At 37.4% G+C, this 243,793-nt stretch overlaps 1 protein-coding gene across 1 annotated transcript; it reads left to right on the forward strand.

Annotated features, from left to right (window-relative positions):
- The first annotated feature begins 88,441 nt into the window (after positions 1 to 88,441).
- On the forward strand, positions 88,442 to 242,965 carry mEFG1 (mitochondrial translation elongation factor G 1). The gene is made up of 18 exons (XM_090375087.1): positions 88,442 to 88,595; positions 108,552 to 108,584; positions 112,467 to 112,592; positions 125,185 to 125,522; positions 143,968 to 144,084; positions 151,518 to 151,591; positions 151,794 to 151,870; positions 175,678 to 175,832; positions 176,040 to 176,118; positions 176,373 to 176,612; positions 176,728 to 176,874; positions 179,390 to 179,437; positions 190,181 to 190,333; positions 199,072 to 199,164; positions 204,751 to 204,826; positions 214,600 to 214,668; positions 231,272 to 231,432; positions 242,727 to 242,965. Exons 1-18 carry the CDS (start codon positions 88,536 to 88,538, stop codon positions 242,898 to 242,900), a joined length of 2,220 nt encoding a protein of 739 aa, XP_090231213.1. The 5' UTR covers positions 88,442 to 88,535; the 3' UTR covers positions 242,901 to 242,965.
- Positions 242,966 to 243,793: the final 828 nt, after the last annotated feature.

Consider the following 243,793-nt stretch of genomic DNA (forward strand, 5'->3'; position numbering starts at 1 on the left):
TTTTCTTGGTCGAAGTGTCGTGCTGCTGGAGGTGAGTGTTGCTTTGTTTTGTCTTCCTTATTTAATTTTAGTTTATTTCATTTAATTTTTAGCGTGATTTGAAAGATAGGAGGAGGCTCGCACCTTACCAAGTTTAGCCTTAACAAGATGTCAGGAATTTTCTGTATTTATAAAGGGGTTTAGTGTTTTTCTTTCTTCATACGTCTTAGCAGTATTATCACGTTAGTCCTTATAGTAAAGTGTAGTGAAATATAAATCAGATGAAGATAATTAAGGTGAAATATAATATAATTAAGACATGTTAAGTAGGTGTATTACTCAATCTATTCACTTCAAGAAACTGAAAATTCTGAGTAGAAAGAGGTCCAAAATTATAAATTTACGATTTTACACAGCAACAGCAATAAGCCACAAATATAAGCAATGCCCAAAGGATAGGAAGCAGTTCTATAGAGGGCAATGTTTTTTTTTCTTTTTTGTATTCCATTAGTATTTATGAGGGAGATCCCCGATTTATATTAATCTCACCAATTGGCTTTGGCAAGACCTGGATAAAAGATATAAATGTATACAGTATACTGTATGACAACGTACCTCATATCCCTATAAGCTCTTGAAGATCAAAATGCCCTGCCCTTCCTTATCTGAAATTATTTTAAACTAAAAATCGGCTGTTTACGAAACTATTTTCTCCATTCGTATTAAATGAAAGTCCCATGATACGATTAGTTCTATTATTAATTGACGAGTTACAATATCGCGTGACAAGAGACTTCCCACTCTTCTGTTGACAGCAATTTATGATTCCATAAATTTGAGGCAGAATCAAATTAACTTATGTTAGAATAGAAAAGCTCGCTAAATTGGGAGCTAAATATGGAAACCTTGCACAGTACCAGTTGCTAGCTGATAATTTGTTTTTCGTTCAAGTAAAGCCATGATGCATGTTGTGCGTCTATAGATCACATAGGTTCTAAAGTTTGATTTGCATGCTTAGCAGGGCGAGTAACCGGAGTTTCCAGGTAGAAAATACCTACCGCATTTCCTAATTCAGTACTAGGGTGCTAAACCTTATGAAAAGATCCTGCAATTAAGTAGCGGACCACGAGTATAAAGAACAGTGTAGTAAAGCGTGATCTCGTTATGCACGACTTATGCCTTGATTGCATCCTTAACTAGAGTTCATATATCAGCGGGAAATTTGAACTTCTGTGTGTGCGAGAACGTCGGAAAGTTAATTAGGGCATAAAAAGAGGAGTGTGCGTGTAAACTGTCGAACAGCGAAGAAGAAACAGGCATCTTCACTAATAAATACACGAATAAGTTTTTCTTAAGCCCCGATACACCGTCCAAATCGAGAATAAGTAATTATTCCTTAAACCAGAACGTATATAATTGAGAGATCATCTTTACCATGCCTACAGTAATTATGAGATTACGTTACTGTCAGCTCAACAGCCACAGTAGAAATAAGAAAACACAGATGATATAAAATAAACCATATTTGCAGAGACAAGAACACACTCAATTCAAAATCGGCATCGAAAGCTAAAATTTTCATTATTATTAGTGAAATAGTAAACTAATTTCAGTAAAATAGTACAGCTATCATTGGTAAAATTCCCTGTGGTGCCTGACTTATGGCTTTATATATTAAATTTAATTATTTTCCCTATGATATTTGACTTTGTGTTGTTTGACTTTTGCCTCACTCTGTGCATGCTGAATAACATACGCTAAGGAAATACTACAAATACCAAGTACTTTCAAATAATGTGTACACGAAGAGAAAATACGAACATTATTAGTCACCATAATGGAAGTAATACCCTGGGCCTGTAGCTAACTGGCATAAACCGACCCGAGTATTTAAACCGGGGAGGGCATAATTTCATCTGAAGGAGAAAGCAAAAAACAGTCACCTTTCTTGGTTGAAGACTTTCTTTTCGCTTATTACTTTTCACTCTTTTGAAAAAGACTGGGTTCGAATCTCTTCCGATTCTTAAACGCCCTTGCTTCGTTGTGCGATTTGAAAATCCCGCAGAATAGCGGGATCAGAGACGTCTAACTTTTTTTTTCGTCTACAAGCCAAATTAGATAACTATGGAATAGCTGCATGAAAATTTGCTCACATCCGCTAGTTCCTAAAAGGAGTGACAAATTCCTCCCTTGAAATAATTTTCTCATCTCTCTTACTCTACTCTTTCCAAATTAATGGAGATATCCATCATCCGCCAAATCTTAACCTTTGAAATTTTCCATCTGATCAATAGCAAATCACCATACAGTGGATTGAGAAATACACAATCGTTGGCCTATCGCTCGAGTACTCTTACTCGGATTGCCTTCTGCAAGACGTAGGACATTCTCCTCATTGTCTGGCGTCCTCGTCGTTCGCTCTCGATTCATGGTACCTCTCGTGAAACAACCAGTCTCACGTAACCACTGCACACGTGCGAAAATCGTATGATGAGGAGCACGCCTGTGCGGGAAACGTTCCTGGTACAAGCGCAGAGCGGCGCGCCCGTTACAGTCCCCAGCTCCATACGCGAGGTGCATGTCGGCCAGTTCAACCTTTGAATACTCGTTCATCCTACTGCCTCGGGAACCGGTTCGCAAATGCTGACTTCCAGCGGGATCGCTGTTCACGCGACCTCCCGTTCAACGTCCTCTACCGCATGACGAAGGCATTTCGGACCCTGCAATGCTATGTGATTCCGATTCGTCTTTGTGCCCCCTACACCTCCTGCAAGTTTGTCGCACTGGTAGTGAATCACCCTGTATAAAATATAAGAAGGGTGTACAAAAATGCACAATTACAATTATTTACAATATTTACACAAGTGTGTATATTTCCAATATTGTTTACAAAATTCACTCATGTGCTTCAGAGAGGCTCTTCACTCTGTACTGCTTGCTTTCAGAGTATTTCACAGGGTCTATTGCCAATGAATTGAAAAGAAGGTTCACTGCGTTGTTTGGGAAGAAATTCTTCAGACAGCACAGGTTGCACAGTATGGAATACAGCGGTAGGTAGGGGCTGTCATTACCATTACTGCGTCCAGCACGTGGAGTAGAGATACGTCCTCGAAGACTGGGGGCGTCAATCACACCGGTAAGCATCTGAGAAAGAAGAAGGATATTCCTGGATGTAATGTGAACTCTCCAGGGAGTGATATTTAAGTTGGTATATAAAACAGCCCTGGAGATGGTGAATGCAATGCCGATGTTCATCCATCGCATTACCCAGTACTCGACTGCGAGGAATCTATTTATATACGACGTCGGGGCAGAAGACCAGATTGGTGATGCATATAGTGCGATAGGTTGTAGGCACCGCTGGACGTATCCTCAGACTACATCGACGTGGAGTAACCCCGTCAGCTCTTGTCGAATTGCCCACATCGCCGAGAAAGTCTTCGTTTTCATGGTCGAGAAATGGTTCTGAAAAGTGAGGCCCTCGTCCCAAGTCAAGCCGAGGTCGGTGTGAGACTTCACTTTCCTTATCTGCACTCCGTTGTGATAGGCTGTGATGTCATTTTTGATTCTCTTTTTTGTAAATGTGATTTGGGCTGATTTAGATATGTTTAGCTCCAGACCTATCTGCAGTAGATAGGTTACAAGGCTGTTGATCAGGATGGCGACTCGCTGATTTAACAGGTGGGTTTGTTCAGGGTCTTTTGATTTTATATATAATTTGAGGTCATCTGCATATGATGAGAAATCAGTGTACCTTGCGAGGAAAGGTTCAAGGGCAACGGCGAACAGTACACAGGATAGGACACCTCCCTGTGGTACTCCTCTCGTTATAATGTACTCCTGTTGGAAGGATTTATAGCTGATGATGAGTTGTCTTGGTGTAAGGATGAGGTTGATGGTTTTTAGCACTTTTCCAGTAATGCCAAAGTACTTTTCTAGAATGTATATGAGAGCGGGAATTGAGAGCTTATCACAATCAGATGAAATATCAAGAAAGATGACGTCCAGCTGAGATTTACTGTTGAGAGCAGTTTGAATTTTATATAGGGTATCCAGTAGGTTTGTATTTGTAGATCTTTTGGGGATCACAGTATGCAGATGTTTGGGTCTATGAGAGAAGCATTGGTCGATCAGTGCTGATAAGATAGCTTTCTCAAACACTTTTAATAGAGAGCAGCCCACTGAGATCGGTCTCAAATCCTTAGGTTCCTTTGGGTTTCTTCTTTTAGGTATGGGTTGTACCCTGTAGTTATTCCACATTGTCGGGATTGATCCGGACTTCAATATGCGATTAAAGATTACAAGAAGGGGCTCCACAGTGAAGGCACTACACACTTTAACCATGAATTGAGGGAAGCCGTCAGGACCAATTGTAGATTTATTAGGAAGTCTATTGATGGTATTTATAAGGTGTTGTTTTGTTAGCGTTATAGTTGAAAGGGGCTGTCTGGAGTGCATGACGAAATCACTTAGGTTTCGGGTTTTTGGGTCTAATGGCATCTCGTTGAAAGTCAAAGATACCCATTCCTGAAACACCTTCTCATCGATATGGAAATCTTTGTTGCATTTGGATGTAATACGTTTCGAGCGGTTTATTCTGTTGAGTACCAGCTGCTGGATTGCATTTCGTTTACATTTGAGGAAGGTTGCCCGCTCTTTCTTGTACATCTGGTAGTCAGCTGAGTTATGGTACTTTTTCCATATTCTGAATGCTTTTTGTTTCCTCTTGAATGCTACTCGGACTTCGGCTTGAACCATGTATTGGATCTATCAGAGAGTTTTAATTGTTTGGTAGCTCCTTGGGAGGCAATTTCAAGTAGCTGGTTAGCCAGGTTAGATATAGCAATGTCTATTGATTCTTGCTGTAAATCCTTCCAGTTTATTTCTGTGAGACGTGCAAGGATGATCTCTGGGTTTAAATATTTGATTGAGAATACTGTTTAGGTAATCTTCTCGTTCGTGAGAGCTTCACCAGCGTTTGGGTTTATAGTGACGTTGAACTCAAACGTGATGGGAGAATGATCAGAGGGGAAGCTGTGGTGTTCAGTGGTCAGACCAAGTTGTGGGAGATTATGGAATAATAGATCCAGCATCTGGTTTCCCCTGGTAGGAGGTGTGGTTTGGTGAAATAAGCAAAGTGTGCCAATGGCTGATATGAGACCCTCAGTGGCCTCATCATGTCTAGGCGTAGGCATGTTGAAATTGCCTATAATGAAGGTGGGGATATTGGGGGCTAGGTTGGCTGCTATCCATGCTATCAGTTCACTTCGTGAATCTTCTGTGTGGTCAGGGGGTAGATATACAAGACAAATTTGGAGTTGTATGGCATCCTTTCTTAATGTGGCATATAGGGCTTCGAATTTATCTGATTTGGTCACCTGAAATCTGGACTGTTTGAAACTGGATGAGTACAGTAACGCAACACCTCCATCTGAAGTAATGGAAAGGTATTCTCCGCTTTCAGTATGTCGTTTTCATCAGATGAGAGATTTTGAGTATAGCGTTAACCCGGAGAGCATTTTAAGAGGACTGCACCATCCCAAAAAATGTAAAGCACGCTGATGACATTCCGATAGTTTCAGCTTGCTTTTCGTGGGTTAAGCATTGAATTGATGATTTTGTGAATAGCAAAAGACCTTCAGGTGTTTCAACAAGATAATAGTCCAATTACAAAATTTTGTGTGGCAGCTTGGTTTAGTTAGAAAAGCCAATCCCGATGGACTGAGCCGTTTAGAGCTCCATTGCCCAATAGAACCACTGTAGGATAAATTTGAGAAACAAACATTCGAACTTTTTTTTTTTTTTTTTTGTTCATGAAGGGTCTCATCACTTGGTTAATTGAAAACTGTTCTACTATTAGAATGTAAAAAATATTTCCATCGACACGTTTTGTAAATTGGTGAAAAATGCTTTGCGAAGTTTAAGTGCTGTGCTGCATGCAGTGCTGCCCGATGATAAACAACGCCCAAGGCGAGTGGTTCAATGGCGTCTCCTATTTCAGTTTATAAAAAATCTTTTTAGTATAATACATATAATATGCAAAAATTCACATATTTTAAATTTTAAACCGAATTTTATATAAAACGTGACTACCCGAGAGAATTAAAGATTTATTTGACAATAAAAACATAACTTTTATTAATTAAATTATAATTAATTAGAAGAGGGACTGTACGCTAATGAATTGATTGAGACTAGACTGTATTATCACCTGGTATATTTAAGTAATTTATTACTGAAATGCCTTTTTAGTTTACCTTTTTACTGAAATGCTACAATTCTGAACGAATGAAACGCCTAATGGTATAATTACTGAATGCCAAACACTTAAAAAATTCTGGCTGTAAAGTGTTTGGCATTGAGGTGTTTCAATTGTTCAGAATTATAGCACCTCACAGTTATGCAGTCTCAGATAATCAGTTTTTTTTTTATTTATTTAATTTTTTTTTGTTTCATTCCTCAAGACACTCAGGGTTCTACCGACATAAGGCACATCCATCGACCTGTATTCGAGATTCTATTGGTCTTCTTGATTGTATAATAATACATATTGAAAAGCTTTATTATTCACCTTTGAAGGTTTCTAAAATAGAGAAATTCTAACTTATATTCAAAACCACTTTGAAACTGGATTCAGTTAGTAAGCGTCGTATTCTTGTCAGGAAGGCGCAACGGTTGTGCACCTCGTTTTTTCCCATCCTTTGATAACTAAGAAGAGATGTTCAGTTATGTCATAAAGAAGCAGATTGTAGTAGTAGTAAACCCCTATCACCCTATGTTACCGTCCCTGAGAATGAAATGAAAATAATTCTTTTATCGCCAATTAAATTAATTGGCGATGAAAATCATGAAATACTGATGCATACTGATAACAAAAAAAAAAAATAATTAATAAAATAAAATAAAAAATCATAATGATAAGAATTTATTTATTTTAACTCAGTAGAGATTAAAAGTATTAAAAACTGCTTAAAACAGGTTAATAAAGTCTAATTAAGCTATTTAGAGTTCAATATTAAAGCTACTTGAAACAATGTTTAACGTCAACAACTGTCATTAAATTTGTAAGATATTCAAAATTTGTAACTAAGACGAAAACAAAATATATATATATATATTTATTAACTCGTTTATTAAAAGTCAGTAGTTTTCTCAAAGAGTATGCTCTTCACTAGTAGAAAAGTCTTTTTGTGAAAGAAACACGCAGACAGTAGAGACGGTGTTGTCAAGGAAGACATTTTCTTCCACATATCAGTGAATGTCCTTTAGAACTTTAAAACTAGTTCTAAAGCTGAAAGGAGTTTAAAGTGGCGACATTTCCACAGAATCAGACGAAAACTCAGGGGGATGGGCATCTAATGGAAATTCCTCACTTTCTGTACTATCAGCTTCCCACTGAACAAAGTCCTCTTTCGTACTTGGATCATTACTTCTGACACACGTGCTGGTCGATGTACCTTTAACCCTATTAATGACGTAACTCCGAATTGGAGTAGAGCTTGTTGGTTCTTCTTCTTCTCCATCAGATAAAAAATCGACTAGCTGCTTAGAAAATTTCGTATCAAAAGCTTTTCGCCTCCGACTAAGGTTACTGGTTGAAACGGCTTTCTTCCGTGCTCTCTGTAATTGGAAATTGGCCTTTGCTTCTGAAAATACACATACGCACTCAAAAATAGCAATAATAGAATATCTGCAGAGAATGCATCAAGTTTTGGTAATAATGAGTCATTAGGATCTTTTATTTCCCGACGTACCTGTTAGAATGAGTTGATATTTTTGAATATTCCTATATCGGTCAAGCCTTAGAGGTAGCCGAGGTTAGATTTGCATAATTTCCAGCTCGAGTTTGTGCCACCTGCCAGGATTACTATTATTAGAATAAATAAATACTATAAGAAATGCATACAATGATAATCGAGGAAACAACTGATGAAAGCATTTCGCCTAGGATTAAAACCGTTTACATGTAAAGTACTGTTCTGTGGACCTCTGTGTAAACGTTGTATATATTAGCTATCCCCAAACCCAAAAATCTGTTATGAACGGTAAGTAATAGGAAATTACTCTTCCAGAAAAATGTTCTTTAAAGATATTTTTCCTTGTCGTGTGTGTTCGTGCGTGCTCAAGCATCGTCTTTCATGAAGATACCTTTACCATTGACTCGCCCTTGCAGAGCAGATATAACATGTGGCGCCGTGTCACTTTCATATAAGGTAGAGGACTTTAATATGGGTTTTATTCTGCTACTAAATTACACAATTTCATGTGTAGTCATTACTGACGGAGGGAACTGTACTTATCTGCCCACAGAGTATTATCAGGCCTTTCTTCATCCTCTTCCAGTTTGGCAAGCGGTTTTAATGAAAATACCCATGCCGTAGTCATCTGCTTGAGGAGCTTAAACCTGGGAGATCTTTTTATAAAAACATGCTAAATGTTTTAAAGAGCCTTCCATACTGTGCATGTTTACACTTTCATTTGACGAAAAACAGCAGGTGCTCTAGCGCTACCCGTTGGATTTCTTTTTCCTGTAAAATCAAAATTTCGTGAAAGGAAAGACCCTTTATGACACGATGTACCGATAAACTAGGGGTCACCTTTAATGCGGTCTGCCGCACGTGCAGCTCTTGGGCTCAAATTCCTTCATCAAATTGCTTAAGCTTTGCTGGAACATGCACAGCGCATAATTCCGTTGGTATTCTCACAGCGCAGCTTCCGCATTATATCCCTGCGTGTACCAGTACTTCACTAACTCGCAACGTTGTATCCCCTTTCAGAGGATAAATGATAGCTTTGCTCTTTGCGAATGGTAATAAATTGTCATCCTGGCACGCTCTCACAGCTAGTATAATTGTTACACTCAGTGTAATTACCCGTAAACACACCGTGTGCAAAATGCATGGGTCCTTGTGGTGAGGAATTTTTTTTGGGCTTTTTCACACCATAGCAGAATTAGTCGGTATTGGATTTCCTCCAGCAGAATATTCAATTCTACACATAATTTACAGGCATTATATACCAGCGCCTCGTGGTCATCTTAACTACCTTGGTGCTACTTCTGAACAACAAACCAACAACCTTAGTTGTACAAACTCGAACTATACAATTATGCAGCTTTAACATCGAATATCTCCATCGGAGGCCTAGTAGAGGAATATTTAAAAATATAAACTTTTTCTAACACATACATAGAGAATATAAGGCCCTAAACCCCGGAAATAATAATCCTACAAAATATACATACATAAATGCATATAATATTTATTTTGAGTTTCCAAATCGAATAGAAATTGTAACATTTAAAATAGAATATGTAATAATGTATTTTGCAGAGTTCACTTATGAATTAAATAAAAATAAACTGCAAAAAAAGCAGTTTATTTTTTTTTTATTCACACTCCAAGACTACAGCAATTGTAGTACTAAAAATACAATAAATAAATCTTTCATAACAAATACAGTAGAACCCGGATAAGAAATTCCTGCATAAGAAGTCTTCCCCCTGTACTAAGTTTGGTTTCTTAAGTCCCAGTTTCATCTCTATACGTTGTAATTTTTTATTATTGTATTATTTTCCCGCGTTAGAAGTTTCCCGGGTAAAAAGTTCGTGATGAAGAATACACAGTATATTATTATAATGACGTTTTCCCACTTACATTTTTTTTTAAATAAAGAAATTCTTTATTTTTATATTAAAAATATTAAACAAAATAAACATTTTGGTAATCGAACAAGTTAGTGCCAAGCATCATTTTAGTTCGTGGTTTTAGTAGTACAATATCGTGAATGCCTTCACAACGAGTTATATTGCACTACTTCCAATAAGCAACGCTTCGCGGATGGAGAAGACTAATGTTACTTTGACACTGGATTCTAGAATCCAGTGTCAAAGCGTTGTTTATTCTAGATAGTTCAGTGCAACTCGTTGTGAAGGCATTTACAACATGGGCGCCAGCAGGATGGTGCGAGTGTACCACCTTTGGATTTCAAAGTAATGCATAATTTTTAATATTTTCATTAATTTATTGAACCATTAAAACAATACAAATGCTTTCTTTCAAAATACAAATACTTTCTCCCACCGATCACGAAACGTTGACTCGGCCGTACACGTAAATCAGCCAAACTTAACTTAATCAAAATATTGCAAGTATTCGAAAATTTGGTGAACAAAAAATTTATTCCCACATGCACCTTGCAAAATATTCTGCCAGCGTCCATGATTCACAATATGAGATATCACAAAAGCGATGCCTTGTTCGATTGCTGATAACTTGTTTGATTAGTGAATTTTCCGTAGTCTGAGGCTTTCAGCGCTAAAACCTTTTTAGTATAAATATTTTGAAATAATGGAAGTGACATATTTCAGTTGTTTTCATTGATATCCATAATTGGATAACGTCGACCACGTGAAGCATTTGCCGTTAAGTTCTCATTTTTCTGAACAGTTCTGAATTACTTAGTGGATTGTTGCTTTGTGTTATTGTAATTGTGACCTTTTAAGGTATGTTGAAACTCCAAAGGAGCTCACTTCCAACTCGGTAATTATTAATATTATTATCAATTTATTTCTCTGTTGATGAGACCACCGGTACAGCCATTGGCTAGAAGGGTGTGAGTTACATTCTAAGGTGTGAGTATTTGGTAATGAGTTTAATGAACACAATGTTAAGCAATTAGAAATCCTCAGTTTAAAAATGTTTCCCATAGGCAGAGAAAATATTTATAAATTCTGAAATAGTACTTAAAAATCATCTTTAACTTATGTATGTGTATCGTTTCATTTTTATTCGTTTAGTTAATATTTCATACCCTTAGGTCATTTTCCCTTCTAAGAAGTTTTCCCGCATAAGAAGTTCTAAACCTCCAGTACTTCGGAAAACTTCTTATCCGGGTTCTGCTGTAAGTTTCTTTTTATTCTAACATAATGATTTAAGATAATATTTAAATTGTTCTATATAATATGGTAAATTTCTAATTCAATTTAATGTTAAAATGTTTTAATAAAAATAGAAAAAATAATCTAATGGGGAAAAAAAGCATCTGTGAAGGATCGCCGCTGTAATGAAGAATGTGTGGATAAAACAGCGTGGATGCAAGTCTTGCACATTCCTGCACTGAATAGCTTGGTCGAATTTGGCAGTTCTTCCAACTCATCCTTTTTAACCCTTCTGATGCGCGTATTTCGCCTCATACGCAACTACCCAATGTGCACCTCGCTACGACCGCTTTTGATTTGTGAATGCGTATTATTATAGTTGTTTTTAAATACTTTCAAACAAAAATTAATTCTGACTTAGAAAGAATAATATTTCCGACATTCTTTCCAAATTCCTAATAAAAACATAACGTTTGATCAATACTAAGTCAAAATGTAACAGATGACTGATGATGATGCAACTCCCACAAAAACATTAATGCTTCGGGTTTAACGAATAATGAGAAGATACTTTAATGTTCCTGTACAGTATTCACAATAAACGTGTACAGTATAATCAGTAGATGCACAGCAGTCACAAGTTGCGTGGCTATTCGACCGCACAGACATTCTAAACATTCGTGTTCCTAGAATAATTATACTTATAAATCGTAGGTAACCTTAATGTTTTCCCTTAACGAGAGGGAGGTGCGCAAATTCCAGACATCTTCTCTAAAATTTACAATAAATTTTCCTAAATTCAGTGTCCTTCCCTATAACGTCAAGCACACAAACATTCATATTGTTACGTAATCTTGAAAATCAATTGAAAATCTGCCAGCTGTCATAACAGATGATTCTTGGATCTAGGAAGGTGTTGAGATAGGAAAAAATCTTGTTATTGTTTCTGAGAAATTTTAAGCGGTTAAAAGATAATGATCATTTCTACCTGCTGACTTGGTGCATACTCGTCATAGTGACATACGAACAGTATGAATAATTGATCATGTAAACGTTTACCCAACATTAGAACAGATAATTTTTTTATTGCAGAGGTATGAATACATTTTTAAACATAAGCTTTACCGTCTGATTGGCCAGGGGGTTTCCCAAAAAAATGGAGAATCTGACATGTTAGCACATATAAATATTGGGCCATAGTCTGTCAGATGTTAGTTAATAATGATTAAATTATGATATTAAAATTTAAATACAAAACTTTAAAACCTGTGGCAAGTAGTTTACATGTTTTAGGACAAATTAACCAAAGCCTACGCAACATGACAAGTGCAAGGTTATCTAGTTCGAAAGCCAAGTATAAAGACAATGCTACAGATATTAATAGATGCTGTATCAAATACTAGTCTTCAGAATTGACATTGGGTGTTTGGTAGTTATTAGGTATTTATTTTAGCACTGTTATGGATTCAGATCAGCACACATACGAGGGGCGGGCAATAGGTATTTACCCCTCACCTACAATTATTTCAGTTAGGGATTGAAACTTGGCTGGCAATTTCCTCCTTCTTTGTGTAGCTACACAGAGAAGGTTCTCGGCTGGAAAAAGTATAACTTCTAGAGCTACACATTTTTCCCATCTCCGGATAAGCTTTATCAGGCCTCTTGAGCAGAAAGCCAGTTGCATCATGACAACCACTTCTCCTGCAGGTTTGGCACTTTCCATTCAAGAGTTTCTTGCGAAGCCCTCAATCACTGTGGTTCCTCATCCGCCATACTCAGCGGATTTAGCTCCGTGTGATTTTTTTTTTTGTTTTGTTTCTCAAATTGAAAGTTCCATGAAAGAGCATAGATTTTAAACGGCTGAGGAAATTATTCAGATCAATTAATAGGCTTGAAGCTTTGGAATCGGTGTATATAGTGCCAAGGAGATTGCTTGGAAGGAAATTCTTCTGAATAGTCAATAAGCTTCATCATTTCGCAAATAGTAGTTTAGTCCCCAAACGTTTTGAGTATATCGTGTAGTTGTCGTCGTGAGAATTGCCCTTTCAGTGACTTTAAGCAGACTCGATGCAGTTGCAATCGGGCGGAACTGTTTAGCAAGAGTAGTTCCTGCTCCTGTTCCAACTTCGAACTGACAGAGTCAACTTTTCTTCTTCCTCATTTATCCCTTCAACTTTTGTTTTCTGAAATAACCATTCTTCACATGTATTTCTTGAAAATTACAATCTATAGAAATTCAAATCTAATGTAAACAAGTATCTTCTGTCTTCTCAACCTTCACCTCACGGATGGTACTATGTATTGCAGGTTCTAATACCTTTCCTGTTTGGAGTTTCATTTAAAAAAACAAACAAAATAAACATTTAGGGAACGGCCTCACTGAATAACGATTCCACAATGTGGGGACGTTGTGTTCAGTCAGGATTCTATTGACTGTTTAGCAAGTAGTGGCTCGATTATGTAAATTCATCATAAATTAAATTATGGTACGTTATGACGTAACATAAAATGGGGAACGTTTTGTTCTGTCAGGATTCTGTTGACTGTTTAGCAAGTAGTGGCTCGATTATGTAAATTCACAGACACTTCATCATAAATTAAATTATGGTACGTTATGACGACCTTGAGGGGCTGTTGCAAGAATAGCATTTATAGTGTGGATCAGTTTCTCCTTGATAATACATATTTTTGCAAGAGTATTAATTTGGGTGCTATTCAGTAGCAGATTAGTGGAAATCTCGGCGGGTGGATCCGTGATAAGCGCCTGATGAACCGTAGCAATTCTTGCGGATTAAGGTTATTATGTTCGATTAAAGCTGCTATAAAAAAACTTTCCCCCACTCCAATGGTAGACTGTAGATGTTGCCTAATTGCGTGTCATTTCGTCCTGTAGAGTACGAGAGAACTAAAGTGGGTCTTGTGTTTCTGAGAGTTCCACCGGTGAAAGGTCTTGGTTATCTCTGAAACATTGTTGGAATCCACTATGCTTTTGTATGAATATGGGTCTTTATGTCTTTGTTGCCTAACAGTCGGAGACTCTTCGGATCCATGCAATGAAAGGATCAGTCCCTATGTCAACATAGCAACCGGTGATAACGTGCTATGGAATGAAGTTGGTTGCTTCACTGCACAGTCTGAAAGTTCCACCGGTGAAAGGTCTTGGTTATCTCTGAAACGTTGTTGGAATCCACTATGCTTTTGTGTGAGTATGGGTCTTTACAGTCTTTGTTGCTCAACAGTCGGAGACCCTTCGGATCCATTCAATTAAAAGATCAATCCCTATGTCAACATCGCAACCGGTGATAACGTGTTATGGAATGAAGTTGGTTGCTTCACCGCATAGTCCGCGAGGGTAGCACAGTGATATCATCATCGTCCTCCCCACACTGGGTGGAAAGGGCCCGGTTTGAATCCCGTCGATGACGAGGAACTTTTATGGGCTTTTTTTCACTCCGCGGCTGAGTTAGTCGGTCTCAGGCGTAGATAGCAAAGGTCTATCCCCAGAAACTGGTGTTTTTCGTCCAGCAAAACAGGCAAATCGACCAGAGAACACACGCAATTTACAGAGACAATACACATGGGTATATGTAATAACTTACCGGTGACCCTAAGGTAATAAATTTTTGCTTCAATGCATAGCGATGGATTGAGATACTTCGGCGCAGTGTTGAATTTATTGATTTGCCTTGAAGAGATATGGAGAGATAAGTTTGGGGTGGGATAGCACATATTCACGGAAACAGCTAGGTGGTGAGATCAAACAGCTCACAAGGGTCCTCAGAAATAACCATATTGACTGATAAGGCTAAAGTCAAGGGTAGTCAGCAGTTTTCTTTAATTTCAAAAAAAGCATGAGGAGGTTGGAGTCCCCCGAATACGTGTCAGCTTGTTGATCAGCCAGTTAACAGCTTTGTAAACTGACTTATAAACTAGCTCCTCCGAAGGGCCAAGGTGGAATATATACAACTCTCTATCTAAGAACAAGAGTTACATGTTCAAGGATGCTAGAAGTGCTTTGTAAAGATTAATATTGCTTTCTTGCTTGCTGCTGAATGGACAAGGATGCAGTTCTCAGAGAGGATAGCAACCTCTCTAGAGAAGGCAGAGAAACAGTATCCTGCGGACGCAGCGACTTTAAGAAGTGAACGTCTCTCAAGCCATGTTTCAGCACAAAAGATGCCAGTTGGATCAGTAGAAATGAGAGAAAAAAAGCTGTTCCATGCTGCGCATCTTTTGTTTCTTAGGCTCCTAGCATTTATTTATTTATTTTATTTTATTTGTTGTATTAGGAGGTCCCGCCAATTTTTGGCAACCCCGCCATGTATTTAGAATATCATACAGATTAAAGCCAATAAAAAAGGAAATAGTTTCTGTGATGTCAGGCTCCTGACATTAATCCAATTCGTATTATTTCTGCCTTCTTAGGGATCTGCATGAGAGCGAATGGCTTCCAGGTAGGTTTTTTTCTTTTTTGGAAGACACCATATTACTGGAAGCCGGACATTCCTTTTGGTAGTGGCACAGCATATTTCCTAGAGGGTTCAATATCGTAGACCAGTGTGTCGTTTAGTATTGTGTGAGGCTGGTTCTCCCGATTGATTTGCAAGTATCTGTACAACATCTTGGTTGAAACAGCAGTATAACCGTTGGGCTGTATTCTGTAGTAAGAGTGTGAAGTAACCTACTTGTAAGTAGGTTACTTTTCTTTTTATTAGAGGAGCTGTTATAAAGAAGTACCTGAAAAGAGTCCTGATTGGCCAGGTTGACTGGCGGTTATTTTTTTATATACCTTATATTAAGTCATCTGCTGATCTCTTTTTCAGTCACTTCTAATAGAGATAGAAGGCTGAAACTGTACATATTCCTATTTTGCGTGACAATGCATTCTATCAAATTTTGAGCTAAATGTATCAAGTGATGCACCGTGCAGCCATTGCCTGTCATATATCGGCTACCTGGATTTATACTGACTGGTTATAAGGGTGTAATTTTGTAAACAATCTCTTTTGACATAATAATTTTTCTAATTAAATTTGAGCTAATCCATCGCGTGGTCCACTGTGCTGTTACGTGCTTCATATTAGTTACCTGCTTTACATGGTTGTATGCATGTAATATATATAAAGTATGCATTGCATTGTGTAAAGATTTTTTGTTGGTGAAAATCTTTTCACATAAATTTAAATCATACTTTATTTATAAAAAAATGTATGAAAATCTCTATTCATAAAAAATAATAAAAATAAAAAAATAAGAAAATAATATAAAAAACAAGTTTTTCAAAAATATATCTTAATTCCGATAAAATATAAGGTGTAGCCTTTACTGTTTTTAAAATGAGGCATTTTATGTTGCAGGGGTAAAGGCCACACCTTATATTTTATCGGAATTAAGGTATATTTTTGAAAAACTTGTTTTTTATATTATTTTTTTACATCAATTTAGCATTTTATTTCGAAATACCTTTAGGGCACTATTTTGAAAGATGCATAGCTATGATTCATAACTATGTACATATGATGTCCCACCTGAAAAAGACAGCAAAAATTTCCAAATAATACAAACTCGAAATTTTGGTCCATCGTTTCCCTAAACATAGTATTAAACATTTTAAGTTTTTTTTTTTTTTTAAATACAAGAATTCATCCGTTTTCCGTTCACATTTAATAGCCAGTTAATGTCTATTTGATCTGTTTGTCAATGAAGATTGTCTCATAAATATTTGTATCTAAGCTCCAGGCTGTTTTTTTTTTTTTTTTGTTGTTGTTGTTTTTTTGTTTTTGATAGCAATATTGTACCTTTTGGATTTATTTAATCATTCATTTATCTTGCTTCTTGTTGTCAAAAATCATGTTTAGAAACAAATTTGATTATTACGCTACTCTACCTAAACATTAAAAAATCGGGCATCCATGGAATCCGACATTATCAAGCATCGCCCATCTGATTCTTAAAAGCAGTGGGTTTACACGTCTGCGCCTCATCCTGCAAACCTCATTTGTTTGAACGAAATAGACACCCGTTTTTTTCAGTGGTGTTGCGAGCGACGACAGTGTCGTTGGACCAGTAGAAATGAGCATTTTAATCCGAGTGAATTCGTTGCCGCATAGCTCACCACCGACGTATGCATGCTGTTTTGTGTTGTTGTTATTTGGTTTTTAGGAGCATTAGCAACTAAGGCCATATTGCTCCGGGATATGCGGTGGTCATTCCCTGACCTTTCCGCATCCTCCGTATTTGGTGGTGACAGGCTCGAACCCCGGTCTAATCAAGAAGCGTGTGCTATGCACTGCTGCTCCTTCCCACCTGGCTACGGAGGCGCCCACGTATGCATGCAAGTGTGGAAGAAGCTACAAGTACTGTATATACAAGAAACTACAAGCAGGTGTGGAAGAAGCTATTTTGAAATGGATTCAGAGTTTATTGTACTGTCTGTTTAGACTGTTTAGATCTTTACTGGCGATATTCTGATGGGAACGATGCTTCCATGGATTGGTACTATGTTCTTTCCTCATCATTGAGGACTGCCAGCTTTCGAACATAGCGAAATATTACTGCTGACTAAGTAATTCCAAGTTTTAATTGTTGTGTAAAGTAACGGAGAATTTCGAGATTATTTACACGCAGCCAGAACCGTAGTTACACTTCTCGGAACCTGAGGCGCTAAGCTCTTGCGGCGCCCCCTTTAAAGATACCAGAAGTCCAGAGTCCAAAAAAAAAAAAAAAAAAATTCCATGTATAAATATAATCATAAAAAATACATTTTTTATACCAATCTGTTTAAATACAAACGTTGCAATACAAGGATCGCTTTAAAAATTTGAGATTACAGAGGCCATGCGAGGCCCCCTCTGTCCCAAGGCTAGCGCCTCATGCACCTGTTCATAAGTACGGCCCTGCTCAGCGTAAGAATTGTGCGTAAATAGTTTGATTAGCTCAGAATATATGTAGCATTTTCCTTTGTTCGCACATTTCTTAGATTTAAATTCAGTTAATATTCTGTGGGATAATTTTAACGTACACATCAGAGATGGTCTTTTCAAAATGATCCCACATTATATGCCAACGTCATGCTTATTGACAAAAACGATTGTGAGTTTTTAGCAATATGTGGCAGAACGATGCACAGCTTTTTTTAAGTGTTTTTTTCTTTTTTGCGCTTAACGTCAATTAGTTAAGTATTTTTCGTTAGGTTTTTTTTCCTTTTTTTTTTTTTTACTGTTATAGCATTCCTCTGGCTTTTAAAAAGCCTGGAGATGCAAGCCAATTTCTCTTAGGTTGCATCTCCTGGAGATTATTGATGATTTCAGCGTGACAAAAATTTATCCCACAACAGCTTAGTGGCAAACGCTTTTTAAGACTACACTACAGTATTTGTACATTTAAAACTACTGTACAAATTGGAGCAGTATGGCATTAAGGGCAAGTTGCTGCTATGGATAAAGGGATAGTTGAGTGGAAGAAGACAGACAGTGGTAATCAGTAGACACTGCTCTTCGCGGACTAGTGTTATTAGTGGAGTCCCCCAGGGTTGGGTATTCGGCCATTGTTTTTTTTATATTTATCAATGATATTGATGAAGGTATATCAGGCTTAATTTCCACGTTTGCAGACGATATGCGTCTCCGTAGCCAGGTGGGAAGGAGCAGCAGTGCGTAGCACACGCTTCTTGATTAGACCGGGGTTCGAGCCCGTCACCACCAAATATGGAGGATGCGGAAAGGTCAGAGAATGACCACCGCATATCCCGGAGCAATATGGCCTTAGTTGCTAATGCTCCTAAAAACCAAATAACAACAACAACAATAACAGCAGACGATACGAAGGTTGGCAGGGTTGTTAATGACGGTACGCTGCTGCAATAGGATCTATAAAAGTTGGGCAGATGGACTGAGAGGTGGCACCTGAAGTTTAAATTCACAAATGCAAAGTACTGCATATGGGTAGCAGTAACCCCAGAGTAACGTACTGTCCACTACACTCAGGGTAGTGGAGAATGAAAAGACCTAATAGTAATTGTGCAGTCAGCTATGAGGTTTTCTGGACAGAGCAGCTAATGGGGTCTTGCCAATGATATACAGGAATTTTGCTAGCAGGAATAAGGAGATAATTACCCCTTTGTATAAGGCAATAGTCAGGCCACACCTTGAGTACTGCATACAGGTCCTGGAAGTCTCATTTTAGGAAGGATGTAGAGCTGCTAGACGGAGTACAGAGAAGAGCAATGAGATTAAGACTGAGATGAAGCAACAAAAGGTTGCTCTTACCAATGAAGGCTAAGTTCTGCAAATTGCAGCGCCTGGAGACCAGGCACCTGGGAGGTGATCTTATTGAGGTGTAAAAGGCATTGAATGGTTTGAGCAAGCTCGATGCTGATGAGATTCTTCCTCTTGCTCAGATTATGGACTTGAGGGGACATAAATTCAAATTGAGGTAAGACAGTTGCAGAATAGATGTGCGGAAATTTGCCTTTAGCCAACGAGTAGTTGATTGTTGCAACAAACTTCCATCTGTCGTGGAAGTTGATAGCTTAAATAAATTCAAGGAAGAACTGAACAAACTTTTTGGAGCGAATGGATGGGTTAAATGGGAAGGTTTTTCTGTTTGTTTTTTTTTTTTTTTTTTTTTTTTTGCCGATGCTGTATAATGTTTTTGCCGATGCTAATGTTTTTCTAATGATGGGTTACGACAATGTTGAAACAACATTGGCAATGACAGCAGCTGACGTCTTTTTCTCGTTTCTAGAATTTGATAAATGGGTGGAACAAGTGTATGTTTCTGGTGACTGTGTTGAAAAGTAATTGTTTTCATCAGATCGGTTTCCTGCTTGCTTGCTTGCTTGTCTTCTGTTTTCCTTGAATTTCGTAGTCACTAAGAAAGTCAAGGTAAGGGAAAGCGTCATTAGTAATATATATATATATATTTCACTGTGTTATACATATTAATACATATTAATGTGTTTAACTTGCCAATATTCAATGATGTGCTTAGTCTACTGTGTATTTCAAAAGTGTGAACACATTTTGATTTCTTTTTCGGGTGCATTTATTATGATTTGGTTAATGTTTGTTCTATTTCAGATAGAATTAGCGAACATCGTCAATAAATTTTTGATATGGCTGCATTCAGTCGAGCGCAAAAAATCACATGGGCCATTGTAATTTTAACACGTTTGAATAGTCCTTTCTCTTTATATTATTTATTTATTTATTTATTAAATCTGTTTATTGCTCTGCTCAAGAGCCACCCCTCCCCCCGGGACAGCAGTAAGCTAGGGGGAGGGCGATATTTACATTCAGAGATTAAGACAGGGACATTTGTCCGGCGGTTACATAGAGCATATACACTGGTGTTCAAAGAAAGTGCATCACCTAGGAATTTCACATTTCTAACCCTTTTTCTCAAAGATATGTTACATTAATGACTAGTATCACAAATAAAAATATAAACAAAAGATATTTATTAATAGTTAAGGTAAAGCTAAGTAATATTTGACAGGTGCTCTCAAAACATTCCAAAATGAGCATTTGCAACCCTTTATACAACAGTTTTGGTAAACACTACAATTATGGCTGAAATGATATCAGAAGCCATCAATTTGCTTCAGTTTATCATTTTAAATGAAAAACAAAATGAAAAGTTCACCAGGTGCAAACTATTTAGTTGAAACGCCTCTGGCTCTGGTGACAGCAGCACACCATCGAGGCAGTGACAAGATCAATTTCTGAAGATAATCAACTGATAGTTCGTGGTTCCAAACACGAATTATGGCTTCCTGAATTTCAAGAAGGGTCTTTAGTTTCTTTCTGGCAACTGTAAATTCCACACGATGCCAACAATTTTCTATAGGATTCAGGGCCGGTCTGTTTCCTGGCCAGCTAAGAGTTGTAATGGACCGTTCTTCCAACCATTTTTTCACCTGTAACAAATGTAAACACATTACTGTCGAACCTCTAATGCAGAAATAAAGCTAAAGTAACTACAGAAGGGCATGCTTACACTTTTCGCCTGATGACAAGGGGCAGAGTCGTCCTGAAAGATGCTGTTACTTGGAAGGTTGAAATGGTCTTTAATAGTTGGCAGCAATTTGCCTTCCAGTATAGTCAGGTATCGATTGGAATTTACGGAACCTTTTATAAACTCCAAGTTATCTACTCTGCGATACGAAATGCACCCCCATATCATTTGTCTGGTAGGGAATTTCACTGTAGCCACCATACAGTCTGTATAGTATTCTTCACCACGTCTACGGCGAATCGTTTATCTCCCATCAGAGCCATGCAGGTTGAATTTCTTCTCATCCGAGAAAATAACTGACTTCCACTGCTCGGGGGTACATTTGGCATCCTCTTTACACCAAATTAATCTTCATTTTTTTTTATGTGAGGAGGGGCTTCTTCTTAGGACAACGGGCTACAAGTCCATTTTTGAAGAGGTGTCTTCTGACTGTTACTGCACTTGCTACCACTCCTGTAATTTCTTTCCATTCTCTTTTCAGCCCAGACGAAGAAGTTTACGGTTTTTAAGGCTTCAAAAGTGTAAGCACTTCAAAATGCGGTCCTGTTTTGGTGTAGAGACTCGTTTGCTTTTTTCCTATCAGCAGAACCAGTATTCTTGAGTTTGGAAAGAAATCTACTCACTGTCGACTGATTACAAGACACTCTATAAGTAAAATGACATGAAGAACATCCTTCCTCACGTAAAGCAACAATAGCACTCTTTCTTCGTGGCGTCAACTGCATGTAACTCGCCATCCTGACACAAGGAAGGAATGACTGCAACTCTTGCAGAGCGTGCTTATACAGCCGAAAGTAACAGCTGATGTAATATTACGTCATCACCTATGCGTAGTCAATCTTATCTGATGCAATCTGTAAGAAATATTGCCATATACTTACGTTATTCGGATCACAATTACAATTTTAAGGGGTGATGCACGTACTTTGAACACCAGTGTATATGCTTAACCTGAAAGGTACATGGTTTACAGTGTTTATTATTTTACATACTTGACAGTTGTGGAATGCCGAAGTGTCCCAAATAAAGGATATTATTTTATAAAAAGCGCTATAAATTACAAAACCATGAGAAATATGTACAAAATTGTAAAGGATTGAGGCAATCCGTCACAGGTTGTTGCCCGTGGTATCTCTTCAACTGACTGTCTTAGTGCTCACAGCGTCTTAGGCGTCTTTGGAGTAATAGATGCCAAGAGAGGGGACCAATGACGGCTTCACTTTATTTTATTTTTCATTCATCGTGTCATGGTAAGCTTGTCGTAGCAATTTTCCTTCTTGTGGTGTGTCATAACTGTAAGTTTGTATATGTGTCCGTTAGCTTCTGGCGTCTGTACATATGCTGCTGGCAGAATTTATCCAGGTCGATGGCTAGATTGTTGATCAAATCTACCCTGTTTCCTGGGAACATGCATCTCAAGCCTTTCAGGTTTTTGAAACTGATTCTGAGTGCGCGCCTTGGGTCCATTTGATTTCTTCCGGCAATGTGGGGTTTTTTTATCAGATCAGTGAAGTCAGTGGCGTCGAGTCGTCCTGTGATTAATCTGGAAAGTGTAAGAAGGTTTGCTGCCACAATCTGTTGTTTCCATGGGGGTGATTTCGAGATTTATGTAGCGTTGGGCCCTATAAATGGTGTATCGGTTGCCAGTCCGCGAATTGAGCCATTTCAGGAGCCAGTATTCTGAGGAACTTGTTGAAGTGTGTTGTGGAAGCAGAGGACTAAATAGTTGCTGCATAGAGAATTATGGGATAGGGACATCGGACAACGTATTTCTTTACCAGTTCGGCGTCATGAATTCCCGTTAGTTCCTGGCGGATCGCCCGCATAACGGAGTACATTTTGGTTTTTGTATTCAGGAGTGCCTGGAATGTCAGCCCCTCATCCCATACTAATCTGAGATCCTTGTGTGCTTTAACTTTCTGAAAGGATAATCCATTGATGGTAAGATTGATATCATTGCGTGACTTCCTCCAGGTGAAAAACATTTGAGCTGTCTTTGCTTGATTAATGTATAATCCGATTGAGGCCAGATATTGTTGAAGGTTATGGATAGTTTTACTTGCCTGCAAGGTAGTGCTAAGAACCTGAATTTGGTCAGAAGATGTGATGTAAAGGTTCAGATCATCAGCGATGGCTTCGAGTTATGATTAGGAGTGATATTGGAGGTTTGCAGGGAGGGCCAAAAAGTGTAACAGGGAGATGTGCATGTGACTGGTCGGTCTATTGAAAAGTGAGCTCAGTCCATTCTTTTCTTCCTTCATAGTGATATGCTTGTGGCTGTTTCTGGAGTCTTTTAGATCTTTTCAGCTTATCTAGGGCAAGTTGGTTGCAGACAAGTCGTTTTGGTCTTAAGAATAGAGAGCCCTTCCCTTTTTATAGACTTCAGCGTCAGCTGATTTTCTCCATCGTCGGTAGGCCTTCTTCCTCTGGAGGAAAATTTGCGTGATTGTTCGATTAAACCATACAGAGGTTCTGGAGTTGATGCGTATTTCTTTTGTAGCTCCCATAAAGCTCTTCGGCTAGGTGGCTTAGGGCTACGTCAGTAGGGACAGTAAACAGGTGTGTCCAGTTGAATTCTCTGAATCGTCTGCGGGTGATTTCTGGTTTTTTTCGCTCAGGTTGGTTTTCTTTCCATGGCAAGTGAAGATTGTGATTTTTTGTAAAGCGATTTCACATGTGATAGGATTGTGGTTAGAGTAGAATTTAAAAGAAGAGGTAATCATAGAGATGCTGTCAAGATTATGGGATACGGAATAGAATTCCGGAATTCGGAATGGAATATGGAATAAATTATATCAAGATTATGTTATGCCGTAGTCATTGAAACTATTGTGTTCGGGCCACATTCAATACCCGACATCATTTACTGGTAGTTTGGCTTGCATAAAACCTTTGTTGGTCATATGATACCGTTTGGCCTCATGTATAAAACATCATGTGACTAATAAAAGTTTTATGCATACCAAACTGCCAGCAAATATCAGTTACTAAACCTCCAAACTTAATGGTCAGTAAAAGTTTTATGCTTGCCGCTCTGGAACGTTTCTTAAATATTGGTACATAGTTATCGTGACAGTGAATCTCATTTTAATATTAATAAGTCAACAAACGAAGGTTACAATACAAATATTGCTCCAATTCATGAGTGCCGGCCAAAGACTCTCGTGATGATAACCTTTACACTACAGTTATCAAACAAAAGCAATTAGCATTTACAGTAAGTTAATTATACTGTTCAAGAAACGTCTGTTCATTTTTCAAATGGTTATAAACAGCGAATAAACTGAGGGGACCTGTTGTATATGAATATCTTTCAAGATTTTATTGACGGTTTTTTGTTATCTTCTATAACAAGATATCCACAAAAGAAGAAAATAGTGTCAGTAAAAAATCGAAATGAATGGTATCGTTTTGTAAAAATTTTCATGCAAATTTTAACATATAAATTCATAATGTACTAATATTCATAATCTTTCATAATCTTTCACGATCATGAAAGAGAAAACCAGAATAAATCATTTCCGTGGCAAAATGAAATGGGTTGCTTCCGATGAGTGCAACGCGTGATGCGATAAAAACAGAATCTGCATCAAGTACTGTACACTTTTGTCGTGAAAACGTTCTCCGATGTGAAAAATGTAATGTTTCACATTGAGAAGCAGTTTTATTGCACATCTGTAGTATCACATTGAGAAGCAGTTTTATTGCACATCTGTAGTATCACATTGGGAAATATTATTTCCTTATTAACTTGTGTGGCCTCTTACAAAATCGTAAAGAGTAATCGTGGCAATTCACGATTACTCTTTTCTATAGTAAACTTGCTTCAGTCAGCCATGTTTAAATCCCATTTGAAAATAACAGAAAAAGATAAAACATTAATACAGTATTTCATATAGGAAGGTGTTGAGACTAATATGTAAATCAGCAATTAGAAACGTAGTATTCGTATTTTTGTACGCTGTGTCATACCAAGGCACCATCTAATGACTAATTTTTAAAAACGTCGGAGTAAATCTTAACGTATTATGTAGGGTGTGCCAAAGGAAGTTAACTGAAATGAATGGCATTATGTGGTTGAGGTGGCCTAAACAAATGAAATCAGTCCTCGCGGTAGCATACTGATTGTAATCACTGTCCTCCCACACCGTGTGGAAAAGGTTTGGATTCGAATCCCCACGATGACTCGAGGAAATTTTATGGGCCTTTTCCACACCCTGAATTAAGTGATCTCAGGGAAGGATAGCAAGGTTTTTTTTCTCCCTGAATTCCAGGCTTTTTTTTTTTTTTTTTTTTTTTCGTTCAGAAAAGCAGGCAAACTGTTTGAGAATACTGTATAACATATGGATGAATGAGTTTACTTCTTTGAATGAGTTACTTCTCTCGAGTAACCTTGATGCGAAATATATAACAAATTTAACAAACAAATGTTCTGTTAATACTCCGGCACGACTACGTAGGTCGGTAAAGTTTGTAACCAATCAATTGAACATGAATATTATCATTAACAGTATTTATCTGTCACGTGTGTGTGTGTGTGTGTGTGTGTGTGTGTGTGTGTGTGTGTGTGTGTGTGTGTGTGTGTGTGTGTGTGTGTGTGTGTGTGTGTGTGTGTGTGTTCTTACCAAAGATTTGCTATTCCCTGTAATAGCCAAGCAGTAGTAATGAAATTACGTGGTATATACACTATACACTTCGTTTTAAGATAGCAGTGTGATACTACAGCTGTCTATTGGACGTTTCTTTAATTCTTGGGTTCTAAGTAGTGGTTTTTAAAGGCATACACAATATTCATACGGTTGGTGGGGGAGTTGTGTGGAAATTCGATAGTTAAAGTAAGGAAAAATTTCTGTACGGCGGCTGCCATAGCCAAGTGGTCAAATGCGAAGGTACATTAGTAAAGCATTTGAGTTGAGCTGGTCCTAGCTCATGTGACTGCTAAATACGGTGCTGTTCTTTTATCCTCTCTATCTTGTAAATTCCTCTCGATTTCACCATGCATTTCAATTTAGTAGCTCTCAATTAGCGTTTTTTACTTTTAAAAAAATATATTGTTATTCTGACTTGAAACAAAGATTTCAATTACAAAAATGAATACTGTCCACTGGTGTAATAAAATCACTTTGGTATCTGCAACAATGGTTCGTCATCTCTGCCGTAGAGTATCCCACAGTGACACTGAAATCTAGTTTTCTGGTCAGCGATAGAATTGATTCTTTGCTATTCCAAACGGTTTCGAAATCCACTCTGTGGAAAAGCATTGACTTCAATAAAACCAAGGTTTTTAGTGTATATCTGCACAAGGCTTCTCATATACTGTGAGGATGTCATTGTTGTATCTCAAGTATTGAGGGTTCCTCGTGGGGAAACGGATATCAATGTTTCATTCATTCCTACTCATGCCATGAGGACTCATCCTTGAGCATTTTTGATCTCCTGCTGTTTGGTTTACTGTTCAAAATAGGAAAATCCAGAAAAAAATGCATATAATCAAAGACTTATTCGACAACAACCATGTGATTTTTGAAGTGAAGAGTGTTAAACCTTATATAAAAGTCCAGATTCGCGCCTATCATGTATTTCATAAATTTTAATAACGTAGTAAAATTTATTAAATTAAAATGTAATAAAATTTTAAATTTAGCTTATATGAATAATTAAGGCATACCTTCCAGCCCGCTAATAGACAGTTCTTCACTGAGATTCCCTACTGAGTAGGAAAGACCAAGTCCTGGCATTGTTCTCCCGCTTTCAGATGCAATATTCAGTGACGTATCCGGAGAGCTGCATTTAATAAAATTAAGATTAAACATTTAATACTGAAAGAATATTTTCATATTCATGAGGTTCATCTTAACTTATATAAACTCAATCAACATTAATGAAAAACACAAGAATAGCTGAACTGGCCGCTGTTTTGAAGGAGTAATGGACTTAAACACTCTCTCTCTTCCTTTTATCAGAAATTGGTCTGGAGTCTAATGATGAGGATACATCATGCAATTAAGGTCAAAAGTGGGTCGACATGTTATTAAATATTGTATCGATAAAATGTTCTTTTATACTTGCAGGCGTCCGGTTACTATTGGCAATATAATAATAATAATATATATATATATATTCAATAAAATAAATTAATTATTAAAAAGCAAACAGTCTGTCCACTTTATAAAGGAAAACTGACCTTAGTTAAATTCAAATTTTAAAAAAATGTCTTAAGCCTGGTTAGAAAATGATATTGTGTGCCAACTCCTGACTAGGCGCAATGCATTACAATCGCACGCAATTCTGTAACAGTGGTAAGTATTGTTTCCATTTAATAAAGAGGCGTCTCAAACAATAATCTGTTTAATCGAATTCTCAACATACCTTAAAGAATCGAGATCACTTTCTGTCTCCTCATCAACCAGTAAAAAACTGGCCCTTTCTTTGGAAAACTTCGAATCTGAGAAATTCTTTTCACTAAGGTCAACACTGGAAGCAGATTTCTGTAGTCTATCCTCTGACTGACCGCTAAACTTAGAATCTGAAAGGAAGCAAGCATTTAAAAAGAATAGAAATTTTTCCAATGAAAAATAAAATGCGAAATAAATTGTTATTATTCTTTAAAAACAATTTATTTCGCATTTTAAAATAGAAAACATGATATTAAAAGAAAACAAGGTCTATAAGTACGGTTTATTTAAATACACTAAAACTAACAAATTCAACTAAACCAATTTCAAATTAAAATTAAAAGTGTTTTGGTTTGAGATATCAGAACAAAATAATTTTACTTTAAAATCTCAAGCCAACAGATCATTTCATTTGTTATTGGGCGCATTATAGCCTTAGACGCTAATGCGCCATAAAATCCTTAAACAACCAACCACCCATTTGTTACTGTCAGATTATTAGTAAGAAAACTCTTGGATGACAGAGAGAGTTGAACTAAATAAACCTGGTCTTTTGAAATAATATTTTCCTATGAGGTGTATTCAAAAAGTAGTGGAAACGTTGCCTTTTACATGCGCTTGTCAACAAGAATCACATGGCATAGGCTTCACATAAAAGGAGACAAGCAGTTGTATAGCAGTGGCGAAATTGCCACTGCTATACAACTCCAGTGAAAGTTGTTTCACTGGACGGAGAAGTACTACAGGTACTCTGAGCTACGTATGAAAAAAACCACCAGCACGCCTGGATAAAGATTGGGCGTAACGTAAAGGATTCTTTCCATGGTTTGCAAGGAAGCATGCAAGCATGAGTTGTCAAAGTGTCGCCAGCGGGTGGTAATGCTCAATAATACGATGATAGAACTTCTTTCCTGGAGAAGACAGGTTGAATCATATTGGCTGGTACTTTGGATGGCTTACTGCAGCGGAAAGGCATCGAAAAGTGTGACAATAGCTTATGCCTCTTGACATAAGTTATTGTCACTAATTTGTTCCACAAGATGAAAGAGCCACTCAGACGTTAGCACAAAACATATTGGGAACGATAGATTGATTCTTTGCTACTCTTCAACAAAACCAGATTGCTGGTGGTGTCAGATGCCTTTCGTAGAATATAACCTTCAAATCTGTAATAACCTTCATATCTGTAAATAAACAAATAAACTCTTCTTTTTTTTCCCGAAACAGTCATTTCTTTTTTGAACAACCTTTGAAAATTCAAGTAGTATTTAGTTATACCATAAATTAACTTAAGTACGAAACGGAGGTTTTAAATCACACTTAATATAGGATACTCAGTTTATGAACGTTATCCTTAAGCGTTCTTTGATAATCCATTTCTTGATGGTAAAAAAAAAAAAGTGGATAATAACAAACAGAATACCATTTTTCGTTCCTACTAAATTCTGAACAAAAATAATATAAAACTTCAGATAATAATAATCATTATTATGGCGTAACGAAATAAGTTTAAAATATTTATCCCCAAATTTACCAATAAAACAGTTTCCAACCAACTAAATTTCCCATATGTTCAACAGTTGAAAAAATCAGGCTTAATTTATGCAGTTGTGTTTTATTTAAATATCACATTTTTATTTTCAATTTCATCTATTTAAAATGGAAGAAAGGTATTTTTAAATTATTAAACATAATAATTAAAGTGAAATCAAGCGGTATTTAAAATAACCTTGATGGCATTTTTCTTATAAAATGTATTTCAGTGACTAGCGTTTAATCAAAAACAAAAAATCTTTATTTATATAAGAAAAGTTTGAATAGGTTGAGATCAGATACTCTCCATAAATAACACCGATACTCTCAGTAAATAGCAAATACCTTGCAATCCAATGGCATACAATTTTTCTCTTAGATCGCCAAGTGAATAAGAATAACCAAGACTTGAAAGTGGTTTCACACCTTCAGATGCACTCCTCTTAATGGTAGTGTGAAGAGGACTGTATGTTAAGAAAAAGAAAAAAAAAATTAGGTAATGAATGCATTGCATTACATTTCAGGTATATTCTATTTTTTTAAATTAAAATAATGAATTTTTCTGTGATTAGAATATTAGAAAATTAAGTTATCATAAATTAATTTATTATTAATTATTTAACTAATAATGGAATAAACAGATATTAATGTCATTATTTATAATATTTCATATATTTAAATTTGCAAAAAACGAACTCTTCAAAAAGAGAAGCCACTTTAAAATGCAGTACTTGAACCGACAATTTTTTGTGCAACCGCCATATTGTCCATTCATTCCTCCAGTTGCCACAAACAGAATTTTCAGCATTTCGGCTAATTTTACAGAAGCATACTAGAACAAGAATTAAGTGAAGCTTACAAAAAAGCAATTCATAAATATAGTCATCAAATAAGGGAAAAAAATGGTGTTAGAGCAGGAATAATATAAGCAGCCGAAACACAGCCACTAAGCATTATAATTAAAAATAATAACAAATATTGTGGTCCCAAAAACATGGAATATTTACAGTACTTCGGTTTAGCAAAGCAAAGTTACAGAAACGAGTAAGGCATGACGATACAAAGACACTTTGAAGAATATAGAAGAATGATGCAGAAAATATCTGAATTGATTTATTACATGCCGTATTATTACATTTCACATAATAAGAAAATCAGATTAGCAAGGGTGGGAGGGTAAATGTGAGCTATGCGAAAGAATTGATTCTGTACGTTCAAGTTTCAGTCCTCAATCACAGGCTTTAATTTTGATGGAAATTCCGGGACAAACAGCCGGCAGATAATGCTATATCCTTCATATCTACACGGGAACGGACCCACTGGAAGCAGGGGATTATATCGGGTTGGGGAAGTCACCAGAATAATTAGCATGGGTGTAGTTATGCTGGATAGAATCCTTTATGAGTACATGAATCAAGAGGCAAGAAATTGTCAGTGGTGAGGACAGTTGGAATCGTAGTTGATAATAGTTGCCGATAAAATACGAAAGCGTGCATATTAGATTCGAAAACCAATGGGGCCTACACTAATGCTGGTTGAAAATATGAAAACAAATGGCCAAACAGAGAAAGTTACAGGCCCCTCCGTAGCCAGGTGGGAAGGAGCAGCAGTGCGTAGCACACGCTTCTTGATTAGACCGGGGTTCGAGCCCGTGACCACCAAATACGGAGGATGCGGAAAGGTCAGGGAATGACCACCGCATATCCCGGAGCAATATGGCCTTAGTTGCTAATGCTCCTAAAATCCAAATAACAACAACAGAGAAAGTTACCATGATTTAGAGCAGCGGTTTTCAAACGTCTATTGGGCTGGAAACCTTTTTTTTTTGTAAATCTAAATCCTCAGAATTCCTTTCCACCTGTACGAAATTTTCATCAGTTGCAAATTTATTCAACAGATGTCGATAAAATAGGATGGAAGTTTAAGGAAGCATGGACTGGACTGTGTACTGAATGCGCCAAAATCTTCTCTCTATACTGCTTGGACCATTTTTGGGTCTGCATGTTTGCGTGTGTAGTGTGATTTCGATTTTCTCAACGATAGAGCTTCTGTCGAACCATGTCTCGCAGTTTATTAATTTATCAAAAAATTGATAAATAAGTGTTTGTCCACATTTCAATCATGATCGCTGTATTTGTATGGACGTCACTTGCACATAAATGTACTTAGAGCCCTCTGCTGACAGTTGCACCTGAAAAAAAAATTACACATTACACTTGTTACTCTGCGCATACTGTCCCACAACGCCCGTTTGCGCATTATTTACGAGACAATCTTCGCTTAATTAAAAATCAAAAGATATTCTGAAAACAATGTCCTTAAAAGTTAATAATAAATAAAATAGTACTTCATTACTTATTAATGAGGCAATTATGCAATATCTTTCTTTCACTTACTTAACTCTCTTTTGTTCAAGTCCGCTGTTGTATCGTAGTGTTGAAGATTTATATCCGCAGACCTTGCACTCGACATCACTGCTGTTACTGGTCTCTGAATGATCGGGGCCTCCACTGAAATTCCAAAACCCAGTAGGATGTGGTGTTGGCGATCTCTGACCCATAGACCTCAGATTACCATGGGAAAGTACGCGCTTGGGAGGTTGAAATTTGGCTTGAGACATATAGCGTGAGCTCGAGTTTATAACAGCACGATCAGGTTTAGATGATGGAAGAGGTGAATTAGGTCTCTTGGAACCAGATTTAATACGCCTTCTAGAGGGCGGAGTTCCATTAGATGTTCGAGGCAACAATAAAAATTGACTGTCTCCATCTGGAACTGGAAGAATATTCAACTGCTTTTTCTGCTGGGTTGAAAGAGCTGGAGTTCCGTGCAGACGAATTATTGGCGTTCTTATGGGTTGACGATGCATAGTTTATCAGGACTGGTATTCGTCATTAAAGAAATGTTTGCTCTATCTAGAAAAATAATATAAATGAAAATTAGAAATGGGAAGGATATCTCTAACAAAAAGAATAGATTAATGAATATTAAACGCAAAACTTTACTGTATTTAATCTTAAGCTGTTAAAGAATTGATTAGGTTCAGAATAAATTAGATTAGATAAGGAAATCTTTTGAAATGGCCTTAGAATATGAATTGGAAACAGCTTTATTTCTTGGATTGTTTATTAATAATCTGAAAATAACAGACAAATTTTCCTAGAAATTCAGAATTTATTGAAATAGCTTGACACTTATTTTAAATTACAGCTCTGCAGCTTTGTCTGTATTTCTTTCCACTCACCAGCCGAAGTTGATGGTACCGCCCTTTTGGGACGAGAGAAACTTTTATTGGCACAGTGGCTCAGTTAATCGGTCCGCGGCTAGTTACGTTTTTTTTTTTTCTTTTTTTTTCCACAAGAAACTCTTGTTTTTCATCTTAAAAACAAACAAACTGGCCATACAACACGAGGTTTACTGGTCAAAATACTGACTCCTTATGGGCTTTAGTTACCTGTGTAAAAATACCAAACGTTAAAATTAATGTGCTGTCAGAGTTTAAAAAAAAACTAACCAAACTATTATATTTAGGCCATCCGAATAATTAAATTTATCTGCCGTGCTGTGTCTTATGTCTGTTAATTGCATGTGTTCTACGGTCGATTTGTCTGTTTGCTGGACGACCCCAGTTTCTTGGGAAAAAACCTTGCTATCTACGCCTGAGACCGACTAACTCAGCCACGGAGTGAAAAAAGCCCATTAAAGATCCTCGCGTCATTGATAGGATTCGAACCCGGGCCTTTTCCACCCGGTGTGGGGAGGACGGTGTCAGAGTTTACAGTAAATCGCGCTTGATTTAAAAAAATATATATATTCGTAGGAATTTTCAAAAAATCAAGGTGTTAAAAGCTAAACATCAATTGGATCGCCTCCATCGATATATTATAATTGTGTTAAGAAACAGTGCATATACCCCGACCGTTCTTCAAGAACATACCCCCCCCCCCCACACACACAAACAAAAAAAAAAAAAAAAAACTTTCAGCCATTGTTAACCCGGCTAGAACGACTTAGAACTAACGCTGTGCACATCTGCATTAATTGGACTACAAAGAAGGGAGTTGCACGGCAGGTTGCCATTATTTACCACCATCGAGGCCAGAAGTGTGCGTTAAGCGCCAAAGCATTTAAGGCCATGAGGCGTCAGTATATAGTGTCTTTAACTTCATGTTTTCTTCGCTGGGTTTGTGGTGATGTTTTGCGGGAGAAAAACTATGCAATGTTTTTCTGAGACCGACTAACTCAGCCACGCTGTGAAAAGAAGTCTTTTAAATATGAAATTGGCCTTCACGAAGTTGGACAGGAAAGAAACTGAACTGACATACTCTCTAAAATGGCCAGAAATGTGCATGTAATGATATATTTGTATCATATATTTGATATATTTGATACAAATGATATATTTGGATAAATTTCTTGGTAATTAGGCCTTTTGGAGTCCCATATTGTTAACCATATCTGGAGAAGGAACGTGGTAAAGACGCTTTTTCTCTATCTTAGTATCATTGGCAGGATTTATGGAGTAATTCAGGATGCTGGCTTGAAGTCGCTTGGAGATGAGATAATGCAAGCGACGTCGAATGACCTCCAGATCCAGAAGAAGAACTTTACCCAGAACCTAGAGGACTGGGATGCTCACTGTGCAACAGGTGTGCTTTATGGTTGGAGGATGGAACGTTGTATGGTAGCAAGTTTCTTCTGGTTTCAGATCAAGGTGGTCTGGGAGTATTACACACTAGCACGATACATAATGACTGGAATAAAAATAGCGTTGTACAGAAGTGCCAGCGAACGTCGATTGAGTCCCAGTCGCGTCTACTAATTCTCGCTACCATGGCGGTATAATTCCGTACCTTAAAATAGAAGTCAGTCAGATGTGAGTGGTATCTTAGTTTTGAGTCCAGGATCACTGCAAGGTATTTCAGCTCTTTGACGAGACGAATAGTGCGACCAGCTATCTTAATTTGAGAAGGTCTTGTGATTGGAGATTGCCCTTTAGCAGGTGTTCTGTTGGGTTTTAGTAGTATGGGCGACTAAGGCCATGTGGCTCCTTGTATATTGTCTGTAAATTGTTTGTGTTCTGAGGTAGATTTTCTGTTTGTTGGACGAAAAACCCGAGTTTCGGAGAAAAAACCATGCTACCGTCGCCTGAGACCGACTAACTCAGCCACGTTATGAAAAAGACCCATAAAAATTCCTCCCTTCATTCGAACTCAGATCTTTTCCACCCTGTGTGGGGAGGACGGCGATCTTACCAACCGTGCTACCCACGAGGGCCCCCTGCTAAAGGGGCCCCTCGTGGTTGATTTATCTGGAGAGATTTGAAGCTTATGAATGCTTACCCATTGTATTGTTAGCCGTGTTCTCAAGAAAGGCTCCGGAGTCCCTAGCTGTGGTAAGAAAAGAGTCATCTGTAAAGGCTTGTAAGGAGGCATAGCCCAGATCAAAGTTTAGGAACTCATCCAAGAACTCGCCCTTCTCACATGTTTCCGACAACCTCACGGTAACGGAGCTCAACAGGAAGTTTGGTAGCTCATTAATTGACATCTTAGGTTGTGACGCATGCCCAGACGATTGCGAGCACAAGGAAACGTACGATGAAGAGCAATATGGAAATGATACTCTTGACTACGTAAAAGAAATAGGCTGTAGTAGGGTTCGGAATGATCACGAAACAAAACAGATCAGGATTACTCTAAGCATGAGTCACAAATGCTAAAAGAGTTACTTAAGAAACTCCTTCCTATCTACAAAACTCTGCAAGGAATCCAAGAGGAAAACCATGAATTATCTGAACAGAATAGAATAGCCAAACAGAAACTAATTGTTGATAAATTTGTCACGGTCCTAACTCTACGTGCAATTAACGGAATAACCGAACGAAATAACCCTATGCTCGAAAACCCACAAGCTTTCCCAGCTGGCAATTCAAAAGTTGCAAAAGGAGCCGCCTCCGTAGCCAGGTGGGAAGGAGCAGCAGTGCGTAGCACACGCTTCTTGATTAGACCGGGGTTCGAGCCCGTCACCACCAAATACGGAAGATTTGGGCCTTAGGTTTAGATAAAGGACGAGATTTTAAAGTGGAGTGTGGAATAAAGGATTCCATTCCTCCAAGAATAATTTCACTAACATGATCTGAGCAAACATTGACATCAAAACTTTTGAAACAGTAATCCGACCAAGGAAACGAAATCTCGCAAGTCATCCCATTTTGCATTCTTCTAATGCCAAACAATAAAGAGATTGGAAATAGCCATGAGAACTAGTAGTTGTTAGTGACTCTATTGTCAGGGAAACAGGGAACATGCTTTGTAAAAAGGATAGGTGGAACAGGACCAGGGTATGTTTGCCAGGGGCAAAGGTTGATGACGTTGTAGAGCGGATATCATCTTTTAAGGACACAAAAGGTGATATAGTTGTACACGTTGGAACTAATGATATCAAGAGTAGGAGACCGGCAGAATTACTTAACAAGTAGAGGTCACTGTTGAAAAAAAGCCGTGAATTAGGGTTACATTTGAAAGTGTCTGCAATTCTGCCCAGACACGATAGGAGGGAGTATATGATGAGAGCCTTGTCGATCAATTCGGCCCTGGAAAGATTGTGCAGGGCTCAAGGGGTAGAATTTTTTTCAGCCTGGACTGTACTTGTTAAAAGGAGAGACTGCTTCTACAGGGATGGGATACACTTAAATAGAAAGGGTGCAAGAATATTTGCTGATGCTATCGAGGCAGTGTTAGGTGGGTCGGAAAACTGCCAGCTTGGGGGGGAGACAAAGACTAATAGATTAACAGTAGCCACTGGCAAAGGTGAAAGAGATTCTTGCACTGCTTCTATTGGAATGAGCAGAAGCCTGAAAAACAAGATGCATGATATTTCAGAGACTGCTTGGAGTCATTGTGGTACAAGTAAACACATGGGTTGTGTTAGGGTAGCTAAGAATAGAAACAAGTGCATGCATACTTGCGTGTACACCAATGCCAGGAGTTTAGTAAATAAATTTCATGAATTTGAGGTATTGCTCAAAACATCAAAGGCAGATATTATTGGGATATCAGAGACGTGATGTCACACAGATATAAGGAATGCAGAAGTGGAATTTGGGGAGTACAACGTCTACAAAAAGGATATACAGGATAGGAAGGGAGGAGGGGTTATGCTATTAGTTAAGAAACACATAAAATCCAAGGAAGTGAAGCCAGTGACATCGCTGGACAGTGCAGTGTCGAGTCAGTTTGGTGTGACATAAGCATTGGGAGATCAAAATTGAGAGTAGGAGTGTGCTATAGGCCTAATGACTCTGATGAGTATAATAAGAAACTGTACAGGGAAATAGAGTGGGCCAGTAAATCAGAGAGTCTTATAATGGGGGATTTTAATTTCCCAGATATTGACTGGAATTTGGGGGGCTGCTCACTCACACACACTAGCAAGGCTTTGATGGATTTATTGAATGATTGTTTTCTACATTAGCATGTTCGGGAGGCAACTAGAGGGAGTAATACTCTTGATTTGATTATCAGTAGTGATTCTTCATGCATTGAGAATCTGCAGATAAATGAACCACTAGGTGGAAGTGATCACAGTGTGCTGAAGTGGGATTTACTCAAAGAGGTAACTACCATTAGGGGTAAAGGGAAGGGTTATTGCTTTCGTAAAGGCGACTACGATGGACTGAGACAGTATTTAAATTCTATACAGTGGGACCAACTGATAATGTTACCAACAGCAAATTCAAAATGGGAAGCAGTCAAAGAACTTATCTTGGAAGCTACTAGGCTTTACATACCAACTAAGAAATATTGTTCAAGGTTTAGGCCTAAATGAATGTCAGATGAACTAATGAGACATATGGCAGAGAAGAAAAATGCATGGGATACATACAAATTAACACCTGACACAGAAGCCTATGATAGATACAAGTTGATCTGTAACCAAGTTACAAAGGAGGTTAGGCAGGCGAAGGCAGATTACGAGAAATCTTTGGCAAGGGATGCAAAGAAAAACAGCAAAGAGTTCTTTACTTATGTAAACTCTAGAAGGAAGGGGATGAATCAGATTGGTCCACTTGATATCGATGGGTCAACTGTTGGTGATCCTGCTCAGGTAGCTAACAAACTAAATGAATATTTTGCATCGACATTTACACATGGGGAGTTATTTAGCGAGGGGAATGCCAGAGGTGTATTCAACTCTGGCAGTAAACTAGAGAATCTTGTAATAACTGTGTAGAGAAATTGTGTGTAGAGAAATTGTTGAAGATAAACACAAGAAAGGCACCTGGAGTGCATGGGATCTATCCAGTTATATTAAAGGAGGCAGCAAAGGAAGTAAGCAAACCCTTAGCCATAATTATGAGAGGTTCCTTGGACTCAGGGGCGGTACCCACAGACTGGAGATGTGCAAATGTGAACCCAATTCACAAAGGAGGATCAAAGGCTGACACAAGTAATTATAGACCTGTGAGCTTAACTTCTGTTCCGGGAAAATTAACGGAGGCACTGGTTAAAGAAGCACTGCAGGATCATCTAGACAAGACTTCAGTTATAGCTCTGACACAGCATGGTTTTGTTAAGGGGAAGTCTTGCCTGACCAATTTGATTGGATACTATGATGCAGTCACAAAAGAACTGGATGCAGGGAATAACTTTGATGTTATATACTTGGATCATAGAAAGGCTTTTGATACTGTTGCACATGGAAGACTGCTGCACAAAGTGGAGCATTACGGCATTGGAGGCAAATTGCTGCTATGGATAAAGGGGTGGTTGAGGGGGAGAAGACAGAGAGTGGTAATCAATGGACACTGCTCATCGTGGACTAATGTTATCAGTGGAGTCCCTCAGGGTTCAGTGTTGGGTCCATTATTGTTTTCTGTATTTATAAATAATATTGATGATGGTATATCAATCTTAATGTCCAAGTTTGCAGACGATACGAAGTTTGGCAGGATTGTCATGGTCACTACTGACACTATGCTGCTGCAACAGGAGCTGGAAAGGTTGAGCAGATGGGCTGAGAGGTGGCAAATGAAGTTTAACATTGACAAATGTAAAGTACTACATGTGGGAAACAGCAACCCCAGAGCAACGTATCAACTCTGTCGTACTACACTGAGAGTGGTAGAGAATGAAAGGGCCTGGGGGTGGTTGTGCAGGCAGATATAAAGTTCTCTGAGCAGTGCAGATGAGCTGCAAGAGTAGCTCATGGTGTATTGTAAATGATATATAGGAATTTTTCTAGCAGGGATAAGGAGGTGATTATTCCCTTGTATAAGGCAATGGTCAGGCCACACCTTGAGTACTGTATACAGGTCTGGAGGCCTCATTTCAAGAAGGATGTAGAGCTGCTGGAACGAGTACAGAGAAGGGCAACAAGATTAGTGAATGGAACAAAGGGGTGCTCTTACGAATAAAGGCTTAAGTTTTGCAAATTACAGTGTCTGGAGACTAGACACCAGCGAGGTGATCTGATAGAGGTGTGTAAAGCCTTGAATGGTTTGAGCATGCTCAATGCTGATGGGATTCTTCCTTTTGCTCAGAATAATCACCTGAGAGGGCATAAATTCAAATTGAGGAAAGACAGACAGATGTAGGATAGACGTGCGGAAATTTGCCTTTAGCCAGCGGGTGGTTGGTTGGTGGACAGACTTCCATCCCTTGTCGTGGAAGCTGATAGCCTAAATAAGTTTAAGGCTCAGCTGGACAGGTATTTCGAACGAACAGAGGGGAAGTAGTTTTTTTTTTTTTTTGGCTGATGCTGAATAAGCTTGCTTTCTTGCATCAAATGCCTCTACTAATGCTAATGCTAATGTTAAGTTAAGATTAATGTAAACATGCAAGAAAGAAAGCCTGGTCCGGCATCGGAGGGCAGTGATAGAGTGATCGGCGCACTTAGGTGTACCTCCGAAGTTTTGTCGTGTAAGAGACTACACTTGTGTCTAAGGTCCGGCCCGTTGAGAAATGGCCAGTTGTGCAGATAAGTGAGCCAAGAAGAGAAAGAAAGTCTGGTCTGGAATCGGAAGGCAGTGTGCCCAAGAAATGGAAGAAAGCCTGTCTGCCACGAAGGAAGCCTGAATGCAGGAAATTGGAAGTAACGGCTATTCCAGAACGTAAGTCTGTTCCTGTTTTTTTTTTATTGAACCCTGAACTCATAACCCAGCTCTGTAAGCAATTGAGTGATAGTCCTTTTAAAAAAGGAACATTCCTGCTGTATTAGGCAAGTTGGTTACTAAGGTTGAGGCAATTTGTTATGGATGTTAATGATTATGAAATAACGTAAGGGTGATACAGGGGTAATAAAAAGAAAGTGATAGTATAAAGGAGCGAGTAAAGAAGTTATATTTATAAGGGTAGTACTTTTAAGGATATTTTAACCTACATCATTAAATTAGGCCAGGTGCCAACATAAGATAACATACCAGTTGAAGTGTAAAGAGAAAGAAATTTTATTAATAGAGAAACTTCATGAGTAAAGAGGGATGACTAAGATGATAACTATAGAGTAATTAAGGTAGAATGCGGGATTTATAGTGAACATTACTGAGGTAAGATTATACCAGTTGTAATACATTTCTTGTGTTAAAGGCTAGAAACAAATATACAAAAAGAGTAATAAGAGTTGAGTTTTATTGATGTGAATGATAAAATTTGGTATTGTAAGAGAATGATTGAGTAATCATCGAGGATTCATATTAAGTAAGATACAACTGATGTAAATAATTTGTAAATTGAGAATAGTTGATGTGAGAGAGAGATAGTGTATTGTACTGTAGTATGGTTCAAATATATAGAAATTGGTATGCTTGTATGTAATTATTTGTTTTTTTATGTAAATGCAGTATATAATGTTCATTAAAGGTTGTAAATTTTTTGAAATAAATGTGCGTAATGTTCTGCTAACACCCACTTTACACACCTTAGAATCTAGAATTGCAGTAAGATTTTCGTTATGTGGGCTGTTTGAAACTTCTGTGTAGGGTTCAAATTCAAATTAAATCAAACACCCCCCCCCCCACACACACGCAATTGGCGCAAGCCAAATAATTTTTATATTTTCTATTCCCTCCCCCCCCACAAACTTATTTAAGTTGTCGACCTGCAGTACGACAGATGGAAGTTTGTTTCAACTATCAACCACCCGCTGGCTAAAGGCAAATTTCCGCACATCTATTCTACATTTGTCTTTCCTCAATTTGAATTTATGTCCCCTCAGGTGAGTAATCTGTGCAATGCCATCAGCATTGAGTTTGCTCAAACCATTCAAGGCCTTATACACCTCACTCAGATCACCTCGCAGGTGCGAGGTGATCTGATTATTTGCAAGCCCTGTTATGTTTAATGAGTATGAAAGCATGAAAAGCACGGAAAGAACTAAACGCATGACATGGGAAATGTACTTTTCTCAAAATTGATAAGTTTGTGCATTATTCGATTTTATGGAATTCTGCTTTTTAAAGCTTAGCTGTTCTAAAAAGCCTTTCTTCACTAAAGATTCCCTATATGTATAGAAAATTATTAAGTGATGAATGATTTGAATACCTTACTATTCTGCAAATTTCCCAATCTGGCAAAAAAAGAGCAGTTAAAACTCATTTAAAAATACGAATGATTTTTTTAATTTCTTTAATTATCGCGTATCTTAAACCAATGGACTTCAAAATTTAATTCTCTGTATTCATTATTTCCTACAACACGTTTTCTTTCTTTCTGAATTTTTAGAAAAACGGATAAATTTTAAATTTGTAATGATTATTGTTTTGAAAAGCTTATCATAACTCCTAACCCTAGGTTTGCTATCTGAAAACTTCCTTTTCCTTTTCAAGAAGTGTATAAATTATAGATTTTCTTACGTTCGATATCTAGAAAAGAGCACTGCCCCACTTTCTGGTATTTAGAATCCTTACATAAACATCATGTATTTTATATGGACTTACAGAAAGAGCAGGTGTTTCCAATATTACGCAGCACTCGAGGTAACAGGAAAGCTGTTTGAAAAAATCTCCACGTGGAATATATAGATATCATAAGAAGAAAAATATTACGTTAAGAACAAATATTTCTTTCGATGAAAATGACTCGAACAGATTGGGAACACCATGAAGACTCAGAACATATAAGGGTTTTAAAAAAAAAAAGTCGTTTCCTACGCCGCTATTGAACACACTACTCAATGGCTATAATTATTCACAGCCCAAGCAAGTACACGTATGTGAGGATCGACCTCATTTTACAATAAAATAGGCGTTACACTTCAAACATTACATCAGAATAATTTGCACTTTACTGAAAGGAAAACTAACAGCGAAAGGCCGCTATATACAGCAGACTCTCAATTTACCGGGATCGGTTTAACCGGGACACTTCAAGACCCCAAATAAAAAAAAAATAAATCAATCAGAAATCACAAAATTCAAGTAATATACCTAGAACAGGTATAAACAGATGTTTTGCAAGTCGTAAATAAGCGACAAGCAGGGGGTTATAAAGTCGTCATTGGGAGATTATCATCTTGCAACCCCCATTGTCTTCACACCCGATGCTCAAAAAAAAAAAAAAAAAAGAAGAAGAGAAATGTTTAATTTGTTTTAGTGTGTCGCTTCGATTGTTCTGTTTCGTCGCACCGCAGAGAAAAATTGTTTCTCTGCGGTGAAATTCCATAATTTCAGAAATCGCGAAAATGATGGGTAAATGCAAATGAATTGCGCTTTCAATTAAACAAAAACTTGAAATTATTCAAAAGTTTGAAAACGGTGCGTCCGTTAAATTTATAATGAACCATTATAATGTTGGTGACCAAACCATACGCGACATCGAAAAAAAAACAAAAGGAAGCATTGGACACGCGAGTAGTGCGTGGGTTGCTGAACATTATTGGATCTAGTAGTAAGTCCCCGACTTACGTAACTTCGAACTTACGTTAATTTTTTTCACTCAATTGTTTTTTTTTTTTTTAGGATTGTAAAATTTAAAACAGAATAATAATAGTAAGCAATCAATAAAGACAATTACGGCACGCACAAATTGCACAAGCGAGATATGGAGTCACAAGCTTAAAAATAGGAATGAGAGAAGATTTTTAAAATTTATTTAGGTTTTTTTTATATGGCTGAAGATTTCAGTGAAGGCGACACACGTTTCACCATAATTTCACCGTAAAATCCCATAGAATTCCAGCTATCGGTATTAATGCAATGCGATCGAGTTTACTACCCGGTTATAATAAATTGCAGTAACAGAAAAGCCCAATAACCTGGACTGTGCAAATTGTTTTTGTTGTTTTATGGTAGTGACCTCCAGAAAGGTGTTTTTGTAAAATGTGAGCTCTCGTGAGGTGGTAATAGTGAGCCTTAACCCTGTGAAGTTTTTTACATAAAATTTCATTTTGACAGTTATCATGGTGCCGACTAAGAGAATAAGTGACAGCGGTACTAGTAAATTAAAAAAAAAAAGAAAAACGATCGATTCGGATCAGAAAATTAAAATAAGGATGTTTGAAAATGGTCAAACATGAACAAGTATCGCGCGGAATTTAGATTTGTCAGTGTCAATAGTGAACACAATAATAAAGGAAAAAGACAGAATACGAGAAGCGGTGAAGGGATTGGCACCAATGAAGTCAGCTATGATAACCAAGGCTACGAAATACATATCAGTTTTTACTGTACAATTTCTTCCTTCAATGTTTTCTTTTCGTATGTGCCACTCCAACATCTTCACCGCTCTCCCCAGATAAAGTTTTTAATTGAACTAATTAAAAATATATAATTATTTTTCTATATATATATATAACTAATATATAAAAAATATATAACTAATTGAAAAATATATAACTATTTTTCTTCATTCTTCTGAGGATATTATTATGTGGTTTTTGTAAAAAAAAAACTCGACTTACGTAAGAAGTCCTGGAACGTATGTCGGGTACTTACTGTATTTTTTGATTAAACGGGAAATCGATTATCCGTGATTTTTATTTTACCATCTATCCCGGAAAATCGAGAGTCTAATGTATAATAGCGGCGTAAATGAATATAAAATGTGCCCCCGCCCCATACTTTACAGAAAAATCTAAGGGACCATCTTCAGAGAACAAATGTTCAATTGAAAGAGCAAACAAAAAAAAAGTTGTGAAAAAAGCCGATTGTTGTGGCTGATTGTTGTAATGAAAGGAGTCGATTTTTGTGGACGATTGGATTTAAATTGTCTAATAAATATAACAATCTAATGCCAGCAGAACAACCTTCAGGGTGCCTCCGTAGCCAGGTGGGCAGGAGCAGCAGTGCGTAGCACACGCTTCTTTATTAGACCGGGATTCGAGCCCGTAATCCACCAAATACGGAGGATGCGGAAAGGTCAGGGAATTGACCACCGCATATCCCCAGAGCAATATGGCCTTAGCTGCTAATGCTCCTAAAAACCAAAAAAAAAAAAAAAAAAAAAAACCTTCAGTTTCCAAGAGTTGTCTTGGTAGCGAGCAACTTATAAAAAAATGGCATCTACTATATATTTAAAAAGAGATATGAACAGCTTCTTTCAGCACTCATTGGTCCCTCATCAGATAATAGATGTAGTGACAGTTCCTTGATAGTCGTTTATTGATCAACCACCTCTGTACAGAAATTTATCTAATGAGGGTGGTACACATGCTTTGAATGACTGTGGTTCAAGCTCGCGTGCCTACTAAATTCTTGTATCTCCCTACCTTGGAACTCCTGTCTTGTGCCGTCATCCTGGAGTATAAACAGAAATTATTTATTTTTGTTTATGTTCGCTGTTAGCTAACCGAAAAGAATTAAATCTTTTGTATTAAATCCACAGCCTTTCATCAATATTTTAAGTCTTTTTCACACGCTTTTTAAGCAAATTACCATTGTTCTTTACAGAGTCGTACAAAGTTTATACGAACGTAGATTCTTTTGTTGTGCCTCCCTTTTGCTTCCTGTTTCTTCATTAAATTTGGAGTTTGGTGTACATTTACTGTAAACTCCCTTATTCCATAAAAACCGCCTCATGTGCGGGCTTCCTCTTCTTCATAAGAGAAGAGGAAGTCCTTTATACGAGGATTATTTGAAAAGTAATGTAAACGAAGTTCTTGTAAAAAGACGTATAATCACAGAACGATGAAAAGACACATGAATGAAGACCCAGTAGTGTACTGGGTCTTCATTCACTAAAGTCACCCTTCACATTCAACCACTTTTCACACAGAGGTGGGCTGCACTCGTAATGAGTGTAGTCTACTTCTGTCTTAAAATTCATGGGCTTTCATGCTCAACCATGTTTCGATGCACCATTTAACTTCATCGTAGTTACCGACTCAGTTCCCTACCAGATGGTTTTTCAAAGGTTCGAGCAAATGAAAGCCAGAAAGGACAGGGTCGGAACTGTGTGGGTATGGGTGAGCCCCTCATGTGTAACTCTACACTAACGTCTTTAAACTGTACAACCAGTTGAAAACAGTTTTGAACTGGTTGTACCAAAATAGCCTTGTTTCTTGGACATCATTGGTGAACAATTCACAGCTCGCAGTTTCTGGTGAATTTCTTTGGGCTTTGTCACTTTGGCAAGCAGAAATCATATAACTAGGAGCACCTCTTTATTAAATACTGAAGTAATTTTTGGTTTAGTTACTTATTAACAAAAGTGTAGTCTTATAACAAGAAGATAAGAAACCTTTTATGTACGTGTTTATTCACGCTAGTTTCAGTATTGTGAAAGATATGGTTTCGCCCCATAAACATCTGTTACCTGACTTTTCAAACCCTCTTACTTTTAATAATTTTGAAAAAGTCAAATCATTAACAATATCATAATTGCACATACCATCCTTGACTATAATGATGAAGGGGGTTCAAAAAAAATTTGTATTCACGCAGAAGTAGTTGTGATAGAAAAAAAAAATTTTTTTTTTTTTTTATATTTTGAAATCTCTATAAGAACCCCACAAATTTTGGTTTCAATCTGACAACTGATATGTTTTTTTTCTTTGCACGTTGAATGAAGCGAAGTGTCACAATGGATAAAGTAGAATATAGATCAGTGATTCCGTTCCTCTTTCTGCAAGGGAAAACACCCAAAACAATCCGCGAAGAAATGGTCGTTGTTTATGGAGAATATTTCCCAGGTTACAATGTTCTTGCACATTGGTATAAATAATTCAAATGTGAAAGAACCTCAGTGCATGATGAAGAAATCCCAGGACACCCAGTAACTCTATAACTGAAGAGAGTGTTGCAAAAATTGAGGCGTTTATCCTGGAAGATCTCTTTATTAGCGTCAAAGAACTAGCTTCAAGGCTCCAAATTAGTGAACGGTGTGTGGAAAACATCATCCATCAACAGCTGCTTATGAGTAAAGTGTCTGCTAGATGGATTCCTAGACTTCTGACCACTTGCCAGAAGAAGGAAAGGGCACGAGGCGCCTCCGTAGCCAGGTGGGCAGGAGCAGCAGTGAGTAGCACACGCTTCTTGATTAGACCGGGGTTCGAGCTCGTGAGCCACCAAGTACAGAGGATGCGGAAAGGTCAGGGAATGACCACCGCATATCCCCGGAGAAATATGGCCTTAGTTGCTAATGCTCCTAAAAACCAAATAACAACAACGAAAGGGCACGATGTGCACATGAAATGTCGATGTGCCAGGAAAAGCAAGAGGAATTTTTTTCACGGCTAGTCACTATGGATGAAACTTAGATCCATCGCTATGATCCCGAAACTAATCAAAAATGTCAAACCAATGGAAGCATGCAGAATCCCCCCCCCACAAAAAAAAAATGCAAAGTGCACCCAAGTGCTGGCAAGGTGACGGCAAAGTATTATTCCAACCTCCTCATAAAGTTATCTGCTGCTATAAAAGAAAAAAGATAGGGAAAACTGTGAAAAGGTGTGCTCCTGCGCATTCCTTGCATGGCGCAATGAATTGTGTCCACAAATGTGGTTTTGCAACATTGTCGGCTTATTCCTCCGACCTTACACCTTCGGATTTCCTCCTCTTTCCTGCTCTGAAGCCATTTCTTCGTGGAAAGCACTTTTCTCTGATGATGAGGTGATTTCTACTTCCGAGTTTTGATTTGAAGGACAGTTCAAACCAAAGTATATTTGAGAGGTGGCAAAAATGTGTCATTATATCTGGTGACTATGCTGAAAAAGTGTTATACATGATGCTTGTTTCAACTTTTTATCACAACTATTTCTGGGCGAATACAAATCTTTTTAAGCCCTCCCCTCGTATTCTTGATAACGGATTCCCGTAACTTTTGGGGTATATGAAGATACAAATCCTATATCATTATGGTTCAACAAGGAAGTTGCTACAATTTGTCTTTCCATGCCACTACCAAATTCATGACACGTAGGGTGTTCCTGTACTGCACATAGATTGTACGTCTGTACCTAGTCGGATTTTTCGTCAGTGCAATAACGAATACTATGACGATTTAAAAGCCCGCTGATTAAAAGGCAAGGTGAAACGTTTATCGCATACAGTGATAAAGAGTCGTCCACTATTGTCAAAGTCCCTTCCGCTTCACAGTTTTTGCGAGATCATTGTGGGTAAGGTCGTGAACACTTCCTGTTTCGACTGCTTTGTTTTTATTTATTTTATAGCGGAAGGTTTCATTATTTATCAAGGATTCAACTGGTAAAATTGATTAATGAAATATCGATTTCATTAATCAATAAAAATGAAATAATATAAAAATGAAAGAATAGCATGCAGTGGTGTATGTATGATTTGTCTCTCCCTTCTCCCACCAAAATCGTTAGAATTTTAACATTATATATTTTTGGGCCACTAAACCTTACCCGCACTGTGAAAATTTGTATGCTATAGTTATTTCGCTAAAGTAAACTACTTAATACACATGATTTCATACCTGAAAGGAAGTTTCGTTCTTCCTTTCCTGCGAACTCAGGGTCAATGAACGCTACAGAATGGCCAGTAGAAATATTGCACGCAATGCTAGTAGGGTTGTGTCGCCTTCACTCGTGGCGCTGTTTTAATCTTATCTTGCACAATTGCAATATCTAAAAATATTAACACTAGGCCAACTAAAAGATTAGTACGATGCCGTAACATGTATTTCGGCTGTAATTTGCTATAATTGCTCCTCAGATTCAGATGATATCCCTGTAATCTTGGAAAAAGGCTAAAAATAATTCATGAAATTTTTGACACCACCGCATTACGCTAGTTCTTAGGCGTCTAGATTGTTGTCCGTATTCTAATTTGATTATTATTGGCGTTTCACTTCGCCATATCAGTTCTAGATACGCTTCGAGTATGTGTCCTGATGCAGTGCAACGTTTTTAAATTACTTTTAATGTTTAATTGTATTTCCGATATATAATATTTACACTGCTGCTGCTGTTTTCGTTGTTGGTTGGGAGTTTTTAGGAGCATCAGCAACTATGGCCGTGTTGTATTACAGACAATATACACTCCGTGTATATTGTCTGTAAATTTCGTGTGTTCTGAGGTCGATTTTCTGTTTGCTGGACGAAAAACCCGAGTTTTCAGGGGGAAAAAAAACTATTATACATTCGCCTGTGACCACCACGTTGTGCAAAAGACCCATAAAATTCTTCCCGTCATCGACGGAATTCGAACTCTGGTCTTTTCCACCCGGTGTGGGGAGGACGGCGATCCTACCAGCTGTGTTACCCACGAAGGCTATTTACACTGCCTGGCCACATTATTAAGGTCATTAACTAATAACGTATTGCACCACTATTGGCCTGAAGTCGGCACTACTCCGACGTTGCATGGAATCAATAAGGTGTTCAAAAGTGACACGAAGAACATTGGACCATTCGTGAAACTTCCTGGAGTAATGGGCAGACGATTATGCCGCTATATATATGTATATACAGTATATATATATAATATATGGGGAGCATACAGCATGAGTATACCTGATCCGCAATGACGTTCAGATACGCTGTGGTGTTCATAGTGCCCTCAGTGGAAACAGAAGATCAAATGAATGCCACAAAAAACACGTCCCCACGCCATTACACTTCCAGCAGCCTGGACTGTCGGACTGTCGGTACGCAACAGAATAGTTCAGTGGTGCCTCAAGTGGTTTCTTATGTGCACTATTCCATCAGTTCTGAAAAGCATAAATCAGGACTCGTTGGACCATATGACTTGCTTCTAGTCTCCCTCGTCCATCCTTTGCGTTCTTGGCACCAATGCAACCGTAATTTTATTTTTGTATACGAAATCATTTATTTCTGTGAAGGTCTCTTACACCCGTGTTGCATTCTTTGTAGGGTTCTTCGCATTGACAGAATATTGTAGGGGCTGACAGAATATTATTCTACGTTTACATGACTTTGCTACTTCATAACTTGAACTAGTTTGTTCAGATTTTGTCACATTTTAAATATCTTTAAGTTATAATTTAAGTCACATTTTCAGTTTCCCACTGTTTTAGAAGAGGAGCTAATAAAAATGGTACGTCCTTATTTTTTTGCCCATAATTATCATATAGCAGAACAAATTTGGATTTATTTCATTATATTATTGATTGTTCTGTATTATTATTATTTATTTTCTGAAATGTTTAGGTTGTAGCAATGACGTGTTGCAAGATAAATATCAGTAAATACGTTTTCTGAGTTCTATTTACAAGAAATTAAAATACCATGGTAGCAAAACTAATTTAACAAAAAAAAAAAAGTGAATATCTGTGGCGTTGTTGAGATCAAGCAAAAGTTTGTAAGATCAGCTTCGATTTGGTCAATCGAATATGTAGTGTTTATGACCGAACGTTTATAATTCTCTTCTTTTTTTTTTTTTTTTTTTAGCTGAAGCGTTTCACATAGTTCATGGAAAAAGTGAACTGAAATATATATTTTAAACAACTCTTCGGTGTCTCAACATGTCTTTTTTTTTTTTTTTTTTTTTTTTTTCAGTTATCTCGTGTCATCATTTGTCTAGGAAGGCTTCTGCTTAAAAAAGCAGTGAAGAAATTCTTGCCTTTTAATAAAAACTATAAAAGAACCACGTAAAGTATACATATCGCTATCCTAAGGGATGAGTATTGCTTAAACCATAATTTTTATTATCTGCACATTCTCCATGTAACCCAATACCCCAGTCACAAGTCAGTGCCTGCATTATTATGCCCGAAAAGTTAACGATTTCATTTGTTGTCAAAAAGGTGTCATGTGACTAATAAAGTTCTATGTATAGCACACTGTTATAAAATAACATCAGTTAACGAATCTCAGAACGTGGCATTCGTTATACTCAGGTAGATTAATTTTTGGGAATAGAATATGGCGAGATTAACTTCTGTGCTTATGATATCAAGTAGCGTTTGATTTCCCTCTTTTTTTCTCCGTTGAATATTCTCACTTTTGAGAAACTTATCCGATTCTCAGAGTCATTTGTTGTCTTCTGTACTTCATTTAAATGCTGTTTGTTTGAATATGGTTGTTAGTTGCTTGTTCAGCAGGCACTGAATCTTGATGCTATTGTTTTCCAGGCGTCAAGGGTAGCTTTATCCCTTTAGTTATTTCAAATTCTTTCAGGCCGAACAACACACACACACACACACACACACACAGAACACGACAAAGAGATCACTTTTATTACCATATGCATCGGTGCTCTATGACCAAAGTGACTGATGTGCCAAAAATCCCTACACAATGAATCAACTGAATCAGCCCAACAGAATATGAACAAATGGTGATATCAAATAGAGTAATATTCACCGCCAACTGCAAAATTTTTTATTGATTATGTACTTGTAGATTGATTGATGAACGCCTTTTCTGGTTTCTTTTTCGTTTCGTTATAATAAAAATGCAATAAGATTAATGGCAAATTGATTCGTAAGATGGAAAGAAAATCGATGGTCAATCCATCTATCTTGAAGCATTTCTGAATGAAATGTATCCGTGCCATTCAAAAATACGTTCAATCAAGAAATTGGCCCTGTTTTTCAACTTTGCAGTGTATAAAGATTTTATTCATAAACTGTGTGTTTAATTGCAAAGTTCAATTATCTAATCTTTCTCGAAATTGGTATAAATTCCTAATGGGGGAAAAGAGTATGGTCGAAAGTATGTCAACATATTCAACATGAAAATCACATACAAAACGCGTATGATTGTACCAAAGTTTTTACGGAGATGTATTAAGGTTTAATTTAACGAACTTCATACAAGATTCGAACACTTTAGTAATTTGGAAGAACAATAATATTTATGGATAGCTGTAGCTGGGTCTCAAAAGAAAATCAATATTGCAAGGGTTTAGTAATAATGCCATTCTCCTGAAAAATCATTTAGTCTTAATTAGCTCTACTTCTAAATTTGGCTAGCAGATGATATTTTAAAAATCGAAAGGTGCATTTGAATAGATAGAAAGAAAGGGAACAAATTTCCCGATAGTAATTAGGTGTGGTAAGTGCCAAAGAAACTAAGGCTATGAGGCGTCAGTATATTATCTCTGTAAATTCCATGTATTTCTGTGGTCAATTTGTCTATTTTCTGAAGGAAAAACCCAAGTTTCCGGGAGAAAACAATGGGACAATCGCCTGAGATCAACTAACTTAGTCACGTTGTGGAAAAAAAAAAAAAAAAAAAAAATCCTTTTATCCTAACGGGATTCGAACATAGTTCTTTTCTCATGGGAAGGATGATAATTATATGCACCGTGCTACTCGCAAGACTCTTCTCAAAGAACAGTGATACTAAAACTCTTTTATACGACTGTTTTCTTGTATAGTTATTGCGTAACTTGAAGCATGGATATATTTTAAGAACTTTTTTTAAAATTTCGTCAGTCATTGGTATTTGTCATTTTAGTATTGGAGAGCTGACTAAGTACTGCAGAATTATCCAAATAAAAATACATTAAAATTAAAATTTTATTAAATACGAATACTCTAGAAATGAAGAAGAATCGGAATTGAACTCAGACCTCTACAGACAAGTGGCATACGGCGATGTATCGTACCGACTACGTTGCCAAGGGAACTACTATTACTGTACGAAGAAACTCATATTGAGGTTACGCTGGACAATCTTATCCACCCATATGTGTTGCGGTATGTCCTGAAATTGTATGTGCTCTGTGGTCGGTTTGTCTGCTTTTCTGACGAAAAACCTGAGTTTCAATGAGAAAAAAACCTTCATATCATCGCTTGAGACCAAAGTTTTTATTGATGAACGCCTTTTCTGGTTTCTTTTTCCACTCTGTGAAAAAAATTCCCATAAAAGTTCCTCGCGTCATTGACAGGAGGAACATTTATGGGCTTTTCCACCAGGCCAAGTTTTCCATCAGGTTATCCACCAGACCTTTTCCACCATGTCTGGAGTGATTATAACCACTATGCTACCGCGACATGCAGTTTGTAGCTAGACATAGTGCATAGTGTTAGGGTCAAGCGGCACCGATAATTTTCCACAACTCCGCGATCAGTTTCTTGTATTGAATACAGTACTCCCTAAAGGCCAGATAGTATGATATCGGGTTTATGTATTGTAGTTTGGGGTTGTAATATTCATCTGGCGTCTTAGCTCGGTCGGTGGATGGCCCATGGACATCCACCGACCGAGGGTGCTAGCAGATCCCATGCCCAGTATTAGCAAAAATTTACCGGCGAGCCAATACCGCAGTCTCAAGGATTAGGCCTTAAAAAGTTTATAACACTCTAAGCATAATGTCTATTCAATTTAAAAATCAAGCTTAATAGCAATATTTATATTATGCGCATACGTAAATTTACGTAGTTCTTTTTATAACGTAGGCAACGGTAAACGAATTTAACATTCATGAAAAGAATTTTAATTTATCAAAAGAAGATGACTTTAATCTCTAAACTTGATCACTCATATACGTAAGTCTGTCTCTGCGAATTGTCTCGGTTATTATGCTACAGTTAAATAGCAATTCTAAGAAAGAGTGTAATGATATTTATCCTCCCCATACGGCTGTCTCTCACATTTTTGTCACTATCACCGAGAAATCAATACCTTGTAAAAGACTTGTGTTTTCAACAGCAAACTTTTATACCGTAGTTTTCTTGACACCACCATATATTATGGTTTTTGCTTTAATTTTCTAATGAAAGTTACACTTGAAATGACTGGATTTTTTTTTTTTCTTTCCCTCCGTGAGTGAGGATAGCAGAGCATAAAATGGTCGGAATATGAAAGTAGAAAGATGAACCCTGTCTTTTAGTCAGTCAGTCAAGACTGGTGAAAAAATTTACTTAGTGCTGGAGTCGTAAAAGAAACAGCGGGGATACCAAAAAAGCAGAGGATATACCTTGTCGTCAACTAAAATTGATCAAAAGCCGAAGATATATGCTAACTACCAAATATACTTTTAAAAAAAAGGATTAAACGGTGTATACCCGTCGTATTCGCCGTATTATTACGGTGAACACGACATTCACTTGGATCATTTCAAAAAGTAATCACTGTAATTAGGTATGCTGTGCTGTATGTTAGGTAGAGCGGCTCCTAACCATTAGTTCAACTCCCATATTATAAATAGGTATTTCATTGAAATACTAGATGAGCTATTTTCGTCCATACGATCAAGTAATAATCATCATCATCACAAAGGTTGAGTTATTTAGAATACACGCCGAGACAACTAATATTAGTATTAGTAGTGACAAATGATGCAAGTAAGCAAGCTTATAATACAGCATCAGCCAAAAAAAAAAAAAAACACCCTCCCTAGTTCCTGTCCACTCCTCCAATTTTTATAGTTCTTTGAATTTATTCAAAGAACAGATGGAATTTGTTCGAACAATCAGCCACCCGCTGGCTGAAGGCAAACGTCCTCACATCTTTCCTGCAACCATCCTTCCTCAATTTGAATTTATGCTCCTTCATGTCTGTAGTCTGAGCAAGAAGAAAAATTCTATTAGCATTTAACTTGTTCAGTCCATTCAAAGCCTTAAACGCATCAGTCAGATCACCTCGCAGGTGCCTGGTCTCCAGACGTTATTGCAATTTGCAGCACTGAAGTCTTTCTTAGTAAAAGCACCCTTTTATTAACCTCACCAATCTCGTTGCCCTTCTCTGCACCCGTTCCAGCAGATCTACATCATTCCTAAAATTAGGCCTCCAGACTGTACGCAACACCCAAGATGTGGCCTGACCATTACTTTATACAATAGGATAATCTCCTTATCTCTGCTAGCAAAATTAGAATTTGGAGATTATTGAAAGATAAACTTGAAATGACTCGGTTTTTTTTCCCCTTTCTTTCTTTCTTTCTTTCTTTCTTTCTTTCTTTCTTTCTTTCTTTCCATAACATCAAAAAGTAAACGGCTCGGAATATGAAAATAGAACGATGAACGCTGTTTTTAAAAGTAGTCAATCAGTGTATATCATTGACAAAACTCATGAGCTGTTCTGGTTGTCTGTCTGCACTGCTCTGCTCAGAGAACTTCATTACTGACTGCACCATTGCGCCCATGTCTTTTTAATTTTCCAACACGCTGAGGGGGGGTAATGGAAAATTAAAAAATACAATATAATTAGTTAGTAGATTAATCTGGGATAACTAATACTCATATTCAGTACCTGGCATTTGTCAGTGTTAAACTTCAACTGCCATTTCTCAGCCATCTGCCTATTTTTTTTTTAATCTTGTTGCAGTAACTTACATTGATTACTCTCTTTAACTATCCTACCAACCTCTGTATCATCTGCAAACTTAGATATTAGACAAATTTAGACATTCAGCCTGATATACCTTCATCAATAATAAATATAGAAAACAATAATGGGCCCTGCACTGAACCCTGGAGTACACCGCTAATAACATTAGTCCACTGATCATCTCTCTCTCTCTGTCTGTCTCTCTCTCTCTCTCTCTCTCTCTCTCTCTCTCTCTCTCTCTCTCTCTCTCTCTCTCTCTCTCTCCATCCATAGCACTAACTTTCCCCTTATGCCACCCTGCCCCAATTTGTACAGTAGTCTTAAGATATCAGAATTATCACGTTTCTAAATTATGTATTCTGTGTCCCGTTTGCCTTTTTTTTTTTCAAAATGAAACACTAAGAGTTTACGGGAGGGGAAAAAATGTACATCTGCCTGAGATCAACCGAATATTTCCACAACCTGAAGAAAGCTTCTAAAATTCCCTCTTTTTTTTTTTCTTAACTTCCACCGGTCATCGGAATTGAACTCGAACTTTTGCACACGTGGTATTTAAAGAACAGTAATTATCCACTGCTTTACTAGCATGATCCCAAGAATTTGGAAGGAAGAAAGCAAAGAAGAACGAAAATATGGAAACTTCAAAGGGGATTGCGCTTACTCCAACAAGATGGTGGATGGACGTATGTTGACGTCATACGTCAAATATGACGTTATTTGTTTGAGACATACCGTATCTTTTTGCTTTAATGCTGGAATTAAATTACTATTAATTCCTTGCAAAGCCATATGCGTAAACATTGAGAACTATGAGTTAATTTGAATATAGATTCTATTTCTCAGAGGAAATTTATAGTTCAAGTAAACGAATAATGGTAGTAATTGTCTTCTGCGTTAAACGCAGAAGACAATTTTTTTGGACTAATTTGAAGCATTCTGACTCCAGTGAATTTTTTATACAGTAAAATAAAAAAAATTCAATTTAAAAATGGTGGATTATTATATTTTCTGTTGCTAGGCGGCGCCTTAGTTTCAGAATGTTGGAGAAACTATCATACCACCAGATCCGAATAGCAAAGTCGGTGACAGAAGGGTCACAGGACCAGATCGTTTGGATTGGTTGTTAAAGAGCATAAGGGGCTGATTTATAAACCTTGTAAAGGAGCACAGAATCTGTAGGTTTGCTACTGTTAATACATTTTCAACAGTAGCCTTTTAAGAGATGAATTTTGAGCCGTCGTGGTAGCACAGTTGGAGGATCACCATACTTACTACACCGCGTGGGTCAGTTAGAGTCCCGTCAATTACGGGAGGAATTATAGCTCTTTTTCAAAACGTGGCTGAGTTAGTTGGTGTCAGATGGTTACATGGTTTTTTCTCCCAGAAACTCGAGTTTTTCGTCCAGCAAACAGAAAATCTACTTCAGAACACATGCAATATACACGGAGCAATATGGCCTTAATCGCTGATGGTCCTAAAACCCAACAACAGATGAATTTTGCTGCAATGATTCTTTAGTTATTTTTAATTTATGTGCATATCATTTTATGATTATTTAGAATAAAGATAGTTTTTGCTTATTAAATAAACAAAACATCTGCACCCTGCACTTGCAGCTAGCACAGTAGTTACGATTATTGTCTTTCCTCACCATGTCGAAACACCTCAATTCGAAGCCCGTCTAAACAGGAGGAAGTTTTATTTATTTATTATATCGTGGCCGAGAGTAAGCCTGTCTCGGATGAGAATTGCATAGTTATTTCCTCTCGGAAGCTCCGAGTTTTTTCATCCAGCAAGAACACATGCAATATACAGACACCTTATCTTCCTTATTGCCTTGGCGCAAAACCAGAACTAAATAAACTGTTTATTACATTTGTTTCTAACACAAACAAAGAAAAGGTCAGAAATGTGTATAATTGTATTAGCAACTTTAATATGACACCGTTTACTGTAAGCAAACGGTGTCATTTTAAAATAAAGTGACCAACAAAATCAACGACAACCTACCTGTTGAGTTTCATCGTCGAGAGCCAAAAGAAAATTACTTTCTCGTACGATAATCTTCTGCTGTTATGGAAGACAGGCGGTTTCGTTGTTGAACTGAGTATGTTATACATCCCTCTGCTGATAAGTCTACTCTGCTAGCCAATCAATCAATACCATAAGGTTAGCGTGAACAGATGTCATTACCGTAAGACACGAGCTCACTCCCACACACATACGTGTGCTTATGACAGGATTCGCTTTCTTCTTTCTTTCTTTCTTTCTTTTTTCATAGCAGGTGAATACGACATATTCTATACAGTACTGCATTCCTAGTAATGTACCAGAATTGCTGCATGAAAAAACTTTAAATGTAAATTCATGTCCCTGGATATTTCAAGAAAACATGTGATATTAAATGCTATATTTTTAATGAAATATCTGTACTTTTATCATTTCGCTGCTAATATTAGCCACCAGCGTAGCGTTAGTATTACATTTTCTCTTCAGAAACTTTTTTTTAAAAAAAGTTTCACTTGATTTTTACTTATCAACTTTTTCGTTCTATTACTAAGGATAATTACTGACAAAAATAGTGATTACTCCTGTGATAAGATGCTTGCTTTATCCCCGGTGGCTACCCCATTGTTCCATCATCCTCGCCATGTTCTTGTACACTTATATGATCCCGGGTCATGCAAGGTAGCTATTAGGCTTTGGGTGTTTTATAGAGAAAAAAATAAATGAAAGAAATAACAGGAAACCACCATTTATTATGATATCCTGAAAAGAAGTATTTCCACATCAGTTACAGAGAAAAAGTAGCAGACTTATCATTTTTTGCAATTGTTAGTTTACTTTGGCGAAAAATAAAGAACAAGGGAATGAATAGAAAAATTGTTATTGAAACTGTATGCTATAGAATATCTCTATATGGTTTTGTCTATATCATTTCTATAAGTTTTCTACGTCTGTTTTATTAATCGCATCAGCAAATTTTTACACTCTTAATCGAAGAGAACGGTACGCCCTCGTATACAGGCACATGCGCTGTGTACATGGTATCAAAAAAAGATAATTTTTATAGATATTCAGAAAAGTGAGAAAACGCCCGGGAAGTTCCTTCACTATCAATAGGAAATATTTTTAAACTTCGATCGGCAAAGGGAATCGAACTGAAGAATTTTTCTACACGATGTGGAGAGCAAAATTCTGTTTAATCAAAAGAAAACTTGTTTTAAAAAATTGCCTCATATAAAATAGAATTACAATTACAAATATACAAAAAAAAATAACTTTCATCTAAAAAAATATTGTTTAAAAATAGCGATAATCATGGACGGGAATTAAATGAGGACAACACACATACTAATTTGGAGCGTAGCTGGTATATTTTCGAACAAAATAAACGGTGAATCAATGCGAGAGTGGAAGGGGTTATAAATGAATTGGAGGCCGTGGGCTTCGTTTTTTTTTTTTTTTTTTAAACGCACTAGTGGTAGAAAACTGGACTTCTTTCAAAGTATTATATAGCCCTACGATGGTACACTGTGCTGCCATTTTATTAGGTACACCTACCTAGTAGCGTGTTGAACTTTCTTTAGCCTTCAAAGCAGCCTGAATTCGTCTAGGCATGGATTGAACGAGATGCTGAAAACGTTGTGCAGGAATGGAGACCATGCAGACATGAGTGTGTCACGCAGTTCCTTGAGATTCGACGGAGATATAGACCTGCAGCGAACAGCCCTTTCCAGCTCATCCCAAAGATGTTCAGTACGATTGAGATCCACGGACTGAGTGGCCCACTGCAGCAAAGAAAAGTCATTGTCATATTCCTGGAACTATTCCATAGTGATTCGGGCTTGGTGAACCGGCACATTATCCTGCTGGAATTACTTCCGTCTGACTGAGGATAAACTGTGAACATGAACGGATGCAGTTGGTCAGCAACGATGTTTAAGTACGATGTGGCATTCAGACGTGAATCTATGGATATCAATGGATCCAATGTGTGCCAAGAAAACATTCCTCACACCATAACACTTCTCCCACCACCTTGCACGGCTGTCGTCAGACATGACGGGTCCATGGATTCATGTTGTTTTCGCCAAATTCTGAGTCTTCCACCAACATGATGCACCAGGAACTTCGACTCGTCAGACCAAGCAACTGTTTTCCAATCCTCGATAGTCCAGTGCTGCTGTTGCTGTGCCCACAGGAGACGTGCTCTCTTGTTCTTCATTTATAACAACTGTACGCGATGTGGCCGTCGGCTGTTGTAGCCCATTCGCGACAAAGTGCGACTAGTGGTCCGTTGCGCCATTGTGGCCCGTCTGTTTGCTTGCACAATTCTAGCCATCCTCCTCCGACCTCTCTCATCAACAAGCGATTTTCTTCCACAGGAGTGCCGTTGAGAAGATGTTTTCTGTTCGTTGCACCATTTTCGATACACCCTTGAAACTGTGGTGCGTGAAAAGTTCAGGAGAACTGCCGTTTCAGAGATGCTTTGTCCAGCACGTTTTGCACCTACTACCATGCCACGTTCGAAGTCCATTAGATCACTCCTTTTCCCCATTCTTGATACGGTTTGTACGCTTAACTGATACTAGAAAGGTTGTTCTGCTGCATTTATATCCATAACTGTGGTCATGTGACTTGCAACGTTGTGGGACAAGGCATTTCTGTGCACAGCAGAGGTGCACCTAATAAAGTGGCAGCACAGTGTAAAGGATGGACAGCGAAAGTAGGGAAGTCAATAAATTTAACCTGGACAGACTCGATTCTGTTGATGAATATTTTTAAGGTGATAACCAGACCACCCAATAGATATTATCAGTTTCTTGTGGATTTGGATTAAAAGCTTATCGGATTTAAATGTGTAAGCACATATTTTAATGATGTCAAGAGGCAGCGTCACTCGAACAGTATAATTGATGCCGTTGAGAAAATTAAATTGAGATCAATGGAGAAATACGTACCATAATTATGTGATTATTCACAGAGAGTAAGTAAGTATGCATGAGGGTAAGTATAATTCTAAAACAGCAAGAATTAAAGCTGCAGACGACATTTTTGTTAACCTTAAAAGCCGTAACGTTGAAGATAGACCGTTACACGTAGGTCAGAACTTGCTGTAAGCAAATATTGTAATCTATCAGTGCTTGTAAGAGAATGTGTTTGGTTTTTTTTTTAAATTATTATATCATGAGCAGATAGTTGGATTGTACGTTGTGATCAACAAGAGTCGTCGTCTTAATTGATGAAAAGTAATGGATCAAGCGAAGACCATTGTAGAATGCTGTTAGAAATGAAGAGGAGGTAGGATGTGTCACCACCTACGATTTTTTTTTTAAATTATTATATCATGAGCAGATAGTCGGATTGTACGTTGTGATCAACAAGAGTCGTCGTCTTAATTGATGAAAAGTAATGGATCAAGCGAAGACCATTGTAGAATGCTGTTAGAAATGAAGAGGAGGTAGGATGTGTCACCACCTACGATGATCCTGGAAATTCTTGAAATAAAAAGGTCTGAAGTGAGAGTGACAGAGGGGAAGAAAGCCATATAGCTTTAGTTTATGCAATAAGTTTCTAGATTGAACTGAGTCAAAAGCATGAAACGGATCTAAGAACACAACGCAATGACAACAAAAAAGCTTCATAATAACAAAACTGTCATGGAAAAAATATTTTTAAAATAGATTGTTTTATTCTTTAACAGTTTTTTTAATTTAAAAATATATGAAATAAAATCCAATAAATGCTATATTTTCCAACCTTCTCTGTTCACTTTTACATACGGATTATCCCCAGGCACAGTGATGGGCAAAATTTTACACATAACAATGTATTCACACTTCTAAAATTAATAGCGGCCAATCAGTTCTTAAATATCAAAAATTTTATTTTATTTACATTCTATGGTTTTTCAGAATACAGTGGATCAATTATTGTGATCACGTTTGTTAATTATTTTACTTATATTAAACCGAGACTCTGTTACGTATAGAGTCGAACTTCAATAGGTTAAAAAAATCGAGTTATTGAATCTTGCTAAAGAAAATTTATTAAAAATGTTACTGAACAAGATTAAAGATCTATTATGATGAACACAACAAATAAATTTAACAGGCATTCGAGCGAAGCAATATTTATTTTTGGTAATTAAAATTAACAAAATTGAACATATAGTATGGAATTACCTTACCAATACTATGCGAACATGTTTGGAAAAACTCTAGCTGTAATGAGCAAATTAATAAGTGCATGCCCACTTGCGCCTCAACTGCAAATCCATCCATCGTTGAACACTTACAATCAATTCCTTGTAGCAGATTGCAGGAATGAATATCTCCATCCCTCCAGTGTAGTTTCCAGTCAAGCTCTAGAAGTGAAGCACATTTTACATGCCCTCATAAAGCATTCCATTTCATCCCAAAAAAGGTTTGACCGAATTCAGGTCTGGATTTTGGACCTGCAGAAGTAAGTTGTTGGACTTGTCTTCCTCAAACAAGGATTTTGCACTGCTCGCTGTACGCAGTGAAGCATTATCATGTTGCATTATGAAGTGGCCCATTTTCAAGAGATACACAGTGTGGGTACTACAGCATTGCCCAAGATGTTAATGTATGAACTAGAATGGTTACTACAAAAAAGTCGGAGTGCCACCCATGGAAGCAGTTACACACCATGACCACGTCTACTCTGAACTCTGAATTTTGGGCGCAATATACTACGGCAGATGGTATTTTCCCAGGCATTCTTATACACACTCAATAATTTGTTCTGAAGACTGTGTAACGAGATTCTTTTTCTCAGCAGACCTGTTTTTCTCTGTTCCATGGTCGGAGAACAATCGGTTAATGCCCACTGCTAACGATGTGTGGCGTTCATTGTAGTATGAAACTCCAGTGCTACCCACTTAAACAACAACAGATGGAAGTTTGTTCCGGCTGGCTAAGGGAAAACTTCCACACATCTATCCTGCAACCATCCTTACTCAATTTGAATTTGTCTCCTCATGTCTGTAGTCTCAGCAAGAGGAAGAATGCTGTCAATATTGAGGTTACTCAATCCATTCAAGACCTTAAACACCTCAGGTCTTCTCGCAGGAATCTAGTCTCCAGACAATGCAGTTTGAAAAATTGATCCTTTCTTAATAAGTGCTTTCTTTTCCCCCTTCACCAATATCGTTGCCCTTCTCTGCAACCGTTCCATCAGATCTACGTCCTTCCGTAAATGACACCTCCATATCTGTATACAGTGCTGAAGATGCAACCGAACCATGGCCTTGTACAAAGGGATAATCGCTTCCTTATCCCAGCAGGGATAAGGAAGTTCCTGCATATCATTGACAAAACCCCATAAACTGTCCTGGCAGCCTGTCTGCACTGATCAGAGAACTTCATATCTGACTGCACAGTTACCCCCAAGTCATTTTCATTTTCAACTTCTCTGAGTGTAATGCCACAGTTTGTGCGTTAATCTAGGATTACTGCTTTCCATATGCAGTATATTGTATTTGTCAATGTTAAACGTCAATTGCTACTTCTCAGCCCATCTGCCTAATTTTTCTAGATTTTGTTGCAATAGCTTATCTTGATTACTGTCATTAACTCTTCTTCCAAAAAGTTTCTGTATCATCTGCAAACTTAGACATTATGCCTGATATACCTTTATCAATATCATTAATAAATAGAAAAAAACAACAATGGGTCCATTACTGAACCCCGTGGGATAACCACTCTCGGTCTTCTCCCACTTGACGATCCCTTTATCCATATCAGTAACTTTCCCTAAATGCCAGACTACTTCGATTTGTACAGCAGTCTTTTACGTGCAACAATATCAAAAGCGTTCCAGAACTCCAAGTACATGATATCAAAATTATTTTTGCATCCAGTTTCTTTGTTACTGCATCATAGAATCCAATCAGATCGGTCAGACAAAATCGCTCTTTAACAAAGCCATGCTGCGACTGCTGTATAATTGCATTCTTGGCTAGATAGTCCCGCCTTACTTCTTCAACCAGAGACTCCATTATTTTCCCCTGACTTCTAGTGCATATGATGACAGTGTACAGAGCAATTCTTTGTGCAGTTGTCTCCAAAGCGGCTCTTTGTGCTACTAGTTTCTGTATGCTAAATCAGCTCCTTGTGCTGAAATCTTCTGGCGCTAAATAGTAGCGTTTTCTACTAGTTCTTGGATCCCTGCTGTTTTCAGAAGTCAAAAAGCGACTCCTTGTCCTGCTAATTCCTAAAACCACGAAGTGGAACACCTTCTCGGACTACTCTCTTTTGATGTGATTTATATTTAGCCTTTGGTTTTTATTTCTATAAGGGCGGTTTATAAACCTACAAAACAGCAGTCTAGATATGAACTTTATTATCAATAATGAAACTTATGGTATGTGAATAGAAATTCATTATAACCTGTAATTTTGTAGACGGCGTAGATGCCATTTCTTGGCGGGTTGCGCCTACACGTAGTGTAGGTTGCACGCTTAACAGGAGCCACGATTCAAGAAACGAGAAACATAACTGGTTTCTCAAAGTTTCTAATGACTTGAAAGCAAGACGTTCTTCCACATCTCGATGACGTAAATGTGGAAAAAAAAACAATACTTCAAAAGTGAAGTCGTCATACTCTAAGGAGGATTGTACCGAAAAATAGGACATCCAGTGTGCTGCAAACAATATCTGAATTCAAACAAGCCCAGAACTGCCCTGTTTGAACTTGTATCATGCACAGGAAATTGAAGAAATTGGATAGTGACAGTCACCTGCCTATTCGGAACCCATTGTTTCAGAGAAAAACAGAAAAGTCTGCTTGCAGTGATTCCGAGAACGTCTTGGTTGAATAGTGGAACAATGGAAGAAAATCATATGGTCAGATGAATAACGATACACTTTGTTTTACACTGACGGTAGGCAAAGAGTGTAGCTAGAACCTCACGAAGCGATGGATCCTGCTTGCCTTGTTAAGACTATATACAACTCAGATATCTAGAAGTGGTATCATGGTATGGGGAATGTTTTGTTGGCACGGTCTGAGTCCCGTGATACCGCTGGAAGGTCGAATGTCATCCAGGGAGTATCTGAATTTTATATCAGATCTACTGCACCCTGCAATGTTATACTTTTATCCCGAAGGTAATAGTCACTTTATGAATGACAATGCAATAGCGTATAGGTGCCAGAATCATGAAGGATGGTTTGGATAAAATGACACGGATTTCTACCTTCTTCCCTGGCCCCCTACATTCACCTGATTTTGTAAGACCCCAATGTTACAACTCTAGAAAAATAATAAATTTCTGTCTTTGGAATAAATTATTTTTAAACTAATAGGGTTAGGCTGGTGTATCTGATGTTTCCACAAGGTTTGAGGTTGAGCGCAGATTAGTGCTGTCAATGGGGAAGAGTTCGGACTAGAACAGAACAATTGAATGTGTCAATTGGAGACTGTTCTGTTTACAGTACTTGTAAATATAACGGACGCAGCACACAGATAATGGCCGCAAGGATAAGTTGGGTAGGAAAAAAGTCCCCGAATTGCTCTTTAAACCAGTAAGTAGTTGACTTGGATAAATTGTGGTATGGTAAAGATAAAAGGTTAAATAGTTTAGAACTGATCGTGGAGAGAAAACAGCTCTGCCGGAAAAATGGTCCGTACTTCAGAGTAGCAAATGAGCCATGACTCTGGTAATGGCAGACACCTTAAGTTTAGGGTAGGTATAAAGACCGGCCCTGGGTGCGTTTTAAAACTGAAAGGCGCCTAGGTCTGGCGAAGAGTACAGAAAAAAGGATTAAAGGAGAGTGACCATTAAGCAAAGTAGTCGATAGAGGCAGCTCCGAAAACATCACTTGTACTTCTGGGGAAGGATGGCTCGGCCATACAGGACACGTTAAGGGCAAAAACTGAGAATTTGAAAATAATTAGGCGAATTATAAAATAGATGCTGAAAGAGAAATTGTAGGTGGTTGGTCTAGAAAAAGGAGGGATTATTGAAACAAAAAGGAAAAACGCGAAGAGAGAGGGAGATTTTTGAGGGGTTGGAAGAAAGTTCTGGTCGAGTTCGGAGGGCTGGAGAGAGAGAGAGAGGTGTGGTTAGGATGAAGAAATAAAAATTATATAAAGTGCGGTAGTTTTGGTAAAGGATTGCGGGGGAGAAAGATTTTGGAAGGAGAGTGAGAAAAGGGCCGACGCAGTACAGTGGGTAATTAATAGGAGTAAAGTGATGGAAATGGTTAAAAAAGAAAATGTTATGAGAAGTGCAAGTGAATAGGGGTAAAGTGCGGAGAAGAGAAGATAATTGCTAGAAAGTGTGAAAAAAGTCTAAATTGATGATTTAGACTTTTTCCGGAGAAGTGTTCCAGGAGCAAGAGCTTTGTTTTATTGAGAGAACCAGCAAAAAATGCAGTCCAAGAGCGACTCCAGAGATGTACGCCTAGTGGACCAATAAGCAAGACCCAGAAAGGCAGCCGCTTAGAAGCGTAGGAAAGCCGAAGAGCGAAAAATCGCCAACTAGAGGCGCAGGAAAACGAGAAATGCAGAGAAAAGTAAGTCCTCTAGTATTGACTGTTAAGAAATTGATGTATATAAATAGGACTGAAGGACTAAACTGCAGCTAGAGATTGCAGTGAGTTAGATAGCGTTGTAGAAATAACTAACTAAAATAAAAGTGGAGACAGTGTTAATCCTTAAGAAAGAGTGATGAGAGAGGGAGAGTGTGTTATCCTTCTATGATTTAAAAACATTACTAGAACGAATATTTTGAAATTCTATTTTTACAGAAAGGAATCTTAGGTAAAGTGTAACATTTTAAGTTCTAGTTTAATATTGATATGGTTAAGGTTATGCAAATATATATGTACATGCTTAATTAATATTGTATTTTTCATGGTTTGAGGAGACGTCAGAGTATGTGAGGATTGTATGCTGAAGTCTAAAGGAATGTATAAAGAAAATATATACATAACTGCTCATTGAATTATGTAAAGCAGCGTATAAAGTGGATAATTGGTTCTTTGGCTAGGGAAATAGCAGCCAACCAGACAGACAGAATTAATGTTGCTAGTTTAGCTTAAGAAGGTAATTAAGGTAACAAAGGTTATATATGTTAACTTATTTATATGTGTGTGTTGAAGAAGTGAAAAGATATTTGGTACAGGAGCTATATTTTCTTTGCTTGAAGTAGCGATTTATGTGTTTTTTTTTTTTTTTTTTTTTTTTTTGAAAAGGAAGTGGTAAATATATTTGTACATTTCATTTAGATTGGTGTAATTGTATGTGTAAATTTTGGTAATGAAAATAAATCTCTGTTATGGTTACAACACCGAATATGTCTCTTTATTCAAGAGAAATCCACACAGCCCTAAGAAAAATACATTGAAATATATCCTGGTTGGGGGAAAATAAACGAAATCTCATAATCGGGAATTTTCTGATACAAGAAAGATTAAAAATAAAATACAGTAGTCAAGCTGTCAGTTTGTGGGCTTTGGAGGATTGAAGTACCAGTTGATCTCCTTGAAAAATTATAACAACTACTTTTTGGGTTCCAAAGTACAAGGGGCAAATAAACGTATAGATATATAAAGAAATAATTAAATAAGATAATAAGGAAAAACCCGGTTACCACAATCTCAAACCTATCGAGAATGTGTGTGGGATATGCTGCAGAGAGCCATTCGGCACCGAAGTCCTCTTCCTTCCACTTGGTCGCAATTACGCGACATTTCAGAATGGTTACAATTAAAGCAAAACGCACTTAAAACACCTTATAGAATTCATGCCGCTCGGCCTCTTGCTAATATTTGAAACAAAGGCGGTCTGATTCGATACTGAATAAAGGTTCGTATTTTTTTGGTCAATGTGTGTATATGTTTAACACTAAATAACTAACTATGGAGATAAAAATGGAAGTATTGTTGTCTTTGTGGTAGGTTTTTAGTTATTTATTTTTATTTTATTTTATTATATAACGAGATAAATAACATCCAGTACATGGCAATGTGCATTAAGTCTGTAGAAGCTGATTTTGTATGATTTCTTTCTTTCACAAAAACTGCATAATTTCGAGATAAAAATTGCTGCATCAGAACGGTTTCTTTCTCGCCATTCAACATCTTCACCATTAGAAGTTCATCTTATCAAATCTAATCTAAAGCGTACTACGAATAATAATTTATAACTTTTATCATTATAGAAAATAAAATTTATAAATTATATAACTTTTTATCTAAATTTTAAATTATACAAATTACATTATCATGAATTGAAAGAAGGTTTTGAAGAATTGAATTGAATAATTTTAAGAATTGAAGAAATAAAGAATAAAGAATAGGACATCTTTTAATACTCCCAGAATCCCTACAGAAAGCTCAGTTCTCCCTTCTCTTTTCAGACCTTGAAATCCTTCATTGCAGGAAAGAAACACTACAACTGTCGCCTCATTTCAATATCGGATCACTCCCACAACATATTGCAAACGCCTTATTTTCCGATTTATGTTCACTGCCTAAACCTAGCAGACATTTTATGGTGCTTAGTTCTTGAACGCATTATGCCTTCACCTGCCCGCCTTTGACTGGTCCACGATGCTTTATTCAGGAAGAGCATTCTACCATTCCACTCCTCCTGCTGTTCTAATAGTTCACTATCGTAGGGTGACGTATTAGAAAGAAAACAAGAGTGGCTCAAACACTGATCCTGAACTTTCGTGTATTGAGGCAATCGAACCTAAAATTTCATGCCTTTTATAGTTTTCAAAACTGCTTATCACTTGTAAACCTGCATATGTAAACTGAGCTTGATATTTATGAATAAATAATATCATACGCCGGAATATTTTCGTGATATTTTTGTACAGTAAAGCTTAGAAAGTTCTTATGCCAAGGCAAAAATAAACTTTTGTGATGTGTGAAACACTATGCGTGGGATATACTAAATTGTTTATTGAAATGAAAAATACTTCACGGCACATTTGTGACAATATTAATTAGTTTACTGAAAGCTGAATGCTGGAAAAAAAAAAAAAAAAATTTAAAAGCCTATAAATTAATCAGCCTACAGACAACGTTTCTGATTCCTTTTTGCGAATCAGAAAACAAATCTTCCAGCCAACGTTCATGATTCGTGAACCATCCTCAGAAATATTCTCCGTTATGTCGTGAGCTGTAAATAATAAGAAAAAGTAAATTAACAAAAAGCATGAAACATAAAAAGCTTCATTCTCTTCAAAAAGCATAAATTTATCAAAACACTATAGGTCTAAGTTCGATCCCGTCAATGATGCGAGGAGTTTTTATGGGCCTATTTCACAACCAGTGGCGGACTAATAAAAAATCGGGCCCTGGGCAAGATTCTCATTTCGGGCCCCACCTAGGGTTGCGACCTTTCAGAAATTGTAATGGAGGACACAGTTGAATGGGTTAAAAAAGGTCTTCTATTACTAAATATAAAAATACATTTGAACGCTATTATTGAAGTTGCCAACTTAAATCAAATAGCTCATACCAACATACAACAGAGGCATTGATTAAGACATTAAGTAACTAATTCTACCTGACGTAGCCCAGTGGTCCGGAGCGAGAGTGCATAGCACGCGTTCCTTGAGTGCACCGGGGTTCAAGCCCGTGACTACTAAATACGATAAATATTTGTATTGACGATTTATTGTAAACTCTACTGACTTGGTTGTCGTGCCGGAGTATAAACAGAAAAATTATTATTATTACCTAATCAATGTGCGACTATCGCTATCTGGTGAATCATCGTGTATACTGCACCTGGCGCGGTATACACGATGATTCACCAGATAGCGTGGCGTGCAAAGATACTTTGTTTGATCGGCGCGAAACAAGTGGAACATTATAAATTTATTTAAAATAAAATTATGAAAAAATATATAATAAAACAGTTTTATGGGCCCTAGGCAGCTGCCTAGTCTGCCTAGGCCAAAGTCCGTCCCTGTTCGCAACATGGCTGAGTTAATTGGTCTCAGGAGAGGGTCACATTGCTCTTACTTCAGGAAACTTGAGGTTTTTCTTCCAGAAAATAGTCCAATCAGCCACAGAACACAATTTAAAGACATAATATACAATAACAACTACATGCATTCTTTTATGAGTATGCAGACATGTACTCGAACTGTATGAACGACCGGACGTCTAATGAATATAAAATTGAATATGCACAGTTACAAACATACGCCAATTCTGGCCATTTCTCTTCCGTTATAAGAGAGCTAAACATGGGCAATTTTATTATAAGAAAAATACAAAAAATACTTGATAAATCATACCATGATGAGCACATAATGTATAAAAATTGACATACAACCTTCTAGAACCAAGAAAAGAATTTCTTCTCAGCACTTAGCCTTCGCAGGTAACACTGTAGTTATAATCGCCTTCTTCCCACGTCGAGAGGTAAAAGCCAGAGTTCGAATCCCTTCAATGGCGCGAGGAACTTTCTTGTACTTTTTTTTTCCGTTCCATGGCTAAGTTAGTCAGTTTCAGGCGTGGTTTACATGGTACGCACACAATTTCAGGCATATAATAAACATCAACACCTCATAGCTTTATAGCTGAGCGCTAAAGCAGCTACTCACCTAACCTCAGCCCTTAAGTTGAAATTTCTTTTTATACTCCGGGACGACCGCACTGTCAGAGGAGTTCACAAGATCGAAAGTATACAAGAAACAGCACCGTGTTTAGCAATCACGGACCTGAACTCCCATCACTCAAAGCACGTGTACTTACGTGCCCTTTCGTCTGACCACTCAGCTACTGCGGCCAATGACTTAAGGAAAAATCAAGAAGCAACCAAGTAGATTTACTCCTTTTAAATAAAAATTTAATCAACCCACATTTTTGTAAAGATATAACTGTTCCTCCTGCATTGGACTTGCTTAATTTTTCGTCTTGTATTAGGCATGGATAACTGGCTCCGTGATTTGCGTGTAGAACATTTCTAAACATTTTATTTAATTAAAACTTTTCGTCCAGACCCAGCTTGCATTTATACTAGCACATGTCGAATCAGCCATACATTTTACACATGGTAGTCCACTTCTCTTTCTTTTTCCCCCCTTAAAATACAGCGTAATTCACTGTAAGGAGTGCAGCATCCTATAAGCATCATGAAAAAAAATCGCAATATAAAACACTTCTTTTGTAATATTTTAATCATGGAATAATATTTTAAAGAATACATAAATTTGCTGTTACTTTATTGCAATATATCCACAAAACATCCCCTCGGCTGCTTTTTCAAAAATAACGATGATAGTGCTACCGGTTCCGGCAAATCTTCGTCAGACCTGCTAATATACACAGATCGATAATCCACTTCTCAGAATTGCAACCCCGAGAATTTCGAGTTACGTAAACATGTAGCCTTCATAAGAGAAAATATGAGCCTGCTATTGGCCATCAGTTCTACATTCACTCTGCTACTAAAATAAGACTCAGCATGAAGTGCGAATTGCTCTAAGGTAAACAATCCATTGCCCTAAGATTTGTGTGAATGTGCTTAATTATCATAAAGAGGGAGGGGGAAAGGGTATTCTGCAGAATTTCTTTCTGTTTAATTTTTTCGTAGTCTGGTCAAACTTTGCCTGCTCTTCTTGAGAGAAGTTTCAGACTTTTTTTTTTTTTTTTTTTCAAGTTTTTTTTCTAAAACAGTACAAATAACAGAATAGAGCATATTATATTAAACATTTTCATTATTCATTTTAAGCCATCTAAAATCCTTATATAGAGATTTTGGAATTCCGAATTTTGTGGGTCTTTGTTGTAAGTTTTTCAAGCGTGTCAGAAACTTAGGCCATATTGCTCTGTAAATATGTCTGTAAATTGCGTGTGTTTGGTGGTCGATTTGCCGTTTTCTGGACGAAAAACCAGTAGTAGTAGTAGGGATTTTAGGAGCATCAGCTCCTAAGACTATATTGCTCCGTGTGTACTGTCTATAAATTGTTCGCGTTCTGTGATCGAATTTCTCTTGCTGGACGAAAAACCCGTCTCCACAAGGAAGGAAGGAAAAACTGTCCTCTTCTGAGACATACTAACTCAGTCGCGTTGCGGAAAAGGCCCATAAAAATTCCTGACGTCATCGATGGGACTTGAACTCAGGTCTTTTCCACCTGGTGCGAGGAGGACGGTAATACTACCAACTGTGCTACCCTCGAGATCCGAAAAACAGAGCTGGGAGAAAAAAAAATGCTCCCTTCGGATGACACCGACAAACTCCTGCTGCCAAGTGACAACCACAGACAGGAGCCTACACACGGATGGGACAACAAGGACCTGACTCAAGCAAACATGCAGCCGCCAGGCCATATGGCGACCTGTGCCGGCTCCCTTGCCGGGCACACTTTCTTCCCTTCCCTGGCAGAGGGGGAGGCGACAGCCTTCTTGTTGCCTCCCCCCCTGCCATCCCACATCTTTCTCTCTGGTGGAGCATGGGCATGCCCCACTGGCACATGCTGGGGTCGTCTACTCTATTGATCCCAGTCTTTCCTAGCTATTCCCCCCCCCTAGCCTTCAGTCTCCTCCCCTCTCTATCTCTATGCCAGCGCAACACCCACACCAAAATTCTAGCTTCTCTAAATTATTTCGCCCTCTCCTCAGCCATTAAACTTTCAAATGCAACCCCTTCAAACCGGGAAACATGTATGTGATCAACATACAACGTGCGAATTTTTTTTTTTTTTTTTTAAGGTCCTAGCCACTGAAATCTCAGGAAATTAGGTGGCAGGACCTGCCAGAGTATATTAATTATAATACTGGTGTACCTGGTCTGCCTCCACGGGGCGAAAGTGGGGCAACGTTTGGGCCTCAGTAGGGGTCCAGCGGCTAAATGACCAGATGAACAACGGTACACGACACTACATATGAACAATATCCATACACTTTTAAATCTCTGGCATTTCCAGCAAACTGGCACACCCATCACAATGTAAACAACGCGGAGATGGGGGAAACCCCTGGTGCCGTATGACCCTAAATACACTTTACACTTTACACTTTACTTTACACCGACAAACTCAGCAATGTTGTGAAAAAGACACATGAAAATTCATCGCGTCTTCGAGGGGATTCGAATTCGGCTCTTTTTCCACCCGGTATGGAAGAACAGTGTTTACACCAACTGGGCAACCCACGATGGCATTTTTGAGGAGTACAATATATATATACAGGAAGGATAGACAGGATAAGAAGGGAGGGGTGTTATGCTATTAGTTAAGAAACACATAAAATCTAAGAAACTGCAGCCACTTGACATGGGTAGACAGTGCAGTGTCGGGTCAGTTTGGTGTGACAAGCAAGCACTGGGAAAAAAAATTGAGAGTGGGAATGTGTTATAGGCCAAATGACTCTGATGAGTATTAATGAACAACTGAACAGAGAAGTAGAGTGAGCCAGTAAATCAGATTGTCTTATAATGGGGGATTTTAATTTCCCAGATATAGACTGGAACTTGTGGGTTGGACACTTGCACCCTAGCAAGGCTTTTGTGGATTTATTGGATGATTGTTTTCAACAGCAGCATGTTCGGAGTAACACTCTTGATCTGATTATCAGTAGTGATTCTTCATAATCTGCAGAGAAAGGAACCACTAGGTGGCAGTGATCACAGTGTACTGACGTGGGATTTACTCAAAGCGGTAACTACCAATATGGCCTTAGTTGCTAATGCCCCAAACAAAGTAACTAACTAACTAAGCAGTAACTACCAATCAGAGGTAAAGCAAAGGGTTTTTTGATTTCATAACGGTGACTACGGTGGTCTGAGACAGTTTTTAAATTCTATACAATGGGACCAACTGATGATATTACCAACAGAAATTTCTAAATGGGAAGCATTTACAATTTTCTGTTGGGAAGCATTCAAAGAATTAATCTTGGAAGCTACTAGGCTTTTCATGCCAACTAAGAAATATTTTTCAAAGTTTAGGTATAAATGTATATCAGATGAACTAATGAGACATGTGGCAGAGAAGAAAAATGCATAAGATACATATAAATTAACAGGTAACACAGAAGCTTATGAGAGATATAAGCTAGTCCGTAATAGGCTTTTCATACCAACTAAGAAATATTGTTCAAGGCTTAGTCCTAAATGGATATCACACGAACTAATGAGACATTAGCATTAGTACAGACATACGATGCAAGAAAGCAAGCTTATGCAGCATCAGCCAAAAAAAAAAAAAAAAAAAAAAAAAAACCGTCCCATTTCACCTCTCCATTCGTTCCAACTGCTTGTCCGATTCAGCCTTAAATTTATCAAGGCTATCAACTTCCACACCAAAAGATGAAAGAAGGCTATGAACTTCCACAACGAAAGATCTGTTCCACCAATCAACCACACGCTGGCTAAAGGCAAATTTCCGTACGTCTATTCTACAATTGGCTTTCCTCAATTTGAATCTATGCACACTCAGGTTCTTATCTGAACAAGAGTAAGAATCCCATCAGCATTCATCTTGCTCAACCCAAGTCAAGGCCTTATCACCTCAATCATATCACCTCGTAGGGGCCTACTCTCGGGACGCTGCAATTTGCAGAACTTAAACCTTTTTTGGTAAGTGCACCCCTTTGTTCCCCTCACCAATCTTGTTACCCTTCTTTGTACTCGTTCTAGCAACTCTATATTCTTCCTAAAATGAGGGCTCCAGCCTGTACACAATACTCTAGGTGTGGCCTGACCATTGCCTTGTACAATGGAACAATCACCTCCCTGTCCATGCGAGCAAAATTTTTATATATATCATTGACAAGAATCCATGACCTGCTCTGGTAGCCCGTCTGCACTGCTCAGCGAACTTCATATTTGACTGCACAATTCCCCCAGGTCTTTTTCAATTTCCACTTCCCTGAGTGTAGTACCGCACAGTTGGTACGTTTCTCTTGGGTTATTGCTACCCATATGCAGTACTTTGCATTTGTCAATGTTAAACTTCAGTTGCCACTTCTCAGCCCATTTGCGCAGCTTATCTAGATCTGTCTTTACTGTCGGTAACAACCCTGCAAAACTTTGTATCATCTGGAAACGTGAACATTAAACCTGATATACCTTCATCGATATTGATGAATACACAAAACAACAATGCACCCAGCACCGAACCCTGGGGCACTCTGCTAATAACATTAGTCCACGAAGAGCAGTGTCTAGTTATTACCACTCTCTGCCGTCTCACACTCAACCGTCCCTTTATCCATTGTAGCAACTTACCCTTAATGCCATGCCTCTCCAATTTGTACAGCAGTCGTCCATGTGCAGCAATATCAAAAGCTTTCCTGAAATCCAAGCATATGATATCAAAATATTGTTTTTGACATTCAGGTCCTTTGTAACCACACCATTGTATCCAATCAAATAGGTCAGACAAAACCTCCCTTTAACAAAACTATGCTGTGTCTTAACTATTACTGCAGTCTTCTCTAGATGATCCTGCAATGCTTCTTTAATCAGTCACTCCACTATTTTCCCCAGAATACAAGTTAAAGTAATAGGTCTATAGTTACTTGTGTCACCTTTTGAACCCCCTTTGTGTATTAGTGATACATTTGCACACCTCCAGCCCCCCTGAGTCCAAGGAAGCTCTCACAATTATGGTTAAGCGTTTACTTACTTTGCTCCATCCTTTAATATAACTGGATAGAACCCGTCCACCCCAGGTGCCTTCCTTATGTTTAACTTCAATTTCTCCTCCACTTTGCTCTCATTTATTACAAAATCACTTAGCGCCCTGGTAGAGTTTGGCATTTCCCTCATTGAATAACCCCTCGTGTGAATGTAGGTACACAATACTCATTCAGTTTATCATCTACCTGAGCATGATCATCAATAGTCAACCCATCTATGTTAAGTGGTCCAATCTGATTCATCCCTTTCCTTCAAAAGTTTACAATCTTCAATATCATTGATGAATACACATAACAACAATGGGCCCAGCACCGAACCCTGGGGCAGTCCGCTAATAACATTAGTCCACGAAGAGCAGTGTCCAGTTATCACCACCCTCGGCCGTAGTAGGAGTAGTAGTAGGAGTAGTAGTAGTAGTGGCATGTGATGCAAGAAACCAAGTGTATGAGCTTATGCAGCATCAGCCAAAAAAAAAAAAAAAAAAAAATCACACCATTCCCTCCAAATGCCTGTCCAGTTCAACCCATTCAACCCGTCTCCAACTCAGTCATCCCTTTATCCATTATAGCAATTTACCCTTAATGCTATACCTCTCCAATTTGTACAGCAGTCTTCCGTGTGCAACAGTATCAAAAGCTTGCCTGAAATCCAAGCGTATAATAATAAAGAAGTAAAGAACTCTTTCCTGTTTTTCTTTGCATCCTTTGCTAAAGATTTCTCGAAAAACTGCCCTCGCCTGCCTAACCTGCTTTGTGACTTGATTACAGACAAGCTTATATCTGCTACAGGCTTCTGTGTCACCTGATAATTTTATGCATCCCATACATTTTTCTTCTCTGCCACGAGCCTCATTATTTCATCTAACATCCATTTATTAACTATACTCCTAGCGTTGGCATACATGCAAGTATACATGCACCTGTTTCTTCTCTTAGTTACCCTAACACAGCCCATGTATTTACTTGTTCCACTATGACTCCTATACTATACTATGGAAAGCAAGGAACTGGAAATCTCCAGTGCCTTGCTTTCCATACTGCTTCTCATTCTAATAGAAGCTCGGCAAGGATCACTTTTGCCTCTGCATGTGGCCACTATTAACCTTTTAGTCTATGTAACCTCCCCCCCCCCAAGCTAGCAGTTTTCGGACACACCTAACACTGCCTTGTTAGCATCAGCAAATATTCTTGCGCCTTTTCTATTTAAGTGTACCCCATTCCTGTAGAAGCAGTCTCTCCTGTTAACAAGCGCAGACCAGGCTGAAAAAAATTACACCTTGAGCCTAGCACAATCTCTCCAGGGCCGAATTGATCGACAAGGCTCTCATCATATACTCCCTCCTATCCTGTCTGGGCATAATTGCAGACACTTTCGCATTCAACCTTAACTATCGACTTTTTTTCAACATTGACCTGTACTTGGGTAAATCTGCAGATTTCTTACTCTTATTATCATTACTTCCAACTTGTACAACAATATCACCCTTTTGTGCCCTTAAAAAGATGATATTTGCTCTATAACGTCATCAACTTTTGGCCCTGGCATACATACCTTGGTCCTGTTCCACCAATCCTTGCATAGTATATTCCCCGTTTCCCTGACAATAGAGTCACCAACAATAACTAGTTCCTTTGGGATCAGCGCATTCTGCATTGGAGATTGCCTCCGTGCTGACTGATGCACAGGAGTGAGCTCTGCCGTTGAGCTGGGCAGCGGAGAGCTTGATGGGCCCCTCATATTAATTTCTTCGAGGGCATTTACCTTACACCTCAAGCTCTCATAGAGCCCATCAGAATGCTGAATTGGCGCCTAATTTCGTGACACTCTACGCCTCTAGCACACACAAAGAAATCTTCCTTGGCTAGATCATGTCCTATTTTAGAAAGTTTGTCAAACATTTCACATTTCGCACATTTTTTGAGACTATGATGCTTTGGAGAATCGCCCCCTTCGTTTCTTCCCCGAGTCACAGCATTCTCGCTAGTCTGTGATCTTTGCTTCGCAGCTCTAGTCTAGGTCATGATTTTTATTTAATTAACAATGAAATTTAATAAGATTAATAAATATTTGTGATTAATTGATAATACTATACTAAGCTAACAGATTCCTAATACAGTGCTTTGTATTACATTTTCTAGTTTTACGTTATACCTTACGCTACCAGTTCGAGATATCAGTTCATGGTTTCTGCAGTGGCAAGTCAGTAGTCACAAATTTGCTTCCTTTCTGGCAATACACCTCTGAAGTCCTTGATAACCACCTTCAAGTTGATGCAGTCTACACAGATATATCTAAGGCATTTGAAAGTCCCTCATGAACAACTTCTGGAAAAACTTAAGCTATATGGTATCTGTAACCCTTTTCTCTCACGGCTACGCAGCTATATTACGCATCGTTCCTTGAGCGTTATCATCAATCAGGTGAACTCAGACTGTTTTATACCACTAAGCGGAGTACCACATGGCTCCCCCTTAGGTCCTCTTCTTTTCATTGTTTTCGTAAATGATCTTCCTTCTTTCATCTATACCTCCAGTGTTCAAGTTGTTCTCTATGCAGATGATCTTAAGATCTACTCAGCAGTGAAGGAGATTACCGATTCTCAACAGCTTCAATGTGCTCTCAATAAATTCTCTCTGTGGCTATCTCTGAATGGCTTGTCTGCTAACCCCTCGAAGTGAAAAGTAATCTCTTTCTCATCCGCCAGATTTCCACAACTAATAAATACGGAGTACACTATTAACTCGGTGATCATCGAAAGGTGGGACCAAGTTAACGACTTGGGGATTATCTTCTCTAGCAGTGCTAAATTCGATTCCCATGTCCTTAAAATCACCAGCATAGCATTCAAAACACTATAGGTTACATCAAACGGAACACTTACAAGTTCAAAAACTACAGATATGCGGTTATCCTTTATAAAACTATTGTTCTGCCAATCCTTGAATTCAGTTCACCCATCTGGAATCCTCACACAAAGACTTTAACCAACAAAATTGAAGCAGTCCAAAAAATTTTACCTTACATACCATAACCCTCTATTCTATCACTCAGTGTATTATGAATCGCTGTGTGATTACTTTCATCTGAGGCCTCTGTGCACTTGAAGAGTTACTGCTGACATCACCCTTCTAGCCAAAGTACTCACTGGAACTTATGAAGCATCTGATATCCTTAGTAAAATCAACTTCAATGCTCCTTGTAGACAAGTCAGGAACTGTACACCGTTTCGCCTTGACTCTGCCACCACGGACTTTATGAAGTTCAGTCCACTGAACAGAATCAGCAAATCAGCAAATGACTCTCTCATTGACTTCTTTGACAACTCCCAACCACTGATGAACTCCATCTACAAGTTTGCCTGTTCTCTTAAACTGCAAAGTTTAAGAGAACAGGCAAACTTGTAGATGGTTCTGATCTAATTATTGTAGTTTATTATTATTATGTGTTTTATTATTTTTCTATTCTCTAACTAATTAATTTATTACTTGTTTTAACCGGTAACTTAACTTAATGAAATCCTCTTTTGTACATATGATTTTAATGTTTGAATCTATATCAATGTTTATCTTCCTGTTGGATCTCTTATTATTGTTATTATGTTTATTGTTCTGATCTCAGATACACTGTTAATGGTTACCTGTTGTGAATCTTATTATTAATAAAATAAAAATAAAAAAATATATACGTTACGCTATTTCTTATCTATTACAATATGGCTAGTTCAACAATATTGGCGCCAACACAGGTGAGTCGTAACTTCCATAAATCACTAGTTAAATTCAAAATAAGAAGCTAACGAACGCTACTAAACCTATTTAATATCTTTGTAAAACACAATGTAGTATGTTAAGAATAATATAGTAAAACTATCAAAAATACTTATCCCTTTACAGCAGCCAAAAATCCACCGACTGTTCTCTTCCGCGACCAGAGCGCCCTCGATGTGGCAGAGAAGAAAAATGCATGGGATACATATAAATTAACAGGTAACACAGAAGCATATGGTAGATATAAGGTAGTCTGTAACCAAGTCACAAAGGAGATTAGGCAAGCGAAGGCAGATTGTGAGAAATCTTTGGCAAATGATGCAAAGAAAAACAGCAAAGAGTTCTTTATCTATGTCAACTCTAAAAGGAAAGGTATAAATCAGATTGGTCGACTTGATATCGATGGTTAAACTGTTGATGATCCTGCTCAGGTAGCTAATAAACTGAATGAGTATTTTGCATCAACATTTACACATGAGGAGTTATTCAGGGGCGGAGGGAATGCCAGAGGTGTATTAAACTGGCAGTGAGCTAAATGATTTTGTCATAACTCAGAGCAAAATTGAGGAGAAATTGTTGAAGATAAACGTCTGCGCGGATAGCACAATGGTATCGTCACCGGCCTCCCCACACCTGGTGGAAAAGGCCCGGGTTCGAATCCCGTCGATGACGCGAGGAAATTTAATGGGCTTTTTTCACTCCGTGGCCGAGTTAGTCGGTCTCAAGCCTAGATATCAAGGTTTTTTTTGCCCAGATATTGGGGTTTTCTCGTCCAGCAAACAGGCAAATCGACCAGAGAACACACGCAATTTACAGACAAATAAATATATCGGTAGAGGTAAGAAATTACGGGTGGCCCTAATATAATAATTTGAATTTGAATTGATGATAAACATAAGGAAGGCACCTGGGTGGATGGGATCCATCCAGTTATATTAAAGGAGGCAGCAAAGGAAGTAAGCAAACCCTTGGCCATAATTTTGGAGAGCTTCCTTGGACACGGGGGAAGTACCCATGGACTGTAGATGTGCAAATGTGACCCCAATTCATAAAGGGGGATCAAGGTGTGACAGAAGTAATTACAGACCTGTTAGTTTAACTTCTGTTCCAGGTAAAATTAATGGAGACACTGGTTAAAGAAGCACTGCAGGATCACTCATTCAAGATTTCGGTTACAGTTCAGACACAGCATGGGTTTGTTAAGGGGGAAGCTTGTCTGACCAATTTTATTGGATACTGTGATGTGGTCACAAAGGAACTGGATACAAAGTACAATTTTGAGATAATATACTTGGATCTTAGGAAGGCTTTTAATTCTGTTGCACATGGAAGACTGCTGCATAAATTGGAGCAGTGTGGCACTGGAGGCAAATTGCTGCTATGGATAAAGGGATGGTTGAGTGGGAGAAGACAGAGAGTAGTAATCAATGGTCACTTCTGTTCGTAGACTAATGTTATTTGTGGAGGGAGTACCCCAGGGTCCATTGTTGTTTTCTGTATTTATTAATGATATTGATGATGGAATATCAGGCATAATGTCTAAGTTTGCAGACGACACGAAGGCTGGCAGGGTTGTTAATGAGAGTACGCTACTGCAACAAGATTTAGAAAAGTTGAACAGTTGGATTGAGAGGTGGCAACTGAAGTTTAACATTAACAAATGTAAAGTACTGCATATGGGTAGCAGTAACCCCAGAGTAACATATCAACTGTGTGGTACTACACTGAGGATGGTAGAGAATGAACAGGACCTGTGAGTATTTGTGCAGTCAGATATGATGTGTTCTGAGCAGTGCAGGCTGTCTGCAAGTGTAGCTCATAGTGTCTTGTCAATGATATACAGGATTTTTTTTAGCAGGAAAAAGGATATATATTTTTTTTTTGGTAGTTGTTGGCGCATAGACTTCTGTGGCCATAATGCACCTCCCAAGGTTTTTGCAGTACTTTGATCCAAGCCCGAGGCGGGAATCGAACCCGCGACCTTTGGGTTGCTAGGTAGGCAATTTACCCACCCGGCTAGCCCGGTAGGCGAAAAAGGATATGATTATCCTCTTGTATAAGGTAATGGTCAGGCCACACCTTGAATACTGTATAAAGTGTATAAAGGTCTGGACGCCACATTTTAGGAAGGATGTAGAGTTGCTGGAACGAGTACAGAGAAGGGCAACAAATTTAGTGAACAGAACAAAGAGTTGCTCTTACGAAGAAAGGCTTCAGTTTTTCAAATGTATGGAGGCTAGGCACCTGCGAGTTGATCTGATTGAAGTGTATACGTCCTTGAATAGTTCGAGCATGCTCAATGCTGATTCCTCTTGTCCGGATTAATCGCCTGAGGGGACATAAATTCAAATTGAGGAAAGACACTTGTAGAATAGATGTGCGAAAGTTTGCCTTAACCAGCGGGTGGTTGATTTCTTGAACAAACTTCCATCTGTCGTAAATTAGAAAACAGGCCTTGTGCATCGGGTTGCATTATATCATCCAAGTTTCTTGCGACGACCGACCAACTGGTTAAAATAAATTTATTAAAATAAAAATAAAAATGATATATACATGAGATAAAACAGAAATAAAATAAGATAAAAGCTCGTGATATATGATTATGCCCTGCTCACTTGTACTATTGTAACCATCAATATATACTGAAGTACACCATTCACAGACTAGCTGATGAAGAGGCACTTCGCTTCGAAAGCTACTATGTATTTTAACGCTTTTATTATATTATATTTTAACACTTTTATCTTATTGTATTTTAATGCTTTTATCTTATTGTATTTCTGTTTTATCTTATGTATATATCATTTTTATTTTAATAAATTTATTTTAACCAGTTAGTCAAGGCAGAACTAGACAAACATTTGGAGCGAATGGATTGGTGAAATGGGAAGTGTTTTTTTTTTTTTTTTTATGGCTGATGCTGTATAAGCTTGCTTTCTTGCATCATATGCCTCTGTTAATGCTAATGCTAATAACCTGCAGTGACCAATGAAATCCCAGATCTAGAGTTATTAGTTTTTCCGAACTAAATGCTAATAGCCCGTTTCATTACAAAACTTTCTGAGATTGATTTGTATTTCTGATTCATATTGGTTACATGTCGATTTTCAAGTTACCCTAGTAAGATTTCTAGGAAATGTAGTTCTTATTCTTGAAATTCATATTAGTGTTAGTATTAGTATTTTTGGTTGCAGACGACTCAAGAATGCAAGCTTATAGAGCATCAGCAAAAAAAAAAAAAAAAAAAAAAGAAAGAAAAAATACCCACTGATCCGTCCATTCCCTCCACGAATTTGTCTGTTTCTTCGTTGAGTTTATTCAAAACTATCCACGTTCACAATACCAGATGGAAGTTTGTTCCAATAATCAACTACCAGCTGGCTGAAAGCAAATTTCCGCACGTCTATCCTGTAAACGTGCTTCCTCAATTTGAATTTATGCCCTCTCGTGTGTAGTCTCCGCAAGAGGAAGAATGTCATCAACATTGCTGTACACCTTGGCACTAATGACATTAAGAGTTGCAGATCTGTGGACTTACTTACCAAATCCAGAGCAATGTTGCAAAAAAAATTACCAGTTAGGGTTAAGTTAGAAAGTGTATGCAATTCTGTCTAGTCACGATAGGAAGGATTATATGATGAGAACCTTATCAATCAGTTTGTCCCTGGAAGGATTGTGCAACGCTCATGGGGGTAGAATTTTTTGCAGCGTGGCCTGTGCTTGTTAACAAGAGAGGCTGATTCTACAGGGATGAGAAACACTTAAATAGAAAGGTGCAAGAAAATTCGCAAACTAAATTTTAAAAACAGATCTCTAAGATAAATTATATTCTTCGTTTTTTTTTTTTCTTCCGTTTGCAGAATAATTACTGTCATTAAAGTTCATACTGCGACTAAGTTAGTGCTGAAATGTGTGTTGTGAAAATAACTTAAATTAAAATTTCTGTTTATACTACGGCACGACAACCAAGTCAGTAGAGTTTACAATAAACCGTCAATACAAATATTTATCGTATTTAGAAGTCAGGGGCTTGAACCCGGGTCCACTCAAGGAAAGCGTGCTAAGCACTCTCGCTCCTAACCACTTGACTCCGTCAGGAACTTTAAAACTGAATTTCGATCGACACTTTCGAATTTCTTTAAAAACAAAAATGATATTTAAAGCAAGGGTATTTTAATATATTTGATAATAATCTCAGATAGTCCTTCCCTTATTTCATAGAAGTGGAAAAGTGATAGATAGTCATGCAGAAGTGCAACACGAGGTGAATAATACTTTTCAACGAGCTTTAGAGTGGAAATACCATTGGAATCACTAGGAAAAATATACAAGGAGTTAGACTGCTGTCTGTTAAGTGATATAGTAATTTCGGAGAAGACTGTATTGTAAAAACTGTTGAAGCTGAACGACGCAAGGCTCCTGGAGCCGCCGCTATACATGCTACACTAGTGTGCAAAACTTAAGGACCAACACCATTTCTAAAGGTTAAAACCACAAAATCTTTACTGATGACGGTAGATTCAGTCTCAGCAGCGATTCTGGATGTCTGCTAATCTGGCGAGAGGTTGGCACACGGTATCACCCTGCGAACATCACTGAAAGGGATCGATATGGCGGACGAGATGTTCTCGTCTGGGGAGGCGTTATCTTGGATGGACGTACACAACTCCAGATACTGGATGGCGGTACTGTAACCGGTGCACGCTACTGTACTCCTTTCCCATGTGCGTCTGTTCCGAGGTACCATTGGTCCCGAGTTCGTGTTTATAGATGATAACGCCACACCCCATCGCACTGCAGCTGTTGATATGCTTTTGGAAAGTGAAGGCATTGTTCGTATGGATTGGCCCTGCCCGTTCTACCGATCTAAATCCCATCGAACAAATGGGGCGCTCTGGGGAGACGCCTAGCGGCACATCCACACCCACCAGAAAATGTTCCCCAGCTGAAGATGGCGCTGACAGGAGTGGACGAGGTTCCTGCAAGAACTTATCAACAACATTGTTCTAAATATTGACAGGCGGTGCAAAGCTTGCATCGACATTAGGGGTGGCCATATCTCCTACTGAGGACTACCTCTTCCCTTTGTTCCATCTTTGGCAGCGATGTATCTGTATCATGGCAGCTAGTGCTACGTTGCCATTTTTGAATAAAGTCCCTCTGTACTGCTTTGTTTCCGTTGTTGTGTCGGTGTTATTTCCTTCATCATTTCTGTATCTCGCGAGGTTCCTTTGGTATGCTTTTCCCATATCCAGGCCACTCCTATTTAAGGACCAGTCAGGTGAAAACCTGACTGGTCCTTAAATTTTGCACACCAGTGTATTATATTACAAGAGGTTGTGTGTGAGTGCTGTTGTCGGTGGTGCAGGTGCCTCAGTAACTGAGACCATATTTTTCCAAATATTATGTCTGTAAATGTGTTCAATTTCCTTGTTTGCTGGACGAAGATGTACGTTTCCGGGAGAGAAAAAAAACCATAAAACTCCCTCCTGAAACCGACTGACTCAGCCATATTGGGTATAAAGCTCATAAAAATTCCTTGCATCATCGATGGGATTGGAGCCGAAGCCTTTTCTACCCATTGGGGGATGGTCGGTGCTTATATGCACTGTGCTACTGTAATACGTCAGTGTTGTATGTGAGTGCATCATCGTATCATCATCACTTTGAGATTTTAATGATATCGCGTCTCCTGGATGATCCTCCTAGACTGGAGAAACGCTATTGACTCTTGAATACAAATTGGAGGTGCAGAACACGTGATAGGCAACTGTAGACCAGTGATTTTGACTTCACTGGTTGGAAAAAACGTAGTCCAAGTCCATGGAGTCTGTTTAAGGATAGAGTACAGGATCATCTCGATAAGAATGGTATCTTTAATGGATAATTGCATGGGGTCCTTTGCCTGACCAACCTAGTTAATTGTTATATCGAAGTCATAAAACACTTGGATGTAAGAAACAACTTTGACATTATTTCATTTGATATACAGTATGTCTAACGCTTTTAGTAGATTCGCCACGAAAGGCTATTATTACGAGGGGTTTCCGAAAAGTAAGGTAACACATTTTTTCTCTCAATGAGGTGTAATAATACGAAGTTGAAATTACACACCAAGAAGTAAGTGAACATGCACTACTTCTCCACAAATTCTCCGGTTTTATTGATGCACCTGTCCCAACACTGGATCAGTTTATCAATACCAATACTGAAGAAGTGCGTGCCCACACGCAATAACCAACATCGCACCGCATGATGAACTTCCTCATCCGTGGTGAAATGCTTTCCAGAAAGGTGTTTTTTCAGAGGTCCGAAAGTTTCACAACGATTGTGGCAACAGATTCTCCAGACACATCCTCATGCATTTTGCTTTGTCCTCCTCTGACAATTTTCGGGGCACCCAGCAGCAGCACGCCTTTCGAAAGCCAAAGACATCGTCAACAGTCGACTTACTCACGTTCACTATTTGCGCAATTTCCCGCAGTTTCACTGGCTTGTTTTCAAGAACGATGCCCTTAATGTGCGAAATGTTTCTTCTGTCTTGCTCGATAAAGGCCTGCCCGCCCGATGTCGACCTTCAATGTCAACACGGCCCGCTTTAAGTTCATTGCACCTAAAACACACCTGCTTCTTTGTCATCACCGTGAATTGGTGCTGTGTCGAAATACAGCAACTAGTTCACGGTGAATGTGAACTTGGTGAAACTTGGCGAACTTTTTGCAAGTAAAATGGTCTTCACTTGGTGAAGACCATTTTACTTGCAAAAAGCGAATAACTTCAAGAACACCTGTTTTGGACCACACTGCACTGGCGGTCTTTTTGAACGTTGTTAACGGGTCTATCTGTCCACCGCGTTTCATCTCATTCCCTTTCACCATTATTAAGAAAAATGTGTTACTTACTTTTCAGAAATCCCTCGTATAAACTGAAGCGAGCTGGTATTACAGTTAAGATACCTTTCCCATTCTTGGGCTCTCTTAAGAGACAGGAGACAGAAAGAGGACTTTCAGAAATGCGAGTCTTTATATACTCATCTTGCTAAATTCGGACGCATATCTACACTGTGCTTCCACTTTATTAGGTACACCTGCCTATTAGCGTGTTGAGCCTCATTTAGCCTTCAAAACAGCCTGAATTCGTCTAGGCATGGATTGACAAGATGCTGAAAACGTAGGAATGGAGTACCATGCAGGCATGAGTGTGTCACGCAGTTCTTTGAGATTCGATGGCGATGTAGGCCTGCAGCGAACAGCCCTTTCCAGCTAATCCCAAAGATGTTCAATAGGATTGAGATCCGCAAACTGAGCGGGCCACTGCAGCAAATAAAATTCATTTCATATTCCTGGAATTATTCCATAGTGATTCAGGCTTTGTGAACCGGCACATTATCCTGCTGGAATTACTTCCGTCTGACTGAGGATAAACTGTCAACATGGACGGATGCACTTGGTCAGCAATGATGTTTAAGTACGATGTGGCATTCAGACGTGATCTATGGATATCATTGGATCCAATGTGTGCCAAAAAAACATCCCCACACCATAACACTTCCCCCACCACCTTGCACGGTAGTCGTCAGACATGACGGGTCCGTGGATTCATGATGTTTTCGCTACATTCTGAGCCTTCCACCAACATGATGCACCAGGAACTTCGACTCGTCAGACCAAGCAACTGTTTTCCAATCCTCGATAGTCCAGTGCTGGTGTTCCTGTGCCCACCGGAGGCGTAGTCTCTTGTTCTTCATTCATAACAAAGATATGCGATATGGCCGTCGGCTGTTGTAGCCCATTCGCGACAAAGTGCAACTTTGTCGCGAAGTGGTCCGTTGCGATATTTTGTTCTGCGCACCAAGGTTGTATTCTGACGTAATGTGTGACATTGTGGCACGTCTCTTTGTTTGCACAATTGTAGCCATCCTCCTCTGACTTCTCTCATCAACAAGCAATTTTCTTCCACAGGAGTGCCGTTCAGAGGATGTTTTCTGTTCGTTGCACTATTCTCAATATACCCTTGAAACTGTGGTGCGTGAAAAGTACAGGAGCACCGCCGTTTCAGAGATGCTTTGTCCAGCATGTTTTGCACCTACTACCATGCCACGTTCGACGTCCGTTAGATCACTCCTTTTCCCGATTTTTGCTATGGTTTATACGCTTAACTGATACTAGAAAGGTTGTTCTGATGCATTTATATTCACAACTGTGGTCATGTGACTTGCAATGTTCTGGGACAAACCATTTGTGTGCACATCAGGGATGTACGAATGTTATAACGATGACATCTTTGACTTGCTTTTTGTATATAAAGTACAGCTGTGTTAGTTCCAGTCCTCCTGATCATGTTATTTTCTTTTGTGTTCAAAAGTTGATTAATTATTCATCTTTTCTTTATTTATATTTTTGTTTTTGACTAGCTGTTATTTTTGTTTTATTTATATTATTATTATTATTATTATTTGGTGAATAATGGTTGTGTATGTTGCTTACTTCTGTATTTCTGTTTTTTTCATTCATACACCCAATTTATTGTAAGGTTGCGCTGGTCACGTGTGTACGGAACCATGACCGCATCTAATTTAAGTTAATAAAGAACCTTATTAGCAAGTGGACTCCCTCAGGAAACAGCACTATTTTCCGAAATAGTTCCCGAAGAGGAAAATTTTGTTTCTCCTCTTCCATAATTACATTGATGAGATAGTGCAGAGGAAGTTGTCAAAATTTAATAAAGACTTAAAGGCAAGAACCGTGATTAACAACCAGAAGACCTTTTTCTTCAAAATCACTTAAATCTATTGCACAAACCGATGGTCTGATAATTTCAATTGAAATTTACTGCTACTAAATGTATAGCTTGCACCAGCGGAGCAGGAATTCAGAAGTTGCTTATAAGCTAGGTGAAGAAAAGATATAAGTAGTTCAGGATGAAAAAGACATGGGGAAGGGATGAGTTACTAGTCAGGTATGTGCCATTTGTTTGACGTAGAATTTATTAAAGAAAAAATCGATCAAAGAATACACACACATGTCAATGTTTTATTAAGGTTACTTGAGAAAAACTTCATCCACCAATGTATAATTCTACAAATTTGCGCGATTCTCTGGTCGGTTTGCCTGTTTTGCTGAACGAAAATCCCGAGTTTCCAGGAGAAAAAACCTGGCCATTCTCACCTGAGGCCGACTAATTCAGGCACCGATTCAAAAAAAAAAAAAAAAAAAAAAAAAGCAAGCTCATAAAAGTTCTTAACGTGTTTGATGGGATTTGAATCTGGGCCTTTTCCACACTAGTGTTAGGAAGATACTTTCAACTACAACTACCCATGTGTATTGTGTCTGTAAATTGAGTGTGTTCCCTGGTCGACTTTCTTGCATTGCTGAACGAAAAACCCGTTTTTCCGGAAAAAAAAAACTGCTATTTACGCCCTAGACCGACTAACTCAGTCACGGTGTGAAAAAAAGCCTATAAACGCTCCTCGTGTTATCGACAGGATTCGATCACGAGCCTTCCCACCCGGTGGGTGGAGGACGGTAACGATACCACTGTGCTACTCACGCAGGCATGTCCTGTCATACAAATTCAGATTATTATTAGGGCCACCCGTAATTTCTTACATGTACCAGTTTAAGTATTATGTCTGTAAATTGCATGTGTTCTCTGATCGATTTGCCTGTTTTGCTGAACGAAAAAAACCCTCTTTTCTGGGGAGAAAAACCTTGCTATCTACACCTGAGACCGACTATCTCAGCCACAGAGTGAAAAAAGCCCATTAAAGTTCCTCCCGTCATCGACAGGATTCGAACCAGGGCCTTTTCTTCCTGGTGTGGGGAGGACGGTGATGGTACCGCTGTGCTTCACGCGCAGACTGCCTGTTATACATGTGATGAAGGGATAATGGTTCAATGGTATTGTCCTAATTTCAGGATTCTTTCCACTAGCGAAACTACTATAGTACCATGACCACCACCACGAGGGGTGCCCAAGGAGCAGGACCTGGCGATCCATTTGACATTGTTGTTAAAGACCACGTGGAAAGCGTTCAGAAATCTAGAAGGGGAGGGGGCGGTAGAATTTGTACCTTTGTTTAGAGCATCTCTCCACCTTTCGTTCGTCATTTGACCACGGTTTTAAAGCTGTAAAAAGAACAAATTAAGCAAAAAAGTTTTGTATTAGTTTGTCTTTAATATTCTGTTTGTCTATTAAAGATACTAGTTTGTCTTTAATTATCTGCTGGAATTGTATGTGCAAGTGTGTGTTAGCCCTCTTTTATGCATGCGTTTTGTCTCGCGCAACAGGCGACGGCAAAATGTCGTCCGTTCTATAAATGACTGGGAACAAATGGATCATTTTATGCTCTGTCGTCCGTTTACATTGCCGTCGCGTTCTGAAAGACATGCCGTCGTGTCCTACAGAACGCAAACGGCAAAAAGTCGCACAATTTTTCTAAGTACATGGTTCTAATTACGCGCCACTTGCCTGTCGTGCGCTGTCTAGACATCAGTGCTGCCAACCGCTCTGGCGGATTTAAACTAATCTTATTTTTATAGACTTACCTAAGAGTTATTGCCAACATTTCCTGTAGAGAAAATGACAAGCATTGCACCAAAAGTTGCCTAGCTTGAATCGTTCCTTGGAATTTGACCACCAGTTCATCAAACGAAGAGCTGGTGAAGACATTCTAAAATAATTAAAAAACTTGTTCCTGTCGTCCCTTAATTTTCCGTAGAGGTTACGAAATTGACCATTTACAAATCTAGCACTGTTGATGGGATGAACAGTCCATCTTCTTTTCCGTCTTTTCACTGCAATGAGCCGATATGCAAAACAGATCACGCACAGATCCATCTTCCATTCTCCAATGCGAAAAGGCCCCAGCAGCACTGATACAGTTTGTCCACCCGCACTAGTTTTTTTGTTTTTTTTTGACTGACGACAAATGTTTCGTGCATAAAATAAACCTAGAAAACGCACGGCAAGCTGCCGTCGGCTGTTGCGCGACGGCATGAGGCTGTGAATGGGTTGAGTACCTGAATTCTGATGGGATCCTTCCACTTGTTCAGATTACGAACCTAAGATGGCATAAATTCAAATTAAGAAAAGACAGATGTAGAATCGATGTGCGGAAATTTGCCTTTAGGCAGCGGGTGGTTAATTGCTGGAACAAACTACCATCTGTCGTTGTGGAAGTTGATAGGTTAAATAAATTTAAGGAGGAACTGGACAGGCATTTGGAGGGAATGGTGTGATTTTTTTTTTTTTTTTTGCTGATGCTGCATAAGCTCATACACTTGCTTTCTTGCATCACATGCCACTACTACTTCTACTACTACTACTACTACTACTACTCTTCAAAGGAACTTGGGCTATACAACGCCAGTATATTTCTAATTGCATGCATTCTTCGGTCAGTTTTCTGTATGCTGGACAAAAAACAGAGTTTTCAGAAGAAAAATAAATCGACTAACTCATCCACGTTGTGATAAACGTTGAGTTTATCTCATTATTCAGTTTTTATTATTATTATTATTATTACGGAAATAGATTGTTTGTCGGTTGTAATTTTCCCGTTAGATGTCGCTCTATATATCGTTTTAGGTGGTGTGTAGTTTGCCATGTGTTATTAATGTTAACATTTATAATTATTTAATGTTTCGCGTATTAAAATAAGTTAATCTGTAACATAACATAATGTGGAGGTCATTGTCTAGTGTTTCGAAGCGTACCACATTCGAAGAATGGCTACGCAAGGTGTATTTCTCTTGATGTGTATTCTTACCGGTAAAGTGTTGTATGGAATGCCTGAAAGTATGAAATAAACTTTTCAAAGAACGTGTAGGAATATATCTGTTATGGACAAACTGATTAATTGGGCATTGTTCATTCTGCCCGGGCACTATATATACGGACTGGAGATATTGGGTAGTGTGATAAAAATGTGTTAATTTATTACGTTGACCGGGCATTATAAATAAAGTTTCCTGATCTCTGGGCAATGTGATATCCTATAAAGTTACAAAATATTTTTCAACGATTTTAACTTACTGTGTTGGTCTGAAGGTTTGTTGCCTTCAGTAAAGATTATGCGCACTAATTAAAAATGAAACAAACTATGAACTCTTAAATTAAGTATTAAACAGTTATTTGTAAATTACATGGTTAAAAATTCTGAAAAATTCAAGTATGATATTTTGAATATCCAAACAAAAAAAACAACGCATTCTAATCCAGTATATATATATTTTTATTTTATATAGAATTTGTGTTAGAAAATTGGATATAAATAAAAACATTATCCTAACATTAAATTAACAAGTCTTCTTAAAATGAACACAAAAATAATAAACAAACAAAAATAAAAAATAACAAAAATAAAAAAACAAACAAAAAATCAAAATCAAAATGAATTAAAAAAATAAATAAAGCTAATTTTTATTTTTAATGAATCGCAAAATTTGGCATATAATTTTTCCTATTTATTCGAACAATTGAGACTAGTGGCATTTGAAATTACATATTTTTTTATCTTTCTGACATTTACATCTATCAGAACTACAGCCACCTTTGCGGTTACATTTATTGTAACCTTACCCTCCTGAAACCGGCAAAATTTCTATATCTGATACATCTTCAATGGCCAAGAAATTTTCTTTGCAAATAGTAAATTCGTTTCTGGAATACAGTGGGTTTAATTTTCCATATTTGGTGCCCAATTTATAGAAATTTTTATTAGAAATTTCCAGAACAACGGCTAAACTATTTTTTCTATTACTGCATGCTCGGTCTACATCTGGTTTTGGATTCCTAGTTTCACCAACATGTGCAGGAGTATATTTTGAATATGAGGTGTTTAGCACTTTTTTTGCTTGCTTTTTTTAGATTTGAAAGAGCAGATTTTCTAGTTACAGATATATTTTTCTTTTTTTCTTGTATTTTTGAATTTTGAATTTCATTTTCATCTTCATTATTCATGACCTCTTCAGTAGTCGCCAAATCATTTTTTAAAGAAGAAATTTCATCTAAAGAAGACTTTGGGGTGTTCAGCTGCACCATCAGTCGAGTGTAGCATTTCTAGACCTACGTCATTTGTTGCAGTATTGACTTCTTTAATATTACCTTCACTTTCCTCTGGATCATTCTGATTTCCATGATTTTCATTACTGTTTAATAGTACCTCCAAGTCCTCGTCTGTTCTTATGTCATTCAATAATTCAGAAGGTAAGGAAGTTTTTAAGCCAATTCTCAACTTACAACCAAACATGGCTTCGTAGGGACTGCAGTTTATACCAGTATAATGAGCTCCATTTTTCGTGATTTGCACAAACTTTAAGCGTTCTGACCATTTGATGGAATTGTTAGTCTCTAGCCAAGAACTGAGGATGTTCTCGATACCTTGATTTGCCCTTTCTACCAAACCTTGACTCTGATTATGTCTAAGAACATATGCTACTTCTTCAGCCCTTTTTATTTTTAAAGGACGAATGTCTAGGTTTGCCATGAACCATTTTAAGTTCGTCCCACATACTGCACATTTCCTCAATAATTTTGTTGCAAAATTTCCTACCATTATCACTGTAAAATATTTGGCACTCCAAAAATTGTGATTATGTCTAAGAACATATGCTACTTCTTCAGCCCTTTTTTGTTTTTAAAGGACGAATCTGTACAAATTTTGTGAGTGATCCTGATAAACAAGAATAAATTTATATTCTCCATCTCCTTGACTTTGCATGTCTATCAGGTCAACTTGACATCTGGAATTCATTTCATTGCAGATAATTGGCCTTACTACTAAACCCTTTTTGGGAACCTGTTTCTTTTGACAAATTTCGTATAAATTTAGGTAAATCACAAATCATTTCCCGCATTATGTTTTTATACTTTTTATTTAATTCTTTTTCCATGCAATTTCTACCACCATGACTGATCGAAATATGAGTTTCATGAAGTATTTGAAATGCCTCATCTATATGCACATAATATTTAATAGAAGAATTACCTTTCTTCACTGGAACAATCAACCTTTCCAAATCTCCTATAGAAACAACGTCATATCTACGCAAACGTTGGCGTCTTCTATGATTTTTTCATTTTTGCCTCTAACTTTTTTGACGAGATTAAAGTATTCGGCTTTGGTAAGAATTGGGTATTAGTGTTTATTCACTAACGACTCATATAATCGGTTATTGAATTGGTTTTTCGTATTGAAGAAAGCTCCACAGAAAGCTGTGGAGCTTTCTGCAAGCGATACTTTAAAATTTTGAGGGTATTCGTTAAATATTTAAATATTATTTCATGAAAAAGGAAAAAATCAAGAGCAAAAACGCACACTAATTATGAGTTTGTGCTTACCGACACATGCATTTAAGTGGACATCTCACTCCTACTACACAGAACCACACACATTGCCTGGAGATCATGAAACATTATTTATAATGCCCAGTCAAAGTAATAAATTAACACATTTTTATATCACATTGCCTGGAGATCAGGAAACATTATTTATAATGCCCGGTCAAAGTAATAAATTAACACATTTTTATCACTCTGCCCAATATCTCCAGTCCTATATATAGTGCCCGGGCAGTATGAATAATGCCCAATTAATCACTTTGTCCATAATATATCCATTCCTAGGCATTCTCTACATTGCCTAGCAAAGTATTAAAAAAAACAGTTGTTTTCAAAGATGTGTATCTTGTAAAATAAAACTACAATTGCCCTATGATACTATTATGTAAGTGAATCACAGTTCCCTACTTTTATACAAGATCATAAGGAAAAAATATTACTCTGAAATGATCAGTATGAAATAAACTTTTCTGTTAATCAATCTGTACTGTTCTGTTGTAATTGAATCAGAGTTCCCGACTTTTATACAATGACATATGGCTTGGGAAGTACCTCTGTGTGCAGTCTTATTGGCACTCCAGTCCCTAACAAAAAAAAAAATGAGAATATTATATAATTGTAGAAAGTCATTTTATTATATTTTGTAATTATCAATGAACACGTGGCATAATCATTTTGGGATTAGAAAACAATGCTCTAATATTTTACAACAAAAAAAAAGTCTTTTATCAGAATGTTTATCATTCAATTTCTTATAATTGACAGCAGAAGACAAATTTTAAGTGATAATGTAATTAGCATCTAAAATTTGTAATTTTTTAGCCTTGTTCATAGTGAAGTGTAAACAAAAATGAGAATAGTCATTCTTGTTTTTACCTGTTTAGAATTTGTAAACTATTAAACGGACAGTGCTCCCTCGATTAGGCACCTTTTGTGCTGTGCATACTTGTATACAGGTGGCCCGAATTCCCCCACTCTATCATGCTGAAATGAATTTATAATGTAAGTGAATAACTGTAAAATAAATTTTTTCCCATCACCCTGTGATACTGTTAAGTGAATCACAATTAGTATGAGTACTGGCTAATGTTGCAAGAAAGTAAGCTTATACAGCATCATCCAAAAAAAAAAAAAAAAAAAAAAACACCCTTCCCACATCACTTCCCCAACCCTCTGATTATTTGTTTAGTTCTTCCTTGAATTTATTCAGACTACCCACTTCCATAACACCGGATGGAAGTTTGTTCCAACGATAACTACCCGCTGGCTGAAAGCAGATTTCCACACATATATCCTGAAACCATGCTTCCTCAGTTTAAGTTTATGCCCCTGCTTCATGTTTCAGCAAGAGCAATGATGGCATCATCGTTTAGCTTATCCAATCCATTCGAAGCCTTAAACACCTCATTCACTCATTCTTACTTAATTTCCAGGTGCTTCAATTTGCCTTTCTTGGTGGGCGTACCCTTTTGTTTCCTCTCACCAATCTAGTTGCCATTCTTTGCACCCATTTTGTCAGATCCACATCCCTCTTAAAATGAGAATTCTAGACCTGTATGCTATACTCAAGATGCTTAACCTTTTGCTTTTACACAATGGGATAATCACCTCTGTATCCCTGCTGTAAAATTCCTACATATATATCATTGATAAAGCTTCCTTGCACCTTACAGCTAATAATAATAATAATAAAACCAATGAGCTGTCCTAGAAACCTTCTGCACTGTTCAGAGAACTTCATATCTGACTGCACAGTAATCACTAGGTCAATTTTGTTTTCCACTACTCTCAGTGAGCTGGGTGGGTAAAGTGCCTGCCTGGCAACCCAAAGGTCGTGGGTTCGATTCCCGCCTAGGGCTTGGATCAAAGTTCTGCAAAAAAAAAACCTTGGGAGGTGCATTATGGCCACAGAAGCCGATGCGCCAACAACTACCAAAAAAAAAAAAAAAAAAACTCTCAGTGTGGTACCACACAGTTGCATGTTATGGTTGGATTACTGCTACCTATATGCAGTACCTTGCATTTGTCAATGTTAAACTTCATAATTTATCGATTACTACTTCTTGGCACATCAGCTTAACTCTTCTAGATCTTGTTGAAGTAGCACACTCTGATTACTGTCTTTAACCATCCTATCAACCTTTGTATTATCTGCAAACTTAGACATAAGCCTGATATTTCTTCATCAGTATAATTAATAAATATTGAAAACAACAGTGGGCTCAACACTGGACCATGGGGGACTCCATTAATAATCCAAGAAGAGCAGTACCCATTTATACCCATCCTCTGTTTACTGCCACTCAACCATCCCTTTTTCCATAGCAGTAACTTTTTCCCAATGATATTTTTCCAATTTGTTGAACAGTCTTTCATGTGGAAAAGTGTCAAAGGCATTAATGAAATCTAAGTAAATGATTTAAAAATTTTTTTTTTTCCTCCAGTTCCTTTGTTACTGCTTCACAGAAGCTAATCAGATTGGTCAAACAAGAACTCCCTGTAACAAATCCATATTGTGATTTTCATATAATTCCATTTGTGTTAAGATGATTCTGCAATACTTCTTTAACCAGTGACTCCATTATTTTCCCTGGAACAGAAGTCAAGCTTACAGGTCTGTAATTAGACTTCACCCTTTGATCCCCCCTTTGTTTATTGGAGATGCAAGCACATCAGTGTTTCCCCTAAATTCAAGGATGCTCTCGTAATTATGGCCAAAGGTTTGTTGATCTCCTTTGCTGCCTCTCTTAGTACAATTTTATAGATTCTGTCCACTCCAGGTGCCTTATTTATGAAGTCAAGCTTACAGGTCTGTAATTAGACTTCACCCTTTGATCCCCCTTTGTTTATTGGATATGCAATCACATCAGTGTTTTCCCTAAATTCAAGGATGCTCTCGTAATTATGGCCAAAGGTTTGTTGATCTCCTTTGCTGCCTCTCTTAGTACAATTTCATAGATTCTGTCCACTCCAGGTGCCTTATTTATGTTTTGCTTCAACAATTTCTCTTCCACTTTCTTTTCATTTATCACAAAATCATTTATCTTCCTGTAGTTTGATATACTCTTGACATCCCCATCCCTAAAAAATTCCTCTTGTGTGAACATAGTTGCAAAATATCTATTTAGCTTTCCAGCAGGATCATCAGTGGTTATACCATTCATATCTAGCAGACCAATATGATTCATCCCTTTCCTTCTAGTGCATACATAAGTAAAGAAGTCTCTGCTGCTTTCCTTTGCATTCTTTGCCAGAGGATTCTCATAATCTGCCTTAGCATTATTTGCCTAACACACTTTGTGACACGATTGCAGATTTGTTGATATCTACTGGGTTTCTGTATATCTCAATAATGTATAAGAATCCAATGCATTTTTCTTCTCTAATACTAGTCTCATCAGTTCATCTGATATCCATTAAGGTCTCAACTTTACTTGGCATAAAAGGGTTATGTCTCCGAATGTTTTGCATTTAGAATTTGCTAATGATAATATCAACAGTTGGTCCCACTGAATAAAATTAAAATCTACCCAAGACTATGGCAGTCACTTTATGAAAGAAAAAGCTCTTCCCTTTGCCCATGATAGTAGATAAATCCCACATCAGTATACTCAACATTGACAACAGTTTCCCAACTATATGGCCACATACTGCTGGTAATAAAGTGGTGATGGACTTCATTAAAAAACATTTAGATAACTTGCAGCTGAAGTTCAAGGATTATTTTGGTGAGAGCATTGAAGATTTTGACTTGGGTTCATGACCCATTTATTTCAGATGCTAAATCCCTTCTGATTAATATACAAGAGGAACTAACAGATCTGAAGGTGGACAGAATACTGCAATTAAAACATCGTGAAGTGCAGTTGAACACATTTTGGTTGTCAATAAGGAAAGAATACCTGGCTAGCTCTGAGATGGTAATTAATGTGTTATTACCATTTTCGCCTACATATTTGTATGAACTGAGCAAAAAACCTTAACTGAAATTAAAACATCAGAGGGAAGAATGAGATCCATTGATGAAGAAATGAGGCTTGCATTATCAACGATTCCTCCACGTATCAGCCATCTGTGTTCAGCAAAGCAGGCACAAATATCACAGTTGTTGTTGTTATTTGGTTTTTAGGAGCATTAGCAACTAAGGCCATATTGCTCTGGGGATATGCGGTGGTCATTCTCTGACCTATCCGCATCTTCCGTATTTGGTGGTGATGGGCTCGAACCCCGGTCTAATCAAGAAGCGTGTGCTACGCACTACTGTTCCTTCCCACCTGGCTACGGAGGCGCAATATCACAGTGAAGGTATGCGTAGTTATTTGGTTTAATATTAATACTTTTTTTTTTTTTTTTTTTTTTTTGGCTTTGCTTTTGTACAGTGATTTTGGGTTTATAAAATGTTCATATAGGCATGAGCCAATTTCTGTTGGAATAATAATAATTGATTCTATTGTGACTTATAATATATTTATATTAACATTGCCATAAACTATGCTTTTTGTGGGATTAAATTTTGATGCACTGTGTTGTGTGATAATTTAAGGTGTGTTGCAAAGAGAAAAAGGTTGCGGAACACTGGTATAAGAGATGGGGATGCTGTTTAGCTTTGTTTTAACTAAAAAAATCACGTGATTAAAGAATAAAAATTGTGAATAGTAATGCTTCTCAATTTATGTTTTCATGTCATTAATGGCAGCAGAGCTTTCCTGTTTGTGTGTTTGGGAGAGGGCGTAGGCAGAACTAGGTAGGTAGTATTTGTACAATGTATATGTACAAATTTATAGGTCTCTTTTTTTATCCGAACAGTAAAGTTTCCTCCTAATATATTTTGAAAATATTTTGAGCAAGAGACAACATCACTTGAAACTTATTTTGGTGGAATATATTGTTTGCTCCATTTGCCCTTGACATTGTCACCTGTTTGGAAAACTATTGCTTTAATTCCAGTGGCATTGTTTGTAGTTGGCTGGTGCTGTCAGCTCTCAACAATATTGCCTCCCCCCAGTTTCATTCTCATAAGTAATTACAGAAACTCTGTGGGAAAGAATAGCAAACAACAGTTTTCTTACTATATTATTTGTGACTTTTATACAAAGGCATAGGGTAGAAATACTACTGTTCCTGTAATTTGCTGTAAATTACTACTGTCCTACCTCTTGCTGTTGAAATGAATATATATTCAATAACCAATTCAGTTGGGCTGTTATTTTGTATCCAGATTCATTTATGGCAAGATATGGTGAGGAGAGTAGTATTTCTTCGTCTTGTGACCTTGTGCAAAAGTTGTAAACTGTTATTCACTTATAGAAACAGTGTAATTATAGTATTGTAGGGCAATTATAGTTTATCAAGATACACATCTATGAAAAAAAAACCCATTTCCATACTTTTCTGGGCATTCTGTAGGATACTTGGAAATTTTATAGATCGCCTAGCTAAGTCTAAAGTTTTTATGTGTTTTCATAGTATGCTAAGTCTAAAGTTTATTTCATACTTTGCCATGTTTGGAATCTATGTTTATTATAGAGTCTTATGTGTGTGTGTGTGTATATATATATATATTAGTCAATTTTATTTAATGGTATCTGTCTGTAGGGAATTAGGTGTATAAGGACCAAAGTAACAAGTTAGTAAAAGTAAACTAGCTTTAGCCTGAAGGCCTTTTCAGTCTGACTACCACAGAACAAGAAGGAAGTAAGAATCCATTCTCATTTAATCTGATACATACCCATTGGGCTTTGTGTCGCCTATCCCAGTTTGCTGATTCTGACACTATTTTTACAAAATTTGAATTTAACACATTATCTTTTCTTATTTATTAGCTTCTTTTTTTTTTTTTTTTTTTTTTTTTTAAGGAGCATTAGCAACTAAGGCCATATTATGCTGGGAATATGCAGTGGTCATTCCCTGACCTTTCCGCATCCTGCGTATTTGGTGGTGATGGGCTCGAACCCCGGTCTAATCAAGAAGCGTGTGCTACGCACTGCTGCTCCTTCCCACCTGGCTACGGAGGTGCCTTATTTATGAGCACTCCCCATTTAATTTCTATTCATTTCTATACAATCACCTAAAAATTAAAATCAGGCTAAACTGGAATGGGGACAACAGAAACAGGTAGGTATGAGACATTCTTTTAGTCTGGCTTTCGGTCTTTTCAAAACCCCTGAAGAAGTAGCAGGTCGATGACCAAGTGAGAGAAGGTTATTTTCAATTTTCATTGTTTATTATCATTTTTTATTGTTATTTTCATTGTTCATCATCATTTTTTATTTTTTATTCTTATTTCCATTTTCATTAATATAATTTTATATAGGCCTTCCAGGCTAATGCTAGTTTCCTTTTACTAACTTGTTAGTTTGGTCCTTACACACCTAATTCCCTACAGATAGATACCATTAAATACAATTGAATAATATAATTTCCTGCACGCATAAATGTATAATGCCTAATTGCCCTATGTGCAATAGCATTAACGTTGCACACTTGACAGGTACCTATTATGGTAAACTTTACCAAATATCATTTTTATAGTCTTTTTTTATATATATATATATATATATATATATATATATATATATATATATATATATATATATAAAAAAGGTTGAATTTCTTCTCATCCAGTGTGTGTATATATATATATATATACACACTAGTGTTCAAATAAAGTGCATCACCTAGGAATTTCACATTTCTAACCCTTTTTTTGCGATGGTATATGACATTAATGACTAGCATCACAAATAGAAATATAAACAAAAGATATTTATTAATAGTTAAGGCAAAGCTAAGTAATATTTGACAGGTGCTCTCAAAATATTCCAAAATGAGCAATGGCGACTCCATAGCCAGGTGGTCAGGAGAAGCAGTGCGTAGCACACGCTTCTTGATTAGACCGGGGTTCAAGCCCGTGCCCACCAAATACGGAGGATGCGGAAAGGTCAGGGAATGACCACCGCATATCCCACAGCAATATGGCTTTAGTTGCTAATGCTCCTAAAAACCAAAAACAACAACAACAAAATGAGCATTTGCAACCTTTATACATTGACAAGATCAATTTCTGAAGATAATCAACTGATAGTTCGTGGTTCCAAACACGAATTATGGCTTCCTGAAGTTCAAGAAGGGTCTTTGGTTTCTTTCTGGCAACTGCAGTTTCCACACAATGCCAACAGTTCTCTATAGGATTCAGGTCCGGGCTGTTTTCTGGCCAGCTAAGACTTGTAATGGACCGGTCTTTCAACCATTTTTTCACCTGTAACAAGTGTAAACACATTACTGTTGAACCTCTAATGCAGAAATGAAGCTAAAGTAACTATTGAAGTGCCTACTTACGCTTTTCGCCTGATGACAAGGAGCAGAGTCATCCTGAAAGATTCAGTTACTTGGCTGGTTGAAATGGACTCTAATGGTTGACTTGCCTTCCAATTTGCCTTCCAATATAGCCAGGTATCCATTGGCATTTACGGAGCCTTTTATAAATTGCAGGTGACCTACTCCACGATACAAAATGCACCCCCATATCATTTGGCTGGTAGGGAATTTCACTGTAGACATAGTCTGGATGGTATTCTTCACCATGTCTACGGTGAATCGTTTATCTCCCATCAGAGCCATGCAGGTTGAATTTCTTCTCATCCGAGAAAATAACTGACTTCCACTGCCCGGGGATCCATTTGACATGCTCCTTACACCAAATTAATCTGGCCTGTTTCATTTTTTGTGTGAGGAGGGACTTCTCCTTCTTAGGGCGACGGGCTACAAGTTCATTTTTAAAGAGGCATCTTCTGACTGTTACTGCACTTGCTACTACTCCTGTATGTTCTTGTCATTCTCTTTTCAGCTCAGACGAAGAAGCTTTACAGATTTTAAGGCACAGGCACTTCAAAACGCAGTCCTGTTTTGGCATAGAGACTCGTTTGCGTCCAGTTCCTTTTTCCTGTCAGTAGAACCAGTATTCTTGAGTTTGGAAAGAAATCTATTCACTGTCAACTGATTAAGACACTATAAGAAATATGACAGGAAGAACATCCTTCCTCACTTAAAGCAACAATAGCACTCTTTCTTCATGGCGTCAACTGCACGTAACTCATCATCCTGACACAAGCAAGGAATGACTGCAACTCTTGCAGAGCGTGTTTATATAGCTGAAAGTAACAGCTGAAGCAATATTACATAATCACCTGTGTGTGTCAATCTTATCTGATGCAATCTGTAAGAAATATTGCCATATACTTAAGTTATTCGGACGACAACAATTTTCTTGAAATGCATATTATACAAGCTTTGAAACTGTGCCGTCTCGGTGTTGGTATCTGCTGAGAATAAATAACAACAGTCATCTCCACTGGTGAAGTGTTATTTATTTGAGGTAGTACAATACTATGGCAACTCATTGTGAAGGCAGTGACAATATGAGATATAACCAAAACGAAGCCAATCTAATTAATTAATTAATTTAACTATTTTGGTAGATAGCTCTGTTAAAATGATGCATTCTACCTTGTAGCATGAGGCCTGTGCCCTTAAATACTCTATAGTGACTTACTTTCAAGAAGAATAATGTTTAGTCCAAGTAGCTGCACTTATGTAGCTAAAAGGAATCCCCAGGAGTATTATGTTTTATTTTATACAGTTATTGTTTGGTTTTTAGGAGCATTAGCAACTAAGGCCATATTGCTCCGGGATATGCGGTAGTCATTCCCTGACTTTTCCGCATCCTCCGTATTTGGTGGTGATGGGCTCAAACCCCGGTCTAATCAAGAAGCATGTGCTACGCACTGCTGCTCCTTCCCACCTGGCTACAGAGGCGCCTATATACAGTCATACCAAATTCAATCAGATTTTCACATAGTATTCTTTCAAGTAATATCGTCAGTTTTCACAAAAATATTATTTACCATTTTTTTTTGTAGATTTCTATAGATGTAAATCCTTGAACTGTAAAAATTTCAGCTCCCATAATGCATAACATAAAATGCAAATACTCTTCAAGGTAGAGGCTAAAATAGATGTCAGATGAACGGATGAAACTCTAGGCAGAGAAGAAAAATGCATGTTATACATATATATTATCGGGTGATACTGGCGTTTATGTAGATATAAAATAATCTGTAGTCAAGTAACAAAGCAGGTCAGGCAAGCGAAAGCAGATTAAAAGAAATCTTTGGTAAAGGATGCAATACACTAGTAGGTAAACACTAGAGGGAAGGGGATAAATCAAATCGGTCTATTTGATATTGATCATTTGACTGTTGATGATCCTGATTACAAACTGAATGAGTATTTTTCATTTACATTCCCACATAACGATTTCTTTAGGAAATGGGATGGCAGAAGTTTATCAAATTCTAACAGGAAGCTAAATGATTTTGTCCTAACTGAGAGGAAAGTGGAAGAGAAATTAGCATTAGCAGAGGCACACGATGCAAAAAAGCAAACTTATACAGCATAAGACAATAAAAAAAAAAAAATCCCATTTCACCCATCCATTTGCATTAGACATTTGTCTAGTACTTCCTTGAATTTATTTAAGCTATCAACTCCACAATGACATCAGGGCCGACCAGGCTAGCCAGGTGAGTAAAGTGCCTGCCTGCAACCCAAAGGTCCTGGGTTCGAATCCCACCTCGGGCTTGGATCAGAGTAAAATGCAAAAACTTTGGACGGTGCATTATGGCCACAGAAGTTGATGCGCCAACAACTAACAAAAAAAAAAAAAAAATGACAGAAGGCAGTTTGTTCCAGCAATCAACTAACCTCTGGCTTAAGGAAAATTTCCATGCCTCTATTCTACAACTGTGTTTCCTCGATTTGAATTTATGCCCCCTCAGGTTTGTAATTTAGCAAGCAGAAGAATCCCATCAGCACTGAAGCCTGCCCAAACCATTCAAAGCCTTATACACCTCATTGAGATATACTCGCAGGTGCCTACTCCACAGACACAGCAATTTGCAGAACTTAAGCCTTTCTTGATAAGAAGATCACCTCTGGCTTAAGGCAAATTTCCATGCCTCTATTCTACAACTGTGTTTCCTCGATTTGAATTTATGCCCCCTCAGGTTTGTAATTTAGCAAGCAGAAGAATCCCATCAGCACTGAAGCCTGCCCAAACCATTCAAAGCCTTATACACCTCATTGAGATATACTCGCAGGTGCCTACTCCACAGACACAGCAATTTGCAGAACTTAAGCCTTTCTTGATAAGAAGATCAATTCATTCCCATCACCAAATTTGTTGCCCTTCTCTGTACTCGTTCTAGCAACTCTACATCCTTCCTAAAATGAGGCCTCCAGACCTGTACTCAAGGCACAGCCTGACCATTGCCTTAAACAAAGAGATAATCACCTCCTTATCCCTACTAGTAAAATTCCTATACATCATTGACAAGACCCAATTACCTGCTCTGGCAGACTGTCTACACTGCCCAGAAAACTTCATATCTGACTGCACAATTACCTCAGGTCTTTTTCATTCTCTACCACCCTGAGTATAGTATCACACAGTTTGTACGTTTCTCTAGGGGTTACTTCTACCCATATGCAGTGATTTGCATTTATCAATGTTAATCTTCTCAGCCCATCTTCCCAGCTTTTCTAAATCCTGTTGCAGTAGCATACTGCCATTATTGTCATTGACAACCCTGTCAACCTTTGTAACTTTGCAAACTTGGACATTAAGCGTGATATATCTTCATCAATATTATGGATAAATATAAAAATCACCGATAAACCCAACACTGAACAGTAGGGGACTCCACTAATTACATTAGTCCATGACTTGCAGTGTCCATTCATTACCACTCTTTGTCGTCTCCCACTCAACCATCCTTTCATCCATTGTAGCAACTTTTAATGCCATACTGCTCCAATTTGTACAGCAGTCTTCCATGTGCAACAGTATCAAAAGCTTTTCAAAAATCCAAGTATATAATATCAAAATTATTTTTTTCATCCAGTTCCTTTGTGACCACATCATAGTATCCAGTCAAATTGGTTGTGCAAGACTTTCCCTTAACAAACCCATGCTGCGTCTGAATTATTACTGCAGTCTTGTCTAGATGATCCTGCAATGCTTCTTTCACCAGTGACTCCATTTTCCCCAGAACAGAAGTTAAACAGGTCTGTAATCCTTTGTGAATTCAGGATACATTTGCACATCTTCAGTCCATGGGGACCTCCTCTGACTCTACGGATGCTCTCATAATTATGGCTAAGGGTTTGCTTACTTCCCTCACTCCCTCTTTCAGTATAACTGGATAGATTCCATCTGTCCCAGGTGCCTTTTTTATGTTTAACTTCAACAATTTCTCTTCTACTTTGCTCTCTGTTATTACAAAATTACCTAGCTCCCTGTTAGAGTTTAGTAAACTTCCTTACAGAATTCCTCATGTGTGAATGTAGATGCAAAATACTCATTCAATTTGTCAGCTATCTGAGCATGTTGTCAACAGTCAAACCACCAACATCAAGTGGACCAATCTGATTCATTGTCTTTCTTCTAGTGTTTATATAAGTAAAGAAGTCTTTGTTGTTTTTATTTGCATCCTTTGCCAAGGATTTCTCGTAATCAGCTTTTGCTTGCCTAACCTCCTTTATGACTTAATTATAGACTAGCTTATATCTGCCATAGGCTTCTATGTCTCACCTGATAATTTATATGTATCCCATGAATTTTAATTCTCTGCCACGAGCCTCATTAGTTCATCTGACATCCATTTAGGTCTAAATCTTGAACAGTATTTCTTAGTTGGTATGAAAAGCCTATTAGCTTACAAGATTAATTCCTTGAAGGCTTCCCATTTAGAATTTGCTGTTTTTAACATCATCAGTTGATCCCACTGTATAGAATTTAAAAACTGTCTGAGACCACTGTAGTCACCTTTACAAAATCAAAAATCCTTCCCTTTACCCCTTAATGGTAGTTACATCTTTAAGTAAATCTCACATCAGTAGACTGTAATCACTGTCACCTAGTGGTTCTGAAAATTCCTAATGTATGAATCGTCACTGATGATAATTAGATCAAAAGTATTACTCCCTCTGGTTGCCGCTCGAACACATTGCTGTAGAAAACAATCCTCCAATAAATCCACAAAAGTCTTTCTAGTGTGCGAGTGACCAAACACAAGTTCCAGTCAATATCTGGAAAGTTAAAATCTCCCAATACAAGACATTCTGATTTATTGGCCCACTCTATTTCTCTGCACAATTGTTCGTTCATGGTGTCAAACACTGATTGAAGGACTGACGACAGACTAAAGGAACCCATGATGATGATGATGGTGTCAAACAATTGTGCGAACAATTGTTTGACACCATGTGTCTGATATCCCAACAATATCTGCCTTTGATGTCGTGATCAGCACTTCAAATTCATCAAATTTATTTACTATACTTCTAGAATTGGTGTATATGCAAGTGTACATGCACCTGTTCTTACTCTTAGTTACCCTAACACAGCCCATGTATTTACTTGTTCCGTGAAGACTCCCAGCAGCTCTTGAAATCCCCAGCAATTTGCTCTCTAGGCTGCCGCTACTATTAATCTTTCAGTCTGTTGTTCTACAACTTTTCATAATTTATTAATTATTATTTTTTCTTTCCAGACCGAAATATATGTATAATATTGCCATTAAACATTTTTTTTGAAATTCGCTTTAATATTTAGCCTAATAGATTATGGATTTTGGTACACCCTGTATCTACAACAGTTTTTTTGCATCAACAGTTATTTTGCATTGATATTTACAAATGAAAAACCTTTTGTGGCAACAGGAAATTGTGGGATCGAAGTTGAAAAATATGTAATTAATGATATTCAAATTTCGCAAGATTATTTAATGAAAAAACTCTCGAGCCTACAGGCCAGTAAGGCTCCTGGAGTTGATGAAATATACCCTATAATCTTACGGGAGGCGGCAAGTGAGTGCATTGAACCATTGAGGCTAATTATGCGAGCATCACTAGACTCTGGGGAGATTCCCTTGGATTGGAACAGTGCCAATGTATCTCCCATACATAAGGGTGGTTCTAAGAGTGAAGTGAGAAATTATCGACCTGTCATTCTGACTTCAGTGGTAGGGAAAATCATGGAGGCAATGATCAAGGGTGGAATTCAGGATCATTTGGATCGAATTGAAATTCTCAAGGATACTCAGCATGGTTTTGTAAAGGGAAAATCATGTTTAACAAATCTGGTTCGCTATTTCGAAAGGGCCACTCACGAGCTGGATTTAGGGAATAATTTCGACATTGTTTATTTAGATTTCAGCAAAGCTTTTGACTCAGTCCCACATGAGTGGTTGCTTTATAAGCTGGAACAGGTTGGAATCACTGGGAAAATCCTTAGACGGATAGCAGGATGGCTTCAGGGCAGGAGGCAGAGGGTTGTGATAAATGGCTATTCCTCAGATTGGGTTGATGTAAGAAGTGGGGTTCCCCAAGGATCAGTATTAGGACCACTGTTGTTTTTAATTTTCATAAACGACATTGATGAAGGGATAGAGGGCGTGATGTCTAAATTTGCAGATGATGTTAAAATTGATACAGTAGTTAAGCTGGCACTGTTCCTCTTAAGCTGGCACTGGTGATTGCACCAAAGTTTAAGAGGTGCAATCACCATTCCATTAGCATTACTTATTTAACTAATGGCTTACAAATCTGTAATTACCTATTTTGTCCATTGAATTACCCTTGTGATTAATAGGAAGGAGACATCAGCACGCCTTCAGTATGTAAGAATTTCTTCTGAATTCAAGGTTGCTCACATTATTTTGTTAAAAATTTGATTACCTCTTTTTCTGCTGTTTTTTATATAATTGGATAGCTTCATCAATTTCTCTTCTTGCGTCATTTTAGTTATCATAAAATTATTTAACTCCCAGCCAGTATTAGATAAACTTCTGGTATCCCTATCTCTGAAAAGTTTATGAATCATTTATTCAGTTTGTCAGTGATATGGACTGAATCATTAATAGTTATGCTTCATATGAAGTGGAGACTAGTGTGATTCATCTTTCCTTCTAGGGTTAACATAAGCAAAGAGTTCTCTGCTATTTTTGCTTGTTGCACACTTAACTAATGACTTCTCAATCTGCTTTAGCATGCCTGACTTGAGTCACTTTATTACAGACTGATGATTTATACTTATTGTGAAGGATATAAAGCAAATAAACTGTGCAGTACAGCTCTTTTTATTATTATTTTATTTTATTTATTTATTTTTTTTCATTAATATGGATGGCAGTAATAAAAGAAAACCACTTATTTTGGGCAAATCTGCAATGCTTTCTGTTATTTTTATGAAATAGTGTGGATGGTGCAATGCAGTCAGTGAATAGCTAGTAGACTTGTTACAAAATGGCTGCACAAGTGAAAAGTTTTGCTGATGCTTGACAACTATGCAGCACTTTGTGTTCTCCTTTTTATGAAGTTCAGCCACTAGACCAAGGCATAAATGACCTTTAAATATGTCAAAATTTCATGTTACCATAATGTATTATAATTAAAATTGTTTATAAATCAATAATACAAAGAATCTTAAAAAAAAAAAAAAATCCTGAAATATGGTTTTCACCCTGTGTAATGATTAGAGATACCTGTACCTGAATGTTGAAACCTTGCCAGTTGTGGTGGTTACATTCCTGAAAATCTGTGATCAGCAAACTTAAAGACTGGGAAAAGTAAGATAAGGTTCTCATTCAGAAGACATCAATGTTTTAAATATATTTTAATAATGATATGTTTTACACACTTTGAATGGCCATTGATTTTACTAATATGCTGAGTTTAAATATAGAGGTCATCTGATTACAGCTTGTTTGCATATTTGTATGATATTCATAATATCAATAAAGATATCTAAAAATTAGTGCTTCACAAATTTCCACCATTTTTTAGCCTTTTTTTTAATCAGTATTAAATTTGATATATTATTATGACATGGATTTGTATTTGCAAGATCACTGCTGGCATTTTTTTATTTTATATTATTTGTTTAATATGATTTTTTTTTATTTTATATTATTTGTTTAATGCAATTAAAGGAAGGTCGAAAGAATATTGTGAGCAGCTCTTCATAGCACCTACTGATACTAACAATCTGCCACTCCATTTCCAAGGGTGCAATCATGAACCAGTTCCACTGAAGGAAGGAAGAAGTCAAAAAAGCCATCAGAGAACTGACGTGGGGCAAGTCACCATTGATGAAATCCCAGCAAAAGTGATTAAAGCTACAGATGTTAAGGGTACTGAGTTTTTTCATAAAATGATTGTAAAATTTGGGAAATAGGACAGTGGCCAGCAGACTGGAAGAAATCAGTTTTCATTCCCTACCAAAAAAGATGATTTGAAAATTTACTCAAATTATAGGACTATTAGCCTAATTTCTCATGCTAGCAAAATTCTTCTTAAAATCATACTAAACAGAATTTCAAAGAAACTTGAAGAGGAAATGCCAGAAGAGCAAGTAGGTTTCAGAAAGGGCAGAGGAACCAAGGATCAGATCTTAAGTCTGTGACTGATTATTGAAAAATGCAAAGAATTCAATGTTCCAGTCATTTTATGTTTTATAGATTATTCAAAAACATTTGATTGTGTTCAACATGAGAAACTATGGGAAACAATGACTAATATGGGATTTTCCAATCCACATAATTCAGCTGATTAAACTACTATACTTGGAATATGAAGGGACTGTAAGAACCAACATGAGAAACACAGAACTTTTCAAAATCGGTAAAGGTGTCAGGCAGGGCTGCATTCTGTCACCTCACCTTTTTAATCTTTATGCCAAAGATATTGTGCGCGAAGCTTTGGAAGATTTGGACACTGGCATAAAAATTGGAAGACTGAAGATAACCTACACTAATTTGCAGTTCCAAGGATCATCTTAAAGAAACTCTGAGGAGAATATTTGAAGCAAATAAGAAAAAAGGACTGTTTCTGAACGTGAGTAAAACTAAAATTATGGTGATTGGTGATAATCCTGGTTCCAGTAAAGTGAAGGTTAATGGGCAGGATATCAGAGGAGTTGATGAATTTGATTACTTAGGGTCAAGAATTAATAAAAATGGTGACTGCTCAAATGATGTAAAGAGACAAGAGGCAATTGCTAAAATGCTGGTCACTGATCTGACGAAATTATGGAGAGGTCAAGATCTGTCCCTAAAGAAGAAAGTGAGAATCATTGATTCGTTAATTTTTCCAGTTGCCACTTATGGACATGAAGGATGGAATCTGAAAAGAGTTGACAGGAAGAAAATTGAGGCATTTTAAATGTGGTGTTACAGGAAAATACTGCTAATTTCTTACCTTGATCGAAGAACAAATGAGTGGGTACTGAATAAAATTGGCAGGCCCAAAATTTCTTCTTTGTAGCACCAACAGAAGAAAACTCAAATTTTTTGGACACATACCAAGGAGGGAAAACTTTCTGTTGAAGAATATAATGGAAGGTAAAATCAAGGGGAAGAGGAGCAGAGGAAGACCTGCAACTAGGTGGAAGGATGAGATCAGTGAACTTCTATGCAGTACAGTTTACATTACCACTCATAGAGCACACGATCAATGCAGTTGGATGAATTCGTTGGTGACCACAACAGCTCCTCATGGAGCTGCGTGGCTAGAAGAAGAAGATATGCGTTTAATTAAGAAAGACAAGTTTCCATAGGATGTGTAGTTTATAAATTAATTAAAACAGTAATTATGTGTATAAATAGTGTAGAATAAAATGGTAATTTAAAACCACTGTGCAATAGTTACAGCAAATCAAGTCCATACAGCAAATGGAGTCCATATCTATTTTTCTGAAATAATTTCCAAGTACGTTATGGTCTACATTCCTATATGCAACTTTAATAAGATTCTACTTCTCAGGACAGAAAATTGTAAGATTAGTGTTGATGTTATCCATGAATGATGAAGTGCCTAGCCTAATGAGCATGACAAGAAACACACCATTGATCGGTGAAGCCCTGTTTTATTTTTATCCCTGACAGAAAATTCATTTCTGAGATAAAATTGTATTACTTATCAAGAGAAAGTGAATTATCCACACAATTATACTGCATTAATTATTATCATGGTGCAGTTTTGTGATAATTCACTTCTCTTTGTAGTAGCCTATAAAGACAATGGCCCGTTTAAAAGATTGATTGATGTACTGTTTATATTTTACACCTATACTGTATAATGATTAAAGAAAGCTCATTTTATATGCTATTTTTAAATGCATTGCTTTGTTTTATTAAACTGATCTTAATTGATGTGTAGGTGCATTTTTTTTTAACTAAAAATTTAACTTTAACATTCAAGTAAAGAATTGAATAGTTGTTTTTAATTTTATTTCAGGTTTGCTTGCCTAGGTATATTACTAGGAAGACAGTAAGTATAAATTTTAAAATTATAATCAAACTTTTTTATACAGTTTTAAATAACTTAAATGTTAGATTTACTAAAAGAAGCTCTGCTAAATCTTTTAGTATATCTGCAATAAATTTGTAACTGGAAACTTAGCTGTAATTTTCTCAATATGATGGTACTATAAAATGATATGTAAAATTTGCTTGTCATTTATGCAATCTTTAAACATGATTTATTTTTACTATAGGATTTCAAGTGTATTTTATCACAGTCAATGAAATCAAATCAAATTTCGTACACTTTACTTGTGTTCAATTTTGATCATAGGAAGACTTTCTGATAATGGTATTTATCTTTAATTTGAACATAAGCCCGAGCCTTAGTGCTGAGATGGCGCCTCCATAGGCAGGTGGGAAGGAGCAGCAGTGCGTAGCACACGCTTCTTAATTAGACCGGGGTTCGAGCCCTTCACCACAAATACGGAGGATGTGGAAAGGTCAGGGAATGACCACCGCATATCCCAGAGCAATATGGCCTTAGTGGCTAATGCTCCTAAAAACCAAATAACAACAACTTAGTGCTGAGGACTTGGAGCACAATTTTCAATGTGAGCAGAAAGTCTATGATTGAAATCAAATGCAGGTAAAGTGTGCAAATTTAATATAGTTTTTTTTTTAGATTGAATTGCCAGGCCCTAATTACAGGCCTCCTAAATAAGTTCTCATTGCTTTCATCTTCACAAATGTTTTGCGATTATGAATTTAATTCCTGTACATTTTATGTCTTATTCTCCAGAATATGTACTTGCAAACTTTGCCAGTTTACCAGAAGATTTCTGAAAATGTCTTTTATGTATATATAGAGAATTGACTTTTCTTCTGGATTTCAGTTACGTTTTTCAAATGTGAATTTACGAATTTTATAAATATGGGCTTTAAGGTCGCTGTTAGATGGTTCTGTCATCTTTAGTGCATACATTACACTGTATGATTTTGTTTGCATGTTTCAAATGGTTGCATAGTCTCAGTGGTTTCTGCAATTTGTGTCCTTCTATGGTTGTCTAACTTTTATATATATATTATTTATTTATTTATTTATTATTATTATTTTTTAATGAAAACCCAAAACAAGAGAGGTATTAGAACCTATCCTATATTACTTAGTACCATGCATGGGCTGAAAGTTGAAAAGATGAAAGAAGATACGTGTTGACATTCGACTTGAACTTCTCTAGATTGTAATTTTCAGAAATATGTATGAACGAAGGTTGTTCCAGAAAACAGAAGTTGAATGAATAAATGAGGAAGAAGAAAAGTTGGTTCTGTTAGTTGGACAGTAAAAGGATGTTGACCAGTTGTGGCACGTGTTCAAACTGCTTTGAAAAAGAGAGAGAGAGGAGGAATTATAGAAGCCAATTGAGAAGAACAGTGCCCATGGAAGTGTCTATAGAAAAGGCATGTAGCAGAAACAGAACGTCTATGAGACAAAGATTAGTGAGACTGTTAGAGATGAGTCATAAATTAACCTAACTGTCCTCTTTTGAATGGAAACTAGAAGCCTGAGATAGGTTTTTGGGGCACTGCCCCAATTGTGGGAACAATATTCCATGGTAGGGAAGATTTGCGATTTGCACAAAGTGAACAGCTGTTTGGGAAAAAAGTAATGCCAAGAGCAAAAAAGAAAACCCAGTTTTTTAGATTCAGAGAAAGCAATATTTGTAATGTGCTTATGCCAGTAGAGATATATGATCTTGCCTAGAAATCAATGTCATCGAAGATAAGATGGGAGCAGAAGAATCGTTTTTGCAAGATATGACAGGACTCAGTTTTAGAGGGATTGAAATCAACTGTTATCTTTGTCCCAGTGGAAAATTACCTGGATTTCAGCATTTAAAGAACTAGTAGTGAATATTTGAGAAGTTGAAGCTGTATGTGCAGGGCAAGGTTTCTCAAACTAGAAGGTAGAATGCAATGTGCTATCATCAACAAAACTATGGATAGGATTTCCATTCATTGGATGAAGGTCATTAATATACAAGCGGAAAAGAATGGGAGAAAGCACTGAACCTTGGGGAACATCAGCATTAGTTGAGAAGTTAAGGACAGAGAGCCATTGACCATCACTCGCAATGAGCAGTCAGAGAGAAAACTGGTTACCCAATTACAAAAAACAGTTGGCAAACCATAAGATGAAAGCTTATTTAGAAGACCTTTATGCCAAACATGATCAAAAGACTTAGAAATGTCAAGAACAACTGCTTGAGCTTCACTAGATTTTTCCATTGAATTTGTCCATAGATGGGTAGCGTAAGCCAGAATATCACCAGCGGATCGACACTGACATAATCCATGCTGGCAAGTGTTGATCAGATGGAAAGTTTATAGGTAGTTTAAGAGCTTGCAGTTAATTGATTTCTCCATTACTTTAGAAAGAGTGGAAGAAAGTGCAATGGGACAATAATTGGATGGGAGGATTTGTCATCCTTTTTAGAAAATGGCTGGATATGAGCAAATTTCAAACAGAAGGAAGAACAGCTTTGGAATAAGAAAGTGGAAAAAAAGGAGACAGAACAGGAGTAAGTTCAGAAGCACAAGTATTGAGAACAAGTGGAGAAATACCATCAGGACCTGGAGCTTTCTTAGCATCAAGGTTGTTTAAAATCCTTCTAGCATCCTTTTTATGTCAGGATTTCAGAGTGGTGGGAGTTGGTTTACCAAGATCATTACACAAGGTCATCGATATTAGTTGAAAGAAAAATACGATGCTAGCAGATCAGTTTTATCTTTGGCTGAAGTGGCAATAGAACCATCTGGTTTTGATAGAGGTGGGAACAGAGATGAGCAAGAGCCCAGAATGCTCAACTGTCATTTGGACAAGAAGCAAATTTTCTACTCTTAGCAGGCGCCTCCATAGCCAGGTGGGAAGGAGCAGCAGTGCGTAGCACACGCTTCTTGATTAAACCAGGTTTGAGCCCGTCACCACCAAATACGGAGGATGCGGAAAAGTCAGGGAATGGCCACCGCATATCCCGGAGCAATATGGCCTTAGTTGCTAATGCTCCTAAAAAAAAACAGAAAAATCTACTCTTAGCGTTTTCGTAATCTAATTTGGACTGATTAATAACTGCTTTACAATCGTTGCGAGCTTTGGTGTAGGCAGAAAATGAATCTGTAGATTTGGATACAAGCCAATTACAATATGCAACATTTTTCTCTTGAACAGCCTTAAACTCATTTATTGGAAAACGAAGTTTTAGATAAAGGACTACACATCTAGGCAGAGTGGAATAAAGGATTCCATCCCTCCAAGAAAAATTTCGCTGACACGATAAGAGCAAACCTTGACATCAGAAGATTTGAAACAGTAATCCGACCAAGGAAAAGAAATCTCGTAGATCATTCCATTTTGCATTCTTGTAATGCCAAACATGAGGTTAAGAATGGTCACAAGATAAAGGCTACACTGGAGAAGAGGCCATCACTAAGTTATGATCTGAGGTGCCTTAGAGACCACTCACCTTAGCTGTGTACTTAGAAGGGTTGGTTGAGAGAAAAAGATTAGATTAGGTTGTCTAGTTTTTTTTAAAATGATATATAAATATTAATTAATAATATATACAGACAGGAAACACATGGACTCAGAAGCTACCACAAAGTTATTACAGTTGTGTGCATTTATTCTCAATCATTTCTCTCCGTGTAACAACTTTTATTAAAAAAATAAATAAATAAAAATACTAGAAATCTTAAACGAGTCTGATATTTAAAATAAATGGGGGAAACAATTTTTTATATATGTAACCTATCATTGTAGCTCTTTTAATTTTATTGATGTCAAGTTTACACATCTGTTATTTCTTATTTTGTGTAAGAAATCAATGAAAATATGTGTAAAATATTTCAGACTCAAGTTCAAAAAGATGTGCAACGTATGCGTAATATTGGAATTTCAGCTCACATTGATTCAGGAAAGACAACCTTAACTGAGAGACTGCTGTTTTATTCAGGTCGTATTGCAGAAATGCACGAGGTAAGTTAAAATTATCAGTTAAATTTTTCAGTAGGCACATGCACGATACAGTGAGCTATTTAGTTAACTCCTAAAATGTAATTTTTTTTTAGCTTTTCTCCAGAACCAGTATTACTGTCATGTGCTAGTTCATAATTAACAGGGCTCTAAAATAGCCCTTTATTTATTAAATTTTTTTTATTTATTATAAAGTACTTGCGTTTTTGAAGCTGTGGCTCTTGCAAGAAACTACTTTTAACTTCTGTCATTATATTTTGCTATCTCTACTATTTCTAATTGAGGCTGTTAGAAATAATAGAGATATACCCTTTTCTGTATTGTAGTAATTAGAGTACAGTAACTTTATCTGTACTCCATTTTTTCTGAGTAGTGGAAAACTGACTAGGCCTGACGTAGTCGAGTGGTCAGGGGCAAGAGTGCATAACACGCATTCCTTGAGTGGACTGGGGTTCAAGCCCGTGACTACTAAATACGATAAATATTTGTATTGAAGATTTATTGTAAACTCTACTGACTTGGTTGTCGTGCCAGAGTATAAACAGAAAAATTAATATTGATGGCCTGACGTAGCCAAGTGGTCAAGAGCGCGAGTGCAGTAGCACAAGCTCTTTGAGTGGACCGGGGTTCAATCCCGTGACTACTAAATACGATTAACATTTGTATTGATTGATTTATTGTAAACTCCACTGACCTGGTGGTCGTGCCGGAGTATAAACAAGGACATTATAACTGAGTGACTATATATCATTTTATTCCAGTAATGTGATAAACTGAGGGGTGCAAAGTGTTTTAGAAGCAGTCTTAAAAAATCTGCTGTTAAAAATTCCTTCTCTATTTTTTTTATCTTCTCTTCCCCAAGTGGACTATTCCTTTATCTCTTTATCCTGGCTTCCCCTAACTCTTGGGTGTTTTTTTTTTTAACGAAAACCCCAAACACGAGAGGTATTAGAACCTATAGCACTTAGTACCATGCATTGGCTAAAGGTTGAGAAAATGAAAGAAAATACTTGTTGACATTAAATTTGAACTTCAATAGATTATAATTTTCAGGAAATTACAATCTACATTTCGTGTTTTAAGTTGGGCATTGTAGTAGTAGTAGTGGTGGTGGCAAATGATGCAAGAAAGCAGGCTTATATGGCATCAGCCAAAAAAATAAAATTAAATTTAAAAAAAAGCACCTCCCATTTCACCTGTTCATTCCCTCCAATAGTTTTTCTAGTTCTTTCTCAAATTTATTCAACCCATCCCCTTCCACAACAACAGAGGAAGCTTGTTACAATCAACCACCTGCTGACTGAAGGCAAACTTCTGCACATCTATCCTGCAACCATCCTTCCTCAATTGAATTTATATCCCCTCGTGGGTGTAGTCTCAGCAAGTGGAAGAATGCCATTAACATTCAGCTTACTCAATCCGAGGCTTTAAACACCGCAATCAGATCTCTTCGCAGGTACCTAGTCTCAAGTTGCTGTGATTTGCAGAACTGAAGCCTTTCTAGGTAAGAGCACCCTTTTGTTCCCTTCACCAGTCTGGTTGCCCATCTCTGCACCCATTCCAGCAAATCTACATCCTGCCTAAAGTGAGGCCCTCAGACCTGTATATAGTACTCAAGATGTGGCCTAAAAATTGTATGTGATATTCAGTGGGATTTCATTTCTCTTTAGCTGGATGTGGCCTTTCTAATGTTTCCTAATTTGCAGGCTGTACTTTCAGTACAGATTCACAACTTGAAAACATGAAAAAGTTCCATCTATCGTCCATTCTGATTGATTATAGAACTATGGCTGTTTGAATTTTGAAAAATGATTATGGAGTTTTCCATGTAAGAAATAATTAAAATTAAAAAAAAAAAAAAAAAAGAGTAAATATGTGCCTAATATGAATAAAAATTTTACTAACTGTGTGTTTCTGTATTCTTATTTATTATTTTTTATCATTGATATCATAGTGAGGTAAATTTCTGTTATTCTTCTACAAACATTGATAACTCCATATCCATTTTCTAAAATTCAAACTGCCGTAGCTCTATAACTGTTCAAAATTGGACATATGTTTATACAAATATTTTTTAGTATTTTTAGAATATGAGTTGTTCCTGAAAGTATGGCTTCATGTGTTTTGAAACAATCTGTATATTCCATCAATGTTAATCCATTGGTGGCAGCTGGACAAATTTCAAGGAAAAGTTTGCAACCGGGCTAGCCGGGTGGGTAAAGTGCCTGCCTGTCAACCCAAAGGTTGCAGGTTCAAATCCCACCTCGGGCTTGGATCAGAGTAGCAAAAACCTTGGGAGGTGCATAATGGCCACAGAAGCCAATGCGCCAACAACTTAAAAAAAAAAAAAAAAAAGTTTACAGAAACTTTAGCAGTTGCATTTAACATTTTTTTTTATTTTTGTTTCAGTTGTGTTCAGTATGAAGGTTTTCTATCTTTTCTGCCTTCCTGTTTGTGTAGTTGGGTAGCTAGTTTCCTCCCTAACTGCTCACTGTGCATGTATGCGTGCCAAATAGTATTGGCTGTCTGTCCTTCAACTTCTTAGCTACTACTGGAATTTCCCAAGATTCTGTTCATTTGCTTGCTATTTTTATTCACATAGTGACTTCTTCATTTACTCAAGGGTTACATTCCAGAATGTAACCCTTGCTCAATTTAAATTCACACATAATGTAAATAATCATCAAAAAATGCAATAATAGGCCCATGAGAGTAACTCTCACATGTAGCTAAGTTACCCCTACCGGTACATACCATTCATTTTCTTTGGTTAGAAGACTGGGCACTCTAAAGAAAATGATGAGCAACCAAAGAGATTCATTCATCTTTATTGATTTACTTATTTTTTTGTACAGTAAGAAAAAGTATGTTCACTATAACCAACATATATAATACAACACAAACAATAATTGAGAGAGAGATTGGGGTGGAGGGTAGCCTTAGGCAGATTGATGAAATGGATTGTCATGGTCAGATTCAGACCAGATAGGTTGGAGTGTTATGATAACCCTGGAGATGGAAGGTTCACTTGACTGCTCCCTTGAAAAAGGAATCCAGAGTTGCTTTGCACATTGCCTCTTCTCACACAACAACTCATACTAGCAACCAAGTTCTAGCGTAACTTTACATTGCAATTTAGAGCTTCGTTCAAGGTTAGGGTCTGTGTCGGCTAATAGATTTAGGCCTTCATCTTAAAAATTTAATTCTTTCGATATATCACTGTCAGGCTCCATACTTATTTAACCTCTGGGCTTTCACTTGCTTCTGCCTCTTGAATGTGGTACTGCTCTAGTGCAAACAGATCTTCACTTGACTTGACAATTCTTGATGATGCGAATTAATTAAATAATTGACATCAGTTGCCTCCACCTCAGCGAACCCTATCACCCATTTGTTTTTATTTTGTGTATAATCTTCATCAGTATCAGAGAGCCTTTGAAGGAGTTGCTAAGATATGAACATAACTTATGCCATGAACTTTGAATACAGTTATGTGGAACTTCACGCCATGCAGCATCAACAAATTTTAAAGTATCTTTTATATTGAAGGCTTGCCAATATTGCCACACACTCATATGTTTGTGGTCAAGCTTGTCAATTAGATCAGCCAGAATTTGCTTTAAATACTGAGCCCTAAAAGATTAATCACATATTGAGGTTGTATTTGCTGGGGAAAAAATAGTCTTGATATTGGAACAGACATCAACAATACTGGGTGGATGGCTTGTTGCATTATTACAAATAAGTAAGATATTGAATGGAATTCCTTCTGCCGTGTAATACACTTCCAATTCTGGTAATAACTGAGATCCATGATAACTTGAAAATAACAGCAGTCATCTGCCCTTTAGGGTTTGAGTATCAGTACACAGGCATGCTTGTATGATCTGTCATAACCTTTAAGGGCACGAGGGCATTTGATAGTGGTAAATGCACACAGGTTTCAGTTTATGTCCCACCATATTAGCACCAAATAGAAGTGTATCCAATTGTTTGTTGCCTTAAAGCCAGGTGGAGTCTTTTTCCGCAATGGAAATATGTGTGATCAGGCATTATTTTCAAAGATAAACCTGTTTCATCAAGGTTGCATATCTGTTGGGGTATGTACTCCCCCTCTCTTGGAGCTTCCCATAAATATGGTTGCAGTGCGTTATTTTAAATTTACATAATTTAAACAAGCATAAAGTAAGCAGTCACTGTATATATATTAATGATCTTCCAGTGGGTTTAATTCAATTCCATAATTTTTCCACTGTGTACTCCATTCCTCCTTCCAGTTCAGAAAATTGCTCTGCACAAAAGCTGCAGCTTTCTACATATTCAAGAGTCCTGGCAGAGTCCTTCAAGACTTGAAGGACTCTGCCAGGCTTTAGGGGGAAAATTTCTATCAGCTTGGCCCACACTTGTAGGTAGAAGGAATTTGTTTTGTAGAGACAGGATACACTTAAACAAAGGTGGTGCAAAAGTTTTTACCAGTATTATTGAGGATACCTTAAAGGTTCAGGAAAACTGCTAGTTAGGGGGGGGGGGATGTGGGTAATACTGACACGTGTTTATCTGATAATACTGGACATATTATCTAGATGTTCTGGCGGCAGAAACGTTTCAAGTGAGCGAGTAGCTAATGCCAGGGAAGAGAGCCTAAAAAACTTGAAGGGTTGTGTTAGGGTTGTTAAATATACAAGAACAGTAAGTCTTAATTTTAATAGTTTATATAGTAATGTTAGAAGTGTCATCAATAAAATGAGCGAATTCGAACTGCTGGTTAAAACAAGTAACGCGGACATAATAGGGCTTATAGAAACATGGTACCACCCAGAAATAGGGAATGATGAGTTTCAGTACGGCTTATATAATGTATTTAGGAAGGATAGGGTAGCTAGAAGGGGTAGTGGGGTAATGCTTCTTATCAGAAACAGCCTGAGTGCGACGATAGCTTTCCCGGATTCAGATGTTTCACGTGCTAGTATAGAATCTGTATGGTGTGAGATAGTTGGAAACAAAGGTATAATGCAAGTAGGAGTAACCTACAGACCAGGTGATTGTGAAGATTATGACGAAAGCTTCTACATGCAAATGGAATCGGTAAGTAAGCGTCAATGTCTTATTATGGGTGATTTCAATTTGCCTCTAATTGATTGGAGAAAATGAGATTGGAAATAAGGAATTCTTCACATATATAAATGCCAAGAAGAGCAGGACAAACCAGATCGGACTTTTACGCAAGGGAAAGAGGATAGTATTAAATACACCAGCTGCCGTTGCAGATGAACTCAACAGTTATTTTGCATCGATATTTACAGATGAAAAACCTTTTGTGGCAATGGGAAATTGTGGGAGCGAAGTTGAAAAATATGTAATTAATGATATTGAAATTTCGCAAGATTATTTAATGAAAAATCTTTTGAGCCTACAGGCCAGTAAGGCTCCTGGAGTTGATGCAATATATCCTATAATCTTAAGGAAGGCAGCAAGTGAGTGCATTGAACCATTGAGGCTAATTATACAAGCATAACTAGACTCTAGAGAGATTCCATTGGATTGGAAAAGTGCCAATGTATCTCCCATACATAAGGGTGGTTCTAAGAGTGAAGTGGGAAATTATCGACCTGTCAGTCTGACTTCAGTGGTAGGGAAAATCATGGAGGCAGTGATGAAGGGTGGAATTCAGGATCATTTGGATAGAATTGAAATTCTCAAGGATACTCAGCATGGTTTTGTAAAGGGAAAATCATGTTTAACAAATCTGGTTTGCTATTTTGAAAAGGTAACTCATGAGCTGGATTTAGGGAATAATTTTGACATTGTTTATTTAGATTTCAGCAAAGCTATTTGACTCAGTCCCACATGAGTGGTTGCTTTATAAGCTGGAACAGGTTGGAATCACTGGGAAAATCCTTAGATGGATAGCAGGATGGCTTCAGGGCAGGGTTGTGATAAATGGCTATTCCTCAGTTCTAGTTGATGTAAAAAGTGGGGTTCCCCAAGGATCAGTATAGGAACCACTGTTGTTTTTAATTTTCATAAACAACATTGATGAAGGGATAGAGGGCAGGATGTCTAAATTTGCAGATGATGTTAAAATTGGTAGAGTAGTTAATGATCACTGTCAAGCTGAGCTTCTTCAGAAAGACCTAGATAGACTTCAGGAATGGTCAGAAAAATGGCAGCTATGCTTTAATCTAAAGTGCAAGGTATTACACCTGGGAAACAGCAATCCCAAAATAACTTATTCACTTGGTGGAGTTCAACTAAACTCAGTACTGGAGGAAAGGTACTTGGGTGTTACGATACGGTCAGACTGAAATTCTCTGAGCATTGTAAACAGGTTACAAAGAAGGCCCATGGTGTCCTAGCGATGATCTATCGAACTTTTGCAAGTAGAGATAGGGACGTGATAATCCCATTATATAAGGCTTTTGTTAGACCACACTTGGAATACTCTGTTCAAGTATGGAGACTGCACCTAAAGAAAGACATCAAGCTTCTTCAAAGGGTACAAAGACGGGTAACTCGCCTGGTGAGATCGGCAAAAGGGCATCCTTATGAAGAAAGACTTTGAATATGTGGGTTGCAGAGTTTAGAAACTAGACACCTTAGAGGAGATTTGATTGAGGTGTTTAAGGCTCTGAAAGGCATCAGTAGAATGAATGAAGACAATTTTCAAGATTATAAATGATGCTAGAACTAGGGTACATAAATTCAAGTTACGGGGGAAGATGTTTAGATTGGACCGCAGGAACTTTTATTTTAGCCAGTGAGTTATAAATTACTGTAATAAGTTGCCTACATGGGTGGTAGAATCTGACAGTTTGGGGAAATTCAAAGGATATGTGGATAGCACCTTCAAATCAGGGAAGCGCTTAGGATGATAGGTTTAATTTCCTTTTCTTTTATTAATTTTTTATTAATATTTCTTTTTATTAATATTTTTTTTTTTTTTTTGGCTGGTGCAGCATAAGTCATAGGCTTTCTTGCACCATGCGGCCATTACTAATACTAATTAGCATTAGCATTAGTAGAGGCATTTGATGCAAGAAAGCAAGCTTATGCAGTATCAGCCAAAAAAAAAAAAAAAAAAAAACCCACTTCCACTTCACCCCTATGTTCGTTCAAAATACCTGTCCAGCTGAGCCTTAAACTTATTTAGGCTATCAACCTCCACCACAAGGAATGGAAGTCTGTTCCACCAACCAACCACCCGCTGGCTAAAGGCAAATTTCCGCACGTCTATCCTACATCTGTCTTTCTTCAATTTGAATTTATGCCCTCTCAGGTGATTTTTCTGAGCTAGAGGAAGAATCCCATCAGCATTGAGCATGCTTAAACCATTCAAGGCTTTATACACCTCTATCAGATCACCTCGCTGGTGCCTAGTCTCCAGACACTGTAATTTGTAAAACTTAAGCCTTTCTTCGTAAGAGCACCCCTTTGTTCCATTCACTAATCTTGTTGCCCTTCTCTGTACTCGTTCCAGCAGCTCTACATCCTTCTTGAAATGAGGCCTCCAGACCTGTATACAGTACTCTAGGTGTGGCCTGACCATCGCCTTATACAATGGAATAATCACCTCCTTATCCCTGCTGGAAAAATTCCTGTATATCATTGACAATACTCCATGAGCTACTCTTGCAGCCCGTCTGCACTGCTCAGAGAACTTCATATCTGCCTGCACAACCACCCCCAAGTCCCTTTCATTCTCTACCACTGTCAGTGTAGTACCACAGAGTTGATACGTTGCTCTGGGGTTGCTGTTTCCCATGTGTAGTACTTTACATTTGTCAATGTTAAACTTCATTTGCCACCTCTCAGCCCATCTGCTCAACCTTTCCAGATCCTGTTGCAGCAGCATAGTGTCAGTAGTGTCCTTGACAACCCTGCCAACCTTTGTATCGTCTGCAAACTTGGACATTAAGCCCGATATACCATCATCAATATCATTTATAAATACAGAAAACAATAATGGACCCAACACTGAGCCCTGAGGGACTCCACTAATAACATCAGTCCACGATGAGCAGTATCCATTGATTACCACTCTCTGTCTTCTCCCCCTCAACCACCCCTTTATCCATAGCAGCAATTTGCCTCCAATGTCACACTGCTCCAATTTGTGTAGCAGTCTTCCATGTGCAACAGTATCAAAAGCCTTTCTAAGATCCAAGTATATAATATCAAAGTTATTCCCTGCATCCAGTTCTTTTGTGACTGCATCATAGTATCCAATCAAGTTGGTCAGGCAAGACTTCCCCTTAACAAAACCATGCTGTGTCTGAGCTATAACTGAAGTCTTGTCTAAATGATCCTGCAGTGCTTCTTTAACCAGTGCCTCCATTAATTTTCCTGGAACAGAAGTTAAGCTCACAGGTCTATAATTACTTGTGTCAGCCTTTGATCCTCCTTTGTGAATTGGGGTCACATTTGCACATTTCCAGTCTATGGGTACCTCCCCTGAGTCCAAGGAAGCTCTCATAATTATGGCTAAGGGTTTGCTTACTTCCTTTGCTGCCTCCTTTAATATAACTGGATAGATCCCATCCACCCCGGGTGCCTTTCTTGTGTTTATCTTCAACAGTTTCTCCTCCACTTTACTCCCAGTTATTTCAAGATTCTGTAGCTTACTGCTAGAGTTGAATACACCTCTGGCATTCCCCTCGCTGAATAACTCCTCATGTGTGAATGTCGATGCAAAATATTCATTTACTTTGTTAGCTACCTGAGCAGGATCATCAACACTTGACCCATCAATATCAAGTGGACCAATCTGATTCATCCACTTCCTTCTAGAGTTTACATAAGTAAAGAACTCTTTGCTGTTTTTCTTTGCATCCCTTGCCAAGGATTTCTCGTAATCTGCCTTCGCCTGCCTAACCTCCTTTGTAACTTGGTTGCATATCAACTTGTATCTATCATAGGCTTCTGTGTCATGTGTTAATTTGTATGTATCCCATGCATTTTTCTTCTCTGCCATATGCCTCATTAGTTCATCTGACATCCATTTTGGCCTAAACCTTGAACAATATTTCTTAGTTGGTATGTAAAGCCTAGTAGCTTCCAAGATAAGTTCATTGAATGCTTCCCATTTTGAATTTTCTGTTGGTAACATCATCAGTTGGTCCCACTGTATAGAATTTAAATACTGTCTCAGTCCATCGTAGTCGCCTTTACGGAAGCAATAACCCTTCCCTTTACCCCTAATGGTAGTTACCTCTTTGAGTAAATCCCACTTCAGCACATTGTGATCACTGCCACCTAGTGGTTCATTTATCTGCAGATTCTTAATGCATGAAGAATCACTGCTGATAATCAAATCAAGAGTATTACTCCCTCTAGTTGCCTCCCGAACATGCTGATGTAGAAAACAATCATCCAATAAATCCACAAAAGTCCTGCTAGTGTGTGAGTAACCAGCCCCAAATTCCAGTCAATATCTGGGAAATTAAAATCTCCCATTATAAGACATTATAATACTCTAATTAACTTCATTCTTTCGAAAACCAAGTTCTGTTGTGCAAAAAAAGAGTCCATGCTCATCTTTAATAATCTCAAATTTCTGTGAGGTCACATATCTTTTAGCATAACACTAACTTCTAAGCTTTCTTGTCATATGTATATTACAAATGTTTGTTTTCTGTGCATTTAAAAAACTAGGCTTTTTCCTTTGAATTATTGTTTCTTATAAACAGCTTCTGACTCTGAAAGTCAGAGATCTGCCCCACCATATAATATCATTCCCTCATTTCGTCTGGTGTTTCCAAAATGTCTCAGACTCCTAGATTCTGCCCAAAAGAGACAAGTAAAGAACAGCAATTAACCCAACAAATGCATGAAAAATTTCTGATAAACCTTAAAATCTGTATCTTGGGGAGGTTTAGAATAGATTAGAACCATGCATTTCAGACTTGACCATTTGAAGCCAGACATTGTTATGCATCAAGCCTTGGAATTTGGTTGGGGGACCTTCTGATGTTCTCCTTAGAGAAGGAGAACATTGAGGAGGATATTGCAAAGTAATGAGAAAGGAGAGAGAGAGAGAGAGAGAGAGAGAGAGAGAGAGAGAGAGAGAGAGAGAGAGAGAGAGAGAGAGAGATCCCTTGTGGGGGGGAGACATGCACTATTGTTCATAGAGTTAAGAAAGATTTGATATGATAGTGATGATGAATAAAAGCAGTTGTATAAAGCATTTTAGATAAATATTATATATTGCACATTTATTAGCATCAGCATTAGTAGAGGCATATGATGCAAGAAAGGAAGTTTATGCAGCATCGGCCAAAAAAAAAAAAAGGCTCCCATTTCACCCCTCCATTCGTTCGAAATACCTGTCTAGCTGAGCCTTAAATTTATTTAGGGTATCAGCTTCCACAACAAAGGATGGAAGTCTGTTCCACCAACCAACTACCTGCTGGCTAAAGGCAAATTTCCATACATTTATCCTACATCTGTCTTTCCTCAATTTGAATTTATGTCCTCTCAGGTGATTATTCACCTGAATACACGTCTATCAGATCACCTTGCCGGTGCCTAGTCTCCAGACACTGTAATTTGCAAAACTTAAGCCTTCCATTCACTAACCTTGTTGCCCTTCTCTGTACTCTTCTAGCAGCTCTACATCCTTCTTGAAATGAGGCCTCCAGACCTGTATACAATACACAAGGTGTGGCTTGACCATTGCCTTATACAAGGGAATAATCACCTCCTTATCCCTGCTAGAAAAATTCCTGTATATCATTGACAAGACACTATGAGCCACTCTTGCAGCCCGTCTGCACTGCTCAAAAAAATTCATATCTGCCTGCACAATTACTCCCAGGTCCTTTTCATTCTCTACCACTGTCAGTGTAGTACCACAGAGTTGATACGTTGCTATGGGGTTACTGTTTCCCATATGTAGTACTTTACATTTGTCAATGTTAAACTTCATTTGCCACCTCTCAGCCCATCTGCTCAACCTTTCCAGATCCTGTTACAGCATACTGTCAGTAGTGTCCTTAACAATCCTGCCAACCTTTGAACCCAACACTGAACCGTGAGGGACTCCACTAATAACATTAGTCCACGATGAGCAGTGTCCATTGATTACCACTCTCTGTCTGCTCCCCCTCAACCATCCCTTTATCCATAGCAGCAATTTGCCTCCAATGCCACACTGCTCCAATTTGTGCAGCAGTCTTCCATGTGCAACAGTATCAAAAGCCTTTCTAAGATCCAAATATATAATATCAAAGTTATTTCCTGCATCCAGTTCTTTTGTGATTGCATCATAGTATCCAATCAAGTTGGTCAAGCAAGACTTTCCCTTATCAAAACCATGCTGTGTCTGAGCTATAACTGAAGTCTTGTCTAAATGATCCTGCAGTGCTTCTTTAACCAGTGCCTCCATTAAGTAAGGACACTGTATAATTCAGTGAAATTAAGTAGCCCGAAAAATAATTTTAATATTTGCAGCCTGTGATATGAAAAGGTCTGGGTAATCCTAATTTTTGACTATTCCTAAAACATACTTGTGTTGTATTAGTATTAGTAATGGCCGCATGGTGCAAGAAAGCCTATGGCTTATGCTGCACCAGCCAAAAAAAAAAAAAAAAAACGAATAAAACAATGATAAAAAATAATAATAATGAATAAATAAATAATAATAATTAATAAAAGAAAAGGAAATTAAACCTATCATCCTATGCGCTTCCCTGACCCAAAGGTACTATCCAGATGACCTTTGAATTTCCCCAAACTGTCAGCCTCTACTACCCATGTAGGCAACTTATTCCGGTAATTTATAACTCGCTGGCTAAAATAAAACTTCCTGTAATCCAATCTAAACATTTCCCCCCGTAACTTGAATTTATGTCCCCTAGTTCTAGCATCATTTATAATCTTGAAAATTTCATCCTCATTCATTTTACTGATGCCTCTCAGAGCCTTAAACACCTCAATCAAATCTCCTCTAAGGTGTCTAGTTTCCAAATTCTATAACCCACAGAAATCTTTCTTCATAAGGACGCCCTTTTGCCGATCTCGCCAGGCGAGTTACCCGTCTTTGCACCCTTTCAAGAAGCTCGATGTTTTTCTTTAAGTGCGGTCTCCATACTTGAACACAGTATTCCAAGTGTGGTCTAACAAAAGCCTTATATAATGGGATTATCACGTCCGTATCTCTACTTGCAAAAGTTTGATAGATCATCAATAGGACACCATGGGCCTTGCAACCCGTTTACAATGCTCAGAGAATTTCATGCCTGACCGTATCATAACACCCAAGTCCCTTTCCTCCATTACTGGGTTTAGTTGAACTCCACCAAGTGATAAGTTATTTTGGAATTACTGTTTCCCAGGTGTAATAGTTGTTGTTAACATGCGTAATAGTAAATGTTGACCTATGAATGGAAAATATTTGTTCTGGAGATTTGGTGACTAACATTGCTATTTGATAAACTGTCTTTCTACTTTGTGAGTATGTTGTATTTGTAACTTTGTGCAGAATAAAAATCAACACATGCCAATTTTATAAGATTTTTCTTTTATAGATTCATAGAGCACATGACAATATACTGTTGTGAATTTAATTTTATTTTGTGATTTATTCTTTTAATTTCAGGTAAAAGGGAAAGATAAAATTGGAGCAACAATGGATTCTATGGAACTTGAACGTCAAAGGGGAATTACAATCCAAAGTGCTGCAACATACGTTAGATGGAATCATGTGAATATCAATATTATTGACACTCCTGGCCATGTGGATTTTACAGTGGAGGTTGAAAGAGCCCTAAGGGTTCTTGATGGGGCTGTATTAGTGTTATGTGCGGTAGGGGGAGTGCAGTCACAAACTCTTACTGTGTGCAGGCAAATGAAAAGGTATAATGTTCCATGTGTTGCATTCATCAATAAATTAGATAGAATGAATTCTAATCATTATAGGGTGTTGTCACAAATGAGGTGAGTTTATTTACATAATTTGAAATTAGTACTTCAGTGAAAGCTTATTTTGTTGATATTTTTCACTTCTGGGATTTACTTAAAGGGAAAGGGTAAATGATTGATAAAAGGTTTTATCCTTTAAACTTGGTAAACAACTTTCCATCAATTTTTTTTTTTTTTATTATTAAAAAATTCTTTATTGGAATTCAAAAATATCCAGGGGACACTTAAAATTATGAAAACTAGTCTTTCATTCTCCCATGGTGGTGCAGGTGTAGAATGAGGTTTTGTGGAGTTTCTTTTGTTCATTAATGATGGACATAATTTATTATTGATGATATGATATGATATATATGATTGAATTAATTGAATTGAAATCCATAATTAAACATAGCATTAGTTTTGCATCAATTAATTCATCATCTCATCAATTCATATTCATAGCATCAATTCTCTCCACTGATTTTTTTTTTTTTTTTTTTTTTTCATAATCAATTGTTAATCATTTGATTATGCCCCTAACTTTGCCCTAGCAGAGTTGTGAGTGAAAATAAAACTGTAATGAAAGTTGGTGTTTATGTTTATGTGAAAGTTTATGTTTAACTTCAACAATTTCTCCTCCAATTTGCTCTCAGTTATTACAAAATCACTTAGCTACCTGTTAGAGTTTGATAAACTTCTGACACTCCCCTCATTGAATAACTCCTCATGTATGAATGTTGATGCAAAATACACATTCAGTTTATCAGCTACCTGAGCATGATCATCAATAGTCAACCCATCTATGTTAAGTGGTCCAATCTGATTCATTCCTTTCCTTCTAGAGTTTACATAAGTAAAGAACTCTTTGCTGTTTTTCTTTGCATCCTTTGCCAAGGGTTTCTCATAATCTGCCTTCTATTAACCTCCTTTGTGACTTGATTACAGACTAGTTTATATCTGCTATGGGTTTCTGTGTCACCTGATACTTTATATGCATCCCATACATTTTTCTTCTCTGCCACGAGCTTCATTGATGGCGCCTCCGTAGCCAGGTGGGCAGGAGCAGCAGTGCGTAGCACACGCTTCTTGATTAGACCGGGGTTCAAGCCCGTGCCCACCAAATACGGGGGATGTGGAAAGGTCAGAGAATGACCACCGCATATCCCCAGAGCAATGTGGCTTTAGTTGCTAATGCTCCTAAAAACCAAATAACAAACAAACGAGCTTCATTGGTTCATCTGACATCCATTTAGGCCTAAACCTTGAACGGTATTTCTTAGTTAGAATGAAACGCCTAGTAGCCTCCAAAATTAAGTCCGTGAAGGCTTCCCATTTAGAATTCAACGTTGGTAGCATCATCAGTTGACCCCACTATACAGAACTTAAAAACTGTCTGAGACCCTTGTAACATCTTACGATTTTTTTTTTTTTTTTTCATTATTTGGTTTTCAGGAGCATTAGCAATTAAGGCCATATTGCTCCAGGGATATGCGGTGGTCATTCCCTGACCTTTCCGTCTTCCTCCGTATTTGGTGGTCACTGGCTCGAACCCCGGTCTAATCAAGGAGCGTGTGCTATGCACTGCTGCTCCTGCCCACCTGGCTACAGAGGCACCAACAACAACAACAACAACAACAACAACAACAGCAGCATCTTACGAAAGCAAAATCCTGTCCCTTTAGCCTTGATGGTAGTCACATCTTTAAGTAATTCCCACATCAGTACATTTTAGTCACTGTCACCCAGTGGTTCCTTTATCTGCAAATTCTTAATGCATGAATAATCACTGCTGATAATCAGATCAAGAGTATTACTCCCTCTGGTTTCCTCTCGAACATATTGCTGTAGAAAACAGTCATCCAATAAATTCACAAAAGTCTTGTTATTGTGTAAGCGACCAATCCACAAGTTCCAGTCAATATCTGGAAAGGTAAAATCCCCAATTATAAGACATTCTGATTTACTGGCCCACTCTATTTCTCTGCACAATTGCTCATTATAATCATCAGATTCATTAGACCTATAACCCACACCTGTAATTTTTCCTTTCCTAGTGCTTATGTCACACCAAACAGACTCAACATTGCATTGTGCACCAACATCAATTGGGTGCACTATCTTAGATTTTATGTGTTTCTTAAGTTGCAGCATAACCCCTCCTCCCTTCCTGTCCTCTCTGTACGGCGCCTCCGTAGCCAGGCGGGCAGGAGCAGCAGTGCATAGCACACACTTCTTGATTAGACCGGGGTTCGAGCCCGTGACCACCAAATACAGAGGATGCAGAAAGGTCAGGGAATGACCACTGCATATCCCCGGAGCAATATGGCCTTAGTTGCTAATGCTCCTAAAAATAAAGAACAAACAAACCTTTCCGTACATATTGTACTCCCCAAATTCCAATTCTGCACTGCTTATGTCTGTGTGACACCATGTCTGATATGCCAACAGTATCTGCCTTTGATGTCTTGACTAGCACTTCAAGCTCATCAAATTTATTAACTATACTCCTCCGTAGCCAGGCGGGCAGGAGCAGCAGTGCATAGCACACACTTCTTGATTAGACCGGGGTTCGAGCCCGTGACCACCAAATACAGAGGATGCGGAAAGGTCAGAGAATGACCACCGCATATCCCCGGAGCAATATGGCCTTAGTTGCTAATGCTCCTAAAAATAAAGAACAAACAAACCTTTCCGTACATATTGTACTCCCCAAATTCCAATTCTGCACTGCTTATGTCTGTGTGACACCATGTCTCTGATATGCCAACAATATCTGCCTTTGATGTCTTGACTAGCACTTCAAGCTCATCAAATTTATTAACTATACTCCTAGCATTGGTGTACATGCCAGTATACATGCACCTGTTTCTGCTCTTAGTTCCCCTAACACAGCCCATGTATTTATTTGTCCCACTATGACTACCAGCAGTCCTGGAAAACTCCATTGCCTTGCTTTCCAGGCTGGTGCTCATTCTAATAGAAGCATTGCATGAATCACTTTTGCCTCGGCCTGTGGCCACTGTTAACCTTTTAGTCTGTGTATCCCCCCCCCTCCCCAAGATAGCAGTTTTCGGACACATCTAACACTGCCTCAATAGCATCAGCAAATATTCTTGCACCCTTTCTATTTAAGTAACCCCATCCCTGTAGAAGCAGTCTCTCCTGTCAACAAGCACAGACCAGGCTGGAAAAAAAATTCTACCCCTTGAGCCTTACACAATCTCTCCAGGGCCGAATTGATCGACAAGTCTTTCATCATATACTCCCTCCTAACTTGCGACTTTTTTTTTCAACATTGACCTGTACTTGTTGAGTAAATCTGCAGATCTCGTTCTCTTAATGTCATTAGTTCCAACTTGTACAACAATATCACCTTTTGTGCCATTAAAAGATGATATCTTCTCTACAACATTATCAACTTTTGCCTCTGGTAGACATGCCCTGGTCCTGTTCCATCTATCCGTCTTGCAATAGTATATTCCCTGTCTCCCTGATAATAGAGTCACCAACAGTAACTAGTTCCTTTGGAACCAACGCATTCTGCCTTGGAGATTGCCTCTGTGTTTCCTGATGCACAGTAGTGAGCTCGGCCATTAAACTGGGCAGCTGAGAGCTTGATGGATGGGCCCCTCATATTAATTTCTTCAAGGGCATTTATCCTACACCTCAAGCACTCATCAGAACACTGAGTTGCCGCTTAATTTTTTGACTAGACATCTAGTACTCACAAAGATATCCTTCTTGGCTAGATCATGTCCCGTTTTAGAAAATTCAGCAAACATTTCACATTTCACACATTTTTTGAGACTGATGTGTTGGAGAATCGCCCCCTTCATTTCTCCCCTAATTCACAGCACTCTCGCTAGTCTGGGTCATGATTTCCGTTTAAATACAATTTAACTTACAATGAAATTTAAGAAGATTAATAATATTTTTTGATTAATTGATAATACTATAATAAGTAACAGATTCCTAATTGAGTGCTTTGCATTACTCTATCTAGTTTTACTTTACACCTTACGCTATCAGTTTGAGTTATATATATATATATACATTAAACACAAAGCTGAAGAAGTTGAATTTCAAGTGGTCCTTTTATGAACCACTTCATAATCAGTTTTCTTCTATTATATGGATACAATTGTCACTCCCTTTTTTTTTATATTATTTTATTTTAACTTATTTTTTTTTTAATTTAAGCCTTAGAATTTGATGCTTGGGAAACTTTCCCAAACTGGGTAATATGCTATAGTTCTAGTAGCAGTGTTGCTTGCCACATTTGAACTCTGCATAATCTTTCTATGATAGTTGATCTTTTTGAGTGCATTGTGCACTCAAAATAATGAATTTTCTGATCATAGATAGCCCTCGCTAGATTTGAACCTAGCATTTATATGGTTCTGCAGTATAAATATAATTGAAGATTTATTTAATAAAGAATTTGCTAATCTATAAGGGATGAAATATAGTAATAAATTTGAATGTAATTTTGTAATAAATAATATTCACAAGCATATTCTTAATTTTTCAGTTTCATAATTCAGTAATATATCAGGAATAAATATGTAATATTTATTCCTGAGTATGTAATACTGTGATCATATGCATCTCTGCAGATTTGGACATGCTGCTCCTTCCATACATTTCCATTTATGTGAACAGTAAGCATAGGATACTTGCTACAATATATTCTTCTGAATTAGCACGAAATAGATATCATGCAGATAATGACTTTAATTTTTATATATATATATATATATACAGTGGAACTCTATTATAATGAACATGAATATAACATGATCATGGCTGTAGTGTGCAAATGAGGAAGAATATCAGAATAAATATTTGAACAACATTTAATATTTGTGATGATCACAGCATTTGCAACCTTTATAGAAATAATGAACAAGAACATAAGGACTGAAATTTTAAACTTATTAGCATTAGTAGAGGCATATGCTGCAAGAAAACAAGCTTATTAGCAGTGGTGGCCAACCTTTTGCATACCATGCGCCAATTTTTTTCACATACGAGTTCAGATGCGCCATATAACTCAAGCACCTTTTCTACCTTCTTACGTTCATGGTTGGGGTTGGAAAATAGGGATAGGGGTAGGATCTACTTCGCTTAGGGGAGGAAAAAGAATAACTCAAACGCAACTAAATTGAATAATGTACGCCAGTTCAAAAGACACATGTTTATTGGAGCACCAATCTACAATAGTGAGAGATGATCTCTTGGACGAGAGGGCGACTGCTGTCATGGAACCCGCTGATGGTGCTACAGCTGCCGGAGAGTCTTGTTTGGTGAAGATAGCTCTGTACCACAGTTGCTGGATGTGATGAGAGAGAGAGAGAGCTCTGAGCGAGATCAGGTTTGAACTTGTAGTCGTCTGTTCTCTCTGCTCGCTAGAAGGAGTCCAGGAATATCCTTAATAACCTTTTTAATAAAAGTATGTTTATGAACATAATTAACATTTTTAAATGATTTAATTATTGTATGTAAAGCAATTTCTATTACAACACGTAAACATTACTTACCATTAATGAGACTTTTGAACCTGTTTGGATTTCGCCAGTCTTTCAATGTTTGGTGTTAAATTTGTTACTGAGAGCAGCAGAGAATTCTTCAAATTTGAATCAGTCATTCACGACCTCGTTTTGCTTTTGATCATGGATCAAATTTCATGGATGAAAATGCTTGTTCACATCTGTATGTCATTCTGAAACGACATATATAATTTTTTGCAAATTTTCTTAGTTCTGGGAAATGTCCACAGAGTAATGAACGCCTGAAATTAATCATGTCAGAAGCATTTTGATCTGAAAAAAGCTCATCAAATTTCATTTTTAATAATGAATTTGTTTTTAAATCAATAATTTCCATTTGTATATTACTAGGCATCTCAATTATGTTTTGTTCACTAAGTAAAAATGGGTTTATAAATGCGAGCATGTAGTTTTCTTCTTTAGCCAAATCATGAAAATGACTTTCAAATGAAACTTGCAAAAACTTGATTTTTTCAAGATATTTGGTCCAATTGCTATCATCCACAGCACATTCATTCTGCTCTTTCAGGTGTGGAAATTGACTTAAACCCTGATTTTCTAACTGAGAGATGTTTTAATTTCATTTTAAATGAATTGATGCTATTTACTAAGCTAGGAAATAATTTATTCATGCCTTGTAGTTTTGAATTTAGATCATTGAGATGACTAGTAACATCAACTAAAAATGCCAAATCAAATAGCCAGTTGTTATCTTATAATAAGGTTCTTTCATCAGGTAGTTCATTTTCCTGTTCTAAAAAATTATAAACAGCATTTTTCAATTTCCAAAATCTACTCAGAACCTGTCCTCCAGAAAGCCAGCACCTCACAATATTCTCTGAATTCTCGTCTCTTTAATGCTCTTGCTCTAATTTTATTCACAAATTTCACAACCGGTAACATAACATGCTGCATATTTAAAGTTTTTCCACACAGTGCCTCTTCGTGTATAATGCAGTGATATTTTAGTACAGGATGATTTAAAAAATTTTAAAGCAAAGTTGTAGTGCCATTGGCTTTACCTATCATTGACGCCGCTCCGTCAGTACACACACTGATGAGTTTACTATAATCTAATTTTAGATTTTCTAGGCACGATTTTACTTTAACTGGGCTAGTAATGTCCGTTGATTCATCCAAAGCTAGAGAAAAGAAAGTACAAGAATGGACAAGATCTTCCAGTTGCTGAGATACATCCTGAGAGAGTTCCTCGATACGTCTCGTAACTGTCTGCCTTGATATAGCATTTTCATCTGCTTTCTTTTCAATACCTTTATTACCAAGATGGCGTGCAAATATTTGGAGACAAGGCTTAACAATTTCTTCTCCGTCAGAAAAAGGTTTCTTTTTTTTTTTTTTGCCAATACTAAAGCAATTTTATAGGACGCTTCTATCATCGCCAAGTCTTCACAACTTACTTTAGCAAATATATTTTGTCTTCTTCTGATTTCTTCCTTTTTCTTAGTCACATATTCTTTTCGTAGCTCAGACCCAAGAACGAGCTTCATTTTTCCTTCTACGTTAGTCTGATGCTGTGATTTATAGTGTCTATTAAGATCGTGTCTTTTATTATGCAAAAGAGTACTTTCACAAACAATGCAAAACAGTTTTCCTGATGAACTTGCTATAAATAACAACTCATTTTTCCACTGTTCATTAAATTCATGTTTAATATCACTTTCTGCTTTTCTTTTGCTCATTTTCTTTTGCACTGTGGTGGATAGAAGGAATAAAAAAAAAAACCAGAAAAGTACAAAACTCTAGAAGTCTAAATGTTGAAAAAGAACAAACAGATCACAAGTATGTACGTCATATCACACAGAATATCAATTGTAAACTGTCAAAAAATTTCGACGAACTGATGAGCAGGTGCGAGCAGGGGGGGGAGCTCCCCCCTTACTATTTCTTCAGTTGGCAAAATGCGATTTGGAAATGTGATTGATGGAAATTTCTCGTAGATGAAAATATCTCAAATTTATCATTTCATTGTTTCCTTTTAACTTGAAAGACTACCGACAAAGGATCTATTTGTATATTCTCAGTCCCCTGAAAAAGTCACGTATTGCATTTATTTTCCCACTTGTGCATAGAGTCGGGTGCCAGAGGCAACGGCCGTACAAAAGAATGGACGACTAGGTGCTCAATATATTTTCATAGCCATAGATCACTTACGGTCAAAATTCAGAAATGCATTTTTTTGGAGACTATTTAATTTATTTCTTTTGCTAAATTGAGGGAATTGACATGTTTATGTGTGTGTAAGTGGAAAGAAGGTGGTGAGTGTCTTAAGCCATATGCGGAAGGACCTGAAATGAAAGGAAATAGAACCAAAGAATCGGCAATATGGGTTTTGGGTACTTGAGAAATTTTATGATGAAATGCGTCACTTGTAATCTTCCAATGCGCCATAATTGTAAGTTATTGTCATAGCGCCACTACTCAGCTCTACTGTACTGTATAAAAGCAAAGCAGTCTCTTCAAAATCATACAGTAGATGTTTCTGGCAACCCAAAGGTCACGGGTTTGAATCCCGCCTCGGGCTGGATCAAAGTACTGCAAGGTTAGCCTGTGCGGACGTTGCTCCTTAAAGCTCTTGAAACAGAGAAGTTTTTCCTGATTTATTTTCTGCTTTATTAGTTTAAATTGTCATATTAACTTATTTTCTAGAGTAGCTTTATATTCCTAGTTACGATACTTAGTTTAAAGTTTAACTTAGACAGAGATTTTGTAGATATTACTTAGTATCGGTAACGGTCTCAAATCCACGTGTCACAAATTGAACGAGAGGTCTTTTTTTTCTTTTTTTTTTTTAACCAAATTTAGTCGATTTATTAACCAATTGTTATATCAAATTATCTTCTATAAGTAGATTATAGACCTAGTTAGGATCCTTAGTTTATTCTAAATTGAGATAGCGAGATTTGGAAGCTAATCAATACTTACAGTCCGTAGAAATACCGTTCGTGCATTCCCGCCATTTTTACACGATAGCATAAGCTTAGTGTAGTATAGTGCATAATATAATATTGTCAATTAATCAGTAAATCTATTAATCTTGATAAACTTTATTGTCAATTAAATTGTATTTTTAACTCTATATATATATAACGACTTAATCGTAACAAATAATTAATACATAACTATAGTGGTACACGTGATACGGATGTTGTATAAAGGGAACTCGTAGATAACACTAGATACCGAAAAAAATATATATATAACATAACTGTTTTGGGATATAACTTAAGGATTTAATTTTTGTTTTGAATTTTATTGAATTAAATCGGAATCATGACTCTGACCAGAGCAGCAAAGCAAAAGGCTCAAGCTAATGGGAGTGCTCTGGTTCAGGGGAGAACTGACGGGGGCAGTTGCCCTCTGAATCACAGTCTTTTAAAATGCACTGTTTGCTTGATGTTTGCGGAGCAGTCGGGTACGGGACATGATACTGCCAAGGGGGATGTCTTTGTGTGTGCACGATGTAAGGAGTGCAAGGAAATCAGGCGACAACTCAGCGTTGTTATGGGCCTTTATGAGAGCTTGAAGGACAGGGTGGATGCCCTCGAAGGAAATAAATTGAGGGGCCCATCAAGCTCTCAGCTGCCCACATCAACGCCAGAGCTTGCACTTGGTCATCAGGCAACACAGAGGCAGCCCCCTAGGCAGAATGCGCTGGTCCCACAGGAACTAGTAGTTGTTGGTGACTCTATTGTCAGCGAAACGGGGAACATGCTTTGTAAAAAGGATAGGTGGAATAGGACCAGGGTATGTCTGCCAGGGGCAAAGGTTGATGACGTTGTAGAGCGGATATCATCTTTTAAGGGCACAAAAGGTGATATAGTTGTACACGTTGGCACTAATGATATTAAGAGTAGGAGACCGGCGGAATTACTTAGCAAGTACAGGTCACTGTTGAAAAAAAGCCGTGAATTAGGGTTGAACTTGAAAGTGTCTGCAATTCTGCCCAGACACGATAGGAGGGAGTATATGATGAGAGCCTTGTCGATCAATTCGGCCCTGGAGGGATTGTGCAAGGCTCAAGGGGTAGAATTTTTTTCAGCCTGGACTGTACTTGTTAACAGGAGAGATTGCTTCTACAGGGATGGGATACACTTAAATAGAAAGGGTGCAAGAATTTTTGCTGATGCTGTCGAGGCAGTGTTAGGTGGGTCGGAAAACTGCTAGTTGGGGGGGATACAAGGACTAATAGATTAACAGTAGCCACTGGCAGAGGTGGAAGTGATTCTTGCACTGCTTCTATTGAAATGAGCAGAAGCCTGGAAAACAAGATGCAGGATATTTCAGAGACTGCTGGTAGTCATTGCGGTACAAGTAAACACATGGGTTGTGTTAGGGTAGCTAAGAATAGAAACAGGTGCATGTATACCTGCGTGTACACCAATGCTAGGAGTTTGGTATTGGTTTTGTTAAGGGCAGGTCTTGCCTGACCAATTTGATTGGATACTATGATGTAGTCACAAAAGAACTGGATGCAGGGAATAACTTTGATATTATATATTTGGATCTTAGAAAGGCTTTTGATACTGTTGCACATGGAAGACTGCTGCACAAATTTGATGAATTTGAGGTATTGCTCAAAACATCAAAGGCAGATATTGTTGGGATATCAGAGACGTGGTGTCACACAGATATAAGTAATGCGGAACTGGAATTTGGGGAATACAATGTGTATAGAAAGGATAGACAGGACAGAAGGGGAGGAGGGGTTATGCTATTAATTAAGAAACACAAAGTCCAAGGAAGTGAAGCCAGTCGCCATCGATGGACAGGGCAGTGTCGAGTCAGTCTGGTGTGACATAAGCATAGGGAAATCAAAATTGAGAGTAGGAGTGTGCTATAGGCCTAATGACTCTGATGAGTATAATAAGATATTGTACAGGGAAATAGAGTGGGCCAGTAAATCAGAGAGTCTTATAATGGGGGATTTTAATTTCCCAGATATTGACTGGAATTTGTGGATTGGTCACTCGCACACTAGCAAGGCTTTTGTTGATTTATTGGATGATTGTTTTCTACATCAGCATGTTCGTGAGGCAACAAGAGGGAGCAATACTCTTGATCTGATTATCAGTAGTGATTCTTCATGCATTAAGAATCTGCAGATAAATGAACCACTAGGTGGCAGTGATCACAGTGTGTTGAAGTGGGATTTACTCAAGGAGGTAACTACCATCAGAGGTAAAGGGAAGGGTTTTTGTTTTCGTAAAGGCGACTATGATGGTCTGAGACAGTATTTAAATTCTATACAGTGGGACCAACTGATGATGTTACCAACAGCAAACTCAAAATGGGAAGCATTCAAGGAACTAATCTTGGAGGCTACCAGGCTTTACATACCAACTAAGAAATATTGTTCAAGGTTTAGGCCTAAATGGTTGTCAGATGAATTAATGAGACATGTGGCAGAGAAGAAAAATGCATGGGATACATACAAATTAATGGGTGACATGGAAGCCTATGATAGATATAAGTTGGTCTGTAACCAAGTCACAAAGGAGATTAGGCAGGCAAAGGCAGACTACGAAAAATCCTTGGCAAAGGATGCAAAGAAAAACAGAAAAGAGTTCTTTACATATTTGAACTCGAGAAGGAAAGGGATGAATCAGATTGGTCCACTGGATATTGATGGTTCAACAGTTGAGGATCAGGTGGCTAACAGTCTAAACGAGTATTTTGCATCTACATTCACGCATGAGGAGTTATTCAGGAAGGAGAATGATGTAGGTAAAGTAAACATTGGCAGTGAGCTGGATGATTTTGTAATAACTGAGAGGAAAGTGGAGGAGAGATTGTTGAGGATAAACATAAAAAAGGCACCTGGGGTGGATGGGATCTATCCAGTTATATTAAAGGAGGCAGCAAAGGAAGTATGCAAACCCCTAGCCATAATTATGAGAGCTTCTTTGGACTCAGGGGAGGTACCCATAGACTGGAGATGTGCAAATGTAACCCCAATTCACAAAGGAGGATCAAAGGCTGACACAAGTAATTATAGACCCGTTAGTTTAACTTCTGTTCCAGGTAAATTAATCGAGGCACTGGTTGAAGAAGCACTGCAGGATCATCTAGACAAGAATTCAGTTATAGCTCAGACGCAGCATGGTTTTGTTAAGGGCAGGTCTTGCCTGACCAATTTGATTGGATACTATGATGTAGTCACAAAAGAACTGGATGCAGGGAATAACTTTGATATTATATATTTGGATCTTAGAAAGGCTTTTGATACTGTTGCACATGGAAGACTGCTGCACAAATTGGAGCAGTGTGGCATTGGAGGCAAATTGCTGCTATGGATAAGGGATTGGTTGAGTGGCAGAAGACAGAGAGTGGTAATCAATGGACACTGCTCAACGTGGACTAATGTTATTAGTGGAGTTCCTCAAGGTTCAGTGTTGGGTCCGTTGTTGTTTTCGGTGTTTATGAATGATATTGATGATGGGATATCAAGTTTAATGTCCAAGTTTGCAGATGATACAAAGGTTGGCAGGGTCGTTAAGGACACTACTGACGCTATGCTGCTGCAACAGGATCTGGAAAGGTTGAACAGATGGGCTGAGAGGTGGCAAATGAAGTTTAACATTGACCAATGTAAAGTACTACATATGGGAAACAGTAACCCCAGAGCAACGTATCAACTCTGCGGTACTACACTGACAGTGGTGGAGAATGAAAAGGACCTGGGGGTAATTGTGCAGGCAGATATGAAGTTCTCTGAGCAGTGCAGACGAGCTGCAAGAGTAGCTCATGGTGTCTTGTCAATGATATACAGGAATTTTTCTAGCAGGGATAAGGAGGTGATTATTCCCTTGTATAAGGCAATGGTTAGGCCACATCTTGAGTACTGTATACAGGTCTGGAGGCCTCATTTCAAGAAGGATGTAGAACTGCTGGAACGGGTACAGAGAAGGGCAACAAGATTAGTGAATGGAACAAAGGGTTGCTCTTACGAAGAAAGGCTTAAGTTTTGCAAATTACAGAGTCTGGAGACTAGGCACCGGCGAGGTGATCTGATAGAGGTGTATAAGGCTTTGAATGGTTTGAGCATGCTCAATGCCAATGGGATTCTTCATCTTGCTCAGAATAATCACCTCAGAGGGCATAAATTCAAATTGAGGAAGGACGGATGTCGGATAGATGTGCGGAAATTTGCCTTTGGCCAGCGGGTGGTTGGTTGGTGGAACCGACTTCCATCGCTTGTTGTAGAAGTTGATAGCCTAAACAAATTTAAAGCTCAACTGGACAGGTATTTCGAACGAACAGATGGGTGAAATGGGAGTGGGGTTTTTTTTTTTTTTTTTTTTGGCCGATGCTGAATAAGCTTGCTTTCTTGCATCATATGTCTCTACTAATGCTAATGCTAAAAAAAAACCCTTGGGAGGTGCATTATGGCCACAGAAGTCGATGTGCCAACAACTACCAAAAAAAAAAAACAGAGTTTGCTTGCACTACAGCAGCAATGCCAAAAACATTGCAGGAAAAGGCGCTATTAGTGAAGCTGTACTATCAGAATAGCAACAATGCAGCTGTGGCTGTCAGAGAATTCCGGCATCAGAAGCACATAAGGTGTGGACCTGTGAGTGTTTGTGCTGTCTGCAAAATGAGTGCGAAATTTGAAGTGACAGGACATCTTGGTGTTCAACCAGGTAGAGGTCGAAAACGAGTGGACTCCTCTTGTGTTGATGATGTAGCTATGGCTGTCGTGGATTTATCAAGTCAATATCCATGTGGTAGCACAAGTGTGCCAGCTGTTTCTCGTGAAGTGGACATGCCGTATTCCATTGTAAGGCTAGTAATGTGTCGGGCATTGCAGTACTATCCCTACAAGATGCACATGCTACAGCAGCTAAAGCATGGTGATGCAGATATTCGTTTCACATATGCACTTCAGTTTCTGGTTCACGAATGACATTGGATATCACTTGGACATGGAACATCCTTTGGAGTGATGAACCCCACTTCTGCTTAAATGGACAAGTGATTACACACAACTGTCACATTTGGGCAACAGAAAACCTTCAAATTATCCAAGAGGTCCCGTTGCATTCTCCAAAAGTGACAGTGTGGTGTTGATTTACGGCCACATTCGTGATTGGGCCATATTTTTTTGAACAGGTAACACCAACTGGATCCCACACCTGTTCCATCACTGGACAGCGATATTATGAAATGTTGACAAATTTCGCAATACCAGAACTGCAACAATGTGGGTGCCTTCAGGATACCATATTCATGCAAGATGGTGCGCCACCCCCACATCCACCGTTGTGTCCAAAGATTGCTAAGGCAACACTTACAGATGAACGGGTCATCAGCCATTGTTTCCAAACATCTTTCCACCCCGATCACTGAACCTCACCCCATGCAACTTCTGGTTGTGGGGTTCTTGAAGAACCAGATGTATCGGAAGGATGTCAAACTCTGGCAGATCTGTAGGACAGCATTAGACGTCATGGGCTGGCTATTCCAGTTGACGTGTTAAGTTCTGCTGTAGAAAATGCTGTTCTTCGAATGGAAACTGTTGTTGACCAAAATGGAGGACACATTGAACAATTGTAGCACTGTTCAAGTGATTTATATTGCCACAGTGCCATATAGTGACAAATTTTGTAATTAATTTTTTTTTTTCAATAAATGGAAATGTAACGGTTTTGTTATATTTATATTTTATTTATTTTAGTTGTAAGTATAGTTGTTAAAAACTAATTATTAATTAAGTAATAAAAATTACTAAGTTAACATAAATAAAAGAATCATCAAAAAATAAAATTGTGTCTCACGTGAAAAGTGCCATCCCCAAAAAAAGTACAGCCCCCCCCCCCAATAGCTATGCCACTGGTTGCAGTCTGTTGTGCAAGGAATTGCATAAACTATGTTTGTTTGTTGTTTAATTTCTATTGTTTTATTATTTTTTGTTGAATTTTTAAGGTATGCCCATAGTTTCTTGGAGTTGCCAAAGGCCAGGTTTACCCCAGAATCTTTGAAAATTTTTTTAAAAGTTGTTGGTAAGTTTCAACGTATGGGAGGCTTATCCATTGTTTTTTCATTACTTCTCTTTTTTGTTTTTACTATTTCTTTCAGCACATTTACAGAGAAATGATATTGAAAATTTGTTTCTACAGTGGCATGTGGATTTTCGTCTGACCACCTATGAGAGTTGCAGGTGTTGTTGATACTGTCACGGGTGAAGGTAGCTTCATCGCTGAACAGTAATAATGGAATTAATCGGCAATTAACATTTACCGACCAACAAAATTCCAATCACTGGGCATCATCTCCTGGCTGAAGGTGTTGCACCTACTGTATGTGAAATGGATACAAGCTGTGCTCATGTAATATTTGCCATACTCTTGTCTGTGGAACACTGATACGCATAGAAATTCTTCGTGTGCTAATAGTAGGACTACATTCTACTGACTGAAGAATGTACTCTGTTTCATCCACATTTTGTTCATTTGTACATTCAGAAGGAATATGCGTGCTGGGAACTGTACCAGTCTCACACAGTTTGCTGTAAACACTAGTAAATGCTCTTGAATCCAGTATTCTGCAGTTAGGACACTGTCGATGGTATTCTTTATAAGCTGCAGCGGCACTTCCACCACAAAAATCATACACAAACATCATATCGGCATATTCAGGATATGCACTTCTAACACCAAACAGCATCAGTAAAGATACGCCTAATTTTTTAAATAAATAGCAGACTAACTAACCTTTTGGCAATGCCATTTGCTTAAAAGTGCTATATCTGGGCATTCATGATATATTTATTAACTTCTACCTTGATCACTAAAGCATTTATTTATCTTCTATCTTAAGCACTAAGCAATTACTAGGCAGTTCATAAATCTCTCAGACCACACATAAGAATACAATGAGAAGCCTGTAGTCAGGTGGGCAGGATCAGCAATGCCTAGCACACGCTTCTTGATTAGACCGAGGTTCGAGCCCGTGACCACCAAATACGGAGGATGCAGAAAGGTCAGGGAATGACCACCACATAAATTCCAGTAACTATTGGAATTTTTTGTTAAGATGTTAATTGAGATTGTGTCTGTTTTGTAGGAAATTTGAAATAATAAAATTAAAGAAATTGAAATTTAAAAAGTAAAAGTCTAGTGTTATAATATGTGTTAAACTAATAAAAAGCTACAAAGCTCAATCTTTCAACAAAAAGGAAACGCACATTAGCATTAGTAGAGGCATATGATGCAAGAAAGCATACTTATACAGCATCAGCCAAAAAAAAAAAAAAACCTTCCCATTTCGCCCATCCATTCGCTCCAAAGTGTGTCCAGTTCTTCCTTGAATTTATTAAAGCTATCAACTTCCACAATGGATGAAAATTTATCCCAGCAAACAGCCACCCACTGGCTAAAGGCAAATTTCCGCACATCTGTTCTACAACTGTGTTTCCTCAGTTTGAATTTATGCCCCCCGAAGTGCATAATCTGAGCAAGGGGAAGAATCCCATCAGCATATTGAGCTTGCTCAAACCATTCGAGGCCTCCGAATGCTGCAATTTGCAGAACTTATGCCATTCTTGGTAAGAGCAGTGAACCCTTTGTTTCCCTCACCAATCTCGTTGCCCTTCTCTGTACCCGTTCCAGCATCTCTACATCCTTACTAAAATGAAGCCTCCAAACCTGTATGCAGTACTTAAGGTGTGGTTGACCATTGCCTTATACATAGGGATAATCACATCCTTATCCCTGCTAGCAAAATTCCTGTATATCATACACAAGATCCTATCAGCTGCTCTGGCAGCCTATTTGCACTGCTCAGAAAACCCATATCTGACTGCACAATTGTCCCCAGGTCTTTTTCAATCTCCACTACCCTGAGGTGTAGTACTGCACAGTTGGTACGTTACTCTGGGGTTACTTCTACCCATATGCAGTACTGTCCATTTGTCAATGTTAGACTTCGGTTGCCACCTCCCAGCCCATCTGCCCAACTTTTCTAGATTCTATTGCAGTAGCTTACCGTCCTTACTGCAATTAACAACCCTGCTGACAAGTTTGCAGACTGTATCATCTGCAAACTTGTACATTAAGCCTAATAGCATTAGCATTATTGGGCATATGCAAGAAAGCAAGCTTATATAGCATCAGCCAAAAAAAAAAAAAAAAAAAAAAAACACCCTTCCCATTTCACCCATCCATTCACTCCAAATGTTTGACTAGTTCTGCCTTGAACTTATTTAAGTTGCTAACTTCCACTACGACAGATGGAAGTTTGTTCCAACTATCAACAACCCGCTAGCTAAAGGTGAATTTCTGCACATCTATTCTACAATTGTCTTTCCTCAATTTGAATTTATGCCTCCTCAGGTGAGTAATCTGAGCAACAGGAAGAATCCCATTAGCATTGAGTCTGCTCAATCCATTCAAGGCCTTATACACCTCAGTTAGATCACCTCACAGGTGCCTAGTCTGCAGAAGCTGCAATTTGCAGAACTTAAGCCTTTCTTGGTAACACCAACCTTTTGTTTCACCTACCAATCTCGTTGCCCTTCTCTGTACTCATTCCAACAGCTCTACATCCTTCCTAAAACAAGGCCTCTAGACCTGTATACAGTACTCAAGGTGTGGCCTGACCATTGCCTTATTCAAGGGGACAATCACCCCCTTATGCCTGTTAGCAAAATTCCTGTATATCATTGACAAGACACCATGAGCTACTCTTACAGCCTTTTTGCACTGTTCAGAAAACTTCATATCTGACTGCACAATTACCCCCAGATCCTTTTCATTCGTCACTACCCTGAGTGTAGTACCACCCAGTTGATACGGTACTCTGGGGTTACTACTACCCATATGCAGTACTTTACATTTGTCAATGTTAAACTTCAGTTGCCACCTCTCAGCCCATCCGCTCAACTTTTATTGATGCTATTGCAGTAGCGTACTGTCATTAACAACCCTGCCAACCTTCGTGTTGTCTGCAAACGGGACATTTTTGATGTAATAAAAAAAAAGAATCTGAAGAGCCTCACCTCAGCTCAAGCTGGGATGAGGGGGGAGTTTTTTAAGAAATGGAATAGTGGGAAGGTGTTTTATTAAAAAAATAAATTTTTTGAAATATTATTTATTAATACTGAAAAAACTTAAACATCCAATTAGGTACGAATTAATGTGACTTTTCTGCTGAACTTCTTCAGCGCATCTCCAACATCAGGCGAGTATGCTGTAATTTTCATCTTGAAACATGCTGAGAAACTCACATTGTTCAGACGGTTTCCTGAATTATTTTTAATATAGTTGCTGTTCAAAAATAATTTGCTTACAGAAATATGTCGCTTGTTGTACATGTGGGCTAAAAGTTAAAGAACCGCAGTAACATGCACAAAAAGCCACAGGTTGCCGAACCCTGCTCTAGAGGAAGATAGCAAGCTCCTTCTGAAGCCAGCTCTTGAACCTCTGTAGTTTACTAGCTTTTTCTTCACTGAGATGATAATGAGGTGAGCGACAGCAATGGTTGCCAGTGGTGGAAGGCTTTTGTTAGTGGGCTGACAATTGAACAGGAACTGTCTTGTATATGATGAAATCGTGAAAAAGCAGAGGAAACAAATCACGTAGCTAACATATAACCAACCAAATGGTTGACACACATGAGTTTTAATAGGAAATACATTGATAATTGGAACACATTTAGGTTCCAATTATTTTCATTAATTAGAATTACCTCTGGCATTTTTTTAATTCCAAATTATACATATGCTGTATAATTATACCAATCTTAGTGTAAAGTAGTGTTTAACACTCCCCCTCCCCCCATGTAATTTTCCTGAATTATTGGCTTTGGCTATATAATTCAGTTCGTACTGTATTATATTATATTGATGACATTCAGCTGCTTTGTGTCTGGTATTATCAGTCACATTATTCTTATTGTTTTTTTCCTTCCAGGTCTAAATTGCATATGAATACAGCTTTATTGCAACTGCCTCTTGGATTAGAAAGTGAACATAAAGGAGTAGTAGATCTCATTCACCGCAAAGCAGTCTATTTTGATGGCAATTATGGGTAAGATTATTTTAGGATAATAATTTTAAAATATTATACTAAAAACTTATAAGAATTATAATAAAGATTATTTATTTTTTAGTTACTAAATATGATAACCTGAACTTTCACATTAACTAACCTGAACTTTCACATTTGAACAGAATCCAGAATCAACATATTTGCTGCCACCTGTGTTTTGAGAGAGCCTCTTTAATGTGCTATAATTTTTGGAATGTTGAGAAATAAAATTCAGAAAATTCATAAGTAAAGATTGAAAAATAAAATTACTTACTTAAACTTACTTTTGCATTGAACTGTAAATCAGAACAAAACTCAATTTTATTGAAAGTTTGTTCCATGTACATAAACTAACCTTAAAACAACCAAAAAAACAAATAAAAATGAAGCCCAGAATTCAATCACTGGGCCAACAGAATCAAGCAGTCCATTCCATGTTCAGTGGGAATTTTATGAAAAGTTTATTTTATGTAAATAGAGTAATCTCAGCATAAACAAAAAACATATAAAAATGTATACCTATAAACAAAAATGAGTTATTGATGCTATTAGTGCACAGTTCAATCAGTGTGCCAACAGAATTGAGCAGTCCATTTCATGTCTTTACTTTTACACAACTCTATATTCACTGCCTATAGTGTACTATCATCAGCAAAACTTAAATAGGTTTTTTGATCAGTGGAAGCAGGTTATTAATATACAATAGGAAAAGAGTAAGGAAAAAGAACTAAACCTAGGAGAACATCAACATTAGTGGAGAAGTTAAAAGACAGAGAGCTGTCTGCAGTCAACCACTGTGATCAATCAGAAACAAAACTGCATACCCAATTTCAAAAAATATCAGATGGAAGTTTTGAGATAGTTTAAGAGTTGGTGTTTGATGGATTTTTTTATTTCTTTGAAAAGAGTAGAAGTGTAGTGGGCGATAACTGGATCGGAAAGATTTATCACCCTTTTTAGGTACTTGCTGGATATCAGCAAACTTCCAAACAATGAAAAACACCAATGGAATACGATCCAGGAGCAATCTCAAGAGAACAAGTTTGGAGAAGAGAGAAATACCATCAGGACCTGGCACTTTCTTGACATCAAGATTGTTCAGAATTCTAACATCCTTCTGAGTGTATTGAGTATGGTAGGAGTTGGTTTACTAAGATTGTCAATACAAGAGTTAGAAGTAAAACAGGATTCTAGAAAATCAGCTTTATCTCTACCTGAGGATGAAACTGAACCATTAAGTTGTAATAGAGGTGGGAATATAGATGAACAAGTTGTGGTCAGTAGCTTTGGCAAGAGATCAGAATGCTTGATTACTGTATGGAGAAGAAAAGTTTTCTACTCTTAACCTTTAAAATTTAGTTTGGATTGATTAATAACTGCTTTACAATTGTTGCGGGCTATAAACGAAGCTAGAGATTTGAATACATGTTACATTCTTATCAGGCGCCTCCGTAGCCAGGTGGGAAGGAGCAGCAGTGCGTAGCACACGCTTCTTGATTAGACTGGGGTTCGAGCCCGTCACCACCAAATACGGAGGATGCGGAAAGGTTAAGGAATGACCACCGCATATATATTGGAGCAATATAGCCTTAGTTGCTAATGCTCCTAAAAACCAAACAACAAACAAAACAAACATTCTTATTTTGTTGTATATTTATTGTAAAACCAAGGTTTAGATAAAAGAAGAGAGAATTTTATTCCTCCCGGAATTTCACTCACAATTTGAGCAAAGATTAGGCTGAGAAGACCTAAAACAGCAATCCAAGGAAAGAGAATAGAAATCATTCAGATCATCATATTCTGCATTTTTATGATTCTGGACAATATGAGGCTGAAAATGGGAAAGAGGACGTGAGAAAGAGGTGCCATTTGAGAAGTGACCATCGCCAAACTATAATCCGAGATGGTTAGGCAACCACTAAAATTAGCATTAGTAGAGGCATATGATGCAAGAAAGCAAGCTTATACAGCATCAGCCAAAAAAAATCAGCATTATCGTGGAATGCTTTCAGCACTTTGTGGAGTAAAAAAAACCTTCCCATTTCACCTGTCCATTCGCTCCAAACGTTGGTCTAGTTTTGCCTTGAATTTATTTAAGCAATTTCTGCAACGACACATGGAAGTTTGTTCCAACAACCAACCACCCACTGGCTAAAGGCAAATTTCTGCACATCTATTCTACAACTATCTTTCCTCAATTTGAATTTATATCCCCTCAGGCGATTAATCTGGGCAAGAGGAAGAATCCCATCAGCATTGAGCTTGCTCAACCCATTCAAGGCCTTATACAATCAGATCACCTCGCAGATGCCTAGTCTCCATATGCTGTAATTTGAAAAACTTAAGCTTTTCTTTCTAAGAGCGACCCTGTTCCATTCACTAACCTTGTTGCCCTTTTCTGTTCTCATTCCAGCAGCTCTACATCCTTCCTAAAATTTGGCCTCCAAACCTGTATACAGTACTCAGGGTGTGGCCTAACCATTGCCTTATACAAGGGGATAATAACATCTTTTTCCTGCTAGAAAAATTCCTGTATATCATTGACAAGACATGATGAGCTACTCTTGCAAACTGTCTGCACTGTTCAGAGACCTTCATATCTGACTGCACAATTACCCCTAGGTTCTTTTCATTCTCTACCACCCTGAGTGTAGTACCACACAGTTGATATGTTACTCTAGGATTACTGCTATCCATATGCAGTACTTTACATTTGGCAATGTTAAACTTTAGTTGCCACTTATCAGCCCATCTGCTCAACTTTTCTAGATCCTGTTGCAGTAGCATATTGTCATTAGTGTCATTAACAACTCTGCCAACCTTCATATCATCTGCAAACTTAGACATTAAGCCTGATATACCTTCATCGATATCATTAATAAATACAGAAAACAACAGTGGACCCAACACTGATACCTGGGGGACTCCACTAATCACATTAGTCCACAAAGAGCAGTGTCCATTGATTACCACTCCCTATCTTCTCCCACCCAACCATCACTTTATCCATAGCAGAAACTTGCCCTTAATACCATACTGCTCCAATTTGTACAGTAATCTTCCATGTGCAACAGTATCAAAAGCTTTCCTAAGATCCAAGTCTGTGATATCAAAATCATTTTTTGCATCCTTTCCTTTGTGACCACATCATAGTATCCAATAAACTTGGTCAGACAAGACTTCCCCTTAACAAACCCATACTGTGTCTGAGCTATAACTGAAGTTTTGTCTAGATGATCCTGCAGTGCTGCTTTAACCAATGCCACCATTTTTATTTCGCTGGAACAGAAGTTAAACTAACAGGTCAGTAATTACTTGTGTCACTTGATCCTCCTTTGTGAGTTGGCATCACATTTGCACATCTCCAGTCCATGGATACCTCCCCTGAGTCCAAGGAAGCTGTCATAATTATGGCTAAGGGTTTGCTTACTTCCTTTAATATAACTGGATAGATCCCATCCACCCCAGGTGCCTTTCTTATGTCTATCTTCAAAAGTTTCTCCTCCACTTGGCTCTCAGTTATTACAAAATCATTGAGCTCACTGCCAGGGTTTAATACACCTTTGGCATTTCCCTCCCTGAATAACTCCTCATGTGTAAATGTAGATGCAGAATAGTCATTTAGTTTGTTAGCTACCTGAGCAGGATCATCAGCAGTTGAACCATTGATATCAAGTGAACCAATCTGATTCATCCCTTCCCTTCTAGAGTTTACATGAAGTAAAAAACTCTTTGCTGTTTTTCTCTACATCCTTTGTCAAAGATTTTTCGTAATCTGTCTTTGCTTGCCTAACCTCCTATGTTACTTGATTACAAATCAGCTTATATCTACCATAAACTTCTGTGTCACCTGTTAATTTATATGTATTCCATGCATTTTTCTTCTCTGCCACATGACTTGATTAGTTCATCTCACATCCATTTAGGCCTAAACCTTGAACAATATTTCTTTGTTGGTATGAAAAGCCTAGTAGCTTCCAAGATTAATTATTTGAATGCTTCCCATTTAGAATTTGCTTTTAGTAATATCATCAGTTCATCCCACTATATAGAATTTAAAAATTGTCTCAGACCACAGTAGTCACCTTTGCAAAAGCAAAATCCCTTCCTTTTACCCCCTGATGGTAGTTACATTCTCACGCTTTATAAGGATTCTTGTAAGGAAAATATCAGGAATGTTAGTTGTGCAGTTAGGATTGTCGGGTATTCTGGTAGGTAAATGAACAATCTGTGTAAGGTCATTTAGAAATTAAAAAGCTTCAGCATCTCCACCAAATCTCTCTCTCTCTCTCTCTCTCTCTCTCTCTCTCTCTCTCTCTCTCTCTCTCTCTCTCTGCAACTAGAAAAACTGAAGCCAGATAGAGTTGTGAATATTAAAATCATCAAGGAAAATTTTCTCAATTTTAAAAGAGTGGAGAAAGTCAAGTGTCAGAAAGATCTGAGTGATTAGTGCAGTTGAAAGAATGATTGCAGCAGCAGATGAATTTGGCAGAATGAGAGATTTTAAGTCAGAGGAGATCAAAAATAGAAGATTCCATATAAGGAAGATCAGGGCAAGCATACACAGAAGTGGCACCTTTGAAGTGAAAGAAGTCATACAGTGAATAAACAGGGCAACTAATAATTGGGATTCTATGGGAAAATGTAAGTGGGACCTGCCAGACTGTATGTAGATAGACACCATTAATTACATCTTTGAAATTAAAGGAAGTTTATGGCAGGTGCAGATCTTTTAGCAGAGAAGTGTATTCTGTTAGGTTGACTCTTCATGATGCATTCAGTAGATAAAGTGAAAGTAGAGGATGGACCATGTTTTATGAATTAATGACATTTTTGAATATGGTATACACACAGCAAGATAATACTCAGCTCCTTCACAATGTGCCTTTGACCACTCCGACCTCCTCCAGTCACTAGCTGGCTGAATAGAGGTAGCAGAGTATACACTCACTGATCCTAGAGACTTATTAATAGATTTGGTCTGGTGGACATCTGCTCCCCAGCCAACAAAAACTGCTTTAGAGCTATACCCATGAAATATAAGGAAAATTGGATCTCACTATGATGCCAATCATAACCTCAAAAGTCATCACTTGTACTGCATAATGGATGGAGGATTTTCAGAACTTTTCTCTGGATACTAAATATGGGTTTCACCACCTTAAATCTCTGGTAAGCAAAGATTTCATTATTCAATGACTCATCATTGAATAATGATGAGTCATTTAACACCTAATATTGTTTGGTAACACAGAAGGGTATCATTCCTCTCTAATGTGGAAGCCACACATGACCCCTGCTTATGTTGGTTCACACCTGGGAAGTCATCACTAGTGTACTGGGTGCAACATTTCAGACTTCGCTCATATGTGTGTGTGTGGTTATATCCAGAGTTACTTACAGTCCCACCATTGTCAAGATGCAAGTAGAGGATTTGCTTATTTCAAAATGACTGACTTTACCAAAGTTCTGTCCACTTGTCTCACAAGTAGGTTGATATAAGTTCCATCAGTATTTTAAACTCCTACACTCTATTTCACCCCTACAATGACACTAAAGAAAAAACATCTTAACTATTTTACACCTATTTTATGTAAACTCTTGCATACAAAAAACAGTTTAATGGTATTAACAGCATTTACTGTTATATAAATTTAGATCTATAAATTTTTATATAAACCTAACTTGTGGAAGAATTGGCACAATAAACATTAGAGCCTTTTTTTTTTTTTTTTTCCTATTAATTTTATTTAATTTCCGTTCTTATGCAAAAGTGATTGCACTCCCATGATCAGTGTCTCTTCAACCTTGGGACAGAATATGCAGTACTGCATTCAAAACTGCCAGTAATTTTTTTTAGTATTAATCAAAATACCAATTACAAGTGATAACAATTTTTAAATATATATTGATACATATTTTTAAATTTATATTAGTTTTATTTACAAAAAATGAAAAAGAAAGAAAGAACAAAATAGTGATATGCCCAGGTGTGGATTGGAGCAAGGCATATTAATGTTAGCTTGTTGTTGTGTGGTATTATTTAATAAAATGTATTGTATCTTCCAATGTAATCATAAGTTTTAAGTTGAAATGCCTAATATTGATTGAAACAGAGTGTAGGGAGCAAGTTCTATCTGTTATACATTAGCATTAGCATTAGTACAGGCATTTGATGCAAGAAAGCAAGCTTATGCAGCATCAGCCAAAAAAAAAAAAAAAAAACCACTTCCACTTCACCCCTCTGTTCGTTCAGAATACCTGTCCAGCTGAGCCTTAAACTTATTTAGGCTATCAACCTCCACAACAAGGGATGGAAGTCTGTTCCACCAACCAACTACCCGTTGGCTAAAGGCAAATTTCCGCACGTCTATCCTACATCTGTCTTTCCTCAATTTGAATTTATGCCCTCTCAGGTGATTATTCTGAGCTAGAGGAAAAATCCCATCAGCATTGAGCATGCTCAAACCATTCAAGGCTTTATACACCTCTATCAGATCACCTCGCTGGTGCCTAGTCTCCAGACACTGTAATTTGCAAAACTTAAGCTTTTCTTCGTAAGAGCACCCCTTTGTTCCATTCACTAATCTTGTTGCCCTTCTCTGTACTCGTTCCAGCAGCTCTACATCCTTCTTGAAATGAGGCCTCCAGACCTGTATACAGTACTCTAGGTGTGGCCTGACCATTGCCTTATACAAGGGAATAATCACCTCCTCATCCCTGCTGGAAAAATTCCTGTATATCATTGACAATACTCCATGAGCTGCTCTTGCAGCCCGTCTGCACTGCTCAGAGAACTTCATATCCGCCTGCACAACCACCCCCAAGTCCCTTTCATTCTCTACCACTGTCAATGTAGTACCACAGAGTTGATACGTTGCTCTGGGGTTGCTGTTTCCCATGTGTAGTACTTTACATTTGTCAATGTTAAACTTCATTGGCCACCTCTCAGCCCATCTGCTCAACCTTTCCAGATCCTGTTGCAGCAGCATAGTGTCAGTAGTGTCCTTGACAACCCTGCCAACCTTTGTATCGTCTGCAAACTTGGACATTAAGCTTGATATACCATCATCAATATCATTTATAAATACAGAAAACAATAATGGACCCAACACTGAGCCCTGAGGGACTCCACTAATAACATTAGTCCACGATAAGCAGTGTCCATTGATTACCACTCTCTGTCTTCTCCCCCTCAGAACTGGGTGGAGAAGACAGAGAGTGGTAATCAATGTCAATGTCATACCTGACAGAACTGGAGGAATATTTGTGACCTGCCTCAGGGCTAAATAAATAGTTAAGTATGTAGAGTTTTATTATCCTGAATATCAGTAGGAAGGTTATAGATCTTAGTGATGTATTGCATTTTCCAGTATAGTCTGAAGTTCTAATAAATAAAATATAATTTTTTTTTTTTTATGGATTATTTCTAGGGAAATTGTAAGAGAAGATGAAGTTCCGTCATATATTACATCAGAATTGGAAGAAAGGCGACAAGAACTTGTTGGTAAGCAAAACATGAAATTTATCATTTAATAAAGTAAACTGTAATATAATAAAATTTAAAAAATTGTTTTAATTTATGCTATTTATTTTCTTATGTATATATATAATCTTATTTTTCAATAGAACATGTTGCCAATGAAAAAATTGTTTTAATTGATGCTATTTATTTTCTTATGTATATATATAATCTTATTTTTCAATAGAACATGTTGCCAATGTGGATGAGACTCTAGGAGATATGTTTCTTGAAGAGAAAACACCAACCGAAATAGATATCATGGTAATCATTATTGCAATCAAGAAAATTTTATTTTTTATTTATTTTTTTATTTATTTATTATTATTTTTTATCTCGTTTTTAGAGATAAATCATTATTATTTAAAAAATAAAATAGCGTGCATTTTACATGTGAAATTTCTGGTTATAAAAATTTGTATTATTTTTATGACTATAGTTTGATGTGGCTGTTACTGTAATTATGATGTTTAAATTTATGTTTCCATTATGATTTTTATCTTTATTAGCACAACTGATAATCACTTTATTAGCCATTAAGATTTTGATTTGATTTAGATTTTTACTGGTGCAAAAAAGCCATTAAGAAGAATAAACCTGATTGGGACACCAAGGGCACAGGATTTGCTTACACTACTCATTTAGCATTGCCTCCAGTATAGGAGGGATATTGGTCTATTTCAGGGCTGTTGTGTCCAGTAGAGGCCTGCCTCCTTGTTGGCAGGTGCATGTACCAGGAAGCTGCTTTCCTAGTGATCACTACTTTCTGGTAGTAAAGTGTCCAGAACAACAACAGAACTCAATACTCACTATGCAAACCACACAAATTCACACAGCTGACCTTATCTACAGAGTCTGTATCATCACTAAGTAGTTTGAAGTTGAACTGACGTTCCAGGTGCCACTTAGCACTTCTCGTACGTACATATATTAAAAAGAATATAGGCTTGCATTGTTCTTCATTTCATTTGATGAATAGATTTACAAACAAAATAAGTTTACAAAATAAAAATATTCAATAACTTAAACCTGAAATGACCAACTCCAACAAGGTCGTATTGAAGACCTAATAATAAAAAACATCCCTGAAAAAAGGTCTTATGTCAGTGTTCTAAAGGAATCCTTATCCTTACCTGAGAACACAGTTACACATACTTCTGCTTTGACAGAAACAACAACTATCAGAGATTTCTATATTCCCTTTTCCAGCACTTCTAGTTTTGTTCCTGTTAAAATACAGCCTACTAAGAGGCCTCAGAACCTCATTATTATTAAAGCTACTGATGGTTTGCGGCTCACAACTAGCTGAGATGTTAAGGATTAAAAAAACCTAAAAAAAAGTGATCTGAAAGAGATTAAAATCAAGGTACTTCAAGCTATCAAGAATAATGGGATAGTAATAGAGATAAAACTCTGAGGAGAATTTAAACATTATTGAATCCTCTAAATTTATTTCTGAGGCTGATCTATTCCTCAGAAGCACCTAAGGAGCTCGATCCAGCAATGTTGCTTTATAATCTAGATAACGATTTAACTAAGGGAGAAGTTTTGGATGGAATCAAGATTTCTATAATGATCAATCTTATACTGCATGAATATTAAGATAGTTTATTTAGCTATTAACTAAATCACTATACATTAAGGTAACGTTTCAGGAACCTTGCCAGAACCCATTCTCAGACCATACATAGGCTGTTGCCTGCCTCCTGCTTGCCGAATTTGTCAATTCCGACTGCATGTTCTGCTTAATGTAAAATGATTTAGTTAATAGCTAAATAAACTGTCTTAATATTCATGGTATAAGAGTGGTCATTGTAGAAATCTAGATTTCATGGAAACCACCACATAACATCCTTCTCCAACTGTATAAGTTTTGAATAATTTTTACTTTAAAAATTTAAGATAAGACTGGTTTTTCACATGAAGAAATAAGAAATGAGATTGTGTTCAAATTCAAAATGAAATCAAAGTCCAAGTCTAGGTCAAACTGGTTGCTTCTCATACCCCACCCATAGGCATTTTGGGATTATTTTGGAGGAAAATTTTGTCATTTTTATTACACATTCAGAACTTTTCCAAAAAAAAAGTTAAATCTTTTATGGTCATGTTGTTCAGAATCTATTGGTAGGATTGGGGTTTAAAAAAAGGAAACTCTCAGAATTCTATATTACACAGTTTTTATTCCAATCATCACATATGCAGCTACTATATGATTTCATAGGACCAAACTTATTACAGTTCAAACCAAACTAGAAAGTATCCAATGAACTTTTTTGCTAGTTCTGAGAATTGTAGGACAGTTTCAATATCTTTACAAGTTCTTGCAGGCTTACTGCTTCTGTATCTGTATCTCACATACAAAAGTTTTGCTTATTGTATTTGTAAAGGATATCCTATAACTTTTTCTGATTTATACTGTGATCCCACTGCTGACCTGAAGAATGAAAGTGCAAAATGTTGGACTGAGCTATATAAAAGATGCAAGTGAGATGGAATTCCTCAACCAAAGCAGCAGTGACCAAGTGTTTTATATTTGATATTAAGTTCATGATCTCAAAAAGTAATCAGCTTTGGTTTTACCCAAGCCTTCTTATATACATTTTAGCTCGCCATGATTCTTTAAAGGCTCATTGTCTTAAGTTTAATCTAGCTATGTCAGATACCTGTTTTTGTAGCATCTCTGAAGATTGGAACCACTTATTCATTTGTTCAATTTACCAAGATTTAAGACAAACATTATCTAGTACAATACAAAATTTTTCTACTGGAAATAAGAAATATTGCAAATTGAAATACTTTCTCAGCTCTACAAGAATTTACTACACTGATTTTTAATAGATCCTTTTACGGATGTTTAATTTGCTTGGTCTCATCTGATGCATTCTGTTGAACATAATTGCTAACTTGCACAGAAATCACTGCTACCTCCTATCTGCATTTAATGACTTGACATACTACACTACTCGGTTGTCCTGTTGGGTCAACAATTAAATTGACTTCTGGACTGACTACTTGGAAGACTACTTTTATGGCTTGACTTGAAGTTTATTTTATTTATTTGAGATTCATTTACTTCCTTTGGGATAGTTTTAACTCTGTTATTAGTGTTTATTAGTTTTTTTTTTTTTTCTATTTATATTTTTATTATTGTTTTTAAATTTATTTTTTATTTTATTTATAGTATCCCTTTAGGGACAGGATATATATATATATTTATTTATTTTTTTTTTTTTTAATGCTAGCCCTTTCCCTTCCAGGATAGGATTTATTGATCTCCAGTTTTCAAGAAATGGGATTATCCACCTTCTGCTACCCAGACAGTTTTTCTGGGTGTAGGAACTGCTGACATTCACTGATATTGCACTGCCTCCAGTGGATGTGGAATTCTTTGACCACCATACATGATAATTTGGGTTTGTTGGTACCCATAAGATGCACTTTTACCTGTGGGTGCTGGATATAATACGTTTAGAATAGTACCTGTATAGTTGTGGCATGAATGGGTATTGAGAAGCAACCTTCCTAGTAATTGGCTTCCTTATAACAAAGTGGCCAGAAACAACTAAACAAAACAATAACAAGAATGTGCAAACACAGCACTGCACTCATTTCTGGCCATTTTATAGAGTCTTTTATACATCACAGATAATTATGGTGAAGTTGAATTAACATTTAAGAGCCACCCTACATAAGACACAACATCTCTGCATTTCATTTCATGAATTTGGGGCGCCTCCGTAGCCAGGTGGGCAGGAGCAGCAGTGCATAGCACACGCTTCTTGATTAGACCGAGGTTCGAGCCCATGACCACCAAATACGGAGGATGCGGAAAGGCCAGGGAATGACCACAGCATATTCCCGGAGCAATATGGCCTTAGTTGCTAATGCTCCTAAAAACCAAAACAACAACAACATGACTTTGGTCTCTTGGTTGCTTTTTTATTCCATATCTAGGATAACTTTATTAACTCACCAATCACATTAATTCTTGACTGAACATAATTGCACACACAATCCTACCTTGCTTGTCCATGGGTGCAATTGTTTCACCGTCTGATAGTATAGTGGGTTTGCAACTTACCACTTTTATTTGGAAAAATCTGAGGTTGCAAATCTAATTAGAGACTGAGAAATTCATAAAGGACAGAAGTAAAGGTTGCAGAATTATATTTTTGAAATAATCTAAAATTCTGCATTCAGTTTTCCTCTTTGAGGAAACTTTGACCCCTTCATTGACCAAATGAGACTAAGGCTTTAATTTATGCTCATACTGTAGATGACACTGTTATTTGTCGGCGAACCTGAATTGTTGATACCTGTTTAACAATAATGACATCATCAAAAGGCCACCATTTATTTAAACTTGAGTTACCATTGCAGGTTATCCTGGGTTTCTCAGCAAACAGAATATGCAAATTAGTCTGTAAACATTTATACAGATCTTATTATATGATGTGTTAAACCATGTGAATCACAATACAGTCAAAGCTTTTTATAGCTACTCCCCCAGGGGAATGAGAAAAAAAATAGTCATATCGATGGTTCATAAAAATCTCCAAAAGATGTAAGAAAATTTTGAATATTTAATGTAATTCTATTAATATAATATAGTATGATCTGATTCAGCATGTATACTACAGTGTTGAACAAGAAAATGAAGACTACATTTTGCATTGATTCTGTGGTGTATTATTTTTATTATTATTAACCATATAGTGCAAGGAAGCTTGAGGCTTATGCTGCACCAGCCAAAAAAAATTCCCAAGTTACCCTGTGTGTGAGAGAGAGAGAGAGAGAGAGAGAGAGAGAGAGAGAGAGAGAGAGAGAGAGAGAGGAGTAGAAAGGAATCTCTAAGAAAGATAAGAATGATGATATCCAGCTCAGGACCCAGGGTATGCCAAGCCCATACTCACCAGATGTGAAGATTAATTTGTAAATATGCATGTACAATATGTACAGTAATTACTGTACATATGTACATGTACACTTAAAATACAGAATTCGTGGGATACTCGGATCCTGGGCAGCACGACACTATCACCCTTCTCACTAGTGGGTGAACCTACCACTTGGCAGGTATATAGGTACACTGCATACATGTAGACGGTAATTTGATGTCAGTATGGATAAGTGTTGTGAGTTAACCTACTTTGAAAGAGGGATGATAGTGAGTGCCTGATGCCTGGGTCATTCTATTGCAGAGGAGGTACAGAAATTGTACATGTACATATGTACAGTAATTACCGTACATATACACTGAAAAGACAATTCATGGCATACCTGGATCCTGGGCAATGCAATGCTGTCAACCACTCTTGCTAGTGGACAAATCCACCTCCTGGCAGGTATGCAGGTACACTGTATTCAAGTAGATGGTAATTCGATGTCAGTATGGATAAATGTTGTGAGTTAACTGACTTTGAAAGAGGGATGATAGTGGTTGCCCGACGCATGGGTCATTCTATTACAGAAGTGGTACAGAAATTGCACTATCCCCTTTCGACAATATCAGAAGTGTATCAGAAATACACCACATCCGGAATAACATCTCATTGTGGACAGCACTGTGGGCGGAGAAAGGTGGTGGATGAACGTGGTCATCGAAGTCTATTTTGCACTATTTCAGCCAACTGGAGAGTGATAGTGGCACAGACTTCAATGAGGGAGGTGCCAGAAACATCTACACCAAGATCATGAGGCGATCATTAGCCGCAATAGGTTATGGGAGCCGCTGACCCACCAGAGTCTCAAAGAGGGATGATAGTGGGTGCCCGACGCATGGGTCATTCTATTACAGAGGTGGTACAGAAATTGCACTATCCCCTTTCAACTATCCCCTTTCAACAATATCAAAAGTGTATCAGGAATACACCACATCCGGAATAACATCTCATTGTGGACAGCACTGTGGGCAGAGAAAGGTGGTGGATGAACGTGGTTGTCGAAGTCTGTCTTGCATTATTTCAGCCAACTGGAGAGTGATAGTGGCACAGACTTCAACGAGGGAGGTGCCAGAAACATCTACACCAAGATCATGAGGCGATCATTAGCCGCAGTAGGTTATGGGAGCCGCTGACCCACCAGAGTCTCAAAGAGGGATGATAGTGGGTGCCCGACGCATGGGTCATTCTATTACAGAGGTGGTACAGAAATTGCACTATCCCCTTTCAACAATATCAAAAGTGTATCAGGAATACACCACATCCGGAATAACATCTCATTGTGGACAGCACTGTGGGCAGAGAAAGTTGGTAGATGAACGTGGTTGTCGAAGTCTGTCTTGCATTATTTCAGCCAACTGGAGAGTGATAGTGGCACAGACTTCAACGAGGGAGGTGCCAGAAACATCTATACCAAGACCATGAGGCGATCATTAGCCACAATAGGTTATGAGAGCCGCTAACCCACCAGAGTCTCATTGCTAACACCACTACACAGGACTTTACACCTCAACTGGGCAAAAGTACATCAGCACTGGACCTTGGATGATTGGAGACAAGTCCCCTAGTTCGATGGGTCCCTTTTCCAGTTATTTTGAGTTGACGGGAGGGTGCCTATCTGGCAGAAATCACACGAAGCTATGCACCCGTTATGTCAACAAGGAACTGTTCAAGCAGGTGGACAATCAATCGGTAATGATCTGGAGCATGTTCATCTGGCACATTGGGACCTCTAGTATGGCTAGATGCATCTCTGAATGGTCCAGGTTATAAGTCCATCCTGCAGACCATCTGCATCCTTTCATGGTCATCGTGCACCCACAGGGCAATGGACTCTTCCAGCAGGAAAATGCACATCCCCACCGAGCTGTGGTGACTAGAACATGGTTCAAAGAGCATTCAGCAGATTTTACCACCATGGAATGGCCTCCACAGCATGGAAAGATGCTCCATGAGGTTCACCAGACATGAACCCTATGGACATCTTTCGGATGCTATGGAAAAGTACATTCGAGCTTTAGATCCTCCACCCAGGAATGCAACTGAATTATGGACAGCAGTGCACAAGCATGGATGGAGATACCCGTGGAACGCTTTCATGAACTAGCAAACTCAGTGCCTCACCGTGTGACTGCCTTTATCTGGGCAAAAAAGGTGGGCCTACCTGTTACTAGGTAGGTATCCCATGATTGCTTTCCACTCAGTGTATATTTATACAGTAATACATATGTATAGTATTTATGTGTACATACTTGCATATATATCAAGGCAAAACCATAGGCAGGGGAATTGATTTCAAACTTTAAAATAAATGTCAAAATGCACTATTTCGGTGGCAGAGTATGGTTTAAAAGAGAATTATGAAGGCACATGACAGCAGTTCATTCACTTTTGCAATTAGGCTGCATGTGAAAAAAAAAACCATGTACAAGTTCTAATCCTTGATGAGCATCTTTCACCTAAATTTCTTTCTCAGCCATATAGGTTCCTCTTCATGATTACGAATTTTAGGTTCCATGACATCTGTAATGAGTTCTTTTGTGATATTTTTCTAAAACGCATTTCTGGAGACCACTACCATAAAACAATAAAAACAATTTGCACTTTCGGTTTATTGAGCTTTTATGTTAGTATGGTCGTAAAAGGATTGTAACCCCAGGGGCTCCCATCTAGTGAGTATGGGCTTACCACAAGTTTAGACAAATACACCAACCGTTTAAATAACTGATTTAATGATAAAATGATACTGGATAGTATACTGAAATGATAAGTTCAGTATACTATCCAGTATTATTTTATCATTAAATCAGTTATTTAAATGGTTGGTGTATCTAAACTTGTGGTATGTATAACCCCAACCTTAGAGGCCTTTTTGCAGATAGAGTATGGGCTTGGCACACCCAGGGTCCTGAGCTGGTATCATCATTCTTCTCTTTCTTGGTGATTCCCTTCTACTTCTGACTCTTGTTCTCTCTCTCTCAGGGTAATTCAGAATTTTTTTTTTTTTTTTTTTTTTTTTTTTGGCTGGTGCAGCATAAGCTTCAGGCTCCCTTGCACCATATAGCTAATAATAATAATAATAAACTCAATCTTATTGCATTTGCAATAATAGCAATAACTGGAATTCTGTGGGGTTTTTGGTGAAATGGGTTCCCCTTTACTGAAATCTTCAGTCATATAAAAAACAAATAAATTTTCAGAATCTTCTCTTCATTCCTATTTACTTATTACAATGGTGAAGGGAAAGGGACCAACAGAAAGTGCAAGTGCTGGCAGTGCTAGGAAACACAACAAAATTGATTTAGAAATGAAGATGATTAATTAAGAAGTATGAAGCAGGACAAAGTTTGTCATCTATTGCACGGAATTAGGTATCACTGCTTCAACAGTGAATACTATTTTAAGGGACGGTGCGCATATAAAATAACATGTTAAAGGATCAACAGTGTTCGGGTGCTATATTGAAGCATATTAATAATATGGATATAAATTCAGATTCAGAAACAAGTGATCCTGAGTCCAATGACCTTTCAAGCAAGAAGTATTTATGAAGATATTAAGGATAAGTACGGCAAACCCAAGTCAAGTTTGTGGCAAGCAATGAGTGGTTTAATAGGTTCAAGCATTGCACTGGTTTCCAAAACATTAAAGTATGTGATGAAGTCGCCAGTGCCGATTCTGCAGCTGCAGAGGAATTTTGTGATGTGTTCAAAAACCCCTTTTAATCTCCACGGCCATCAACTTCCACAGTGGCATGCTTATCAGCTGGACAGTTAATTCTGGCAACAATGCTTGAAATGTAAAACTTGCTAATTTCGAAATTTTTGTACACTTTTGTAATTTTTCCTGCGCGTAAGATTAAAAAAATTGAATAAATAATTCTATTTACATGTTTGTCGAACATTTCTTTTTTGCTTCAATCAAATTCAGCGCACAGAGTTGCGAGTGCTGCCTAAGCATTTAGGGAAATTCTGACTTATGTAAAATCGACTTACGTAGAGTTCCGTGGAATACAACCCTTGCATAAGTTGCGGAGTGGCTGTATATGTATCCACTTCAGTACAGTCTTTAAAACGTATTCCCACCTCTAAGTTAGGCAGCAATGCACATCCTTAAAAATGTATTCACTATTACTGGACTGTTCTTTGCAGTTAACAGAGGAAGAAGCATATGAAGCTTCATTCATTGCATCATTCATGGTGACAAATCCAGCATGTTTGAAGCAGTTGCATATCACTTTTTGATGTGAAAACATCTTTTGCAGCACACACTAAATTTCTAACTGAAGTAAAACCAGTTGATCACGAAAATGTGAAGCAGAAATGATGCAAATTATGTCAGTTCCTAAATGACACTAATGCAATCACTAACGTGGATTCTTGATCTGAAAAAATCTTTGGCAGTACATACTAAATTTCAGTCCAACAGTCAGTGTTCGGCCATTTGGCAAAAATATGAAACCGAAATGACGCAAATTACATCACTTCCTAAATGACGCTAATACAGCCAGCCACTAACATTGATTCACTAGAGTAAGTAGCAGGCATGACCATAAAACATTACAAATTTCGTACTAAATATTTCGGACCCAAGTAAAACTTGATTGGTAACGAAAATGCAAGACAACATTTAGGAAGTATGCAAGACATCATTTAGGGAATATGCAAGACATCATTTAGGAAATAGCAAGCATGAACATAAGCTCATGCCTGCTGCTCCCTAAATGACACTAACTCAATAACTAACGTTGATTCGGTAGAGTAAGTAGTTGGCATGGGCATAAAATGTTACATCACTGATAACTGGTTCTAGCTGTTCAATTTTAAAACGGTTCTGGTTTTCGGGAATTTATTTTACACAAAAGATGTTTTGTTTTCACATAAAACATCTTTCATGTGTACAGGATACACGTGCATTTTTTTTGTGAACCGCATCCCACACTTGAAACACATAAATACATTTCTTGCAACATGTCAATTTTGCATTGTGTTTAGCTTTGAAGACAAAGCACAGGTTTGTTTAATTGCATTCTTCAATAGTTTTTCTTCAAAGCACTGGATTACACCTGGATCATGTGGCTAAAGAACTGATATCATGTTAGGTTGCAGGTACTCAACAGTGATTGCACTTAGGCCATTCACATGGTAACAAGGAATGCATTTATCCATAAATAGCAAAATGTTTCTGTTTCTATTCCCTGCTCATCTTGGGATCTTAAAAAAAAAAAAGTCTCTGATCTATTCTTCATAGATTTTTGATGACATCCAAGTGTGTTTTGGTTTGTTTGATATGTTTTTTTTTTTTTTGTTGTTTTTTTTTTTATGTAAACCCCAAACACGAGAGGTGTTAGAAACTATAGTACTTAGTACCGTGCTTGGGTTGGAGGTTGAGAAGACGAAAGAAGATATTTGTTGACATTGCACTTGAACTTCTGTAGACTGTAATTTTCAGGAAATACGTATGAAGCAAGGTTGTTCCAGAAAACGGCAGTTGAATGAATAAACGAGGAAGATGAAAAGTTGGTTCTGTGAGTTTGAAGTTGGACAGTAAATGGATTTTGGCTGGTGGCGGCACATGTTCGGACTGTTTTGAAAGAGTGCAGGAATTATAGAAGCTAATTCAGAAGAACAGTGCCCATGGAAGTATCTGTAGAAGAGGCATGCAGCAGAAACAGTACGTCTATGAGACAGCGAGTGCAGAGACTCTGTTAGAGATGAGTCATTAATTAACCTAACTGCCCTCTTCTGAATGGAATAAAGAAGCCTGAGAGAGGTTTTGGAAGCACCACCCCAGATATGGGAACAATATTCCATAGCAGGGCGGATTTGTGATTTATACAGAGTGAGCAGCTGTTTGGAAGAAAAGTAACGCCAAGAGCGAAAGAGAAAACCAAGTTTTTTAGATGCAGAAGAAGCAATATTTGTAATGTGCTTGTGCCAAGAGAGATTAGAAGTCAGGGTAATCCCCAAAAGAAATATATCATTTTGCCTAGAAATCGGAGTGCCACTGAAGATAAGCATAGGAGCAGAAGAATCCTTTTTGCGAGATATAAGACAAGACTGAGTTTTAGAAGGGTTGAAATCAACTAAGTTGTCTTTGCCCCACTGGGAAATTACCTGAAGATCGGCATTTAAGGAATTGGTAGCAGATTTTCAAGAAGTTGAAGCTGATTGAGCAGGACAAGGTTTCTCAAAATGGAAAGTGGAATGCAATGTGCTATCATCGGCAAAACTATGGATAGAATTTCCAGTCAATGGAAAAAGGTCATTAATATACAAGAGGAAAAGAGTGGGGGAAAGAACTGAACCTTGGGGTACACCGGCATTAGTGGAGAAGTTAGAAGACAGAGAGCCATCTACCATCACCCTCAGTGAGCGATCAGAGAAAAAACTGGATAACCAGTTACTAAAAACAGTTGGCAAACCATAAGATGGAAGCTTGTTTAGAAGAACTTTATGCCAAGCACGATCGAAAGTCTTTGAGATGTCAAGAGAAACTACTTGTGTTTCACCGAACCTTTCCATTGAATTAGTCCATAAATGGGTAACATAAGCCAGAATATCACCAGTGGATCGACACTCACGGAATCCATACTGGTGATCATTGATCAGGCGGAAGGTTTCTAGGTAGTTTAAAATTTGGCGGTTAATTGATTTCTCCATTATTTTAGAAAGAGTAGAAGTAATTGCAATGGGACGATAATTGGATGGGAGGGATTTGTCACCCTTTTAGGAACTGGCTGGATATGAGCAAATTTCCAAGCAGAAGGAAAAACACCTTTGGAATAAGAAAGTGAAAAAAGGCGGGAAAGAATAAGAGAAAGTTCAGGAGCACAGGTTTTGAGAAGAAGTGGAGAAATACCATCAGGACCTGGAGCTTTCTTAGCATCAAGATTCGTCAAAATCCTTCTGATATCCTTTTGACGGACGACCACAGGAGGCATTGAATGGAGCGTGTTGGGAATACTGGGAGGTGTTTTACCAAGATCGTTAATGCATGAGTTGAAAGAAAAATGGGATGCTAGCAGGTCAGCTTTATCCTTGGCTGAAGTGACAACAGAACCATCTGGTTTGGACAGAGGTGGGAGCAGAGATGGGCTAAAGTTGCGGCCAATAGCTTTGGCAAGAGACCAGAATGCTCGGCTACCATTAGGGCAAGAAGCAAGTTTTCTACCCTTACCCTGTTCAAACTCTAGTTTGGACTGGTTAATAACTGCTTTACAATTGTTACGAGCTTTGGTGTAAGCAGAAAATGAAACTGAAGAATTAGAAACAAACCAATTATGATATGCAACATTCTTCTCTTGAACAGCCTTAGCACATTTATTGGAAAACCAAGGTTTAGATAAAGGACGAGATTTTAAAGTGGAGTGTGGGATAAAGGATTCCATTTCTACAAGAATAATTTCACTGACACGATCTGAGCAAACATTGACATCAGAAGTTTTGAAACAGTAATCCGACCAAGGAAAAGAAGAAAAGAAGTCTCGCAGGTCATCCCATTTTGCCTTCTTGTAATGCCAAACAACACGAGGTTGGGAATAGGCATGAGATAAAGGTTCCATTGGAGAAGAGATAATCACCAAGTTGTGATCTGAAGTGCCTAAAGGACCTCTCACTTCGACCGTGTACTTAGAAGGGTTGTTTGTGAGAAAAAGATCAAGCGTATTGGCTGTATGATTAGAATTGTCCGGGTTTCTTGTAGGTAAATGAACAATCTGTGCAGGATCATTAGTAATTGCAAACGCCTCAGCGTCTCGACCATCTGCGTCGGTGTGACTAGAAAACGGAAGCCAGCTGGAGTTGTGAACATTAAAATCACCAAGGAAAATTACCTCACTGTTAGGAAAGTTGGACTGGAGAAAGTCAAGTTACAAAGAGAGGAAGTTAAAGAGCTCCGAGTGATTAGTGGAGTTGGGAGAACGGTAGAGACAACAGACGAATTTGACACAATGAGGTAGAGAGATTTTAAGCCAGAGAAGATCAAAGAGAGGAGATTCCAAATTGCCAAGTCTCTGACAGGGAATATCAGAACAGACATATGCACAAGTACCACCTTTGAGGCGAAAAGAATCATACAGCGAACAATTTGGGCATCTGAGATGAGCAGTAGTTGAATCAACCGATAACTGAGATTCTGTCAGAAAAAGTACAGGGGGTTTGGCAGACTGGAAATGGACATCGTTGAGATTAGAATTGAGACCACGTATATTTGTGGATTGAATTAGGAAGTGCTTGGGAGGTTTAGATCTTTTCACAGATAAGCTTGCTCTATTAGTTTGACAATTCATGGTGTATTTTATAGTAAGAAAAAGTGGGTGGGACATGCTGTATGAAGTAATGAAATTTTTGGATATGGTGTACATGTGGTAAGAATATACCCAGATCCTTGACATAATGTGGCCTTGACAATGCTCCCCGCATACACACTACTCGGACTCCCTCCAGTCACTATCTGGCAGAGTAGAGGTAGATTATACACTAGCTGATCTGGAAGCCTCCTAGAGAGTTACCAATAGGTTCGGTCCGGTGTACTAACTGTCGGCTGGCCTGCAAACACCGTTTTAGAGCTGTACCCTCGAAATGTAAGGAATATTGGATCTCACCACGATGTTCATCATAACCTCAAAAGTCATCAATCATACTGCATGATGGAAGAGATGGGGAAGGGTTGACCGGAACTTAGCTCTAGAGACTAAACATGGGTTCCACCACTTCAAGCCTCCAATAAGCAAAGTGGTGGTATTGCACCGGTTGATGAGAGTCATCTACCACCTAGTACTGCCTGGTAACATAGAGGAGCGGCGTTCCTCCCTGTGTTGTGGGTGCCACACCTCGACCCCTGCTTACATTGGTTCACACCTGGATGGTCACCCACCACATACTTGTGCATGGAGGTTATACCCAGGATTAATAAAAGAGGCCTACGTGCTCTGGATTCATAATGCGAAAATTTATTTTTTTGCATTATGATGCAAAATAAATTTTCGCATTATACCCAGGATTACTAACAGTCCCACCATCGTGAAGGTGCAAGCAGAGGATTTGGTTGTCACAGACCATCCGGACTTCGCCGAAATTGGGTCCACTTGACTTGAGTGTTACCCGAATATCAGTTCCATCAGCATTTTAGACTTACAGGTAGCAAGTACAGCTTGTCTGGCATATCTGAGAGAATGTCTATGACAACCTCAAAGAACAGTTGTTGACATGTAGTTGACAATGCCCTCAAACCTTTAAAGCATCAAGGCTACATGGCTGTCCCGATGATTAGAGAGGAAGCTTTGTGCCAGACACACAGTTTCATTAGCATTAGCATTACTAGAAGCATACAATGCAATAAAGCAAGCTTATGCAGCATCAGCCAAGAATAAAACCCTCCCATTTCACCCCTCCATTTGTTCCAAATGTCTGTCTGACTCATTTAAATTTATATAGGCTATCAACGTCCACAACAAAAGATGGAAGTCTGTTCCACCAATCAGCGACCACTGGCTAAAGGCAAATTTCCGCATATCTATTCTAAAACTGTCTTTCCTCAGTTTTAATCTGTGCCTCCTCAGGTTCTTAATCTGAGCAAGAGGAAGAATCCCATCAGCGTTCAGCTTGCTCAACCCATTCAAGGCCGTATACACCTCAATCAGATCACCTCGCAGGTGCCTACTCTCCAGGCACTGCAATTTGCAGAACTTAAGCCCGTCTTGGTAAGAGCGCTCACCAATCTTGTTGCCCTTCTTTGTACTCGTTCTGCTGATATAATCACTGCTGATAATCAGATCAAGAGTACTACTGCCTCTGGTTGCCCCTCGAACATGTTGCTGTAGAAAACAATCCTCCAATAAATCCACAAAAGTCTTGTTAGCGTGCGGATGACCAATCCACAACTTCCAGTCAATATCTTGAAAGTTAAAATCCCCCATTACATGACATTCTGATTTACTGGCACACTCTATTTCTCTGCATGACTGTTCATTGTACTCATCAGAGTTATTAGGCCTATAACACACTCCTACTCTCAATTTCCCTTTCCCAGTGTTTATGTCATACCAAACAGACTCAGCATTGCATTGTACACCAACATCAATTGGATGCACTTCCATAGATTTTGTGTGTTTCTTAACTAACGGCATATCCCCTCCTCCCTTCCTGTCCTGTCTGTCCTTTCTGTACACATTGTACTCCCCAAATTCCAATTCTGCACTGCTTATATCTGTGTGACACTATGTCTCTGATATCCCAACAATATCTGCCTTTGTTGCCTCGATCAGCACTTCAGATTCATCAAATTTATTTACTATACTTCTAGCATTGGTGTACATGCAAGTATACATGCACCTATTCTTACTCTTAGTTACCCTAACACAGCCCCTATATTTGCTTGTTCCATGATGACCCCCAGCAACTTACTCTCTATGCTGCTGCTGCTCATTACGATGCAGTGCGAGAATCATTTTCGGCTCTGCGTGTAGTTACTGTTAATCTTTTAGTCCATGAATCCCCCAAGCTAGCAGTTTTCAGACCCACCTAACACTGCTTTGATAGCATCAGCAAATATTCTTGCACCCTTTCTATTTAAGTATATCCCATCCCTCTAGAAGTAGTCTCTCCTGTTAGCAAGCACAGACTACACTGAAAAAAAGTCTATCCCCATGAGCCTTGCACAATTTCTTCAAGGCCGAATTGATTTACAGGGCTCTCATCATATATTCCTAACTCGCAACTTTTTTTCAACATTGACCTGTACTTGTTAAGCAAATCTCTTACTCTTAAGGTCATTAGTGCCAATGTGTACAACAGTCTCACCTTTTGTGCCCTTAAAAGATGATATCTGCCCTATAACGTCATCAACTTTCTCCCCTGGCAGACATACTCTTGTCCTGTTCCACCTATCTTTTTTGCATAATATATTCCCCGTCTCCCTGACAATAGAGTCACCAACAATAACTACTTCTTGTGGGACCAGTGCATTCTGTCTTGGATATTCCCGCTGTGTTGCCTGATGCACAGGAGTGAGCTCTGACATTGAGTTGGGCAGCTGAGATCTTGATGGGTCCCTCATATTAATTTCTTCAAGGGTTTATACCCTACACCTCAAACTTTCATAGATGCCCATCAGAACACTAAGTTGCACCTAATTTCTTCACAGTCTCTACACCTAGCACACACAAAGACATCCTCCTTGGCTAGACCATGTCCTGTTCTAGACAGGTTTGCAAACATTTCACATTTCGCACATTTTTTTAGACTGATGCTTTGGAGAATTGTCCCCTTTCGGTCTCCCTGAAGCCACGGCACTCTGGCTAATATGTGAGCATTGTGTTGCTGCTCTAGTTTGGGTCATGATTCCGTTTAAGTATAGTTTAATTAACAATGAAATTTAATAAGATTAATAAATTTTACTGATTAATTGATAATACTATAGTAATCTAACAAATTTCTGATACAATGCTATGTATTATTTGGCTTCTCAGCTCTGTTATTAGTTACACTTTATAATGTAGTCAATCAGTTTGTTATCAGAAAATTGTGCTGCATTTATTGGAGGCAGTCAAAGCACCAAAAGATGAAAATGTCAATATGATCAAACACTGACAGATCAAAATGCTGCTAATTCCATTGTTATTAAGAAATTGTATGTATGTTAACACTTTCCAAATAATTTTCAAAAATAAGTTGTGTGTAATTTTTTTTTTTTTTTTTTTTTTTTTCAATTTCTGTGGAAAGTCGTGTGGTTTTGAACTATTATTAAAACTTGAAAATATCACCAAATGAATAATATTAATATTTTTACCAAATCCTTAATTATATGTTCCTTTGTTATATAAGTGCCACTGTAATTGAAATTTTACTTGTTCTGCCAATCTCAGCTGGAGTTAGTAGGGGTTGATATGTTACCCTGGGTTGACTTTTCCTACAGATAGTGAAAAAAAAGTCCATCAGAGATTTTTTGACTGTAGTGTTTATATTACATAATACATACATTTTACATAATAACAACATGACACATGTTCATGCACACACACACACACATATTTTATTAACAGCAACATTTCAGGTTACAATACCAGCTAATCAGTTGGCATTGGATGTTTTATAAACTTCAGCATTTTGACGTAGCATTTTTAATATTTTTGACTCTGATAGCATTTTGAATTGTTCATTAGTGTTTAGTCTTTGGCATTTTAATCTTGTCAGTATTTTGCCTTGTTTGTAATTTGAACTAAACCCATTTTTATCAATGCCAGCATTAGAAGCATCCGTAAATGATCCATAGCCAAGGGGCTCCCCTAAATTACGTCCTAAAATTCTTAATGTCTTGTGCAACTGCTTAGATTATTTGCCCCTTAATCTTAATACTAGCCCTGACTTAAGTGTCCCAAACTTAATATTTCTGTACTTTTTAAATCTATCTTAACTTCACTAGTGGATAAAGGTTTGGTGTACAATTTAATTTCTCTAATAGTTTGTTAATTTAAATTCTGTAATGTACTGTAAACCTTAATTTTCTAATCTAACGGATTTCTAATATAGTGCTACGTATTATTTGGCTTCTCAGCTCTGTTATTGGTTACAAGACCCACTTACAATATAAAGACAGAAGTGCCTGCAGGCATTTCTGGTGTGAGTCACGAGTTCTTCAATTGAATAGCCTGTAGCATGTTTTCTAAGGTTGGTCTAGTAGACAAAGCAAGCTCAACTGACGATTTTCATTAGACCTGATGTAAGGAGCATACTGATCTCAAATTAATACTTGGTGCATTATGTGAAGAATTTGAGTCATGAAGATACTGGTGCTTGTTCTAGAAACAAATGTAGCTGTGAGATTGTAAGGGACTCAAGTATATCTTGTGACCTGCCAAGTGCATACTGATCTGGTATGATTTAGTTTTATTGGGAAATGGATAACATTTTTTGTAATAAAGATAGGTGGACCAAAACCAGGGTGTGGGTGTTTGGTGGGAGCAACAATTGATGGTGTTACCAATGGATTGTCAGATTTTAAGGGAGGGTAAACACAGCATTATTATTCATATGGGGACTAACAATATTAAACATACATGACCTGACATTTGTTGGATAAATATGGACCATGTGAAAAAATGCTTTGAGTTAGGTCAGAATATGTGTGTGTCTGCAATTCTGCCCAATTATGATGGGGGGTGGCAGAATTATATTCTTGAAAGCCTTGTAGATTGACTCAAGATTTGAGGGAATCTGCATGGCTTTGTGTGGGGGGGGGGCGTAATTTTTATTTAGAAGGAATCTGTTTTGTAGAGAAAGTGTTCCTTTGAACAAAGGTGGTGCAAGGATACTGCTAGTTGGGGGGAGAAAGGAAATATATATCCACGTTTATCTGACGATATGGGTCAAAGTAATGCTTGCACCCACCTCTTGTTTGTTGCTACAACAGCCAATGTTGGGAAGATGTTCTGAGGGCAACAACATTTCAAATGAGCTGGATGATAAAGCTAAGGAAACAATCCTAAATAAGGTCAATGGATGTTTTTGCAAAGTCATAAACTACAGAAGAATATTTAGTCTTAACTTTGTCTACAGTAATATCAGAAGTGTTGTCAATAAAATGGTCGAATTCGAACTCCTGGTTATGACAACTACTACTGATATACTAGGGCTAATAGAAATGTGTTGCCACCCAGAAATTAGGGATGAAGAGTTCCATTATGGTGTGTATAATGTATTAACAAAGATATGGAAGTTAGAAAGGACGGTGAAGTCATGCTTCTTATCAAATGCAGTCTGAGCATGAAAAGAGCTTTTGCTGACTCAAAAATTACTTCTGCCAGTGTGGAATCTGTGTGGTTTAAGTCAGTTGGAAACAAAAATATGATGAGAGTGGGCATAATTTACAGACCAGAAGATTGTGAAGGGTGTGACAAAAGTCTCTACATGCACACAGAATGGGTTGTTATTGTTATTTGGTTTTTAGGAGCATTAGCAACTAAGGCTATATTGCTCCGGGAATATGCGGTGATCATTTCATGACCTTTCCGCATCGTCCGTATTTGGTGGTAACGGGCTCGAACCCCGGTCTAATCAAGAAGCGTGTGCTATGCACTGCTGCTCCTTCCCACCTGGCTACGGAGGCACCACAGAATGGGTAAGCAAGTATGAATGTCTTATTATGGGTGACTTCAATCTGCCCCTAATTTATTTGAATAAGTGGGAGAGAAACTCACCTCATAGGGAACAAAATTTTTAAATAAACTAGATGATTATTATTTGTACTAAGGGTGAAAATATTCTTGATCTCATCATTACTCATGAGTCAGAAACATCACAGGGCTTAAAGTATAGGAACCATTAGCAGGTAGTGATCATGTAGTCATTAATTGGAAGATGAAGAAAGACACAGTAGTTAAAGGTAAAGGCGCATGTTTTAATTTCAGAAGACTGACAGTTTAAAGTGCTATGTGGCATCTATTAATTGGGCAGATTTCAGAGGGAGGATGAATACATTTGAATTATGGATTACATTTAAAGCAAAAATCACAGAAGCCATGAATACATATATTCCACTAAGAAAATATTGTATGAGGAGAATGCAGAAATGGATGAATATGGAGCTGGCCAGTCTAATAGAGCAGAAAAAGATAGCATAGGGAAATTAGAGCAATGAAGAGTACTGAAGCCTACAACAACTACAAGTTGAATTGTAATAGTACCACAGATAAGGTTAGGGAAGCCAAGGCTGCATGTGAGAAAGCACTGGCAAAGAGGCAAAGAATGGGAACAAGGAATTTTTCATGTATGTGAATATAAAGAAGAATAAAACAAATCACATCAGACACTTGTGTACTGGGTGTAGAAAAGTCTTAGATAATCCAGCTGAGGTTGCTGATGAATTGAATAGGTATTCGCATATGTCTTATTGACGAAAGACCCTTCATAGTGAGGGGAGGCTGTGCAATATGATATTATTGATTTAGAAATTACACATGACTGTTTATTAGAAAAACTTTCAAGCCTAAAGGCAAGTAACACTCCTGGTGTTGATGGCACATACCCAGTAATTTTGAGGCAGGCCGCCAGGCAGTGTATTGAACTATTGAAGTTAATTATGAGGGCATCTTTGGACTCAGGAGAGATTCCTTTGGATTGGAGAAGTGCCAACATATCACCAATACATAAAGGCAGTTCTAAGATTGAAAACAGTAACTACAGGCCAATTAGTCTGACTTCAATGGTAGAGAAAGTCTTTTGAAGCTATAATTAAGAGTGCAATCCAAGGACATTTAGAAAGAAATGGCATTTTGAAGGACACACGCATCATGGTTTTGTTAAGGAAAAATCATGTTTAACTAAGCTATTAAGCTATTTTGACACGGTTACTTTCAAGCTTGAATATACGGAACAATTTCAACTTAGTTTTGGATTTTAGCAATATTGACTCAGTCCCTCGTGAGAGGTTGCTTTATAAGCTGCAACTTGTTGGGATTACTGGAAAGATTCTAAGGTGGATTGCTGTAGGGCAGAAAGCATAGAGTTCCTGGGTATAACCCCCCGTGTGCAAGCACACTGTGGGTGACCACCCAGGTGTGAACCAACGTAAGCAGGGGTCAAGGTGTGGCACCCACACCACATGAGGTGCAGCATTCCTTCATGTGGTGTGGGCAGCATTCCTTCATGTGGCGCCCACACCACATGAAGGAATGCTGCCCCTCTGTGTTACTAGGCAATACTAGGTTAGACAACTCTCATCAACCAGTGAAATACCACCACTTTGCTTATTGGAGGCTTGAAGTGGTGGAACCCGTGTTTAGTCTCCAGATCTAAGTTCCGGTCAACCCTACCCCATCTCTTCCATCATGCATTATGACTGATGACTTCTGAGGTTATGATGGACATCATGGCTAGATCCAATCTTCCTTACATTTCGAGGGTACAGATCTAAAATGGTGTTCTCAGGCCAGCTTCTAGTTAGTACACCAGACCGAACCTATTTGTAACTCTCTCGGAGGCTTCCTGATCAGCTAGTGTATAATCTTGCTACCTCTATTCTGCCAGATAGTGACTGGAGGGAGTCCGAGTAGTGTGTATGCGGGGGGCATTGTCGAGGCCACATTATGTCAAGGATCTGGGTATATTCTTACCATGCCTTATCCAAAAATTTCATTACTTCATACAGCAAGCCTCCCCTCCCCACTTTTTCTTAATATTGAATACACCATGAATTGTCAAATTCATGGTGTATTCAATCTAATAGAGTAAGGTGTATCAATCTAATAGAGTAAGGTGTATTCAACCTAATAGAGTAAGCTTATCTGTGAAAAGATCTGAACCTCCCAAACACTTCCTGGTTCATTTCACAAATATACATGGTCTCAGTTTTAATATCAACGATGTCCATTTCCACTTGCAGTCTGCCAAACCACATGTACTTTTTCTGACAGAATCTCAGTTATCAGTTGATTCAACTACAACTCATCTCAGTTGCCAAAATTATTCGCTTAATGATTCTTTTCACCTCAAAAGTGGTACTTGAAAATTTCAAATTTGGAATTTTAAGCCAGATTTTCTCTGGCTTAGAATGTCTCTACCTCATTCTGTCAAATTCATCTGTTGTCTCTACTGTTCTCCCAAATGCACTAATCACTTGGAGCTCTTTGACTTCTCTTTGCAACTTGACTTTCTCCAGTCCAACTTTCCTAACAGTGAGGTAATTTTCCTTGGTGATTTTAACGTTCACAACTCCATCTGGCTTCCGTTTTCTAGTCAAACCGACCCAGCTGGTCGAGATGCTGAGGCTTTTGCAATTACTAATGACCTCGCGCAGATTGTTCATTTACCTACCAGAATACCAGACAATCCTAACCATACAGCCAACACACTTGATCTTTTTCTCACAAACAATCCTTCATAAGTACACGGTCGAAGTGAGTGGTCCTTTAGGCACCTCAGATCACAACTTGGTGATTTTCTTTTCTCCAATAGAGCCTTTATCCCATGTCTGTTCCCAGCCTTGTGTTGGGAATGGGATGACCTGTGAGATTTCTTTTCCTTGGTTGGATTACTGTTTCAAATCTTCTGATGTCAATGTTTGTTCAGATTGTGTCAGTGAAACTATTCTTGTTTTCTAGCATCCCGTTTTTCTTCCAACTCATGTATTATTGGTAAAACACCAATATAAAGATCTTGGTAAAACACCTCCCACCATTCCCAACATGCTCCATTCAATTCCTCCTGTGATCTTCCATCAAAAGGATATCAGAAGGATTTTGATGAAACTTAATGCTCAGAAAGCTCCAGGTCCTGATGGTATTTCTCCGCTTCTTCTCAAAATCTGTGCTCCTGTTCTTTGCGGCCTTTTTTCACTTTCTTATTCCAAAGGTGTTTTTCCTTCTGCTTGGAAATTTTCTCATATCCAGCCAGTTCCAAAAAATGATGACAAATCCCTCCCATCCAATTATATTCCTATTGTAATTAGTTCTACTCTTGGCTGCCAATGCGCCATTAAAAACCAAACCAAACTTCTACTTTTTCTAAAGTAATTTAGAAATCAATTAATCCCCTACTCTTTAAACTACTTAGTTGATTACAAAGACAACTTAGTTGATTTCAATCCTTCTAAAACTTAGTCTTGTCTTATATCTCGCAAAAAAGGATTCTTCTGCTCCTATACTTACTTAGAAATCGGAGTGTCACCCTTTGGTGACACTTCCGATTTCTAGGCAAGATGATATATCTGTTTTGGGGGATTACCCTGACCTCTAATCTCTCTTGGCACAAGCACATTACAAATATTGCTTCCTCTGCATCTAAAAAACCTGGTTTCCTCTTTCACTCTCAGCGTTACTTTTCTTCCAAGCTCACTTTTGTAGAGAGTTCACTCTGTACAAATTGCAAATCTGTCCTACCATGGAATATTGTTCCCACATGTTGGGCAGTGCCCCCAAAACCTCTCTCAGGCTTCTAGATTCCTTTCAAAAGAGGGCAGTTAGGTTAATTAATAACTCATTTCTAACAGTCTCTCTACTCGCTGTCTCATAGATGTACTGTTTCTGCTGCATTCCTTTTCTGCACATACTTCGATGGGAACTGTTCTTCTGAAATGGCATCTTCAATTCCCACTCTTTCTTTCAAAACAGTCCGAACATGTGCCTCCACCAGCCAACATCCATTTACTGTCCAACTTCAGACTCACAGAACCAACTTTCCATCTTCTTCATTTATTCATTCAACTGCTGTTTTCTGAAACAACCTTCCTTCATACATATTTCCTGAAAATTACAGTCTACAGAAGTTCAAGTCTAATATCAACAAGTTTGGTCAGAAAAGTGGCAGCTGCATTTTAATGCAGCAAAATGTAAGGTCTTATACTTGGGGAATAACAACCCCAAAAAAATTATACACTTGGTGGAGTTGAATTAAAAACAGTTGAGGAAAAAAAAGGGATCTGAGAGTCATAATACAGGCAGAAATGAAGTTTTCTGAGCAGTGTAAACAGGCAACCAGGAAAGCCCATGGCGTGCTATCAGCGATTTATCAAACATTATCCTCTAGAGATATTGAGATCATAATCCCACTGTATGAGGCAATTGTAAGACCACATTTGGAGTACTGTGTCCAAGTATAAAGAGTTCTCATCTGAAAAAAGACATCGAGCTTCTTGAAAGTGTCCAAAATATGAGCAACCGTATGATGTGATCAGCAAAAGGGTGACTGTACAAGGAAAGACTGATTATGTGGGCTACAGAGCTTGGCAACCAGGCACCTCAGAGGTGTCCCGATTGAGATTGATAAGGCACTGATAGGGATTAGTAAAATGAATGAAGGTGGAATTATCACTTTTAAGAAGAATTCCAGAACTAGAGCCATAAATTAAAATTACAGAGGACATGGTTTAGACTAGATTGTAGGAAGTTTTATTTTAACCTGTTCCTGTTAAACTGGAACAGGTTGCCTCTGCATGTAGTTGAGACTAACAGTTTGAAGAAATTCAAGGGTCAACTGGATAGTTACCTACGGAGGAGGGAAGTGCATAATTTGTATGTTCTTATCTACTTGTTTTTTTTGGCTGGTGCTGCAAAAGCTTGTGGCTTACTTGCACTATGTAGTTAATACTAATAGAATATAAAATGAATAATATAAAGTTGTGTTTTTTTTTGTGTAGGCAGCAATTAGAAGAACCTGCTTAGCAAGAAAATTTACACCTATTCTAGTTGGATCTGCTTTAAAAAATAAAGGAGTACAACCTTTGCTTGATGCAGTAGTTTCCTATCTTCCTAATCCATCTGAAGTAGAAAATTATGCACTAGAGGAAAGTAGGTGAGTGTTTAGATTGGTCTGCTGCTTTTACTATAAATAGGATTGAAATAAATTTTTTTGTTCAATGTTAACAACTAAGCACAGTGACATCAGAAGTGGAAATAATATTATCATTATTGATACAAAATTTGTTTTAATTTAAAATAGTAATAAATGAAAACTTTTCATTTATTTGCTTCTGTATGTTTCTTTTGTTTCTAATTTTAGTGGTGAACCCATAAAGGTTTTAATGGATCCTGCAAGAGATGACTCCAAACCACTTGTATGCTTAGCTTTCAAATTAGAAGTAAGTTATTTCTTTCAAGTATCCAGTTTGCAGTTTTATCTAAATTTGGCATGAGGTATGGCAATCAAGTTCCCAGACTCATGCAGTAAAAAGAACAAAAAGCGAAGAAGCTCAAAAATAGTTTTATTTTTATTCAAAATAATCATCACCTGATTGAATGCCGTTTAAAATTTATTAATTAATTAATAATTAATTTTAGTATTAACTAAGTTATATAACATCTTGCTTTTTTTCCTTTTTTTTTTAATACATAGGCAGGAAGATTTGGCCAGCTGACATATATTCGTATCTATCAAGGAATGCTTCAGAAAGGAGACTTTCTGATAAACACTAGGACTGGCAAACGTACAAAAGCAAACCGTCTGGTACAAATGCATTCCAATGAGATGGAAGATATTGAAAGAGCATATGCAGGAGATATATGTGCTTTATTTGGAATTGATTGTGCTAGTGGCGATACATTTGTTACACAAAAAAATATGAATTTGTCCATGGTAAGGATAGAATTGATTATTTCATCATATACAAATTATTTTGAATGTTGATAAATATAATAAATTTGTCATGTAATTATTGTGTTTCAGTAATTACATATGATTCTTATTTCAGGAATCTATTTATGTACCAGATTCTGTAATTTCCATGTCCATTAAGCCAAAGAATTCAAAAGATTCAGATAACTTCTCCAAAGCAGTTCATAGATTTACACGAGAAGACCCCACATTTAGGGTAATATATGATCCAGATATTAAGGAAGTAAGTTGATAATATATAACTCATCAAGAAATATATTTTATTGCTTTTTTTTTTCCAACATTGAGTGAAAAACTTACCTGCTTTCTCTTTTTCATACTTCTAAAGTATGTTTCTATAGTTGTCGAGTGCATCATAGTTTATTTCTCCTGGAAATAAACATTAATGTATGTTTTTTTAATTAGCCAGTGTTTCAGTCTTCACTCTGAAATTTAGGAATGGAATGGCAAATTTTGTTGAAGAATTGGGGAAGATAATAGTTATTGAACAAAGTGCTTCTGACCACCAGTTCTTGTTTCAGGTCATGAGAATTGCAAGTGCCTTCTGGTTGAAGACCTTAACTGTAGTCTTCACACCCTTTGGGTAGTTAGAGTGGAATTAAGAAACAGCTAATATCCATTTGTGTTACCTTATACAGGAATGTGGACAAAATCCTGCCCAGTGGTGGAGGGACAGTTGATTTGAAGTTTTTCATAAATACCTCTGTGACAAGAGGAAAATGAGGTTCCCATTTTAAGACTTTCCTTCTGTTTATAGATTTCTGGCTTGAAAATAAGAATAAACTATTGCAAAATCGATCAGTTTCATTATGTACAGAGTTTGGTGGGAATGATTTAATTTGTATTATGGGCTAAGCAAGTTTTATATCTAGAAAAGGATGAAATTGGTTTTACATCCAAAATTTACCAACATATCTGTGAGGTACAAGTTAATAGAACTAATTTTGTTTAAAAGGTTATTGAAGTTTTTGAGAGAATGAGAGTTGGTGGGAGGCAAGAATTGGGATCAACCATATGGAAATTGCTTGGTAACTGAAGTTTGCCAAGAAGAGCAAGAAAGACATTCTTGTGTAATTTGATACTACCAAAAATAATGGAGGATTTCAAACTCTTGTTTTTAAATAACTTGTGAGTCTATGTTATTTTATCCTCTTTGCTAATTATGAAAATTTTGTTCTCTTCCCCTCTTTTATCCTCTTTTCTAATTGGGATCATGATTTCACTTAATGTTTGTATTGTTATTTGAAAGTAAATATTTTTATTTTTCTGATAAATTAACCAAAAGTGTTTAATATAATAATGTCTCTACCATATCTGAATCTGAGTTACTAGTATATATAGAAGAGACCTGTTTAAACTATGGTGTTTGGGTGTGGGGGGAAAGGTACTGGTATAAGGTAATGGCAAAATGCTTTTAATTCATGTTTAACATTTTCCTTGTTAGATTTGCCAATTGTAAGTATTGAATAGAATTCAAATAATGTCTGCATTATCATAATTTCCCTCGCAAATATTAAAACCTTTTCTTTATTCTTGAAAATTGCCATTTGTACACTTTTGTTTTTGTAATTTAAATTTAATCTTATTTTATTTAGAAATGTAATTACTAGGCAGTACTGTAACATGAATTCAAACTAAACATTTACTTGTTCTTTTGATCAATATTGGTAGTACATGCATATATAGCTGGTGTAGTTGAAAAAAATGCAAAAATAACTACTCTCACAAGCAAATTAGAATCACTAGATCATGATGGTGAAATTTTTATATAAAAAGTTTCATCAACTGTCATAGATATTTTAATTTTACATTTTTAAGTTCCTTTAATTTGACATGTAGCATTTCAAAAATTGATCATGTTAACTGAACATACCATTTTTGTATTCTGTATTAAAAGGAAATAAAAACATGTAATCATAATATTATTTACTTGTTGGGTATTTTATTAATTTTATGCCAAAAAAGGGATCCAGAGAGAGAGAGAGAGAGAGAGAGCGAGCTCTTGTGGGGTGCCACCCCAGATGTGAGAACAATATTCTTTGGTAGGAAGTTTTGATATTTATACAGAGTGAGTAGTAGTTTAGAAGAAAAGTAATGCCAAGAGTGAAAAATAAAACCCAAATTTTTTGATGCAGAGGAAGCAAAATCAGTGATTTGTTTTTGCCAAGAGAAATTAGAAGTTAGGATAATCCTTAATAGAGATATTAGATCTTGCCTATAAATCTGAGTGTCATCAAGGAGATCACAAGAGCAGTGCACTTTTTCGTGAGAAATAAGACAGGACTGAGTTTTCGAATGATTGAAGTTGACTAAGTTTTCTGCACCGCATTGGAGATCAGCATTTAAGGAATTGGTGGTCAGTATCTGAGATGTTGAGAAAGATGGAATATAGTGTGCTGTCTTCAGCAAAACGTCAGTCGGTACAAGAAGCCATTAATATACAAGAGGAAAACCACATTATAAAGAATTGAACCTTGTGGAACACTGGCATTAGTAGAGAAATTAGAGGACAGATTCTCTATCAGAATTTAGTAGTGTAAATTATGTAGTTTGATCAGAGCCTTCTTATGTACATAATATTTAAAACATTTCACTGTAAATGGAGAGGCATGTGTCATATTTTGATTTATCTTAATTTTTGTAAATACATAAATTGCATTCTGTCATTAATTTTAATATCTTGCATTTTTACTTTGAGTATTTCAGAAATAAATTCTTTCCTACTCTGTTTTTTATAGACTCTTGCATCAGGCATGGGAGAACTGCACCTTGAAATTTATTCTCAAGTAAGTAGAATATGCTGTTATTGTTACATTTGATATTTTGAATTTTTTTGGTTTGCAAATACAGTATGTAGTTTAATTTCTTAGAAAGAGAGAGATATTCATGAAAATGTCTAATTCTAAGTAAAATATTAAAATAAAACATCGCATTCCATGTAATTTTTGAACATATAAAGTTTATTAAAATAAACAGAAGTACCCAACCAAACCAAACCATTTTGGTTAATTTTGACAATGTTTCAAAATCTCTTTGGTGATCATTTAAGCTTAAAAGAAGTAAGAAATTGATTCTTAGAATAGCTAATAAAACATTTATTCTAAAAGTTAGTTCAGTAGGTGCTGCACTGTTTAATTTAATATTAGGAATTTGTTTTGAGAATTAAGGAGAAAACTTTTACCTGGCCTACAGTGAATGCAGACAATCCCATATTTCAACTGAGAGTTTTCTCCTGAAGAGAATGTGGACATGGCTTGTTATTTCACTAATGCAATATCTCTGTATACTTAGAATTAATTAGTATGCAGTTTATAGCTATATATATGCTATAAAGTATGATGCAGATGGCTAGAATAATTGAAAGCAAGGGATGCACAATTCTGATAATCAGTTAGACAACCCAAATATTCCAACAAGTACGCCCACCTCGTCATTAGTTGGACACACACGTGTGTCCAACTGTGTATATGCACACGTGTGTGTGTGTGTGTGTATAAAACTGTAAAAAAAATAATACAGTAATTAATAGTAAAAATAAAGAAAGAAAGAAGGAGATAACCACAAATGTAAGTAGTTGCATAAGAAATGTCCAACAACACGTCACATAATATATAGAGGCAATATGGGGGAAAAAAGCAGAAAATGAGAAAAGAAATAAATAGCAGAAAAAGCAGAAAAGAAATAAATAACAAATACAGAAGTAGAAACTGAATGTGTATCTAAAAATTTTTAAAAATATTAAATACGGAGCAAGTACAGCCAAAGTTATAAAGCAATAAATAATAATTTCTGACCACGCCGAGGCCAAAATAGTGTGAAGTATCATTAATATTATATGATAAACCAACCATGAAAGAAAAATAGACATAGGACAAAGAAAGCAAGGAACAAAAAATAGATGACCATTGCATCCAATCTCATCAGAGGTGGCCCTGGATGCAACTGCCGTGAATGTGAACATTACTGCATTTTGAACATAATGCAAATTATCACAATGGACGGAAGCAGACATTCACAGAAATTCTAGCCCACCGAAGCAGTAAAATCAGATCACAGAGGCCCTAAATGAAGTAACTGTAAAAGCACAAAAGCTTTAGCACTTACCTCTAAAAACCAGGCTGCTGCCAAAAAGAAAGAAATGAAGTGAAGAAATGAAAGAATTGATAACAGAAAATAAACACATTATAGAGAGCAGTATGAGCAGTGCAATGCAACTAGCACTTACTTCACCCATATATATATAGGGTATCCATAAAAACTTTGTTCACTTTAAAACTGCAATAACATAGGTTCTGTACAAGATAAGAATAATCTGTAAAATGTATTGGAAAGGTAATTTATTCTAGTTTTTATGCCAAAAAAATGATTACTTTATTTACTATAATTTTATTTTTTAATTTTTCAAATAATCTACCCTATAAGAGATGGCTTCAATAAAAAAGAAAGTGAATTGTGTCTCCAGGCTAGCAGAATTTAGAACATATCAGCAGGTAGAAAAAAATTTACAACTCAGTACAAAAGGAAGCATGCACAGAATTCAATTTCAAACTGGATGAAGAAGTTTAAAGATACTGGTTCTGTTAATGATAAGCCAAAAACTGGAAGGTGTGTATTAAACAAAGAGACTGTAGCACCTGTTGGGAAGCTATTTAGAAAAGCTCATGAAAATTGCTGCAATAGGTATTTCAGGAACTTGGTCTTCCTAAAGCTACAGTGCACAAAATTCTCAGAATGAAATTGCACAAGCGACTGTACAAGATTCAAGTGCATCAGATGTTGCTGGTAGAGGATTGCCATGTTAAATTAGTTTATTGTCATGAGTTTAATGAAATGTTTAAAAATACATCTTAACTCTTGACAATCTAATGATTAGTGATGAAGCAACATTTCACATTAGTGCTAAGATTAATTGCCGTATTTGGGGGGCAGAGAAACCACAAGAAGTTTGGGAACATGAAAGGGATTCCCCAAAGTCAATGACCGATGTCCATTGAAAAAAACATGCATAATTGGTCAATTGATCCTTTTATTTTTTGAAGAAACAATGGTTAATGGTAATAGTTATATCTGTATTGGTTTGTTGCAGTTTGTTGTAGTAATCATTATTATTAATTTTGTGCTTTATAGTTAAAGCACAGATCTGTATTGGTTTGTTGTAGTAATCGTTATTATTAGTTTTGTGCTTTATAGTTATGCATAAAACTTATTGTGCTATGCAGGAACAAAATATATTAAGTAGCTTTTGGAGCAAGGTGTGCCTTTATCAACTTAGAAGATAAATAGGGTAACATATCATTATATACTGCAGGGGTGCAACATATACACGTGCTACAACAAACCAATACAGATCGTGGATGGCAGGAAAAAGGAGGGGGTAACAAATCAACAGCCATCAGACTATTTATTGTTTGTTATTTCTTTTTTTTTTTTTTTTTTTTTAGGAGCATTAGCAACTAAGGCCATATTGCTCCGGGATATGTGGTGGTCATTCCCTGACCTTTCCGCATCCTCCGTATTTGGTGGTGACGGGCTCGAACCCCGGTCTAATCAAGAAGCGTGTGCTATGCACTGCTGCTCCTTCCCATTTGGGTACGGAGGCATCAGACTCTATGGAAGTAGGCTAATGTACATTTACCACATTATAAGTTCACCATTTAGGCCTCTGTAGCCGAGTGGTCAAGTGCAGGAATGCAGTAGCACATGCTCTTTGAGTAGACTGGGGTTCAAGCCCCTGACTGCTAAATATGGTCGATTTGCCAACCCACACTGGACCAGCGTTGCAGATTATGGTCCATTTCTCTCAACATGAAATGTTGAGGAGGCGTCCATCCAGCTGTAGATTAATAATGGCGGCAGTTAAGCTTGCCATCTTTCATCATACTGTAAAATAACTGCTTCCATAAGAGGGTGTATGCAGGTTCCATGATTGCAATTAATGTTAGAACACCAGGACATCTGCATAGCACAGCCAAAGTGTTATTTAGCCGAGCATGGTCCCACTGTGCTGACAAGGGTGCCGAGATCTCTAAGATCATGGCGGTTTTCCCCCCAATGTTTGTATAGATTTCAATTACATGGGAATAATTCTGAAATTATTCCCATGTAATTGAAACATTTGGATCGCAACAGTGAATGTAATGCCACTACTTATATTCCCACTATCTGGGCATATCTGCAATTCTTGCTAGGGTATTGCAACGCTACCATATTGGTTGTGTATAGCTCATTGTCAGGAAGTTGCAGTCATTGGTTTCCAGAGTTAAATTTGTCTTTCCCTTGCTTCAACATGCAGATACTGTTACTGTTTATCAAATCACATGCCAATTATAACACATCCCAGATTGTGAGACTTGTTATAATTGACAAGTCAGACCAGAGGCTTTGTGATTGCATCTCAGAACATGATGGGGCATTTTTGCCAGGCCAACTTTTCCCACTCTGCTGTGGCTAAGCATTATTGTTGTGAGCGGCACATTAATTGTAACCCTGTAACACATGTTCCAGTATTGAAATTTTGGACCACTCACTCACCTGATTCTTGTCGTTGCTCCTAGTTAGAAATGCTCTATATAGCTGTGGCAGGTTCTAACATTAATCGCAATTGTGGAACCCATGTACACCCTATTATGAAAGCAGTTATTTTACAGCTGATGGAAGGTGGCAAGCTCTTAATTTGGGCAACTATATATTCGCCCACTTCCAGAGTCTGACAACTGATATTTTCTCCCTGCCTCCTATCCCCCCCCCACTGTTCATGATTTGCATTGGTTTGTCGTATCACATGATTATATGTTGTGCTCTGCTAAATATAATGATTTATGTCATACTATTTTTGTTTTCTAAGTTTATAATGAAGCACATTGCTACTTAATGTGTAATTTGTTTTTGCTCTTATCGCTTTTATCACTTTTAACATTTATTTGTGGCCAGTGGCAGAGAAGAAGAATGTATGGGATGCACATAAAGTATCAGTCAACGCAGAAGCCTATGGCAGGTATAAACTAGTCTGTAATCAAGTCACAAAGGAGATTAGGCTGGTGAAGACAGATTATGAGAAAACTTTGGCAAAAGATGCAAAGAAAAACAGCAAGGAGTTCTTTACTTATGTAAACTCAGCAGGAAGTGATCACGGAGTTCTATAGTGGATGATGACGAGAGAGGTAGCAGAAGTAAAAGGCAAAGGAATGGGTTTTAATTTCAGAAAAGGAAATTACGATGCCTTAAGGTACTACATGGCCTCTATTAACTGGGTAGATATCGTGCAGAAATTGAATACATTTGAACTGTGGTACGCTTTTAAAACATTAATCACAGATGCCTTGAATGCATATATACCATTATAAAAATACTCCACGAGGAGGGTTCTAAGTTGGATGAATAGTGAAGTTGCCACATTACTTGAGCAAAAAAGTGGCATGGAAAGGTTACAGAGCAATAAAAAGTACTGAAGCCTATAACAGCTACAAGGTGATGTGTAATAGAGCCACACAAAAGGTTCGACAGGCAAAGGCAGTTTATGAGAAATCACTAGCAAATAGAGCAAAGAGGGGGGATAAAGAATTCTTCAAATATATAAATGCCAAGAAGAGCAGTATAAACCAGACATGTCCTTTACATAAGGGAAAGGGGATAGTATTAAATACACCAGCTGCCGTTGCAGATGAACTCAACAGTTATTTTGCATCGATATTTACAAATGAAAAACCTTTTGTGGCAATGGGAAATTGTGGGAACGAAGTTAAAAAATATGTAATTAACAATATTGAAATTTCGCAAGATTATTTAATGAAAAAACTTTCGAGCCTACAGACCAGTAAGGCTCCTGGAGTTGATGGAATATACCCTATAATCTTAAGGGAGGCAGCAAGCGAGTGCATTGAACCATTGAGGCTAATTATGTGAGCATCACTGGACTCTGGGGAGATTCCCTTGGATGGGAAAAGTGCAAATGTATATCCCATACATAAGGGTGGCTCTAAAAGTGAAGTTAGAAATTATCGCCCTGTCAGTCTGACTTCAGTAGTAGGGAAAATCATGGAGACAATGATCAAGGGTGGAATTCAGGATCATTTGGATCGAATTGAAATTCTCAAGGATACTCAGCATGGTTTTGTAAAGGGAAAATCATGTTTAACAAATCTGGTTCGCTATTTCGAAAGGGTCACTCACAAGCTGGATTTAGAGAATAATTTCGATATTGTTTATTTAGATTTCAGCAAAGCTTTCGACTCAGTCCCACATAAGCGGTTGCTTTATAAGCTGGAACAGGTTGGAATCACTGGGAAAATCCTTAGATGGATAGAAGGATGGCTTCAGGGCAGGAGGCAGAGGGTTGTGATAAATGGCTATTCCTCAGATTGGGTTGATGTAAGAAGTGGGGTTCCTCAAGGATCAGTATTAGGACCATGTTGTTTTTAATTTTCGTAAACGACATTGATGAAGGGATAGAGGGCGTAATGTCTAAATTTGCAGATGATGTTAAAATTGGTAGAGTGGTTAATGATCACTGTCAAGCTGAGCTTCTTCAGAGAGACCTAGATAGACTTCAGGAATGGTCAGAAAAATGGCAGCTATGCTTTAATCCAACAAAGTGTAAGGTATAACACCTGAGAAACAGTAATCCCAAAATAACTTATTCACTTGGTGGAGTTCAACTAAACCCAGTACTGGAGGAAAGGGACTTGGGTGTTAGATACAGTCAGACATGAAATTCTCTGAGCATTGTAAACAGGTTGCAAGGAAGGCCCATGGTGTCCTATCGATGATCTATCGAACTTTTCCAAGTAGAGATAGGGCCGTGATAATCCCATTATATAAGGCTTATGTTAGACCACACTAGGAATACTGTGTTCAAGTATGGAGACCACACCTAAAGAAAGACATCGAGCTTCTTGAAAGGGTGCAAAGACGGGTAACCCGCCCGGTGAGATCTGCAAAAGGGCGTCGTTACGAAGAAAGACTTCGAATATGTGGGTTGCAGAGTTTGGAAACTAGACACCTTAGAGGAGATTTGATTGAGGTGTTTAAGGCTCTAAGAGGCATCAGTAAAATGAATGAGGACGAAATTTTCAAGATTATAAATGATGCTAGAAGTAGGGGACATAAATTCAAGTTACGGGGGGGGGGAGAAATGTTTAGATTGGACTGCAGGAAGTTTTATTTTAACCAGCGAGTTATAAATTACTGGAATAAGTTGCCTTTGGGTGGTAGAGGCAGACAGTTTGGGGAAATTCAAGGGTCATCTGGATGGTGCCTTCAGGTAGGGGAGGTGCATGGGATGATAGGTTTAATTTCCTTTTTTTTTTTATTAATTATTATTATTTATTTATTTTGTTTTTATCATTGTTTTGTTCGGATATTTTTTGGCTGGTGCAGCATAAGCCATAGGCTTTCTTGCACCATCCGGCCATTACTAATACTAATACTAACTCTAGAAGGAAAGGGGTGAATCAGATTGGATCACTTAACATAGATGGGTTGACTATTCATGATCATGCTCAGGTAGCTGATAAACTGAATGAGTACTTTGCATCTGCATTCACACATGAGAAGTTATTCAATGATTAGAGTGCCAGAAGTTTATCAAACACTAACAAGGAGCTAAGTGATTTTGTAATAACAGAGAGCAAAGTGGAGGAGAAATTGGTGAAGTTAAAATTAAGGAAGGCACCTGGGGTGGATGGGATCTATCCAGTTATATTAAAGGAGGCAGCAAAGAAAGTAAGCAAACCTTTAGCCATGATTAAGAGATCTTCCTTGGACTGGAGGTGTGCAAATATATCACCAATTCACAAAGGAGGTTCAAAAGGTGACACAAGTAACTACAGACCTGCTAGTTTAACTTGTGTTCTGGGGAAAATAATGGAATCACTGATTAAAAAAGCATTGCAGGATCATCTAGATAAGACTAGGTAATAGTTAAGACACAGAATGGGTTTGACAAAGGGAGGTCTTGTCTGACCAATTTGATTGGTTACTATGATGTGGTCACAAAGGAACTGAATGCCAAAAATAATTTTGATATCATATACTTGGATTCCACATGGAACTGTTGCACATGGAAGACTGCCGTACAAATTGGAGAGGTATGGCATCAAGGGTAAGCTGCTACAATGGATAAAGGGATGGTTGAGTGGAAGACAACAGAGAGTGGTAATCAATGGACACTACTCTTCGTGGACAAATGTTATTAGTGGAGTTCCCCGGGGTTCGGTGCTGAGCCCATTGTTGTTTTGCATATTTATCAATGATATTGATGAAAGTATATCAGATTTAATGTCGAAGTTTGCAGATGATACAAAGATTGGCAGGGTTGTTAACGACAGTAATGACAGTGTGCTACTCCAACTGGATCTAGATAAGTTGGGAAAATGGGCTGAGAAGTGACAACTGGAGTTTAATATTGACAAATGCAAAGTTCTGCATATGGGTAGCAATAACCGAAGAGAAACGTACCAACCGGGTGGTACTACAATCAGGAAAGTGGAAAGTGAAAAAGACCTGGGGGTAATTGTGCAGCCAAATATGAAGTTTGCTGAGCAGTGCAGACGGGCTGCCAGTGCAGGTCATGGAGTCTTGTTAATGATATATAGGAATTTTGCTAGCAGGGACAGGGAGGTGATTATCCCGTTATACAAGGCAGTGGTCAGGCCACACCTAGAGTACTGTGTACAGGTCTGGAGGCCTCATTTTAGGAAGGATGTAGAGTTGCTAGAATGAGTACAAAGAAGGGCAACAAGATTGATGAGGGGAACAAAGCGGTGCCCTTACCAAGAAAGGCTTAAGTTCTGCAAATTGCAGTGCCTGGAGAGTAGGTACCTGCGAGGTGATCTGATTGAGATGTATAAGGCCTTGAATGGGTTGAGCAAGCTGAATGCTGATGGGATTCTTCATCTTGCTCAGACTAAGAACCTGAGGGGGGCACAGTTTCAACAGGTGGGCAGAAGCAGCAGTGCATAGCACACGCTTCTTGATTAGACTGGGGTTTGAGCCCGTGAAAACCAAATACGGAGGATGCGGAAAGGTCAGGGAATGACCACCGCATATCCCCGGAGCAATATGGCCTTAGTTGCTAATGCTCCTAAAAACCAAATAACAACAACAACAGCACAGTTTCAAATTGAGTAAAGATAATTGTAAAATAGATGTGCGGAAATTTGCCTTTAGCCAGCAGGTAGTTGATTGGTGGATCAGGCTTCCGTCTTTTGTTGTGGAAGCTAATAGCCTAAATAAATTTAAGGCTGAGCTGGACAGGCATTTGGAATGAATGGAGGGATGAAATGGGAGGGATTTTTTTTTGGCTGATGCCGCATAAGCTTGCTTTCTTGCATTGTATGCCTCTATTAATGCTAATTTGTATATATTTTATTGCTATTCTTTAATAAGTTTCTATGTAAAAATAAATGCAAGGCATAATACATTACAAATTTAAATTTACTATTGAACATTCAGTGAAATACACCATTCTTTGTTCATAATAGTAAATTGCAATGAATGGCATCGATTTAATTGTATCTCATATTGCTACTACCTTCACAATGAGTTACCATGTATTGCACTACCTCAAATAGGTAACACTTCACAAATGGACAAGACTATTGTTACTTATTCTCAGCAGATACCACCACCCAGACAGCACTGTTTCAAGGCTTGCTGGCCTATCGTCGGTGGGTGGGCAGGTACCGTGATGTTGCAATCATGCCAACCCAGTTATGAAGTATAACTCCACAATATGAGAGATGCCTGATGGTGTATAATATAAGTATATATATATATACACACACTTATATTATACACCATCAGAGGCATCTCTTATATTATGGAGTTATACTTTATAACTGTTTTGTCATCATTGCATCACTTGGGTACCTACCCACCCATCGAAAAAGGGCCAAATAGCCCTGAAACAGTGCCGTTTGGGTGGTGGTATCCGCTGAGAATAAGTAACAGCAGTCTTCTCCTTGGTGAAGCGTTAGTTATTCGAAGTAGTGCAATGTCATGGCAACTCGTGAAGGTTTTCACAATATGAGATATAACTTAAAGATGCCGCCTTTGCATAATTTTGCTAATTCAGTGTTTAGCTGTGTACTAATATGATGCGTTTGCACTAACATACTAAATGTTATCTCCTTTTGGAGTGCTTTTTCCTGATCTGAAATAAAAATTTGCTGAATATGACATATGACAGTGGCTCAAGGCCTAATTTTGTAATTTGCTAACTGTGAATCCACATTATCTGCCAGTGGTCTCGCATATGAAAAAGCTTTTACATTTCTTTACATATTTTGACTTTCCTCCAATATAAGAGGTATTACATTCGGTTGATAGCCTCACTAAAAGTTCAGACCATGGTGGCTAACTAGCTGAAGACTATCACATGAGTAGCCAATATACAAAAAATTCACAAGACCAAACATAAACTGACTTTGTACATTTAGGCATCATTTTAATCTCACATATGATATACTGTTGGAATAACATTATCTATCAGATATAATTAGGAACAAGAAGTGAGAAATATAAAACACAGAGTTTAATTACTAATGAGCTGTTCAGTCATACAAATGTATCATAGTGTGATTTTATTTTATATTAGGAAATGTTTCTTCAGGATGCTACTATAAAGTTTCCCATTGTTATGTGATTATTTACTTATTGTATTTTTATTGCATTTTTCTCCATTGTGATGGCAGATAACATTGGAAACTATACATTATATACATTATATTTTCAAAGAGCCAGTGTATTTCAGAGCCTCACATCCGCTCATGGTAAACTAGCATGGTACTCTGTAATGGTCTTGTGGATCTTCTTGCAGAATAGAGTTTGTCTTTCTCTGTTGGTATTATTTGATATTTTTATTTATTGTTTAGCAGAGATTACTAAGGTGAGTGGTACAGGCTGTAATTGTCATAATGGTAATGTTCTTTTGTCACTCCATTAGAACATTTCACAAAATTTCAAATTTCAGCATTTGTGCACTTTACTACCAGAAATTCTTTACAGCATTAGATTTCAAACATCTGGTAAGGACTAAGTCTAAATTTTTCTGGATTTATGAGATTCTGCTGTATTAGAAATTAACTATCATCTTGTTTTTTTAGTTTTAATTCTGTTCTTGTTCTTATTCACAACTGCTATTCATTTTTAAACAATAAATTAAATCACCTAGTTTTAAATTTTAATGAGTATGAAACATTTAGAAACCAGTTTGGCTACTTTAAGTATGAAAACCACCCTTTTCAAAGAGCCAGTGTTAATCAATTTGATTTATCATGATGAATCTAAAAGTGACTTGCAAGCTTCTACTTGGAAAATTCTATTTAAAATTACTTTGGTATATTTATATTTTGTTACATTATTTTATAGTATTTCTGCATTTTAATATGTACCTTTTCTGATGTTAACATAAGTAAAATTATCTTATTAAAATTAAACATTTTATTATATTTCCTAAAATGGTAGTGGTATTTGATGCAAAACATTTTTTTTTATTTTTTTATTTATGCGATTCTTCATTCTTTTTTCAGAGAATGGAAAGAGAGTACAATTGTCCTGTCACATTGGGTAAGCCAAAAGTTGCATTTAGAGAATGCCTTGTTAAGTCTTGTGAATTTAATTATCTTCATAAAAAACAGCATGGCGGTTCAGGACAATTTGGCAAAGTTATTGGTGTAATAGAGGTAAGAATGATGAAAGTTTCTCTTATGTTAAAAATTTAACATGGGTAATTTGATTAATGAGGATATATATTGATTCATTTATTATGTAAAATAAAATATATGGGGTGCAGTCTAGAAATAACTCCCCCCCCCTTTTTTTTTTAATCCTCTTCCTCTGGGTACCTGGTTTCCCAGAAGAAAAAAAAAAAAAGAAAAAGAAAAAAAAAAACACTCCTACTGTCAGTTACCACCCTGTTGTATTGATTGCATTCTGTGCAAGCAGGAAATAGTGCTGCATGTGCAACAAAATATAACTGAAATTTGCAGTCATAAATAATGCTAGATCTAGGAACTGTAAATTCAGATTAAGAGAGGAAGTTATAGGCTAATTGTAGAACATTTCCTTTCTGCCATTGTGTTTTTCGTCATTGGAACGAGTTATCACCATGGATTGTTAAAATCATTGATTTGAGGAACTTCAAAGAGATGTTGAATCTGTATCTACAGGAATAAAAGAATGTGCAGGGTAGTTAATTTTTTTCTTTCACTGTAAGGCTAATATTAAATTTTAACATTTTTCTGGAAATATTTCTTAAATATACAGTCAGTAAAGGAACTCTTGATAGCTGAAAAACACTTAGTTGTTCACATTCCTGAAGGAAAGGAACTTAGTTCCAAAATAATGCCTCTTAAAAATTTTGAACATATTCCAACTTAACCCTTTCATGAGCGAGTTTCCTGAACGTGATGGATTCCTGTTGTCGGTTTACAATAGGGGTAGACTCTATGGAGTGAATTTTTTTGTGGAATTTTGAAGTTTTTTAAAGATGAAAGTTTGTACATAAATGCTTTTAAATATTAATTTTTCCTTATTTTGACTTGATTGTCCAATGTTAAATTATTTTTTAAAAAAAAATTTTTTTAATTGTAAAAAAATATTTCTCATTACTTTTTTTTTGAATAAATAATATCTTTTGCATAATTAATCTATCCTATTTATTTATCCTATTATCATATCAAATTTATTAATTTATGTATCATAATTTATCATTTTTTTTTGTCATTTAATTCAGTTTAATAAACTTCTGGATCTGAAGTATAGAGACTTTCTTAAATTGCAGCTTTGTAAACCAAAATCAAACAAAAATATCTTACAGGCATCATATCCTCTGTTCCTCCGATTATATAGCTACTTTAGTACTGCTGTATTTTAAAACTGTGTCTACAATTAATTAAACACACAGATAAGAGATGGCAGCATGCACTGGAAAAATTTCAAGACAATTTATACAAAACAGACACATAATTTGAAATGATCTGAAAAACATACTCCCCAGATCCCACATGAAAAACAAATCTGCATGCACACTCACGAAATAGTTAAATTCACCTGAAAAGAACAAGTTTCTATGAACTCATTCCTTCCAAGCTCTGGTTTAAACAAATGCATAAGCTACAACATTAATTTTCAGTATGAATTCAAAATTGTGAACAGCTTTTCTTTTTCATTTATCCCTCCTTCAAATGTTTTTTGGAACAATCTTCCTTGTGTATTTCCTGAAAATTGCAACCGACAGAAGAGGAGTATTTTTACAGGTATGAAATCCAGTTTTTATAAGTTAGTGTGTAAAAATGTGGCTACCCCTTGATGATCTGATTGAGGTATTTATGACCTGTATGACCACGATAGATATTACTAATCAGTGAAAGTGGAATGTCGTACTACTCTGAAAGCTACAAGATTTTAGTTATAGTTTATTTTTAACTAATTTTTATTATGCAGATTGTATCTTCTATATTTTAGTTTTGATCTTCTATATTTTATTTAGCAAACTATCATGCTGTATGTATTGGACTGGCACTACGTGCAATAAGGTATTGCATGAAAATGGCAATGTACAATTTTAATAAGACAAATTAAAATTAAAATTAATATTTTAATAGACCATATGTTACAATCCATACACTTCCCACCTGGCTATGGAGGTGAAAAGTGGCACCTCCATAGCCAGGTGGGAAGGAGCAGCAGTGCGTAGCACACGCTTCTTGATTAGACTGGGGTTCGAGCCCGTCACTACCAAATATGGAGGATGCGGAAAGGTCAGGGAATGACCGCCGCATATCCCGGAGCAATATGGCCTTAGTTGCTAATGCTCCTAAAAACCAAAACAACAACAACTTCTGAAAAGTGCACAGAATGTCTGAATGGTAGATTTCAAAATAGGCAAAGATATAGTTTAGTGTTGCACATTTTGGTAATAGTGTTAATGTATTGTTGCAAAATGTTTCCTTTGCTAATATCATATTTTTTTTTATTTTTTTTATATACATATATATATATATATATATATATATTTTTTTTTTTTTTTTAATTGGATATCCCACAAATCTGAAACTATTTGAAAGTTATATATTTTAATTTCACAATGAAGAAATATTTGAGAGTTGCCATGCATCCTGGCCAGAACGTAAAAGAGACATATCCATATTGGTAGAACATTGATCAGGAACTCCACTGTGAGACATGCTGCCAGTTGCTTTGAATATGATTGAAAACTTTTATTTTATCATCAACCTGTTATTAATTACAGAAAATCAATAATCACATTTTGTAGAAATTTATCTTTTATTCATTGTGCATTTGAAGGTAGCATAAGGTTCCCCAGACTTTTTATTTATAGTTTTTCTACAGTTATAGGTTGTCACATCATCATATTACTATTTCCGGCAATAGAGCGTTCTTCTATTTTTCTCTCTGTGAATTTTGAAAGTATATAACCAATAATGCTATTAATCACGTTAAGTCTCCAGGTGACTGGCATTTAATTGGCACCTATTTAGCAGAATCCAACTCTGTCTGCTGCAGCAGAATCAGTTATAAAAATTTCATTCTCTCATTGAGACAACTGCGAAATCATTACAGTTTTTCTTGGGAAAAAAAAACTAGATCATCATTGGTTTTATTCTTTTAATGTATACTATATGGCCCCGAGTGCCAAGCGATAGTGACAAGCGATTTTTCTCTGCGACTCATAAAGTGATCTTTGAAAGTGATATAGTTCTATTTTTTGTTGTACGATTTTCTTCTGTTTTGTTCACTTAAAGCGGTTCTTCACTTAAAAAGTCTTACGTAAGAACCCAGAAAGGGAATCTACCTTTCTTTTTTAGTATTTATATTAAATACTCACACTCTACTAACCTTAATAACCGCTTGGTCACTGGTGGCACTACTCCTGCCTCCACGTGGCGGGGCTGGTAGTCTGGGAGAAGAAAGTACTTCTCCCAGGGCTAAAAGGAGTAAACATGGATACTAATGATTTCCCACGATTAGAGCCAAAGAGCTCGCAACAAGACAACCACGAAACTGATCATGACTTCTCATTGTCGAAAAGACTAAAAAAGGATGCAAACAAGCAGGAAGCTCCAGCTTTCCTGATCATCCATTCTCTGTCTTCACAATCTGACAGCAAGCTTTCGCCTTTCATCATACAACGATGCCTTGTAAATGCAGCAGCATCTCCAAAAATGGTGAAACGCCTTCAATCTGGCGACTTGCTAATAGAGACCTCTCTTCCAAGACACTCTGACCTCCTGTTAAAACTTACATCTTTAAGTGGAATTCCAATCCAAGTCACTCCACACAACACCCTGAATTCTTCCAAGGGAGTGATCAGTGAATGGGACCTATTGAACGTTTCCGAGGAAGAAATAATTCAGGAACTAAAAGATCAAAACGTAACTCAGGCCAAGAGAATCATGATACGAAAAGACGGCACCTTAGTCCCAACCCGTAGCATAATTTTAACCTTTAGTTCGCCGAATCTACCATCCTCGGTCAAAGCAGGCTATTTAAACTGTCGTGTTCGGCCCTATATCCCGAACCCTCTGAGATGCTACAAATGTCAGAAATTTGGCCACTCCCAGACAGCATGCCGTGGAGATGCAACATGTCCAAACTGCGGATGCAAAACTCACACTCAATCTGAATGCAAGGCACAAACTCCGCAGTGTCCTAATTGCAAGGGCAATCATCCAGCCTACTCCAAAGATTGTGATCTTTGGAAGTTAGGAAAAAAAATACAGAAATACAAGACAGAAAATAAAGTATCTTTTCAAGAAGCTAGAAGACAAGTAAAATCAAGTATTCCAAAAACTACTTATGCTTCGGCTGCCCATAGTTACAAATCAGTAGCATGTCAAACAGAAGTGTCAGTCTCTCCAGATAAATCGATCGCCGACTGGGCTCGATCTGTACTATCAACTCAGCCTACATCTGAATCACAGTTAGTGGACCAAAGTAATAATACGCCACTCACAATTCCAACTCAAAACCTAACCCACAATACAGTGGCAGAAAAAGTACATAAATCAGATAGTGTGGAGGTGAAACAACCAACAAGCATGGATACAGATGATATGCCCAACCAAGAAGATTTTCTTGAATTATATGCAGATGGAGACATGGAGGATAAAAATGATTCAGGACGCCCTTCTTTTCCTAGAAAAGAAAAATCTAAATCTGACCGTCACAAACAACCTACGCATAAAAAGCAGACAGATTCCGCTTCCTCTTACAAAACCAAATAATGGAACATATTATACAATGGAACTGTAGAGGTCTTCGCAGTAACTTAGATGATATACACGAATTAATTCATCACTATAAACCTCTTGCAATGTGCTTACAAGAAACTAATTTGACATCACTGGTCTCAGTCTCAATCAAAAATTACACTGTATTCAGGCAAGACAGGACTGTGTCTAATAACGCTCATGGCGGAGTAGCGATACTCGTGGATTCCAGCATCCCCGCCAGACGTATTCCCTTACGAACATCCTTAGAAGCTGTTGCCACGCGTGTTGTTAGTGGTATTACTTTGACATTGGCTTCCATTTATCTTCCGCCCAATCATCAATATACTATTCAGGAACTTGAAGATCTTGTTATGCAGTTACCATCACCGTTTTGTTTACTAGGAGACTTTAATGCACATCACCCATTATGGGGTACCCCCACCTCAGACAGACGGGGTAAGCTGATCGAAACGTTGATTGATAGGCAGAATTTAACATTACTGAATACTGGGTCTCCTACATATGTGCATCTCCCTACTGGCTCAACATCTGCTATAGATCTTTCCATATGTTCCCCAATCCTCTTTCCAAGTATAGATTGGATACCTCTGAATGATCCTTATAGTAGTGACCATTATCCATTAATCTGCAAAATTCAAACATCCTGTTCCTACCCAACAGAAAGTCCAGTTAAATGGAAATTTTCAAAGGCTGATTGGGAAAAATACAGATCGCACATCTCATTTGACAACGATATCATTCAGTCCGGTTCCATCAATAGCGTTACTGAGCATATCACAAATCAAATGCTGGCAGCTGCATCCGTCGCAGTTCCTCAATATCAAGCAAGTAATAGACGAAAAATAAATTACTGGTGGAATGAAGATTGCAATAATGCAAAAAAAGAGAAAAACAAAGCATGGAATCTTTTCCGCAAAAATCCTACCACCCCCAATCTTATTAACTATAAACGGCTCAGAGCTAAAGCTCGCTACATCAGACGCAAAGCAAAAAAAGAAACTTGGATTAAATTCGCCTCATCAGTTAATAAAAATACCGATATCAGATTAATCTGGAGAAAAATAAAATGTTTAAACAATAAATTTCCACCTCTATCCACCCCGCTACTAAACTGGAATGGACAAGAACTCTCTAATCCCACAGATATATCAAATGCACTGGGAATTGTATTTTCTCTGTTGTCTTCTTGTAATGCTTATGATAAATCATTCCAAAAATGTAAAACCGTTGCAGAGAGATCCAAACTGAATTACGCTGACAATTCTGCTTTATCGTATAATCAGCCATTTACCATGTTCGAGCTACAGCAAGCTCTTACCAACTCAAGAAACAGTGCTGCTGGCCCTGATGGGTTATATTATGTAATGCTCCGAAATCTGGATCAAAGATCACTCTCTTCGCTGCTCATATTTTATAATCGAATATTTTCCGAACATACCCTCCCCAGCTCCTGGAGTCATTCTTATGAAATACCGATTGCAAAACCCGGTAAAGATCATTCGGTTCCTCAAAATTACAGACCGATATCCCTCACCAGCTGTCTCAGCAAAACTCTTGAGAAAATGATACATGGCCGTCTCACCTGGTTCCTCGAGTCTCAAAACTTGATAAATAATGAACAATTTGGATTCCGGTAAAAACCGATCCGCCTTGGATCTTATGATCAAAGCCGAGTCAAATATCAGAAATGCTTTCATCAAAAAGGAACATCTCGTCATGGTCTGTCTTGACGTTGAGAAAGCCTTTGACACTACGTGGTGTTTTGGAATCTTAAAGGATCTACATTCTCTTGGCCTGAGAGGTAATTTACCATATTTTATCCAAAATTTTCTTCAACGGAGATCCTTTCAAGTTTGTTATCGGGGAACCCTCTCTAAAATCTTTATCCAAGAAGAAGGAATTCCACAGGGATCTGTTCTCAGCGCTACCTTGTTTGCAATGAGAATAAACCATATAATTGAACTCATTCCGAAAACAGTGGATTCATACCTTTTCGCAGATGATCTCTCGATTTCCTGTCATTCCCAAAACATGCATTACATCGAACGCCAACTTCAAATATCAATGAATCGCATCCTGACATGGATGACACAAAATGGTTATAGACTATCCAGCCAGAAATCTACTGCCATACACTTCTGCTCTAGACGCAATATGCATCCTGAACCTGAGCTGCAATTGAATAACCATCCTCTTCCCATAGCTAACTGTACTCACCTACTAGGATTGTTCTTTGACAATAAGTTAAATTTCCAAAAGCACATTGAACATCTCCGGACTACTTGTCAAAAAAAACTGAACATTCTCAGAGTCTTATCAGCCACAACATGGGGAGCAGATCGCCAAAGCCTGCTACATTTATATAGATCCATTATCAGATCTCGACTGGACTACGGTGCCCCTGTCTTCGATTCTGCTAGGGAGAGCGCTTTATCTTGCCTCAATCCTATTCAACATTCAGCTCTCAGAACAGCACTAGGTGCGTTCAGAACATCTCCAGTGCAAAGTTTGTATGTTGAAGCTCATGAGCCTCCCCTAAATATCAGGAGAAAGATGCTGCTGCTGAATTATGCAACCAAGATCCAAAGCCAGATGACCCATCCTAATTGGCCAATACTCTACAATCCACAGTTTATGACCTTATACAGAAACAAACCACAGACAGTTCGGCCTGCTGGTATTAGGCTAAAACAGCTAGCAGAAGATTTGGATGTACACTTCAATAAAATTTTACGAGATCCTATAGATCCTGATCCTCCATGGTCTGTCATCACACCATCTTGTGACAGTTATTTCTACCAGTGGGGTAAACACTCTCTATCAGATATTAATATCCAACAGCTACACATAGCGCATACTCAACGTTATCCTGACTTCGCTAAAATTTATACAGATGGATCGAAGTCTGAGAGTGGATCAGGCGCAGCAGTAGTACTCCCTGATACTACCATTTCTCTATCTCTCCCAACAGAGTGCAGTAGTTACACAACTGAATTATATGCCATAAAGCTTGCTATAGAAAGTATTTTCCATATGTCAATTCAAAAGAGCTTAATTTACACAGACTCGCAGAGTTCCTTATCAGCCTTGCAAAACAACTCCCCGTCTACTCACCCTCTATTAAAGCTCATTAGAACAGAGTTGATACGTCTGAGAGAGTGCCAACAAAAGGTTATTTTCTGCTGGATACCTGGTCATACTGGAATACCAGGAAATGAAATTGCGGATGATGCTGCCAAACATCCATCTAGAGCAGCCCCAACAAATTTCTTAATACCGTTTACTGATTATAAAATGAAGATCCGAAGCATATGTAAAGATCGATGGACTCTACAATGGCAAGCACAAATTCATAATAAACTTTTTCAAATTAAACCTGTACCAAAATTATGGGCTTCTAGCCTCATTACTAACAGACAAGAAGAAGTAATCCTAACCAGAGCCAGAATCGGTCATACTCATTTAACTCATTTGTTCCTCCTCTCAGGGAATGACCCTCCTGAGTGTAATCATTGTCATACACCACTTACAGTGAAACACATACTTCTAGAATGTACTCTGTATCATAATGCTCGACTAATGTCATTCAGTTCTCTAGCAAGCTTAGAGGTACCATTGTCACTTAGCCATATCATAGGCGAAAAATCAAACATCGCAGAATTCTTCTCCTTCCTAAAACAAATAGGAATGTATAGCCGTTTCTAATTGCTTCTACATGAAACAAACAGGCAGTATGAACCACTTTTCTAAGTGCAATATGGCCTAAGTAGCCATTGCACTTAAAACCCCATAAACAACAACAACAACAGTATACTATATTTAGTTTTAAGACCTCCGTAGCCAAGTGCAGTGGTCAGGAGCAGCAATGCAGTAGCACATTCTCTTTGAGTAGACCAGGATTCAAGCACCAGATTGCTAAATATGGTTGATCTGCCAAAACCCGCACTGGCCCAGCCTGGCAGATTATGGTCCATTTCATTGAACATGAATCGTTGAGGAGGCTTCCATCCTGCAGTGGATTGATAATGGCTGCAGTTTACCTTTATATTTAGTTTTCTACCTTACTAAAGAAGAAAGCAATATAGTGGCTATAATGTATGTGTATTGTAAAACACTTACATTTCCATTTCTTTTGATGTTAATATTTATTTTTACCATTTTAGCCCTTGCCTCCTTGGGAGAACACCAAACTTGTATTCAGTGATGAGACAATAGGTACTAATGTACCAAAACCATTTGTACCGGCAATTGAGAAGGTTAGTAGGAAAAAAAAAAATGAATAGATTAATCTCCTCCTTGATATAAGAAACTGCACCTTTTTCAGTAATTTTAAAATACGATAATTGTTTGTTTCTTAGACTTTCTATGTACAAATTTTTAAATACAGTAGAATAATGTTTTATATTGCAATAGTTCATTTTGTAGTAACTATAAATTCTTTAATGCTTTAACCATTTTAATTTTAATAAAGATTTAATGGTGTGATTTTTTGTTAGTATGCTTAAACTTGATACAAGGGATATTTAAAAAGTTTCTGGCCTACCATATATTTCATTATTTTAAAATAAATAAACAATAGTGTTAAATTGTAAACATGTGTATTCATGTAATTTTTAGAGTAATATCTTAAATATTATTATTGTTTACCTGATTTAAAAATTTCCACTTATAAAATTTTATTAGTTCCTACAACATCCCTTCCCTCCATCACCACCAAAAACTTTTACCCTTATTTATTCTTATCAATGCATTATGTATAGTCAAACCAGTGGAACAAACATGCTTGCAACAATTGTAAACAAATTATTGTTAAACTCAAACTTCATTTTGAAAAGGCTGAGAGTAGAAAACTTATTTCTTATCCAAATGCACAGAAATCCAATTATATCACAAATGTCTTCTTTGTTACTCTGTTTTCTCAACATTTTGCCCATGCATGGTACTAGAGTACTATAGGTTCCAATACTTATGTTTGGGGTCTTCATTAAAAAAAAAAAAAAAAAAACAGAAAGGAGGAACTAGTTGAGTCTTCTATAGTCACTTACCAAAGCCAGTAGCTTTGATAAGATCCATACTTCCATCTCTGTTACATACGGATGGTTCTATTGCATACCAATCTGAAAATGAAGCTGACTTATTAGTCTTACTTTCCTTTAACTCTTGCATTTGTTGGCTTGGTAAATTTTCTCCAGCTACACCAGATAAATTTCATTCAGTGCCTCCTTGGATTTCTGAGAGAAAGACAGAAGAATTCCAAGATTTTTCTAGGTCCTGATAGCATTTCTGTACTTATTCTTAAAACCTACATTCCAGATTTAACTTCTGTTTTATTTGCCATATTACACTGTCTTATTCTACTGATATTTTTTGTATGCATGGAAATTTTCTCCCTTATAGTTATTGTCCATTGAAGTTACTGCAATTCTTTCCAAAGTAATGGAGAAGTCCATCAGTTGCCAACTGTTACACTGTCTTGAAACCTTCCATCGTGATTAATAATTACTATTCTTGATTCTATCAGTGTTTATCCACTGGTGATACCTTGGCTTTATGCTATGCATCTGTGGGAAAATTCGTGTGGAAACTCACACAGTTGCTAGCAACACTTCTAAGGCTTTTGACTTCTAAACAAGCTTTGACATGGCCTTCTTTCCAATTTTTAAATTGGGTGCCAAGTTTTCTTTCTGACCAAATGTAATGGTTTATTCTTCTCAACTAATGCTGGAATCTCCTGAGTTATGTTCTTTTGCCCACTCCTTTCCTCATGCTAATGATATTATGTTATATTCCACTGGCCAGTTCAGTGAGTGTTGCTGTACTCAAGCAACTACAGTTTTCAAATATCCACCAGTTCCTTAAATGCCAGTGTTCAAATAATTCTTCAGGAGGAGAGACAAAGACTTATTTGAATCCTCTCAAAATCCAGTCCTGTTTTTTTCATAAAAAAATAGTCTTCTGCTTCCACACTGATCTTCAATTCTGACTCAAGTTATAATGCCATTTTCATAACTTCTCTCATAGGTTTCCTATTTCATACGCACATAATTTAATGGGGAAAATTGTGTAGAAAATTGTTTCAGATTAAAAGCCATTCATGTTTTCATGTATTCTGAAATTCATCATAATGGAGTGCATGCAAGAGAGAGACATTTTTTGTGTTGTTACCCAAAAACACTGTTTAGGCAAAGCAGAACAAATGTAAGTTTGTGGCCTAGGGAAAGATGTTTGTTTATTATTAATGTCATGTGTTTCTTGGGAGTGTGACATTATACGGGTCGTTTTTTAATGATTTCTGTTAAGAAAAGGTTCTGATTAACTGCAGTATTTTTGAGAATTTTCTTTGTTGTCATGATTAAATCATGTAAAAAATAAATAAGTTAACCAGTAATTAAAGAATATTTCGTAGAACCATTATGGTAGAAAAATCGAAGCTGAAAATAACCCTTAAATTGGACAGTGATAAAATACAGTTCTATACTAATGATTGTTGAAGGAAGAATACCAAAAGTAGCACTGGCCTCAAAATCAATAGCACTATTCTGCGAAAGGTGAACAAATCCTCAAAATACATATATATTCTGAAATTTGACTAAATCCCATATCTGATTCTTCAGCTTTAAAATATTTTGTAGTTCTAGTAACAGCCACTATCTGCCAAAGAAATTAAAAAATAATAATAAAAATGCATTCGGTAATATTCACAATCGGCAGTGGTATAAGCTTCTGAATATATGATATGGTAAAATCAGCATACACAATTGAAAATCAACAGCTAGATTATAAAATAAAAAAGTAATATTTATTAGAAATTTCAAATCAGCACCTTTGCTAGCTAAAAAACTTATCCCGCCAGTGCTATCACCAGTTTCACTAAAGTGTTGATAAAGGAGTTTTGCCTTTTCACGAATGATGAGTGAACTTCACGGAATTTTATTTTGAGTCGGTCTTCTATCCACAGATTTAAAGCTTTTTCCATTTTTTCTAATTTGACATCCCAAGTTACTGAGCAAATTTTTGAAGCAATTAGCGCGTTTTCATGGACACTACGGTGGATTTTTTCTTCCGATTTCTTGATTGATCGTACCGTCGACTCATTGATTTTATTATGTTTTGCCACTGAGGAGACATTTTCACCATTAGAAATTTTATCTAATAACTCAATTTTATTCGCTAATGTCCTCACCTTCTTTTCACATTTCCCTTGTTATTCGTAGCCATATTTTTGTACGGGTTAGAAAGAACTTGTCCACAATAAAGTCACTTTCTTCCATTAACACACTTGAAAAAGTCTGTTTTACACTGCAAAAAGTAGATTTATCACTTTTGTAAGCATATCAATTTATAAATTGATAAATTTATTCAATTTATAAGCATATAAACATCCACGCTTTCGATTTACCGGGAAAGATAATTTTAGCCACACCCATGTTTTTTTATGGCCGAAAATGTTCACGGCACTTTAAAATTGACATTTTTTTTTTTTTTAGGTTTCATTTTATATTAAATCAGTGACCGCGAATAGCAGGGGTTTACTGTATTTTGACCTGGGTGGAGCCAGACCCTTAGCCTTCGCTGATGATCTTGTTCTGGTGGTTCAAGGTGACACAAGAGCGGCACTGGAAGCAAAAGCAAATACAGCTCTGGAAAAGCTCCAGAACTGGGCAGCACTCCACAACCTCTCAATTTCTGGTGAGAAAACAAAATCGATTCTCCTCAAGGGAAAGCTACAAATACGCAGGCCTCCAACAATGAAGTTAAATAACATCCCTATACGTCTCTACACAGAAGTCAAATACCTGGGAATCTACATTGACACCGGTCTTACCTTTCACTCTCATCTGAAGTACTTATCCACAAAAATCTGAAAGTATATGGCCATGATAAGAAGAGTCAGCAGAGCGGACTGGGGTTTGAAGCATAAAGCTTTGTCTCTCATCTATAAAGCGGCGTTTCTCCCAATTGTGTGTTATGGAGCCTCAGTTTGGTGTACAAAGGCCATCCTGGAAAAGAATAAGCATAAACTTGACTGAATACAAAGATTCATGCTGTTTTCTATCTGCAGGGCATGTCGCACTGTCAGCACCCCTGCCCTACAGGTTATTACTGGATGCTTGCCACTCTATCTTGAGGTAATTAAAAGGGGACTTTACCATCGATTAAAGAAGGAAATTCTGACACAGTTGTTAAATCTTCAACTGCAGCTTACCAATGCAGCTTAAAACAAGAAAGAAAACGTATCTTCAAACACCTTCAAGAACTTTGGCAGCATTCATGGAAAACCACGGCCAAAGGAGAAATTACCTTTGGCCGTGGTTTTCCAGGAAGGAGACTTTGGAAAAGTCATTGACATGACTTTTCCAAAGTCTCCTTCCTGGTTTTCACCTGGTCTGCAAGTTACATTCCTGATCACAGGACATGGGCCCTTTCAACAGAAATTGAAAGCAATCCATTCTGCCACTGTGGCGAAGAGGAGTCATGGGGTCATCTCATGTATGAGTGCCCTGCTTACAATGATTGTAGGCTCAAATTTTTTACTGAAATCCAGGAGAACCCTCGTAACCATGAAACATGCCTGCTTCAGAATGAAACAACATACGAAGCCTTAACGAGTTACGCACAAGCTGTCTTTACCATCAAATGGGCAAAGTTTGCTGAAATTAGAGCTGCTCAGAACAACGACCCTCAAGGGCAAACACTAACTGGGGTCGGATAGCATTTTCCCAACTGATAAAAGAGTAAGACTGAAGATTAAAATACTATGCTGGCATCATCATGGTTGGCACTCCTTGAAAAGCTGACTCCCAGAGAGTGCTTGGCCTTTGGCACTCGCACAGTGGCACCTGCCCCGGTGACTTTTGATCCCTCTACCCATCCCCTATTTCTCCTTACTCGGGTGGACTGCCTTCTCTATCTGTCCACTTTAGCTTGAGACCCACGTTCAGACCCCCCTTCCTCTTGTTCCCCAGGCCTTCTCTTTCTTCTGGCGCCTCCGTAGCCAGGTGGGAAGGAGCAGCAGTGCGTAGCACACGCTTCTTGATTAGACCGGGGTTCGAGCCCGTCACCACCAAATACAGAGGATGTGGAAAGGTCAGGGATTGACCACCGCATATCCCGGAGCAATATGGCCTTAGTTGCTAATGCTCCTAAAAAAAAAACCAAACAACAACCTTCTCTTTCTCTCTCTTTTTTTTTTTTTTTTTTTTTTAAACTTGGTCTTTGTCCAGGATGCTCAGGCAACCCTGGCGGAGACCAGCCAGAGAATAAAGGGCAGCCTGGCTACCTCCTAGCGGTGTGTGCAGGCAACGTGAGGTCCCACCAGGGGCCCTGCGGCCAAATGCCAGGACACTCAACAGGACCTAATGCAATATGTCATATACAACAAACAACACTTTTCTGGCATTTACAGTAGTTCTGTATTTCTTCACAGCGTACATATGGCGCAGATGTGAGAAATCACAGGCGGCACCTGACCCTAACACTATGTACTGTGTATTTTAATATTACAAAGCAAAGTATTGCATTAACCAGCAGGGGAGGGAAAGAAATTCATTGAGAAATATTAAAACCACTTGTGTTATTACCATTTTCAGTTGATCATTTTCTTATTTCCATTCCAACACATGTTATAGAAATTTTCTGTAATATTTGTGAGTTAACAGTTGTAAGAATACCAATTTTCCCTGAAGTTTTGGTACTGAAATTGGAGGTGGGACTTTGTCTTACATTTAGATAGACATTAACAGCATCTGATGATGATTCTTAAAATAATAAATTTTAAAATAATAAATTTACACTGTTATAAATTGGAGATGACTTATTACTGCCCATTTTTCTTCCCCCAGGGATTCCGTTCAATCTGTGAGAAAGGAATGTTAACTGGGCACAAAGTTTCTGGTATAAAATTTCGCCTTTTAGATGGTAAAAAAGATTTTATGATTTTCAGTTTTTATTAGCTACCAGTAATAAATGTTATTTATTTTGACAGTGTAGTTGTAGCTTCTATAGAAATTTAAAATTTTAGCATTTTCAATTTGCAGATACAAACAGAAAGTGGGTGTTTTTTTTTTTTTTTTTTTTTTTTTTTGTTAAATTTCTTCCATTTAAAATACAGTGGCAGACAAAAAAACTGCATCACTTTTGAATTTTGCAAATAATGTTTTGCGCTGCATTGTGGATTGCAGAAATGTTCGAAATGCATTTGTTAGATGGGATATATATGTCTGTGAATGAAATCCAATAAAAAGACTCCAGCTGATATAACTAATTGCCATAAATATCTTCCCAAAGGGTAAAATGCTTAATTAATGGAAATATGAGAAATCATGTAAATGACAATCATGACAACCAAACCTACATTTTATTGCATTTACGTGTACAAACTGAAATGATAACTTATCGTAATAGTATTATGTATTGTAAATCAGCAAAATAAGTCCTCAATATTTTGTTGTTGTTCCTCGAGCTGCAATTACAGGCTTGCAATGATCTGGCATAGAGTTAATCAACTTCTGAATATACGGTTGCCCAATTTTCAATAGGGTTCAAATGTGGACTGTTGCCAGGCCAGTCCAACCAGTGTAATACCAGCATTTTAGAGGTATGACTGCACTTTGATGGAGAAAAACATTGGTGTAAGTATGTTTTAAGCCTTGTGAGACAAGAAAACAAACTCATCATTAAATCTAAATAGCATAAAACTTACCAATTTTGCTGTGTAGCAAGGTGTGGACTCCTGTTAAAAAATGCAGTTTTGGACATTTGTGTGGTGATCCCTAATAATGGGTTTCAGGCACTCCTCCGAGATAGCAGTGTAAGTTTCTGCATTCAGAAACTGCGGGGAACTTTACAGTCGGTGTTATGCAGTCAGAATGTTATTCCTCCGATTTTCATCTTCTGATATATAACTTCCTATCTGAGCCATGCAGGTTCAATTTCGATTCATCAGAAAAGATGACAGTATCCCATTGCTCTTTTGTCCATGAAACATGCATTTTAGCCCAAACAAGCTGGTTCTTCCTCAATAGTTGGGTCAACAAAGGCTTCTTCTTGGGCCGATAAGCATGCAGACCACATTCCAAAAGCCGTCTTTGGATAGTTCGTGCACTTGTTTCAACACCAGAGGCCATCTCAAAGTCCAGTTTTAGATCAGGAGAACTGGCATTGCAATTACAAAGGCACAGCTATTTCGAATATCGATCTTGGGAAGGCGTAGTCATTCTCTTATGGCCTGATCCAGGTCTTCTCTTCACATCACTGGTTTCATGCTTTAATTTCAGCAACCAGGATACAGTTGGCAGCCTATTTTATCAGTGATAGCATGCACTGAAAGCCCTTCCTGGGACAGAGTAACAGCTATACTTTTTTTTCTTGGTGTCAGCTGACCATATGGAGCCATGCTTACATCTCCGCAAAACAGGATACTAATGATTGTGTATACCCTTCCAATGCCGTTTGTATAGAAACAGCTGATGCAGTACCTTGAAATTACTGTCTGATACAATAGAAGTGTTATTTGACTCAGTACCTTTGCTTTGCAACAAACAAAATTACTGCAATCAAACAATATCTTATATGTTTCACTACAAATATTACTTTTTTTAAGGCGATGCAGTTTTTTCGTCCACAACTGTAGCAATATTTATATTTACTATAAATATTCCTTGTATGTTTTTCCATTTGCATTATTCTGTCACAAAGAAAAACGATTATGTAAAAGATATTTAACTTCTTTCCCGAAGCATATTGAATTTTTCTGAGTTTTTACATAGCATATTTTTCCTGCAAATAATCTTGTGAACACACACAGTGGACAGACAAAATACACAGCCTGTCAGTATTAGTATTAGTTGAGGCATATGATGTAAGAAAGCAAGCTTATACAGCATCAGCCAAAAAAAAAAAAAAAAAAAAAAAAAAAAACTTCCCATTTCATCCACCCATTCACTCCAAATATTTATCTAGTTCTACTTGAATTTATTTAAGCTGTCAACTTCTACGACAGATGGAAATTTGTTCCAGCAATCAACCACCCACTGGCAAAAGGCAAATTTCCGTACATCTATTCTACAATTGTCATAAATTGAATTACATAAATTGCATTTCAATTTTGCGGAATTGAAATGCGATTTATCATTACAAGGTGCAAATACAATGATACAATAAAAATCTGGGGTTACTTCATCACAGAGGAAAGTGAACAAGGTGGCCACTCAACTTCCTGGACAGGGAGGAACCGGCGACACTGTGACTGACATTTTGGTTGTGAAAAAATGAAGGTCAGAGACGAGCGTCTGTTGGGATGTTAAGGGGGGGACACATCATCAGAAGTATCTTTTGAGCAACATTTACCCTTCCGTAGCCGAGTGGTCAGGAGTGGGAGTGCAGTAGCATATGCTCCTTGAGTAGACCAGGGTTCAAGCCCCTGACTGCTAAATACGATCGATCTGCCAACCTGCACTGGACCAGCGTGGCAGATTATGGTCCATTTCCCTCAACATGAATTGTTGAGGAGGCTTCCATCCTGCAGTGGGTTGATAATGGCTGCAGTTTACTTTTTTTTTTTCTTCTTTTTTTTTTTTTATCCTCCTTTTCTGTGCACACAGAACCCTGAATAATTCTACCACAGTACCGATCATAAGGTGCTGAAACACAAATTCCTGAACATGGGGGCAGCATTTCTTCTACGTCAGAGCCAAAAAGGGAATCGTTTGAAAGAGGTGAAATTGTAACTGTACCAAATATTTCTGTAGAGCAACCATCATCAGGGACTGAGGCCAGGATTAGTCATATATAAAATAACTTGTGAAAAATATGACAATATTTTATAATCATATGTATAATACTTTATATACCGTAAAAGCTCACATACATACATGACCAAGTTAACAAATAAAATACAATGTGAACATCATATTATCTAGTTCTAATTTGACTATAATTTGGACAGTGGTAATTATTGTATAGTTAACTGGCAAATGTGCTGCCACTTCTTGGCAACAGAGAAGCCTTTCTCTCAAAAGGTCTGCAAGTTATCTGGAGATTACTAATAGTTATTCTTGTCCAGAATAAAGTCACAATTTTATATTATTAATTGCCATTTTATCTGTTAAACTGACTAAAATGAATATAATTCTCAGTATGTTTGTGTCAATATGCTTTACTTCTTGTATTTATGAAATTAACATTAAGTATTTTCTACTTATTTTTAATCAAATGCAATTGCAAGGACTGAAATTAATTTCAACTGATACATTTTTGCTTTGCAGGTGTTTCTTAAAACTACACTTTTAATGTGTTAAATTGGATCAAGTTAAAATTATATTTATGGCTCTATTATATATATGTGGAAAGCATGATAAAAAAATTAAAAATTTGGGACGACTTTACTGATAACAGTACCGAGAGTTTTTGCACTTTACACAATTTTTTAACTGAAAATGAACTGACTTTGAACAAAGTTGTTAAGAAAAATATTAAAGCACATACCAACTTCCTGCAAGTCACTTTTAGAGAGTATTTTCCACAAATATCAAAAAAACTGAACTAGATTCGTAATCCATTTGACGAGTCTTTTGTGGCAATGACAGAAAAAGAAAACCTTTTTGACATATCAACAGCATTTGAACTTCAAAACTTATTCAAAACTGAAAATCTTATAACCTTTAACAAGTACAGGTCAATGTAGAAAAAAAGCCATCAGTTAGGGTTGAATTTGAAAGTGTCTGCAATTCTGCCCAGACACGATAGGAGGGAGTATATGATGAGAGCCTTGTCGATCAATTCGGTCCTGGAGAGATTGTGCAAGGCTCAAGGGGTAGAATTTTTTTCAGCCTGGTCTGTGCTTGTTAACAGAAAAGACTACTTCTACAGGGATGGGATACACTTAACTAGAAAGGGTGCAAGAATATTTGCTGATGCTATCGAAGCAGAGTTACGTGGGTCGGAAAACTGCTAGCTTGGGAGAATACACAGACTAATAGATTAACAGTAACCGCTGGCAGAGGTGAAAGTGATTCTTGCATTGCTTCTATTGAAATGCAATTGAGCAGCAGCCTGGAAAGCAAGGCGATGGGGATTTCCAGGACTGCTGGGAGTCATAATGGAACAAGTAAATACAGGGACTGTGTTAGGGTAACTAAGAGTAGAAACAAGTGCGTGTATACTTGTGTGTACACTAATGCTTGGAGTATAGTTAATAAATTTGATTAGTTTGAAGTGCTTGACAAGACAACAAAGACATATTGTTGGAATATCAGAAACATGGTGTCATACAGACATAAGCAGTGCAGAACTGGAATTTGGGGAGTACAATGTGTACAGAAAGGATAAACAGGACAGGAAGGGAGGAGGGTTATGCTGGTTATGCTGAGGAGGGTTAGTTAAGAAACGCATTAAAATCTAAGGAAGTGCATCCAATTGCTGTTGTTGGACAATGCAATGTTGAGTCTGTTTGGTGTGACATAAGCACTGGAAAAGGGAAAATGAGAGGTGTGTGTTATAGGCCTAATGAATCTGATGAGTATAATCAACAATTGTGCACAAAAATAGAGTGGGCCAGTAAATCAGAGTGTCTTATAATGGGGGATTTTAATTTCCCAGAGATTGACTTGAATTTGTTGGTTGGTCACTCACACACTAGCAAGGCTTTTGCAGATTTATTGGATGATTGTTTTCTACAGCAGCATGTTCGGGAGGCAACTAGAGGGAGTAATACTCTTGATCTGATTATCAGTAGTGATTCTTCATACATCAAGAATCTGGAGATAAAGGAACCACTAGATGGTAGTGATCACAGTGTGCTGAAGTGGGATTTACTCAAAGAGGCAACTACCATCAGGGGAAAAGGGAAAGGTTTTTGCTTTCATAAAGGTGACTACGGTGGTCTGAGAGAGTATTTAAATTCTCTACAGTGGGACCAACTGATGATGTTACCAACAGAAAATTCAAAATGGGAAGCATTCAAAGAAATAATCTTGGAAGCTACTAGGCTTTTCATACCAACTAAGAAATAATGTTCAAGATTTAGGCCTAAATGGATGTCAGATGAACTAATGAAACATATGGCAGAGAAGAAAAATGCATGGGATACATATAAATTAACAGGTGACACAGAAGCCTATAATAGATATTAGCTGGTCTGTAACCAAGTCACAATGGAGGTTAGGGAGGCAAAGGCAGATTACGAGAAATCTTTGGCAAAGGATGCAAAGAAAAACAGCAAAGAGTTCTTTACTTATGTAAATTCTAGAAGGAAGGGGATGAATCAGATTGGTCCACTTGATATTGATGGTACAGCTGTTGATGATCCTGCTCAGGTAGCTAACAAACTAAATTAATATTTTGCATCTACATTCACACATAAGGAGTTATTCAGGGAGGGGAATGCCAAAGGTGTATTAAACTCTGGCAGTAAGCTAGATAATCTAGTAATAACTGAGAGTAAATTGGAAGGAGAAATTGTTGAAGATAGACATAAGAAAGGCACTTTGGCTGGATGGAATCTATTCAGTTATATTAAAGCAAGTAAGCAAACCCTTAGCCATAATTATGACAGCTTCCTTGAACTCAGGGGAGGTATCTATAGACTGGAAATATGCAAATGTGACCCCAATCCACAAAGGAGGATCAAAGCGAGACACACTTAATTACAGACCTGTTAGTTTAACTTCTGTTCCAGGGAAATTAATGGAGGCACTGGTTAAAAAAGCATTGCAGGATCATCTAGACAAGACTTCAGTTATAGCTTGGACACAGCATGGGTTTGTTAAGGGGAAGTCTTGTCTGACCAATTTGATTGGATACTATGATGTAGTCACAAAGGAACTGGATGCAAAGAATAATTTTCATATCATATATTTGGATTTTAGAAAGGCTTTTGATATTGTTGCACATGGAAGACTGCTGCACAAATTGGAGCAGAGTGGCATTGGAAGCAAATTGCTTCTATGGATAAAGGGATAGTTGAGTGGGAGAAAACACAGTGGTAATCAATGGACACTGCTCTTCATGACTAATGTTATTAGTGGAGTCCCCCAGGGTTCAGTGTTGGGTTCATTGTTTTCTGTATTCATTAATGATATTGATGATGGCATATCAGGCTTAATGACCAAGTTTGCAGACAATATGAAGGTCGGCATGGTTTTTAATGACACTAATGACAGTACGCTGCTGCAACAGGATCTAGAGAAGTTGAGTAGATGGGCTGAGAGGTGGAAACTGAAGTTTAACATTGACAAATGTAAAGTACTGCATATGGGAAGCAGTAACTCCAGAATAACGTCTCGACTGTGGTACTACACTGACAGAGGTAGAAAGTGAAAAGGACCTGAGAATAATTGTGCAGGCAGATATGAAGTTTTCTGAGCAGTGCAGACAGTCTGCAAGAGTAGCTCATGATGTCTTGTCAATGATATACAGGAATTTTTCTATAGGGATAAGAAGGTGATTATCCCCTTTATAAGGCAATGGTCAGGCCACAGCTTGAAAACTGTATACAGGTCTGGAGGCCTCATTTTAAGAAGGATGTAGAGCTGTTGAAACGAGTACAGAAAAGGGCAACAAGATTAGTGAATGAAACAAAGGGTTGCTCTAAGAAGAAAGGCTTAAGTTTTGCAAATTAGTGTCTGGAGACTAGGCACCTGTGAGGTGATCTGATTGAGCTATATAAAGCCTTGAATGGTTTGCACATGCTCAGTGCTGATGGGATTCCTCCCCTTGCTCAGAATAATCACCTGAGAGGGCATAAATTGAAATTGAGAAAAGACAGTTGTAGGATAGATGTGCCGAAGTTTGCATTTAGCCAGCAGGTGGTTGATTGCTGGAACAAACTTCCAGCAATGACAGATGGAAGTTTGTTCCAGCAGGTGGTTGATTGCTGGAACAAACTTCCATCTGTCATTGTAGAAGTTGATAGCTTAAACAGATTCAAGGCAGAACTAGACAAGCATGTGGAGCGGGTGGATGGGTGAAATGAGAAGGGGTTGGGTTTTTTTTGTTTTTTTTTTTGGCTGATGCTATATAAGCTTGCTTTCTTGCATCATGTGCCCTTGCTAATACTGATGCTAACCTTTTGGCTTGGATTTAAAACAGAATGATTGGACAATTTGTGATGATTGGAATATCCATCAATTAGCAAAAAAGCTGTGAAAAATCCTGCTGCCATTTTCAGCTACATATATGTGTGAGAGAGCTTTGCAAGTCGCAATACCGGAACAAACTTGATGCAGAACCAAATTTGAGGATGTCTGTCTTCCTTCAAACCAAATATTGCTACACTTTATTTGTCAAAAAAACAAACCCAACAATCACATTAAATTTATGATTTATTTTGATTTATAATTACATATTAATATTTTGTTTAATTATTTTATTACATATATTCTGTATGACTTCGTGATGATTGGGCAATTTTAGTATTAAATTAAGTGTGTTTCATTTGAAAAGGAGGAACGAATAAACCGTGTAAATATTTTGAATGAAACGAAATCCTGGTTCATTTGTAAAAATGTGTAAATTTTGCGTTAATAATAGATGTTTGTTGATCATTATTGGTATCCTCATAATTGCTCATAAGCTATTGATATACACATTTTCCCAAAAAAAGAAAAGTAGTAAATGACAATTATTACCCAAATATCTTGGATCTTCTGATGGTATAAAGCAGTCAGGTAGCTTGTCGGCTGTGGTAAAAGGGTTATAAAAAATTATAACTAATAATAAACAAAGGTAGAATAAAGTAAAATAAAATTAAATATGAAGTAAAACTTTGCCAGTGAAAGAAACCATATGTCCTGTAATAAAGATTTATCTTTGAATACTTTTTAATTTTAGTGTTTGTTTTTGTAAGTATGATTAATAATACTGGCATTTTTACATGTTCTGTATATTTTTAAGGCTGTTTTCAGTAGCTAATGGCACACAATTGGTCAGGGGGGGAAAATAAAATGCATTTAGAACATATAAACAATGCCCATAACTTCAAAATATTAGTTATTGCATTTCATAATTATACCTTGCACTTCTCAATGATGGAAGCTTAACTTATATATGGCTCTGCATTACTGTTTGGTCAGGGAGCTATAGATTATGTATATACTCGTAGAAGCCACATTCAAATCTGTTAGGCTTCTGTGAGATTCAGTTATCACAGTCCACAACCTGTGATTCTAAATGTCTTCATTGGAGTGTGTCAAAGTGTGGTACCATTCATTAAACTGAGACCCACCATTTAGTTTTATATATGCTGGTGTTCAAAGAAAGTGTGTCATCTAGGAATTTCACTTTTCTAACCCTTTTTTGCGATGATATGTTACATTAATGACTAGCATCACAAATAGAAATATAAACAAAAGATATTTATTAATAGTTAAGGCAAAGCTAAGTAATATTTGATAGGTGCTCTCAAAATATTCCAAATTGAGCATTTGCAACCTTTATACAACAGTTTTGGTAAACACGACAATTATGGCTGGAATGTTATCAGAAACCTCGATTTGCTTTAGTTCATCATTTTAAATGGAAAACAAAATGAAAAGTTCACCAGGTGCAAACTAATATTTAGTTGAACCACCTCTGGCCCTGATGACAGCAGCACACCGTCAAGGCATTGACAAGATCAATTTCTGAAGACAATCAACCAATAGTTCGTGGTTCCAAACACGAATTATGGCTTCCTGAAGTTCACGAAGGGTCTTTGGTTTCTTTGTGGCAACTGCAATTTCCCCTCGATGCCAACAGTTCTCTATAGGATTCAGCTCCGGGCTGTTTCCTGGCCAGCTAAGAGTTGTAATGGACCATTCTTCCAACCATTTTTTCACCTGTAACAAATGTAAACACATTACTGTAGAACCTCTAATGCAGAAATGAAGCTAAAGTAACTACAGAAGTGCCTACTTACACTTTTTGCCTGATGACAAGGAGCAGAGTTGTTCTGGAAGATGCAGTTACTTGGCAGGTTGAAATGGTCTCTAATGGTTGGCAGCAATTTGCCTTCCAATATAGCCAGGTATCCATTGGCATTTATGGAACCTTTTATAAACTGCAGGTGACCTACTCCGCGATACGAAATGTACCCCCATATCATTTGGCTGGTAGGGAATTTCACTGTAGACACCATACAGTCTGGATGGTATTCTTCACCATGTCTACGGTGAATCGTTTGTCTTCCACCAGAGCCATGCAGGTTGAATTTCTTCTCATCTGAGAAAATAGCTGACTTTCACTGCTCGGGGATCCATTTGACATGGTCCTTACACCAAATTAATCGGGCCTTTATCATTTTTTGTGTGAGGAGGAGCTTCTTTTTAGGACGATGGGCTACAAGTCCATTTTTGAAGTTATGTGCGTGCGTGCGTCAACTGCACGTAACTCACTATCCTGACACAAGCAAGGAATGAATGCAACTCTTGCAGAGCGTGCTTACATAGCTGAAAGTAACAGCTGATGCAATATTACGTCATAACTTTCATGTGTCAATTTTATCTGATGCAATCTTAAGAATTGTTGCCATATACTTATGTTATTCAGACGACAATTACAATTTTCAGGGTGATGCACTCTCTTTGGACACCAGTGTATATTCTTATAATACATGAATGAAAAGTTTGAGAATCTTATTTATGCCAAAATCTATCATATCGTTTTACTCATGTTATCAAATTCACTGCTAATTACATTGTCATATTTCATTCTAGGTGATCATCATATCGTGGACTCGAATGAAATATCGTTTATATTAGCTGCCCAGGGAGCTGTCAAGCAGGGTAAGTCATAGACTGCATATCTGCTACCCTTAAAAAACTTCTTAGGGACATCATCTACATACAAGAATCATTATGAAATGAATAGCTTACACTTTTAAATTGGTTTACTTAAAATCACCGTCATCAGACTTCATGTCTTTTCGTGTGCACTGTATGTTCATCAAATGAACCTATCCAGTGTATAAATTTATTTGGAGTAGCAGAGTGTTATATTGAGAGTACAAAGCAAGCCCATCAGATTTAGAGAGGAGGGAGAAGACCTGAAAATATCTCTGGAGAAACAAGCAAGCAAGCAATTATTAATTGTGGCATTGAATGACATGTTGCTAAGGTTAAAGGTAAAGTTAAACTGCAGCCATTATCAACCCACTGAAGGATGGAAACCTCCTCAACAATTCATGCTGAGGGAAAAATGTACCATAATCTGTCACGCTGGTCCAGTGTTGGTTGGAAGATTGACCGTATTTAGCAGTCAGGAGCTTGAACTCTGGTCTACTCAAAGAGCATATGCTACTGCACTCCTGCTCATGACCACTCGGGTATGGATGCCGTAGCCGAGTGCTAAGGTTACAGAGTGGATAATTTTTTAATGTGCTGCTGTTGGCCAGAGTATGAATGCGATCTGAAAACAAGGATGTGGTTCTCTTAACAGACAACTCCTTCTCCTCCATGGTCCAAATTATCATGTTTTTTGACTCACAGGGCATTGTTCTCAATGAATTTTTCCTGCATGCTTGTGGGTTCGGGTCTGTAGTACTGACTGGGGTTCGTACTTGTAGTATGGTACACTTTCTTCGGTCAACTGGTATTTCCTCACTAGCTTCTGATGTATTATCCTGGCTACCTGGTTGTGTTTATGAGTGTACTCAGTCTGGGTGATCACCTTGCATCCCGCAGTGATGTGTTGGATCGTTTCTGAGGCCAGGTGGCATTGTCGACGTGTCATTTGACATTCCGGACTCCTCTGAAATGTATTTTATATAGTTTCTGGTGTTGATTACCTGGTCTTGGATGGCCAGCATGAATCCTTCAGTCTTGGGAAAGAGCATCCCACTTGTGAGCCATGCATTGGAAGCAATGTTATCAATGTGATCTTGATGGAGGTCATTGTAGTGTCTGCCATGGAGTGTCTTCTTTGCCTATCTTTGTTTCTTGTGCCATCTGGGCGGTAGGTGATTCCTCGCCTAGGTTCAGTGGGGTATGCCACTTATCTATCTTCCTTATGGGAGCGGTGCTGTGTTGTTCTCGAAGTAATCCTTCGGGTTAACTATCGCTGTTTACTGTTGCTCTGTCAGGTTTTTCAGGCCCCTTCCTCCCTCTTTCCAAGCTATTGTTAGTCTCTCCATTGCTGACTTCTGGTGGTGGTGTTGGCGACTCTTGGTCATCATTGTCCTTGTCTTTCACATGATATCCTCTCGCTCGGTGTTAGTCCAGTCTATGACCCCGAAGGTGTATGTTTGTACTGGAGCTGCATAGGTGTTTATGGTTTTAACTGTGTTCCCTCCATTCAGTTTTGCTTTCAGCAAGCTTCTGAGTCTCTGATGATATTTTTCAGTCAGGCACTTCTTGATTTCGTTATGCTCTAACTGCTGAGCCTACATCATTCCTAGGTATTTGTAGGTCTCTCCTTCTGTCATAGCTTCGATCTCTTTACCAGTCAGTAGCTGGTAGTTTCGGCCAACAAATTTTCCCTGGTGCAGTGTGTGGGTCTTGCATTTGTCTAGACCAAATTCCATCTTGATGTCCTTGCTGAATTGTTCAGTGATCCGGAGGTTGCTGGAGTTGCTTCTCGGTTGCCGCGTAGAGCTTGATGTCATCCATCAACGTCAGGTGGGTCAGGGTGTACAGGTTCTTTCTTCCTTCTTTGAGGTTATATCCATACTTGCTGCCGTTAAGCATGGTGGATAGCGGGTTGAGTGCTAGACAGAACCACAGTGGGCTCAGATCATCTCCCTGAAAGATTCCTCTTGTGATGGGAATTGGCCTGGCCTGATTGTGATGTTCTCGACCTTAATGGGTGGTACTCCATTTCGATATTGTTGCTCCTAGGGGGTTTGTCACTATTGGATTGACCTTATATATCTTCAGGGTCTCTGTTAGCCAGCTATGAGGTACGAAGTCGAAGGCCTTGCGGTAATTGATGTAGGCTGTGTATAGGTTGCGGTGCTTCTTGTAGGCTTGCTCCATAACTGCGCCATCTATCGTTAATTGCTCCTTGCATCCTTTCTGCTATTCGGCCATTATGTTCTGACTCTCTAAGTGGTCTGATATCTTCTTGGTTGTGCAGCTGGTCAGGATCTTGTACATCGTTGGGAGGCAGGTGATTGGCCTGTATTTTGCCGGGTTTCTTGTATCTTCATCTTTAGGCTTCAGATATGTGACTCCTTCAGTGAGAAACTTTGGGATTGTCTCCGGGTGCCTTATCATTCGAGTGAACTGCTCTGCTAGGTGCTTTTGTGTGCAGGTGAGTTTCTTGTACCAGTAGTTGTGGACATTGTCAATTCCTGGGGTTCGCCAGTTGTGGGCATTCCTGATCGACTGTTTTACTTCTTCTTCTTGAATCTCCCACTCTGATCTTTTGTATGTCCTTGGTTTTCTTCCATTCCACTTCTATCCAAGGGGCTCTGCTGTTATGTCTTACTTCACTGCTCCAGATATTTCCCCAGAACTCCTCGATCATCTACTTCTCGGGTGGTCTGTTTCCTGCTTTCTCATCTTCGCCCAGTTTCCTGTAGAAGGCTCTTTGGTCCTCATCGAAGATTCAGTTGTTTATTTTCCTCTGGGAGCTCTCTTTGTATCGGCGTAGTATCTTGCTGAGTGTGAGGAGGTTCTGCTTCAGTGTGTCCAAGTGTTCTCCTATTCTCTGATTTCTGGTCTCGTGTTTGCTGTGGATGTTGTCTCTCTTGAGGCTGCTCTTCACCTTTCCAATCAATTTCTTACTTCTATTACCCTGTTGGTACTGGGTCAACTGACCTATCTTGACTCTTAATTCTTCTATCTTCTGCTGAATTTTTCTTTCCCAAGGTTGCAGTTCCTTCTGTTTTCTGTTCTTCTGCTGGTCTCTCGTTTCTTTTCCATTAATCCTAGTGGCTGCTATGGCAGCACAGTATACCGCTGTGTGGATAGCCTCCAGCGTTGCACCATCATTGTTGAGGTAATGTGGCATTGTTTGCCGATCGAGATGGTCTGTTAACTCGCCACAGGATTTTATTTGGCCTCTGCTTAGGTATCACGTGGGTTCTTGTAGGGTCCATTCCTTCAAATTCTGTTAGGGCCTTCTTCCACTCATCTTCTATTCTGGATATCATGACTTCGTCTCTTTCCACTTCAGCTACTCTGGGTTGTATTTCTTCTTGCTCTTCCTCCTCTGGTTCCATATTGACCATATTCTTTGTGCTTTGTAGTTGATTGCTCACATCCTGCTTGATTTTTTCTGAGATGGCAGGAGCTATTAGATTCTTCGTGACGATGGTCCTTCTTTGGTCCACTAATCGCTGTTCAGTGACCTGGATATCCGAGAATCATTCCAACCACTTGGTAGTAGTTGCGACCTGTACATTGTCATATCGGTCTCTAGCCTGGTTATTTCATAGTATGCTCGCATGATGTACGTATTCATTTCGATGCTCCACTTCATGCGTTGGCATCTTCTTCCTTCCTGGGTGGTCAGTTGCACAGGAAGCACTTCCAGTTGGTGGGGCTGGATTATTATTATTATTAGCCATACGGTGCAAGGAAGCCTAAAGCTTATGCTGCACCAGCCAAAAAAAAATGTGAGTTACCCTGAAAGAGAGAGAGACAAAAGTAGAAGGGAATCACCAAGAAAGAGAAGAATGATGATATCCAGCTCGAGACCCTGGGTGTGCCAAGCCCATACTCACCACATGTGAGATGCAAGCTGTACACTAAGCAGAAAAAAATATGTATCTCCTTTATTTCGTTTGTGGCTTGTATCAATATCATATTTTCATGAAAAATGTTTGTGGAAATTGTGGCATTGTAACAAGCTGCAACTTGAGGCAATGTGTTCAATGACATCATCTAGATGTATTAACATAAATAGCATGTTACGTATGAAAATCCATTTATCCAACTTAACAGCCTTACTGAATTAGTGCACATTGAATAGAAAATGTTTGTATGTTTCATTGCATTTTAAAATAAATAATTTTGGTGAGAAATGAATTTGGTTCCAGTTTGTCTCTAATTAGGGAGAAAGGTTCAACAGAAACCCACAAAATGTTAAAAACACCTTTCTGAGATGATCGTATGTGTCATATGAATGCTGTTTCAGTAGTTCATAATGTTTAAAGAGGACTGTCTGTTCATTGAAGATGATCCTTACTATGATCATCCTACCTCTCAAAATCCAATGATTCAATCAATTGTGTTCATGATCTGATCAAGAGTGATAGATGGTTAACTGAAAAGTTGTTAGCGAAATTGTTATTTCTTATAAGATGTGCCAATCAATTTTAACACAAGATTTGGAAATCTGTGTTTCATTCAAGTTTGTGCCTAGAATCCTCATTGATGATCACAGAGGGTGGAAAGTTGTTACATGCCATGATCTCTGTCAGTGTGCTGCTGTTGGCCCCCACTTTGTTTCTTCCATCATTACTGGTGATGAATTGTAGGTGTATGAACGTGATTTAGAAACAGAGGTGGTTCTCTCAACAGGAAACTCCTTCTCCAAGCCCCAAATTATCATGTTTTTTGACTCACAGGGCATTGTTCTCAGTGAATTTTTCCTGCATGCTAAAAAAAAAAAAAAAAAATGAACTAGAACTACTACAAACCAGTTCTTTGGCAACTGTGCAGTGCTCTTCAGTGAAAACAGCTGGAAAAGTGGGCTTCACGGAATTGGCATTTGCATCATGACAGTTCCTCACACTTGGCACTTTCTTTTCTATAATTTCTTGTAAAGGGCTCTATCAATGTGGCCTTCCATCTCACTGGATTGAGTTCTCAAGTGTTGTTGTATGTGTGTTGGTGCGTGCACACTCGCACACCAACTTAAAAAACCCCTTTCAAGTTCTGCAGTGATTGAGTAAATTATTCAGAATGCATCACAGGAACTATTAGCAGTTCCAAAAGAAGCCTATCAGGAATGCTCCATTTACATAGTGTTAGGACTACCCTCCTTATCTGTGTTGATTTGCTAAATTCCTTTACTAGCTATTGGCTAATTAACTTCAGACTATTGGTATGGAGGTACGAAACAGTGTGTGACCCAGTTAAATTATGATGGCTGTAGTTCCCTGAAGATGCTGACTATGATAATGTATCCTTTTTTTTAAACCTTCATAGTATTAATGTACATTACTTTAAAACATCTCATCCTTTTGACCTTGCAAAGTCTTCATTTTTATATTTTCTATATTTTTGTCTCTTACTTAAATCGTGGTCTTCGCTGTGCATTAATACAAGTCTGACCGTTAATTATATTTAATTTTTGCATTATTAATAATATATTCTATATTCTTTTTTTTCCTTCTTTTCTTTTCATCTGTACTACTTTTTAGCATCTTCTATACGTGTCAACTTTTGTACTAAACACTGCACCCCCTTTCTAATACATTTTTAAAACACACACACGCGTGCGCACACTTATTCCACATCAATTGGAAGAAAACAAAATGGGTTTTTAATTGATATTTGTATCATCTGCAAGCACAATATCAATACCAAATAAATTGTTATCTGGCAATATTTTAGGATTCTTTTGAAATCCTATCATCAGACCTAAGTGGAGCTTAATAAGAAAGCCTCGTTCTCCAATACCACTACTAAAAATTTCCTAAACATTTTAGAACCCCAAAATAACTTACAGAGGTTGAATTAAAATCATTAGAGAATGAAGGGGATTTGGGAGTCACTATACTGGCACACATGAAATTCTCTGTGCAATGCAGACAAGTTGGGGGAGACCCCATTCTGTTTTCTCAATAATTTGTCAACAATTACTTGTAGGTTAGGGAGGTTATAATTCCACTGTATAAGGCAATTGTGAGCCCATGCACTTTCATGTTCAGTTATGGATACTACACCTAACAAAAAAGCATCAAGCTTTTTGAAAAGATCCAAAAATCTGCAAAGCACATAATGAGATTAGCAAAAAGGATCTGGACCAAGATCTTTGTAACTATTGATCTGACTGGAGTTTTTAAGCCTCTGAGAGGGGGCAGTAAAATGAATGAAGGTGATTTCACAGTATTAAATGACAGTGGAACTACAGGCCATAAATTCAAGCTAAGCAGGAAAAGTTATATAGAATTACGTGTAGTTGATATAGAATTACATAATTAAAACTGATAAAATACTAAAAAATGCTGAAGCTTTTAAAGGTGGCCACCTGTCTTTGTCAGCAGTGAAATTTATAGTGAAAGCGCATCCTTAAATAACACAGCAAGATAACAGCTTGGTATGTATTACTGAAGGATAATGGGAGTTATCCTTCGCACATACACGGAGACCAGTAAATGGAACATGCTGGGCAAAATCATTCATCCTATCCAAGACTCAAACATAAGATGAATATAGGTGGTAGTAATAGTAGCGGCATGTGATGCAAGAAAGCAAGTGTATGAACTTATGCAGCATCAGCCAAAAAAAAAAAAATCACACCATTCCCTCCAAATGCCTGTCCAGTTCCTATTTAAATTTATTTAACCTATCAACTTCCATAACGACAGATGGAAGTTTGTTCCAGCAATTAACCACCCGCTGGCTAAAGGCAAATTTCTGCACATCTATTCTACATCTGTCTTTTCTTAATTTGAATTTATGCCCTCTTAGGTTCGTAATCTGAACAAGTCGAAGGATCCCATCAGAATTCAGCGTGCTCAACCCGTTCAAGGCCTTATACACCTCAATCAGATCACCGTGCAGGTGCCTAGTCTCCAGCCACTGCAATTTGCAGAACTTTAGCCTCTATTGGTAAGAGGATCCCTTCATTCCCCTTACCAATCTTGTTGCCCTTCTCTGTACATGCTCAAGCAAATCTACATCCTTCCTAAAATGAGGCCTCCAGGTACTCAAGGCACAGCCTGACCATTGCCTTATACAGAGGGATAATCACCCCCTTCTCCCTGCTAGCAAAATTCCTATATATCATTGACAAAACCCCATGACCTGCCCTGGCAGCCTGTCTGCATTGCTCAGAAAACTTCATATCTGACTGCACAATTACTCCCAGGTCTTTTTCATTTTCTGCCACCTTAAGTGTAGTACCACACAGTTGGTACATTTCTCTGGGGTTACTTCTACCCATATGCAGTATTTTGCATTTGTCAAGGTTAAACTTCAGTTGCCACTTCTTAGCCCATCTGCCCAAATTTTCTAGATCCTATTGCAGTAGCACACTACCATTACTGTCATTAACAACCCTGCCAACCTTTGTATCATCTGCAAACTTCGACACTAAGCCTGATATACCTTCATCAATATCATTGATAAATATACAAAACAACAGAGGACCCAACACCGAACCCTGTGGGACTCCACTAATAACAGTAGTCCACGAAAAGCGGGACCCATTAATTACCACCCTCTGTCTTCTCCCACTCAACCATCCTTTTATCCATTGTAGCAACTTATCCTTAATACCATTCTGCTCCAATTTGTACAATAGTCTTCCATGTGCAACAGTGTTAAAAGCTTTCCTGAAATCCAAATATATGATATCAAAATTACTTTTTGCATCCAGTTCCTTTGTAACCACATCATAATATCCTATCAAATTTGTTAGACAAGACTTTCCCTTAACAAACCCATGCTCTGTCTGAATTATTGCTGCAGTCTTGTCTAGATGATCCTGCAATGCATCTTTAACCAGTGACTCCATTATTTTACCCGGAACAGAAGTTAAACTAACTGTAATTACTTATGTCACCCTTCGATCCCCCTTTGTGAATTGGTGATACATTTGCACATCTCCAGTCTGTGGGGACCTCCCCTGAGTCCAAGGATGCTCTCATAATTATGGCTAAGGGTTTGCTTAGTTGCTTTCTCTGTTAATGGTGTTGTGTTCTGAAGGAAAAAAAAATCTAGGCTCTCAAGTCTTTTCTGGTACTAATACTTATGAAAATAGTCATGATAATAGTATCTGGAGGGGCGCCTCCATAGCCAGGTGGGCAGGAGCAGCAGTGCGTAGCACATGCTTCTTGATTAGACTGGGGTTCGAGCCCGTGACCACCAAATATGGAGGATGTGGAAAGGTCACAGAATGAACACAGGGCTCACATCTGGTGAGTATGGGCTTGGCACACCCAGGGTCCTGAGCTGGATATCATCATTCTTCTCTTTCTTGATGATTCTCTCTCTCTCAGGGTAACTCGGAAATTTTTTTTTTTTTTGGCTGGTGCAGCATAAGCCTCAGGCTTCCTTGCACCATATGGCTAATAATAATAATAATAATAATAATATCTCCGGAGCAATATGACCTTAGTTGTTAATGCTCCTAAAAACCAAAATAACAAACAGTATCTGGAGGAATTAAGTGACTTTCCTCCCAATTTGAGACTGTGGTCCTTGGACTGGACCCAATGAACAATTTTGGAAGAATTTCTGTACAATCTTTATTTGTGGTTTTCTGTTAGCATTCTGAGACCTTTGTGCATATGATTATTGAGTCTTTGTGGCACTGTATTATGTGGTGATACTGTTCACGTTTTCTGTAATATGGTATTGTAGTATACTGCTAATGCCATATGCAGAGTTCATGTAATAATGACAAATTGATTATCATAACAACACAACCAAGTAGTAAAGCTTTGTAATTAGCAGTTTATTAGCTGTATGTTTTTCTCTCTGTACAATGTGAGCATAATGAAATGCACAGTGTGTGCAACAGAAGGAAATTTTATTTCAGAATGACCATGTTTTGTTATCAGTGGTTAACATTGATCACAAAACACTAAGCTGAGCCATTATGACATAATGCAGTTTTGAAAATTATGCAATTATAAAGATAAATATATATTTATTTATATGATTTTCACACTGTTTACAAAATTTCATTCTCTAAAATATGGATGCATGATTTGTGTAAAGATTACTTAGCAATAAATGATCATATAGAACAGTTTTTTTTTTTTCATGTAAAATTAAATTTTCTTTATTTATTAAAATAAGTTTCATTAAAGTGGGGAAAAAAAAGTCATCAACAATTTTTATTTTCACTAAAATGCATTAAATATAATGGTTACCATCTTACTCCTCATTCTCAATTTTACACATGGCATATACTAAATAAAACATTAGTGTTACATTAGTATTAAATTAAAATACAACTGTACCAGTATTATTACATTCCATTTAAATATACAGGAGTTAAAATATAAATTATTTAAATATAAAATTATCACTTGCCTTACTCATTGTTGATGTTGTCATTCAAACTGCTTCCTAAAGAGATGTTGTTTGTATCCTTGTATCTGCTTGATATATCCTGATCATCAGCCCATATAACAATATTTTCACTTCCACTACTATCATGTTCCAAGCCTGTGTGATACAGCTACACAAATTTCTATATATGCTATTCACAGTTTTGTAATTTTGCATATTGATGTCAATTAATGCTCATTATTGGTAATCTCTTCAATACAGTTTTTTGGGCATTATCCTTAAAAGGTTTTTTCATGGATACATCAAGAGGCTGGGGGACAAGGCCACCAGAAATGATATAAATTGGTCTTCATTTCATGCTATAAGTGCTTGCTCCCATAAACTGTTTCCAACTGAGTAGATCTAGGCAAGGGTGTTTAGTAACTACATACAGACTGTACTTATCCAATCCTGGACCAGAGGGGCATTCATCCACCCTTTCTTCTGAAAAGGCATAAGAATTCCAGCTGGCGACTTAAATCTGGGTATTGTTTATCTCTTAAAGAATCACATAATGGCAATTTTCTGCTCTCTCTAGTTTCAGAAAATAAAATAGTGCATCATACTTTTTACAGACAGGTCGAAGTTTAGTGAAGTTTGATCATGTGCCAGTTTATAACTATTAGTCACTTCCCCTTTCCTTTTCACCAACAAAGCAATGAAAATTTACAATTTTTTCATCAAAATCTTTGGGCATTCTCTGGAAAGAAAGTTTGCCATTGAAATGATAGCTCTTTCATTTCATGTACCATGATTCAGTTTCTACTTAAAATAGCTGATAATTAACTTCATCACTGTTCTTAGGTTTAAAATGAATCTTGTGCAAGACACACTGCATTGCATGATCTAACAGTTCATCTTCATGTTCCAAAAATTGGAGTGTTTCTGAACCTTAGAATGCCGTTCATTATTTGTTCATTTCCTGCACCATAATGTTTTCCTTTTTCCAGTTTGGAGTTTACCTTTGCCTCGTTTTATTTATACCAATGTAGGCAGATTAATGGACATCCCCCATTGGTCACTGACCAGTTTAGCATAGCAGCACAGCAAATGAGATAGATAACAAAAAACATACAAGTTTACCTGTTATTTTAATGTAAGTTGTTACAGACTAGTATTCATTTGTTGCAGCCAAGATATTGGTGATTATGTATTGGGCTGAATGCGTACATACAAACAGACAGGTGGATAGACTTTTTAATTTTATTTTTTAAATCTGCATACTTTGAAATGTGGTGGTGGGGCAAATTTTGAAGGTGCGTAAAAATTTTAAAATATATTTCTAACCTACCTATTCAGAAATATTTCTAAAAGATTATTTTTCACTAAAATATAATAGTAATTTATTATTGACAACATTAAAACCAAATGATATTTTATTTGGGGGGGGGGGAGAGGTCCAGGACCAAAGTTAGTATGACACAGCCTTAGAGGTTTACCCGCCATAAAACACCCTACATTCCAGCCCATTGGCTGACCAATAATCTCCACAACCTATGTTGCAAAACAGGACTATACAGGCATCATTGCATTTTTGTTGAGACTGTAACCTGTTGCCTTTGTATGTTTTATTTCTACTACTTTGTTATTAAATTTATGTTATCACCCAGTTAATTTAAATTCATTGTTGAGGGCTGCCAAAATGAGATCAAAATTTGTAAATAAATTCATGCATATCCTTTTATTAATTATGTTTGAATTATCACTGAATTATTCCAGCAGAGTGCTCTGAAACCATGTCAGTACCATATCACATAGTCTGTCTTCTTTATAAACTATTTGATCTTTTTTGAGTTGTCAGCTGTAATCTGTTTCAAAGATATTCTACAGTTTGTAGGCAGCGTATTGAATGGCTGTGTTCCAACAGAAATATTTGTACTATAGGATTTTTAGTGTACAAATGCCAAGTACTCATAAATATTCAACACGGAGTCAGTGTGACCTGACCCTTTTTTGTCTTAAGTCTTTTTCTTCATACTGTGGTTTTTAGATGTACCTTTGATATGATCATGCCCCCCAAAACGAATTATGAAAACGAAGTATGTTCAAAGAACTAGTAATTTCATATTGGAAACTGAAAAAAGTGAATATTGTATATACTCATATCTACTGTACATCCTACTACTGTATTTCCAAGTGGAGAAAGAAATTAGCCAAAAATTGGCTGTATGTTCACTTTAATATATTCAATTGCAGAGTAATTTTTGTAGACAACAGGACTCATCAGAGAGTAATTACTGTAGACACCCAGTTTCTCTCCCTCAGCTAGAAATGAATAAAAGAGTATATCAGTGGAATGCTAATTGCAAACAGCTACATCTAGAGGGGAATACAGCTACCATTCATCAAGTGAAGTTTTGTAAAGAACTGTACCTGACATCCTTTCTTTGACTAGAAGTTAATTTAGGGTAGCAAAAACTGCTAAGGACTAAACTAGACAAAATTATACATGAAGTGACAAGTGATTTGTGGAGAAATCATGTTACTTCACTTCAGCAGTATGATAGGCCAGACAGTTTGATTTTGATTTAGTTTTCTCAAAACACAGTAAATTCTAGAGCATTAGAAATAAATGTATGGCAAAATTTAGTAAATAAGTAGGACTGAAGTGAGGCCACCAAAATAAAAAATTATACAGTTGAAGAAAAGTTAAAGATTATCAAAAGAACTAAGAGTTGCAAAAGAAAGGCGGTATATTTCATGAGTGTTGAATTCCAGTAAAAGGAACAATCCATGGTTTGATGAAAGAGGAAGAAAAATTGTGTTCATTCGTAGACTCCATTGAAGAAGTAGGCCTCCAAAGAAAGAAAACTAGACTTTGTGAAAACAGTGATGTAGACTAATGCTTGTACAAGTGGTTTCTGCAGAAGCATAGTGAAAGTACCAATAAATGGAGTAATTTTAAAAGCACTGGTACTTACATTTCATAAGCTTCTGAAGGGTGGCTTTGGAGATGGAAAGCTCGTCATGCGACATCTTTCCCAGGTTAGTCGTGTATGCAAATCTACATTTGGTGACATTACAGCAGCAGAAGCATTTCCTGAATTTTTGCATAATGTGACTCAAAATGGTGAATTCACAGAACAGTTGTACAACTGTAATGAAACAGCACTGTACTATAAGCTTCTCCCCAACAAGTCACTGGATATTAAAAAGGCATCCAACAAAGCGGGCATGAAAACTAACAGAGAATGACTGTGTCCAAACAAGACTAGAAATCACAAGCTAAACCCATTGTGCATTGGCAAAAGTTGAAGTCCCCAGTGTTTCAAGCATGGCAGCATGAAATTTCTACCCGTGATTTATAAAAATAGCTCCAGTCCTTGGATGACAAATGATATTTTTGCTTCATGGTTTGAAAGTGAGTTTGTACCATCAGTGCGATGCTGCTTACTTTCCAAAAACTTGAAGAAAAGGCTCTGTTATTGTTGGATCACTGTACAGCTCATCTTTTGGCTGACATCCGGAAATCAAAAGACGGCAAGGTCAGAGTCATGTTTCTGCCAAGGTACACAACTAATTCAGCCTGTGGATTAGGGCATTTGAACCTTCAAAGCCTACTATATGGTCAGCTTCTTGCTGGTGTTGTGAACTCAGAAATTCAAGTTTTAGAATGTCTGGAAACATCAACACTGAAAGATGTTGCATACAATTTTGGATTAGGATGAGAGAAAGTAAGCTCAAGGGCAATTAAAAACTGATGGAAAAAATGTGTTGGAAAAGATGAGGAGATCACTAATAATAACCTTGAATTAGCAGCATTTTCAGAACAAGAAGCAAAGGCTGCTTTTAACATACTTGGTGGCAGTCTTGTCAATCACAGCCTCTGTGAACAGTGGGAAGACAATTGACCAGTGACATAGGGAGTGACTCAGAAGATAATGTGGATGATTTGTGTAAAGAAAAGCACCAGAAATTAACAACGTGCTCGAAACATTAATGAGAGGTGATAGTGTAGTTAAAATGCCAGAGTGTTAATGAACATCTTCATTTATTACATCTGACCACCATTAAGAATTATGTACTGAAAATATGCTGTCATCAGTTTCAAAAAACTAAATTACATAACTCTTTCAGAATCAATGTCCATAACAACATTGTGTATTAGTAGATTGTAAAGGGAATGATATAACCTTTAATATTTGGTCTTTTTGTTTGCATACTAATAAAACATTACTAAATAAAGTATTTATTTACTAAGGAAAGTGTATTTATGTTCAAAAAACTTGTGGGGGGGGAGTAAAATTTTTCAGCTATAATGTGCTTTGCTTATAATGTGGATATTAAAGTTGTTGCCTGCACCTGCATTATATCAAGGTTGCACTATATTTGAAAAGCAGTTTTTCTTACTTCTTAAAAATTTTTAATCCTTTTAACTAATGCAGACAGTTGGGACAAAGTTTTCACATTTTATTCCTCAGGTTAGATGATTTTTATTCCTTATTTAAATTGTCTGTCTTATTAATTTTCATTAAATCTGAATTGCAGTTGCTCTTAATTTCAGTATTCTTAGTATACCGATCTTAGAGGAGTTTTATTGTGAATTTATTTAAAAATATACTTTGCTTTATTGTTGGTTTAGCTCAGTGCTTCTCAAACCTTTCTGGATCACCGCCCCCCTAAAAAAAAGCCCTCGCCGGGTCTTGTTTTTAGCCCACTAATATAAAGTGAAGCTAAATAATTGAAATGAATATTTGTTTATTTGCCTCCAAAAACGTAAATGCAGCTCTGCATGTATGTGTGTGAATTATAAAGAAAACTATTTACTGCACTTTATTCCTTCTTCGTAAAAAATTACAACTATATAAATAAAGTCTGTCATAGTCACTTAAATTAAGTCATAAAAATTAAAGTTAGTTACATAAATAAGTCATGATATTAATGGAAATAGTTAATTATATTTTAATATTTAATGCGATGGATGAGCTTGGTGGAGATTTATTAGCTTTAATATCTGTAAATAGAAGTTGTAAATCGCCACATTTAACAACATCCAGACAATTTCTTTGTTTTGTCAGCAATTGAGATACAGCACTGAAACCGGTTTCGACTGGATATGATGTTGGAAAAGAAATAAGTAATTTTTTTACAATTCCCCACAATGCAGGATAATGGTCAGGGATTTTCTTTTGTAACCAAAATTCCTGATATGAATTTTGAAATTTTGGCTTCAGTTCAACTTCATTTTGTAACTCAATCAATTCTTCTTCTACAAAACGTTCACCATCGTCATTATTTAAAAAAGGATTTATAACCCAATCTGGAATTTTAAAATTAAGATCTTCTAACCTTTTCTGCATATCTCTGTGCAACATTTCTAGATGATTACAAAACGTTAGTAGAGTTTCATCAGCTGTTTTTTTCTTTTTTCTCTATTTCCAACAGATATGGAAATTGATTCAATTCACGTCGTCCTACGTTGCACATAAAAAGCTTTAATTTTGAAATAAATGCTGAAATTTGAGTTTTCGCCTTAATAAGAGTTACATCTTGTCCTTGTAAATGTAAGTTCATTGAGTTGAATCTAGTAAATAAATCTGCAAGATAAGCAATATCAGTTTTCATTTTCTTGAGGTCATTACTAAGGTCATTGTTCCTATCTTCAAAAAAACTCGACAACAGTATCAAAGAGTTCATAAAATCTGTTGAGACAGTTGCCTTTTAACAGCCACCGAACCTCGGAGTGACGTAGCAATCGTTCAAAATCTTCACTGTTTTGATCACAAAGCTTTCGAAATATATGATCATTCAAAGAATGTGCTTTAATTTTGTTTATAGCAGTAATAACAGTTTGTAGAGAATTGTGCAGTTGATCAAGTTTTTTCGCAACTAAATGCGGACGGTGAATGACACAATGAACAGTGATAATATTTGGCACAGCATTTTTTAAATAAGCCATAAAACCCTTGTAATGGCCAATCATTGATGGTGTTCCATCTGCCCCCTGTCACCCCTTTCATGCCTATCACCCCCCGTCGCCCCCTTTCATGCATAATGCCCCCATGGATAATTCGAAACCCCAATCTCAAAGTGGGCAATATCACCCCCCACCCGGGGGGGTGATATTGCCCACTGTTTTAGCTTATATAGGCATAAAAAAATTTCATTGGTTAGGGTGAAGGGGGATTAATGATAAATAAAAATTACGGTCGGACTGAGACTGCCTTGGTTAATAGAAATCCAACTTTTTTGCCAGTTTTTATAGGGTGTGTGATTCAGTTATTGATGTACAGCATTTGTTACATACAATAATTGCAATAAAAAGCTTGAATGGAGTAATTTTTGAGTTTCTGTTAAAAAAAAATACAGTACAGTGGTACATGTGAAATGTGCATATGTAATATGCCATTAATTAATAAATATGTAATGCTCTAAATGTGTTGGCTGATAGGTTTGCTTTTTTTATATTATGCTGTTATTATTTATATCACATCTAAGGCCATATTGTGCTGTTACATTACACACAAAGCATTCTAGCTGTTACACTTACCAGAAAAGTTTTCCAAAAGATGAAGATGATCAATGTCAGTTACATAATTAACCTTGATATCCAAATGTCAGAGTTACTGTTTTTCTGTTTGAGCACTGGTTGACAATTCATTGGATATACACAGTATACAGTTTAAAAGTTTATATAGTACCACCCTTTCTTTTTCTCTCTTTTTCTTTTTTTTTTTTTTTTTCTCTTTTCACTTTGGCTGGCTGGCTGGCTGGCCAGCTCAATTAATGCAGACCCCAGTTAATAGAAGATATGCAAGGCCTTGCTGTATTTATGCTGGATTCTCTGAAATTATTCATAACAGGTAAAAATGTCAAACACAGATTGCTGTATATTGTGTCAGATAAAAATTATTTTTTTTGTATTTTTTGGATCTCCATTATATGTTTGCTGTGTTTGTTGTTTTTATCTGTTAATTCAGTTTATCTGAATTAACCCCTGCCAACTAAAGAAAACTCACAAAGAGGTGTAATATGCATGGTTTCCTCTTAATGGAAATTTTAACTTTTTATATTAAAATAATGTCTAAATGCAAAGTATGTTAAACTGTTATTGGTTCAAAATAGATTAAACTGTTAAACAGTTTGAATTAATCATAAGAAATATGTCTATCTGAATTCAAATTGCATATTCAGATAATATAACCATATTATCTCAATGTATGTAAAAAACCACTGGATGCTCAGTATATGTTTGTTTATTCTTTTCACTTAGTTTTTGAATATGGTCTGTGGCAGATATTGGAACCTATCATGACAGTGGAAGTAACAGCCCCCGCAGAATTCCATGGTACTGTAATGGCCCAGTTAACAAAAAAGAATGGCATTATTTGCAGCACCGACTCTATTGAGGGTTGGTTTACTATTGTTGCTGAGGTAAGTAGCATCTAGAATAACAAAAATTTGTATGCGAATATTTTAATTGTAATTAAGTAATGTTTAGAATATTTAAAAAATGAAGCTTTATGCAAACTACTAAAATAAATAATGCTTTCTGTGTAACTTCTTTTTGCTTTGATCAATCTTCAAAGATTCCAGGAATTTGCATATGATTTTCTAGATTATTTCATCATTATCTAGTTTTCTGGAACATTTTGATACCGGTAGAGTTTTATGCTGCCAAAAGATATTTCTTTGATGAGTAACACAAGCTTTACTCTAGGTAGATGCAAATCTTATGAATATGGATGGAGGGCCTTCTATGGTGGTCACAGTACACTTTTTCTTATTAACCTTGAACCCTGCATTTATCAAACACTGATTTTGGATCATTCATTAGGCTTTTGCTCCTTTCAACCACTGTTGTTCAATTGATGATAGGAGTCGGTTTTGTAATCTTGCATCTTTATGACCTGCAGAATTCACAACTGTGGTGCTAGTAAAACACCACAACTGTGAATATTCTGCCATTTTTGGGATTGAAAACTACTCCTTCTTGAAGATCTCATGTAAAAAAAAAACTCCAGATTTGATTTGCAGGAAGACAAAGAAGTGCTTTTGAATTAAATGATTTACATGTCATCTGTGAAGAAGTGTGCTATGTTGTAGTTTGTAAAGCTTGAACTGAGGAGCTTTTCACTATCTTTCTTAATGAATGAAGACAAGTTTAGAGGCTTCATTTAATTTTATATGTATCAGATATGTTTGCAATTTGTGGCTTTCTGCTTTTGAACAATCCAAAGGTGTGCCGATCCTTAGCCTACTAGAGTGCAAGCCACAGCACCAAATGGAGATGGCGGAAATAGTAGGGTGGAAGCCTCCTCAACAATTCATGCTGAGGGAAATGGACCATAATCTGCTACGCTGGTCCAGTGCAGGTTGGCAGATCGACTATATTTAGCAGTCATGGGCTTGAACCCCGGTCTACACAAAGAGCGTGTGCTACTACACTTCCAGTCCTGACCACTGGGCTATGAAGGCCGTTCTGTGACTGTAACTCAAAATTGTCACATTAAGTATATCTGGACAGGCAGTACTTCAACAATTTTTTTTTTTTTTTTTTTTTTTTTTCAAATATAGTAATACTCACACAAAACACATGTTAAAGTAGACTTAAAATTTACTGTGTTCATGTTCCAATTAAATAAAATCAATCTACACTTCACTATTCTAAATGATATCAATATTAAAGTCAAGTGTGGCATTCGAATACATACTCTTCTGAATTAAGATGGATTACTGCTAAAACTAATTGAAAGTTTAAATCTCATCGAGAATCACTGTTCATCTACGTACACTGGCTATATTAGCCTTTTGCAATGAAGTCAGAAGCAGTAGCACTGCCTTCACAGCACAGCCTTCACGGAACTTTAGTGGGCCATTGCCAAACCACTGAAATTTCTTGTTTTATTGTTGATTCCTGACATCAAATCTTGATATCATACATTGATATATTCAAGACTCAAACAGTTGGATAATAGCTTTCTGTTTGATACATATGCCCAAAACTATAGGGTGAATTTTTTTTATTCATCATACTGTTGCTTTTCTTTGGAGATTAGGTTGGCAGCATAGTGTTAGGGCCGACCAGGCTAGCCAGGTGGGTAAAGTGCCTGCCTGGCAACCCAAAGATTGCAGGTTCGAATCCCGCCTCAGGCTTGGATCAGAGCAAAATGCAAAAACTTTTGGAGGTGCATTATGGCCACAGAAGCCGATGCGCCAACAACTAACAAAAAAATATATATAGTGTTAGGGTCAGGCACCACCTGTGGTTTCTCACATCTGTGCAAGGGTGACAGCATTGAGCAAAAAGTGTTTATTTATATTAGCCTTATGGTGCAAGGAACCCCTAAGCTTTTTCTGTGCCAGCAAAAAATAAAAATTAATTAATTAAAAAATAATAACAAATTAACAAAATAGAATAAACTACCTTTTTGACTCCCTCCTCACTTAAGTGTCTCTCCAGCTGACCTTTGAATTTCCCTACCCATGAAGGTAACTTATTTGAGTAATTAATAACTTGCTGCCTAAAAGAAAACTTCCTGCACTCCAGTCTAAACCCCTTCCTGTAATTTGAATTTATCACCCATAGCTCCAGAATCATTTATAACAGTCAAAACTTCACCCTCATTGATTTTACTTTCAACTTTCAGAGCCTTATATGCGATGAAATCTCTATGGTGCCCACTTCCCAAAGTCCGTAGCCCATATATTTAAAATCATTCCTCGTATAGACGCTCTCTTGCCATTTGCCAATCTCAATAGATGAGTTGTCTATCCTTGGACGCTTTCAAGAAGCTTTTTTTTTAGGTGTGGTCTTCATACTTGAACACAGTACTTCAGCTGTGGTCTTACAATTATCTTATACGATGGAATTATGACCTCCCTATCTCTACAAGGAAATGTTTGCATAGGCCTGTGATGTCCTATGCAGCAAGGAAGGCCCACAAGACATGGGCTTCCTTGCTGCTAAGGAATACTACAGAGGTGGGAATTAATTTCTGCTCAAAGATGCTACCAGCAACACCTTGTTTTTCATGATGGACCAACAAACCAAACAAAACAGTGTTGAAATAATAGGTAGTGTTTTAGGCAACAGAAAAGGTCATGCAGACCACCCATCATTAAGGGAGCCAGAGAGAGCTGCTGAAGCTTGGAAAATCTTGCTGTGAATCCCATGTTTGCATGTACTAAATTCAGCTCACCCAGCTACTGATGCCAAATGGAGCATGTTCTTTGCAACTTCACTCAAAATACAACACATTATTGATAAACATGGAGGACACATTGAACGTGTTCTGGCTTGAGTTTCTGAACACTACTAAATATAGGTCAGATGTTAATGTCTGTTTTTGAGCAATATTTTGTTCTTCAGATTTATAAAAAAAATCACTAAAAGTTTTAATGAGGCCAAATCATCAGCAAAAATTATAGAAATGTAGGCCTACAAAACAAAAAAAAAAAAAAAAAATCAGCTAATTTCAATTTTAATCTTACTTTTCCCACATATATTTTTAATACTTATTTCAGCTTAGAGAGACTAGATGTATTTTAGTAAAGACAGTTTGCAAACTATAGCTGAAGAGCTAAATACACAAAAGAGCATTCTGTCACTTAGACTGTGTAAATTCAAATGCAATGTAATATAGATGTTTGACCATTTGGATTTTATGGAGAATTTTTATTGCATATTGTTTTCTTTTTGTTTTTTTCTTGTATAGTAAGTTTTCTCACTAGGCCATTATAGAACAAAAGTGAACAATTGATTAACTTTAGAACTATTTTTATTCCAGCTATTAGTTAATATAATGTAGGGAGTGTTTTTTTGTTTTACATTGGTTAAAACCAATTGTGCTACCTTGCTAGATACAGGGAGGTGGTTTGTCTCCTACTTTATTCTAAATTAAGTTTCAATCCTTAATTGATATATATATATATATATAAAGTCACAATACATGTTTATATATTTTATGGGCCTCTGACCACTAAAAGACTCCTAAGTTCTGAGAGAAAATGTGAGCAGAGCGAAACAAATTACACATCACACATGATAATTTAACAAAAGGAGGCTTTAATGCGACAATTTCTAAACAGTGGATTATTCTAACAAACATATAGGGAATTTTTCTTCTAATACCACTTTTCTTACAATTAAACAAAACAATCATCATATACTAGATCATCTTCCACAAATCAGTTGTTACTCTGCCGTTATCTCGTATCACCTTAATTTTCAATCAAGCAAAGCTATAATTTTCAAACTATGGCTAATTAACATCATTCAAGTCTCAAACATTTACAAAATTCTAGTCTAAGGTGTTAAAACCTGGGCTATAGGCCGAATAGCCTTGGAAACAGCTATTCTAAATTATAGTATAGTATGTCCATTAGTTCTTTTTCTTTGTAATAAAATAAGCTTCACGGTTCGGGGAGATCTAGGCTCCTCTTTCCCTTATTCCCTTTCTTGAAATAACTACTCTGGTCTGAAGATTCTGGAATTTCCTATTATTCGGATGATGCGCCTTCCCTCCTTAAATCAGGCCCTTTCTCTGCTCCTACACTTTTCAATCCTAGCACTTCATTGGGACTCCCTGAAATTCTGCAGCTTCTGAAACTCTTTGTTACTCCCTTTTTTTTTTGTTTCTCCCCAGTTTTCTTTATGCTCACCACTGTGCTATCGAGCCACTAAAAAAAACCACTTACAGACTACAACTTCACTCCTTGCAACTACTCGACTTCTCCCGAGACAAATGCCCTACCAAACCTTTCCATACCACACCTCACGAATGACTTACTCCCCTTTCCCTTGGGAAAGGGGAGTTAGTCGTCCTTATATACAGGGCTCTTATTTACTTTATCCTCCCCTTCAATTAATCCCTGATTTCCAGACTGTTCATATCTACCTGAATGTTTTTCTAGTTTTGGGCCTTCACCAGGACACTTTCCATTAGTTGATCATTGTCTGAACTTCTGCCAACGATGCCACTAAATTCTTAGAATTTAGTGATTTCTCTAGTTCCATATAATCAACCCTAAAGGCTTACAATAACTTACTTAGCTGATTCCCGAAAACCTTTTGCAGTATATTGAATTCTATGCAAATTCTGGAATTACTCGTTCTAGAATTAATTATTAACTTGTATATTGCAACTAACAGACTTATGAAGTTTTTCCTACTCTATGTGCCAGGTGCTCCTAACTGTGGGATGTCAGTGAATGCATTGTTTTGCTGATGTATAGAGGCCACACCAATGATTTTTGAACTGTAAATCTGTTTTTCATTTATTTTCTCCATTCCAATTTTCATATTTAATTTTTCTCATCAGTGGCAGTTACTTGTAAATGTAAAATCATATGTAAAAACTTTTTAGATAAGAAAAGGAGGAATTACCTCTATGATGTCTTGTAGAACACTTCTGTGCTGATACACACAAGTATACATGCACCTGTATACACAAGTATACAGGTGCATGTATACTTGTGTGTACACTAATGCTTGGAGTATAGTTAATAAATTTGATGAGCTTGAAATGCTTGTCAAGACATCAAAAGCAGATATTGTTGGGATATCAGAGACATGGTGTCATACAGTTTTAAGCAGTACAGAATTGGAATTTGAGGAGTACAATGTGTACAGAAAGGATAGACAGGACAGGAAGGGAGGAGGGGTTATGCTGTTAGTTAAGAAACACATAAAATCTAATCAACATTGCATTGTCCACCAACATCCAATTGATGTTGGTGGACAGTGCAATGTTGAGTCTGTTTGGTGTGACATAAACACTGGGAAAGGGTTGGTTGGTTGGTTTGTTGGGTTTTATTAGCGCATTAGCAACTAAGGCTATAATGTGCCAAAACCAGGTGATATATATAAAAATTTTAATTTCACTGACCTAATTACTTAGGTCACCATGTCAAGATATAAAATAACAAAAGGTATAAAATGTAGAAAAGCTAAATCAATAAAGAAATAACAATAACATGTAAATTTTAAATACAAGTAAAAACCTTTATTGATTTAAAATAGCTAAAAACAGCAGACACATTGTCATTGTCGGATAAAATCTGACTGAGTGTATACAGCTCAGTCAGATGATTAAAAGCAGTAAAACGGATATTGCTAAAATCTGGACAGTCAACTAAAATGTGTCTAATTGATAAAATTGTGCCACAGGACTCACACATAGGAGGGTCATCAGTCCTCAGCAAAAACGAATGAGTCAAATGACTATGTCCTATGCGGATCCGGGCAAGAACAACTTCCTCCTTACGATTCCTGTGCAGACTAGACTGCCACGGTTCAATTACAGGTTTTATACGATATAATTTATTCATAGTCTGTCTATTCCATGAATCCTGCCATTGGGAGTGTATCTTATGGTGTATTATTTGCCTGTAGTCTGTATAGGGGACTGACAGGCAGCAATTATTATTGGGAATTGCTGGTTTTGCTGCAGTGTCAGCCAAATCATTTCCCACTGGGAAAGGGAAAATGAGAGTAGGTGTGTGTTATATGCCTAATGAATCTGATGAGTATAATGAGCAATTGTGCAGAGAAATAGATTGAGCCAGTAAATCAGAATGTCTGATTTACTGGCCTATAATGAAGGATTTTAACTTTCTAGATATTCACTGGAACTTTTGGTTTGGTTACTAGCAGGACATTTGTGGATTTATTGGATGACTGTTTTCTACGGCAACATGTTCAAGAGGCAACCAGAGGGAGTAATACTCTTGATCTGATTATCAGCAGTGGTTATTCATGTATTAAGAATTTGCAGATAAAGGAACCACTGGGTGATAGTAATCACAATGTACTGATGTGGGAATTACTTGCCGACCGGGCTAGCCGAGTGGGTAAAGTACCTGCCCGGCAACCCAAAGGTCGCGGGTTTGATTCCCGTCTCGGGCTTGGATCAAAGTACTGCAAAAACCTTGGGAGGTGCAATATGGCCACAGAAGCCGATGCGCCAACAACTACCAAATCAAAAAATCAAAAAAAATCTGTGGGAATTACTTAAAGATATAACTACCATCAAGGCTAAAGGTGACTACAGGGATCTCAGACAGTTTTTAAATTCTGTACAGTGGAATCAACTGATGATGTTCCTTAACTAGATGATGTTGTTTAACTAGAATTCTAAATGGCAAGCCTTCAGGGACTTAATTTTGGAAGCTACTAGGCTTTTCATTCCAACTAAGAAATACTGTTCAAGGTTTAGGCCTAAATGGATGTCAGATGAATTAATGAGGCTCGTGGCAGAGAAGAAAAATGTATCGGATGCATATAAAGTATCAGGTGACACAGAAGCCTATGGCAGATATAAGCTAGCCTATAATCAATTCACAAAGGAGGTTAGGCAAGCAAAGGCAGATTACAAGAAATTTTGGCAAAGGATGCAAAGAAATACAGCAGAGTTCTTTACTTATGTAAACTATAGAAGGAAGGGGATGAATCAGATTGGACCACTTAGCGTAGATGCGTTGACTATTGATTATCGTGCTCAGGTAGCTGATAAACTGAATGAGTATTTTGCATCTACATTCACACATGAGGAGTTATTCAATGATAAGAAGTTTAGCAAACTCTAACAGGTAGCTAAGTGATTTTGTAATAACTGAGACCAAAGAGGAGGAGAAATTGTTGAAGTTAAACATAAAAAAGGCACCTAGGGTGGATGGGATCTACCCAGTTAAATTAAAGGAGGTAGCAAAGGAAATAAGCAGACTCTTAGCCATAATTATGAGAGCTTCCTTGGACTCATGGGAGGTCCCCATGGACTGGAGGTGTGCAAATGTATCACCAATTCACAAAGGGGGTTCAAAAGGTGACACAAGTAAACTATAGACCTGTTGGTTTAACTTGTGTTCTGGGGAAAATAATGGAATCACTGGTTAAAGTAGCATTGCAGGATCATCTAGCGACTGCAGTAATAGTTAAGACACAACATGAGTTTGTTAAAGGGAGGTCTTGTCTGACCAATTTGATTGGGATACTATGATGTGGTCACAAAGGAACTGAATGCCAAAAATAATTTTGATATCATATACTTGGATTTCAGGAAAGCTTTTGATACTGTTGCACATGGAAGACTACTGTACAAATTGGAGAGGTATGGCATTAAAGGTAAGTTGCTACAATGGATAAAGGGATGGTTGTGTGGGAGATGACAGAAAGTGATAATCAATGGACACTGCTTTCAAATGTTATTAGTAGAGTTCTCCAGGGTTCAGTGTTGGGCCCGCTGTTGTTTTGTATATTTATCAATGATATTGATGAAGGTATATCAGGTTTAATGTCCAAGTTTGCAGATGATACAAAGGTTGGCAGGGTTGTTAATAACAGTAAAGACAGAATGCTACTCCAACTGGATCTAGGTAAGTTGGGCAGATGGGCTGAGAAATGGCAACTGAAGTTTAACATTGACAAATGCAAAGTACTGCATATGGGTAGCAATAACCCAAGAGAAACGTACCAACTGTGTGGTACTACACTCAGGGAAGTGGAAAGTGAAAAAGACCTGAGGGTAATTGTGCAGTCAAATATGAAGTGTGCTGAGCAGTGCAGACATGCTGCCAGGGCAAGTCATGGAGTCTTGTCAATGATATATAAGAATTTTGCTAGTAGGGACAAGGAGGTGAATATCCCTTTGTATAAGGCAATGGTCAGGCCACACCTAGAATACTGTGTACAGGTCTGGAGGCCTCATTTTAGGAAGGATGTAGAGTTGCTAGAATGAGTACAAAGAAGGGCAACAAGATTGGTGAGAGGAACAAAGGGGTGCTCTTACCAAGAAAGGCTTAAGTTCTGCAAATTGTAGCACTTGGAGAGTAGGCACCTGTGAGGTGATCTGATTGAGGTGTATAAGGCCTTGAATGGGATGAGCAAGCTGAATGATGATGATGAAATTCTTCCTCTTACTCAGATTAAGAACTTGAGGGGCATAGATTCAAATTGAGTAAGGACAGTTATAGAATGGATGTGCAGAAATTTGCCTTTAGCGAGCAGGTAGTTGATTAGTGGATCAGACTTCCATCTTTTGTTGTGGAAGTTGATAGCCTGAATAAATTTAAGGCTGAGCTGGAGAGGCATTTGGACCAAATGGAGGGGTGAAATTGGAGGGTGTTTTTTAATGCTAATGATGAAAAAGTTCTGCTTTTCATCATTTTGAAAAGTTAATTAGCATTAGATGTTGTATATAAATTTATATACTGCATGACAGCTCATGTTGAACAACTTAATATTTTCTGTTCTTCAGGAATTGCCACTGGAGACCACCTGTTATTTGATGAGGGACTAGTAATTCCAAAAGCAGGCTATATTTTTAAATAAATGGAAAATTAACCTTTCAGTGTTGCTCTTTGTTTAAAAATAGTACTTGCCACTTGTGTCAACTGCAAAAAAATATATATATTAGCTTAATGGTTCCAATTTTATGTAGCCGGCCTCTCTCCTTAGTTTAGTAGCATTTTAATTGTATTTTGTTCACTCTGAATAATTTAATTTGTTAGTACAAACGTTTGTTTGCATCCTCCTCTCCAAAGGAACCTGTGCTCTTTACTTTGCAAATCACTGCAATAGTCGCTCCTCTCTGAGAGGTATAGTGTTTATTTTTTCTGATGTTGTGAAATAGTATTATGCAGTAAATGTTTTTTTTTTTTTTGAGTTGCATATATCAGTATAGCTTTTAAAGCTCATTGTAATACTTGTCTTTAAATACTTATTGCATATATCTAATTTATAAACTAGCTCCAAAAAAAAAATAAATAAGGAACTTATAGTGGATTAAAAGGGCTGCATATTCTCTCTCTCTTTTAGCCTGTGCTTAATGTGCATTCAGATTATCGTAATATACTTACGTTTTATGTACTGTATTAGTTTGTATAATCCTATTATTTGTTTCATTATTACATAGAAATATATATTTTAGTAGTTGTTAGTTCTTTAAATCCTTTCATTGATGGCTTAATGCCTTACTGCATTAGATATAAGCAGTTCAGTATCATAAAAAATAAATACATTTTTTGTTTATACTCTGGGACACACCAAAAGGTCAGAGAAGTTCACACAAAAATGTTAGAAAAAACAGCATATGTAAATATTTATGCTATTTAAAGTAAGTAGCATAAAAAGTGGTGAGCCACAGACACTTTCAGCTTAACTAGGCTTACTAAGTAGAAAACTACTTGTGCTTTAGCATATTCAAATTCCTTTAGGATATTCTGCTCTGATATTTTATAACACAGAGAGTGGTAATCAATATCATAAAAAATAAATACATTTTTTGTTTATACTCTGGGACACACCAAAAGGTCAGAGAAGTTCACACAAAAATGTTAGAAAAAACAGCATATGTAAATATTTATGCTATTTAAAGTAAGTAGCATAAAAAGTGGTGAGCCACAGACACTTTCAGCTTAACTAGGCTTACTAAGTAGAAAACTACTTGTGCTTTAGCATATTCAAATTCCTTTAGGATATTCTGCTCTGATATTTTATAACACAGAGAGTGGTAATCAATGGACACTGCTCATCGCGGACTAATGTTATTAGTGGAGTCCCTCAGGGTTCAGTATTGGGTCCATTATTGTTTTCTGTATTTATAAATGATATTGATGATGGTATATCAAGCTTAATGTCCAAGTTTGCAGACGATACGAAGGTTGGCAGGGTTGTCAAGGACACTACTGACACTATGCTGCTGCAACAGGATTTGGAAAGGTTGAGCAGATGGGCTGAGAGGTGGCAAATGAAGTTTAACATTGACAAATGTAAAGTACTACATATGGGAAACAGCAACCCCAGAGCAACGTATCAACTCTGTGGTACTACACTGACAGTGGTAGAGAATGAAAAGGACCTGGGGGTGGTTGTGCAGGCAGATATGAAGTTCTCTGAGCAGTGCAGACGGGCTGCAAGAGTAGCTCATGGTGTATTGTCAATGATATATAGGAATTTTTCTAGCAGGGATGAGGAGGTGATTATTCCCTTGTATAAGGCAATGGTCAGACCACACCTAGAGTACTGTATACAGGCCTGGAGGCCTCATTACAAGAAGGATGTAGAGCTGCTGGAACGAGTACAGAGAAGGGCAACAAGAGTAGTGAATGGAACAAAGGGGTGCTCTTACGAAGAAAGGCTTAAGTTTTGCAAATTACAGTGTCTGGAGACTAGGCACCAGCGAGGTGATCTGATAGAGATGTATAAAGCCCTGAATGGTTTGAGCATGCTGAATGCTGATGGGATTCTCCCTCTAGCTCAGAATAATCACCTGAGAGGGCATAAATTCAAATTGAAGAAAGACAGATGTAGGATAGACGTGCGGAAATTTGCCTTTAGCCAGCGGGTGGTTGGTTGGTGGAACAGACTTCCATCCCTTGTCGTGGAAGTTGATAGCCTAAATAAGTTTAAGGCTCAGCTGGACAGGTATTTCGAACAAACAGAGGGGTGAAGTAGAAGTGGTTATTTTTTTTTTATTATTTAATTTATTTTATTTTATTCTCTTTTTTGGCTGATGCTGCATAAGCTTGCTTTCTTGCATTAAATGCCTCTACTAATGCTAACACTCAAAAATATTGATACAAGATTTAATTATTTTTAAAGTAAATTTCACGGCTCTATTTTGTAGTATGAACTGTTGTAACAATTTTCTCATCTGTGATGGTAATATAAAGAATATGAAATTTACAGTGAATACAAGAAAACTTTGCATTTCTCATTCTCATAATAGGTACCCCTAAATCAAATGTTTGGATATTCTACAACATTGAGGTCCTCCACTGAAGGCAAAGGAGAATTCAGTATGGAATATTCTCGCTATTCTCCAGCGTTACCTGAAATACAGAATGAATTAATTCAAGAGTATCAAGAAAGCCTTCTTCAAGAAGGAAAAAGGAAGAACTGAGCATATAATTCTTAGTATTTGTGAATAGAAACATCTGTATTTGTAAATAAAAGCATTTGTATATAGACCATATGTAAAGTAACTTTTAGGTTGTTTTTTAATGTTGCAAGCAATGTCTAATGGAAAAAATCTTTCCCACCCTCCCCAAAAAAATTGCAGGTTTGGAAAATAAAATATAAATTACATATGAAAAAATTCTTTATATCTCTTCCCATTTTGCATATTATAATATAATACTGGATGCCATTTGTGTTCAATGCAGTAATTCTATGTTATGAAAAGTGTTAACTTACCTGTAGCTCCATTCTGTGATGGAAGGGGTGTGTGTGTGTGTGTGTGTGTGTGTGTGTGTGTGTGTGTGTGTGTGTGTGTGTGTGTGTGTGTGTGTGTGTGTGTGTGAGAGAGAGAGAGAGAGAGAGAATTTTAGTGATACTTCCCCCCCCCATCATTTTGAAGTGTATAGCATGACCATTTAGGAATATTTCTTATTTTTTTATTTGAAAAAAATGCGTATTCCTTTTTTTCCTGATTAATACTATCATAAGCATTTTAAAAACACGTATTTATTCATCATAGCAATATTTCCCCACCCCCAATTTTTCACAGTGGTCATGAAGTTCTGGCAGCGTATTTACAACGGCCATCATACAAAACTTTAATGCAGTTCTGCATACATATTTTTTAGTAAATTACTTTTATAATTGAATTTATACTTAGGGGTCATGTGACCAAAAAAATCTTTACAGCTCCACCATGATATTGCAACAGTAATATCAGTAGTGGAAGACTATTGTACCAATTGGAGCAGAATGGTATTAAGGGTAAGTTGCTACAATGGATAAAAGGATGGTTAAGTGGGAGAAGACAGTGGGTGGTAATCAATGGGTGCTGCT

The sequence above is a fragment of the Mastigoproctus giganteus genome, chromosome 6 (assembly GCF_048544385.1).
Source record: "Mastigoproctus giganteus isolate SK-2022 chromosome 6, ASM4854438v1, whole genome shotgun sequence".
Lineage (NCBI taxonomy): Eukaryota > Metazoa > Arthropoda > Arachnida > Uropygi > Thelyphonidae > Mastigoproctus > Mastigoproctus giganteus.

Excerpts from the sequence above, each read along its gene's own strand:
- mEFG1 (XM_090375087.1), top strand. The coding sequence starts at position 88,536 with ATGTGGAGGTCATTGTCTAGTGTTTCGAAGCGTACCACATTCGAAGAA. Across the intron at positions 125,523-143,967 it reads AGGGTGTTGTCACAAATGAG|GTCTAAATTGCATATGAATA; the intron begins GTGAGTTTATTT and ends TTTTCCTTCCAG. Across the intron at positions 176,613-176,727 it reads AAAATATGAATTTGTCCATG|GAATCTATTTATGTACCAGA; the intron begins GTAAGGATAGAA and ends TTCTTATTTCAG.